Source organism: Corvus hawaiiensis, chromosome 11 (genome assembly GCF_020740725.1).
Source record: "Corvus hawaiiensis isolate bCorHaw1 chromosome 11, bCorHaw1.pri.cur, whole genome shotgun sequence".
Classification (NCBI taxonomy): domain Eukaryota; kingdom Metazoa; phylum Chordata; class Aves; order Passeriformes; family Corvidae; genus Corvus; species Corvus hawaiiensis.
Window position 1 is genome coordinate 11,958,579 of NC_063223.1, and position 232,580 is coordinate 12,191,158.

The 232,580-nt window shown below is 56.4% G+C and overlaps 25 protein-coding genes across 63 annotated transcripts; 7 read left to right on the forward strand and 18 right to left on the reverse strand.

The window, feature by feature from the left end:
- Positions 1-701: 701 nt before the first annotated feature.
- Positions 702-27,507, reverse strand: QRICH1 (glutamine rich 1). 2 transcript variants are annotated; one of them, XM_048315675.1, is made up of 11 exons: positions 27,423-27,495; positions 26,398-26,458; positions 22,572-22,901; positions 13,213-14,229; positions 10,743-10,920; positions 9,985-10,139; positions 9,112-9,226; positions 7,698-7,806; positions 7,192-7,343; positions 6,408-6,498; positions 702-5,649 (listed from the first exon to the last, which is right to left on the reverse strand). In XM_048315675.1, the coding sequence occupies exons 3-11, from the start codon at positions 22,878-22,880 to the stop codon at positions 5,457-5,459; spliced, it is 2,319 nt and encodes a 772-aa protein (XP_048171632.1). In that variant the 5' UTR covers positions 22,881-22,901; positions 26,398-26,458; positions 27,423-27,495; the 3' UTR covers positions 702-5,456. The 2 variants fall into 2 exon arrangements, with proteins under 2 accessions (XP_048171632.1, XP_048171633.1); XM_048315676.1 differs by lacking the exon at positions 26,398-26,458 and having other exon boundaries at positions 27,423-27,507.
- A 1,150-nt stretch (positions 27,508-28,657) lies between these two features.
- QARS1 (glutaminyl-tRNA synthetase 1) lies at positions 28,658-34,945 on the reverse strand. Its single transcript, XM_048316152.1, has 24 exons — positions 34,778-34,945; positions 34,294-34,441; positions 34,111-34,220; positions 33,928-34,003; positions 33,594-33,658; positions 33,306-33,359; positions 33,052-33,109; positions 32,875-32,946; positions 32,621-32,706; positions 32,318-32,404; positions 32,110-32,209; positions 31,911-31,989; positions 31,680-31,788; positions 31,468-31,598; positions 31,249-31,341; positions 30,975-31,112; positions 30,815-30,902; positions 30,594-30,737; positions 30,419-30,523; positions 29,940-30,032; positions 29,541-29,668; positions 29,285-29,351; positions 28,951-29,076; positions 28,658-28,851 (listed from the first exon to the last, which is right to left on the reverse strand). Exons 1-24 carry the CDS (start codon positions 34,928-34,930, stop codon positions 28,801-28,803), a joined length of 2,361 nt encoding a protein of 786 aa, XP_048172109.1. The 5' UTR covers positions 34,931-34,945; the 3' UTR covers positions 28,658-28,800.
- Positions 34,946-35,840: 895 nt separating this feature from the next.
- On the reverse strand, positions 35,841-38,479 carry LOC125331581 (epidermal differentiation-specific protein-like). The gene has a single exon (XM_048315749.1). It carries the CDS (start codon positions 37,091-37,093, stop codon positions 36,035-36,037), a length of 1,059 nt encoding a protein of 352 aa, XP_048171706.1. The 5' UTR covers positions 37,094-38,479; the 3' UTR covers positions 35,841-36,034.
- An 88-nt stretch (positions 38,480-38,567) lies between these two features.
- Positions 38,568-44,126, reverse strand: SLC6A8 (solute carrier family 6 member 8). 2 transcript variants are annotated; one of them, XM_048315747.1, is made up of 14 exons: positions 44,096-44,126; positions 43,609-43,827; positions 43,126-43,257; positions 42,293-42,566; positions 42,083-42,233; positions 41,698-41,832; positions 41,504-41,607; positions 41,275-41,399; positions 41,077-41,189; positions 40,860-40,997; positions 40,446-40,548; positions 40,270-40,370; positions 39,890-40,060; positions 38,568-39,078 (listed from the first exon to the last, which is right to left on the reverse strand). In XM_048315747.1, exons 2-14 carry the CDS (start codon positions 43,694-43,696, stop codon positions 38,947-38,949), a joined length of 1,767 nt encoding a protein of 588 aa, XP_048171704.1. In that variant the 5' UTR covers positions 43,697-43,827; positions 44,096-44,126; the 3' UTR covers positions 38,568-38,946. The 2 variants fall into 2 exon arrangements, with proteins under 2 accessions (XP_048171704.1, XP_048171705.1); XM_048315748.1 differs by having other exon boundaries at positions 42,083-42,215; positions 44,096-44,124.
- A 1,039-nt stretch (positions 44,127-45,165) lies between these two features.
- USP19 (ubiquitin specific peptidase 19) lies at positions 45,166-66,238 on the reverse strand. Of its 11 annotated transcripts, none has more exons than XM_048315544.1 (28): positions 66,133-66,237; positions 62,354-62,453; positions 61,954-62,198; positions 60,141-60,197; positions 58,929-59,057; positions 58,247-58,380; positions 57,531-57,938; positions 56,971-57,238; positions 56,685-56,841; positions 56,512-56,583; positions 55,895-56,010; positions 55,358-55,572; positions 54,872-55,073; positions 54,656-54,789; positions 54,311-54,469; positions 54,120-54,230; positions 53,846-53,956; positions 53,593-53,694; positions 53,234-53,374; positions 52,933-53,051; positions 52,571-52,708; positions 52,117-52,481; positions 51,340-51,450; positions 50,577-50,793; positions 50,116-50,268; positions 49,846-50,009; positions 49,587-49,765; positions 46,613-47,734 (listed from the first exon to the last, which is right to left on the reverse strand). In XM_048315544.1, the coding sequence occupies exons 3-28, from the start codon at positions 62,060-62,062 to the stop codon at positions 47,501-47,503; spliced, it is 4,305 nt and encodes a 1,434-aa protein (XP_048171501.1). In that variant the 5' UTR covers positions 62,063-62,198; positions 62,354-62,453; positions 66,133-66,237; the 3' UTR covers positions 46,613-47,500. The 11 variants fall into 11 exon arrangements, with proteins under 11 accessions (XP_048171510.1, XP_048171509.1, XP_048171501.1 ...); XM_048315545.1 differs by lacking the exon at positions 66,133-66,237 and adding an exon at positions 66,050-66,079; XM_048315553.1 differs by lacking the exons at positions 46,613-47,734; positions 66,133-66,237 and adding an exon at positions 45,166-45,364 and having other exon boundaries at positions 55,358-55,566; positions 62,354-65,887.
- A 327-nt stretch (positions 66,239-66,565) lies between these two features.
- LAMB2 (laminin subunit beta 2) lies at positions 66,566-77,115 on the reverse strand. Its single transcript, XM_048315571.1, has 33 exons — positions 76,631-77,115; positions 76,297-76,460; positions 76,069-76,204; positions 75,804-75,877; positions 75,514-75,702; positions 75,375-75,438; positions 74,274-74,476; positions 74,066-74,186; positions 73,575-73,763; positions 73,325-73,504; positions 73,136-73,248; positions 72,970-73,049; positions 72,756-72,891; positions 72,442-72,597; positions 72,203-72,330; positions 72,003-72,120; positions 71,705-71,897; positions 71,491-71,634; positions 71,153-71,384; positions 70,914-71,077; positions 70,613-70,834; positions 69,861-70,075; positions 69,672-69,768; positions 69,231-69,603; positions 68,975-69,159; positions 68,656-68,897; positions 68,385-68,588; positions 68,148-68,292; positions 67,639-67,846; positions 67,416-67,557; positions 67,149-67,325; positions 66,913-67,072; positions 66,566-66,831 (listed from the first exon to the last, which is right to left on the reverse strand). The coding sequence occupies exons 1-33, from the start codon at positions 76,995-76,997 to the stop codon at positions 66,695-66,697; spliced, it is 5,658 nt and encodes a 1,885-aa protein (XP_048171528.1). The 5' UTR covers positions 76,998-77,115; the 3' UTR covers positions 66,566-66,694.
- Positions 77,012-91,395, reverse strand: LOC125331499 (laminin subunit beta-2-like). Of its 5 annotated transcripts, none has more exons than XM_048315567.1 (36): positions 91,189-91,395; positions 90,676-90,788; positions 88,986-89,035; positions 88,309-88,484; positions 88,081-88,204; positions 87,900-87,973; positions 87,590-87,778; positions 87,448-87,511; positions 87,168-87,373; positions 86,962-87,082; positions 86,537-86,725; positions 86,232-86,411; positions 85,734-85,846; positions 85,536-85,615; positions 85,132-85,288; positions 84,784-84,936; positions 84,527-84,685; positions 84,329-84,450; positions 84,102-84,222; positions 83,415-83,601; positions 83,086-83,229; positions 82,440-82,671; positions 81,919-82,082; positions 81,591-81,815; positions 80,952-81,166; positions 80,770-80,866; positions 79,935-80,313; positions 79,669-79,853; positions 79,368-79,597; positions 79,079-79,282; positions 78,581-78,725; positions 78,288-78,495; positions 78,058-78,199; positions 77,666-77,842; positions 77,420-77,576; positions 77,012-77,271 (listed from the first exon to the last, which is right to left on the reverse strand). In XM_048315567.1, exons 1-36 carry the CDS (start codon positions 91,378-91,380, stop codon positions 77,138-77,140), a joined length of 5,808 nt encoding a protein of 1,935 aa, XP_048171524.1. In that variant the 5' UTR covers positions 91,381-91,395; the 3' UTR covers positions 77,012-77,137. The 5 variants fall into 5 exon arrangements, with proteins under 5 accessions (XP_048171524.1, XP_048171523.1, XP_048171526.1 ...); XM_048315566.1 differs by having other exon boundaries at positions 78,581-78,740; XM_048315569.1 differs by lacking the exon at positions 91,189-91,395 and adding an exon at positions 89,770-89,937 and having other exon boundaries at positions 78,581-78,740; positions 90,676-90,763.
- A 4,640-nt stretch (positions 91,396-96,035) lies between these two features.
- Positions 96,036-103,624, reverse strand: CCDC71 (coiled-coil domain containing 71). Its single transcript, XM_048315650.1, has 2 exons — positions 103,584-103,624; positions 96,036-101,165 (listed from the first exon to the last, which is right to left on the reverse strand). The coding sequence occupies exon 2, from the start codon at positions 101,102-101,104 to the stop codon at positions 99,917-99,919; it is 1,188 nt and encodes a 395-aa protein (XP_048171607.1). The 5' UTR covers positions 101,105-101,165; positions 103,584-103,624; the 3' UTR covers positions 96,036-99,916.
- Positions 103,625-103,833: 209 nt separating this feature from the next.
- On the forward strand, positions 103,834-107,992 carry LOC125331575. The gene is made up of 5 exons (XM_048315746.1): positions 103,834-104,043; positions 104,118-104,503; positions 105,128-105,288; positions 105,692-105,824; positions 107,298-107,992. The coding sequence occupies exons 1-5, from the start codon at positions 103,890-103,892 to the stop codon at positions 107,502-107,504; spliced, it is 1,041 nt and encodes a 346-aa protein (XP_048171703.1). The 5' UTR covers positions 103,834-103,889; the 3' UTR covers positions 107,505-107,992.
- A 511-nt stretch (positions 107,993-108,503) lies between these two features.
- On the forward strand, positions 108,504-112,627 carry KLHDC8B (kelch domain containing 8B). 4 transcript variants are annotated; one of them, XM_048315745.1, is made up of 6 exons: positions 108,504-108,538; positions 109,222-109,686; positions 110,245-110,409; positions 110,614-110,838; positions 111,090-111,203; positions 111,991-112,627. In XM_048315745.1, the coding sequence occupies exons 2-6, from the start codon at positions 109,314-109,316 to the stop codon at positions 112,185-112,187; spliced, it is 1,074 nt and encodes a 357-aa protein (XP_048171702.1). In that variant the 5' UTR covers positions 108,504-108,538; positions 109,222-109,313; the 3' UTR covers positions 112,188-112,627. The 4 variants fall into 4 exon arrangements, with proteins under 4 accessions (XP_048171702.1, XP_048171700.1, XP_048171701.1 ...); XM_048315743.1 differs by lacking the exon at positions 108,504-108,538 and adding an exon at positions 108,717-108,925; XM_048315744.1 differs by lacking the exon at positions 108,504-108,538 and adding an exon at positions 108,717-108,874.
- Positions 112,628-117,680: 5,053 nt separating this feature from the next.
- On the forward strand, positions 117,681-140,411 carry IHO1 (interactor of HORMAD1 1). 2 transcript variants are annotated; one of them, XM_048315740.1, is made up of 7 exons: positions 117,681-118,351; positions 125,767-125,926; positions 127,280-127,437; positions 129,262-129,310; positions 129,943-130,030; positions 137,210-137,313; positions 138,083-140,411. In XM_048315740.1, exons 1-7 carry the CDS (start codon positions 118,296-118,298, stop codon positions 139,400-139,402), a joined length of 1,935 nt encoding a protein of 644 aa, XP_048171697.1. In that variant the 5' UTR covers positions 117,681-118,295; the 3' UTR covers positions 139,403-140,411. The 2 variants fall into 2 exon arrangements, with proteins under 2 accessions (XP_048171697.1, XP_048171698.1); XM_048315741.1 differs by lacking the exon at positions 117,681-118,351 and adding an exon at positions 120,990-121,566.
- Positions 140,412-143,177: 2,766 nt separating this feature from the next.
- Positions 143,178-147,686, forward strand: PRRT3 (proline rich transmembrane protein 3). 3 transcript variants are annotated; one of them, XM_048315987.1, is made up of 4 exons: positions 143,178-143,213; positions 144,017-145,137; positions 145,224-145,364; positions 145,787-147,686. In XM_048315987.1, the coding sequence occupies exons 2-4, from the start codon at positions 144,036-144,038 to the stop codon at positions 147,529-147,531; spliced, it is 2,988 nt and encodes a 995-aa protein (XP_048171944.1). In that variant the 5' UTR covers positions 143,178-143,213; positions 144,017-144,035; the 3' UTR covers positions 147,532-147,686. The 3 variants fall into 3 exon arrangements, with proteins under 3 accessions (XP_048171944.1, XP_048171945.1, XP_048171943.1); XM_048315988.1 differs by lacking the exon at positions 143,178-143,213 and adding an exon at positions 143,388-143,578; XM_048315986.1 differs by lacking the exon at positions 143,178-143,213 and having other exon boundaries at positions 143,659-145,137.
- Positions 147,687-147,761: 75 nt separating this feature from the next.
- Positions 147,762-150,950, reverse strand: CRELD1 (cysteine rich with EGF like domains 1). 2 transcript variants are annotated; one of them, XM_048315990.1, is made up of 10 exons: positions 150,761-150,950; positions 150,212-150,294; positions 150,025-150,135; positions 149,860-149,951; positions 149,580-149,756; positions 149,395-149,490; positions 149,223-149,306; positions 149,015-149,110; positions 148,790-148,933; positions 147,762-148,291 (listed from the first exon to the last, which is right to left on the reverse strand). In XM_048315990.1, the coding sequence occupies exons 1-10, from the start codon at positions 150,941-150,943 to the stop codon at positions 148,287-148,289; spliced, it is 1,071 nt and encodes a 356-aa protein (XP_048171947.1). In that variant the 5' UTR covers positions 150,944-150,950; the 3' UTR covers positions 147,762-148,286. The 2 variants fall into 2 exon arrangements, with proteins under 2 accessions (XP_048171947.1, XP_048171946.1); XM_048315989.1 differs by having other exon boundaries at positions 147,762-148,678.
- Positions 150,951-151,623: 673 nt separating this feature from the next.
- On the reverse strand, positions 151,624-156,244 carry IL17RC (interleukin 17 receptor C; the record flags this gene model as incomplete). Its single annotated transcript, XM_048316005.1, is given in 19 exon segments — positions 151,624-152,254; positions 152,719-152,757; positions 152,833-152,928; positions 153,061-153,118; positions 153,191-153,259; positions 153,367-153,479; positions 153,588-153,633; positions 153,717-153,767; positions 153,857-154,041; positions 154,140-154,194; positions 154,333-154,395; positions 154,588-154,727; positions 154,886-154,930; positions 154,997-155,108; positions 155,291-155,664; positions 155,749-155,770; positions 155,844-156,146; positions 156,148-156,210; positions 156,212-156,244. Coding segments are annotated over 19 exon segments (2,475 nt in total), but the record flags the coding sequence as incomplete, so codon positions are not given.
- A 271-nt stretch (positions 156,245-156,515) lies between these two features.
- IL17RE (interleukin 17 receptor E) lies at positions 156,516-160,789 on the reverse strand. Of its 5 annotated transcripts, XM_048315999.1 has the most exons (16): positions 160,671-160,789; positions 160,575-160,590; positions 159,944-160,099; positions 159,740-159,846; positions 159,540-159,663; positions 159,329-159,468; positions 159,180-159,248; positions 159,014-159,080; positions 158,745-158,932; positions 158,544-158,591; positions 158,395-158,440; positions 158,129-158,277; positions 157,989-158,057; positions 157,861-157,912; positions 157,684-157,785; positions 156,516-157,496 (listed from the first exon to the last, which is right to left on the reverse strand). In XM_048315999.1, exons 1-16 carry the CDS (start codon positions 160,773-160,775, stop codon positions 156,889-156,891), a joined length of 2,046 nt encoding a protein of 681 aa, XP_048171956.1. In that variant the 5' UTR covers positions 160,776-160,789; the 3' UTR covers positions 156,516-156,888. The 5 variants fall into 5 exon arrangements, with proteins under 5 accessions (XP_048171956.1, XP_048171955.1, XP_048171954.1 ...); XM_048315998.1 differs by having other exon boundaries at positions 157,684-157,912; XM_048315997.1 differs by having other exon boundaries at positions 157,684-157,912; positions 159,944-160,590; positions 160,671-160,752.
- Positions 160,790-160,901: 112 nt separating this feature from the next.
- Positions 160,902-162,077, reverse strand: JAGN1 (jagunal homolog 1). Its single transcript, XM_048315910.1, has 3 exons — positions 161,969-162,077; positions 161,692-161,789; positions 160,902-161,612 (listed from the first exon to the last, which is right to left on the reverse strand). Exons 2-3 carry the CDS (start codon positions 161,778-161,780, stop codon positions 161,150-161,152), a joined length of 552 nt encoding a protein of 183 aa, XP_048171867.1. The 5' UTR covers positions 161,781-161,789; positions 161,969-162,077; the 3' UTR covers positions 160,902-161,149.
- Positions 162,064-163,982, forward strand: RPUSD3 (RNA pseudouridine synthase D3). The gene is made up of 9 exons (XM_048315908.1): positions 162,064-162,189; positions 162,513-162,580; positions 162,657-162,701; positions 162,786-162,882; positions 162,972-163,079; positions 163,148-163,232; positions 163,302-163,428; positions 163,511-163,647; positions 163,729-163,982. Exons 1-9 carry the CDS (start codon positions 162,071-162,073, stop codon positions 163,897-163,899), a joined length of 957 nt encoding a protein of 318 aa, XP_048171865.1. The 5' UTR covers positions 162,064-162,070; the 3' UTR covers positions 163,900-163,982.
- Positions 163,983-164,282: 300 nt separating this feature from the next.
- On the reverse strand, positions 164,283-168,683 carry TTLL3 (tubulin tyrosine ligase like 3). The gene is made up of 10 exons (XM_048315907.1): positions 168,002-168,683; positions 167,815-167,918; positions 167,368-167,691; positions 167,094-167,222; positions 166,912-167,026; positions 166,707-166,814; positions 166,285-166,453; positions 166,061-166,209; positions 165,739-165,985; positions 164,283-165,660 (listed from the first exon to the last, which is right to left on the reverse strand). Exons 1-10 carry the CDS (start codon positions 168,228-168,230, stop codon positions 164,565-164,567), a joined length of 2,670 nt encoding a protein of 889 aa, XP_048171864.1. The 5' UTR covers positions 168,231-168,683; the 3' UTR covers positions 164,283-164,564.
- Positions 168,684-168,771: 88 nt separating this feature from the next.
- On the reverse strand, positions 168,772-170,752 carry ARPC4 (actin related protein 2/3 complex subunit 4). The gene is made up of 6 exons (XM_048315911.1): positions 170,642-170,752; positions 170,338-170,456; positions 169,896-170,007; positions 169,726-169,821; positions 169,416-169,586; positions 168,772-168,986 (listed from the first exon to the last, which is right to left on the reverse strand). Exons 1-6 carry the CDS (start codon positions 170,642-170,644, stop codon positions 168,981-168,983), a joined length of 507 nt encoding a protein of 168 aa, XP_048171868.1. The 5' UTR covers positions 170,645-170,752; the 3' UTR covers positions 168,772-168,980.
- A 217-nt stretch (positions 170,753-170,969) lies between these two features.
- Positions 170,970-174,076, forward strand: TADA3 (transcriptional adaptor 3). Its single transcript, XM_048315828.1, has 8 exons — positions 170,970-171,555; positions 171,681-171,931; positions 172,101-172,206; positions 172,360-172,501; positions 172,640-172,743; positions 172,845-172,954; positions 173,088-173,273; positions 173,350-174,076. The coding sequence occupies exons 1-8, from the start codon at positions 171,349-171,351 to the stop codon at positions 173,540-173,542; spliced, it is 1,299 nt and encodes a 432-aa protein (XP_048171785.1). The 5' UTR covers positions 170,970-171,348; the 3' UTR covers positions 173,543-174,076.
- Positions 174,077-174,384: 308 nt separating this feature from the next.
- On the forward strand, positions 174,385-178,037 carry CAMK1 (calcium/calmodulin dependent protein kinase I). 2 transcript variants are annotated; one of them, XM_048315834.1, is made up of 12 exons: positions 174,385-174,471; positions 174,898-175,011; positions 175,726-175,857; positions 176,082-176,156; positions 176,226-176,364; positions 176,457-176,583; positions 176,678-176,753; positions 176,847-176,959; positions 177,069-177,147; positions 177,245-177,332; positions 177,412-177,538; positions 177,616-178,037. In XM_048315834.1, exons 2-12 carry the CDS (start codon positions 174,926-174,928, stop codon positions 177,669-177,671), a joined length of 1,098 nt encoding a protein of 365 aa, XP_048171791.1. In that variant the 5' UTR covers positions 174,385-174,471; positions 174,898-174,925; the 3' UTR covers positions 177,672-178,037. The 2 variants fall into 2 exon arrangements, with proteins under 2 accessions (XP_048171791.1, XP_048171792.1); XM_048315835.1 differs by lacking the exon at positions 175,726-175,857.
- Positions 177,993-179,857, reverse strand: OGG1 (8-oxoguanine DNA glycosylase). 4 transcript variants are annotated; one of them, XM_048315831.1, is made up of 7 exons: positions 179,646-179,856; positions 179,281-179,564; positions 179,025-179,204; positions 178,761-178,939; positions 178,545-178,686; positions 178,405-178,454; positions 177,993-178,329 (listed from the first exon to the last, which is right to left on the reverse strand). In XM_048315831.1, the coding sequence occupies exons 1-7, from the start codon at positions 179,753-179,755 to the stop codon at positions 178,198-178,200; spliced, it is 1,077 nt and encodes a 358-aa protein (XP_048171788.1). In that variant the 5' UTR covers positions 179,756-179,856; the 3' UTR covers positions 177,993-178,197. The 4 variants fall into 4 exon arrangements, with proteins under 4 accessions (XP_048171788.1, XP_048171787.1, XP_048171790.1 ...); XM_048315830.1 differs by having other exon boundaries at positions 177,993-178,454; positions 178,545-178,650; positions 179,646-179,857; XM_048315833.1 differs by lacking the exon at positions 178,405-178,454 and having other exon boundaries at positions 179,646-179,857.
- Positions 179,858-180,005: 148 nt separating this feature from the next.
- Positions 180,006-191,948, reverse strand: BRPF1 (bromodomain and PHD finger containing 1). Of its 5 annotated transcripts, none has more exons than XM_048315762.1 (13): positions 191,304-191,948; positions 189,461-190,420; positions 187,053-187,209; positions 185,847-185,978; positions 185,389-185,517; positions 184,107-184,419; positions 183,295-183,606; positions 182,025-182,312; positions 181,788-181,935; positions 181,105-181,241; positions 180,901-181,019; positions 180,640-180,794; positions 180,006-180,551 (listed from the first exon to the last, which is right to left on the reverse strand). In XM_048315762.1, exons 1-13 carry the CDS (start codon positions 191,897-191,899, stop codon positions 180,368-180,370), a joined length of 3,630 nt encoding a protein of 1,209 aa, XP_048171719.1. In that variant the 5' UTR covers positions 191,900-191,948; the 3' UTR covers positions 180,006-180,367. The 5 variants fall into 5 exon arrangements, with proteins under 5 accessions (XP_048171719.1, XP_048171718.1, XP_048171716.1 ...); XM_048315761.1 differs by having other exon boundaries at positions 183,295-183,609; XM_048315759.1 differs by having other exon boundaries at positions 185,371-185,517.
- Positions 191,949-192,610: 662 nt separating this feature from the next.
- On the reverse strand, positions 192,611-199,553 carry CPNE9 (copine family member 9). Of its 3 annotated transcripts, none has more exons than XM_048315763.1 (21): positions 199,425-199,551; positions 197,843-197,883; positions 197,713-197,759; positions 197,428-197,531; positions 197,205-197,244; positions 197,036-197,038; positions 196,496-196,572; positions 196,210-196,273; positions 195,993-196,096; positions 195,808-195,912; positions 195,418-195,459; positions 195,250-195,325; positions 195,126-195,179; positions 194,952-195,013; positions 194,619-194,665; positions 194,357-194,538; positions 194,035-194,162; positions 193,815-193,917; positions 193,681-193,738; positions 193,463-193,536; positions 192,611-193,346 (listed from the first exon to the last, which is right to left on the reverse strand). In XM_048315763.1, the coding sequence occupies exons 1-21, from the start codon at positions 199,499-199,501 to the stop codon at positions 193,194-193,196; spliced, it is 1,641 nt and encodes a 546-aa protein (XP_048171720.1). In that variant the 5' UTR covers positions 199,502-199,551; the 3' UTR covers positions 192,611-193,193. The 3 variants fall into 3 exon arrangements, 2 of the variants coding, with proteins under 2 accessions (XP_048171720.1, XP_048171721.1); XM_048315764.1 differs by having other exon boundaries at positions 193,206-193,346; positions 193,463-193,601; positions 199,425-199,553; XR_007206124.1 differs by having other exon boundaries at positions 193,254-193,346; positions 193,463-193,549; positions 199,425-199,552.
- Positions 199,554-199,917: 364 nt separating this feature from the next.
- MTMR14 (myotubularin related protein 14) lies at positions 199,918-231,400 on the reverse strand. 2 transcript variants are annotated; one of them, XM_048315590.1, is made up of 19 exons: positions 231,251-231,400; positions 231,023-231,168; positions 226,537-226,645; positions 225,435-225,510; positions 224,637-224,697; positions 223,955-224,077; positions 223,346-223,419; positions 220,501-220,571; positions 219,842-219,916; positions 217,441-217,507; positions 216,394-216,479; positions 216,087-216,163; positions 215,812-215,848; positions 214,297-214,367; positions 213,615-213,664; positions 213,265-213,403; positions 210,384-210,560; positions 203,510-203,665; positions 199,918-200,277 (listed from the first exon to the last, which is right to left on the reverse strand). In XM_048315590.1, the coding sequence occupies exons 1-19, from the start codon at positions 231,377-231,379 to the stop codon at positions 200,100-200,102; spliced, it is 1,902 nt and encodes a 633-aa protein (XP_048171547.1). In that variant the 5' UTR covers positions 231,380-231,400; the 3' UTR covers positions 199,918-200,099. The 2 variants fall into 2 exon arrangements, with proteins under 2 accessions (XP_048171547.1, XP_048171548.1); XM_048315591.1 differs by lacking the exon at positions 203,510-203,665.
- Positions 231,401-232,580: the final 1,180 nt, after the last annotated feature.

Genomic DNA, 232,580 nt, shown 5'->3' on the forward strand with positions numbered 1-232,580 from the left:
CACAAACACAGATCTATCTGCCTCAGAGGAGCCTTGCAGGACATAGCAGTTGGCTTTTTCCAGGATGAGATGCCCCCATCCCTGCAGCTCCGTTTGGGCATCAGGAAATTTCCTGTACTGAAGGTTACAAAACTTCCTCCTCTTGGTTTGCTTGTTGTGACATTCCAGATCCAGTCACAGAGCACCAGGGACACGAGACAACCACACCCCTTCTCACCTGCTCCCCATAACACACCAGCCGAGATAACCCCCTGTCTAACACTAACTAGTTCAGGGACTAAAGAACAGTGCTCCTGTGCCTACAACTCCCTGCTGCAGCAAGTTAACTCCTTGTCCAAAGATCAGAAAACAGCTTCAAGAAATGTGTTACTCGTGTTACCCAGCTGTAAGACACAGGAAACATGAACAGAGATTGGAAAGCACCGCCTGCCAAGGACATGCACTCTTGAATCAGCATTACCTGTCACAGGATCAGCAGAACAGGAGGCATCATGCCAGACCAAGATCAGTGTAACAGCTCTCTACCCTTATTTTAAAAAGAACAGGCTAACAAAGGCTTGCTGAGCCTACCTGGGAAGCACACATGGATCTGAGCTGTTGCACTACTGCACAGGCACAGCAGTAAACAGGCATGTTGGCTTCTGTTCCAACAGAAACATCAGACAAAGTTTAACGGTTTTCAAACAGACTACAACAAAGGCTGCAGGGAAAAACATTTTATTTCCAAGCAGATTACAAAGAGCAGAGAATATAAGAGTAAAATTAAATTAAAAAAATAGTTGAGTGCATCTCTTTAAAATGATTTGTAGTGTGAGTTACTCACGGGGCAAAGCTACTGGAGAGTTCTGAAGGTCACTTTGCAGGATGCCAATCACATGTGCTGTTTAGACCTGGGTCAACACAGGAGGGACAGACAAGATGTATTTTGCATATAGGCTGCACACTCATTATCAAGCGAGGCCCTGGGCTGCAACTGGACCCTGCCTTTTTGAGACATCCCCTCCACCTCATTCTCTCCTGCAGTTCCCTCGAGTTCTAGACATGGTTTATTGCTGCTGTAAGTGGGTTTAATCTGCCTTCCCGTTCAGATGAGCTCCAACGAGAAGGGAGAAGCAGGCAAATGTGGCTGCCATGCACAGGGTTACAGGGAACGTGACTGCAGTGCCAAGAGCAGAGCTTCAGCCACACAGAAAAGGGAACCGACCAGTAAGGACACAGCAATCGCTTCAGAGATTTGGGGGCAGCATGTCAGCAAGACTTCTGGAAGAATTGAGATGTTCCTTAAGGTAGGAAGAGGTTCAAGCAGAGAAGGGCTCTTTCCTAAGCATTGGCACCAGCAAAACAGAAGAGGCTGAATCATCAGGATAAGGTGCATTCCCTTTAATATTTGAGAGGAGCAGCTCCAGCAATAAGATGGGGAGAAAAGCCCCATATAAGGTGGAAGACAGTTGATATCCCACTTTAACAGTGATTTAGGAATCCAAGCACTAACTCCGAGTCAGTCACTATGAAATTCACGTAAGAATGTGGTTGAACTGGACAGCTGCACAGCCATTCAGTGTCCAGCAGCACTCAGTCCAGCAAGAGGATGAGCAACTACAGTACCAGCAGTCCTCCACCCCCTATATACACCCAGGGGGCTCTTTTCTACCATTTCTGGATCTGCTCTTACCACAGCATAGGAGATTTCAAGGTCTCATCCCTTCTCTATGTATGCCAAGGCAGACAGTAGCCCTGGTGCAGCTGAGAACAAGACTCTTGATTTCTGCCCTAGCAGCAGCAGTGCAGAAGAGGATTCTTATTAGATCAGATGAAGTCTTTTTGTATTGTCCAAGGCAGAACAGTTCAGGAACTACTTCAGACCTTGTGACCCCTCTGAAGTCCAGACCTCTAGGGGTGAGGCAGCCAATAGATGAGGGCTCTATGAAGTTACTTAGACCATTCCCTTTACACACTGCAGACAGGAGTGAAGAACCACTCTCTAGTCTGCTCTCCGCTGCTTCAGCCATTACCACCAAAGAGGAAATGCTTGACCTCTTGAAAGCAAATGAAAATCTAATGGTGCTCTGGACACATGTGTAAGAGGCTACAAGTTTCCTAAAGATAGGGACACTGTTAAATGTCAAGAGCTTGGCCAATACATGAGTCTCATGTCAGAATGTGAGGTGCTTTACAACAGTCAGTCTCTTCTTTCTACGGTTCCTTTCATACCACAGTGACAAGATGGGCACAGTTCAAAATCAACAACACACAGTCTCTAGCTTGACTTCTCAGGTCTATTTATTTAGGGATCGATGCATTTTCAGCCTGTCTCGTACAAGGCATAGGGCACGGAGACTTCCTGTCAATATATACACGCATACAAGAGCAGTACAAGCAGTTTGGCACTCTCAGAGCCAAGGGGGAATGCCCTTCAAGCAGCGGTCAAGCTGGTTATAGGAAAGTGTTAAAAAGCTGTTTTACATGTTTGACCGGGAACATTTCCCAGAACATGGATAGCAACCCTAAGCCACGGCACTCTTCTGTGCTACTCTGTGCACGTCTTCCTACAAGCCCCTACAAGGGAGCAGATCATGTTCTTCACTATCAAAGAACATAGTATTTATATTCTAGAAATACTGTACCTTTTAAACTAGCTCCAGAGAGGCAGACTAGAAGCCAGATCCAGGAAAATAATCCTTAAGTCACAGTATATCGATTGTCTCTAAAAATAGGGAATGAAGTTAACACAGCAGACATTCTGATGAGACAGTACAGAACAGTGCAGCAGTCCACTTCTGCATCAGCAGATCCTCTCCTATGTACATGCGGACAATGAGAAAGGAATGGAAACACTCCAGTCCATCAGGACAAAACCAGTCACCAGGAGATCTCCACAGCTCACCATGTGCCAAATTTCCCTGTTCTTAACCAATATCGTCCAAGATCAAGGAGAATTCTTCCCCCTACAAAGACTTGAGATCATCTTGCAGTTAAGGGTGGTAAGGAAAGTGCACAATCTAGAATTTTAAGGTAACATGGAATTTTGTTTCCCCAGAAAGCTAGGCTGAAGTTCCTGTTTGTCCCCAGCCTCCAGCTGCCCTAAAGTTCTGTCACGTTATTGCAGCTTCTGTCAATTTTTAGTGTAAGAGGTGGCTCTCAAGGCTGCCCAGTAAAGCAACTGGTACAGTGCATATCTGGCAGATTGTTTAATATCCACTGTATTTGATGGAGACAACCAAGGCAGCAGGCTTTCCAACTCTGCTCTGATGATGGGATAAACTGCCAAAAGAAAGGGAAAGCCACTCTGTGCGTGCCTGTTGGGCATCCTGTGCAGCAGGCACATGCAACTGCTTGGAACAGTGGGAGCCTGCCCCTAACCCTGTCTTCAAAGACTTAGTATAGGGCCAAAGATGGACATTCCTGTCACTACAATACGGTGAAGGGATTAGAGGCTTCTGACAGCTGAAGCAGTACTGGTGATCCCAACAGCCACTCTACCAGGGGGCAACTGCTGGCTCCCAGCAGACAAACTGAGGTGACAGTACCTGCTGCCAGCACTACACACACCCTGGGCACTATCTTCCCAGCTTACCCACTGGGATCTGGGCACTGATTCCAGGCTCTTTTCCTCTGGCCTAGTTCTGAGGGCAGACACTGAGCTAAGAGTGTAAAATAAAACAACAGTGCATTGCTACTTCACCTCTCTGCACTTACTTATTTGAACACAGAGTCCTATAGAGGGAACAAACTGCTCATACTGACAGCTAACTCAAGCACACCTGCTTCCTCAGGAACACCAATGTCAGTATGAAGCATCACGGGCTTGGGAAGTCTCTCTAAGCTGCACACCTCAACACTGCTCACAAGCACAAAGACAGGGAACATTATGGCTACTCTCATCAATTTACACTCTGCACAACCAACAGAGAGGGCAAACCTTCCTTCTCAATACAGACAGGTGCTGGACAACAGAGGCTTCAGGAAAGCTGCTTGCCTGTACACAAGTTTAAGTTCTTTTACTGTAATATATATTTAAATATTTATCTGTATATTTTGGAACAGGGAAGGGACATGAGGTGGAGAAGCAGGGAAGACAAGTTCAAGAAGCAGAGTAATTTCTCTGCATCCAAGAAGCTGGTGGCACAAATAACAAGCCTGGCAAGTGATCTCCCATTTCAAGCACAGTTGGCTACCTGCTGGCTTCAAAAGAGCAAACTATTTGTTAATGATATAAAATACAGCAACCATTTAAGATGCAGCAAGGCAAGGCTACAGGGCTGGGGATTATGATCATGAATGATGCCAAAAGCTACACGGCTGTGTTAAAAACTGTGAAAAGGCTGCTAAACTGCAGGAGTAAGCCATATGCTGCTCCTGGAAGGCCTTTTCCCTCCACTACCCCTTCATCATGCTGTTGGTGTGATGCATTTGAAAAGGTGGAGAGAGGGGGATTTGCCTAGGGTAAAGCCACAGAACATTAGGACAGTCTGATCTCACAGATCCCATGTTCCTAGCCTGGCACTGAGCTTCCATCAGCAAGCAGACATTCAGGTCCTTCAACAGAAGTTTATGCCCTTCTACCTTCATAAGTTGTAGGGGTGAAAGAAATCCAGCAGAGTTGAGCTGGAAAGAATGAACAGGGATGAAAACAACCAGTTTGCATACTGATCTTTGTATAATGACCCCCCACCCTCACAGCTCACTCTTCCCCAAATAAAGACACATTGTTCAATGGCATGTTGAAAAGACGTGCTCGTCATTCTTAATAAACAACTAGAGTAAGAATACATAAGAGAAACAGGGTGGTATCTTTATATGATACACAAGTGTATGTTACAAGAATTCCATCAGGCACAGAAGCCTCAAGGTTTAAGGCCTCAATGTTAGGCCAAAAAAGAAGAGTGTGGTAAAGTTTGTACTTTTAACATCTAAAAATGTCACTTAAAGGTCTGAATAGAAATTGTTGGTTTGTTTTTTTTGTATAAATCATAATTGCAGTTCACTCTCTCCTCTTTCTTCCAAGATAACAGCAAATTAACGTCCAAGCACAAGAAAAGAAGATGCCTGCCTCTCCTCCACTGGCTGAGCAGGTCCATCCATCATTCTGTGCCCTCTAGGCTGCACGTGCTCCAAGGAGACAGAGGCCCCAGCCAACCAGGCCAATCCTGTAGTTCATGTTTTCTACATCATAAAAAAAACCCAGAGTCAACCAGCAGCTTTCCACAGCTCCCAGCTTGCAGGGGATATGCAGCCTCCAATGGTTCCAACAGTTTGGTGTGTTGGGTAGGATACACAATGGGTAGGTTTTCCTTTAGATTCTTTTAAAGAGAAGAAGCCTAAAAGGGCTTCATAACTACACCAATAAAAAACCAAAAACTTAGGCATCTCCTTTAGTGTAAAAGTCTGTACAATTTCTCTTTGCTTGTCCCTCCCCCATCACCCTGCCCCACCCCATCTGAGCCACGAAGGATGCCTTAGTGCATGGTGCTGGCATTAGCCACGGCAAGAGCTTCCTGAATCTCTCGTATCACCAGGATCCGGGTGAGCATCTGCTCCATCTGCTCTCTGCTGATCGGCTGGATGGAATACCAGATAGGGCTGTTGGGGGCCACCACTGGCTCCGGTGTCAAGTAAAATGTGTCATTCCGGCCTTTCACACTCTGGGGGCTGTGTGAGGAAGATCAGAAATAACCAGACTAACAAAATGTCCTGGAAGAGAGAGACCACCACTGTTCTCACCCCAGGCTTCACAAATTCTGACAGTGAACATCTGGCTGATGAGACATGAAGGTACAGAGATACATCTAGGGGCAACATTCATCCCAAAGTTTTAGGACATGCCAAGGTGAGGACTACAAGAAAGCAGTTTTTATTCCACACTGGTAAGCATAACACACACATGGCTTTAGGGGTCTTTCAGAGTGAAAGCAGGATGGGGTATTTTCACATTCAGGCTACCTGCAGACCCATCTGTGCAGAGGAACCATTATATTAAGTATCAGAATCATCATAATTTATAGATGAGTCCTTTGAGGCACCCTCCAATCTCCATAGCAAGTCCTTATTTTTATTCAGAAGCTGGTTTGAATAGGACCCTACTCCTATCTTCAGTAGTGGATGCTTCCAGATGACTTGCAACTCACAAGCAGAAGAACAAGTTCATGCCAACACAGCAAATGTCCAAGATTAAGAGCAGCCAGTTCACAAATCAGGATTTGTCTTAAATACCCCAAAAATTCATTTTACATGCCATCAGAGTTAATCCCACTCTCTCACATCAACACCCCTCTCCATTTAAGTAAATTTATGCAAATATAGAAACTGTGCCAGCAATATCACACAGTACTGAAAACTAAGCCAGGCACAGGGTGCAGCTCCCCAAGTCACAGAAGACAAGCACTATACACACAGATGAGAGCTCTCACCATTTGAAGAGGTAGAAGTCATACAGCTTTATCGGACACCTCAGGGGGTTCTCTGGATTCTCGGTCTGCTCTGCATACATGTCATCTGTAACTACAAACCAGCCCCCCAGAAGTCTGTCAGACACTCTGTGTAAGCACAGCACACTGAGCAGTACCACAGAGCCTCAACACTGCAGCACCTTGTCACCGTGCAAGAGCTGGCAAGAGACACACGGCTGTTCAGGGCAGAGGCACCTGGCTATAAATGCTTAAAGCATTACGCAGAGCTTTCTTTGTCCTAAGGCTATTGAAAATCATAACCCATCCATATCCTTCTTTCCATTTCTCCTCTACCAGTGCGCAAAATAAGGGAAATTTTCTCACTACTAAGACTGCAAAGCCTCAGTTGCATCCTGTGCTTTTAAGAGGACAGATTGTACTTACATAGGAATTCTGTATGGGTTCACATGAATCAAGGTAAGAGAAGCCCTCCCCAAGAATTTTCTCCATCTCTTCATAAGCACTTACACCCAATAGCCTCTTTGCCCATAAAAGAAACCAAAAGTAACAAAAAAATTATCCTTGGTTCTTGATGAGTCCCACATGCCTCAGTTAAGGTATGTCCCCAGGCTTATGATTAAAAGGCACTATGCTCTCTTGAATAGAATGCATGGAAAACATATAATGCCAGGCTGCAGGTAACTGGCTGAGCCTTGGAATCCCTACCTGCAAACATCTCCAGGTTCATCCACTTCTTCAAGCCCAAGTAAGTAAAATATTCCCAAAGAAACCTCCTAGACACTACCTTTCTGTCCTGTCTGGTGCATGCCTGGAGCCTTCATATAGCGGATACTCGTGCTTTTATCCTTGGGATTAGAAGGGTTCTTCTTGGTCTGCCTCAGCACCTTGGAGAAGGCCAGCTTCATGTGCTGGTCTACTGTTTTCAACAGGAAGTACCTGAGCAGCAAGAACAGAACACAGGACATTCAGAGGCAAGCAAGAGACATAGTCACAACAGCAAGGTAGTTACCTTTAGTCGTCATGAGCAGGCTGAAGCTCAAACCAACCACTGGGCTAAGGACTGTTCCAGCAGCAAAGTATACAAAAGCCACAGGTTCAGTCTGCCCTCTGCTAGCTCACTTCCTTGTTATACTGCATCTTCTTTGTCTGATGAGGCTACAAGTGGGCTCTGTGTGCAACCATTTGAAACTCATGATTTTGCCCTACCCAGAGCAGCAGTTTCATATCAATCCTGTTAAGGTATCTGAAGTTCTTTCATTCACCAAGATTCCCCAAGATTTGAGTACTTACTTTGTATTAAAAAACATCAGTGTAGTGAGCAAGGTGGAAGGGGAGTGAGCTCCAAGCTGCTTACACTCCCACAGCATCTCTTCTGTTACATGACTGGAGAGGATGTAACCTGCAATAATCAGAAGTCAGCATCATGCCAGGGGACAGACACAGCATGAACACAGGCAGCATTTTACAGTCTGTAAGTACTGGAGAGCATATAGATCTTAACAGAAGGAGGAAGAGGAGATTCTCACTAATGTCAAGATTCAGTGCTCTGCCAATAACTTTTAAAATAGCAGGTACAGTTAGGAAACACCTGTATATATCCATCAACCTCTAGTTGTGGAGTATACTTCTGCAACATGCCTATACATCCCAGCCCATAGAGAAAAGAATATGCACTTAAACAGCTTTTAATTAATGGCTTGACTCCACTGCAGATGCTCTTAATCCAATAATATGTGAGAGCAGGCAGGCCAGTGTAACAAATCAGTTCTTAGCCCTGTGCACAGCTTTAGTCAGCACACAGTGCCAAGTGATGTATTTGGACACATGAGTAATCCTTTGATTCTCAAATTTTTTCCCCTTTGTGTAGAAGAAAAATACTACACTCCAAATACACAGATAAACAGAAAAACAGACAGCAGTATGAACTCGAGGGCTTGTGGAATGTCAAAACACTGATCAAACAGCCAGACTGAAAACAAAAGGATTCCAAAACTTACAGTGCTACTTAGCCACCTAGCCCGTTACATCAGCTACTTTTCTGAACACAAGCAGTAACTTCTTCACTGATGTCCAAACATATCAAAGGGAATGAAACAATGAGAAACCAAGTTTCCATGCTCTGAAGATGCAATTCTTAATCTAGTTCTCATACAGTTCTCTGTCAAAATCTGTGTCTTCTGGAACTGCTCCCCCCATCCCTGTTGCCACAATCTCCTGATTGCAGCATTGGAGGCTTTAATCACTCATTGTTTTTTCCTTTGACACTCAGTTGGTCCTGCAGACAGTATCCATCTGGCCACATGGCACTACGGCAGTGCTGTTATTATCTCCCAAAGAAACAATACATATTAGAGGCAAGATGTATTACCACTTCAGATGAGGAAACTTGGTTCAGATGAACAATCAGCTGGCTGCCAAGTAAGCCAGTCTCATGACACTACAAAGTCCCTACAATGCGCCTTCTGATAGGTGACAAGTGACAGACAAATAATGTTCACTGACAGTCACAGTGTTAGAGCCTGACAACTGCAGTAACCCCAGCATTCACTGCAAACACAACGTTTTTCTCCCTGACCAGCAGGAGCTGGCCTAGGGATGTTACATACTTCAAAAGGGTTTCTATTCAGACTACACTCATGCTTTAGGTTCAGTTTAAACATTCCAAGCTCTGGAAAGTTTTAAAGTTCTTAACAAAAGCCCTTACCAAGAGGCGAAACACGGGGCTGTATGTCCTTAAGAACTTCATGCAGCCATTCAGTGAACCGAATATAGTAGAGATCTGAGAAGATGTCATCAACTCGGCCGTTTTCAAAGAGATACTGGAAGAGATTCACAACACAGGCCAATACAGTGGGAGCAAGTGTGTTCCTCAGACCAGACCTTATCCTAAAGGCCCCCATACTCAGTCAGTCGAGCGTTTTACAGTATAGCACTGAAGACTAATACAGTTTACTTGAAGAGTGAGCACTCTTGCACCAAGGCCATTACAGGGCAGGTAATCTCAGTTACTATCATGGGAATGCCAAGACAGAAAAAGGAAAAACCATATTACAAAGTAAAGCTGATTGGATCTCACGTTTTATCTCAGGTGTGTTCACTTCATGTTATTTCACATGATTAGTGGACACTACTTTTTCAGGTTAACAACAAGGATGCTCAATTTCCCTGTCTAGGTTCAGCTCTGCTCCTGCAGCTCTTCCAGAAAGCTCATATATTCCCACAGCACGTAAGTTCTTGCCTGTTAAAGCTTCAACTAGATCTAAGTCTTGATTTTGACAGCTTCTTCAAACATCATCCAACTCTTCTCTCCCCACCAAAAAAGCTAAATGGACTTATTATTTTCACTATGATACTGAACTCAGTTATTCACAAACTTAACCTGTAGATGAAAGCATTGCTTGCACTAAGGACAAGTCATCTGATGTTTTCAGGGCTTTTTAAGCGAAGAGACTTTTTTCATATAAAATTGTTGGGAAGCTTAACAGAAGCCAGAGTCTCTATTTTTATAACCAAGAGTCTCCCTACACATGCTGGCAACATGTACGGTTCTGCAGCACACAAAGCTGTCCCATCCTACCTTCTGAATACACAGGAAGATATAGTAGAGCACATCTGGATCATAGGGTTCACCATCACCATTTCGAGCTTCTCGTGTCATTAAGCACAGACCATAATTCAGCTCAGCCACAGCTGAAGAGATGAGATCTTCCTGGAACCTCAGCAGCTGACGCCCTGGAAACACAAAACAAAGCTATATTATTTAAACCATAAAGCCATATTATTTCCTAACATTTCAGGAGAGATTTCCCACATCTCCAGCTTTGCCATTCTATCTGGCAGGTCCAGCACTACCTCATTCTCCCAGTATAGTAAAGCAAGTTGAAATAAATCCAAATCTTAGGCTGTCAGAAATACTAAAAGATAAAACAGGCAAGAGTTTGATAGGAAGATCCTCTGCCCTGCCAAATGCGTAACTATTGCCTTCTTTTACCGTGCCCTCAGTGAAATGCTGCCCTGCAGCAACAGGAAAATAGCAACTCCATGACTGCTCTACCAGCTTGGCCAGACAGTTTGTCCATGCACCACAGTCATGCAGTGCCCTTTTCTATTGCTATCAGGTGCCCAGGTGCTCAAGGGGGCTCAGCACAGAGCTAATACATGTCCTGCGGCAGTGGGAATGCACAAGAATTAGTACTGCAGAGTAAATTGAAGTTTAAATTTAGGAACAATCACTGATTAAATGAAAGTGTTTCCCAGAGCAGTAAACGCCTAACATTTTAGTCATTCCTAATCCTGCTTGAAAGGAAACAAAGGCCATGTTCTCATGACACTTACTTCCAATAGGTGCTAGTCTATTTTGGGCTTCTTTTTCCAGCTCTGCATTCTTGGTCTGTGCCCAGCTTTTCCACACTTCAAGACCTTCTTCTGGCTTCAGAGAGTTTGGAAGTAGAAGTTCAGGTGAAGTTTGCGGCTGTGGCTGTGGTTCAACTTCAGCAACCTGAACAGTTTGAGCCTATGAAAGAAAACACTTCATTTTATATACACACTTCAATATGCAACAGCTGGACAAAAAGCAAGAATCCCGCAATACCTGTAGCCCCAGGATACCAACCTTCTGCAATACTCCTAACAAGAAATCAATCCAAGGAATGCAACTTTTGTTGTCCAACCTGAATTGCTGCTCACAAAAGAATATTCTACACTCCAAAAACTCTTTCGGTTTGAATGGACAGATCTATCTTCAGCTCACTAAGCACTCTGAATCATCACTGAAGTCCATCTCACTACAAGATCAGCCCACAGAGACCACCAGCCCCTGAACAGGAAGGTGCCACCAGCTTTACTAACCACTGCTGCTCCACACCTAGACTGCCCTGAGGAAGGTCCTGGGTACAATCACATGCGATACACCACTGGCATCCCTCCCTATCCATGCTCTCTTCAAGCAGTATATAACAGGCACACAGAATAAATACATTCTGTTATCATCCATGATGGATAAGATTAATTCACTTGTAAGAGGTAAAAAGCAGTAAGACTAGAACACAGCATCAAAACACCAATTCAACTTCAATGCAGTGTTCTCAAAATACCAAATACTGCTAATGGGGACTAGCTACTATTGTGTGAAGAGTGACTGTATGACTTATTACAGACCTAAGGCATCTCCAGACCCTTTGGAGATTTACTTTGCAGCAAGACCTTAGGTCACCAAGAATTTCAATCTCAGACTGAAACTTATTGGTGCTATTGGTTTCCTTGACAAATCTAAAATCTGCAGCTAGCCCTCCAGCTGCACTCACTCTGCATTCTTCACTACAGCTTCTCAATTCCATGCCAGAGAGTCTCATAGCTACCTCAATTAACCGCTTTTACAGACCTTAGTCAAACTCTCACTGGCACCCTGAATGTTACAGAAATAGCAATTCTTGTATCAAAACAGTTTCGCTTTTTCCTTCCTAAGAGCTACTCCAAAAAGCAGCTTTTCCTTTGATACTGCTAAGTGCCAATATTAGTGAAAGTTGCTCTGACAGTCTAGAGACCATGGCATGTGAAAACAGCATAGAGACTTTTAATACCTGGACCTTACTCAGTATGAAAAACCAACAGCTGAAGAGGCAAAGTCTGCAAGAGTCTCAGACTGGAGCCTTCCAGCTGCCTCTGGTTGATTTTTTATTTTCTGCATCAGCTCTTACTAGCTTTTCACTTATCAGCCCCTGAAGCTGCAGCATGTAGCACAGCTGCAGAGAAACTGACTGAAAAGGCCCAACTTTAATCAAGGCAGATGGCAACCAAGTTGTGAAGGAAAGCCTCTCTCTGCCTTAAAGAGTCCAAGGGCGAACTGACACCTTGTCTTTGTAGGAGCCAGGACTGAGCCTCTGCTCTCCTCCAGAGTGCTGCCACATTACTCTCCAGAGACCTGAAAGCTTTCCAGAGCCAACTCCCTCCATAAGCCCAATCCAAGGGACAGTCTTCTGCCCTGACCCCACAGACACCTTGTCCAGTGCGAAGGCTGGACATAGGCTGAAGTAAATCTGCTGAACTGGCAGATGCTTCTTAACAAACTTACATTTTTCACAAATAGAGCAAAATGGCTGCAATTTTCCCAGATCCTCTAGAAGCACAATGCTAGAGGACAGTGCAGGGCAGGCAGGCAAATTCCTTCTCAGTTTCACAGTTTTGAGAGGGTCAGCTCCCGGAAGTGTGATGTTCATCTCTAGTAGCTTTACTGCCCCGCCTAGAGAGAGGGTACATCTCTCCTGGAATTGCCTATGTATTTAGGGGGGCTTATGCCCCTAAATATCTTACGTACTATTGATCCAGGAAGTTTGCTCACAACTAGTCCGATTTCGACACTTTACCTGGGTGCTGGATCTGCTGTGGATTCCATGTGCAACATAACACAAAGTAACTAATAATGACTAGTACATATTAGCACACCTTATTTGGCTGCAATTATCCCTGCCTGTCCACTGCAACCCCTGGAACAGCTCAGGAAAATATTGCAGACCTCAGAATACCCGCTATGAAGAATCTGGCAATTAGTATGTATCTATTAATTTTTAACACTAAGATCAAGACCGTACTTTCTTTTGGAAAGTTTTGAATCCTAAAACTATGTACCAACATTACTACATGATAGTCTCATACCCATCAGGAGTCAAGTGCCCTATGTCACGTTCAGGCTTCTGGGACAGATGCATCTCTGCTTCCCAGACACCAGCTGTCTGTTGGCATGCTCCCTGTCCACAACATTTTTAAGCTGTTAATCACAAACTGAGACCAAGAGGCAGTTTTAACTTACTGAGCAAGTGACTTGTAGCTGCTGTTGCTGCCCCTGCTCTTGGGGTGTGGGCTGCTGCTGCTGCTGCTGCGGGTCCCATATGTGCACTGTCTGCCCTGTATTCTGGTATGTCCCTGCTACAGCCTGCACTGCCACTGGAATGTGGATGTTGCCATTCATAAACTGTGCTGGAAAGATCGAATTAGCAAGAGTCTGCACCACTTCCTCATGAGAGTTCTTCACTACTGAAGTACTTCCCACCATCTTATCCTTGTCATCTTCCAGCTTCACTGTAGCCAGTGTTGTGGGCGAGCCACTGACGTGGACGGCATTGTAGGCCTCCTGAGGGATGGCAATGTGGGTTATGTTTTGCTGCTGAAGGTCACCACGTGGTTGAGCAGAGTAAACAGGGATGGTCCACGTCTCTCCAGTGGGGCTAGTAATGGTCCCAGTGGCACTGTACAGGTGGGCACTGTCCACTGTTAACAAGTCTGGCCTTAAAGAGACATAACTTTGCTGCTGGCCCTGAGGAATGGCCAGCACTGTGGCAACTGGCTGCCCTGAAATAGCATACGATACGGTAATAGGCATATCCACTTTACGTTTCTTCACTGGCTGAAGGACACTCGCAGAGCTGATCCGCCTCTCTCCCTCTCGTGGCGAGCCTTGTTGAGAAGGTGGGGGTGACAGTGCCCCGACTGTCTGGATCTGGATCTGCTGACCACCAGTAATGGCCTGTCCTGCCACAAGCTGGGCCTGGATCTGCTGGTGTTGTATGTGTTCCTCCTGTAGCTCGGCAGCCTGGATCTGTTGGGCAGTCTGCACATGCTGTACTTGGATCTGAGCTGCCTGCAGCTGTGATGGGCTGGGGCTCTGAAGAGACTGACTCTGTATTGTCTGGGATGCCTGCTGCTGCGCCTGGCCTTGGATCTGCACTTGGACCTGTATTGGCTGCTCCGAAGCCTGATGGACAGAGAGCTGTGGAGAGAGCTGCTGGGCGGAGACCTGCTGCGGTGACTGCTGGACCTGGACCTGAACCTGCAATGACACCAAGCCAGCAGTTAGAGATCAGCAAATGTCAGTGATTCAACAGAGATGGTCTGTCACTCAAGATCTATGCTCCAGGTCTTTTATGCTCCCTTTTATGATTCCATATATTACTCCATTAGTAAAGATTTCAGGAAAATGAAACCAAGGTATTCTAGAAGTGCCTGGTTATTAACAGTGATACAGTAGATGTGTTTGCTCAGCATTGCACATGACTCTCAGCAGAGAGAGAACAGCACGTGAGCTACATCTCCACCCTCAAAGCTCTATGGACTCAAGCCAACAGATTGCATCCCTGGAATCCAAAAGTGTCTTCAAAGCTATTTGCATTGCTAAAATGTTACTTTAGCATAGGTCTTGCAATACCAGCACTTTAAGGTCACGCACATTACAATCGCAGGAACTTGCCTCATTCTTACCATGCTCTAAATGGTTTTACTGCTGCCCACCACAGTCCCAAGATGGCCACAGGATCACTAGCTGGTGACAGGCAATTTGACGGATAAGTCAAAACCAGCACATGGCTCTTTCCTCATAAAGCATGGGAATATTACTTTGAAACCTATCATTGATAGTAACACTACTCAAGCAGGTGTCAACACAGAATGTGGCAAGTTCAACCTCAATCTTTGTCATGCATTAATGGCCTACCCCGCAGCATGATTTTTAAACTCTAGAAGAATTTCTTTGGCAATGACAAAACCAACCTTTTTTTCATTATTTACTTATTCCATTTAATACCATTTATTGTCTGAACTACACAGTTGCATTTTCTAGCTCATGCACTTAGTCAATGCTGAATAACATAGACAAAATATGTTGACTTCATTTCAAATCAGTTCCTTTTCTTTTGGGGGGGGGGGGGGGGGGGGGGAAACATCACACCCTCTCACATTAATGCTCATTTGTCCAAGGTCTGCCACAATACCTAGCAGCAGTCCAGCAGCACACTGAAAGCCAGGAGTCACAGGTAGCCCCCAGCACAAATTTCAGGTCTCAATACCTTCACATCCCTTGTCCAGACACTTCTCCACTTTTCTTCACATTCACACAGACAACTGGTTACATTTGCCTTGTCCTAGAAGTGATATCTCCCAGGTTCTCATGACCATCTGTTTCTCCAGGCTTCATTAACACTTTATTTTAAGGGACGGAATTAATTCCTCAACACCTCTTTCTGGAGCCAACACGGACTTATTTAGTTATAAAACTAAATGTCTTCCTACTCACTGTCCTCTCACCTTTTTCTAGCTCACTTCCTGGAGCCAGTCAGACTAATGCAGCATTTACACAGAGACAGCACACTAGCCAGCCTAACAATACCAAAAAGAACTACAATGCAGGCCTGCTGTGCACAAAATCTCACTTCCCAACATTGCTGCTAAGAAGTCTTGAAAAATGTTAAGGACCCATTTACAGCCAATTAAGAGTTGCTAAGGAAAAAACTGGGGTAGCAAAAAGCCCCACTGGCAGGCCCGATTTATAAGTCACCTCCTGTTAAGAATTAATTTATTTCCAGGAAGAATAGGGTACAGTTCGGGTACAGTTCCTTCTGGGAACTCTGTGCAGTATACTGTAATGCAGCTGATGTGGTGACTATAGTAATTTCCTGCAAGGTAACAAGAAGCATGTGACCTTATGTCAGCATGACAGTTTCAAAAGCTGCATCAATGAGTGATTTGATCAGGCAGTCAATTGAAAAAGATGAACTCACCTATGGGATGTTTCCTCAGTTCTATTTGATATTGTTCTGCCCTGGAGCATGAGTACTGCCTTGGGCAAACAGGCCCAAACACAGATCCCAGGTAAGGGTTCAGTTTAAGAAAGCCAGTTGCAATCACACCCCTAAGGCAAGAATTCTTCAAAATACTTCACTTTAAAAATCACTAATATAGTCCTTACTATTACATTAAGTCCTTGTTCAAAAGATTACCTGCAAGGCAAAAGCCAAAGACTGAACAAATTACATGTTTTATTGCACTGATATTTTCAGTTTCACACAAGAAACATTTGCTTTACCTGCTAGGATTCAAAATGACGGTAAGAGGTAAATGTGTCCTGTACTTCTGTAGTGCTTTCAGAATTTGCACAGTTGACTGAGAACACCTTAAAAGGACCCCCATCTTCTTCCCACACAAACTTTTACATTACAGTTCCTGCGAGTGTTGTAACATACAAAAAGGAAAGACTTTTTTTCGGCTAGCAGTAAGAATTCAAAGTCTCCTCCTGTGCTGAAACAATTTTATCACACAACCACAATTAGAAAGGTAATGGAATTGGTTTAAGAAAGAGGTATTGTCAGCAAGAGGCATGGTCTAAGAACAAATGGACCAAGACAGCATTTGCTCCCTTCTGCTCTTGTAAACAGACTTTCAGTTTGAGAGGACCTAACTGATGATCATCTAGCCTAACTGCCCGACGACTTCAGGGCTGACCATAAGCTACAGCATGTCATTAACAGCACCGTCTAAATGCCTCTTAAATAATGACCCCCTTGGGGTACCAATCACTTCTCAGAAGCCTGTTCCAGTGTTTGACCACTCTCTCGGTAAAGAAATGCTTCCTAATGTCCACCCTGAACATCCCCTGGCACAGCTTTGAATCATTATCTGTTTCAGAGCCTGAGCCTACAGTGTTTGAAAGTCAGGGGCAACTTCCACCACTTTCAGCAGACGTCATGCCCTGAGGCCTGTCGAAACTCCCCCAGGACTGAATCCTAACTCCTACAACCAGGATGTCTTGCTACTGCTTTAGAGTCCACCCTATTATTAACACTCAAAGAATGAGTCCAGACCCAAACAATATGAAGTCTAACTCCAGAATGACTTGAAGCTCTCTGTGTTGCAAACTACAGACATTAGGCATCTGACTAGAGTGGTCCTATTTAAAAGGATATTGGACCTCTACCTACCACACATTATGCATTCCCTGTGAATTACACATCCATTTTAAAAAACCGTATCTTGCAGCAGATCCCTCCCTGTTTTCTAGTAGGTTTATGCAGGAGTGCTACAAGCATTCATTTCAGTTTTACAGGCTTCAACCCAGTCTGAGACCAGAGGCTTCTTATATTGACCTCATTGTCCATTTTTTCCTCAGATAGCAAGTTAGACAAAGTATTACACTAACCCCACCAGCAGCAGATGACTTTATAAAAGACTCTGTACAAAGGGGAATGTTTTAAATTTACAGGCCAAGACCAACAGGGAGGACTTTAAATCTTCCCTTTATGCTGAAGATTAAAGCAAAACCATGTTATGCTGGGAATTCCTGGGTTACTGGTGCAAGAAAGGAACATGCCAAGTTACCAGTACTGAAATACTATTTATTGCCAAAAGTCTGGATCCAACAGCATGAAAGAATCACCTCCCAGCAGGCTACCATGACACAGAGAAACGCCTTTTCACCATAAAGTCTCTGGAAGCTGGATCAAATACTAGCTGACTAGAAAATCAAGTGTCAGAAATCAACGCTGTATCATAACAGGAGGGAAAAACTACATTCCCTTAGAGAAAATCTTGTCACATCAAGCCCAAAAACACATTCTGTCCTGAACTGAGCACATGCAAAGAGTAAATCAGTAACCCCACGACCATGAGAACAGCTGAAGCCTGGTTGCCAAAATTATTTTTCCTAATGGTTGATAGACAAACTTTCAAGTAGGAGTCATAACATGTCTGCCCTGCACGGATTCTCTGCCCAAAAAGGAATCAGACTCAGTTGTTTCAGAACCGCAGCTCTGAAACAACTGAGATTTTCTTTGCTTGTTAATTCTTTCATCTGTAGACTGACTGGATTACCTAATATTTCCTAAAACCTAACTCTAAATGAGCACACCTAGCAACTCTTTCCTGCATGGATTTTTTGATATCTACCTTGTCCTAGAGCACCTGACAGGCTCTTAAATGGATCTTTTCACAAAGAAATCTTGGTTTCTGAGGCGTGTTTACACTAGCAAGCAGTAGTACACACCAAGAGCAGACCTCCAGAGCAAGACTGGAGACATACTAACATGTCCACACTATACCTTCTAGAAGACTATTTCAAACTTAGTTCTAGTCTTGCCCACCAGCCAAGTTTGACATCATGGAGACACAAGACTGCATCTTACCGCTTAGTTTCGTCTGGTGGGAACCCCAAATGACAGACTCCAAACCTACAAGAGGTAAAAAGGGGCAGGTGGCCAACTTGCTGCAGGAAGCACGCTCCAAATGCCCCCAGAAGTAATGTGGGTGCATCTCAAACTTCCCACACAAAGACAAATACTTGGGAAAAAAGTTAGTGAGAGCATGAGAAGAGTAATCTCAGGGTTTTTTGCCCAATTTAAGGACAGAAGACCTAAAATACAGTTCCCTCAACAACAGTCCTAAGCTAAAGCAAGTCCAGCACTAAAAGCTAACACTGTAACAAAGAGTTCCTTCTAAAATTACACCAGAAAGTGTACATGCAAGTATAAAACAGATATGAAAAGTGTAAGTGAAAAGACTGATCAGAGAAGTAGCAGGAAATGTCAGAACTTGTTATTTAACTACTTTACAGGAAGTCCTTTGCTATCTAAGTAAATAAGGTCTACGGGAAGGGTACAAGTCAGCTTTTCAGAATAACGGCCAGACTGACTCTCACTCCAAGTTTTTCCTCTGCTCATTCATCAACATCAGAGAGAGAATTCCATCAGCTAAATTAGGCCTTGGGTGTGTTTGAATAGTTACAATATCAAGATTTTGCTGTCAAGCTGTACACTGGGGAGGGATTTAGGTCTAAGACAGTTAAAACACATGACCAAGGAAAAACAGCTTACCTCTCCAACAGAAGCCTACTTCCATATACAAGTAAATGCTACCTCGAAAACACCACTCTTGACTATAACCACTCTTTGAAGTGCCCCACTCAGCCCTAACAAATGATAATTAATACCTGCTGCTACACTAAAATCTTACTGGCATGTTTTTCAAACATAAGCAAATAGGAACTCTAACTCCAAGCTAAACTTCAAGACCAGTACAGAGGCAAGAGGAAGGTGCATCCATCAGAAGCAAAGATGCATTCTGTGCAGAGCCAGAAACCAGACTTTTTTCTAAGCTATTTAAGGGCATCTTTCCCTGCCTTGTGTCGTTAGTAACGCCCAGCCTCCTGTAATTGTCTGAAGTCACAGAATAGACTCAGCAGTAAACACATAAGGAATTGAACGATTAGAAAGCCACAAGTATCAACCAAAAGATATTTTACACAGGCACTTAACCATTCCCCATACAGTTCCATGATCTTGCTCACATGTAGCATCCTCCCCTCAAGCCCTGCCCAAGAAAATCTTGCCACCTAGATATCAGACTGTTCATAAAAAGCTGAAACTGAGGATTTCTCCACACACATCATAAGCAAAGATACTTTCTGTCCTTTGATATTCTTTCAGTTAAAGCTTCTTGTGTAAGAGGCACAAAAGGTTGGCTGACCTCTGCAGAAGTACCATATTTGGGAAGCAAGTCAACACTAAAACACCTCTTCTCACTGGCATAATCAATTTGATGGCCTCAATGCACAGGACCAACAAGCAACAATCTGACCAAAAGCGGAGCTGATAAAACTCTTACTCAACTGGAACAAAACACAGTCCTTCCCAGCCACTCCCTGATGCACTACAAGGTATGACAACTCCTGACACACTAAACTCCTTCTTAAGGTCACTTATGGCACCCCTGTGATACTGGGTGTGGAAGGAGCTCCAGGACACTTGAACTGTAGCAATGACTAGCGTAAACAACCCAACAGTTGCATCCATTCATCCTGTAAAATAAACACTTGATAAGACTTTGTTGAACCTTTTAGGCAAGAAAACCTTAAGGTGACAACTTCTTCAAAGACAAAATTTATTTTGCCAGAATAAATTAAAGCAGCAAGAAGTCACACTCTGTCTTCAGTTGTTCACAGCTAGTAAAATCCAGGATGGAACCTGAGCACTGCCTATCTCCATGATTGAAAGATCATCAGCAGCAATTGCTACTGTGAGGTCATCTGACTGGTCATACTATTAGTCACCTTCAGCAGTACTGTCACACTGCCCGACATAAGCATAGTCATTCAAAGGGTCTTCCACTGATTTGCAATTGGATTAGCAAGAACTAAACAGATTACCAAGTCAAGTACCAGGACATATGTTTAATCAAAAGCTAAGAGGCTTCGGCAGATGACCAGAATTCATCATAATACAACACAAGCAGTATTTTAGCACAGGGAGTCAGTTGGACCAGGTGCACTGCTACAGTGGAACACTGTCACTCCCCAGAGTCACAACAAAATCCAGCTTTATCCAGAAGCTGTGCTCCGCCACTGCTGCCACAGTGACAGTGCAGAGATAAGTTAACACTAAATCACGGGTTTAACATAAATTATGTCTCCATAAGAAACCTTGAAAGACAGAAAAACACTCTTTCAAAGGGGTAAAGACATTCTTCTCCACCCTATTCTTGCAGAAAAACTAAGATAATTCTGAGCTAGCTGCTCAAATACACCTGAGTCCAGCTGCACTGCTGATACACAAAAGCTGCAGCCCCATTTAGTATCAAATGTGCCACCTTACTGTTCTGGGGTGTTGCAACACCCTAAAGTGAACAGCAGGGTAGGTAACACAAACACTAGTTATGAGCTGTACGGATGGGAAAGCAGGTATCTAAAAGCAGAGGCACATCAAAAACAAGGAGCAGACAGTAGACAACATTCTTTAGGAAACTTGATGGAATCTTGACTTTCACGAGTTTTTCATATTCCGGGTGCAGGTCATTGAGTTCAAAAATCAGGAACTGGTCTCTGGCAGCAACTCTATGCTTATTTTCAAGAAGGTCAGGTTATTTTTCTCTGGAGCATATGATATATGACCTCCCTCCCTATCTCTGTTACTAAAAGACTTGCAAGAGTCAAGCCTGAATACTGAGTAGTTCTGAAAGGAGGCAGCAAGAGGTAAAAAATGAGTGGGGGGGGAAAAAAAAAAGATTCCTTTTGACTTCTACAATTGGTTTGGGGGCCTTCCACATCTTTAAGGCTGAGGCACTCAAAAGCCAACCCTCCTAGCTCTTCTACTGAAAAACAAAACTTCTTCCAGAAAACATACTAGCTGGCAAAACCAAACCCACTCTTGATCAGTTTTAATAGCCTCATGCAGAGATCCAAGTCATGCCGGCAAGACTTCGGTTTTTGTTCTTCAAAAGCCTTTCAACACAAGTTACTGTAGGGCAACAGGTTACAAAAGCCCCAGTTAAGCATTCATTTACTCAATAGAGAGTAACTGGAGATGAGTTACCAGTGAAGGAGGCAAGTTTGTCTTTGCCGTAGGATAAAAGCATGCAAGTGAGCCTTTGGCACAAGTCTACTGCACTGCAGCAAGTTCGCACTTATTTCGTACCTTATTTCCACCCTATTTGTGACTCCAAACCCTCACTTAATGTAAAAACAAGAGAGCTCACAGCTTTACATTCTGCTACAGAAAGCAGAATGATTCATATCTCAAGTGTATCAGAATTGTAGCTATAGGCAGAGTTCAGCTGTATGGAGATACATCACAGAAAAACCTTAGTAAATGCCCTGCCACCTATGAACTCTTCAAATTACAAAATGTATCTGAGGACAAAAGCAGTTATCCTAAGTTGTAACATTGGTTTGGTTTTCTTCCCTGTGATGTTGGATTTGCTTACTTAATACTTATTAAAATACCTAATGTAATATCTACTTTAAAAAATAACAAAAATGACAACTCCTTCCACTATGCAAATGGATCATCTACCATGATGCACATGCATCCTTTAGAATTCCTTTCCTGAAATGTATCATCCCCTGGTTCATATCCTAAAGTTGACTCTCCTGCATTTCTCCCTCACTTAAAAGCCAGTTCAAGAACAACAACTTGTAGAATATTCAAGTAAAACCATTCAAAGATTATTGATTTTATTAAAGTAATAAAAAAATCCTGAAGGCAAGCTCAATCCCACAGCCAGCCTGAACAACCAGACAGTCAGAGGGGGCTGGTATTTATAGCAGCTTCAGAGCAGAAGGCTTTGGGAGTTGTGCACATGCCAGAACTGTTGACCATTTCTCCAATAGGTGACACCACTCCATTGCTATGTACGTGGCTCCTCCTGCAGCAGGGCTTGAGGGAGGCACAGTCCAGAGAGCCAATTTACTACCAAATTCCTTAAATGAAAGGGAAATATTGCTGTACTATATAAAGTTAATTGGCCCTGCCTCTTAAGTACTTGTCTGCGGCTTAAGGTTAGACAACAGCTCTGAACACTACTCTATCAGTTAGCAAGTCATATACACATTCAAGGATGATTTCAGATGCTTACCTGGACTTGCTGGGGTTGCTGAACCTGTATCTGCTGCTCTGGCTGAGTTTGTTGCTGGATACTGGTTGTCACAGGACAAGCAAGTTCAAGCAAAGACCCAGCCACCTCTGTGCTGTCCGTGTAAATGCAGTTACCACCCTGCTGATACACCATTGTGGTGGTAGCCGTCTGCTGAAACTCCTGGAGAGCTTCTGGCCCCTTGGAAGCAAGGGAGTCTAGAAACTCCTTCATCCTGTGCTGGGGGATCGTTCGCGCCTTCACACGGATATATTCTTCAAAGGAAATGGTGTTCTCCAGAGAATTATTCATATTGCAAGGTCCTCAGGGTTCCTTAAGGAAAGAGAAAGTAAAAGTCTTAACTACAGCACTCCCTTGGTGCAAGGATATTCTTAACTCCAGTAACTAATTTCTCATACCAAGTACTGTATGAAAATTGGCAAACATGCACAGCCAGATGCCCAAGACAGATGCTTTAGTTTTACGAGGCATCTTGTGCTACTACGCATTTCTCTGATTAACCCTTGGCAGCTCAGGGGAGTCTGAATGATACCCAGGTGTGACTGTGGCACTACTCACAGAGCTCACTGCCAGGTAAGCTCTCCTAGCTCTGTACTTCACCCAGACCAGGCAAGTCCTGTACCAGACAAACCCAGTTGTACATTCCATTTGTTTGCAGCATGCACTGTTAGCGAGAGAGGCTCAGAAATCAATATCTGCAGCCCTGCTTTGCAGCCGCAGAGCTGGGGAACTGAGCAGTGTGTTCTATCAGGCCATGCAGTTCTATTCTAGGCAGCTAATGGGTAGCACAACAGAAGAGCAACAGATGCAGCATTCAGCCCATTGCTATTAGGACTAGGATAGCCTCATCGATTTGAACATAGCAAGCAAAAGGAGAGCAATGGAATCAAGAGATTTCCTCAAACAGGGAACTACACACATGGAGAAGCAGAGCTCTGGAAATGACAAAGGCAACAGCAGCATTAGTTCTTGATCTACTTTTAATATAGGAAGAGGTTAACATGAAACATGCCATGTGTGAAGACAAAAGAAAGACAGAAAAAGAAGTTAGATGATCAGGGTGGAAGTGAAAGCAAAGAAAAAAAAAAAACACCACCACCAAAGATGACTCCACCTGAGAACATCAGACAGCTCTAGGGTATATTCTGACAGCATTATTTTCTTACTGACTTATCTTGTTTAAACCCACAAATTGTTTTTGCAGTGAGTATACTGTATACTGGTTGTTTCTAAGGCACTAATTAGCCTGTATATAAATACATTTGAGCTATCACATCACTGGACACTGAGACAGTTGTGAAAAGATGTGAAACAACACAAGATTAGGACTAGAAGAGGTGATTCAGCACTACTAGATCAAGCTGCATAAAGGAGGAAAAACACACAGACATCACTATGTACATTGACTGTAGTTCTAAAGAGGACAGGTACAAAAAGAGAACTTTATGTATCCTTCTACCATGATTTTACAAAGTAGAACTCAGGGCTATGGTTGAATGTAAGACTGCAAAAGCCTGCCTGTGTGAAAATGGGAGTTAACTCTAGGCTTTGACTGGCGCTCAAGCACACTGCACAAGTCCAGCCCCAGTTATCATCAAAACCTGGGAGAGCTGAAGCAAACGCTAACCCCTCTTCATTGTTACATGACAGCAGTCCAAACACACAGTTTTTGTTTACATGGAGGTTCATGGCTAGTGCATTGGACCAGGCTCACAGGAGAAAAAAAAAAACAAGTATCAAAGGTAAGGGGAAGACATATGAGGCAATTTGTGCTCTATCTATGGCTTCTGAAGTCTTTAAGACACATTTGTTGCTGTATGAGATTTCTACAGAAGATATTCTTAAAATATGCAGCACTGTTTAGTAAAAAAAACATATAATGGTGTTCACATGGCAAATCCAACAGCTCTGTAAATATCGGCATACAAAAGCTCCTGTAGAGCCCACATCTGGACAGAAAAAACATTCTTTCAGAGACACCAATCTGACATTTTCAAGCCCACTATGGGTGATAGAGCCAGTAAGACTACTCACTTCTCCAACAGCCACCCAAGAGTAGATTACACCTCTACAGCACACATTACTAACGCCTTCCCATGTGACCATATGCCCCGGGTGAAACCAAGGGAGAAGAACGATGTTAATGCATCCATAGGGACTCAGATAAGACCTAGAGCAGGCACACTGAAATGTGTTTTGCATCTAGCTGGATGACGCTCCATTATAGACTCTGAGGTTGGAAAACAGATTTTGAGCAATTAACTTGTCCCAACCTTCTACTTGGAACTTCCAAGTATTTGACTTCAATATTACAGTGAGGCTTTCAGAAGGGCATCATCATTTTCCATGTCCACTCTGAGGTGCACTAGCAGATACAGCTTTGACAAGGAAGACTCTTCTGAGGAATAAGCCTCAAGGATGCCATGCTGGGCTCCCAAACACGAATGCCACAGATGTTCTTTGACAGCAGGATCCCAGACATAAGTGCCACAGATGCTCTTTAACAGCCAGCTGCTGCCGAATTGGATGGGCTCACTTCTCCCAGGTGCTCCCTTCCTGCTTGTGCATTGGTATTTATTATGTTGTAATGGTTCAGGGAATAGCTATCCACCTTCTGTTAATCTTGTCAAAGGAGAGAGCAGGGAGGTCACAGGGCTGCTGTTTCCAATGGGAGCTGATAGCCCTCACTTCCACTTTTGAAACTCCAACCCTTCTTTCACAAGCTACATCATTCTCCCGCATAAGAGACCAGAAGCCACAAGAAACCCAGAAGCATAAGCAGCAGAGGTCCACCACCAAACCATCACCAACCTCTTCTGACCACCAGGAAGCAGAACAAAGCAAGCACTAATTTCTTAAATACAAATCCTTGATACTGCTGAGCTGGTCCATTTTAATTAGTTCTTGTTAGCATGAAAACCAAGAGCCTACTAGGCCAGTCTTCCCCTACTAGTAAATCTTCCTCTCTCAAAAGCTGTCACAAAGAATCTCTTGTCTTTCTTCTACCATGGAAAAAAGAATTTCCTTTACATTTTCTTGAAGTTACTATACCGAGAGCCACTAAGGTGAGACCCTGCAGTATTCCAAAGTGCCAGGCATGGACCAGAGCCCCACCATGCCACAAGGCATCTGTTCCCATCCCACAAGAGGGACAAGATCTTCCTTGGGTTTTCTCTACAGATGCAGCTACAGACCCTGTAGGTAACAGTGTCTCCATGGGTCATTCACACCAGTTTTAAGGCTGCTGGATTATTTAACTAAAAGCACTGAACTACTCAAAACTTCACAAGACCCTATGCAGCAGTGGAGGTACCCGGTCCAGAGGAAGATTCAGGAAACTAATGCTGCACTCCCAGAAATTTTACTTATTAAAACTAAACCAACCTGCACTTCTGGCACAAAACCTCTCTAAGGCTCTAGTGCATTCAACAGGCTTTTGTAGGGCAACACGTGCAGCTTGCTGCTGCAGTCACCACTTTTACTATTAATTATTAAAACACATAATTTGTGCATTCCATTTATCCCACAGACACGCACTGGAAACTGCAAACACCCACCCTCACTGGATCTCAGCAGCATGTTTTTAATACTGCATTTTAAAATTTAAAAAAAGAGCATCCAGGCAATAAGTTTCTCCAACAAAGTAAGGTAACTGCTCTCTGTGCAGCATAACTGCATTTTTTTCAGGAAGTAAGTTCAAGAAAAATTCTTTGAAGATTATGAGCACATACGGTTAGTTGATAAAACTTAGACTGAGGTTACTGAAAACACACACACAACTTGCAGCATGTGGACAATCTGGACTCACCAGTCACCATGTTGCATGTATTTCTGCTGCTCTTGTCCTGAGCTCTTAGACTTGTAACGTTCTGGAGAAGACAGAACAAAGAAGCCCTTTCCATCCCCAGTTCCTCTTTCTTTATTAAGTCATTTTATTTTTAATATGTATTCCATTAAGAAAAAAAAATCAGGAAACAAATATATGATCATCCACGCAGCTAGCAGCTCCTACTGAGGAATTGCAAGATGCCCAATTTCTAACCATCGTATCCCTCAGCCTGGTGGTACTGGGAACGACTGTGTGAGCACATCTGTCACAGAGCGCCGTGCGGCGACAGGCGCGGCACGGTGGGTAACTCCGGAGTTACTGGCAGATAGAACTTAGAACAAGGCAGCAGCAGTAGTGACCGTATCCAGAGCCCCCACCCCACCGCAGGTGTTCTCAGTGCTGCCCCGAGAGACAGCCGGGAACTCTACGGACCGCTCGGCCACCCAGCCAAGACGAGGCGAAGCTCCGCATTCAGGCCCTGAGACCGTCGGCTGCAGCTCAGCCTCCGTCCTGCCCGAGCGGGGACGCGGAACCCGCGGGGCTTCCCCCGCCCGCGGGGACCCGGCACTGCCCCAGCCGCTCCCGCCGCCTTTGTTTCTCGGCGGGGCGGCCGGGCCGGGCCCGCAGGCGGCGCCGCGACACCGCCTCCCCCGCCCCCCCCGGCAGGAGCCATGTCGGGGGCTCCGCGAGGACGGGGCCGCCGAGGGCCGCGCACAGGCCGCGCCTTCCGGTGCCTCGCTGCCCGGGTGGCGGGGGCGACGAGGACGGCCCGGTGCACGGGAGGGGGGGAGAAGAGCGGGGAGCGCGCCCGCGCGGGCCAGGAAAGCGCGCGCGCGGCAGGCGGGGCCGCCCCCTCCCCCTCCCCGCCGGGCCCGCGCCGCCCCCGGAACCGCCGCCTCCTCCTCCCGCGCCCAAAGGGAGGCCCCACCCGGCCCCGCCGCCGCCGCGCACTACCCCGGCCCGCCGGCCCGGCTGCGCTGCGGCGTGACCCGGCCCCGCCTCACCCCGGCCCTGTCGCCGCCGCCGCCTCGGCCCCGAGTCTTTTCCCCTCACAGCTCCCTGGGCGCCATCTTACATTCAACCCCCCGCAGCCAATCAGCGCGCTGCCCCAGCCTCGCGAGAGCGCGGCCCCCAAGCCCCGCGAGAGTTCAGCCCCTCGGCCCGCCCCGCGCCTTAAAGGGGCCTGGCCGCAGCGGGGCGCGGGGAGGGCGCGGCCGCTGGGGGGCGTCCTGTGCGGGGGGCGCGCGGCCGCGGTGGCGCGCAGAAGGCGGGGGGGACACGCGGGGACACGCGGGGACAGGGGCAGAGCGGGCAGGCGGGGTACCCGGGACGCCACCGGCACCGCGTGGCCGTGGGGCGACGCTGGCCGAGGGGCTCCACGCGGCCGCCCCGCTCCTTCGCGGCATGCGGGTGCAGCCCGGCCCCCATCCCCACGCAGCACCTGGGGCGAGGCTCCGCGTTGCGCCCTTGTTCGGGGCAGACCCCGGTGCAGGGACTGCCCGGGCAGGGCGCTGAGGCCTACGCGGCCTGTACCGGAGGGGCCGCGCCCTGCCCCGGGCGGTACCGCGGGGCGAAGTTCCCCCATGGAGACGGAGGGCGCTCCGCGCCGCGGGACCGTGCCGGGGCTGCTTTAACGTGCCCATGTGCTCGGCGCGGCCTCCCCAGCCCCGGCCCCGCTTAAGGTGGCCCGTGGGGCTGGGCAGGGTCTCCCTCCACCTGCTTCAGGTCCAGGGGCACAGGCACGGGGCTAAGGGCACGGGCTTCACACCAGTTCCGCGGGGACACCCCTCTGACCCCCAGCCCGGGGCCGGGCAGGGACCATCCCACTCAAGTCCACCTTAAGGGGGTAGGGCGCTCCGGCGGTGTTTGTACACAGTGTGCACACCCTGCCTGCACCTTTTTTGCACCCCCTGTGCCCTGCCTGCCCTACCTGCACCCCCCCGCACATCCCCTGCACCCACCTGTCCTGCCTGCACCCCACCTGCACCCCCCCGAGACACTTTTCCATGCCACCTCGACACCCTTGACCCCAGCCCAACATTATGGTGCTGGCTGGGGGAGCTGCAGCTCCCATGGGGTCACATCAGTGCTACACAGCACATAGGAGCAGACTCCGTGCCCCCAGAACAAGGGAGACACCCTCACACACACACCCCCAACCCAAGGCTCATCAGGGGGACAAACAGGAGACTACCCCCACCCCAGCACCCCAAGACTGAGCAGGAGGAGGCAGTGACAGTGCAGGGACAGGACTGCGATCTCCATTTATTGAGGCAATGCTGTGAGGCACCCCAGGGGGCTGCACCAAGGCACGGTGGCACTGGGGGTGTGCAAGGACCCCCAAGGAAGCAACACCACAGTGGTGTAGCAGCAGCGGGTCCCTCAGGCCTTGCCAGGGTCCTCCTTGAGCGTCACTGTCCGGTTGAACACCATCTGGGGAGAAACATAGGGTCTGCTCAGAGCCCCATGGCGGGCAGGGGGTGCTGCACAAGTGGGTGCAGGCTGCCCCACTGCCTCCATCCCAGGGCTCACCTTCCCCTCCTCACTGTCGGGATCCACAGAGAAGTAGCCCAGGCGCTCAAACTGGAACTTGTCAAAGGGTCGGGCAGAGTGGACAGAGCTGTCGACCAGGGCATTGTGCACCACACGCAGGGAGTCCTGGCAGGGGGGACAGCTCAGCCAGCACACTGACCCTTCTGTCCTCTCCACAGGCCTGCTCCCCCCAGCTCCTCTTCCCTCCAAGACAGAGTAAGGCCTTGCCCCAAGAGAGGTAGGGTGTACAAGGAAGTGGGTGTCCTCAGGACTGGGTGCAGGAGGTCCCCACTTTCCCCCCGAGCCCATAACCCCAGCTGCTGCCACTACTCACAGGGTTGAGGTCACTCAGAAAGCCACCAGGTACCTCCAATGGGTCCTCAGGATTTTTGTGCAAAAACCTGCCATGAGATAAGAGTCTTATCCCAAAGCTGCCAGATGAGTGGATATAGTGGGACCACAGAGCATCATCTTCCCCAGGGCAGATCCCTGTTGTGGGCAGACCCCAGGAGGGCCTGCTGGTGTACAGCTGTGCTGCTGCTCCAGCATGCTGAGCATGTTATGGCCTCTGTTGGCAGCCAGATACTCACAGCCGCTCATAGAGCCGCACTTCACATGTCACAGGCACCGACACCCAGTGGATGAAAGCTTTGGGCTTTTCCGCCACATCCGACTTGGTGCAGGTCACCTCCAGCTCAATGACACGTCCACTGACGTCCTGAGGGAGAGGAGATGAGCTAAGCTGTCAGGCAGCAGCCTTACCCCAGCAAGCCTAGGACTGAACGCCCAGCCCCACAACTCGGGGACACCTTGTTCTCCACTGTGAGGCACAGGGCAGGCAGAGAGCAGCCACACAGGCAGCCTGGGCCCTCACTGTGCCCAGAGTGTCCAGCACGAGATGACCATCGCTGCCCTTCCCTGCTGGGGCATGGCCATGTCCTGACATTCCACAGCCCAACATCATGTCACCAGTGCCCACGGCCACGCACCTTGATGACATTCTGGACAGTGATGACGTAGCCAGCGTGGCGCAGCCCCACCGACTGCCCAGGGGCCAGGCGCTTGTAGCCCTTGTCTGCCTCCTGTAAGAGAGTTCACAGATGCATGAGGGGTCCCAGCATGGGCAGCCGGCCTCCCCTCCAGCATGTCTCTCCATCCCCACTCCCACCATCCCAGGGATCAGTGATCCCAGGGCTGTTTGAACTCCCACGTTGCTGTGGGATGTTCCCACAGACAGGGCCAGGTTGAGCACCATAGGTTGGACACGTCCTGGCCAAGCTGAGGGCAATACTTGCCCAGTGCTCATCAGAGCTGCTGGCACATTTGGGCGTCACAGTCAGGTGCTCAGCACCCGCCTGTGATCTCTGTGTGCAGCACCACCACCACCACTTCCAGTGCTGCCAGGCTCCTGCTGCACAAGCTGTAGCTCCAGGAGTGAGGGCAGTATGGTCCAGTGGGCCTGGCTTACCTCCCTGAAGTCCGTCTCCTCAATGTAGATGGTCTGATGGAAGGGCACTTTGTGAAAACCACGGCTCTCATCGGCTGGAAAGTTGGGCACAAGGACCTCCAGTGGCTGGGGAGAAAGAGGGCGTGAAAGCTGATCTCAAGGAACCCCACTCGACCACAGCTCATGACAGTCTCACCTTCGGAGCAGGGAAGTTGGTGATGGTGACCTTGAGGGGCTCCAGGACAGCCATGGCGCGGGGGGCCTGCTCGTTCAGCACCTCCCGTGCACATGCCTCCAGCAAATGTGGCTCCATTGTCGCCTGGGCCACTGTCACACCAACCTGAGGGACAGCCTGCTGTGACCATGCTGGCCAGGGGATGCATCCATCTGCCCTGTCCCATCCTATCTGATGCCTACCCGTGCACAAAAGTTGTTGATGGCCTCGGGGGGGAAGCCTCGCCGGCGCAGGGCTGTCAGCGTGAAGAGCCGCGGATCATCCCAGTCCCTAAGGAACACTGGTGTGGCAACCTGGCATGCCCTGGGTGAGCCCCATCCTGGCTGCTGGCCCTGCTCCTACCTCACAGCACCTGTCTCCACCAGACGGATGATCTTTCTCTTGGAGACAACAGTGTAGAGCAGGTTCAGGCGCCCATATTCCCACTGCACAGGGCAGTAAACATCCAGAGCATTGCACAGCCAGAAGTAGGAGGAGCGCCTGCAAGGGAGATACAGGCACAGCCCAGCTCAGCCACATGGACACACTGTCCCCTAGTACTCTGGCAGCCACCGGGATGCAGCCATCTGCTCCCAGGTATAGCTCAGCCCTGGGCCATGCTGTGCACAGTGCTCACCTGGCCTGGAACTCCTTGGTGCAGAGGGAGTGTGTGATGTGCTCGATGGAGTCGCAGAGGCAGTGTGTGTAGTCATACGTGGGGTAGATGCACCTGCAAGGCAGACACAGTTGGCTCGGGGCAAAGCACGGTGCTGCTCCACTCCTGACACCTCCCCACTTCCAGGAAGTCCAGACCCACCCCCACCACATGTGGCAGGACATGGCAGGCCCTCCCTACCACTTGTCCCCAGTGCGGTGGTGTGGAGTGAACTTGACGCGGTAGGCAACGGGATCCATCTTCCCGTCCTCCATCACCATCTTCATCCTCAGCGTGGCTTCCCCCTCCCCAAACTTGCCCTTTCGCATGTCCTGTGGAGAGGGGGGAAGCTTTCAGCTGAGCCACAGATCCAGACCCCACAGGCATGCAGCACCTGCCCCAGCCAGGAGTACCTCAAAGAGCAGGAGTGACTCCTCCACAGGCCGGTCCCGCCACGGTGAGGGCGGTGGGTTGTGGCCCTTGATCTCTTCAACCTTCTGATGGCAGACATATGCCTGACCCCTACGGAGGGGAAATGCCATCACCAGACATGAGGGGCCCATCCTCTGGGCAAGGAGGACCCCCAGCCACGGCATAGGACATCAACACCACCCCGGCACATTCCTACTGCCCCACATGCTCACCTGCGTATAAGCTCCAGGGCCCAGGTGTAGAGCTGGTCAAAGTAATCCGACGCGTGTGTCACTGCATAGGGCTGGTAGCCTGTGGGGATGGGTGAAATGGAACAGGTTGGAAGAAGCCCAAAGGCCCAGCAGCAAGACCTGAATGTAGGGGTGTCCCTGGCACCTGGCTTGATCCTGCCCTCCCCATCCTGAGCCATACCCAGCCACTCCACCATCTCCCGGATGGCTGTGAAGTACTTCTCCTCCTCCTTCTCAGGGTTGGTGTCATCATAGCGCAGGAAGCACACACCACCGTTGGCCTGGGGATGAAGAGATAGTGAGCAGCTGCTCCCTGAGGGACCACAGGGCCAGGCCAGCAGCCAAGCAGCAGGGGAAAGCAGGGGCCAGGGCAGCTTGGTGCTTTTTACCTTGGCATAGCCAAAGTTGAAGTTGATGGCCTTGGCATGGCCAATGTGCAGGATACCATTAGGCTCAGGAGGGAACCGTGTCCGTACCTGGAGGGGGAGAGGGGACACCTCTGTCCTTCAGCAGGAGACTCTTACCTTCCCTGACAGCAGTGGCACTGACATGAGCCCCTGGCAGTCCTGCAGAGCACCCCATGCTGTGTGGGTGCTGCCTCTGGTCGTGCCCCCTGTGAGCTGTGTGTTCCCCACCCACCCCGGCTGTGTCACTCTCACATGGAACCGCTGGGCTGACGGACATGGCCTCACCTGCCCACTCGTGATTGCCAGGTGCTGCTTCAGCAGGGCCATAGTGTTTGGTGTCACCACGTAGCCCTCAGTCTTGTAGTTTTCTCCTGCAGGCAGAAGATGCTCAGGGATACAGCACTGCCCTAACCATGCCAAGCCCAGCAGGCAGGGGGGAAGGACACAGGACCTGTCCAGTCCTCTGCAGCATGGAGAGCTGGGACCAGGCACAGAGCCAGTGGAGTGGCCCCACAATGGCAGCAGCTCCTCACACTTACCTGGCTTGTGGAACTTCAGGGCTTCTCCCCGCAGCTGCTCCAGCAGCGACTGTGTCTCTGTGCCCATGTCACCTGCAGAGAGATGGGGCTGAGCTCCCTGATTGCAGCTCCCAGGGCCCAGCTTGGAAGCAGGTCCCAGCAGGACCTAAAGGGCTGGGGGAGAGGACAGTCTCTTACCGTTCTCCACCACAGCCACCTTCTGTTTCTCTGCTGGGGCCAGACGGGCCTTTGCAGCCTGCAGAGACCAGCAGAGCATCCTGAGTGCCCAGCTGTAGCACATACCTTCCCCTCCTGGCCCAGCCTGCTGTCCTCAGCACTCCCTCAGACCTGTTCCCATGGTGGCAGCTCAGCCCAGAGCAGCTATTTGGGATTCTGCCTGAACACTTTGCAGGAGAATACCATCCAAGTCACCAGCCTCCCCTTCTCCTTACCTTTGGCTTCTTTTCCAGGTCAGCTTCTGTCTTTGGCCCAAGCAAATGCAGCACCTGGAGAAGAGTGACACAGCCAGGAGTCAAAGAATCAGGAGTCAAAAAGGCTCCCTGTGCCCCAAGGCCTGGAGGTGTCCTGTGCAGCCATCACTCCCCTCACCCTGCCTGCACCCAGCTGAGGCAGGCTGTCCCCAGCACTGGGCCCTCCAGGGGACTGGCTGGCAGGTCCCCACCAGTCACGGCACCTCCAGGGGACCACAGCAGCACCTGACGCAGTAATCTCGCACCCACCTGCAGGTCCACCTCGTTCTTGATGGTCTTCCCGTCTGCCCACTGCAGCCGGTTCCGTGCCTCCCCTGCAGACAGGGCACCCCGTGGGCAAGGGGCAGGGCCCAGCCCGGGGGTGAGGCCATTGATGCAGAATGCCACACCCTTTGCCCCAGGGCTGTCTCTGTTGCTGGGTACTATGCCCTGCCTGTGCGGGGGATCTGGCAGGATGACATCTCCCCGTGGCAAAAGGCTGGCTCTCAAGATCCAGGGGAGCAGACAGTGGCACTGGCAGTCAGGCACAGGGACGTGACAGCCACCAGCATCAGGCAGGGGTTGCCCCGGTGTCCGCACTCACCCATCAGCAGCCCCATGTTGAAGTGGTAGCGCTCTGCCAGCAGCTCTGCTCGATGCTTGCTGATCACAGCCTCCACCTGGGAGCAGCGCAGGGGACACCGGGGTGAGCAAGGCAGGCGAAAGCACAGCAGGAGCCAGTCCAATGTCCCCTGTGCTGTCTCCACAGGATCACAGCCCCACTCACCGCTTCCTCGATCTGCTCGGGGGTGATGCAGACCCCCACACCGCAAGACCGCTCAAAGTCTGCCACATCCAGGGGCTCCAAGGGGTGGCTCCTCACGTACTCCAGGGCAGCTGGGGACAGAGCAGAGATGAAGAGCGGCGCTCCCGGGGCTGGGGCCGGGCGGGGGCCGGGGCCGCACGGTACCGCTGAGCTGCAGGTCAGTGAGGATCTCCCTGCGAGCGATGTAGCCGACGAGGAAGGCGAGGTGCTTCGGGTCCTTGAGGCGGGCGGCCGTGTTGTAGAGAAGTGTCCCGGTGGCTTTGTCCAGCGCCGGGCCCAGCGCGCTCCGAGCCTGCCGCCGCCCCGGGGAAAGTCAGGGCAGGACCGGGGCCCGAGCCCTGGCGAACCGGCAGCACCGGGGACCGGAGCGGAACGGGAGAGTGCCAAGGGCCAAGGCCGCTTGGGGGGATCGGTGAAGCCGGGAAGGCTGGGGTCGAGGGGGTGACAGCGGGACCACGGTGCCGATGTACCGGGGTGACACCGGGGATGAGGGTACCGAGTCCCGAGGGTGACACCGGTGCCGGGGTAGCGAGTTCCCAGGGTGGCCGGGTCCCGAGGTGACATCGGGATGACGGGATACTGGGGATCGAGGACCGGGGACCAGGGTGCGGGCCCGCGGCGGACGCACCTGCAGCACGGCCCGGCGCAGCAGCGCGCTGAGTGCCCCGTTGCGTAGCGTCTCGCGCGCCTTGGCCTCGCTGAGGCCGATGCCGGTGAACAGCCCCAGCGCCTCCTCCGCCTCCTCCGCCGCCATCGCCGCCGCCGCCACCGCCGCCGCCATGCTGCCGCCTCCGCCACCGCCCGCCCGGGGACGCGTCCGCGCCCCGCCAACCGGCAGCGAGAGCGCTCCGTCCCGGCCAATGGAAGGGGGGAGACCCGCGCCGGCCGGACCAATGGGTGTGCGGGAGGCGGGCTCAGCGCGCGGGCTGTTGCATCATTTAAAGAGACCGGCGGCGGCGGCGGCCACGTGGGGGGCGGGGCTGGAGGTGGGCCCGGGGGCGGAGCGCGTGCTGCATCCCGCCCCCGGCGCCCCCTCTCCCGGCGCTTTGTGCCCCGCGGCTGGTGCCCGCGCCTCCAGTGTGCCTTGTGTGTCTCCGCCTGCTCCGACGGCCCCGGGCACGGGGCCTGCGAGAGGCCCATGGGGACGCACACGCCCAAGGCGGGTCGCGGTGGCGGCCTCAGCCCGATTTATGCGGAGCCAGGCCGGCTCGGTGTCCACAGCTTCCCCGGATCGTGCGTGGTCCCTTGGCCCCGCCAGCCCAGTGTCCATCCTCTTCCCTCCTCACCCGCCCCCCCCCCCGCTGCCCTAGTACACCCCTCATCTCAGTGTCCTCAGGTTTCCCCAGACCGGTGGAACTTCGGCTGCCTCAGCCCAGTGTCCTCCCGCTCTCCCCCGTCTGACGTCTTGTCCAGTCTGGTGTTCCCAGCTCACCGCTTTGCCCCACCAGCTTCCCCAGCCGGGTATTCTCTATTTCTTCCGGCCCGGTGCCCCCCCCCCCCCCCCCCCCGGCCCGATGTCCCCCCTCAGCCCGGTGTCCTCCACAACCCCACGTTTCCTGCCTCAGCCCGGGAGTCCCCCTCCAGCCCGACGTCCCTTCCCAGCTTGGTGTCTCGTCTTAGCTCAGTGCCCCGCTAGCCCAGTGTTCCACCAATCCTACTCCCACCTCAGCTCAAGTAGCAGCAGACTCGAGTGGTTGGGGAAGGGGGTTTATTGGAAATACTGGGTGGGAGGAGGCACTGGCAGGTCCTGCCAGCCAGAGCCACCGGACACAACCAGACAAGGCAGGTCGTGGCTCCCCCGTGGGCGGGTGCTGGAGTCAACGCTGGTGTCGCAGTGGGTCCCACACCATGGAGGGGACAGCCATTGCTTAGCACTGGCACAGAGCTATAGCTCCATCCTGGTGCCAGGCACTGTGCCTTTCCCCTTGGTGGCTGCCTGCTCCCTGCCCGTAGCTGGCAGTGGCTTCAAGCTATAACGGGCACTGACATTGGTACCCGAGACACTGCGGTACTCGCCCATCTCTGTACGAACGTTCTCGTTCTGGGTGATGGTGAGCAGGACCGGGACGGAGAGCGTTACCTCCTTCCGCAGGACTTGGATGCTGAGCGCTGTGCGTGGGGGGATCTTCGCCGGCAACTGCACCTCCACGCACTGCCGGCGAGTGCTGGTTTCACTGCGCCCTTTCTGCACCGTGAAGATGTTGGAGGCTTCCACGGTCAGCGTGAAGGAGAGCCCGGCTTTGAGGCTAGTGGCATTGCTGAAGTGGAAGCTCTGCCAGAGTGTGGTGCCGTACTCCCGGCTGCTGCTGGCCGCCAGAGCCTGCTCCGACTCTGTCTCGTTCACCCCCTCAATCTCATCCACCAGCACCTCCCGCTCCTCCTCCACCCGCTTCTGCTCCCAGAGGAGACGTGCTGAGACCAGGGGCCGCCCGGGGCGTAGCGGACGCAGGTGGGACAGCCGAGACTGAAAATTCAGCTCCAGTTTGTAGTCAGCGAGATGCTCGCCAGGCCATGCCAGGCAGTGCCAGCCGCCCCGGCTGGGATGCTGGTAGAGCAGCCAGACGCCTCGCTGCACTACATGGGAGGCCACCCGGTCGTTGAAGTACCCATACGCCAAGTTGGTCTCCTCTGTCACCACCTTGCAGGCGCCTTGGAAGTTGGGGTGCTCGTAGAGGGTGATCTGGGGGTCCCCCAGGTCATGGTGCACGAGGCGCAGTGCTGAGAAGCTGTTGGGCCGATCCACAGAGGGGTACTCGCCCTCCTCAAAGGCATGCGGCTCGCCCTCATATTTGGGGTCCGTGTAGGCAATCCATGGCTGCCCCTCCACCTTCAGGGAGGCGATGCAGTTCCCAAAATCCAGCTCGTGCAGGTCAGGCACATCACAGGTGAACTCTCGGCTCAGCCCCTCAAAGTTGGCACGCTCGTACACCGTGATCCGGTTCATGGTGCCACGGGTGCCTGCCCCTGCGAGGGCACAAAGTGCGGCACGTCCCCTCCTGTGGGCTCACGTGGATGCTACAGGAGACCCGCGAGGAAAGCCCAGCCAGCAAAGGGAAACCTTGGCACCCCTTTAACCCTTGTCCTCTGCCTTTCCTTTGACCACCTCCGCCTGGTCCCCGTGCTCTCACCTTCTGTGCTGGCAACACCCCACAGCTGTGCCTTTTAGGAAGCGGTGGTGGGACCAGGGCGTGCTGTGGCGCAAAGTGAAGGCGATGACAATGTTCATCCCCACACCCTGCACCCAACCCTGTCCCTGCTCTGGTGTTGGGGAGCCAGCCAGGTCCCGCATGGCGGTCGACACACTGGGATGCCAGCCGGTCCCACAGACCAGCCCTGCCGGAAAGTCCTGCTGTGCCCCAGGCACGTGAGGCTCCGTGCTGAAGAGTCACTGCCAATTATCAGTGATGCTTCCGCCCTGCCCGCGCTAATTAGTGTGCATTGCCGGTGGGGCAGGAACTGCTGGCTCACCCCAGTAGGGTGAGAGGGTATCGTGGTGGGGCAAACCCACGCCCTGAAATAAGAGTCTCTGGAACCCTGGCGATCCCAGCAACTGGACATGGACACCTAGCATGACAGTGCTGCTTCAGCCCTGAGGATGGCTGGGGCAGATGGGGACACTTCTTCCCCCTTGTCCCTTCATGGGCAGGACAACCACACACCAGGGGTGGCCAAGGCACTGCTGGAGATGGGATGCTGGGCACAGCCAGACGCTGACATCAAGCCAAGGCACTGGAAGGCAGCCACTCCAAGCACAGCATGCTGGTGGTTTTCTCTGGGCTCCATGCAGGTTCCCACAGCACAAACTGGAGCTGGCCTCCCCAGGAGCTACTGGTGTGGGGCACAGGGCACGTGCACTCCCTAGCTGGCACCCCGCTGCAACAGGGCTCAGGCAGCTCAAGGGTTCTGGGGCAGGTTAAGCCTTTGATTTCTTCTGCCTACATGCCCAGTGGCTGCCTCATCCACTTGTCCACACAGCCCTCAGCAGCCCAGGGCTGTTCCCAAGGTACAGTGCATGGAGCAGGGAGCTACAAAGCTGACATGAAAAGCTCCCATTGGGGTACAGCTGGATCCTGACCCACCTCTTGGGGACAGTAAGGTCCCCCCAAAGCCTCTGGGCTGAAATCTGCCTCTTGGGGCTGATAAGCAAGGCCAGCCCTGGCTGCATGGGGTCCCCCAGTCCCACAGGAGTTTGGTACAGCCTGTGGGCACCCACATCCTGTGGTGGTGAAGGATGAAGACTCCATTGCTCCAGCAGCCTGTCCCCTGCAAGTCACCCAAGAGAGGAACCCAGGTGACCCTGAATTCCTGAACCCTATCCCCTTCAAACCTCTCTCCCCCAAAGCCCAGTGCCACCCCACACCTCACCCCTCACTTGCCCGCTGCCAGTGCCCCATTTCCCCTGTCTGCAGTGCCAGCGCTGCCAGGGTCTCCCAGTTTATTGCCAGATGTCGGGGCGGTTGGGGTTACACCAGACAAACGCTACGGGAAGCAGTTAGTGAGTGGGGGGCCATGGGGGCTCCGGGCAGGGGCCAGGGAAGGGCTGTCCCACTCACTCCCCCAGCCTGCGGCCTCCCTGCCATCCCCCCCGGGCCGCCACGCTCCCCCGCGCCGGGGACCCCTCCTGCGCCCCGCGGCCGCCCTGGCTCCGTGGCCCCCAGCACCCCCACCTCGCTGTGTTCACCCCCCTGCAGCGAGGCCGGCGGCCAGGGCGGCGCGGGGGGCACGGGGCAGCGTGGGTGGGAGGCGGTGCTGGCATTATTGCTATGGCAGGCGGGAGCAGTGCGACCCTCCCCACGCTCAGATCACAGTCTCGAAGAGCGTCGCCTTCTCCTTGGGGGGCTCTGGGGCCAGCAGCTTGGCCTCTGCCTCTGGCGTCAGGTACTCCAGGTGGTGTTGGCCCCAGATTGGAGTGGTCAGGAGCTGCCAGCGCTGTGGGGACACCGTGTCAGCACTGAGGGACAACAGCACTGGGACTGCCTGGACCCATCTTGGTGAATTCCCCGCAATGCACAGGGATAGGATGGGGGGTGGAGGTGAAACTGGGACAGGGAAGGGATTGAAATGGGATTGAGAAAGGGACAGAGATTGCATGGGGACAGGGACGGGACTGAGACACAGGATTAAGACAGTGATGTCAGCAAGGATGGGGTTTGGGAGAGGCTGGGAGTGAGACAACAGTGGGGATGGGAATCTGGTAGGAGTGCGAACGATGAAGACTGGAACAGGACTTGGATGGGGGTGAACCTAGGATGGGAAAGGGATTAAATGGGATTTACAGAAGAAGAGGGATTGCAAGGAGACAGTGATGGGGACACGCACAGGATTTGGCTGTGACAGGGATAGGGATAGGACTGAGACAGTGATGTAAGCAGCTGTGGGAATCAGGTAAGGTTGGGTATGAGACAGTAATGGGGACAGGGATGGGATTTGGATGGGAGTGAGACAATGGGGACAGGCACATGATTCGGATAGGAATGAGACAGTGATGAAGACAGGGATGGGATCTGACTGTGGATGGGACTGTGATGGCAACGTGGACACTGGTGGGATTTGAATTGCAATCAGACAGTGACGAAGACAACGATGGGATCTGGTGGTGGATGGGACTGAAACGGCAATGTGGATGGTGGGATTTGAATGGGGCCGGGACTGGGCTGGGGACAGGACTAACAGGGGGGCAACCATGGCTGAGGATGGGGCGGGGACAGAGGTAGGAGCGATCCCACTGCACCGCCCTCACCTCGCGGAAGGAGCCTTTGCAGCGCAGGAGCTTGTAGATAACAGTGCAGGGGATGCAGAGCATGGAGGAGAGCGCCAGGACCCAGCCGATGGCTTCCCCCCACCACGGGTACACGTACGTCTTATTGTATGTCAGCGGCTTGTAGTTCACCACGTGGAACACAAAGATGCCCTGGGTGGAGAGAGAGGTGAGGACCCACGGGGCAGGGAGCTGGCGGTCCCCCCCCCGACGCGTGTCACCGCCGTAGCCCCCGACGTGTCCATCGCCCCACGGTCGCGACACGCGTGTGCCTACAGCGGCCGCCGGGGGGCGCTCAGTGCCCGCGGCACAGCGCGGGGCGGTGGCACACGCGTGTCCCCACGCGCGGTGGCCTTGCTCACCACGCAGACCAGCGGTGTCACCACAGCCCAGCACCACTTCATGACGGGCAGGGGCCGGTAGCCGATCATACGGGCCACATCGTCCATGAAGCGGTCGGCACCTGCAGGGAGGCGGGCGTCAGTCAGGGCACTTGTGTCTCCCTTGCGTCCCCCCCACCGTGTCCCCCTGGCCTCACCATAGACCCAGGCAATGACTACGCACTCCCAGAAAGCCTGCCACAGCAGCGTGATCCCGCTGGCCGAGTAGTTGTCAAAGAGCTGGAATACGTACATGCCGCCCTGCCAGGAAGGTGCCCGTGTCACCAGCATTGTGCTGGCTGCCCCACACACCGCCACGCTGGCACTGTCATAGCCTTGCCAGCACCGGTACCCCACCTGGCATGGACACCCTGCATGCCATGGGCACCCTGCTCCCACAGCACCCCTACCCCACAGAGACCCCCATGCCATGGGCAGCTCCACGGACATGAGGGCAGCAGCCCCAGGGAGCTCCCACCCCACAGTGGGACCTCATGGGAGGTGCTGCCTGAGGAACAGGGGCAGGCAGCTGGTGTGGGGCTGGCTGGTAGTGTCCCTGCTGCGTCCCCCACCTGCGTGACCATGGAGAGGTCAATGAGGCAGCAGACGATGCAGCAGAGCGCAGCGGTGAGCTCACGGCGCAGCGAGCCAGCCCCCGGCTGGGGGAACAGGTCCAGGATGCCCGTGATGAAACCCTCCACACCGACAAACTGTGGCACAAAGCAGGGCTCAGTGGGGATGTGCCACCCATCCTCTCCCTGATCCCCATCTCCCTGGTTACCACAGCACCTGGCTGTCCAGCCCCAGCACAAGGAGCATGATGAAGAAGAGCGTGGCCCACAGCGGGGACAAGGGCATCAGTGTCACAGCTTTGGGGTAGGCGATGAAAGCCAGCCCGGGACCTGTGGGAGAGTAGGGTCAGAGGTGCCACTCAAGGGGTGTCACAGGGGACACAGTGTCAGTTGGCACCCACCGTCCACCACTCACCAGACTCGGCCACCTTGGAGATGTCCACGCCTTGCTCAGAGGCCATGAAGCCGAGCACGGAGAAGACAACGAAGCCGGCAAAGAAGCTGGTGCAGCTGTTGATCACAGCCAGGATGTAGGCATCCCTGTGGGCGGAGTGTCTTAAGGAAGTGCCGGGGGGTATTGGGGGACACACCATGGGGTCACTGGGACACACCAGGGGGATTGCCTGCAGCTGGCACAGCCCTACCTGTAGCAGTTGTTGTGGAAGCGGTTGTAGCTGCCCAGTGCAGTCAGGGCACCCAGCCCAATGGCATAGGAAAAGAAGACCTGGGTGCCAGCATCAATCCAGACCTGGGGTGTGATGGAGGGTGTCAGGGGGTGATGAGGGTGCCAGGGGGTGTCTAGCACCCAGCTCCCTGCTGCCCTCCCCACTGCCCTCACCTGTGCCTCAACCAGCTTGGTCCAGTCAGGTTTCAGGTAGTAGATGATGCCGCCCAGCGCGCCAGGCAGTGTTACTCCGTGGGCCAGCAGCAGGATGAGGACCACATACGGGAAGAGTGCCGTGAAGTAGACAATCTGAAGAGCAGTGGGTGGCCGTGAGACCCCCCAGGCCAGGGCTCTCTGTCATGTGCCACAGGTGTCCCAGCAGGACCAGAGCTTGGGAATGTCCCCAGCAGCTGGTAGCACCTCCTGGACAGATGTGGGACATGGGCCTCCCACCCCTGTGGGCAGTGGCACAGGAGGGCAGGAGACAGCAGTGCTGGGTGTTGCAGTCCCATTCTCTCATACTGGTGGCCCTGATGCATGTTCCCCCTGCCAGCATTACCTTCCCAGTTGACTTGACACCCTTCCAAATGCAGAAGTAGACAACGACCCAGGTGGTGACCAAGCAGAGGATCATCTGCCAGTTCATCTCCCCTGGCTCGCTGAGGCCCCCAGAGAGACGCAGCACCTTGTTCCTGCAGAGTGGGGCTGTGCTGAGTGCCAGCATGACACCCCCAGCCCCAGACGACACCCTCCTGGTTCCCACACTCACTCCCAAAACTCAATGACAGGTGAGCGCTTGTTGGTCATGTCAGCGCAGCTGAAATTGGAGGTCCAAGTGCTGGCAGTGGCATTAGTGCTGACATTGTGGCACAGGTCCGGGTTGAAGAGCTCTGTGCACTGCTCCGTGTTCCAGGAGTGGCCACAGGTGGCCCAGGGCAGGGTGTCCGTCAGTGAATGCACCAGGTAAAAGAGCCCCCACACCAAGATCATGATGTAGTAGGAGTTGCAGAAGAAGACGATCACCATAGAGGCCAGGCCTAAACCTGTGGCATGGGGAGACCAGAGCCCGCAGGCACCTGTGGGCATCTGGCAGCCGGCATGGAGTGGGATGTGGGGTGTTGGAGGGATGTGGGAGGACAGAGAAGAACTGACAGGGACAGGACAGGGGAGAGCTGGTGGGAATGGGACAGGGAAGCTGGCAGCCCCAGGCAGGACAGGACAGGGTGGGGACAGCTGGCAGCATGGCACAGGACCAGGGGGGAGCTGGCAGGATACCTCTGCAGTGGGGATCCAGCAGCTGCCTGGGATCCAGCAGCATGCAGGCAGGGAGCCACAGGGGCAGGCAAGGCAGGCAGGGCAGGACAGGGTGTCATGGGGCACAGGTGCAGGCAGCTGCCACCCTTGGCCGGGGCACAGGGGTGGCAATGGGACACGGGCAAGGTGCAGGGGAGCAGGTAGGGCGTGGGCAGGGTGCTGCCGGCCCCAGCAGGCTGCAGGCAGCTGAGGCACAGTCAGGGTGCAGGCAGGGTGCCGGGGGCCCTGGGCAGGGTGCAGCGGCTGTGGGAAGGGTACAGGCAGGGTGCGGGCAGGGTGTGACATTACCCTTGAAGAGGGGGGCGATGTTCCAGGCGCCGATGCCCCCCTGCTTCATGAACTGCCCCAGGGCCACCTCCAAGAAGAAGATGGGGATGCCGCCCACGAAGACGATGAGCAGGTAGGGGATGAGGAAGACGCCTGGGGCCGCGGGCAGGAGGCCGGCTCAGCCGCTGCCGTCCCCCCGGCCCCCCCTTTTGCTCCCCCCCTTCCCCGCGCCGCCCGCCCGGACGCAGCGAATGGCAAAGGCGCCTCCGCGCCCTCCCCTTGCCGCGATGTAGGTCAGCACGGGCAGGTGGTGGGGGGCTCCCACGACCCCCCGCCCCGTGAGTGACTCTGGACCCCCACGGGGTGGCCCACGAGCCCCTCAAAGGTGCAGGGCGAGCTGACCCAGCGTGGGGTGACCCCCAGGCATACGCTATCGAGCGGGAAGGGGGCACCCCCCGCCCCGCGGGGCACACCCCCGCGGCGCGGGGCGAGCACGGGGCTCACCTCCGCCGTTCTTGTAGCACAGGTAGGGGAAGCGCCAGACGTTGCCCAGCCCCACGGCGAAGCCCACGCAGGACATGATGAAATCCATCTGCCGAGTCCATGTCTCCCGTTCGGGAACGGCCTCTTTGGGGGGACCAGGGGGTCGCACCAGTGGTGCCGTCACTGTCCGCTCCTCGCCCGCCGTGGGGGGCTCTGCGCCCTCCGCCCCGCCGGGGCCTTCTGCCGAGACGGGGGGAGGGGGGATGCCCACGCCGCCGTCACGCGCGCCCGTGGGGGCGCGAGGGGGGGGGAAGCACCTCCCCCCCCCCGCGCGCCCCTCTCCGCGCGTAGGGGCGTGACGTCAGATGTCAGGCCGGCGCGTGACGTCACAATGCAGAGCGGTGACTCACCCCGCGGCGGCGGGAGGGGGCGCGTCGCGGTCGCGCGTGGCCGTGGGCCCCCCTCTCCCCCTCCCCAAGCTCATCCCTCCCCGGCGCTCCCCGCTTACCGGAGCCCGCGGGGGCAGCGGCGGCCGCGGCTGTGGCGGCGGCGGCGGCGTCGCGTCGCGGGGCGTCGGGCGGCTGCGGGGCGGCCGTGTCGGTGGGGACGGGGGGCATGTCGCGGGGGGCCGGGGAGCGGGGGCGGGTCGGGGGCGGCTCCGTGGCCGAGGGGGGCTCAGAAGCAATCCACGAAGCACTTGAAGGTGAGTCGGAAGAACCTCATTGAGGGCGGCGGGGCGCGGCGGGGCGGGCCGGGCCGGGCGGGCGGCTCAGAGCCGGGCTGCGGGGCCGGCGCCGCGCGGCCGCTCCGGGGCTCTCTGCGCCGCGGCACCGGGCGGCGGCGGAGGCAGCGACCGGCCGCACCGCCCCCCGAGCCCCATTGGCCGCGCCACCCGCCCGCGGCTTGACGGGACTTGCAGTCCCGACGCACTGGCACCGGCCCCCGGGCGAGGCGGGAGCCACGGGGGGACAAGGAAGACCCTGCGGGATTCCGGGCACTACGGACAGCGGGGACGGCGTGGCAACGGGGGATACCGGGCACGAGGGACACAAGGCAGCAGGGCACACCCGGGGACACCAGGGAGCAGGGCGCTAAGGACAGCAGGCGACAAGAGAGGCAGCGGGGGATGGGGCACTTCAGCGCACAACAGGCACTAGAACTCCGGGACTTGCACGTCTCGCCGCACCGGGGCACAACAGAAGAAGACACGAGGCACTAAAGCGGCAGGATTTGCACCAGGAGACACTGGACAACAGGGTGCAGCCAGCAGCAGAGCACGCAGAGAGGCAGCAGGCACCGGGGGACACTGTGTCCCCCACTGCTGTGGAGTATACCTGGCAATAGCACCAAGAAACACCGGTCCCTGAGGGATCTTAGGGAATACCCAGCACCAAGTCACACCAAGGAACACTGGAGCACGAGGACACCTGGGGCAGCAGGGTGCTGGGGGTCCCAACAGCAGACTGGGGCATGGTGCCCTGGCTCACCAGGGGCCCGAGAGATAGCAGGCAGCAGAGGCGAGTGGAGTTTAGAGAGTTTAATGAGCGCAGGACAAACCCCAACCCCCTCCCCCAACCCCCCATCCCTCCAGTGCCCGGCCTGGCCCACAGCCCCAGGCCAGGCCCCCCACAACACCCTAGTCGACTTCTTCCATGCTGCTGTAGGAGGGGGCTGGGCGCTCGGCGGGGCTGGCGAAACGCTCAGGGAGGCCTTCGGCAGCCAGCGGCGAGGCTCCTTCGGGGGCCAGGCCAGATCCGAACGGCACCGGGGGCAGTCCCTGCAAGCAGAAGGTGGGCATGAGAGGGAGACTTGCACCCCGCCCACCCATCTCCCTCCCTGCTCCTGGAGGGCTAGAGGGGTGCCTGGGGGAACACAGCCCCTCAGGGTAGGGACCCCACGTGCAGAATGTGCAGCCCCTGGGCTTAGAGAGCAGAAGCTGGTGGCAAACCCCACAGCAGGGCAGAGGGAAGCATCGTGCCCAGGGCTCCTGGAGGCAGCCCCTCCAGCCCAGCAGGAGAGCCAGGCTGCAGCACACTCCTGCCCCAGGGCTGCTCAGCCAGTGCCAGTCAGAGCAGAGCCCTGCACCCGAGCATGGGCGGCAGTGACGGGCCATGGGCAGGCTGCCAGCGCCTGCCAGAGGTCTGAGGAACAGTGCAGGGCCAGAGGGAATTTCCAGGGCTGAGAGCACCTTGTCAGGCCTCGCTGCTGGCCACCCACCGCCAGTGAGGGCAGGCAGGTGCAGGCAGCAGCTTGTGGGCCCCAAGCCTGGGGCACCAGCACCAGCTGGAGCAGAGGTCAGCCCACTGGCGCCGGGCACTGACTCAGACCCACGAGGCCAGCACCACGGGTGAGCGGGGGAAGCCACCGAGACCCAGGGCTGTAGACAATGAGGCAACTGTTCCAGGACAGGCACCTCATGACCACGGCACAGCCCTGCCGAGCTCCCTGGCTGGGACCTGCTTGGGAGCGGAGTAAACCTCAGCACGTGGAGGAAGGGTGTGGGACAGAGGTAGGGGGAGTCCAGCTCAGGCCCCAGCCTAAAACACAGATGAACCCCTTCACTGCCAAGCATCCCTCCCAAGCCAGCTGAGGGCACAGCAGCAGAGACGGAAAAGAAAGTCACAGGGCTCTGAAGTTACCTCTCACACCCAAATACGCCAGAGCTGTCTGAGCCACGCTCAGCCAAGGGCAACACGTCTCAATGTCAGACACTGTTCGAGCTGCTGCCTGTGCCCCAGCCCCAGGGGACTGCCTGCTCTTGGCCCTGCTGGGCTCCCCACGCCCTGCACGTGTCCCGCGAGGCTACCACTCCACAGCTGGGACTAGAGCCCAGCCCGTGCCCCATGGCACGGGCAGGCAGAGCTCTCCCCTGAGCCTGCTACCACACAGGGTGCACTAGGCACCCAGCAAAGCCCAAGGGATGGTCCTGGTGCCAGCTAGGTCACAGAGTGGCCTCAGGTGACCCCAGTGTGGAGTCTCCGCCTCTGTGTGGGAGTCCCAGCACACAGGACAGGAACGCTGCATCTCTTTGGAAAACCTGGCTTTATTAACGCACTATGGTCATACCTGTGCTCCCTGACCCCATGCCTCTCCTGCAGCATGGGCAGCTGGTGTCCTTGCAAATGAGGTGCTGCACCACACTGCCCTGAAGAGACCAACTCCCCCAGATGCTGCCAGCATGTAGCCCCAGGGACTGTTGGGAAGCAGTGGCCCACAGAGATGAGTGCTCACCACAGGCACCCCAGTCTGGATTGCCAGGCTCCCCAGCAGCTGTCCAGGGCTGAGCAGGGAAGCACACAAGCCCTAGGTGACAAGCCTGTCCAGCCCAAGCACAGGAGTGCGGCACACACCACTCCGAGTGCACAAGCAGCTGGCACCAGGAGGCTCAGCAGGAGGCTGGCAGGAGAGACTGGGCTGGCCAAGGACCACGGGTAGCCCCAGCTCTAGGGGTGCTCAAGGCTCCTGCAGCAGCATAACTGAGAGAGGTGGCCAGCCAGGGCCCGTGTCAGGGCATCCTGCCCTTGCTGCAGCCTCCCGGCAGGTCTCCACTTCCTTCTTGGGAGCCAAGCAGAGATGGCTGACATGCCCGTGGGGCTCTCAGGTCCCAGTTTCACTGCAGCAGCAACATCCCTTCTTGAGCAGCAGGTAGTCATGAAGTCTGCCTCACTCCCAGTGGGCAGCAAAAGAAGGGCAAAGGAGCTCCGGGTTCTCGGCTGTGCCTTGGCAAGGCAGCAGGCTGGCCACACAGGCCTGCCAGCTGGCACAGGAGATGCCAGAGCAGACAGGCAGGAGCCGACAGCCCCATGCTTCCCTTGGCGAATCTTTCCCAGCGTCTTCTGTCCTGCTCTCATAGCATCCTAGGACGGCGCGTGCCTTGGCGGCCCTGCTCCCGCAGCTGGCCACGCGCCTGGGCCTATCTCCAGCGGGGCTGGTAAATGAGTGGGTAGAAGACGTTCAGGAAGAGAGCCACAATTGCGGCCGTGGTGGCCAGGACAAAGTATCTGACGCAGCCTTCATCTGGGTGCGGGGGGGTGCCTGGACTCCGCTTCTGGCCACGGGGCCTCCAGGAGTTTCTTGCAGGCCTTTGGGGCGCCTCAAGCTGCAGCTCTTGTTCTTCAGCCTCCAGTTCCTGCCAGATCAGAGAAGCCTGCGATGTGGAAACCTGCGTCAGCACTTGGAGAACACAACGGGCAACACCCCTCGCCATCCCCCGGGGCAGGCGGCTGCCTGCAAGCCCAGCCCCGTGCCCAGCCAGCCCGCCTCCCCATGCAGCACCATCGCGGTCGCGCCCGCCCCCGCGGCTCTTCGGGGTCTCTGGTGTGTGGGGCTCCGGTGGGTGGCTCTGTGGGAGGGAGCATGGGCAGCTACCAGGCAGGGTCTTCACAGGACTGCAGGGAGTGAAGCCAGCAGCTGGATCCCGATGGAGCAGATGCACTTGCATTGGTGGGTCCAGGAGGCAAGGGAGCAGGCAGCAGCCAATCACAGCCCAGCTTCTGTGATCCCAACAGGATCTTTCACATGACAGCCAATCCAGAGCCAGCTGGAGCAGCAGGAGCAGGAGGCGCAGTGCCAGTACAGCCAGTCACAGCTCTGCTTTGGTAGGTAGGAATGCTCTGACAACCAATCGTAGCCCAGCTTCCAGGAGGATTTTCCACAAGCAGCCAACCACAGCTTGGCCCTTCATGTCGGTGATCGTGCAGAGCAGTTAGGGCGCAGGTCTCTGGAGGGCACCCAGTGCCAGGGAGGGTGCAGGTGGTCCAGGGTGCTTGGGGACCTGCTGAGCCCCACTGGGATCCAATGCATCCCATTACTGCAGGGAAACCGGCGCTGCCAGGGGCCCAATGAGCCCCAGTGCCACAGAGCAACCTGATGAACCCCAGCGCCATGGGGCATACAGTGAGCCACAGGGCCAGTTAGGCCCCTGAAGGCTCTCACCACCAGTGTGCAAAAAGCAGTACAGCCTTCTCATTGCTCAGGCTGCCCCCAGTGAGTGGAGCTGCTCCAGGACACGCACAGCCCCCCAGGGCAGGAACAGCCCAGGCAGGCAGACACCAAGATGCCAGACAGCACCCCCAGCCTCAGAGACCGACAGCTTCTGTCCCCAGGCGAGAGGGCAGAACTGCCATGCCTAACCAGCACTGGGTCAAGGGGAGCATGAGCCAGAAGGGCAGGGAGGCCAGGCCAGAAGGGTCTCTAAGGGCATACATGTGCAGTCACGCTGGAGATGAACTGAGCATTGTCCTCAGACTCTGGGCCTGCAGAGGTGCTGAGCATGGAGGGAAAAGTCTGCAGCACAACGATGCAGGGGGTCTGACCAGGTGGGCACCACACTGTGCCCCAGCCTCAGCCTTCCTGACTTTCACACAAAGATCAGTGTAACCATGCCCTACCACTGCATTCTGAAAGCACCCTGCCATCTGGCCCACCCCCAGCCCCTCCCTCCCAGGCCACCCAGCAACAGAGCACGCTCTGGCAGGTTTCTCTAGAGCACCCTGTGAAGGCTGCCAGGCCTCTGGCTCAGCACTGGTATTTACCTTTTTTGCACTTGGCTTGGCCCTGAGTTGGGCCCCAGCAGAAAGTGTCCCCCACCCTGCCTCAAAAGCGGCTCTGGAGAGCAAGTTCTTACTGCTCTCTGGCACAACCAGATCCTACTGCACTGCTCGCAACCACTCCTCTAGTGCAGACTCCGGCAAGGCTGTGCCCCTTCTTCTTCTACCAGTGCCCTCCCACCAGCAATTCCACACTGATGACCAAAACTAGCTCTCCTGTGATCCCTCAGGACAGGGACTGTCCCAAGCTCACAGTGAGAACGAGGCAAGACAGGCTCCAATGCCCAGCCGGCACAAGCTCTTTGGTATCAAAGGGGTGCAGGCACTGCACCACAGCTGCACCAGGCTCTCTGGGTGCAGGCAAAGATGGGCAGGCCCTGCATGTGGGCTCCTGAGCACATTTCAAGGCTCTGTGGCTCCAACAGTGCCGAAAGGGACGCAAGTGCTCACCTGGCTTGCAGCGGCTTCAGCAGAGGGGGTGCGCTCGGTGCGGTGGTCTGAGGGATGCCCTGGCAGGGGTCTCTCCACAGGAGAGTTCCTCCGGCGGTAGAAGAGGACATATGCATATCTGGTCACCACCTGGCTCTCATCCACCGTGGTGACTGTGCTGTCGTCAAAGAGCCGCCAGCCTGAGAAGGACGAAGGGTTAAGCAAGCAGACAAACCACGGCTGCAGGAGAAGGGGGGTAGTGAGGGTGACAGATCCTCACCTACGTCGCTGCGTTGGCTGTTCTTGTCGTTGGGCAGGCGGGCGTACGCTGTGTAGTGCCCTCCAATCATGCCTCCATAGTGGTTGATCACAGCGTACAGGTCATACATAGGCAGCTGCTGCTCACCCTTCCGACCAATGCAGAATTTGCTCAGGTCCAGGCTCCTGTGGAGAGACATGGTGACCATCAAGGGTGATCAGTGTTATGCAGGCCAGACTGCAGGTCAGCAGAGGCAGTGCCAACCCAGGCACATCGTCCCCAGGCTCTCACCGGACGGGAAAGTCCACCATGTCATTGATCTTGTCCCTCCAAATAAAGCTGCGGAAGGAGAAGCGCTTGAGTTGGATGATGAGGACGTTGGGCAGCCGCCATAACATCAGCTGCTTGGAAGCCTCACGGTGCTGCTTGCACTTGGGGCAGTACCTAGGGGAAGAGTGCGCTTGTTACTGGTGTGGGGAGAGCCTCAGTTCTTCCAGCCCAGCTCAGCCCCAGGGTCCCCACATGCAGGGCTGGCAGAGGGTATGTCGGAGGGCTCAGCCTCCTCTGTCAAGGGCAGGCCAGCACAGTCCTACAGAGCACTACCTTTGCTCCCTGCTGGCTTAGCCCTTCCCAGTGCACAGGGAGGGCCAGCCCATCGTTCCTGGCTGCCAGTAGAAACAGTGTGCAGGCCCAGGCAGCTCCCGGGAAACCCTGCTGCTGCTGGCTGGAACCCGCCCTGCGGCCTTCCTCACCATGCTTCCTCTGGGGCCAGGACTTCAGGCTTGGTGAAGAGATTGAGGCACTGCTCCAGGGTGAAGTGGCCAGCCCGGGCTGCTTCGCTGGCTGAGCCTGGGTCCTCCACACACTCCAACTCCTTGGATTCTACCAACACGAATTCCTTGAGGCGCTCATTGTTCTTCCACACCAGGGCAAGGGAGCAGTCATCTGTCAGATCCAGGGGGGTGTCACCTGTGAAGGAGCACAGATGTCACACACATACTCTACCAGGTTGGAGCAGGCCACCTTGCTGGAACAATCTTGCCCATCCCAGTTAGATACAGAAATCAAAAAGTGCTTCCAGAAAGGGACAGGTGCCCCCTGGCTAGGTTCACCATGCTGGGGCAGCAGAGCCCCTCAGCCTGCAGGGCTCAACACTGGCACAGCCCTCCGTCAGCAGCACCCTCACAAACAGCACTGGGTGTGGGCATTCCACTCAAACAAAGAAATGACCCAGAGACCACAGACCCTCTGAGAATACATGAGGTTGGAAGGAATTGGCTTATTTGCTGAGGAGAGCAGGAATGTCATGCCCAAGAAGAGCTTCTAGGCAGAGGCTCTGTGCAGCAGAGCCCCTCCTTCCCCTGTCAGGTGCCGCTTTCACTGTTCAGTGTGGGCCACCATCACACCTGGGTTCACCTTGTGCCAGGCAGGCTCTGGCACCCTTTCCAGGCAGATCCACTACCCGGCCAGAGGTGGTAAGGGATGAAGGTGGCACTTTACAGGGCTCTGGCTCACCTTTATCTTCCAGCTTGTGCTCTCGGTTGGCAGCGTCGATCTTAGTGATGTAGAACTGTGTGGCGCGGGCATTCAGTGAGTCTGGAGTGTGCTGGTACCCAGGGATGGCAGCTGTGAACAGGCAGAGACAGATTTGTGGTGGTACTGCCTGTCTGCCCTGCGTAGGGGCCAAGAATTTGCAGCACCCCCACCCCCACCTCACATGCTACGGCCTTGAAGGGACACAACCACGTGCCCGTGTCCTTGACTATTTTTAGCAGGCGCCTGCCCCTGGCAAGCTGTGCTCCTCTGCCTGCCTTGCCCCTTCACTGCACATTGCTGCCATCCTGAGACGAATGTCTGGAAACGTGACAGCCAGGCAGCCGACCGCAAGAGGCTGGTCCCATGCAGCTGAGTCAGAGCGAGGGAAGTGCTTTGCTCACAGCCCCCAGGGGCTCAGCCAGCACCAGCTCTGCCTTGCTCCCACAGGACTTGAGGCTTCTGCCCGCCCCTGCCTTTCCACCTCTCCCACAGCAACACAGCACTCCAGCCTCTTTCCTCATCAGGTCTCTGCTCTACACCCTGGGCTTTGCCAGGGCACGGCAGAGCGTGGGTAGGTAGGCATTTCAGGTGACGCAGCACTGCCAAAACAAAGCTCAGGGCCTCATCTGTGTTCCCAAGAGTCCCCAGACCAAGCTCACAAGAGGAGAAGTGATGCTGTGGTGGGAGGTCACCCCAAGGAGGGAGAATCGCCTGAGCTCCTGGCACAGACACAGTTAGCACTTCAGCACCTCTTACCTTCTGGCTTGAGAGCTCTCTCATAGGACGGCTCTTTCTCACAACAGCTATCATCCTGCGACTCCATGTGCTCAGAGAACCCTGAATCCAAGCTCAACAGGGAACTCCTGGCTGTCAGGACCTTGCTCCGGACAGTGGTAGTATCCCCCGTCTCTGGGTGCAGCTCAGGCCCAGCTGGTGAGAGTGGGGGCTCCTGCAGGAGGCTGGAAGCCCTGTCCCCATCTCCCAGCTCAGGGGTGGAGGTGGCTGCTGCACAACTGCTCTTGGCCAGGGGCTCCAGCTTGTCTGAGTGCAGAGGCTGCAGCCCCTGCTCTGGTGACATCCGGCCCAACTGGAATGGAGGCTGGAACACGCTGACTGAGTACCTGGGCAAGAAGGTGGGATTTAGAGCTGGCCAGACACAGGGCTGAGCTCAGCTCCAGGGCAGAAGCACCTTCCTTCCCTGGACTCTCACCTTGCATAGCCCTCCAGCAGCTGGGCCAGGCGGGCGTAGGTGAGGCGGGACTCGGGCACGCTGATGAGGAAGGGGAAACCAATGTTCTCGGGACGGCATGAAGCCTTGTGGTCTGGCCAGTGTGTTTTCTGACATGCCCTGTAACACATACAGCCCCTGCTGAGCTCAGCATCCTTGAACAGCCTGGGAAGGAGCAGTGCAGGGCCAGAGGGGTGTGCTGGGGACAAGGGGAGCACCAGGAGTTCAGCTGGCTCCATCCCAAAGGGCAGACCCATCCCACCTTCTCCCAGCAAGAAGAGCTTTTCCATCCAGCCCTTCACAGCAGGAGACCCCCCTTCCTGCCAGGCACCAAGCCAACTCACACGTTGCAGTAACCGACTCGATAGCATCTCGTGCAGCGCTTGAGCTTCTCATCCTCTGGCAGCTGCTTCTTCTGGCAGGCCGCACACTTGGCAACAGGGCCACTGGGCACCTGCGGGCGCTGCAGGAGAAAGGACCCATTGGACAGGGAAGGGCAAGGACAGACGGGGGCAGGACAAGGCAGCCTCAGTGGGCATCCGTGTAGCTAATCGCCCTTGTGTGCGGTTCTGCTGCTCCTGCTCAGTCCCACTTACGGCTCAGCCTTCCTGCATCCCTCCCAGTAGTCCCAATATGCTTTCTTACCTGCTGGACCTGAAGCTCCACCACGCGCTCCTTGGCCAGCTCTGGGGACAGCACCTCAAAGCAAAGCAGCAGGTCCGTCGGCGAGACCGTGTCTAGCGAGTTAGACGGCAGGAACATGCGGTGGAAGTGATTCTTGATCACCTGCCAGGAAGGCAGTGGAGCATGGCCGTGTGAGGGCTGCCCTATGTGTCCTCTCCTCAGAGAGCCACAGACCTCAGCCTCACAGTGAGCTGTGGGAAGAGCAGCAGCTCAAGGATGCTGTGCTCAGCTCACCACCTCACAAAAGGGAAAGATGGACATCCCAGGCCCTACTATAGCGGCCTAACCCTCCAGAGCAGGTATCTGCCCAGCACTCTCACCTCTGCCAGGCGCAGGTTCTCTGGTTTCACGCGCACGCTGTGGGCCACTGAGTCAAGTACCTCCATGGCACTGGAGTTCTCCTTGCTGATACTCACGAGAAACTGCCACCGAGAAAGTGCCACATTAGTCACACCACACTAAGGCATGCCCTTACTTAACACAGGGCTTAGCCAGTTGGCACATGACCAGCTGCCTGGGGCACCTCCAGGAGCATTCTCAGGCTCCCTCCCCAGGGTAGAAGGTATCCTTTACCTTGACTGGTTTCTTGTGTGGCTCCTTTGCAAAATAGTAGACAGTCAGCACCTTTTGCTTCTGTGGGAGGGGCACGGGGAGGTACAGGAAGGGGTCAAATGTAATAGACACCTGCAGATACAAACGCACACTCAGTTGTGGGAAGTTCTTGTGGCTGAGCAGCAGATCCAGTGGACCCAAGATCCAGCCTTGCCCTGTGACCTGTGCTCTCTGAGGGTCAGGAGACTGATTCTGCACAGCCAGGACAGGGACAGAACTTCCAGGGCTGCCGTACCTTGGAGCACACCGGGCACACAAGCTTGGATTTGTACTGGCCCTGGAAGAGGTCTACTATGAACGAGTCGTTCCTCATCTTGTGTCGTTGCCAAGCCTCCTCAGCTACCACCTGCAGGAAGAAAAGGCTTGGCACCTCACTAAACCACCCAGGCTGCTCTCCCAGTAACTCTGGGGGTGGAACACCCTCACCTCATCAGGCCTCCCATCCGAGTCAACAGTCTCTGTGTAGGGCTTGTTCTGGATGCGGTTGAGGTCCTCATGCAGGCCATCAAGCAGGAAGGCCATGAACTCCTGAGCATCATGCTGGGCATAGCCAGTGAACTGGCTGGCCTTGCTGGCTACAATTGCCTGTGGGGAGCACAGTCGTCAGGGCTGGCCAGCAGACCCCTGGCAGCACTGCTTGCCCCACACACAAACCCTGGCTGCACCCACACCCACAGCTCTCTGTGGCACTTGCAGGGCAGCCAGGTGCCCACAGAGGAATGCTGGGAACCCACAGCACTTCCTGCTGAGCACCAGTGCCAGGAGCCCTACCTTCAGTTTAGAGGGCTGGAAGGCGTGGTGTGTGCCCTTCCACAGTGCTCTGAGCAGCATGGCGAAGCCGATGGCCAGGCGCCCGCCCGTCCCCAGCGGGTTGTTGTAGTTGATTTCTGACTCAAAGGACCGATCTGTAAGAAATGCAGGAGCTCAGAGTGGCTGGCTTCATCATCTGAGTGGCCAAGCTCTGCTGTGCTCCCAGTGTGGGCTCACCATGGAAGTAGTCACGCAGCTCCCGGGTGTTGGACAGGGACTGAATGACACTGTTCATGAAGCAGGTGTTGCCCAGGTTCACCAGCCCTGTGAAGCCGGGCAGGCAGACCTTCTTCTTCTCATCCTCATCCTCATCATCCTCCACACTCTCGGCACTCACTGGGCTGTGTGTCATTGGTGGCACCATACACGTCGGTTTGGGCTGCCAAAGCAGAGGCAGGTGTGAGGGTGCGGCACTCAGGGAGTCTCTCTGGGAACACCAGAGGAACTCAAAAGCCCAAGAAACTCTCCAGAGAGGGCTGGAGCCATCACACCATCTCCCACTTGGACTGGGACAGACAGGCCAACAGCTGTCCCTAATCCTGCCAACTATGACTGAGGAGCACTGCCTCCTCCTCCAGGAATACTTTGCCAGCCTCCAGAGTGACACTGAGGAGGTGTCCCTCTTTCCCCTATCCAGGTCAGATCCACTGTGGCCACACTCACCGAAGGAATATGTGGCTCTTGCTTCACTGCCACGTGCTCTGGGGCCGTACGGGCTGCCACGCCATCCAGAGCCCCATCTTCCACACGCGGCTTCTCTTTGTCACTGGTTCGGGCCTCTTCCTTGCTGGAGAGGGGGTGCTGGTTACTGCCCGGAGGGTTCTTATCCAGAGGGGTAGGGCCTGTAGGCATGGCAACCTTTGCACCACCCACTGCACCTTAAAAAGGGGGAAGGGTGGGCCTGTGGTTAGCAGCACCACGCGCTGCCCACAGTGGGGCTGAACTGCTCAGTCCACACTTGCACACAGGCTCTCTTCTACCCCTGTTTCCCGTGAGCAAGGGAAACAGCAGTGCCCTTCCCCTATCACTTGGCTCACACTCTGCCTCACATCCCTCCTACCTGCATCCACTCAGCCCCTCTACTTCCCCACAATCCCATGCCAGAGGATCTGGCACCAGCTGGCAGCTGGGAGTGGTGAGGAGGGCCCATGCCCCACTGCGGTGCAGCAGGCAGGCAGGACAAGAAGGCAGGGTGCAGACCTCGTGTGGCTGGAGCCTCCAGCCCTCCCCAGCGCTGGCTCTGGCGTTTCTTCAGGCAGACATCAATGCGAGACACCGTGAAGTTGTACGTGCACTGGTCTGGCTCAATGAGGTTCCTGTAAGGCACACAGCAAGTCAGAGATGCCCCAGACCCGCAGCAGTCTCAGACATGCCAAAGCCTTTGCATGGCAGACCCACGCCCTCCAGGCAGTAAGAACACTGATCCTGAGGTAGCCCTGGCAAAGCAGGGTGGAAACCCTCAAGACTGGCCACACTGAACACACAAAGCGCCCCTTTTCTGACATCCATTCTGCTTGGCTGCCTCCTGCTGCATATTCCACCCAAAGGACACACAGGCTGGTCTGGCTGTCCCCAGGAGCTCTAGAACAGTCTGGGGTGAACTGCAGGCAAGGAGGCACTGGGATTTCTTCCCCTGCAAGCCAGCACACAGCCAAGGCAGACCAGGCTCAGGGCACTAGTGCAGTATGGTGTAACTGAAACCTCCAGATGCAGAAATGAGCATTCCCTGCACAGAACCGCCAGCTGGGACTGGTTCCTGTTCTAGCACTGCACTCTCACCTCCGTTGTCCTGATGTGGGTTAGGACAGGAGTCATACCTGAGCTTCACCTGCCACCGGAACACCGTGTGGGGCCCACAGCCAGGATGGAGACGAAGGAAGTTCATATCACTGCAGAGAAATTGGGAGTGAGCAGAGGTGAACAAAGAAGTAGCCCAGCCACAATCAGGAGCTCTGCAGTAGCCTGGAATCATCCTGAGACAAACTTGTACCTTGTCTGAAACACGAGCGTGAAGTCTTGCTCCCGGAACAACACCTTGGATGTCTCCTTGTGGATCTCCTTCACATAGACATGCACCACCACCAGATCATTGCCCTTCTCGTATGAGTCATTCTTGACAAAGGTCAGGCTTACAAAAGGTTCTGGCTCTGAGCAAGGAAAGCCATGGAGAGAAAGGTTATCTTCCTTGCATGCTGAGGCTGCAAGCTGACCCAGGAAAGGTCCTGAGCAGATGGACCTTCCTGACCAGGCTCACTCCATAGGCTCTGGCCACTCACCATCAGCTGCTGCTTCCAGAGCCACATCATCCTTGGACCAGTCCCTCTTCTCACCATCTCTGCCCATGGGAGGGGTGCCCACTGGGATGGCCTTAGAGCTCTCTCCCAAGACAGGCAGGCAGTCCCGGCTCCGCAAGGCCTCAGCAGGGCTGCCTGGCTGCAGGACTCTCTTCTCAACACAGGCGGCAACACGGTGGGGGAACACCTCCGTGGTAGCTGCAAGAGGTGGCATCTCCACTGGAACAGTCTCCTTGGCCAAAACCACAGCCTTTCAATACAGAAAGACACAGTGACACACAGACACTGTCACCCCTGGGGTGCCCTAAGGCACAGCTCCATACCACCTGCTTCCCCCACACATCCCATGCCAGCTCAGCCCAATTAGCACCACAGCCCAGCAACTGCAGGGTCCTCACTTCACCTGCTCCTCCACCACAGGTCCTCCTGTCAGCCCTCAGCATCACGGAGCCCACCTCATCCCCATGGTCAGGGATGGGTCCTGCATCCCCTACAGGGCTGAGGAAGCAGGGGTACCCAGGTCCAGCCAGGTCCCCAGGTACCTTCTCCAGGGGCAGTGAGAGGTCTGCAAGGGCCGCGGGTGCATCGACCTGGCTGGCTCTGACGTTGCGGCGGCTACCGGCCCTCCCACTGTGCCCTTTGCTGGGCTCCGTGTTCCCGGTGACTCTGGCATTCAGCTCCTCTTCAGTGGGAGCCACTTTGAGGTATACTGCCCGCTTGGCGCTGGGGCCACTCTGTGTCCCTGGGCTGGCTGGGCTTTTCCCTCCCAGGGCCTCACTTCTTCCCGGAGCACGCTTGGGGTTGAAGGGCTCCCGCCGGGATCTTGGTGGCTCTGTGCCTTCAGCCCTTGGCTCTTCAGGGGTCAACTCTGCAGAAGCAGCTTTCTCTTTCCCATTTTCCCAGCATGCGGCCCCTTTGGCCAGTTCTTTGGATCCGTCTTTCCTTTTCTTCTGTAAAAGGCAATGCAGCACAGTGGGAAGGTTATTTAGGTAGCAGCACCTTTCAGGCTTCCTATCCTCACGCTCACTCCCCCTTCCCAGACTGCACCAGGACTCTACTCCAGAACCTGGAGATGCATGGCAGGCAGAAACAGGCATATGACTCCCTGGGACAGTGACAGGTGGCTCATGCAGCATGTGGATGCAGGATGTGCCCCACATTGCTCCCTGGGCAGCTCAAAAGTAGGGGGCTCAGAGGTCACCCCAGCTCCCCAGGGCTCCATAAGCTCCCTTAAAAAGGCAGATCATTCCCTCCTCACCAGAAGTGAAGACCAGTTATGGAGTGGGATCTTCTTCTGAAGCACAAGCTGTAGAAAGTTGCCCTTCTTGCACTGGACCTTGCTGCAGGAGCTCTCGATCTCCTCATAGAACTGACAGCTCCACTGGCGCCCATCTGTAAAGCAGAGGGGAATCAGTACCTCAGGCAGTGCTCCAGGCAGCTGTCACCTAACCCACAGCACCCTTTCACCTGCCCCCAGGATGAAGGAAGCACTCATTCAGAGCCAAGAAGGCTGCAGGCAGGCTGCCACCATACCCCAGGAGCCTTCCAGGGCTCCAGCCAGCTTCCCTGAATTTGCTTTGTACATCTGGCTGGCCTCCTTCCCAGCGGGAAGGCCCTGGGCCTCCCTGCCCTCAGGGGCACAGTAATTTTTCCAAAGGATACCCGGGACTGACTCAGCCATCCCAGCAAGCAGGGGACAGAGACGCACTGGCGCAGCAGTGGGCACTTGTTCACTTGGCACAGAGGCCAACTCCTGCCCTCCCCAGCTCTACAATGCTCTCCTATCAGCCCTGTCTGCTGCCTGAGGCTGTGCCAGCTGACAGCAGGGCATTGCCTCTGAGGGAAAAGTCTGATGTCTTCCTGCTGCAACCCCTGCTTGGCCCAGAGCTGTGCCAAGTCCCAATGGAGAAATGCCTGCAGCAGTTGCTCTATTTCCATACCTGGTAGTTTGACCACACAGTCTGTGTCAGTGAAAGCAGCATCTACGTCCTCCGCCTTCAGAGCTCCACTGCCCAAGTTCAACTTGATAATGATCTCATCGGCATTCTGCTTCCAGTCTAGCAGCAGCTCTAGGAAAAGGGAGGGAAGCATCACCCACTTGCTGGGGTATGAGCCTGAAGTGCCCACTCCTTGGCCGGGGAACAAAAGCCTGAACACACACACAGTTAAGGAGGTCAGCGCAGGAACAGAGATCATGACAGTTAAATGGGACCTGCCCTCGTCACAGAGGGCACAAACAAGAGCACGTGTTGCAGCAGGGCAGATGAATCCTGGTAGGAACCAGAGAGGCCAGAAAGGCAGTGCTGCTCTTGGCATTGCCACAAGCAGCAGCAGCAGCTGGGAAGAAGGGGTGGCTCCTGCCAACAACAAAACAATTATTGCTTTCCCAAGGAACGAGGAAGCCACAGAGTTACTCTGGGGGATTTAAGTGGACTCTGACCACAATCAAAAATCGCCACTTCCCCTTTGCATATGCAAACCAAGCAGCCCAGCTGCAACCATCAAAGCACTGTACTCCTGTCAGGTGAGCATGGCTAACATGGCTGAAACATCAGCAGGCCAGCCAGCCAGGTAAGTACACTGCAACAGGTGAAAAAAGAGTGCAGCAGTGATACTCCAGTGCAGGCAGAACTTTGTGTGCCTGCCAGGCTCCAGGTGTGGCCCTGCGGTGCCCTGAAGTCTTGAAGGCAAAAAAGTGATTTCGATCACCTTGATTTCAATCAGGTTTGTTCTACCCCTGGGGCACGAGGATGTCCTACTCTGTCCCCAAAGCAGGCCTGGACTGAGACAGAAACCAGCCAATGCTGCCCACAAGGTGACACAGCTTGGGATGTTCCCAGCCCATAGTGATGTCCTGCTCACAAAGAAGCAGAGCAGGTGTCAGCAGTGAGATGTCCCAGGGCTGTGCTCCACAGCACCATGACACCTGAGTTGCAAGCAGCCTGCCACATGCCCAGGGCCTCTTCCTTGCAGACAGCCCCTCTCCACCCCTGGGAAGGCCACATACTGTTAAGATAAATGCTGAGGCAAGGGAGTGCTCAGGTTAGCTCTGCTCAATGCCAGAGCATGGGACAACAAGGTGAGAGCTTCAGATCCCTTGGCAAGGGCACTCCATGGCCGTGCACTGGCAGCTGGCACACACCTCAACTTACCCTCCTCTGAGTCCTTCTCCTGGGCAGTCTCAGCCTGCTCGAGCTCAGGGCAAGACACTGGTGGGCAAAGAAGCAGAGCGCAGGCAGGTGTGTCATTCTGTCACCTCACAACACAGGCCAGTAAGCTGATGCCCAAAACTTCATACATCACCTCCTTCTACCCTGAATCCGTGTCCAGGCCTTTCATTCTGCATGTGCTGCTCATCTCCCTCTGCTTTCTCACACTTCCAGCAAGTCAGCCTCAGGACAGCTGCTCCAAGCCATACCACCATATCCCAGTCTAAGCAGAACCACAGTGGGAGCAACATAATACTGCACCATGCAGGCAGTGCTTTCTTGAGGCACATCTCATTGTGGAGCTTGTGGCATCCAGGCTCAGCTGTGTGGCCCAGCTTGGTGCACCAGACCCCAGCCCCCAGCCATATAGAGGAGTCCTGTCTTGATCTGACAGAAAGAACCTGGTGTTTGGTCATCCTCAAACCAATTCTGCTGTAACCAGAGAACCACATGGCCCAGCTGCACTTTAACATTTCCATTCCTGCACAAGCTGCCAACATCCACATCTGAAACTTCCTTCCAGATCAGGGTGGGGAACCAAACTGACCTGACACCTAATCCCTGCTCTCCACAGAAATACCTCCAACTGCCAGAAATGTCTCCAGGCCTGCTCTACCCACCCAGGACAGTGAGCTCTGCCAGGCAAGGCACCCAAAACAACAGCACCTTCTCCTGGAGCAGAGAAATAGTGCCAACAGGAGCTGTGGTCTCCACTCGGGAATACTCAGAGGGCTGTCACTGCCTCCCCTGACCGGCTACAAACCAGTAGGAAACCTCTGCTGACCACCACACCGCTGGTGCAAAGGTGCCGGTGGGGCTGGCAGGGTGAGAAGCATAGCAGTGGCACTGCCTGGAGGATCTACAGCCCCTCATCACCTCTCACAGAGGGGATGGGGGCAGCATGGCTGCCCTCAAGGAGGCCCCTACATCAGAGGATGCAGCGAATCAGGCCCTACAAGAGGTGTACTCCTCCCACGTGAGAGAAAGCACAACGCTGTGCTCTGCACTGTGGGATTTCGCATCAGGGACTGTGCCTGGCTGCTCTGGCACAGACCTCACCAAGCACTCAATTACCTTGGCCTATAAAACACCCTGTGATTTTGAGGTTACAACAATCATAACAGAGCAGGCATGGAAATCAAACAGCTTTTCAGAGCCACAGAAACTCTTGCTGGCATCCTGCCCACAGGCATTCCCTGCACCTGAAGCATCATTTTTGTCAAAGGATACATGGCAGTTACAGAAGGAATTACTCTACAGCAACTATTTCACCTGAGCCACACCTTATCCTGACTCAGAAGCTAAAGCACCAGCCCCACCCGCAGGCCTTGCACACTCGGTCACTGCCTCACAACACCTGGCCTCAGCAAACCGATGGGAAAGAAGCAGCATTGCCTCCAGCTGCAAGAGCACCCACAGGTTTCAGTTCCACTCCTGCTGGATTGGGGCAGATCACACCCAGTCAAAAGCAGAGTCTAGAAACAATCACCAAGGCCAACTCCGAACTTTAGCTAACAAGGCCACAGACCCAACCTTCCTAACATCGCTGGGGCTAAGTAGTGCCCAAAGGAAGGAGGTTACAGGTCCAGGGAGGACACTGTGTCAAAGAAGATCCCACATCACAGGGGTTACCATAAGCTGCAGGAAGCGATTAGTCAAATCTGCTTATCCTGCAGCAGATGGCTGCGAGGCTCCCAGGCTGCAGGGCTGAGACACCACGGGCCCGCTCACCACAGTGATGCTAAGGGGCTCTCACCTTCCTTGCTTTCCTGATTGGCTCGATCCTTCTGCTTCTTCTTGTTGGTAGCATCATCCAAGCCCCGAGACACTCTCCTCTGGCCAGGGGCATTTGTGCTGCTGGACATTTTCAGCCGTTTGGAGGACACAAACAGCCCACCGGGGTCGGTTATGGAGTCTGGGTCAGGGGTGCGACGTTTTCTTCCTGGCCCAGCTATCTTGGCGACTCTCTGTGGTCAAACTCTCTGGCAAGGAAGTAGTGGCCTAAAGAGAGGAAAGAGCGAGCATGGCAGAAGGAGCAGATGGAAAAGGCCCAACAGCATCAGGATCCACTCTTTGCCTCAGGGCCAGTGCGCTTACATGACTTTCACCGTGGTGTTTATGGGAAGCCCCATGCAGCACTCAGTGAGGAAACCTACCTCATCACAGCTGCTACAATGCTTACTGCCAAAAGCATGGGCTTGTCAGAGCTCCCAACATACAACCGGGGGTCTTCAGTATGTGCCACGCATTAAAAACCTGGAAAGCAAGTGTCATGCTCATGGCTCCCACTACAGCAACACTGGCCCAGAGGAGCCGCCGGTGCTAACAACACCTGGAGACACAGGCAAGGGTAAGGACATGAGGAGGCCTGGATCTGCAAAACTGAGCCTCCAGAGTCAACTGGGGGAGCCTGTCACATAGCTTGGAGCAACAGCTATTTCAGTCAAACAGTGTCCTGTGTAACAGGGCCAGAATAGGAGCCAGTAACGCCCTAAGAAGGAAGCAGGCCTGAGACAGTCTCCCATGACAGATGAGAGCAGAGCTCCCTGGCAAAAGGAGAGTTCCTCCCCCTTCGCCCACTAGCCAGGAGTTTAACCAGTATGACTGCACCTTGAATATTTATCTCCCAGCCAGTTTACAGACAGCGTCAGCGGGGCCTGGCCTGGAAACAGGACACCTCTGCTCCTCGTGCCCCAGGAAAAGAGCAGGCTGAGCAGGGCACGTAGGTTGCTCACCCCTGCCCCCTCAGACATGCCCTCCCTACAAAGCCAGCTCCCCTACAGGGTTTGGGAGCTGCTGGCCCAGGGGTCTGTTGCACTCATCAGCATCACCCTGCAATGTTCAGGGCTTTGAGAGAGCAGAACTGAAACAACCAACTGAAAACAGTCCCATTGGAGGTGTCTCCGTGGAGGTGGTGAGAGCAGAGAGCTGGGAAGGTTTCCTCCCTCACTGCCCCGGCTGCACACCCGGACCCTGGCAGTGCTCACCAGCCTGCAGGCGTTTGCAGCAGGGAGACAGGCCCAGCTGCACAGATCCTGCCCACCTCCATGTGCCAGCTGCCTGCCGCAGCTCCCAGTGCACTGATTCACAGGCATCCCACGGCCCGGCTCCCATCTGAGGACATGGAGCCGAGCCCAACAGCATCTTTGGCCTAGCCCAGCTCCACTGAGCCTACCTCTCCCTCAGTGGGAGGCAAGCTGCCCCTCAGGAACACCCAGTTCTGCTTTCACCCATGCATCAAGCACAGACCCCTTGCTGTGCGTGGGCATGGCCAGTGGCAGGAGGGACCTCCAAGGGAGACACTCAGTCAGAGGGAGGACGCTGCCAGTCCTGTACTGCCCACCCCACGTTGCCAGGGCATTTGTGTTCTAGAAATGTTTGGGGCAACAAGTAGCCACAAATGTGGAGCTATAGCCACAAACTGAGAGGGACCCCAGAGAGCAAAGCAGCCTGGTCTTGCTCTCAGCTCTGGCAAAGCCAGCCCCATGACAGGTGCTGCATCCAAACCACTTCTCTTCAGGCCAACCTGCCCTCACAACCAAGAGCCACTGAAGGCAAGTGAAAAGCCGAGTCCAGCCTGACTGCCTGGCACAGACAATTCCTGCCACCCGCGGTGGAGAGCCCCAAAGTGACCGGGAGACCAGGATGCTGAGCAGGGTCCAGCATCAGTCCCAAAGAGCTGTGGGAGGGCAGCAGAGTCATCCCCATGCTGCTGCACACACTGGGTCTCTCCAGGATGCAGAAGCACTTCTGGCTCCAGAGGGAATGGGAAGGGCCCTCACAGCAGGAAACGTGGCTGTGATTCTCCAGGCTAGACCCTCTGATGCCAGCTGCATGCTGTCACTCAGCTCCAGTCCCCACTGACACCCAAACAGGTTGGCTACAGATGCTTCCTGGTGCTGAAGAAGCTCAGCTGGGCTCAGCAAACATGGGAAAGCGTTTTTTGTTGTTTTTCTTTTGCCTCTAAGGTGAAAACCCCATGAGAAGTGGGACACAAGAAGCAGTGACTGCTTCATGCAGGGTCAGGAGAGGCTCTATTGCCTCCTTCCTCCACCTCCAAAGGGGTGGCACAGGGTAATTGCTGGGCAGGGTGAAAGCAAGCTCTGAGAAGGGTCCTGGAGGCTGAGAAAGGACAGGCCTCTGCCCAAGAAGTGGTGAGGAAAAGAGACAGGGTTGCGTGCCTCCTTGTCACTCCTCCAAGAGAAGCCTGCTGCTCTCATGCCTCACTGAGGGCTCAGCTCCCTTGGGTGCTCTGCTGACAGTTACTCCTCATGGCAGGCAGGAACCAAGGAGGCTGGAGCTCTGCCCATTTCAGCTGCCAGACTGATGGCAACCTGAGGCTGCTACAGGCACCTCAAGGTTTTGGAGGAGTGCAGGCAAAGCACAGGTTATTCAGGGATTAGAACAGGCAAACAGGAGACTTTTTGCCTTTCTGCCACCAGGAAACACACATACAACCAGCATGTTCAGCCCTTGGGTGCACGGGGGCACAGAGGTTTTGGCACCACTCCTGTTGGCACAGCAGGAGTCACCGTAGGGGAGAGATGGCAAGAGGCCACTCTGGCTAGATGCCAGGTGAACCTCTGGGAACTACCTGATCAGCTGGGCACTCCTACAAAACCTTCCCGGAGCCAGGGAAGCCTGGCCATGCTGCTGCTGGGAGCAGAGGTGCCTCTCTGTCCTCTGCTCTCCCTGCCTTTGTGCTGTGGTGTGTACCAGATCCAGGTGCCAGCTGGGGCTTTCTCCCAAGTGCGTCTTACCCCAGAGCTGTTTCCCAACCCAGCTCATGCTGAGACTGCAAATATTTTGACTGGCCAGAGGAAAGGGAGCAAGAGGCCAAGGAGAAGGGCCACTCCTCCCCACAGCAGCACCAGACGGGGAGGGACAGCAGAAGGTGTTCAATGAGATGGAATTTGTGCCCCGTGTCTGGGGCAGGTTTAGCAGTTGGCAGGAGGAGCTCCCTGATTCGTGCCCACAGCACTCCCCAACAGTGCCCAAAGGCCTTTACAGGGGTAGCTGCAAAGAAGGTTGGCTATCCCAACAGCATCTTTTCCCTATGGACTTTTAGATCCTCCATGACCTAAATACAGTCAACAGAAACACGTCCCTCGTGCACACAAATACTTTTGTCACCTTCTGTTTCTTGTTCCCCTGAGGGATCAGAAATCCCAAAGCTCAAGGTTGCCTTTTACTTGAGTTTCTGGGCATACCTGACACACGGGTGGAGCCAGGCCAAGCACAGAGCCCCCTGGGGCAGCTACTCAAGCCAGCACTGTCACACAAAATACTTCCAACCCATGTGGAAATCACTGCGCCCCCAACGCATCATGACAGCAGTGAGCCTTGTGCTGAGTGAGGAACCCGGCAGGCCCAGCTCCCCCATTCTGGGGACGATCATAGAATGGTTTGTGCTGGAAGGAGACCTTGAAGATCATCTAGTTCCAACCCGCTGGCCATGAGCAGTGATGAGAGCGTCCAGACAGCAGCCAGCGGCCCCTGGCCCCCCGGGCGCTGCTGCCCGGCCTCGGGCACCGGAGGAGGGGAAAGGGACTGTGAACGGTGTCTGTGTGAATGGTGTTTGTTTGAACGGCCCCGGCGGGCAGAGCACGAGGTCACAGCGCCGGCTCCTGCCCGGGGCTGCCGCGCTGGGCCCGTCCTGCCGAGCCCCACTCTCAGCCCCCGCCGCCCCAGCTCCTGCCGCCTCGCACAATCTCTCCACTCAGGCCTGTCACAGGCCGCCACCACCGCCATCCGCCGCCTGCCTCGCTCTCCGCCGCCCCGAGCCCCGCGACCACGGGCCGCATCCCGGCCTCCCACCGCCCCCGGGCCCTGCGCGCCGCCGCGGCCCTCACCCCGCGCTGGCCCAGGCGCCGCTCGCCGTCCCCGGGCCCCGCCGCCGCCCCGGCCCGGCCGGTCCGGCCCTCCCCGCACTCACGGCCCCGCCCGCCGCTCCGGTCTGTTTGTGCCGCGCCGAAGTTCCGAACGGGCCGACAACGGAGACAGGCCCGAGCCCGTGACGCACTTCCGGGAGTCGCCGGGCGCGCCCACGTGACACGGAGGGGGTGCCACGTGACACGGGAACGGGGGTGGTGCCGGCGCGTTCCCGCAGCAACGGGAGCGGGGGCGGTGTGGGTGTCCTGGTCCTGTCCGCGGGGGTTCCCGGTCTGTCCTGTGGGGGACCCGGGTTTGATCCGTGGGAGTCCCGCGTGTGCTGTGCCCCCGAGCCCCGCTGCTGATTCCCGGCCCCACCGCCCGACCCCAAGCCCCGCTGTGGCCCACACCCGGAGGCGGCCAGCTCCCATCCTGGGGGAAGCCGCTGTGGGCCCCCGGGGCAGACGCGCCCACGGCACGGGGCGGCGGTGAGGCGGTCTTGCTCTGTAACTTTATTCACACGGGGGTACCCTGCAGCCCGCGCCCCACCCAGCGCTGCGGGGGCAGGTGGAGGCTGGGCGGCAGGAGGCTGGGTGCTCCAGGGGGGTCTAGGCCCCTCCGGGCGATCACTGGCAGGTGTTGTAGATTTGGACCTGCTGGTTGATGGTGGCCAGCACCTCCCTCATTCTGGCCTCCAGCCCGCCCAGCTGGGCTGCTTTGGCGTCCAGCACCCGCTCGTTCCGCTCGTACTCCTCCTCCAGCACTGCAGGGACGGGGGAACATGAGTCAGCCTGGTCCCCACCACTGCCCCCACCACCACCCCAGCATGCCCCCCTGGTCTCACCTCGCAGCCGCTGCAGCTTGTCCTGGGCGTCCTGCAGCAGCCCTGCGGCCTCCTCCCGCAACTGCTGTGCCCGGCTGCCCGCCTGCTGCGCGCCCTGCGCCCGGTGCTCCACCAGCTCTTGTGCTGTCCGGTACCGGTCCCGAAGTGGCCCCTCCAGCACCTGCTGGGCAGCGGGGCTGGTCAGCGGGATCCTCTGGGGACCCCTGCTGCCACACTGGTGCCGCCTGGTCACCCACCTGCTTGGCCTCGCTGGCTCGGTCCCGCGCAGTGCTGGCTGCCTCCTGGGCACGTGTGGCTGCCAGGCTGTTGTTGGCACGTTTCACCTTAAGGGCATCAGTCTGCCTGTCCAGGAGCCCAATCTGCTCCATGGCACCCGCCAGCTGCTGCTCTGCACTTCCTGTCTGGGTCTGCATCTGGGGATCGGTGGCATGGGGGTTTGGTGTGGTCACACTGACTGCATGGTGGGGATGGGGTCCCATGGTCATAAGGGATGGGGCTCTTACCATGCTAAGGGCTCTCTCGCTGTGCTGGATGTCACCGGCAGCTTGCTGCAGTGCCTGCTCAGCCATGCCCTGGGCTCGCCGCGCCTCCTCCAGTGCCTGCCGCACTGCCTCAGCTGTGCCCCGCACTCCCTCTGCACGTGACCTGCGGCCAGACGGCAAGGCTTCAGCACAGCCTTGGCTGGGGGTCCCTGGAGGGATTGCATCTTCACGTCCCTGGGCTCACCTGGCCCGCTGGGCATCCTGCAGCAGCTGCCCAGCCTGATGCACATCACCAGCCGTCTGCTCCAGGATGGCATCCACACTGGCCAGGCTGCGCACCCGTGTCTTGATCTCCTCGGCCAGGCGGTGGATCTGGGCCGGTGAAGCGGGAAGTGACAGCTCCAGTACCCGGCTGGCTACCACCTCGATGCTCTCAGGATCAGCCCCCTCCTCTGCAGGTAGAAGCAGTCATTGTGTTCCCTCCGGCATGCCAAGGTGGAAGGAGCAGGCAGACCAAAAGGCAGAGTGGAACATGGGCCAGGGCACGGAGGCCAGAGATGGCTGGAGGGCACGGGATGGTTGAGGCAGGGCAGGGACCATGCAATGCAGCATGGGGAAGGGGTGGCAGAGCCCACATGCAGTGTTGGGACAATGCAGTGCGGCACAGGGCAGGGTCAGTGCAGTGTGGTGCAGGTGCAGAGCCACAAAGCGCTGGGCAGGGGTGGCCAGCCCTCCCGGCATGCCAGCACTCACGGCTCAGGAAGGCCTTGACATTGCTGATTAGCTCCCTCAGCTCCTTGTTGGAGCTCTCCACACGCGCCCTGGTCTGGTTCGCCTTGTCCAGGGCTGCCTGCGCTCGCAACCGGGCCTCATCTGCCTTCCCCTTGGCCTCTGCCACCTGAGCATGGGCAGAGACCCTCGGTGCCAGCTCCAAGGGCTGCAGAGTGTGGCTGTGCCACCAGATTGCACCAGCACCCATGTGCCACAAACCTTGTGGGAGAGCTGGGCCATGTCGCTGGCAGCCTGACGCAGCTCCTCTTGGGCATGGCGTGCCCGGTCCAGGGCACTGTCAGCCTTGGACACGGCTCCACCACAGCTCAGACCGCCACAACGTCGTCCCCCATTCTCATCCCGGCACCCGGCACCCCCACAAGGGCTCTCAGCACAGGGCACATCACCCGCTGCACCGCAGACCTGCAAGGCAGCATGGGATCAGGGCAGCCCTGGGTACCACTCCCCCAGTCCCTTCCCTAGGTCCCACCTTCTCGTTGAGCGGGTGCAGGCTCAGTGCCTGTGCCCTTGCTGCCAGGTCCATCAGTGCCCGCCGGCTGGCCGCATTGTGGCGATTGAAGTCATCCCGCTGGCTGGCCAGGAGCTGCTCAGTGCGGTGACGGGTGGCTGCCGAGATGCTGACAGGGCTGGGCATGGCACGGGTGGAGGAGTCTGCCTGGTGCTCGGCCTCCCGCGACTCCCCATAGGACTGGCGAATACTGTCATAGGCACCTGGGGTGGGGCAGGGACACTGTCAGATCCCTGGCCGTGGCCTGACCACCCTGGCCTGGCTCTGTGGTATGGCTCACCAAGGAAATTGGAGGTCTTGAGGGCATGCAGCTGCTGTTCCAAGTACTGCAGGCTGTGGTTGAGGGCACGGGCGCCTCGGTCCACAGTGTTCAGCACATGGCTGGCATTGAAGTTGGCATCCTGAGCAGCTGTCAGTTCCCCTTCCACCCGTGTCAGCCTCTCAGTTGCCTCCTCGATCTGCCGCCTGCAAGGGAAGCAGGTGAAAAGCTGCCCCCAGGGCTACCCCGGGAGCCATGCCCTGTGCCAGGTGCTCACCGCAGCCCCTCCATGGCGTGTGTCAAGTGGGCAGCGGTAGCAGCAGTGGCGTTGCGGGTGGCCACCACATCACGTACAGTGGCCAGGTTCTCCTCCAGTCGTCGGAAGGTGCCCTCAAAGGCGCCAGCAGCCCCGGTGTGCTGCAGGAGGCTGGCCCGCTGTGCCAGTGCTCGGGTGCGGGTGGCCAGATCCTGCACCACACGGTCCCAGTCCCCGAAGCAGGGGTGGCAGGGCTGGCAGGCAGGGAAGGTACCAGCAAAGCCCCGGGCACACTGGTCACAGCGGACTCCAGAGATGCCAGGCCGGCAGTCACAGTGGCCGCTGCTGCGGTGGCACTGGGCACTGGCTATACCACGGGGGTCACAGTCGCAGGCTGCAGGGAGAACAGTGTCAGGGCACCATGGGGCCCACTGTGGTCCCCCTGCTGGCACCAGCTCTCACCTCGGCACTGCTGCCGTGGGTCGCCCCAGTGGTGCTCCTGGCAGTCGGTGCACGTCCGGCCCCCAAAGCCTGGCCGGCAGGAGCACTGCCCTGTGAACTGACAGACATGGCATGGCCAAGGCTGGCACTGCTGCAGCACACCTCCAGCCCCATCCCATGCCCCCAACCCCTGTCCCTGTCGTGTCTCACCTGGTTGCAGGTGGGTGTCAGGGAGTGCTGAGGGTGGCAGGCGCAAGGCTGGCAGCCCTGCCCACTGGCCAGGTTCCAGAAGTTGGGGCTGCAGCGGTCACAGCTCTGGCCCTCCACATGGGGCAGGCAGTGGCACTGCCCGCTGTGCCTGTCACAGTGGCACTGCTGCGGCCCACAGGTGCTGGGGTCAGTGCCCAGGGGGTTGCAGGAGCAACCTGGAACCAAGAGACACTGAGCAGAGATAGAGATGAGAGAATGAGGACAGGGATGGGGATGAGACTGGGACGGAGATAGGATGGAAGTTCTGATGGGGACAGAGCAGGGGTGGGATGATGATGGATTAGGGTGGAGGCAGGATGGAGACAGAGATTGGGCAAGGATGGGGTTGGGACTGGATGGAGGTGGAATGGGAGCAGCATGAGGACCACTGGTGGGGATGGGATGGAGATGGGACCAGGATCAGGAATAAGGACAGGACGGGGACAGATAGACGGCAGTGGGGATGGGATGGCAATGGGGACAGGAATGGGCATGAGAATAGGATGTAGATGGGATGGAGTAAGTTGGACATGGGGACAGGGACTGGGCCACAGTGCTGGGCCTGGGCAGAGGAGACAACCTTGTTCCAGGGCAGGGCTGCAGGGACTCCACAGCACTGTGTACAAGCAGGGGCAGCCATGGGTGCACATGGTCCCCAAGGGCATGTTGGGCCCTGGAGACAAGTCTGTCTCGGCATGGCAGCGGGTACTCACGCCTGCAGCTGTGTCGTGTGGCATCTCCATAGAAGCCAGGTTGGCACTCAGCACAGTGGGGCCCTGCTGTGTTGTAGAGGCAACGCAGGCACTGCCCTGTGCGCCGGTCGCACGCCTCTGGGTCCGTCACATCGATGTTATCGTGGCACTGGCAGGGCAGGCAGCGCCCACCCTGCAGAGGGTCCCCATAGTAGCCAGGGGCACACTCATCACAGCGAGAACCTGCTGACACAGAGTTCTGGGCAGTGCCCAGGGACAGAGCACCCCGGAGGGCACCAAGTGTGCTGTGGCAGGTACCCACCTGTGTACCCAGGGCTGCAGTGGCAGACGACCTGTTGGGAGCGGCTGTCTTGGTAGCAGGAGGCAGCAAAGTGGCGGGGGGTGCTGGGCCCCTCAGGACAGGGGCAGGGCCGGCAGTGCTGCCCGGAGCCCAGCGCTGGGTTCCCAAAGTGTCCGGCTGCGCACCTGCGGGCAGGAGGTCAGCAGGAGCCGGGGCTGCTGGCAGCATCCTGCCCCAGTTTGGGCACATACCCCACCTACCTCTGGCACCTTTCACCATCTGTGTGGTCACGGCAGCGCAGGCAGCTGCCTGTCCGAGGGTCGCAATTCTCAGCATGCCCGTTGCACTGGCAGGGCCGGCAGACAGGGAAACCCCAGTGGCCAGGCTGGCAGCGGTCACAGCGTGGGCCATGGGTGCCCTCACGACAGGGGCACTGCCCTGTGGTGCTGTCACAGATGGTGCTCACTGAACCCTCACGGCTGCACTGGCATGCTGGAAAGCACAGCACCCACAGCGTCTGCCCCTGAGCTGTAGACAGCATCCCTTCCCCACGCCCCCAGCCCTGGGGTGCCCAGGCTCCTCTCCCACTGGCACTCACGTCGGCACCCGCCAGGCCCAAAGCCGAAGGTTCCCGGGGAACAGCGGTGACAGCGCCGTCCCATGACATTGGGTTTGCACTGGCACTGCCCGCCCTGGGGCTGACACTCAGCGCTGAGCGAGCCTTGGGGATCACAGAGGCAGGCTGCAGGCAGAGAGCGGGGTCAGTATCAGCTGCTGTGGGACAGGGTGCAGGACAGGGTGCGGGTACTCACGCAGCGCCCCGTCATGCAGGAAGGCTGAGAGGCTGTGCAGGAGGCTGGAGCAGGGCTCGGCCACGGGCGAGGGCCCTGCAGTGTGGAAGGGCTGGGCACAGTGGTACCGCTCAAAGGTCTCCCGGCGCTCCATGGAGCTGGGGTCGCCCGCAATGAACATCTCCAGTGAGGAGTAACGGGGCAGGAGCACCAGCTACAGGGTGAAGTCAGTGGGGTGTCATGTCCCTCTCTCCCTATGGCTGCATCCTATCCCCCTGAAGGGTTGCTGCCCCCATCCCACTGCCCATCTGCCCCTCACCGAATCGATGAGCACACTGGCAGTGGGATCCTGCCGAGCAGCAGCACAGCCCAGCTCCAGGCGGAGGGTGTAGGAGATACCCTGCTCCAGACAGATGGGCTGGGACAGCACCACATACCTGGATGGGGGCAAAGCAGAGCAAGGGCAGCCATGTGCCTCCAGTGAGCCCCAGCAAAGCCTAACTGTACTGAGGTGCTTACCTGGCACCGGAGGGGAGGCTGGTGGAGAGCTGGTCATCGGCAGGGATGGTGTTTCCACAAGGGCTGCTAGCGGAGATGGGGCTGGGGCGCAGCACCTTCAGCCCCACCTCCTGCCAGGCCTCTGGGTGCTGATGGCAGAGAAGGGGCAGTGTCAAAAAGCCTCACCATCTGGAACTCCCCACCACTACCTCCCAATCTGGTGATCCATCACACTGCTGGCTTCACCATCTGGTGCTCACCTGGGGCTCATAGCGGATGACCACATCATACTCGGTAGAGAAAGGCACATCACTGACATGAAACTCCACCCAGCTGCCTTCCAACATACGGGCAAAGCCTGTCCCTGTCCAGGAAGCTGGACGGTCTGTGGGGGGCTCACGCTCCACCACCGAGCCCTGGTGCAAGCAGGTGTTGTGAGATGGGACCACAAAAATTGCCTTGGCCAGCAGGCACTGCTCTGCCCTGGGTAGGGAGGCAGACCACTGCCTGCTGGTTTGGGGACCACCGCTCCACTCTGCCTGATGTGCTCCCCAGGGACACCTTTATTCCTTACCTGATGCAGCTGTGCATCCTCTGCCTCATAGGTGTAATGATCCAGGTTGATGTGGTAGAAACCAGGCTCCACCTGTTCACACTGTCGTCCTATCACATGGCTGCGGCACTGGCACTGCCCTGTCCCCATGGCACACCTGGTACCCCAGCAGCACCATCAGCCCTGATGCCAGCAGGGGTGCCCCTTGCCCTCTGCATCCCCACAAAAGACTCACAGGTTGTTGCGAGCACCTCCCACATCGCAGTCACAGGGCCGGCAGCCCGGGAGGTCGTGGCTCAGTCCCCAGTGCTCGGGCTGCAGAGGGCAAGGGTGTTAGAGAGCAGCTGTCTGTGTGCTACAGTCCTGAGCACTGTGCATGGACCCTGGCACAGCCCACTCACCAGGCACTGGTTGCAGCTGCGCCCGGTCACCAGTCGCTTGCAGAAGCACTCTCCACTGACAGGGTCACATCGGCTGCCATCAGCCACCGTGCCACGGGGGTCACATTGGCACCCTGCACGGAGAGCCAGCAGCTTCCAGCAATGCCAAACAACATGCCTGACCCCAGCAGGTGCCACCCCGGTACCTACGCCGGCAGCCCTGTGGGTTGTTGGTGCTGAGGCCGAAGAAGCCAGGTTTGCAGCGGTCACAGCGGGGTCCAGCCACGTGCTCCTTGCAGCGGCACTGCCCCGCAATCAGGCCCCTGGCTGGGTCATCAGCACTGTCGCACAGCCCACCATCCAGAGAACCCTCGGGGTCGCAGTCGCAGGCTGGGATCACAGGCAGGGTCAGCACCGTGACCACCAAAGCACCACCCTGCACAGCCCATCCCACACTGACCTTGGCACACCGCGGGGTCCCGCAGGTCCTTGGTGGGGTCCTTGTAGTAGAAGGGCTTGCAGAGGTGACAGCGACGGCCCATGGTGTTGTGCTGGCAGCCATCACACACAGCCCCACTGGTGTTCCCCGTGGCCAGGAACACAGCCATGTCAAAGTGGCACCGCCGCGAGTGCTCATTGCAGTCACAGCCTGCAGGGACAGCACCAGGGCATGGCATGCGGCACCACAGCTCACACCTGGCAGGCAGTACCCCCAGTGCCAAACCTCCTCTGCCTGGACTCTCCTTACTCTGATATGCAGCACCACAACCCCAAACCTCCCCGAAGTACAGCCTGCAGCACCCCAAACACCCCCAGCCAGTCTGCATGATGCCAGTCACCACCAAACCACATCCCACTGTGCAGCACCCCAAAACCCCTGGCACAGCACAGCCTGACAGCTCTGGCACCGGGATCACTGTGCCAGGAGCCAGTGCCAGCAGGGGCACTCACGGCGACAGGCGTTGGTGCTGGAGCCCTCGGCCGGGCGCCAGGGCAGGTCTTGGTAGAAGTCCTCGCAGCGCTCGCAGTTCAGCCCCTGGGTGTGGTGTTTGCAGACACAGCGCCCGTGCACCTGCCAGGATGCCACGGTGAGGAGCTGTGGGACTAGGTGGCACAGCTACCCAGCTCCAGCAGGGCACACAGGCCTGGCTCACCCTACCATGCCATCGCTGGTGGCAGGGGCCCCGCTGAGCGGGGCACACTCAGAAGCGTGCCCGTAGCAGAAGCAGTTCCCGCGCATCACCAGCTCATAGAGCGCGTAGTAGTACTTCTCCCGGATCTCCCGCCGTGAGTCCAGCAGGTTGTCCCCCAGCGTGTGCAGCTTGGTGAGGTTCACACGCAGGTTGGTGACACGCAACAGGTCTAGGGCAGGGAGAGACCCATGTTGGCATAGGGTGCCTGGGCACGTCTAGGCACAGCTCACCCCTGCTGGGCACAGCTGGGCTGGGCTGTGCATGGCATAGGAGGCTCTGTGCATGGTTCAGAGGAGCTGGGCACGGCTCTGCTCTGCTGGGCATGGCTGGGACGGGCTGTGCACGGCATGGGGCATCCATGCAGTGCTGCACGCTATCAGGCTGGGCTGTTGTGGTTTTCTGTATCATACAGTATTGGCCCAGGGCCGTGCATGGTTTGGCTCACAGGCACGTGGTTGCACGTGGCCAGGCTGGGATATACGTAGGTGTGAGGGTTCAGCTCCCACACACGTGGCTGTGCGAAGTCTGGCTGTGTATGGGCTGGGCTCTGCACCCCGACAGCAGAGGCAGGCTGAGACCCCCCCAGGGCAGAACAACACCCTTGGCACAGCACCTTTAGATGTCTTAGGGCACTCACCATTGGGGGCTGTGCCCAGGAGATGGCTGTGCCTGGTGGGCGCAGCCTGAGGGCCCTGGGAGGACAGGATGGCTTCCCCAGAACTGCAGCTTCCCAGCAGCCCTGCCCTGCAGATTCCTCCCCTCCTGCTCCCCGTCTAAATTTAGCCTTGGGTGATTAACCCACTGTGTCCTGTGCCCAGCCTGACTCCCCATCTCAAACCACAGCTGGTGCTGGGCTCAGTCGTAGCACAGCCGTCCCCCTCCATTTAACCCAATGCAGCCTGACCTTTAGCTGCTCTCACAGGGCAGGGTGCAGGAGGGGCCCAACACCCCACAGGCTGGATCGGGTCCTGACCCCAGTGTAGGGCCCAGAGCAGGGAGAGAGCAGCCAAAATAGCTACGCCCAAAATAGAGCAGCCAAGCAGGAGCCCACATGGCTGGCAACTCACTTTGGATGGCAGGGCTGTAGGGGTCCCGGATGGGGATGGCAGGGTCCAGCACGCGGTAGATGACCTGGGAGGGACAGTAAGGTGATGAGAGCAGTGCAGGGGGTCCCCTGACCCTCCTGCGATGCTACTAGGGCCTCACCTCCCCCTCAGTGGAGGGCTCGATGTCAGAGTAGCGGGACTCGCAGACAATGTCATCAATGCGGCGTGGGGGCCCATGGGGGACATGGGGAAAAGAGGCAGCGCAGTCGTAGGCGAAGTAGCGATACACCTTCCAGGTGTGTCCAAAGTCGGCCGAGCGCTCCACCAGCATGGCCGCAGGACGGAAGGTCTGCAAGACACTCAGGTGGGATGGGGGCCAGCCCCACAGTCCCAGAGGGCATGTTCCATCCTGTCCCATCCCAGCCTGGGTACCCACACGTTGGGACCCACCTTGAAGGTCATGATGAGGTGGGTGAAGTGGAACTCAGCCTCCAGGTCCAGCTGGATGCTGACGTGCTCCACACCTGGGGATGACAAGTGTGACAAGTGGAAGCACCCACTCACAGGTCCCGGGGGCTTGTCCCCCCCAGCCGGCAGTGGTCCAGGGGTGCGGCCGCGGCCACAGGCTGAGTCACACTTCCTCAGTGTGGGAGGAAGGGAAGGAGAGCCCCCCGGGACAGGACAGGATGCTCCACCACCCCCACCCACTACTCACCGTTCTCTGACTGCCACCAGGCTTTCTTGGGGCGGGGGGCAAAGCTGGTGACCACGTTCTCGATGCGGTGGCTGTTGGTGTTGGTGCGGGCATCGTAGGGCCGCCGCGAGTCGCAGATGAAGCACTTTTTCTCTTCCTGCGAGTTGGGAGGCTCAATGATGTGTGTCCCCAACCCTGTCCCCTGCCCCCCATTCCTCGTCCAGTCCTCCCGGGCCCCATCCCACTCACCTGGAGGTGGCTGACGATGCAATAGGGCTGAGGCCGGCGCAGCCCGCAGGTGGAGGTGGCACTTAGTCGGGCTGCTCGCCCCACCAGCAAGTCCCCGGTGGCCGGGTAGCAGCTGCCGCGGGCACAACCCTGGGGGGAATCGGGGGCCAGGGCCACCCCCATCCCTGCGAAGCGGCGGGTGGCTGAGGGCGCTGCGGGGCGCGGGGGGGCCCGGGGCTGGGGCTCCCCCCGCCGCGCCCGGGGCCCCTTCCGCGGCCGCCCGGAAACAGGGCGGCGGGGCCGGGCCGGACCCTGGCGCCCACCGGCCCCGCTGCGGCGGGGGGCGCGGACTCACCGGCCAGCAGCGGCAACAGCAGGAGGGCGGCGGGGCTCCACTTCGCCGAGCTCCGCATCGCGGGGCGCGACGGGGCGAGACGGGACAGAAAGGGGCGCAAAGGGGGCGCTCGGCAGGTGCCCGCCGGTCCCGTCCCGTCCCGTCCCGTCCTGACCCACCGGTTCCCCTTCCCCTTCCCGTTCCCGTTCCCAGTCCGGTCCCCGTCCCCGTCCCCGTCCCGGTCCCTCCCGGCCCCTCCGAACTGGGCGGCAGGCGCAGCGCTCGGGGCTGCGCGGAAAGCGCGGGGCGGATCCCGGCTGGAGCGGGGGAGCGGGCCGGCCGAGGCAGGCGGGAGGAGGCAGGAGCAGGCTAGGGGACGCACACACATCGGACATAGGCACACACAGTTCAGGGCTTTATTTGCAGGCGCGCCCGCACTAAAGACACCTGCAGAGTGGACGGGAACCCCGGGCTCGGGGACCTGCGGGGCGGCGGCGCAGAACCGGCCCCCGGCCCCGCCGGTGGTCCCTAGCAGGTGGCGTAAGCGTTGGCCCTCTCCCGGATCTCCTGCAACAGCCCGGTGACCTGCTGCTCCAAAGCCTGCAGTCGTGACACCTTTTCCGCCATCGCCCGTTCATTGGCCCCAAAGCGCTGCTCCAGGTCTGTGGGACGGGCAACATGGTCACAATGCAGCCTCCCACCGTGGGAGGGACCCCACCTTGGGACACCCAGTGGGACGGGCCCAGGGGGACATAGAGAGATGTATGGGGAGGTGGCAGGAAATGTACTCCACTATGTGCTCCCCCTCACCTTCCAGTTTCCTCTTACTGTTGCTGGCCTTATCCAGGAGGTCTTGGGCCTCTGCCGTCAGCTGTGACACACGCTGCAGGGCCCCACCAGACACCCTGTCGAGCATGCCCACTTGGTTCTTCAGCACCACATAACGCTGTGTTACCTGTGCCAGGTCCTGGCGGCACAAGGGCATAGTGAGGCTGAGCATCCCCAGCACCCAGTACCTGCTTGGTGCCCCGCGTACCAGGCAGGGATGGAGCTCACCTGGGTAAGTGTCCCCGAGGTGGTGGTGGCACGCTGTGCCCCCTCCTTGGCTTGCTGGGCCATGTGGTGAGCATCCCGGCCATGCTCCTGCAGGGCGTTGATGTGCCGTGCCAGTTCCTGCAGCCGCCTCTGTGCCTGTGACTCCTTCTTGTCCAGCACCTGCAGCCTGCGCTCCGCCTGGCAGGTATGGACACCGGCTGCAGCAGGCACAGCAACCACCACGCCCGTGGTGCCAGCCCCACTGAGCTGGCACCTGCCCTATGCCATCCACATTTCCCCAGCACCAGCCTTCCTACCCATAATGTGCCCAAGGCATCAGTCCTGCTCTCCACAGCACTGATCCCATTACTCCCAGCGGTACCAGCTCCACTCCCCCAGCCCATGCCCCTCACCTCCCTGGTTCTGTTCTCGGCCACCCGGATGGCATCCCTGGCGCTCTCCAGGGTGCTCCCTGCTGTCATTGCCTGTGTCCGCGCCACCTCCAGTGCCTGCTGTGTCCCTGCCAGCTCATCCCTTATGCCTTCTGCTCGCTCCCTGCAGCAGCACAGGTAGCTCCAGCCCCTGCCAGTGCAGGGGGACTGACCCTATCCCCTGCCTGCTCCAGCATGCCCCCACCACTTGCCTGGCCTCCTGCCCCTGTGCCAGCAGATCCCGTGCCACAGCCAGCCCCTCTGCTGTGCTGTTGAGAACGGCGTCCACCCCCTGCAGCTGGCCAATGCTCTCCCGCATCTCCCGCAGCAGCTCCTGGATCTGTCTGGGGCTGCTGGGCAGGGAGATGTTCAGCACCTGCCGGGCCACCAGCTCAATGCTGCCCGGGTCAGCTCCCTCCTCTGCGGGGACAGGGGAGCAGGGTGGATTCAGGGTGGGCTCACTGAGTTCTGCCATGCCCATGTGCCCACCCAGTGCTGGCACTACCTGCCAGGAAGGCCTTGATTCGGCGGATGAAGTCCCGCAGCTGGGCCGTCGCCTTCTCTGCATGGCTGCGGGCGGCCTGAGAGCGCCCCAGTGCCTCCTCTGCCCAGCTCCGTGCCCCCTGTGCCAGCTCCTGCACCTCCTGCATCTGAGGGGCACCTGGCTGAGCAGGGGGCACAGGGCAGCCTTGGGAGGGGGCATTCGGGGAGAGCAGCAGGTATGAGGGAACAAGATGGGGGCCTGCAAAGGAGCATGCAAGGCGGGTGCAAGGGGACAGAGGGTACAGCAGTGGCCCAAGGGGGCAAGCACACTGGTGGCACAAGGTATATCTGTGAAGGGGCATAAGAGAGACCTACAGAGCTGACATGCTTGGTGGCAGGGGAAGGGAAAAAACAGGACATAGAAGGGGGTCATGCAAATTGGCATGGAAAGGGCACAAACAGGACATACAAAGGGGACACAAGGAGACCCCAGAAAGTGCCATGGAGCAACCACCCCTACCTTCTGTGCCACAACAGCCAACTGCCCTAATGCCTCCTCCAGCTGCTGCGAGGCATTATGGGCACTGCTCAGGGCTCGAGCTGAGACAGGCAGTGCCCCTGCACACCCAATGCCACCGCAATGCCTTGTCCCTGCACTGTCCCGGCACAAGGCTCCTCCGCAAGACGCGTGCTTGCAGCTCTGGTCTCCAGGTGCCCCACAAATCTGGGATGATGCCAATGGTGGAAATGGCAGCTCAGCAGTACATGGGGGGTGACCCCTGCACCACCTGTGCCAGTCCTGCTCCCACCTTCTCATTGATCCTGGCAATGTTGAGTTCCATCACCCGTTTTTGTGCCTCCCGCAAGGATTTCCGGGCTGCGGCTGTGCCACGGCGGAAAGTATCGCCCCGCTGCCGCAGCACCCGCTCAGTCGCCCGCCGCGTCATCTGTGCCCTACTTAGCTCGCCAGCTGTGCCATTGGCCACCACCTCCGCCTGCCGTGAGGCCTCCACCGATGCCACAATGCTGCGGTAAGACTCTGAGGGTGCAGGTGTCAGGGTTTGGCCAGGATGGCTGCCACCAAACCCAAACCTTGCTGGATGCTCTTACCACTGAATCCAGCTGCCACTATAGTGCCCAGGAGGATTTGAAGGTGGGAGGTGGTTCGGTTGAGGTCTCCCAGATCGCGGCTCAGCTCAGCTAGCTGGTCATGGTGCTGCATATCTGCCTGTGCCAGCAGGTCTAGATGTTGCTCCAGCTCTTGGAGGTGCTTCCAGAAGTTGTCCAGCTCCATCCTTTGGGTAGGGAGGAGGGCTTCAAACTTTCGGGGGTGACAAGAGGGGGTCCCTCCACCCCAGCCCTACATGCACACTTGCCTGGTGCCACCCAGCTGCCTGGGCAGTCCATCGAGGAGGGGACCACCAGGGCTGTGCCCCTCTCCCAGCAGCCGTTCCACGTGCCCCAGAGCCTCCTCCAGCTCCCGCAGGCGACGGGGGCTGAGTGGGAGTGCGGACCCTCCCTCCCTCAGTGCCTGCACCTGTGCCCCAAGGCGCTGCAGCCTGTCCCGCAGGCTGCCCACGACCAGGTCCCAGCGCCCGAAGCAAGGGTGGCAGGGTGAGCAGTGGGGGAAGGGCTCCTGGTAGCCCCGCTGGCAGCGGTCACAGCGCAGCCCCCCGAATCCCAGCCGGCACCGGCACTGCCCGTTGTCCTGCTCGCACTGTGGGCTCTCAGCACCCAGCGGCTCACACTCACAGGCTGCAGAGACAGTTGGCGGTGTGTCCCAGCCTTCCCACGGAGCCCCATGACCCCAGACTCCCACCATGTTCCACATCCCACCATATTCCCCTGTGTCTCCAGAATCCAACCTATCCCCAGCATCTTCTGTGTCCCTACAGTTCCATCAAGTACTCTGCGTCCCCTGAGTACTGCATGTCCCCAGAGACACACCATGTCCTCAAGGTTCCACCATGTCCCCAGCACCCCACTCTTTCCCCAAGGTCCTCCATGCCTGCAGTGTCCCACCACATTCCCAAGATCTCCTGAGTCCTTTGTCCCCAGTGTCCCACTGTCTCCTTAGTGTCCCATGTTCAGAGTCTCCCACCACATCCCCAGGGCTCCCATGTCCCTAGAGTCTCACCATGCACCCAGAGTCCCCCCACACCCCACATCCCCAGAGCCCCTGCTCCCCCAGTCCCTGGGATGTGCTCCCACCTCGGCACTCCTGCTCAGGGTCTCCCCAGTGGTGCTCCTGGCACTGGGAACAGACACGGCCCCCGAAGCCAGGCCGGCACTGGCACTGCCCTGTCACCTGCAGCGACAGTGCCATGCTCACTGTGCAGCTCACTGGGCCCCAGGAGGGCAGTGGAGCCATACCAGGGTGCCAGGGGACTCACTGTGTCACAGGCAGGGTGCAGGGCATGTGTGGGGTGGCAGCCACAGGGCTCACAGCCCCTTGGCCCCCCCAGGCTCCAGAAGTGGGGTGCGCAGCGATCACAGCTCTTGCCCACGACATTGGGCCGGCAGGCACAGGCTCCTGTGCCACGGTCACAAGAGCAGGTGCCATTGGTGCAGTGAGAGGCCAATGTACCCCGTGGGTCGCAGCCACAGCCTGCAGGAGTGTGAGTGGCCACGTGGGGCTCAGCCCATACCCCCTGCCCAGGCAGTGCACTGCTGGCCCCCAGCACCCCAAATCTGCCTGACCCCAGTGCCCCCAGTGTGCCCGGCCTCAAACCCCTGCACAGCCCCAACACCCCTGATCCCAACACCCCCACCAAACATGATCCCTGTCCCCTGCACAGCCCCAACCCAGGCACAGCCCCATACCCCTTCTAACAGCCCCAAACCTCTCCTAGCCCTGAACCCCAGCCCCAAGCCCCCCAACACCCCAAAATTCTCCCCAACCCAACCCCAATCACCCCACACCCAACCACAGCCCCAGGCCTCGTCTCTACTTTGAGCCCTTGCGTCACTTCAGCCCCCCATCCCAAACCCCCATGCAGCCCCAGCCCTGCAGAGCCCCCCGCCCCGCTCACGCCGGCAGCTGCGCTGCAAGGCATTGCCATAGTAGCCAGGCCGACACTGGGCACAGTGTGGCCCGGCAGTGTGGTACAGGCAGCGCAGGCACTGCCCCGTGCGGGGGTCGCAGCCCTCCGGGTCGCTGGCGTCGATGTTGTTGTTGCACTGGCAGGGCCGGCACACCCCCCCCTCCATCTCCGGAGCCCCAAAGTAACCGGGGGAGCAGCGGTCACAGCGGGGCCCTGCAGAGATGGGGGGCTGTAGGTGCTGGGGTCCTGCAGCCCCAGCGCAGGGGTTCCCTGCTGCCCGGGGGGTCCCTGCTGCTGTGCCCGTTCTGCCCCTCACCCGCGTATCCAGGGGCGCAGAGGCAGACGATGTGGTGGGTCTTGTCGTCGGCGTGGCAGGCGCTCCCGTGGTAATGCCGTGTGCCAGGGTAGCCGGGGCAGGGGCAGGGCCGGCACTGCTGCCCCGAGCCCAGCACAGGGTTCCCATAGTAACCGTCCTGGCACCTGAAAGGATGAGGGGAGACCCAATGGGTCCCTCCCATCCATCATATACCATCCCACCATCCTATCTCATTTCATCGTATCCCATACCATCATATCTCACCCTATCCTAGCCAATTGTATCCATCCCATCCATCCTATCCCATCCAATTATATCTATCCCATCCTATGCCATGCCATCCTATCCTATTATACCCCATCCCATCATATCCATATCATCCTATTTCAACTCATCCCACCATTCCAACATATCTCATACCATCACATCTCATCCTGTCCTACCCCACTGTATCTATCCCATCCTGCACCACGCCATGCCATCTCACGCCACACCATCCCCTCCTCTTGGACCTGGCTCACCTCTCACAGTGCCGTCCGTCCGTGTGGTCACGGCAGCGCAGGCAGGTGCCCGTCCGGGGGTCGCACTCCTCGGCGTGCCCATTGCACTGGCAGGGCCGGCAGGCAGGGAAGCCCCAGTGCCCAGGCTGGCACTGGTCACACTGCCGGCCCACAGTGCCAGGCTGGCACCGGCACTGCCCGCTCACCTCGTCGCACAGCTGGGACACTGAGCCCTCTGGGGAGCAGGTGCATGCTGCAGGGCGGCACAACTCAGGTCAGGCAAACGGATGCAGGGACACAGCGACGAACAGACAGAGAGACAGGCAGGGGACCAGCACCCAGAACATGCTCACTCCATGGGCTGTGGCACAGAAGGGCTCATGTGGACACAAGAACATGAATGGACAGACACATGAGTGAGTGCAGGGCAGCACAATGCTCACAGGGGGCTCATATGGATGGATGGATGGATGGATGGATGGATGGATGGATGGATGGATAACTGGGACGGAACTCATGGGCTGCAGGTCAGCAGGGCTGAGATGGACACATGCACAGACAAATGGACAGACAGACAAGTGAACAGGGCAATGAACAGGGTGCTGATGGCTGGACAGACAGACAGGAGAGACAGTGATTCCTGGCTGATGAAGATCCCACTACTCACGGCTGCATCCCAGGGGCCCGAAGCCGTAGCTGCCTGGGGCACAGTGGTCGCAGCGTCGGCCGATGACGTGGGGCTTGCACTCGCACTGCCCGCCCTGTACCTGGCACTCGCTGCTGCGGGAGCCCTGTGGGTCGCACTGGCAGGCTGCAGGAGCAGGACCAGTGTGGGGCCAGGGCTGCCTTGTCCACACCAGCCCACACCTGCCCACGCCCTGTCACTGCTCTCCTGCCCACCATGCCAGGGGCACAGGCATATCCTGACTCACTGCCCCAGGCAGGGCTCCCCCCCCGCCCACTCGTCGGTCCCATCCCTGCAGGCTCCCCACTCACGCAGCGCCCCGCCGTGCATCAGGGCTGAGACGCTGCAGACCAGGCGGGCACAGGCCTGGGCCAGGGGATGAGGAGGGGCCATGTGAAACACCTCCAGACACTGGTACCGCTCCAGCTCCTCCTGGCGCGCTGCTGCCTCTGCTCCGTGGAAGTCTGGCAACTCTGACACCCGTGGCAGAAGCACCAACTGTGGGAAGGGAAAAGGAGATGGGGCTGGGGGGTATAGTCAGCCCCCACTGTGGGACCTACCACTAGGCTGGATCCATGTGCTCCAGGACAGTCCCAGTGCTGCTGGGGTCAACTACCCCACCTCCATCAACAGCCCCAGCTCCACTGACACCCCCAAACCCATTGATATTCCCATATAAATTGCCATCCCCCGAAGCTTCCTTATCCCCTTCCATGCTGACATCTCTATGCCAACCCCAACTCTATCTAAGTCCCCAGTCTCACTGATATCCCCTTCCCCATCAACATCTACTTCTCCTTCCCCATTCCCATCCTCATCTTCATCTCATCCCCATCTCCATCCCATCCTATCTCATCCCATCTCATCCCCATCCCCACCCCACACACATCCCCAGAGGGGGCCACTTCCCGCTCCAGCCTGTGGTCCCCTGTCCCTGCCCATGATCCCATCCCTGCCAAGCAAGCCCTAGGCACAAGGCACAGTGGGACCCCCCTCACCGAGTCGATGAGGATGAAGGCGCCAGGGTGGCGCTGGGTGACACCGGCCCGCTGAAGCCGCATGGTCACCTCGTAAGGGGTGCTGGGCTCAAAGCAGAAGGGCCGGGACAGCAGCACGTACCTGTACAGAGTCAGGTGTTAGGGCATGGGCACAGCAGGGCCATGGAGACAGCGAAAGGATAGCAACAGGACCCATCCCCAGCCCACCCTAGCCCATCCCGTTGCACCTCTGGCTGTGGGGCAGATTCTCACGGTACATCTGCTCGGAGGGCAACAGGTTCCCACAGCGAGAGCTGGTGGGCAGCACCCGGGAGCTGACACTGACCACGGCCTCCCAGTCCTCGGCTGACTGTGGTGACAGGCAAGGCAGTGTCAGGGCTGTGCTGTGCCATACACGCCCTGGCCATGGTTGTGGCCATGCTCACCTCAGGCTCGTAGCGCAGCAGCAGCTCGTAGTCCATGGGGTAGGGCACATTGTCCACGTGGAAGGTCAGGCCAGCCCCGTCCCGCACCCGGGCGAACCCCAAGCCCGTCCACGTCACCATGCGCCCAGCACTGTCCCGCACCACCTCCTCCACATCCAGCTGGGCAGGGCACCGGCAGTTCGGCCCTGGCTCTGCCCCCTGGTCACTTCTGCCCTGCAGTGCCGCGCTGTGCCCTCTCCCACCGTCCCAGGGCTCACCTTGGGGGGCTGCTGGCGGCTGCGGCGCGAGGGGACAGGGGACTGGGGGGCATGGGAGGGGCTGCGCTGATGCCGTGAGTGTCCCTTCCGCCCCCCCGGCTCCCTGGTGTCATACTCCAGGCAGTCCTGGGGCACCTCTTCCCGAATGGCACCCTGCAGGGACAGGGTCAGGGGACGGTGGCCATGCACAGGGACAGCCGTGCACAAGGACAGCCATGCACAGGGCATGGTGACAGCGACATGCAGGACAGGGTGACAGCCATGCATAGAGCACAGCGACAGCTATGCATGGAGCATGGTGCACAGTGACAGCCATGCACAAGCACAGGGACCCCCAAGGAGACTCACCGGGAGCTGGGGGTGGCTGTGGCCATGGCCGGTGGCCTGCTCGGCCTCGTAGGTGTAGTAGTCGAGGGGGGCGCAGAAGAAGCCGGGTTGTACCTGGTCACACTGCCGCCCCATGATGTGGGGACGACAGGGACATGCCCCATCCTCCATGGAGCACCTGGTGGTGACCATCCTGTCACTTCATCTGTCCTTCTGTCTGTCTGTGTCTTCATCCATCCCTACTTCCATCTCTGTCCCCATCCCTCCATCTCTGGGGATAGAGATGCCTCTCTTTCTCCCTCCATCCCAGCCCCCATATCTCCCCAGCTTTGTCCCCATCCCTCCCTCCCCCCATGCGTGACCCCCAGCCCTGTCCCCACTCTCACCCCCACCCATGCCCCTCCAGGTGCTGTGCTGGCCCCCACCGGTTGTTGTAGGCTCCCCCGAAGTCGCAGGCACAGGGCCGGCAGCCCCCCAAGTCGTAGCTCAGACCCCAGAACTCGGGCTGCAGTGAGGAGGGAACATGTAGGGCAGGTGTGGGGCCAACCCAGCCCTGGGGGTTGCCATGAGGCTGGGGAAAGTCAGACCCACAGCCATGGTGTGGCGCAGGCTGGGGCACTCACCACGCACTGGCTGCAGGAGCGCCCAGCCACGAAGCGTTTGCAGTAGCAGTCCCCACTGATGGGGTCACACGGGGAGCTGCCCGCCACCGTACCCCGTGGGTCACACCTGCATGCTGCCCCCCACATGCACGCATGAGAGGTGCCAGTGGGACCACAGCCCACATGCTTCACAGACCTCCTTCCCCATCCCATATTCATCCTTTCCATCCCCATCCATCCATCACCATCCCTCCATCCATCCTCACACAACTATGCCACATCCCTCCATCCTACATCCTTCCATCTCCATCCCTCTATCCCAGATCTTTCCATCCTCATCCCTCCATCACCACACCTCTGCTTCCACCCCTCCATTCTCATCCATCCCATCCCCATTCCTCCATCACCATCCCTTCATTCCCCATCCCTCCAACTTCATCCCTTCATCCCTACCCCTCCATCATCCCCCCATCCCCATTCCCACCCCTCCTCCCATGTCATCCCTGTCTCCCAGCTCACGCTGGCAGCCCTGTGGGTCGCCATGGCTGAGGCCATAGGCGCCGTGCTGGCAGCGGTCACAGCGGGGACCGGCCACATTCTCCTTGCAGCGGCACTGCCCCGCAATCATGCCCAGCGCCACGTCCGTATGCCCATCGCAGGCACCTCCATCCAGCGAGCCTGCCGGGTCACAGTCGCATGCTGCCAAGAGAAAGGATCATGAGGAATTCTAGCTGCTGGCACCAGGAGCTGTGAGGCTGGGGCAGGTGGCACCAGGAGCCATAGGGCTGGGACAAGCTATGGGGCTGGGGTCCCAGGACACTCACGGGCGCAGGCAGTAGGGGACCGGATGTCAGAGCGAGGGTGCCGGTAGTAGAAGGGCTTGCAGAGGTGACAGCGACGGCCCATGGTGTTGTGCTGGCAGCCATCACACACAGCCCCACTGGTGTTCCCCGTGGCCAGGAACACAGCCATGTCAAAGTGGCACCGCCGCGAGTGCTCATTGCAGTCACAGCCTGCAGGGACAGCACCAGGGCATGGCATGCGGCACCACAGCTCACACCTGGCAGGCAGCACCCCCAGTGCCAAACCTCCTCTGCCTGGACTCTCCTTACTCTGATATGCAGCACCACAACCCCAAACCTCCCCGAAGTACAGCCTGCAGCACCCCAAAACCCCTGGCACAGCACAGCCTGACAGCTCTGGCACCGGGATCACTGTGCCAGGAGCCAGTGCCAGCAGGGGCACTCACGGCGACAGGCGTTGGTGCTGGAGCCCTCGGCCGGGCGCCAGGGCAGGTCTTGGTAGAAGTCCTCGCAGCGCTCGCAGTTCAGCCCCTGCGTGTGGTGCTCGCAGACACAGCGCCCGTGGATCTGGGGGGAGCACCCAGCTCAGTGTGGCTGCCGGGTCCCACGGGGCACCGTGCCGTGCTGGTCCCTGGCATGGTGTGTGCCTCACCATGCCAGGGACAGAGGGTGTTGGGGCACCCGGTGCTGGGGCACAGTGGGCGGCGTGGCCGTGGCAGAAGCAGCTCCCGCGCAGCACCAGTTCATCCACAGCATAGTAGTACTTGTGCAGCACCTCCTGCCGTGAGTCCAGCAGGTTGTCCCCCAGCGTGTGCAGCTTGGTGAGGTTCACCCGCAGGTTGGTGACACGCAACAGGTCTGGGGGCGTGTCACTGTCAGCACCTGCCCTGACACCAGCCAGCCCCACGTCCCCAACACCCCCAGCCACATACCCTGGATGTCTGGGCTGTAGGGATCTGCTACGGGGATGGAGGGGTCCAGCACCTTGAAGATGACCTGTGAGAAGGAAGGAATAGGTGATCCCATTCCCCCCTGACCCCTGGCCCTGCTCTGCACCGCCCTATCCCTATGTACCTCCCCATGGCTGGAGGGCTCGATCTCAGAGTAGCGCTGGTCGCACAGAACCTCATCCACGAGCCCTGATGGGTGGTTGGGGATTCCAGGGAAGAGCTTGGAGCAGTTGTAGGCAAAGTAGCGATACACCTTCCAGGTGCGCCCAAAGTCGGCTGAGCGCTCCACCAGCATGGCCGCAGGGCGGAAGGTCTGCAGGACACCCAGACGGGATGGAGGCCAGACCCACAGCTCCCCTGGATCCATCCTGTCCCATCCCATTCCATCCCATCCCATCCCATCCCATCCCAGGCATCCATGTGCCAGGACCCACTTTAAATTTCATGATAAGGTGGGTGAAGTGGAACTCGCCCTCCAGGTCCAGGCGGATGCTGACATGCTCCACACCTGGGAGACAGAGAGACAGAGATGGATGAGGTTAGGGAAGACCCACATGGCCACACAGCCCCACAGCATATGCACATGGGGCAACCCCACTGCCACCCTGACCTCACCATTCTCTGACTGCCACCAGGTCCGTCGGTCATGGGGGCTGCTCAGGTAGATGACATTCTCGATGCGGTGGCTCTCAGGCCGGGACGGGTCACGTGAGTCACAGGTGAAGCATTTCTCCGAATCCTGTGCCAGGGAGTGGCACCATCAGGGATGGGTGACTGGAGGCTTCACAGGTGCCTGGCTCTGTGGGTCTATGCCAGAGCCGTTCTGGGGCTGGGTAGACTCACCTGGAGGTGGCTGACGATGCAGTACTCCTGAGGCCCGTCCAGGCCGCAGGTGGAGGTGGCACTTAGGCGGGTGGCTCGCCCCACCAGCAGGTTCCCAGTGGCCGGGTAGCAGCTGCCACGGGCGCAGCCATGGCTCAGGTCAGGGTCCTGCCAGCCCCCTGCCACCTGTCCTCCCACTGCAGAGAGCATGAGGGCATGGGCTGGGGGCTGCGCCGGGGCGCCTGGGCACCCCCCGCTCCCCCATGCACCCACCCCACCCCCAGCCGTCCCATCCCGTCCTATCCCTGCATCCCAACCCACTGATGCAGCACGAAGCTCCATGATCCGGAAAGGTGCTGGCAGCAGCGCCACAGCCTCGTGACCAAGGGCAGGGAGTGGGGTGAGAGGGGGGCTGGGCTACCCATGCTCCTGGGGGCCCGGGCAGCCCCAGGGTGCCGAGCAGTGCCGGGGGGGAGTCGGGAGCCAGGTCAGGCGCTTGCTAATCCCGACAGGGCTTAGTGCAGCCTGGATTCCCCGCTGGGTTTTGTGGCAGTCAGGCCATGGCCGCTGCCAGCCAGGGAGCATCACCATTGCCACCACCTCCGCTGCCCAGCACCCTCCACTGAGACTGGGGTCCCTGAACCACCACAGCTCCCAGCACTGTGGGTATGCAGGGTGCCCCTGAGGTCAACGCTTACCCAGGAGGAGAGCAAGTGCCAGGAGGTCCATGGGCAACCACAGGATCTGCCTGGTGGGACACAGAGATGGCACTGCAGTAGGGTGCAGGGTATGGCATGGGGTAGAGGGCGGATGGTGCCTGTCCTCTCCTGGCTCTAGCACAACAGCACAGTCCAGGATGCACCCCCCTGCACGGGCATGATGGTGCTTCCCAGGAATCAGGGTCAGATGGGGCAGCTGGGTCTCAAAGTCCTCTGGGATGACATCCAGCACCCACCTGAGTAGCTCTGGGGGACTGTCACACACACACCCAGGCACACAGCCATGCTATGCCCCCCCAGAGCTGGCACAAACTATGCCATGCCCCATCCTGCCTGGCTCAGAATGGATCTATCCTTTTGAGTGTCACTAGTGTCCCTGGGGGGTACCAGCACCGGGCCAGGGCCAGGCTGGGAGGGGAGCCAGGAACGCCGGAGCCAGCTGGGCAAGGGCGTCCCTGACTCTGGCCGGGGTCCCGCTGTTAAATTTAGGTTGGAGCTGCCTTTTGTGTTTCCTTCTATCCCGGTACTTCCCGCTCCCAGCCTCGCAAGTGCTGGATCAAAGCCTGGTCCCGGCTCTGCCCAAACACATCTCTCCTGTCCCCCGCACGGAGCCAGCCCAGGGCAGGGGGGCTCCGGGCGGCGGGGGGAGCCGCGACTCTGTCCTGGCACCCGCCCCGCTCGAAGCCATGCCAGGGCGGTAGGCAAGGTGGTGCAGAGCCACGTGCTGGCACGAGGGTCCCCGAGCCCCGCGAACCCCCGGTACCTGGCGTCCTGCGGCGTCCGGCGGGACCAAGGCCAGGGGCGAGGGCGGCGTGGGACCTGCTGCCCCTGGGCTGGGAGCGCAGAAATGAACCGGGACAAGGGCAGCGATGGGATGGCGGCTGGTGGCCCCCCTTCCCCGTGTACGATTCTTATTCAAATGGGCTGCCCGCTGAAAGGGACGGCGGTCTCCAGGCTACGGGAATGTCACTGCCGATTCCTTCTGCCTGGAGGCCCCCGCCGCCCGCCCGCCCGCGGAGGCCAGGCCGGCCAGGCGTCGGCAGCCCGGGCACGCCCCGGCCCCCGGGCGGCACGGTGGGCCCCGCCGGCAAACAAAAGGGCGCCTCGTGGGCTGGCGAGCCAGAGGCACCGCGTTCCCTGGGCTCCCGGCACGGCGCGACAGGAACGTGCCTGCTGCCACTGGCAGTGAGGCGTGGGGGCCGGCATGGCGGGATGGGTGCCTGATGCTCCAGGAACCGGCGGGTGCAGCTACACAGGAGTCACTGCACCATTCTTTGCCCCACCTGGGGATGTCCCATGGCGAAGGCACCTGCACGGCTACGCTGCAGGGTGGAGCCATGCAGGGCATCTGCTCCACCAGGAGCTCACCCGGGCACAGCCACGATGCTGCCGGATGGGAACGTCCCTCCCAAGGTACCCGTCCCTCCCCACTGCCACAGCTCCCCGGGCAAAGTCCGGCACACGTCAGCCCCGGGAAGAGCATGGCAAGGGGTGGGGGTACCCAGCCTGTCACTGCCAAGGGACCCCGCAGCCCCTTCCTTGAGTGCTGCCTCATGCCAGTTGCCAGCACCCAGCCCGTGCCATGGGGCTCTGCCGTGTACCAAGGGCTGTGCCATGCCCCAGAGCTGTGCCGTGCCCAGGGTCTCCCCTACGGCACACCGGCTCCTACCTGTGCCCGTGGGAGCCTGGGGTGCTGGGCAGGTGGCTGGTGGCCCGGGTGGGCTGCGGAGTCGGAGGCCCGCTGGGCTCGGGCTGGGCTCGGGCTGGGCTCAACTGCTGTTCCTGGAGGAGGACGGCCGGTGCCTGTCTCCTCCTCCGGCAGCCGTGCCAGGCAAGGGGAGGGACCTGCCCGCACCGAGCTTTAGCCAAGGTGAGGCAGAGGAAGGTACACGCTAGCGGTGGCCCACGTGTGACACAGCAGTGTCCTGTGCCTAGGCTGGCCGGGAGAAGGCACAGCATTCCCACAGGGCTGCTGTGCCTGGTTGTGCAGCACGTGGGGCTGCTGAGACAGGCAGCCTGGCTGGGACTCGCCCTGCACTGCACGGGCCCATCTGTGCCTCTTCAGGGCACATCTCCAGCAGCGGTACCGGGAGCCTTGCACTGCATTCCCCCGGCACTCATACCAGATGGATCCTGTTCATGCCCAGTGCTGGCACGGTGGGCTCTGCCATGCCCCACTCACCCTGTGCTGGTCGGTGCTGCCTGGGATCCTTTGGACTGGCTGAGCTGGGTGCTGAGCCGGCAGCCCTGGAGCCCTGCGGGGAGCACGGCTATGCACAAGGGCCGGGTTCCACAGAGACTTCACTGTCACGCATGGATAATGCCTTTTATTAGCCGAGGCCGAAGGAAGGAAGAGGAGCCGTGTACTCTCCATGCCAAGGCCACGCTCTGGCCACCCGCCGCCAAGCAAGGTCATGGGCAGACAAAGAAGCGGCTCTCGGCCATAGGGATGCCAAAACCCACGCCCCCAGGGACACCCTGAGTCAGCCAGGCACCTCAGCAGGACAAGAGATGCTGTAGGCAGTGCCCTACCAGCTCCCCGTAGTCACGAAAGGCACTTGGAAGCCTGGAGGAGGGGCCAGGCTGTGCCCAGCAGTGCAGGCTGGTGGTCAAGCACGACCACCACCTTCTGAGCTGGGAGAGCTGTCAGGAGATGAGCTGACAAAGAGCCATTAGCACTGGCCAGCGCGTCTGTGTCAAGGGATCTTGCCAAGCAAACCTTATCTGCTCTGAGGAGATCCAAAGAACACTGATAAAGGCAACTGTAACAGGATCTCTGGCCTTGAAAAGCAAAGTAAAAGTGGAAGGGAGGGATCCTCAGCGGGATGTGAGGGGCGAGAGAGGTATCCCAGCCCATGTCCAGGCACCTCCCTGAAGGCCGCTTTGATTTCCCATGCCAAGCTGCAATCCCCTCGTCTGGCCCAGAGCTGAACGCGTGGGGGTGGCCCGGGTCTGCCGGGGAGATGGCCTGTCCGGGGGCAGCTCCACTGGCCGGAGATCTGCCAGCAGCTGTGCCCTCCATCACCAGCGTTTCAACGCTGCCGAGCATCCCCCGCTCCCTCGGGCACCCACAGCCTGGCTCCCCCAGCACCTTTCAGCAGCGATCAGGGCACTCTTGCAGCAGCGCAGAGGCCCCCCCACCCATCCTCGGCAGAGCCCCTGAGCTGCAGGGGCAGCCTCTCACGCCTGGCCAGCCCTGCTTGGACCGACTTCCGTGCACGCAGCAGGCAGCCAACACTTCCCCGAACATCCTTAGTGAGCAGAGAATTGCTTAACCACTTCCCTTCTCGAGGAATGAGCTCCAGCACGGCACCAGAGCTGCTGTCTGCCCAGGGCCACGGTCCCACCACCATTAGTGCTGGGTCAGTGCACTGACAGCCCTGCAGCACAAACCGGATCCAGATCGCAAACCGGGGAACAATGGTGCTTCTGTTGAATTAGCCGGCAAGAGGGTCCCGGCTGCAGAGCGGGCAGATTCAGAGAGAAGCTGGAGGGTGGGCAGGCAGGCTGGGGCTGGCAGAGCACCTGCCAGCACAGTGCCACCCTGCATCTTTCTAGGAACTAACCAGGAAAGCGGATTTACCCCAGTTCGGCACCAGTGACACACATCCGGGGTATTTCCCACCCCAAACCAGGCAATCCTCAACGGAGTTTGCGTAATGCCAAGTTCCCTGGGAGAACTGGGGAGAAGAGCTGGGGGTGTGGTCTGCAGCTGAGCGTGCCCCATGCAGCATGCAGCTGCTGGGCACACGGGAGACACCATTCCATGGAGCTGACACAGGGCTGGGAGCAGAAGCCCAGGGAGGAGCAGTCTTTCATAGCCCAAAGAAAAGCTGGACACATTGGGTGGTTCTGAGCACCATTTTATTGAAGGGCTGGACACCTGCTAGGACTTCATAACAAAAAGTTCACTTCATTTAAGAAAAAAGACAGTCTGGTTTTTGTCCCATTCCCTCCAAAGAGTGGAATAATACTAGCACTGTCTTTTCACTAAGCAATGCCATTCCAAAATATACAACATTGAATGTGGAACAGCCCAGCTTCATATTAACATTACACATTATTAGAACTTCAGAAACATTCTACACAAACAAATGAAACGGTAAAAAGTTCACTCAAGAACAAGATGGTCATTTGTAAAATCATCATACAAAGTTTGTTACTTGCCCTCCCGTGGGCTGCAGTTGCTGCTCCCCAGCCATTGCTTGGGATGCCCAAACACCAGGGAATGCCACAGCAGAGCCTGTGGTGCCAGTCCCAGCCGGAGTAGTCGGTCATGCTGTGGCGTGGAAACGGCTCTCATGGAGATGCTGGTTGGCAGAGAGTAGCACAAGCGGCCGGGCAGTGCCCACCCAGAGCCCCTGTGTCCCTCGGAGCAGCTGCCATGCCTCTGCTCAGGAAATGCTACTCCTCAGGAGTGCTGCACCGAGAGCCAGGAGGGGGGAGGGCGTCACACGGTGCCTTCCCCGCCATGAACAAACACTGGTACTCGTTTTGTCCCAACCCAGGCCTGGGCAGTGTGGCGGAGCAGGGGCAGGAGGGGAGGCATTTCTGGGGGTAGCTTTGCAGCACTTTCTCTTTTAAAACAGCACCATGTGCATATGTCTGTGGGAATCACCAGAGCCTCAGAGGGGCTGCCTGTAGCCACAGGAACATAGGAATGGAAAGGACTAATTAAGACAATAAGGAGAGAGTCCGAGACAATAATAAGGCCTTTAAGGGACTCCCTGGGGAAGGTTTTTCGGAGGCTGTGTGAGCAGGGCCGGATTGTGAGACCAATGAGGGATGAAAACCAAGGGTTGGGGGGGTGCCTGCTCCAAAAGGACTCCCCTGGACCTGCAGCACTAGTGCCTGTGTAGTGCTGCCAGGCAGGACAGGGGAAGCTCTGTGGCCAGGCAGGGATGGAGGGAAGGCAGTGCTGCAGAACGCCACAGCCTTGGCTCCTCTGTTTGCACATCTCCTGCAGCAGACACAGAAGCTGCAGGCTGCTGGCTGTCCAGGTGCTGCTGGCATCTTTAGCTTTCCCTACTCCCAGCTTCTTGCTCTTTCACCAACTTCCTTGGTGTTTCTAAGCAAAGGGAGGGGTCTGGCCTCAGCACCATGGCTTTGGAGGCAGCTGCCGGCCAACCTGCGAGTTCCAGCAGTGTCACACCTACAGACAAGCTTCATTTGACACTCAGAGATGACCTTGTGACAAGGGCTGGCCTCTCATGTGTTATGGGACAAGATTCCTCCGAGGCACCTGGCACCTTCCAAACAGCACCCAGCTCCAGGCAGAACAGGCTGTGAGGAGAGGGAAACCCTAGCATGGTGCTCTCTAGCAGAGTCCCGAATGTGAGGGCTCAGGAGCAACCTGCTGTGCTTCACTCTCCACAGGTGGTGCCAGCCCACCCAGGTGGCAAAGCTGAGGGCTGCAGCACTGTCAGGAAGGTGCCAGATATCCCAGAACTGCTGTCCTCTCTGTAGGGTATGCCCAGCCACTGCCCTGGAGGGACATCTGCTGAGATAAGGCGATTGAGCAATCTCCCAGCAGGACCCCCCCTGGAAGGCAGCTACTCTTCAGTTATGGCGAGAAGAAGGCAGACCCAGAATCCTCTGGGAGACCCTGTGCAGATCCTTTGTAACCCATTGGCCTTTACCCTCTGACACCCACCCCCTGTATCCCTATAAAGCTAGCCCCCTGCCCCTGTGAGAGGCGGAGCTGCTCGTCCCTAGCTCCCCTTTGCCGGAGTACGGACCAATAAAGCTATCCCGTGTGGAACAGCTACACGAGCCTCTCATCTCTCTCCCTGGTCTGGCTGGAGGCTGCCCTGCAGAGCAGAGCTGAAATCACTAAAGAGCTGACAGCCTCTGCACAGGCCCTCCTAGCCAGCAGCTGAGGGAAGACACCGGGCCTCAGGAAGGCGATTCCTTTTGGGACCATCTCTCCGGACCGGTCACCTCTTCCTCGGTCAGAGCTACTGACCCCTCACCAGCTGTAATAGTGGGCCACCTCAGCTCCTGGAAGGCCATCCCCATGTGAACACAGGAGCAAACAGGCCAGTGCCATTTTGAAGACTGAAAAAGAAACTGTTTCTTCCACACAAACCAACCTGCCTGAATGAGCAGCCGGTGCTCCACAGCTCAGCACCGACCCTGCCAACCACAGCCAAAAGAGGATCCTCCCACCAAAACCTGCCTTTCTTCCTGGGAAGCTGCCCAGCCCAAGTTACACTGCCCAGCTGGAGCTCAGAGACAAACCTGCTCTCCATATCCAGGGATCCCTTGAGCCTTGGCCAAAGGCCCAGCTCCTAGACAGGGCAGGGGACTTGGATCTGAAGGGGAAGAGTTGGGATGACTGCTGGCAAGTTCTGGCCATGAACACAGAAAAAGTCACAATTAAAAGGGCAGAAACTCTGTGCTCAATTCCAAAACCCAAAGCCTTCCAGCCCCTCCTGCCACAGCTGGAGCCGGGGTGAAGTGCTGCTGGTGTACAAGGAGGGCCTGGAGGACAGGCCACAGAACAAGGGCAGCTGCGGAGCAGGACCATGGAGCTACATGCACAGCATCATCACCTGTGCCATTCTGCTCCCGATTTCCCTGCCATGTTCTTAGCTGGAAACTGGCTGAACTCCATGCAAGAAAGCACCAGGCAATGGGGGGGGGGGGGTTCTCAGCCCACTAACCCCAGCCCTGTTAGTATGAACTGGTCTGGGAGCTGTCCGGCGGGGTGAGCACTCCAGGGAGCACACCTCCTCCACACACTGATATAGCACTTGTGGGCTGCCAAGCAGGAGTAACAAAATAATCCTTTCTTATTTTGCAAAAAAGTGCTTAAGAAATTCTGTACAAGGATTGCTAGAGCAGCTGGCTCAGGGGGGATGCAAACAGTTTAGAAGCAGCAGCAGCAACACACTACATGGCTTACAGGGAAGAGGCTGAGGAGAAACTTCTACAATCATAAGCAGTGGCAGATGGTGAAATCTGCTCACAGTGGACATGAGCTTCAAAACATTTCTACCAATTAACATTGTGATTTCAACTGGTATCTGATGTCAGCTTCCCCTTCAGCTGCCTGCCGGACAAGCTACTCTCCCCATGGGCTTTGCTGACAGACATCTGAAGCATGCAGGAAGCTCAAGGACCTTATCTGGTGGAGGGGAAGCATAAACTGCTTCTTGGCAGCTGAATAAAAGGAGAAATGATTTCCAAAAAATCAGTTGGAAGAACAGCCCTTTGACCGCTATCCGAATCGTTTCTAGAAGTGACAGTGGCACAAATCCATGCATTAAAAGCATTCCTAAGAGAGTCCGCAAAGCTCTCGGCTGTCACAGTGCCCAGAACAACACAGGCCAGGTTAGGCACTTGGATGAATTCAAAGTGACTAATACAGAAACAGGTCTGAACAAGGTGCATACCACATGCTCAGCAGAGACCACAGCGCTTTGGGCAATGCATTTCTATGGGCCCTGCCAGTTACTGTTGCAGAGATCCCTGGAAGGTAAGTGTTACTCTGCTGCCACAGAGTAACACAGGATGAAAGGGACCTGCGGGGGAGATCTCTGGTTAGATCAAGTTTTAGGTAGCTCTGGTTTGATCAAACCCTTCATCTTCCCTAAACAGCAGAGCAGCGTCCACGCAGAGCCCCTCTGCAGCCTTGTGCACATCAGTGTGACATGCCCAGGACACCAGAATCCACACCTGGCCATGAGTTGAAGGACGGTGGAGCCAACCTGCACCAGACTGAGGCACTCCCTCTGCCAGCACTGACTGACGGGAAGCAGTTGCTGGCATTGGCACAGGGGGTGTAGAGCCCCTCTATAACAACCTGCAACCCCTTCAGTCAAGTTCCCAAAGCACCTGCAAGAGGAAGAAGAGACAACAGGAGGGCAGAGAATGGAGGTCCAGCGCTGCCCTGTCGCTCAGGGCCCTGTGGCCTGTTAAGAGATGCACAGGAGAGTTGACAGACCGGACTGGTGATGGGCAAGTCTCTGAGCACACAGCTATGGAGTGCTCACTTCCCTGGCAGGAGTCTCGGTGACACAGAGGCATTTCCAAAGCTTGTCTCTCCCTGTGGAGCAGAAACCTTTTGCTGGTGGTCTGAGGACATAGGGCAAACTGTCATTACCAAGTCTGCACAGAACTCAGCTCAGTGCTGGGAAAGGCATGGCAGCATTAAGGCTGGATGCTGTGCTGGATGTGTTAAGCAACAGTACAAGCCAAGTCCTTAACTGGCAAAGACCCAAGCTGTGAAAGACAAGAGGTGACGGAAAAGAGTGGGGAGGCAGGCAGCAGTGCAGCTGGGGGAAGACACACAGCGATGAAGAGGGATGTGGCCTGGTAAGTTGGCCTCAGGTGCTCAGCTTCCCGCTCAGGCTGGAGGAAAAGTGACCTCGACCTGAATTCAGCTTTGTTGATGCACGTTGTTTTTCCCAGTGGAGGCCAAGTGCTCAGCTGGGACGTCTGCGCTGCATGAGGAGGCTCCAAAGACAGCTCTCAGTGCCCTTATAAGGGTCTGGGAACAGGGGAAGCTGCTGAGCAGCCTGACAGCAATACCGCAGGCAGGAGTTCAGAGCCCTCCTCGGGAAACAGCCCAAAAGAGAAACATCAGTGCAGGACTTCAAGACCTGGCATTTGAGAGCGTGGGAATGAGAAAGGTCTGAAGGAGTGGGAACAAAAGGAACAAAGCAATTTTTGGCCAGTTGACAGTGATGGAGAGCCCCTGTTCATCCAGCACCAGGTCAGGACAGGGAACTCTCTGCCAGGGCATTTTAAAACACAGAAGCAGAAGAAAATATTTCCTTGTCCTCTGCAGCCAAGCAGCGGCATTCACAGGTCAGTCTCAAACACTGCAAGTTATGATCTCTGACAGCAACTCAGAACCCAAGTGTGGGGTTCAGGGCTTGCAATCATCCCCTGAATCATAAAATCACAAAATGGTTTGGATTGGAAGGGATCTTAAAGATCTTGTTTCAACCACCCTGCCGTGGGCAGGGACACCTTCCACTAGACCAGGTTGCTCAGTGAAGGAGAACCTCCACGCTGCTCGATGTGGGTGAGAGGAGAACTAGATGTACCTCAGAATGCTCAACTTCTGTGCCCTCACACCCCATCATGAACATCCTCTCTTCTCTCCATACCACAGTCTTCCTTTCTGCACTAGGGACCAGACACTGACCCCTTTTACAAACCACTAAAATCCAACCAGGTGCTTGGGGGGCAGGGCTTAAATATAAGGAGCTGGGACTTCCCTGGGGAGCTCATCCCTTCAGCCAATGTCCACAGAGATTACTAGGTCAGACAACTGGTATTTTGAGCTGGTGAGAGAATGAGTGGATTATACTACTGCTGCAGAGATCTGAGCACACAGTGGTGCATGGAGCCAGGCCCATGCCCAGCCCAATGCCTCTTCCTTTCCCCAGGACACCAGGTTGTCCCTTACAGGTGACAGCAGCAGCATTAGCTGATTAAATGAGGTGTTTCTCCTGGGATTAGTAGATCCCTCCCTGTGGAGTGCAGACCCGTTTTCCCATCCGACAGCGTGCCCCCGGTGCAGGGAGGTGACAGCAGCCGTCTGCAGTGGTTCTGCAGTGCCTCCTGGGGACGGGCAGAGCCTGCACTCCTTCCACACAGAGCTCTCACACCTGCCACACACCTTCTCACAACATCTCTGATGGCACAGCAAGGCTGCCAACCACCACAACATGGTGCCCATCTCCCCTCCTACTGCATCATCCCCACAAACCACAGAAAGCGACTCTCTGTGTTTAAGTGCTGGTATATGTCCTCCCAAATTTTTCGCTTTCCTGCTTTAACTCAGGCTCAAATATCCCACTGAGCTTTGGGACTGGCAGGATGTAGCTAATACATTCAAACACAGCCTGTGTCTCTGTCGTGGTTTAACTCCAGCCAAAACCAACAGTCTTCTCTACCAGCACCTGGAATCTGCTCCTGGAACACCCAGCAACAGCAAAGCAGTTACGTGGTGGGCAGGACACTACACAATTCCTGCTAACAATTCCAGCCCTTTGGCTCTAACAGTCACAGTTCATAATCCATAGCTGCACCTGGTGTATAGGAGAGCAGAGTAATGCTGGGCGCTGAGGAGGAATCCTCTTCGGAGGCAAATCCTTACCATGAGTTCAGAACTTCTGCTACCCACAAAGGGAGGAGGCACCTAGAGACGTCAGACAGACTTGCAGCCCTGTGACACGCCCCCACCGTTATGCAGAGGTAATACCGAAAATAGGATTAAAACTACCAGCTGGTAATTCTCCAAATTGTTTGGCATTCTGGAGACAAACAAGTGGCTACAACGCTGCTGCCTCCGAGCTGCTCAAGGGAACCCAGGACAGACTGTCACAACACTGAACCACAAAGGAACCCCGGCACCTTTCAACAAATGACTAGCTGAAGGGAAGGAGGAACAAAAGCTATCAAACCCAATCCCAGAGGGATGAAGGAAGTGCATCTTCCCACAGCTCCTGGGTCATAAGAACATATATGGATATATAGATATATAGATAATAAAGTTATAAAATTTGATCAAAATAAAACCAGTAAATGTACAGCTTGAAAAAGAGCAGTATCACAGTGCATCAATGTCATGAGAAAGTCTTGTGTTCTCCCCTGCACAAGAGCACAGCCTGCCACGTTCAGGGAGCCTGGTGGGAAGTGAGCCCTCCAGCCTGCTCAGCTCGATGCTGGCCAGAGTCACCGTCCCGTGCTCCCACACAGGAGTTTGGATTTCTGCAGCCAGTTCTGCACAGCAGTGGCAGACAGGCAGGAACAGCACAAGAGTGGGCTGCTCTGTCTGCAGGTTAGTCGGCATATTGGCACCAGAGACACAGAGTCATTCCTAAACCTCTCTGCGCTCTGGTGCCAGGCTTGTATTTACTTACTTACAAAAAAAAGTGACAAAGTGAAGAAACTCAGGGCACACTATGAGAATGGGACAAGGGCTGAATTCGGATCACAGGGGACAGGTTGACCCTAAGAATCTTCTGTGCTCTCCTCCTCACTTCATCATCAGAGGAAGAGCTGCCCACCTTGATGGTCCGGAATTTCAGCAGGTTCAAAGTGCTCTGAGCCTGTCGAGTTTTCTTTCGGACAGGAATGGTATTTGCTTTTTTCCTTTGTGGTGCTTCTCTTGCCTCTGTAGCTCTTCTCTTCTTCTGCCCAGTACTCTCCCGGTAAGTGCTGCTGTCCTTCCACTCTGTTTTTCCCACCAAAGCTTCCTTATTTTTGATTTTCAAGGTCTTGGGCTGTGGCGCTGTGGTGCAGCCCTGGGATGAGCTGCCTGTGACTCTCCCGTTGAGAACTCCTGAGGCTTTGCAGGCATTGCTCTCCTGCAGCACTCCACCCTTTGGTCCCTTCAGAACGTTCAAAGCGCGGGTGGCAGAATCTGGTGCTTTCTTGACCAAGTACTTGTACCCCTTTCCTTCAGGTATTTTAGTGCTCTTGCCTGAAGAAAACTGCCTCGGTGGACTTGAAGTCTTGAGGAGTTTAAGGTCGGAGGGTGAGATCCCAAGACGCCCTTGTGTGTACTTGGACTCCAAACAGGACGTTGCGGTTTTCAGTGGCACCAGGGCTTCCAGAACCACCGACAGTCTCATGGCTGGATACACGTCAGGATACATGCTTGTAGGGAAGCCCACCGCTGCTGCCTTGGATGTGCCAGATCCTGTCTGCTTCAAGGAGCTCAAGAGGAGATTTGTGGAATCCCCTTTGGAGACTGGCTGACCAGAGACTTTCAAAGAGCTCACTGGAATGCTGGTGGGCGAAGGAGCCACTTTTGCCACTGAGTTCCTGGCTGGACTCTGAGTGGACTCAGTGGTGCTGGCGCAGTTGCGTCGTGTGTTTTCTTCCGTCTGACTGGGTGTGACCGCTGTGCACGAGCTATACCCGTACACATCCTTACTCCTCAGAATCGTGGGCTGGTAGCCCTCCTCCTTCAGGCCTTGGATGAAGGCCACCAGCTGGGTCTCTGTGTCCGATAGGTCCTTGGACATTGGGTTGAAGACTCGGAGGGCTTCCTCCAGCACTTTATGTCCTGCAGAGGAAATTCTTGACCAGGAATGGACAGCTTTTTCTTCCTCATTGTTCACTGCAATATTCATGGCATTAGGCAAGCAGGTGCTTCAAAAAGGTCCAAATTACTGGAAAAACAACCCTTGACACCTCAAAAGGAGAAAGAAGACAGTTAGCTCACAGCAACTGAAATTATCCCAAGTTTCGAAGACGGGACCTGAAATCATTAAGCCCAGGTGTGGCTGGTTGCAAACACTGGCTCAGATTCTGGGCTCAACCCAAGACAGAAGCATCATCAAGAAAATCCTGTCACTCATTTATCTCTGAAATAAAAGTAAAACATCTCTCACAGAAATATCCTCCAACCTAAACAAAGATTTCAGGAAATCCCATCCAATCTACCCCAAGATGAAGGACTCCAATGATTAACTCAGCAAAATCTGCATCTTGTTTCCAGTTTGAGTTTGACCCGCCCCAGCTTTCGGTAACCAGATCTCATTTTCCCTGGGAAAAACTGAACCCTCATTGAACTCTCTCCCTGTGCACACACCACGAGCAGGACTATCGAGCCATCTCAACACTAAGAAGTGCCTGAGCACTTCATCCCAGCATCACCTTCAATTTCTCAGCTTCTTAACTGATGCTACTCTAAAATTGATTCTGAGTCCCTGCCAAAGCTGCAGCTTCCTCCCGGAGACCTGGCAACAGGGCTGGAGGCTGTTCCAGTTGTGCTTCATTGATGCCGAATGCTGTGGCAAGGCAGCACTGCGCCTTGCTGTTCCCTTGTTTGAACAACGGTCCACAACTTGCTGTCACAGCAAACTGGTGTTGATCCAAGGACACTTGCTGCCAAGTGAGGAGGAAGCAGGAAATTCAAGCAGGGCAGTATGAAGGAAACACACATCACCAGGGCCAAGTGCACAAAGGCCTGAGGGACAACACTGGGATCACACTCAGGGCACTGCACAGCTGTCTGCCCGGCATAAAAGCATCAGTTATTGCTTTCAATAAAAAATAGGCACTGAAGGGCAGTCCAGGAAGGACTTTAGGATGCACCCGGGAGAACTCTGATCCTGGTAGCCTCACAGCTCCACAGCTGTGTGCTAGACCTACAAGGCATAAAATCTTTAGCTTCATTGATACCTCTCAAAATAATAATGAAGATTCAGTTAAAAACCCTAATCAGGGAAATGCAAGAGGTGTCAAGAGACACTTTTGGAGAGGGTAGTGCACAGGCAAGAAAGCTGTGATGGAGAAGTTAGCGCCTGAGCAGACAGAGCAAGGAACTACTCGTGTCTCACATTCCCCCCAGAACTCTGGTCTCACCACAGCACCGGAGCAGAGCCCGTGCTGCCGCCAGCTGCACAAGCAGGGAAGAGACACAAGCCAAGAGCAGCCACAGAAGGGAAAGCACAGGTCAGAGGGGGAGTAAGAACCTCCACATGACAGACTAATCTCAGTCAAGTGCTCTGCAGACGTCATGGCCGGAGAGGGATTTGGAGGAGGATAATGCAGTTGTTCAGCAGCAGGCGGGGGACCTCCCACGAAGCAGGGGAGGCAGGCAGGGAAGTGATCCCACAGAGCCCCCGCCATCGTCACCAGCCAGCAGTGAGAGTCACCACCTCCAAAGGGACCAAGCAGTGCCAGGCACAGAAAAGCCAGAGAGGGTGTAATGTTAATTTTGGTCTGGTAGTGAGGCAGAGACTAACGAAGAAGCACAAGTAACAACATGTGCTCAACAGGCTGCAAAATGGATCATCTTCAGGCTGCAGCAAGCCCAGGAGCAGCTGGGACATCTGAAGGGGTGTTCTGGCTGTGACATTTCATGGGAACAGGACTCCCCAACATCTGTCTGCTTGGTCCTGTTTGGTGTACTGCCAGCTGTATTGGAGGAAAGCCAGCCACGAACAGACGCACCCCCGGACAGTCTGTCCTCCCGACAGCAGGCTCCCTCACGTGACACACTACCGGGGGGCCGGGGGGCTACGGGAACACAGCACTACCCGCACGGTGCAAGGAGGGCACCGGAAGGGCGATGCTGGCACGGGTTTAGAGGCCTGGCTGTCCGAGCGTGGAAAGGGCTCTCCGGGTGCACCGCAGGGAGAAGCGGCTGTCGGCAGGGCCGAGACGCGGGGCTGGGGCAGCCTATAGAGCTGGAGGCCGGTGCGCAGTCCCAACGAGGGCTCGACGGGGCCGCCAGGTCCCCGCTCTGCCTCTCCTTTTGGCCCGCCCCTCGGCACAGGCGATGCCTCTTCCCAAGCGCCCGTCCCTCGCTCCCGCTGCACCCTCCCCAAGGCTCGGCCCGCCAGCCGGAGGGACCCCGGGGTGGGCAGGCCGCCAGGACCGGCCCCTCCCTGCAGGGCTACGGGAGGTGATTGGTGCAGACAGGGGGTGCGGCCCCCGCGCTCGGTCCGCGCCGGCTCCCGGGACCGGGGGGGCGGGGGCCGGGGCGGGGCCCTCAGCGCCGCGACTCCGCCTCCAGCGCCCGGAGCCCGCCCCAGCGGGCGGCTCGGCAGCGCCCTCGCCCGGGAGCCGGCGCGGGGCCCGGGCCCGCCGGCCCCAACCTACCGGCCGCCGCCAGACCCGCGCCCGCCGCTGCGCCGCACCCGCCGCTCCAACATGGCCGCCCGCGGGGCGCCGGAAGCGCCGCCCGCTTCCGCTTCCGGTCCCTTTCCGCGGTCGGCGGTCACGCCCACAGCCACGGCGCGTACTCGGTCACACCCCCCGCGTACCGCCCCGGCCGCGCCCCCGCAGCGTCCGCGGCAACGGCGGCGCGGGCCGTCCCCGGGCCGGCAGGGGGCGCCGCCGGCGGAAGCGGCGCGGGCGGAAGAGGCGCCGTCACCAGGTAACGGGGTCGGTGTCGGTGTCGGGGCGATGAGCGGCGGGGCCGGGCGGCGACGGCGCCTGGTTCTGCACGTGGACCTCAACAACACGGTGGTGGTGGCGGACACGGTGACGGGGCAGGCCCCGCGGGCGGCGCTCAACACCTTTCTCAGCACCGTCACCTGGGGCCGCGCCGGGGCCGCCGGTGAGCGCCGGGGCCGGGGGTACGGGGGACCCGGTGTGACGGTGGCGGGGGCTGAGCACGTTCCTCTCTTCCAGGCGAGTGGGAGTGGGTGAGCGACCGCCCGTCCCTGCGCCCCCCGTGCCCCGGCGCCCTCAGCTACTACAGCCGGTACGGCCGGGACCCCGCCTTCACCGAGGCTGGCCCGGGCCGACGCTTCCGCGACCTCCACGCCCGCCACCTGCGACTGCTGGAGTGGCCAGGCCGGCCGCAGGACGTCTTGTCGGTGCCAGGGGAGCCAGGCAAACGCTACCACCTGATCCTGCCCGCCTTCTTCCGCCTCCTGGACACGCTGCACCGGGATGGCAGGGCCTTCGCCGTTGTCTTCAGGACCTTCGGCACCGACCTGCCCTGCGCCCTGCAGGCCGTCAGCAGCGCTCTGGACGGGCAGCACCCCCAGTTCCCCGCCCTGCGGGACGTGTCGGTGAGTGGCGCCCTGAGGGTCCGTCGTGATGGGGAAGGGCAGCCGGGTGGTTCCACGGAGCCCCCCCTCCGTCAGACTCTTCTCCAGCTGCTTGGCCAAACTGCTTTTAAAAGCACCGGGTTCTCTGGATGAAGCTGTTAGCTGTGGGGGAGCATATGTGTGCAGATCCTATGTGGAATGGTCTCCTCTTGGGATATCCTGGGTTGGGGAGAGCATGCCTTCTCCCGAGGCTGCAGCAGAGCAGGCCTCCCTGGCCCTGACGGGATCGCAGCTGCACTCTCCTGCCACTGGCAGCACACTGGGCAGGAGTGCTGGGAATGAGCTTTAGAAGATGCTTCAGTTATTTCTTGGAGTTGTTTTCGTGTAGCAAAGATTGAAATGGGGTCAATGTGCAGCTAGGAGGTTGTTCCTTTCCATCCCTGGGGAGGTCCTTCCTTCCCATCCCTGGGAAGGGGATGATTTTTGGTTGGATGCATTCCATGCCTCCTCCTGCCATCTCCCCAGCACCATCCTCCCACACTGTGGTGGTGGGGAGTCTCCACCCTGCTACTCGGTGTCTCTGCCAGTGCATGAAACCTGTCTGCTTTGGAAACCTGTCCTTCCCCATTTTCTGTGGTCCTGCAGCTCCCTGTGGACCTCACCCCTGGCCAGATACGCTGCAGCAAGCGAGAGGTGGTGCTAACACGGGGAGCAGAGCGTCTGGCCACCCGGGAAGACAGAAAAAAGCTTTACAGCTACTTCAGCTCCTTTGAGGGAATTGGAGGCTTCCAAGACCACTTTGATTGGTGAGAAACAGGGCATTAAGGAAGTGAATTGGGCATGATCTTCTTTCCTGTGATTCTCTTAGTTTCTGGGATAGCTCCTAGTTTTGAAGTCTTTATGTTGTTGGAGTCCTTATCACTTAGACACTCCCCATTTTGCCTGTGGGCAGCCTGACGGGACTCTCACACCGTTCCTGAGGTCCCCATTCCCTGGTGTGCATCCTGCTTTTCTCCAAAGATTCCCTGATTTGTTACCTTGATACAAAATGCGCCTTTACCAGGAGGCCATGGGCAGCAGGACAGGACGTTCTCTGTCCTGCTTCTCTGGCTCAGACGGTGCCCTGGGCCTGCAGTACAGTCTGCCATTACCTGGGAGCTGTGACCCTCTCCCTCCCCTGACTGTTCCTTCTCCCAATTACTGTTTCAGGTGGGCCAGAAATCAGTTCTCTTCCCAGGGTGGGAAGCCCCTGTGGATAGACCCCCACGATCCTGACGTTCACCACATCTTCATTGATGACAACATCCGGCTGGACGATGCAGATACCATTGTTCACCCCCAGGTAGGTGTTTGAAGGCCCCTCTGGTACCAGCAGCCTGCCCTAGGGGTGTCCCTGGTGAGGTCAGACATATTTTTGTCCCCTTTGCATGAGGCTGTAAAGGGGGGATCAAGGCATAGCCCTGGCATCACTGCATCCTGTGCCACCAGTGTCGATGGCAGTGATGCACAGGGAGGGTGAGATCAGCCATCAGCGATGCACAGCAGGTGGTGGCTGCCTCTTCTCCCCACCGAGTCAGCCCCATGCCTGGAGGCAGCAGCGCTGATATCCGGGCTGCCAGCCCTGTCACCCATCTGAATGAAAGGGCAGTGTTTGTGGGGAGCACACTTGGGAAACAGAATGTTTATGCAGACAGAACTGCCTGGCCATTGGACAGCTGTCAATGCTCAAACAAGAGCTGCAGGTCCATGGGCGAGTCTCAACCCCTGCCTGTTTCCATCCATATGGAGACAGTGCAGGGGGGAATAATGCGGCAGTCAGTGAATTGTCTGCAGTGTTTGCCAGGCAGCCCAGGAATGGCAAGGGATGGGATGCTCATTGGATATTCCCTTCCATACAAGCCCTCTCAGCGTATGGATTTGTAGTTGGTGGCAGGAATTGTCATTGCTTGGACAGACCTGTCAGGAATAGAGTTTGGTCTGTGCCATGCCTGGTTGAGGGGAGCTACTGCAATGGCTGCTGCGTGCACATCTGCAGCAGTTGGAGCATGGCTCACACAGCTCCACTTGCTGCATTTCAGCCTCAGGCTATTTGTCTGATCAAGGAGTTCCTCCTTTGGCATTGGTAGCCTGCACAGCTGGTCAGTCAGGCTGCTCTGCTAATCTCATGGCAGCCATGCAGCCAGCCCTGGGTCTGCTCCCATGCTGGGTCACACAGGTAGGATCCAGTTATGGTGGCAGCAGACCGCGTGGGAGTCTGGGCAGCAGCCAAGCACCTTCCCAGCAGGGCTCATCCTCACTGCTGGGACCTTGCTGTCCTGCAGCCAGGATCAGTAGGTTGAATGCCATTCTCCCCTCCTCTTGTGTCACTAGCTCTGCAGAGCTGTCCCCATGTCAGTGGTGGTGACAGAGCAGCACTGGGAGTGAAACAGATTCTGCCAGGTGGCTTTAAGCAGGCCATGGTGAAGATCAGAAGGTGAAGTCCCTGTTCCCTGCTTTGGCAGCTAAAGGAAGAGCTGTTGGCAGAGGTTTGCCTGGAGTCAGCTGCTCCACAGAGCCATTTTCTTCCAGCTACATGGTGTGGCCTTTCTCCTTAAGAGAGCACCAGGCCATGTGTGGCATGCTGGTTCAGAGTCAAAGGCACTTTCTGGGAGAGGGGGAAGTCTCAAGAAACATCACCTTCTGCTGCTGGAGTGGAGATAGGATCACCCTGCCCTCTGCCCCCAACACACAGCCAGCATGGAGGTGCCTGGTTGAGAGGAGGGCAGAGCGCACCACGAGGTGTGTGCGTTGCTGCCAAGCTCTGCTCTCCCTGCAGGTGTTCTCAGAGCAGGGCAGCAGCAGTCCCAGGAGTGTGCCCACCTCGGAGCTGTACAACATTTGCCTGGTACAAACCAATCTGCTGGAGGCCATTGCCAATGAGGACTATTTCCTGCACTGTGTGAGGACGTGTGAGGAGAACTACGACCGCTACCTGGCCTGCATGGAGAAGGACACCCCAAGCCAGCAGTGGGATGGACAGTGATACCACCTCATGGGGCTGAGTGGCTCCAGACTGGGACACCTCTCGCTTCCTGCTGCATGCAGGCAAAGTCCCAGGCGGGCTCCTGCTTCAAGCTGTTACCTCTCCAATGTGCAATGTGGGCGTTGAATCCTATCAGGAGCCTCCATGAGCAAACACAAGCATCCTGGGAGCTTGTGTGATGGGATTCTTGGAGGAAATGGTTTTCCATTCCTTGGCAGCATTGCCCATGGTGCCCACTTCTATGTGAGGGCTGGGGCTCACCGTCCCCCTGCAGTCACCAGGCAGGTCCCTTCCACCATACTGTGATGCAGGCAGCCTCGCAGTGTTCACACCTCCCTTCCCGCTCCTTCAGTGATGGCTGGTGCAGAGCAGGTGCCAGGATGAGTGCAGTGTTATCAGCAGCATTCCCAGGTGCCATTTGTGGTGTGGTGTTCTTGGAGGATGCCTTGTCACTTCTGTCTGTTTTTAAAGCAAATCTTTTTAGCTCATTTCTGTGTGAGTTTCCTGCCTGCCCTTGGCTCTGCCTGTGCTGGTGGGTGGGAAGCGCCTTTCCCAGCGTGTTCATTTGCCTGGCTCAGCCAAGTGGGGACAAAACTGTTGGTGGAGGGTTTGAGACCCATGTGCACCTTTCCTGACGCTGCTGAGAGACCCCAGCAAGGTCGTGCTCAGAGTAGGGCTGAGCTCGTGTTCTGTCCCTGCAGTGGTGACAGGACAGGGGTTCTCTCCAGGGTAGGATGGTGGGTTCTCGACTCCTTGAGCCCGGCCTTGTGTGACTCTGGCACCAGCAGCGTGCAGCAAGGGAGCGAAGAGCCAGGGTCTCTTCAGCCCCTCTTCCTGTGGTGGCTCCTTCCCGGCGTGGTGAATGCGGCGAGGGCACGGCGGGCCGGTGGCACCGGGAGGGCCGGGCGGAGGGGAGCGGGGCAGGGCGGGGGGGGGGGCCGGGGCGGACGCGGCGCCGCCCCCACCGGCAGCGGGCGGGCCCGGGGCGGGCGGCGGCGCGGAGCGGCGGGGAGAGCGGCGGAACGGGCGGAGAGGTGAGCGCGGTCCCGGTCCCGGTCCCTGGCCCTATCCCGCTCCCGGTCCCGGTCCCTGGCCCTGGCCCGCTCCCTGCGGCGGGGCGGGGCGGAGCGGAGCGGGCAGTCCGGGCACGGCGGAGCGGCCGTCCGGGGTTGCGGGCGGGAGTCCGGGGAGCGCCAGGCGTGCGGGCGTTGCAGCGGGAGCCCGGGGAACGCCGGTGGCTGCGGGCTGTGGGCGGGAGCCCTGTGGGTGCGGGCTGCGGGCGGGAGTGCGGGCAGCGCCGGGAGTGAGGACGGTGCGCCGAGAGCAGGAACCTGGCGGGATCCGGATTGTGAACGGGAAGCCTCTGGCGGGTACGGACCCGGGGGATGCGGGTAGAGAGCCCCGGACGCGCGAGAGTCCCAGTGAGTGCGGGCTGTGTACCATCAGCACTGGGCAGTGGGAGCCCGGGGTGCGGGAACCTCGGGAAACAGGAGCTCCGGCAGGTGCGGGCAGAGAGCCCCAAAGAGTGGGAGCCCGGAGGGGGCGGACAGGGAGCCGTGGGGCGCAATCGGGAGCCCGGAGGGGGTGGGCAGGCAGCCCCGGGGTGCAGTGCGGAGCCCCGCAGAGCAGGAGCTGTCGCACCGCCGAGGGGAGCTGGCTAGCTGGGGCTGGGGGAGCGGTGGGTGCATGGGCGCTGACTCGGATGCTCTCCCCGCAGGAGGCCGTGGGCCGGACCAGTGCCGAGCCGGGCCGGATGGGCGGCACGGCGGGGCCAGAGCCCGGGGACCCCCGGGGCGGCTGAGCTGGCCCATGGCGGCGGGCGCGGGCGCCTTCGCGTGGGCCACTTTCCCCGCCATGCCCACGCGGCGCGTGTACTGCAGCGCCGCGCACCGCGACGGGCAGCTCTTCGTGCTGGGCGGCTGCGGGGGCGGCGGGCGAGCCCTGGGAACTGTCGAGGTGCTCGACCTGCCAGCCCAGCGCTGGACCACGCTCCCACCACTGCCCACGCCGCGGGCTGGCGCTGCCGCCCTCGCCCTGGGCAAGCAGATCTTGGTGGTGGGCGGCGTGGATGCGGCGCAGAGTCCCCTCGCCTCCCTTGAGGTCTACCACGTGGATGAGGGCAAGTGGGAGAAGAAGGCGGCACTGGCTCAGCCCTCCATGGGCATCTCAGCTGTGCAGAGAGGTGAGGGATAGAACGTGTTGTGACTCCTGCTCAAAGTTTGCTGGGCATCCTTGGAGTCTTGGCACAAAGCAGCATGCCAGGAGCCAGGGTTGGTCCCTGTATGTGGTGCCCATGTCTGCTCCCTGGACGCGGATGCTCTGGCATGGACCAGGCTGCAGCGTGGTGGGCAGGGCAGAGGAGATGTCAGGACAGTGGTGGGAGCAGGCAGGGGTGCCGGCCGGCTGCACTGGAAGCAAGAGCAGGATTTGGCAGTATGGCTGTGTTGCCATGGTGTCTCCAGGGAGATGGTACTACCGAGAATAATTAGAGAGAATGGCCTTGTGCTCTTCTCTGTGCCTGATGGATGGGGTGGAGAGGGGGGCCAGAGGGTGCCAGTGAGGTCAGGGCGTTGCCAGGCTCAGGCCTGGCTGGACTCACTGTCCCCCAGCTGCCCTGGAGCAGTGTCTGGCTGTGGGGCACAGCAGTGCCTGTGCTGCCTGCCCTGGAGGGCATGGGGGGACTCCCAGCCCTTTGGCGCTGCCAACAGATCCCCCTGCCTCACTGCTGCCTCTTTTCCAGATGGGGCTGTCTACGCGCTGGGGGGAATGGGTGCGGACACCTCTCCGCAGGCACTGGTCCGTGTCTATGAGCCAGCAAAGGACCACTGGCAGCCCCTGCCCTCCATGCCCACCCCGTGTTATGGAGCCTCTGCCTTCCTGCAGGGCAACAAGATCTTCGTCCTGGGTAGGTGCTGCTGGGGCAAACCAAGCATCCCCTGTGCCTCTGCCCTCTCCTTCTGCTGTTCACAGGCCAGAGAATGACCTGGTGCACCCCAGGGTGGCTCCATGCTCCCCAGTGCTGCAGCCAGCGGGCCTCATCCTGCTTGCTGAGCACACCAACAGTGCCAGCTCAGGGCACTGGCAGCCACAACATCTCCTCTGTGCACAGGGGGTCGGCAAGGCAAGCTGCCTGTCACCGCCTTCGAGGCCTTTGACCTGGAGACAAGGAGCTGGACGCGCTACCCCAGTGTGCCCAGCCGCCGCGCCTTCGCCGCCTGTGCCATGGTTGATGGGGTTGTCTTCAGCCTGGGTGGGCTGCAGCAGCCAGGGCCCCACAACTTCTATTCCCGTCCCCACTTCGTCAACACCGTGGAGATGTTTGATCCTGCGCAGGGTGAGCTCCATATCCCTGGAGGGTGAGGTGGGACCCTCATCCTGTGGGTCCAGGATGACTCTGTGAGTTGGTGAAGGGTGTCTGTGCCTGAGGGACATGATCATCTGTGCTCTGAACATTAACCCCTTGCACCCATGGTGAATCCTGCCCTGTGCTCCCTGGTCCCAGGGAGTGATTAACCTGGGGGTGTCCTGGCCTTGGTGTGTAGAGAGGAACCCCAGTGGGCAAGGCTCACTCCCTCTCATACCCAGGTGTGTGGAGAAAGCCAAGCCGCACCATCCGTATGAAGGAGAAGAGAGCCGACTTCGTGGCTGGATGCCTGGGAGGAAGAGTGGTGGCCGTTGGTGGCCTCGGTAATGCTGGGGGTAGGCGCGTGGCCATGTTCCCATCCCCGTTCTTTGTGGCACATAAGTGATCTGCATGGCAGTAGGGAGGTTGGCTGTGCAAAGCCAGGGGGTTACTGCAACACTGTCTGCAGCAACACCTCTATGTGCCCTCACAAGTGCTGGGGGGACCCTACTGCCCTGTCCCACAGGCTGTCCCATTGTGCCCCTTGCCCCTTTCACCCCCCAACCAGGCTTTTCCCAGCTCATGTGCAGCATGCTGGGCTCACACAGCCCATGGTGGCTCAGCTCCACTGTGCAGGGCTGCAGTGCTGCATCCCTCTCCCGAGAGAGCTGGGGAAAGGTTAGTGCTGTCACTCAGCAGAGGGAATACAGCAGGAAGGGCTGCCTGGGAAGCCTGGTGCCAGCCACAGAACCCCCAGCCCTGCAGTGAGGGTTGCCAGACCCCCAAGATCACTGGGGGAATGGGGAATGGTGCTGGTTGCATCCCTGCAATGTGGCATTGCTCCTGAGTCCTGCTGCAGCTGGAGGTGCCCTCCGCTATCCCTGCAGCATGCTGGCATGGGGAGGGGGGAGGGTGAGGAGTGGTTGGGGAGGTAGATCCAGCAGTGTGGCACTAGTGCCAGCATCCATCCCTGTGGGGACTCTGCTAATCCTCTTGTGTCACCACTAATTGCCTCTGGGATCTCAGAGCCCATGCAGCCCAGGGCTCCTGTTGAGGCATCAAAGAGATGTGGAGGGGGAAAGGCAGAGCCTGGGGCGGGGGGAGGGATCTGCACGTGGGCTGATGTCATTCTGTCTTCCACAGGGAACCAGTCCTGCCCACTGGACTCAGTGGAAGGGTTCAGCCTCTCGCTGAAAAAGTGGGAGCCACTGCCCCCCATGCCCACTGGCCGCTGCTCCTGCTCCAGCTGCCCGGCACCCAGCCTGCTCTTCGTCATCGGCGGTGTGGCCCAGGGTCCCAGTGGCGCTGTCGAGGCTCTGTGCCTGCGTGATGTGCCCTGAGTGGGACCCCGGGGACCAGCCCTGGTCAAGCACCAAGTGCCTGAAGACGGGGACAGGGTGTGTGAGCACCCATGTGTTCACCCAGGGTGACCTGGCTCCAGGAAGCCTCTGTCCCATGATGCCAGGCACCAGAGCAGCTGCAGTTTTGGGAACTCTTCCCAGCTCCTGCAGGCTGTGGCAATGAAGCCCGGGGCAAACTCCTGCCTGGTGGGATGGCCATCGCCAGCAGTGTGGAGGGAGCAGCGGTGGCAGGACTGTCGCTGGCCTCACTGCCCTGTCTGGCCCCATCTGTGCCACGGCGTGTCCGTGCCATGTGTGTAGCAGTGAGTGCTGTGTCGTCGTAGACCCAGTCGATGTCTCATGTAGCACAGAGGTGCCCTGTAGCTCAGTGCCTGGGAGGTGACGTAGCATCTCAAATAAATGAAACACGTGGAATTTTATCCCACTGGAGTCGTGTTGTCTCTGGTTATCCTACTCCAGGGCAGACACATGCCGCAGCCTGTGAGGAAAATCCCTCCCAAGGCAGAGTTCAGTGACTCCATACTGTGGAGCAGGGGTAACTCTTGTTCTCCCACCTCCAGGGTGAGTGGAGCAATGTGATGCAGAGATCCAGCCCCTGTTTGGAGAGGATGAGCTGAGCAGGGGTTGTCTTGCCTTGGCACAGCCTTGTTCCTGCTTGATCTCCTGTGGGTGAAGAGGCTGTGGGGGGTGAAGGCAGCAGAGGGAGAGGGGCTTTTGTGGAGGAAGCAAGGGTGTGAGAGAGACAGAGAATGGTGAGGGCTGCCAGGGTGTTGTGAAGAAATAAGAGATGTCTAATGTCAGGGTTCCTGGGCCCTATCCAGCACCACAGCCCCATCTCAAAGGATGGACCGTGGCTGGTGTGTGGGAGAACTGGGTCCAACTGTGTCCAGCTTCTGTAGGCAGGAGCACTGCAATCCTGCTTACTAATAACCAGGAAGGGAATGTAAGTTCCATACTGGTGGTGTCTGTGGGTGATATTTAGGGGTGCACTGTGAGATCAAGGGGGGGTGACACTTGAATTACCCAGTGCTATGGGCTCACCTGAGCCTTGCTGCTCTTGGCTCCACACCCAAAGCAGAGAGCAGGTGAGGGATTTGATCTTCCATTGTACATTAGAAAGATTTCACAAGTCCAGGTAAATATCAAGTACAGATGCCTGACCTTTTAGAGAAGACAGCCAGCGTGAGCCTCGGGTGGGCTGCAAGCCTGTAGAGACAGGAAACTGAATCCCAACAGAGTGTGGTAGAATCGGACACACCGCTAGGGCAGGCTATGCCATGTCCCAGGGGCATCACAGCATGGGAAAAGTTGGAAACCATTCATAAAAGAGCATTCAGAAGACATTGTCATGTTGCTGCTCCATTGCCTCTGGTGCCTATCTGGCACAGTGACTGCAGGGTCCATCCTGATATGCTGCATGGCTGTTTGCCCGTGATTTGGGAGGAGCAGCTTGGGATACCTGGGCTGGTGGTACCTCAGCTGGAAGCATCCCTGCATCTTCCTCTGGAGTTGCCATAGAAACCACCACTGTGCCAGAGCCAGCATCAACAGTGAGCCTCAAATTAGAGCCGGGAGGATGCGCTGGCAGCCAGGGAGGAGGTCAGTGGTTTGTGCCATGGTGGGGGGCTGGACAGAGGGACACCTCCTCTAAGCACAATGTGCTCCAGCCTTCTATGAGTATTTCACAGCACTCCCTGACCTGTGCTCAGCCCTGGTGGGCTTGTCCTTCTCGGGGTCCTGGAAGACAGACCCCTTGCTGCCACTTTGGTACATCTCCCCACCCTGACAGCTCTTTCCAGAAGCCACCAAGGCATGTAATAATTCCACTCCTGCTAAAAGTTTAGTCATGGGGGACCCTAAATCATGGAGCTGCATTGAAAACACAGGCCTGATTAATAAGCCTTTTCCTCAGGAGCATCGCATGAATGGGATAAATCAAGACGCTGAGTCACCAGCAAATTGACATCCCTGTGTGCCAACTTCACACGCTCCCTGCTGCTGATGCGGTGCCCAAGGCTACTTTTCCAAATTCAAGGTGGTGGCGTCTGCAAGAGCCAGAGGATGCTGGAGGGGGAAGCTGCAGCGCAAGACCCCCTCACTGTTGTGGTGTTTCCAGCAGTGTCTTGGTTTGAAAGACAGGTGTCTGCCAAGGAAGGCAGGAGCCTCCCTTGAAATGAAAAGTGCAACCCCCTTCCCTCCAAAGTATTATAATTTTGAAATTAAGGGGCATATAAGGGAAATAAGGAAAAGATATGAGGAATAGGAATAACAGCTCTTTACTATTTTATATATATCTGTATGTGTATAACCAGTCAAACAAACAACAATACCTCTGGCAGTAACAGCAAACAATCACAAACCCAGTCCCAGCCTTCTCGGCTGTCAGGCCCTTTCCCCTCGGGTGCAGTTCCGCTCGCAGCCGGCAGGGGCGCTGGCGGCTCCCGGTGAGCAGGGCAGGTGCGATGGTTCCCCCGCGGCTGCAGGGGGCGCTCCGGAGCGAGCTCGGGGAGCACGCGGCTCTGGTGCCCTGGGATCCCGGGGAGGGATGGGACAAAGGCTTCACAAACCCCTGGGCAGCCGATCCCGGTGTCCGGCCGGACCCTCGGGAACAGCAGGCTGGAACGGCAGGGACGAGCACAAATCCCGGGTGGCAGACGAGATGTATCAAACTCCGGAGCTGCAGCGGGAACACCGGGAGGTCTGGGCAGGCAGGGTGTGCGGGGCTACGAGGTAGCAAAGGCTCAAAGCAGCGACAGGGGCAGGGCGGCCACAGCCCGGATTCCAGGGGGGCAGGGAAAGGCAGGCTTGGGAATCCCAGGGTTTCTCCTTGAGGCACACAAACAGATGGTGAACAGGTCCCTCTTTTAGTAAGGTGGGGTGTTAGGGTCCCAGTGCAACAGCCACTCCAGTGAGCAAGCTCCACTCACGGTAGAAGGAAGGCAGCCGAAAGCAGAAGCCCGCAGCGCTGACGAAATCCCTCCACAACGACGGCAGCATCCCTCCATCCCAACGCCGAGAACACCAGCCCACCCGGGGTGTACCCAACCCCCAGGTGAAAGAGAGTAGCCAGTTGGACCCCTCCCTCGTCTTTTTGTTTTTCTTAAACACCCAGTAATTTGTTGCCCTGGCAACATACATGGGAAAAATTATTTAAGAGAAAAAGAAAACAGGAGAACTCCTAAAAACCCCAACAAGCAGTAAGGTTGATGATCCCTGCCCCACAGGGGTTTGCCCCTTGTCAGCAGCACTTTGCCTCCTGTACACGCACTTTCCTGGCACATTGGCCCACCGGAGTGCCTTTTGGCTTGGCTCCTCTACCCAAGTGGAACAGAAATCTGTGACCTCTCATTAAGCGTGGATTTCTCATTCTTTTCTATCTCCGCTTTTGAGTACAAGACCAGAATCCCATTTGAATGAGGGGAGAAAAGTTACCAAGAAAATGTCCAAGGACATCTCTGGGATGGAGAGATGAAGGTCCTGACCACTTTTGCAGACTAACATGTTATTAGTGTTCTAACATGAAGAACTCCTGTGAGTTTCTAATGAAATGTGCTATGAAGTTAAAGAAGTTGACTGATGTACCGAGCATATTGCTGTCTATCTCCTGGAAGCTTCTGCTAATTTTTACTAAAGGAAAGACTACAAGGATCTGGCCACCCTCCCTAATGCTGGAAGCACAGACTGTTATTTCAGATATAAGGAGAGCTATGAGCTAGCGCTTGGCAACGTGGTTAATCTCCCCAGAGCATGTTATGGACGGGGGAGATGGAAATGGAGGTAGCTGTCAGACCTATAATTAAAAAAATATGTTTCCATATAGAAATTTCTTTCCGTTGTCAGGAGAGATGGAAATACAAAAATCTCATTTATCGTATTCCACAAACTCACTAGATGTTCACACCAGAAGGCTCCAGCCACATCAGAAATAGGAATAGCTCTTTCTAAGTACCTAAAATAACACCTCGAGCCTTATCATCAGTGCGCACAGCACCGGCAATTCCATTTCTAATGGCAGTGGAAGTATTGTAAATAGGTACAGGACTCTACAATCTCTTCTGCAGGTAGATCTGGGCCAACTTTTCAATCGTGAGCAATAAAATGGTGGAAAATCACTGTTTATGATGCAGTGCCATATAGGACCTGGATGCACAGCAGGGCTCTTGGCAGCAGTGCCATGCACTGGCCTGTACTACAGAGCTGTAGGCAGTTCAGGAGCAGAACAAGGCTTTTATTTACTCAAAAGGTGCAATAAACATCAACATTTCCATCAGCTTGGCTCTCTAGAGGAAGGTTTGCTTTCCAGCCCACGGCTGCCTTGGACAGCCCAGCCACTACCCTATCCCTGAACACATCCTAGAAAATGAACCTGTCAGAGTCTTCTCATTTAGCTGGGAGGTATCAAGCTGCCTTGATTAATCCAAGCTACTTAAACCAACGCTAGTGCTATAATGTCAAGCAAAAACAATGCTGTGAAGTCACTCCAATAAGCTTTTTATGGGTAAAAGGCCAGAATTTAATTTTTTTATCTGAAGTGAAAGCTTTATTTACATAGGATTTGATTAGGAAACCAGATATATGCATCAAGAAAGCCATTGTTTTGACACCCCTGAGCTCCGGGTTGCCTTAATACTAAAGGCAAAAGAGAATAAAGGGGAATGTAAATAATTCCCCTGATTTATTAATGAATTTATGTCAACCTTATTTCTGCGGTGGTTTAGTGCTTATGGAGTATTTTCAGAGCCAGGAAACAAACATTTTAACTAGTATTGAAATAGTTTTGAATTAAAGGAGGAAAAACAGGCAAGCAAGCATGCCTGATTTACATTCCTAAACATGGGGGTTATGGAACCATAAGGCAAAAAATCCAGTAAAACTATATTTGAGAATGTTTCTCTGGGGAATGTTTAGATTATGGTTATTTTTGTCATATTTCTGATGGGTGAAATTAAATCCTTCTGCATTTCTGCCAGAGGTATTTACATGAGAGACTACACAGCCTCTGGAAATGAAGGAAATGGGTGCTGTGGCTGCCATGCTCCCATGGGAACAATCCTCAGTGTGCCAGGTTCCAAGCTTTCAGCTTTCTCTTCCTCCCAGTGCCCTGTGATGACCCCCTGTGCCCAGGGCTAAGCTTCCAGATGAAGGACAAGGGCTGGCTTGCAGAGTGACTGGAGCTGGGGCTGATTCTGAGTCCATGGACACAGGGTGAGATCCAGAGACCCTCCAGCCTCAGGGTGAGATCCAGAGACCCTCAGCCCTGAGGTGACCACAGGGACCCTCAGCTCCAGGAAAGGAGCCAGCGACGCTCAGTCCCAGGGTGACCCCAGGGACCTTCATAGGACCTCAAGGCATCTCAAGCCTCAGGGTGAGGTCCAGGGGCCTCCAGCCTTAAGGTGAAATCCAGGGACCCTCAGCCCCGAACCGATCCCAGGGACCCGCAGCCTTGAGGTGAAATCCAGGGACCCTCAGCCCCGAACCGATCCCAGGGACCCGCAGCCTTGAGGTGAAATCCAGGAACCCTCAGCCCCGAACCGATCCCAGGGACCCGCAGCCTTGAGGTGAAATCCAGGAACCCTCAGCCCTGAACCGATCCCAGGGACCCGCAGCCTTGAGGTGAAATTCAGGAACCCTCAGCCCTGGGGTGAGACCCAGGGACCCCCAGGCCTCTCAAGTCTCAGAGTGCAACCCAGGAACTCTCAGCTTGGGGTGACCCCAAGGACCCTTGGGCCCAGATTGACCCCAGGGACCCCCAGGCCTGGGGTGAGGCCCAGGGACTGCCCCAGGGCACTGAGGCCCCTCAGGCCCCACAAGGTGGGCAGGCCCAGTGGTCGGCTGCATCCCAGCCCTGTGGAGGGCCCCAGGCCAGGCCTGCCCTGGGCCTGCAGGGCCATGTCCCCCTGGGCTGTCCCCACAGCCACAGGACACAGGTGACACTGCCCTGAGAGGGGCTGGTCATCTTCTTCCATCTCCCTCCTCCCTGCAGGGTACTGTGACACTATGGCTGCTGCTGGTGGGGAGAGGCCGTGAGGGTCAGAGCCATGGTGTTGGCTGGGGGCTCCCTGCCGGGGTGTCAGCCCTGAGAACAACATGAACTTCAACATCTGGAACATCAAGGAGATGCTGAGCACACCGACAACCCTTGGGTGAGCATGAGTGGGGGGAGATGGAGACGGGATGGGGTGTGAAACCAAACACTTGGCAGGGGTGAAGGCAGTGAAGTGAAACATGCCCAGAACTGATCTGTGGCTAATTAGGGAAATCTAATGGGAATTCATTAGCCTACCCTGGAATCCTGTTTATGCCCCCAGCCTGCCAGCACTGCCATAGATCCACCATTGCTGGGAATCTAAAAATCAGCATCAGCTGGAAGCTGTACCCTTGTCCATTCAGGGTGTATTTGGAGAAGCCCTGTAAGCTGTCCTCATCTCATTAGATAAGTTAAGTGTTCCTCTTGCCTGTGCAGAGGACAGATAGAATGAATCGTGATGTGCAATATTATTGCACATTATGTAACTCAAAAATTATTCCATATCCTGAATTTATACACATGGCTTGTTTTTTTCCCAGCAGAAGCCAAAGAGCAGCTAGAACTCCCCACATCTACAATCTGCAGTGAAACAACAAATATTCAGATGTAAACATCTGGAGGGCAAATATGTAAGACAAGCTGCATTTTGTACTTCAGAGCATCCTTTGTATCACAAGGCTAAAAAAGGCAGTGGGATTCATCCTCTGTTTGACTCCAGACAAGCTAATTGATGAATTTGGTGCTCTGAGCCTCTGTTAGTTAAATAGCCCACTTACATAACTAACTTGTTCAAATTCACAGTTTTAGTCATACTGTCTCTTTGGCCAGATGTTACCACAATGATGGATGATAATGAAAACATAATAGTCATTTTCTTACCCATTATAAAAATGCTTGTCATAGATATGAATTAATTAAATTTTGTACAGATGCAGGGGGCAAAGGGGAGCCAATTCAGGGAAAAGTGTATTTATATCTGTCATAGTTTTGTCTTTATAATTGTGTGTTGCTTCACTCTATTGTCTTCTTGGTACCTGCAGATTTATTTTGTTTGGTTTTTGGGGGGTATGTTAGTTTTCACTAAGTTGTTCCTAAGTTTGAAAACCTGTGACTTTTTTTCTGCTCAGAGACTGAGGAGGGGAAATTTAGAGAATATATTAAAAAGACATAATATTATATATAAAATATATAATTACACTTTTATATTATATACAAGATATATAAGATACATTTTTAAAATATATTAATAATTCTGTGGAGTTGTGCCATAGGGAAGGAAATGAGTGGAAGAAGCACAGATGCCTGTTTGGAAAGGGATCACTTGAATTTCTTCCTCCTCCAAAGTAGCCTATCACCTACAATGTCTTCCCTTGTAACTCATTAATTAATACAGGAAGAGAATATAGGCAAGATTTTAACACCCACTCCTCAGCATTCCACATTTTTTGCAAGTGAGTTCAAAAGGGTCAAATAGGGCATAAAACATTACTGGAAATGCAGCTGGGTTTTGGCAGGAGGTAAGAAGAGGGAGAAAATTTTCTGTGGACAATTAACTTTTTCAAAAGGAAAGAAAAGTTTCCCACAGGAACACGTGAATGTGTGTGTGTATTTGAAATAGGGGGGAAAGGTGTTGATTACTTTTCCCTTGCTCACTTCTATTACTAGAAACCTTTCCCACCACAGCAGGGTATGCTGTTTAATCCCCAGAAAACTCTTTCAGGGAGCTTTAGAAATGAAACATAAAATCAGCGTATAATCTAGGCAGAGTATGACTCACTCTGTGAGTTCTGTGCAAGTTTGAGTCAGGGTGTTACTTCTGAGAGCAGCTGCCACCAGGTCCCCAGGAAATGCAGAGCTCCAGTGATGCATTGCTCTCACGGCCACAGCTCTGCACAAGCCCAAAACTGCTCTGGGTTTTATTTGTTATCTGTCAGACACACAAGTGCTTCTCTGCAACCCTAACAGCCTGAGAAATAGGGTGTGGGCAACCAAAGTCCCTGTTCCACCTGGTTTTATATATGAATATTAGCATAATAGAGATACTAGAAATACAGCAGAGGGAAGATTATCAGGTTAGACAATAATATCAGGGTGCCAGTTATTTTAGAGGGTGGAATGGGGCCACATGACAGCTATACTGGGAAAGCTTAGGCTTAGTTGAAGTATATTGACAAAGGACACAGTTTTTATGGATTGAAATGCCAGCCTTCATTAGAGAAAGTGCCACATTAGAGCAGTGCTGCCGCCTGCCCAGCTAGGAGGGCTGGCAGAAGATCACAGATGATGCAAGAACAGCAGCCACAAAAGCAGTGATGCTTCAATCAGCCTTTGATTGACTGGATAAGCATCACAGGGGTGTGATGCTGAAAGTAGATTTTCAGACACCATCAACACCTGCCTCGACCACAGAGCTCGCAGGGGAAGAGACATATCTTGCCTTGGCCCTGAGCTGAGCACAAGACCCATGTTCAGGCTATTTACTCTTGTAGTGCTACCACGAGAGTAGCAGTAGGGAACTGGAGTCAGTATCTGCAGGAGCAGCAGAAGCCAAAAAATCCACTACTGTTAATTAAAAAAAAAAAAAAAAAGACACTGGAATAGTAATAAGAAACCTCATTAAAAAATAAATTAAACTGTGCAGCCAGAAGGGTTAAATGCTTGCCTGAGGCAGAAAGATTATTTAGACTTGATTATTTAGATTCGGTATTGAAGTTATGAGAAATTTCTTGTACCATGAGAAAAGAAGTAACTTGCTAAATGCATAAAAGCTACTCATATACTGACTTCCAAAGACATCAGAAGCAGAGAGCCTGCCAGAGAGTGTGTAAGGCCAAGAAATTATGAAAATATTAAAGAGGCATTCAAAACAGATGCTTGAAGTTAAAGCCTACTTGGGCCACTACTCTCTACAATTTATTTCTGCTGTTGAGAATAGCTTCCAAGTTTAATAACCTCATTCAATCCATTATCCCATGAAATTCCATCCTACATCACAAGGTCACATATTTTGAAGTTGCATTTAGGTCCAAAAACAAGCAGAAACTGAAGGAGACAGCCAGGACAAAGACCAGGAGAGCAGCTGTAAAATTCCAGAGCCTCACAGGAATGAGAAACCAGGGCTGTAAGTGCAGGCTGGAAGATGGCTTCAGGCTAGAGAGGGGAGTGGCAAAATTATCCCTGTCTCCAGATGCCTAACTTTTAGTATGGTTGGGGATGCATTTTGTGGGAGCAAACAGGGCTGCTCTACAAAAATCCCAATCTCCCCTTCAGGAAAAGGCTCTGTTATAACAGGCAACCAGCTCAGGACAAAGGGCTAACATGGATTCCAAGGTAAGGAGGGCAGTATTGAATCACAGCTGAATGAATAATGAATAAACTCATAGAAAGCAAAAATGACCTTGAGAAATTAAAATAAAACCAGAGGGATTTTGAACCTGAAATCTGGAAACTGGAGGCAGTGTTTGAGCTGAATAACTGAGAGGGATTTCGTCGTGGTTAATGCATTAGGGCCAGTGCCAGAATCTGTTTGTAAAAATTCCTTTTAGGATGTGGTGCAAATTATTTGCGGCAAGCAGGTCCTGCCATTCCAGAGGACAGGAAGCAGAAGAATAATTTTTTACTGTGACTGTTTCCAGTGAAGAGATGGCAAATGGCTGGAGGCTGCAATAGCAGCTAAAACTCCTTGATTTAAACTCCTCCAGCTCCCCTGCACCCAAGGCCAAGGCTGATCCTTGCTCATTTGCTGAGCACATTGGCACATTGGCAGGCAGCTGATAGTGGGGATGAGAGCAGTACAGCAGAACTAGAGACAGTTCCTATAGATACAGGCTAAAGCCAGGAGGAAGAGCAGGTGAACTGTAGCTCCTAGAAAGTGAATTGGATTTGCTGTGATTCATCCCTAGCCCCTAAATGAGGAGGAGCAGAAAGGGCTGTGAGATTTTCTAGAGGGGAACCAGGAGAAGAGAGACTTTATGGCACTGATCTTACTCAAGACACTGCTACTATGAGAGAAAGATCTCTTCTTTGGGAAAGAGGCTTTACTGCACTTTGAAGAAATGTGTCAGAAAGGTGTAAGTGAGCTTCACCCACAGTGCCTGAGAAGAAGAGGAATGTTGGCACAGGTTCAGTGGGGATGACAGAACCAGAGAGAATCACTTATAGCAGCACTGCAGATAAATGTTATGTTGCAAATTGTAGAAGTCTCAGTTTGCTTTTTCAAATTACTCTTAAACCTTGGTGTTGGCACATAAGGATGGATCCAAACAGCAGAATACGAATACCAGTTTTAAAAAAAGATTGATGAGGCCTGTGACAATTTACAGTTATGAAGTTTTAGTTTGTCAATGTCCCTAGAACATCTAGGAAACACAAGAAGAGAGTAATTATTGCATACCATGTTTGTTTTGAGGCAAGGCAGAACCTTTGAATGAAAGGTGAATGTTTGCACGTGATTGTGCTAAAATATTTGGAGTGAAAATGAGAAAAGTAGAAAAATGAAAGAAGCTCCCGAAAGCTCTAACTCCTCCTATAAAGGGTGAATTTCCACTGGCAACAGGGAAACAGAGACTGTGAAGATCTAACTGACCCGCCAGATATGCAGAACGCTGCAGATTTTTTAGATCACATTCATATCACATGAAAGGGTTGGAGTTGCCAATATTGCAATACTTTGCATTGAGTTAGGTGGGAAAATGAAATCATACCATCAGTCAGCAGAGGATGATTCACCATTTTTTGGAGCTGTCAAGAACTTGTTTTACATATCTAAAGTTTATTTTGCTTTGTATGCATATGCTAGTGCCAGTACCAAAGAAATGTTATGGGCACCAACACATGCATGATTTGAGGCATGGCTCATGTTAGCAGACAGCTAAAAATTCTCCTGGGGTAAACTATTGCATCAACTTAGGAGGGACTGCTAACTGGGATTGCATACCTGGGATGTTTCCTCGCTGTTTATGGGAAAGGGCTTATATTTAGGACAGAACATGCATCTCTGCATCTCAGGCATTCTGAAGGGAGTGGTCAGGTGGTTAGGAGAGCAGGAATTGCCTGATCATGGATCTGATCCCACATGTGATCACGGTTGTCTGATCTCTCCGTCAGGGACATGCCTGGGTCAAGCATGGCCAGGCTGATGGCTTGCCCAGATGGTCTTGTTAGTAAATTAATTGCCAGCAGTGTTAAGCAAGGGAGAAAGAAATCCATTGCTCAGGGGAATGAGTGTATTCAAAAGAGACATCTGTTTCACCTCCCCCTCCAATTTGCAGAAGTGCCATCATACCTAAACCAACTGCTGAGGTAGTGGACTTTAGACAGAAAAATTGGGCTCCAGAGCAGCCAACAGCTGTCTTTGGTTGTAGTGCAGAGTAAGCCTAGGAGGTCACTTGGCTCATAAAGTCCTCTCAGCTCAATACTCCTCATAAAATTTTTGTTATAAGAATCTTGTGCTTTGGGTATTGAATAACACAAAGGATCTGAGAAAACAAGCATATATGTGGGGTATGATATTCACCACTTGTACTAGACGCTTTCAAAGGGGTGCTTTATCAAGACAGTAAAGCATCTAAAGATTATAAAAACCCTTCCTCAAACTAAGAGGGAGCTTTTTTTTGGCTGGAAGACAGGAGGATTTAGAAAACTGGTGCAGGAGATGTGCTGCTCACATTGCCGGCAGGGGTTCTGCCTGTGTGCAGTCATGGCAGCCCATGTGCTCACATGTCTCCCCCACATACTGGCTGTAGATTAAGAAAATTTATATTTTTTACAAAGCTTCACTGAGATGGAAGCAAGAAGCTGTGCAAGTAAAACTGTATTCAGATTTTTTTCTTAGCAGATTTGGAGTCCAAACAGGGATCAAGGGAGAAGTTTTGAATTCAGACAGACTTATCAGGCTTTTTGAGAATCCAGAAACCCATACCTCATCTATTTTTGCCTGCAGCTCAGTGTATGCAGTGAGCTTAAAGCCAAAAGTATTAATATGATATTGTCAGTGACACTACTGTATAATGGAGACTGAGCAGTTCAAGTACTGCTGCTAAATCCTTTCCCTGTTGTGTCTATATATTTGGCCTCCTTCCAAAACTGGGGATTAACCAAACATGTGACTGTTAATAAATGTTGGGGCGATCATCTCTTGTTATACACATGAATTATTCTCCTGTTCCTTCTCCCTTACTTGTATCATTTAATATGGAAGAAAAATCTTGTGTAGAATTTTCATTAATTATTTTCATTAATTTTGGTCTCTAGTTCCCAGCTCCAAAGGCAGCAACATATCTCTCCATCTTGGTAGCTCAAAAAAAGCAAGAACTGAGAATATAAACCTGGCCCAGCTTTTTTTGTGTTTGGTCCTAACCTAAACACTCTGCCTTGTGGATGTGAAGCAATGGAATAGTGATCATTTAGACAGAAAGACGGTAGATTTAGATTGATTATTATGAAAACATTCTTTCCTGTGAGGGTGATGAGGCACTGGCACAGGTTGCCCAGAGAAGCTGTGGGTACCCCATCTCTGAAAATGTTCGCCAGGAGGGATGAGACTTTGAGTGGCGTGGTACAGTGGAAGATGTCCCTGCTCATGGCAAGAGGGTTGGAACTAGGTGATCTTTAAAGTCCCTTCTAACCCAAACCATTCTACAATTCTTTGTGAAAAATAAAAGAAGTCTTTTGTATATATTTTTGCTACCAAAAAATTGAAACCAGCCTCCAGCACAATGAGAAGCAGTGCAGCTGTGCAGGGAAACATTTGTCTGAGATAAGCTGGTCCTGTGCCATGAGCCTAGTCTGTAAAGCAGGAGAGGAGTATAAGAGTGTTTCTGAAGAGGAGTAGAATCAGAGTAACACAGCACAAAATCAAGGGTATCTTGAAAAGATTTGAGTAATGCTCAAGGGAAATAAAAGTGCTTTTGAGTAGCATGTTAATATATTTGAAGTATTTCCAACAATTCAGATCAGTTCATCCAGCCATATGCTACCTCTATTAATTTGTTGTTCTACTGTGTCAGACTTAAGGCATGTGGAGAATAAATGCCCAAGAAATGTCAACTATTAGTCAGAAAGTTTTATTCTGTTGGAACTGCCTTCCCATTAATTGAAGCAACACCTGAGTTACAACAGAAATTGTTACCCAGAGTAGCTGAAAGGGAGAGATCCAGCACTTGCTGTGAGCCCAAGGTGTCTCTTTAACTAAGACTGATTGACAAGGCAGGTAGGATGAGCTGTGTTAGATGCCCAGTCCTGGGTTTGGTCTTCTGTCTGCAGGACATGCTGGAGAAACACCTTCACTCCTATAAGGTGAATGTGGAGCTACCACACTCTGTGTGGATGTGGTAGTTTAAGGTAACCCATCTGGTTTATCTTAGAATTCAACCATATGCCATTGTAGGAACAGCACCTTCGAAGCAGAGAGTAAAAATTAACATGCTGGAGTGGGCCACAATCAAGCAGTTCCAGCAGGACATGTAGGGAATTCTGTTTGGCTTTTTAATTGCTCCAGACTCATTCACATCCCTCTCTGCACCATTTCAGGCCTAATAAGATTTCCATGAGGAACAGCACCGCCAGTGACTACTCGAGTCTGAGTGATTCTCAGCTGCTCTTCGGCTCCCAGTTCTGCCCGGAGAATGTGCAGTCGGCAGCAGCACCTCTGGAGCTGGGCTCGCAGCTGGGACAGCAGAACTCCCAGGATGTGAGTCTCCCTCTCAGTCAGCCCTGTGCAGGCACACATCCACCACTCAAAGTTAATGGAAAATGCTGAAATCAGGTGGTAACATTTGCTAATGTCAGTAACTGCTGAAATCAAGCTATCTTCTTCCTACATACACATACTTACTGTGACAAGACAAAGTAGCAGCCTGGTCAGATGAAAACCTGGTATTTATAACAGATTGCTATAAATTATTATTGAGATAGGTATTATTTTCTTCAATCACATTTTTTGAGTTACTAAAATAATATGAAATTATTCTCAAGCTAATGTCTTTAGGCCACCTACCTAGCCAAGGTAGAATATTACATCTATTTTTCTTTCAAAAATGTTGTGTTTCACTGCCTTAGCTTTCCAGAAGAATGACAGCGCTACTCAGTGTTTGCTTCCCTGCACTGACAATGACCTTGCTGCATTGTTGTTATGGCAGATGTTTGGATGATTTTGGATAGGGATGAAGAGTTTCTACACTCACAATGTTCCTCCTACAGCTCATGGTTTCTGATGTTACCAGCCTCCACTAAAATAGTTCCTGCACTGCTAACAGAGAGCACTGGATCTGAATAAACACACCTGGAGCAAAGATTAGTAAAGAGCAGTGGTGCCAGCTTGGAGGCCCCAGGCTGTCCTTCAGCTCCAGATGCTATCTGCTGTCCTATGCATTTTGCCTAGGAGCAGTTTTCATCAGACACAAAGTAGGAAATTCACTTTTCACGATTAAAAAAATTAATGGAATTTGCATTTTCTTATGTTTTAAGGAAAAGGCATTTCCATTTTGGTCACACAGTGTCTGGAAATTTTGTAGAATGAAGCTTTCGTATTAATATTAAATTTCTTTGAAAATGTGTATTGAAGAATGTGAAAAACTCATCTACAGTCTGTTGATGTTGCTAGTTGGCAGCAAAATGATGTCATCCACCAGGAAATTCAATAGGATTTTTTTAGATTCCTGTACAGGCAGATTCTCCTGACAACTTGAACTTTTTCACAATTCCAGGAACACTGGAATTCATTTATAGTCTCTGTCTTGAGCATAGAAGGGAAAAAGCCCTGCACACCTTATAATTGTAGCAAACTGAAAATCCTCAAGATGAGAGAAAAGCCTGCATCTGGAGGAATTTGGGCTGGGTCTCAGTTCCACAGGGAGCTGATCTAACTAGGCACACTAAATGAGGCATAATCTCACTAAATTCTTAATCTCCTCGTCCAATCTAATCTGTCATGCCCAATCACTGTGATCTCTGTCTGCAAAGCACTGGATAAACAAATGGTTTCTTCTAATTAATGTTCTGATTATTTTTGTACTTCAACATTTTTCTTTTGTTTGTGTCACAGAGTGAGCCCAGTATTTTTACCAAATACCAGACAAAACCACAGTTATTTGATGAAGAAACAAGAGAAAAATGTTCATTTAATTTTGGTGCAGGAAGAGTGAAAAGTGTCTTGGAAAATTTTGAAGTGAATAAGAACAAAATAAAGGACAAATATGACCGGTATGTAGACATCCATTGGAAATTCTTTCCATGCTGGTGGTTATCACTCCCTGCAGCTCCTTCTTCCCCTCTTACAAATCATACATGACATAGCTGTATATTTCTCCAAGAAAAATATTTTCAGGTTTTAAATAATTTCTAATTGGAACGAGTCGCAAGGTAAGAGAATAGGGTTTATTGGCAATTTACGTAACACATTCAGCCATAAGCCCCATGGAACAGCAAAACTCTAACCTGAATTTATCTTTGTCCTTCTTTATCTAATCAGCATTGTTTCTTTTTTCTGTATTGGTTCTCTGTGAAAACCCTTATTTTTCAAAATTTTATAGGCTATGTGGGGACTGATAAAAGGAACTCTGAGCATGGCCTTCACATTTGGGCCAGATGAGGGGATTGCCAAACACACGTTTGCAGGTTGCATCTTTATAAGCATGCACATATCTCTAGAATTTTATTTCCATACAAGATTTTTATGTATTGTTTTTTTGATAACAGAAAAATGTTTTTTGCTAATGTGATTTGCATCTGCTCTTTGTCAGATGTCAAGAATTACATGTACCTGTAGGTCCTGAAGGCCTTTAAGGAACAAGCCAGTGATTTGAAGCTCAAAAATGAAATATGGCAAAATCCCCAGTGCACCTATAAATAATTCTTAGCACTGTACGTTTTGTAATGTAACATCCAAAGTGAAGGGTGTTTTTATTAAAAGCCTTTGATCAAATCTGGCTATGTATCTCTTCTGCCTTTTCAATGGGCACTATGTTTCTGATAAGGCAAAATTTGATTCTCTATTGCCTATTAGAGGAAGATTTTTGTAATGAAATAAGAAAGTAGTTTTAAATGTTTAGGCATCACTCATAATTATTCTTTATTTTTTCTTTAAATGGATTATGCTCCTTCCTACACTCCAGACTTGCTCCCAGATTAGAAGCCTGTTTATAGAAATAACTATATTATCTTTGCAAAGATAAGTATATAATTTATCAATTTGTATCCCCCGCAAGTTTGACTAAGAAAATTAGTATCTTCCTTTCCATAAGTCTAGAGAGATTTCAGAAGCACTGCCTAATTCTCATAACTAGATTCTACCTGGCCTCTGCATATTTTTGGCTGTTGTAATTTAGATCACTCAAATGATTGACTTAAAATGACCTGAATCTTCAGACAGGAAAAAGTTATCACTTTGCTTAGCAACCATCCGTGCATTTTGGTGTGGCAGGTTAATCATGAATATAGCCTGGTTCCTGATAGGCTGGCTCAACTTAAAAGGACAGATAACAGCAACCACAGGCATAATCTCAGGAGGAAAGGATTTGCAGTATTTGTTCTTCCTGGCCTGGGCTTTGTTGATGCTGAAGCTTTTCCCATGTTTTTCCCACAGTTATTTTAGTCCAAACACAATATCCGTGTATCGCAGCAACTGGCACGTCACCACACAGGCTGGGTCCTTCCGGAGCAGATAACATGGCGATCACACCCCAGCAGCTAATGGACAGTTGTGCAAATGCCAATTAAAAATTTGAGAGAGGCACCAAAAATCTGAGAGTAAAAACCCCATAACTTCATGTAGATGACATACATGGGCATTTGTGTATATGTATTTTTTTCTTACTTTGCATTGCAGAGTCCGTGTTTTCCTAAAACAACTGAAGTGACTTCAAAGGGTTATGCCCCCTGAAGAAATCATGTTTCCATGCTTACATTACATACTACACTATGCCTTGCAGTGTTTCCTGACTCATTTTTACAGTAATCTTATCAATTTTTGTACACTTCATTAACTTATATTTCTGGTTCATACTTGTTGGTTTTTTTCCATTTTAGTGAAGTCCTAAGCTCCTTTATTTCCAGCATCAAAGACAGGCTTCAAGAGGTAAGTTACTTCAAATTCAGGATATAAAACAGTGAAGAGTTAGAAATAATACAGACCATTCAGTGTTCACTTTCTCTCCTTTACTATGTTGATATCTAAAATATTACATTTAGCACTCAAATACTTTAAACCAACAATTATAAGGTTTTTTGCATAAACCATTCACTTTGTGGCCTTAGGGTCAAGGTCTTTGGGGACTTGATTCAGAATTTCTCTGGGTCTCTGGAGCAAAAACAAGCTGTAGTGGCCATCTGCAAATACCAGGGTTTTTTTTCCTTCTGCCTGAAGAAAGCAGTCTACTCTCAGGATTAGTCCCTGTGGTCTGAAGGTAAAGGTCTCTCCCCCACCCCTTCTATAAGTAATTTTATTAGTTATTATTAGTCCTATTTTAGAGATCAGTATCTCTTTTTTGAAATATTTTCGGATTTCATGAGCCTTTTGAGCCATCCCAGATCTTCTTTGGGGTTGCAACCAGCAGCTGGACAAATTGTTTCAAATGAGAGATAAACAACCATTTTCAGGCTGCTCCATTCCATGAGTTGCAGTCATTGTTCTGTGGCATCTGAGGCTGTGATTTTGCAAACAAAGAAAATTGAATATTTTGATTTTCCCATTGACCTTTGTTTTTGCAGCTGCAAGTGGGCTTCGAGAAGTTTGAAGAAATGTTCGATTCTAAAAACAAATCCATTTTGGTTTGCCTAGAAACCCTTTTCAAGACAAGTAAGTCCTTCCGGTGTTCGTGTTGACAGCAGAGGGCACAGTCAACCTGCCAAATGTCACCAGTCTGCAGGCTGGGGTGAGCTGGGCAAGTCATGCCACTCACAGCTGCTCTCCCTAAGGGAGGAGAGAAAATAAGACTTATCCATGCCATGGACTTGTCAAGTTTTTCCATTCCTACTCTCTCATTTTTTCCCTTTCTCTGCCCTCTTGTACTTAGGTGTTGCATGGTTAGACACTGTGCTCGAATAGATAAACACAATCTCTGGTTTTGTGTTTTGCCCGGAGTACGGTCATTTTTAGACCATCTGGAGTACTAATGGAATACACAGTAAAAATAACTTAGGTATTTATATCCTGAGCATCCAGTTTCAGTTTTTAGGGCTTTCTCAGATTTTCATTTGTTACTTTGTGGTGTTCCATTACTCCTCTGTGCTTGAAGCGATTAAGTTTTGGATGTAAACAAAACTAGTACTACTCATTTCTTGAATGAGAAGCACATAGTGAAGCACACTATTGCCATGACAAAATAGTGACCTCCAGAAAAGCTAGTAATGTAAAATACTTTTGAACAACTCTGTCTCTGAAGTGGCTAATCACAGAAATCTTCACTGAGGGAAAACGCTTCAAGAAATTGTTTGTAATTTAGCTTAGATCTGAGCCTTTGAGAGTACATTAATTTTTAATGCTGGTATGATACTTTATCAACACCCTGTCAGGACTGCTCAGAGCTTGCTCTGCTCTGTGCAAGAACAAGAGGCCATTTTCAATATACACAAGAAACGTTAAATGAGTTATATCTTGTGAGATGAAGGCAGCAGATCTTCGCAAAAGCACAATAATATTCAGTGTGGCAAACTGTGGCTTCCACAAAGCACATCTTTGACAGATACCCTTTAAATCAACAGAGCTCTCTCAGGCAAAAAGAGTGGATTCTGATGCATTCTGCAGGAGGCCATGATAGGCTGTACATTTGAAATACCAATCTTGTTGTACTAAGAACACTCCTTTGCTGTGCTTGGCAAGTGCTCTTGGTGGGACCCTAATGTAAACAAGAATCTGGCTGCTTTGGCCAGCACAGCAAGTTCCCTATTACAGATTTTCCCATCTCCTAATTACTTCAGTGCCTCAACTTGTCCACTCTGCAGCAGGACTTTGCCTAATTTCTCACACCTCATGCGCAGACGTTGTTGTCATGGCACTGAAAATCAAATCTATTGTTCATGACTCCCCCTCTTCATTCCATACCATTTACTCAGCTGTCCTGTTTCCTCTCCATATCCATTTTAAATGAATGTGCCTTGAATGAAATGAGAAACCTCCCAGAGGTGCATACTGCTAGATTTTCAAAGCAATTGAAAAGAAAAATTGGTACTTTCTGTAATGCATCATGCTGCAGAATGTTGAATATATAATGAAAATCATCACATACTGCACAATGTTGATCTTTTTATGTTTCTGGGAAGTTCATCCATCACTGGTTAATTGCAGATAAACACTGTCATTTGACTGATAACACAGTGATGCATAATTAAGTTCCCACTAAATAGATACCTATGCTAGTGCCTTGAAAAGAGGCAATTCCCTTGAAGAACTGGTATAAAATTCCAAAACTCAGGTGATAAAGAGCTAAATTCAGAGCAAATAAAGTTCTGAATGCCAGTGAGTGATGATACAGTACCTTGGGATGCGGGTGACATGGCAGAGACATGTTAAATCATTGGCAGTGGAGTATTTCACAGGCAGGAGAGGAATGCAGAAGATGAAGAGAACCAGTGCATCAGGACATTCCAACAGCTCTGAAAACCAAAGGCAGGTGGGACTTGAAATCAAGTCTGTCTTCATTAAAGATTATAAGGAGTATCACAGGCTGCATTTTTAGCAGTGGGTAGCAAGCACAGTTGGCATAGTCTGCATAGCCACCAGGAGAGAACAAAACAGAAAATATTTTTCAAAATGTATTTCCAAAGTGTTTCCAAATGCTGTTGGACTGGCATGCTCTGTGCAGGAAGATTTTAAAGAATGTTCTCTTTTGAGTGTTTATCCATATGTGCTTGCTCACAGTGGTAGAGCTGTGTCTGGCACTGGAGATCAGACAAAGTTTGGCTGAGCAGCTTCCACAGAAGCACAAGGGCTCTGTGTCTTGCTCACATCTTGGTGTGCGGTACACAGGGATGCAAAGAGGCAGGCAGACCCTGTGGCCTCAGTTCTTCCACCTTATATACATACAGTTTCTGTCGTTGACTTGCCCACTCATCATTTGCTCTGTCCTTCGGATTTCTACTCCTGTAGATCATTTCTTTTCATATTTTTCACATTTTAATTTATATACCTGCACTTCTATCAAAGCCTTCTATTTTTTAATACAAATGCCGATTTTCACCACTCAGCCCTCTCTGCACTGCTTTGCTGTTCTGCCATCTGGTAGTTCCAGCTGTGACAGCTCAGAACAGCTGAATCCTCCACAACACCTTGTCTCCAGTGCACATGAGCAGCATCCTCCCAGCCAGCATGCCACAGGCAATCCTCTGACGCACTGCCATCAAGGGTGACAAAGTAATGTGCAATATGTCACTTACAGAGGTATGAGGTGATACCAGGTGCCTGGTGAGTGGTTTTCAAACATGACTTGCTTCCAGACTCCCCAGGCCCAGTAGCTGCTGGCAAAGTTTCCAGGGAAAATGGCTGTGTTTAAAATGAGATTTGAACTTGTACAGTATGGTCCAGACTGGGACACCCAGTTCAGACTCCCTTACATTTTGTATGGATTGAAAAGTCAAAAGGTTTGAAACTGATTTTAAAAATGTTTTTTCCATGTAGCTGCTAACTAGCCATGCAGTGACTGACAAAACTGTTGAGTTGAGGGACTTAACCAGACTCCAAAACATCTCAGCATGGATGGTGAGAGGAAGTATGGATGTTCCAGTAGATACTGAAACTCCTCATTGTCACAGTTCAGCACTGTGTGCTGTAGCACAGGGTGAGATCAGGGGCAGCTCATCCCACAGTCCCACAATGCAGGTGCTATCTGATGTCTTCTGGAAAGGGACCCAGGCTAAGCCAGCACAAAAATGCCAGCTGACTGCTTGGAGTATATCTGAGCAGGATGCAGCCGTGACAGCCCAAATGTTTCACCCTCTGGCACAGCTCCATGGCTGCACAGGGAGAACATGCAGCGCTCTGCTGAGCTCCAGAGCTGTCTTCCCTGGCCGTGTCTCACCAGGTTTATAGCATCTCCAATTTCCCCTACTGAATCTGGGCGTGGGGGAACCAACCTTCTTCCAAACTGTTATTTAAAGCCTCTGTGCTGTTAGTGCAAGTCTCAGGATGAGCTGCATAGATGATGATGGAGAGACATCAGAAGCAGCTGCTGTTTAATATTCCTAGGCTGGGAGGCTCCCTTGACTGCTCAGGCTGTAGTTCTCAGCTGCTGGGAGTGCAGCTGCACCCGGGTACAGGCTGATTTGCAGGGAGGTCTCTGCAGCACAGGGTGGCAGCCCTACCCCAAGGTCCTTCAGCCTTTTATCTCATGCCAGATTTCATATTCCAAATGTTATTATTGTAAACAGTAGCATCCGAAGACAAGGGTACAGCAAATCAAAACACAGCGATGTTTCAGTTTGTAAAAAACTGCTTTGTTTAAATTACCTCAAGAGAGGCACAAGTCTGTGCATAAGTCACCCATTAACTGAGTAAAGATTTTCTGTCTGTGATCAAGTTATTGAATAACTATCTGCTGCAGGGTTTATTTGAAGAAAAGCTCTGAAGCAGCCCTTCTTGATCATGTTCAAAGACAAGAGACCTAACTTAACAGGGTCCTTGATCTGATCTAATTTGGCCATCTCAACACCTGGTTTTTTTAAGTCTCTATTAATGCTCATTTTTACTTTGTTTATTAGTGTTTGACAAGTCTGAACACTCCTCTGGGTACAGAAGCGGGGAGGGAAGGAGAGTGCCCCTCCTCTCTACTGAGGGTTTTTTCTGCAGAATACTCCTACACGTACAAATGAAACGCATTCAAAAGGCTGGCTGCTGGTTGCTTGCCTGCAGCATGCTGTGCTGAGTCAAATGTATGTGCAGATCACAAGCCCAGTGGATGCAGGACTATTTTTAGACAGAGGATACTATGTTGAAGAAGAATAGGCAGACTAGGGAAACCAGAAAGTTTTAAAAATAATTCTGAGCTAAAATTAAGCATATGAGGAAGAGCAGCAAGATAAGGTAAGCTTGCAGATGCTGCCCTTTCTGTATCTTCACTATGTAGACCTGGAAGGTGATAAAGTGACATGGAAGGAGTTTGTTCCCTTAGTCACTGCTGCTTTCTTTCGCTTTGTAGGTTGGCAGGCTCCCCAAAAACCTGCTCTCAGATTGCTGGTAGCCCTTGTGTCTAACCAGAGAGATGAAAAGGCCCACTCAAACATTCACTCCCCTGTTACAAACCCATTCTGCAAGTCATAGATTTCCGGGTTTCTAAAACAGTCTAAATCTGTCAGAGAAAGACACTAGAAGATTAAAAACAACAACCAAATTGTCTGCAACAGCATATTGTTTGAAATATGTGCAGATAATCCTCATAAATCAGCCAAGCTCCTACAGAGAAAAAGGCAAAGCCATGTGGTGATGTTCATCCTGAAATAATGCAGAAATTCCACTCGACCCCAAGTCTGGGAGATGGTTTTAATTCAATGCGTGTGAGGAAGATGCATGGATGAGGCAACTGCGAGATTCCTTCTCCCAGATGACAGCTGTGTGCACTGTGCCCAAGCAGGGTGCCTTCATAGGAGGCAAAGTTAAAAACACAGCTGGGAACAGGGGATTCCTGGTGCCAGGAGGTGCCATTCCCTATGTCTATCCCTGAGCGGCGCCTCCAGCCCTCTGCCACTCCACACTTCGGCTTTGCGTGGCTGAATGAGACAAACACTTTCAATCTCCTTTCATAAGAGGAGATTACCATGTAAGCACTTAATTAACTTGTAGCTTTCCTCTGCCCATGTCTCAGTTCAATCTCTTTCTTTCCTTGCACATAGATAGCTGGGAAGGCGTATGGGCTTCCTGACATCCTGGGGTGCACAGCAGTTCTGTCAGCCAGAGCTGGTGCACCACCACACACCACACTGCCCTGTCTCACCTGTAGCCTCTGGTGCTGGCATTTGCATCCTTGTGTCACTTGCTAGTTAACTGAATGCCCTTTGGCTTTTGCACTCAGGTGACTACAGCAGATTTTAAGCATATTTGGCTCATGAGAAGGCCTTGACAAGCACCTTTCAGAGCTCCCTTGTCCCTCATGACACCCTGCTCAAGAGCTGATATTTTCCCTTTAGTTGGGGCTTATTTTTTAAGTTTCCCGTTATTTTTTCTCCTTTTTTTTTTTTTAATATTACATTACAACTTCCACTGAAAAGCTTTGTTTGAATCTACAGAAAGGCCACTGTGTTGTCTTTGTCAAAGAAGTCACCGGCCTTGTCTTAGTGCATTAAATCACAATCCACCTTTTATAAAATCATGTTCCATCTTATTCCATTTCCCTCCATATCTTCAAGTACTTTTCTCCTAAAAGTCTGTTCTAAAACCTCGCACCATATGAGAACAAATTACTAAGCCCATAATTGCTCAGATTTTTTTTCCTTTCTTCCTTCCCAAATTTTTAGAACATCCCTGTTTTTTTCACAGAAGCAAAGCCTGTACAACCACTTTCTGCCTGCCACTCCCTAATAGCTTTTAGCTCTTTAACCAATTCCATCTACAGTTTGACAGAAGGGCACAGCTCACTAAGATAATTAAGTCCCTGAAAGCTTAATGAAAATAGCTGAGCAGGAGGAGAAGGGATCCCCAGTGCCCTGCAGCTCTGCAGCCTATGAGCACAGCACTGTGGGGCAAGAGGTGCTCAGCAAGGAGCTGAGATAAACACTGGTGAGCAGGAACAGCTTCAGATGGGCTCTCAGCTCCTCTGACACCAAAGTCAATCAAACACCTTGGATCTGTAGCAAAAGTAGATTCATTAATTGCACAGCTCTTGTAGCCACTTGTTGAAATGTAGGTTTTATTCTGATTTTTCTCAGGTACGCAGTGCTGCTCCAGCACTCCAGGGTTTCAGCTCTCCTGGCCCATTGGTTTGGCAGTGGTTTAATTCAGCAAGAGTGCTTTGGATCCTCTTTTCTGCCGACCAGCCAACATTCCACACCATCTGCACACACCTTCCTGCACCCTTCACAGGAAAGACCAGACGTGTTTAGCTCTTTCTCTCCACTCTTTCTCAGCTCTTTCTCTCTGTCCTAATTTACGATTTTAAAGGAGACTTCCAAAGGATTGCTAAAGATTTTTCATCTCCACACACACTGCAAACTGTGTTCCCATCCTATAGCATAGCAGGCACAGCAGTGGTTCCTATAAGAGTAATTTAAGCTGTATGGGGGGAGTTATATTCTTATCCCATCATATAACACAAATCCCTGGGGTTTTATCAGTTTTTCAACAAGACTGACTGAAGCCAAGAGCAACTTGCTCCAATTTAAAACCCTCCCAGGGAGCCTGTGCCTCCACAGGACACTGCTGGGGCCCCCACTACCAAGTGCGGGGCTCAGGTGGTTTCTGACCCCATCTCTTCCCATGACCAGCAAATGGAAATTCCAATTCTTTGCACACTCCTTCATCATTTCCCTCTATTCGTTCCAGCAGTTTTCCTTCAGTTTTTAGCCTCCTCTGCATTTTTGACACAGTTTCTCTGGTTGCACTTCTTAGCCATTAACCTCTTACACCTCCATCCTGTTTACCATCACCTGGTTGCATGAGAGTGTTGGTTATGCGGGGGTGGATCAGCTATACTGGGGTCCCCCTGCCTTGGCCATGCCTGTTGTGCACCTGGCAGACAACGAAGCCTCAGCCTTCCCTGTGCTAAGCCTACCAAATTCTGCAGCTTTGCACAGCCTCCCTTCTCCAGCTGCCATGTTAACAGAGTGCAGTAAAGGAGGTTTGGCCTATGTGCAGCATCTTACAAATTTCAAGTGCCTTTCATTAAACATCCCCCCCCATTGTCCACTGCTCAGGGTTTGGGGAGATCACAGCAGGAGAATCATGTGGTGATTCATGCCAAGCCATGCAGGAAGTAGCAATAGTATTGATAGTACTTTATTCACATTTACAAATGAAAAACCAAATGTGTTTTTTATTGATTTCCCTGTTTAGTGGAAGATGCTCTTCAAAGTCACTGCAGCTTGGTGCTGAAAGCTTTGACAGATAAAAGCCAAATGGAGCAGGCACTGCTGGAGATGGAGAGGAGACTTGCAGCCGTAAGTGAAGAAATTAATCTTTTATTCTGAATCCTCATTCTGAATTTCTCCTGCTTCTTCAAAATACTGAATATTAAATTGCCTTCGAATGGTGGATTATAAAGCAGACTGCTCCTGTTATAATGAAAGAGGAAAGACATATTAAATGCTAATTCCAGGCCAGTTACTGACAGAGGCTTACCCAAGAGCTGGCTAACAGTGCTGTAAGCTCTGATGAAGCCCTGGTCAGCAAGAGAAGCCAACAGTGCCTTGTTGTGGCAGGCCGTGATGGAGCACTCCCTGCTTCCTCACCTGACACATGCCTTCGCTGGAGGAGGTGGTGCAGTGCATGTCTGTGAGGGGTGAGCACCTCACAGAAGTGCAGCACCTTGTCCCTTCAGCCAGGTGTTTTCCAGGGGGAGGAAAAAAGACATGAAAAGAAAACAAAGTGGATGTCAGAGACATGAGAATGAACTGTCGAAGACCTCCTGAACAGGTCTGGTTTCTCCAAAGGCCCTGCTGCAGGAATTGCTTTTGGCAAGGATGTGTCACACCAGCATGTGAGAAGGCAGTGCTCCTAGGAGAGGGGGTACACCGTGGGTTAGGGGGATGCTCCAGTCTCAAACCTCTCACCTTTATGGGACAGTTTGAGGATACGTATTACACAGGAAGATACAAATTGCTAATCTTCATGTCAATACCAAACTGACACATGGTACCTAAAACTTTATTACTCTTGTGCCTTTTTGTGGGTTTTTTACTGCTTCTGCTCTGCTTTTTGCTTCCCTAGAAAGATGTGGAGATTTTGGATATGAAATCCAGTATCCAGCTGCTGAAGGAGGGTCTGGAGTCTCTGCCAGCCCAGATGAATGACCAGTTCCTGAAAGTGTGTAAAGAACTTGGCTTCCAGAAGCTCTGTAATACCTCAGCTGAGCAGCACATGCTTGTGTCTAGTGCCAGCCTGCCCCCTCACATGACAGATAAGTCTGTCCAGACATCCCCTGGGCTGCACCAGCACTGTGTCCTGAGTGAGGAGCACCCACACTGGCCATGCTGCCCAGGGAGGGGAGTTTGCAGCTGCTCAGGCCGGTCTCATTTCCCCTGTGTGACAGTGGGGCAGCAACACGGAGACTCCCCTGGAAGGAACCAGGTTACTGGAGATGGCACATCTAAGGGTGACCTAAACCCAGCCTCAGGAGACAAAGCCAGCCCCATTGCTACAGCAGCCTGTGGCAGAGCAAACACCTTTTTGCAGGAGGTGAAATACAGCTTGGAGACACAGAGCTCTGCTGCCCATCCTTGCATGTGCTGTGCTGGCAGACACTTTCTGGGGAGTAGTCAGAAGAAACACTGTCCTGTGCTCCCACAAGTGCCTCCTCCAACCCCACTGAGGAAGGCGTTCAAGAGAGGCACTCAAGGGTTTGAACCACTGACACCATCACAGCAGCAGCAGCCTCAAGTTTGCCACCATTCTGCACAGAAAGTGACACCTGGGCAAAGATACAGCAACTGGTCCACAGACCACGAGGTGAAGGCAGCTGTAGGGAACAAAACAAAACAGAGTCCTGGAAGGATGTCCTGGAAAAAAGCAATAGGGAGAAAGAAAACGTACTCCACTAAGAGGAAAGGCGAACACTCTGGATGTGCTGACAGTGGGATGAAGCAGAGGAAGGCAAATGGGACTATTGACCTGGAAAGCTCCAGAAAAAATTGCCTTCCCAGATACTTGGTTGATCTCAATTCAGAAAACTCTGACCCAGTTTTTGCAGCTCCCCATCAGCAGATCCTCAGCAGTGCTCAGCTGGGGCTTACAAAGAATTTCCCACCAGTGCCGTGCTCTGATAAAAGCCTGCAACAACTTGCAAGCAGAAGAAAGAGAAGTCTCGAAATTAAAAAAAGAGTGGATGTTTCCAGTGTAAGAAGGTATCTCTTGGATTCCTCTCCTGAGGAGGATGTACTTTCCCTGTGTAGCACAACAGGTGTAAAGCAAATGAGCTGCTTCAGCCTCCAAAGCCCCTCAAGCTCCAAGAAACCACATCCTGTCAATCCGCTGGCTCAGCAGAACACAGCCTGTTGCTCTTTACTGTTTGATTGTGATTCTTCTGATTGAAGGGGTTTATTTCATGCTCAGAGCCCTTAGTGCAGGATGACCATTTCAGTTGCAGTTTATTCCTCTAGGTGTGTTACCTGCTTAGTCAGAGGCAAGACTCAGGCCTGGATGCTTGAAAGTGCTGTTGCCCAGTTTGAGATATTATAAGGGACTATGTGGGGTTTGAGCAGGGCTCTGCCCTGGTTTGGAAAGCTGAGGGGATCTATATTGCTTTCCTTGCCCACTCCCAGCAGAGATACCATGGGCTTGAGTTACCAAAGTATTTACACAGCAGGGAAGTACCTGACATTCCCAGGGAGGAGAGGGCTGGCAGAGCAGACGGTCAGGCCAGTCATATTTGGCACTGAGATCTACTGGAAACTCCTCACCTAGATCGATATAATGCTATCTCTGTGGCCAGAAGCTTCACTCTGTTTCTCACTCGTAGTATCTCTGTCACTTTGTTGTGTAAAAGTTCAGTTTTTTAGTAGAATAGTGTTGTTCTGGTTGATTTTGATCAGGTTCAGATTTGTCTCGGGAGTTGTTTGTGACCTTTGGGCAGGGACAGGTTTAACTGAGGAAAACCAAACCCCAGCGTCTCAGGTTCCTCCACTATTGTATCTCTTCTCCTTACAGGCTGAAATTCCTTGGTTTCAGAGATTCCAGGAAGTTATTTTGTTTCTACTTTATTTGTCTTTTGTATCTCTTGGCTGATTACAGAATTTTCAAGGGCAGTGGTTCTCAGAGACCAAAGATACAGCAGGCAGATCCAGCAGATGAGATGCTGGACAGTCCGAATTCCCACAGACCAACTCTTTTCAGGGTACCCAGCTGTGACTGTGGGCAGCTCCCACTGCTTTGGGCATTTGTGTCACGTTTGATTTTTGATCTGAAATGTTACCAGCAAAAGAAGCATTTTGGTGTTGACAAAACCATATTGCCACAAATCCAAATTATCCAGCTTTGTCATCCCGAGGGAAATGGCTGGGATCCCTTTTTTTCTGGCTTAAATAAACTCATCTTCAGCAAAGCCCAGTGCCTCTGTTTTGGTTTTTTGGGAGAGGCAGAGGCCTGTTCTAGCAGGAGAACCGGCAGTTGCTCTTTAGCTGTTTAACTCCCCTGGATTGTGGAATTGGAAGGATTCCTTTTTTAGCTCCTCTCTGATGTTTAAAGATGGAAACCTTCACCCTTCCAGCTTAACATTGGTCCAGTGATGTTAATTAGCAAGGAGAAGGGGGGGTGGAGGGGGGACAGTCAGATATGGGGAGCCCCCAGAGCTTGGGACCCCCCTGTCAGTGAAGGGGGCTGGTGATGGCTGCCAGCAGCAGTGGCTGTTCGTTCCCATTGCCCTTGTGTACTCGCCTCCCCAGCAGCCCCAGCACGGCCTTTACTGGGCAAAACCCGTTCGGTGGGCTTGCCACCCCGTGTGCTTTGGGATCGGCGAGGACGAGTGCAGGTCTCTGTGCAGCCCCTGGCCTTGTTGCAGGGAGCTCGGCAGCACATGGCTGAGCTTGGAGGGACCTCTGGAGGTGTCTGTTGCAAGCCCCTGTGCAGAGGCAGTGTGGGGACTGGCTCCTCGGCACCCCGAGATGGAGCATCAGTGCCATGGGGTGCAACACAGGGCTGCCCTGGGGACCCCTGCAGCTCCCTGCCACACGCAAAACCTGGAACATAGCACAAAACAAAATCCCTGGAGATGGAGGTGTAACAGCAACAGCAGCCAACAGTGCGTCCCCGTGTGTAGGACCACTTCCCTGGTGAATGGGATGAAGCCCCGTGGTGCCACCCTAGCCCCACAGCCCCTCTGTGTGTTCCCACTCAGGGTCTCCTCCAGGGTTTTAGCTGCCAACAAGAGCATTTGTCCCAATATGGCTGTGACAATGGCAGCTCCTCTCCCAGCCTTGCTGGACAAAAATGGAAGCATGCAGGCTGCGTGGCAGCAGACCTCCCAGACACTCTGCTTGCACCCTGGCGGAGCTGGTCCTGCCTCCCAGCCTATACTCCCAGATCACTGTCACTGGCTCCTTGCTGGATCAGCCATACCCCAGGTATGTGTGGTTTCTCCTGGCCTTTGCCTTCATGGAGCTGCCAGTAGCCATGTTTGTAGTGGTCTTGTCCCACCCTTCAACCAGGGAAGGTGCCAGGGTGGTTCCACCTGCAGCACAGCCAAGAAGGACTGTGGAGGGCACAGGGCAGAACCATAAAACACACACAGTGGTCAGAAAAAAAAGCAAAGTTGGGATCCAGGCTGTCTGGGGCAATTTTCTCTGAAACTGGAGTTTTGGAGATTTCTTGGGGGAAAACCCAGGAGAAAGGGGACAACAGTGATCAAAAGCCTGTGACACCTAGGTGGCCATGGGCACAGGGGCTGAGAGAACTGGTTGCATCCTCCACCCAGCATTCCCGGCTGTGCAGGCAGCAAGCAGGTGGCTGCTGCAGCAGCACAGAGCAGAGGGCTCAGCTTTTCATCTGCCAGTGAGTCACTTGGCAGAGGAGGAAACCTCTGACAGCACCGAGGATGTGGAGGTGGCTGCTGTGCCTCTGCCTTGTGCTAAAGGTGCTCCAATGACTGTGGTATATAGGGAACAGCCAGCTCCCTTCCCACAGTCCCACTGCACACTCAGCACTGCGGCTGCACCATCCTCAGGATGAGACCCTCCGGCTGCGGTGGTGCCCAGTGCTGGCAGTGCCTGGTGCAGTGCAGGATCACCTCCACTCTCCCCCTGTGCGCCCTCCTCAGCACTAATTCCCAGACTAGCTGCCTGCCCTGCCTGCTTTCTGGGGCCCAGTGTGCCGGCATTGCCCAAATTCCTGGACCCTGCATTCAGCTGGCTGCCACAGCCTCCTGATCCCACAGAGGAGTGGATCAGGGACCAGAAATGCCCCATGCACTGGTGGTGAACACAGCACCCCGGGAATGGACAGGTGGCAGGAAGCAGGAGGGGGGCACTGCATGCTGCCGCCAGCACACAGGTGCTGTCATGGGGACCTGAGGTGCCACATGTCCCTGCTGGCCTGGCGAGAGAAGAGCGATGGTGATGACAGGACTTTGCCAAGGCTCTGGCGACTCAAGCACGGGTGAGGTGTAGGCAGGGAGGAGCAGGGATGCAGGCAGGGAGCTGGAGTGCAGGTGTCACCACGCAGGATGGAGTCCTGAGCTGGTGTGACTTTGTGGCGCCGTGGCCGTACCATTGCCAGCCCAAGCCCTGGCAGGATGGGCAGTTTTCCAGCCGGACAATTAAGCAGATTAACTAATTACCTGAACCTTGGCAGGATCCCACAGCCCAGCGGCTGCCAAGGCGCTATATATCCATGCCAGGCGGTTGGGAGACAAGTGTGGGGCAGGTTTGGGGTAGGGCCCCCCCAGACCTTCCTCAGGACCCTGCTAGTGGGTCCGACAGCCCCCTCTCCCCGCCTATCCCTGGCAGCAGCGGGATCAGCCTCGGCCACAGCCTGCTGCCACCGCGCTGCTCGCTCCGGGCAACCCTGCCCACCCCGCGGGCAGCATACCCCCTCCGCCGCCCCGCCGTGTCCTGCCCCGCGGGAACCTGCCCTGGTGCCCCTCCGGAATCCACGTCCCAGAGGATCTGCGCCACGGGCAACCCGTCCCCGGGAGTCCACCCCAGCTGAGCCCCGCGGACCCGCCCGTGCCCGGCCCTGCGGGTCCCGTCCCGGCGGCGGCCCCGGCCGTGCCCCGCGCCCCCCCCTCCCGGTGCGGGCGGGCTCCCGCGCGGGTGCCCGCGGCTCGGGGCGGCGCGTGACCGGCTGCCGCCGCCGCCCGCTCCGCCGCAGAGCCCGGCCCGCGCAGCGGCACCGGCACCGGCACCGGCAGGTCAGCGCGGGGGGCTGCGGCTCCCGGGGCAACAGCACTGGGGCCGCCAGTGCTGCGGCGGGCGGCGGGAGGGGGCTGGCGGCACCGCGGCCCGCGCACCGAGCGGCGGAGCCGGCCCGGCGCGCTGCGGGCGGGGTCGACGTGATGCGGCGGCCGCACCGTTCCCGCTCTGGTCCCGCACTGGCCGCGGCCCGACTCCGCAGCGCAGCCCCGCCGGTAACCCGCACCGAACGGCGGGGCCGCCGCCGCAGCACCCTGGCGGTCCCGGCCCCGTTCCCGGCCCGGCGGGTCTGAGCCGTGCGTGCGGCGGCAGCGCGGGGCACCGGGCCGGGCATCCCGCCGGGATGCGGCCGGGACGCACCAAGGTGAACGGTGGGCGGCGGAGAGGGGCCGCCGGCGGCGGGGACATCGGGAGAGGACACTGGGGATGGAGAACCGGGGAGGGGACACCGGGAGGGACACCAGGATTGAGCACCGGGGAGGGGACACTGGGGATCGAGCACTAGGAAAGGGACACCGTAAATGCTGGGGGTCGGGACCATTAAAGCACCAAGGACCACCCACACCGGAGACACCGGGATGGGGAGCACCAGGGAGCACTGAGAAGGGAAGACTGGGAATGGGGCCACGGGGATGGGGACAGCTGGGAACAGAGCCCAGGGCTGCCCGGGAAGGGACAGCCAAGCCACTGTCTCTGTCACCGGGCAGTGGGTGGCCAAGGGCACAGCAGCCTCACGGCCAGTTGCGCGAGTTGCCTGGGCAGCTGCCGTGGATCCTGGCTCACCAGACCCCCATCCCCACAGGGCCGACTCCGTGCTCACCATGGCTGCTGCACAGCTCGTCACCTGGGGGATGCTCCTGGCCACCGGGGTCCCTGCCAAGGCCCAGGGGGTGCTGCCAGCAGGGCTGTCCTTAGGTGGGGACCCCTTGCACAGCCCTGCCTGGGGACAGCAGTGGCCAGGCCCATCCCCCACCTGGGAGGCATCGGGGGAGCCGAGCGGTGCTGGGGCCCCAAGCAGTGAGCGCTGGGGGATCAACAACCCCGTGCACTGGTCCCCACCGCTGCAGGTGGGGGATGGCACCAGGGCACCCCTGGAGATGGAAACCACTATGACAGGCGCTGATACCAAGGTCTGGAGGAATGGCAGCACAGTCCTGGCTGTGACAGAGGAGCCGCTTGTTGCCTGGCAAGGACAGGAGGCTGCAGGCCAGGACAGCTCCCTGCCCCACGGCTCTGCACTGGGGACACCGGGCCCTGAGGTGCCCACGGACAGTGGGGCAGACTCTCCAGGGCCACCCTGGGCAGGGCAGGACCTGTCCCTGTCCAGGCAGAGTGTCTCCAAGACAGTCGGCACCCCCAGCCCTCAGCCAACCATGTCCACCATTGCCCTGAACCCCATGCTGGTGGCGGGGATGAGAACAGCAGATGCTCACACAGAGGGATACACAGCGGCAGAGGGACACACAGGGGCCCCGGGCCTCTCTCAGGATGAGCAACTCACTTCAGCCAGCAGCCAGTCGGTCCCACTGGGCACAGACGCTGTCTCCGATCCCACAGGCACGGGGCCAGCATCGGGTCCCCATGCCAGCCCTGGCTCTGCGCAGCCGGTGGGCAGCTGGGGAGACACGGGAGGGCCCCCCAGCCCCTCCCCGGCTCTGCCCAGCTCTGGCCCACGGCTGCGCCACACAGCCCCGTCCTGGCGGCTGGCTGAGCCCTGGACTCGAGTGCTCCCGTCCCACCAGCGCAGCACCCGGAGGGCCCCACTCAGCCACGCCACCACCAGCCCTGGGGATGCAGCCCCTCTCATGGACCCTGGGACGACGGGGCAGCGGGGACCCCAGCCCACCCCAGAGTCTGTCCTCAGCACCGGCCCTGCGCCACCCCCCGCCTCCAGCACGGCCACCCCCGGCACCCCGAGCAGAGGTAGGAGCCAGAGCAGTGCGGGGGGACCCCTTGGCGGGGACCAAGCCCCCGCAAGTGTCAGCGCCCTGCTCTGCTCTCTCTCGCAGGGCTGCTGCCCGAGGAGGACGTCGGCTCCCCACAGCAGGTCCGGGGCGCCGTGGGCCCTGTGAGCGTCCCAAATGCCACCAAGACGACCCCACAGCCAACGGCACATCCCACCACGGGGACGCTCGAGACAAGGCACCCAGGTGATACAGGGCTGCGTCCAAGTGCATCCGTTCTGCAGATGCTGTGGAAGCCGATCCCTGGGGCGTCGGGGCTGGTGGGGGGATGGCAGCTATCTTGGGCTGCCCAGCCGGGACACAGTGACACCTTCAATCAGGATTGCACCTGACAACGGCCTTAATCTACTCCTGCCAGCAGGGATTAGCGCTAAATGCTCGGTGGGTGGGGGCTTCCCCAAGGGGGTGGGGGACGTGACCGGGGATGTGCCACCCCCTGCACTGCGCGTCCTGACAGAGAACCCCGGGAGGCACCGGTGGGCATAGCCCCTGCCAGCACAGGGCATCCCCCGCTGTAGTGTTGGGGTGCCACAGCTGATGCATCCCAGTGTGGGGTACAGGTGTGGGCCCCCACTCCCCCCGACCGTTCCCGTCCTTCCTACCTGCAGACACGCCAGGGACGCAGACCCCAGCTTCCAGCACTGCGACCCCCTCGGCCACGTGGCGACGGGCAGGGATGACGCCTCAGCCAGCCCCCCGAGATCCATCATCGCCGCAGCCACAGCCCAGCCGTGCCCCTCCGGCGGCGGGGGCCAACGCGACCGGGCTGCGCTGGGCCGAGCTGCAGCACCAGCTGGGCTTCTCCTGGGAGGCCCATGTCTATGGAGTGGCTGCCGTCTTCCTGCTGCTGGCGCTGGGCTGCCTGGCGGGGTTGGCGGGGACAGCCATCCTGCGGCCCCCACACCTGCGCCACGTTGTGGGGGCTCACGGACTGCTGCTGGCCGCCTGTCTGCTGCGGGCCACCTTCCTGCTGCTGGATCCCTATGGGGCACTGGGCCGCCTGCCCGCCCCGGCCCTGCTGATGCTCAGCACAGCCCCTTTCCCCCTGCTGCTCGCCGCCTATGCCCTCCTGCTCCAGCGGCTGCAGCGCCTGGCCCAGCTTCAGCTGCTGCCAGCCCGGCTGCAGGGGCTGCCAGCGCTGGGGGCTGTTGCTGCCCTGCAGACTACAGTGATGGGGGCCGCCGACCTGCTGCCGCCGCGCCTGGGCCTCACCGCCGCGCTGGGGCTGCAGGCGCTGGGCTGCGTGGCGGGGGCTCTGCTGCTGCTGGGGGGGCTCTGGGGGTGCTGGCGGGTGCTGCGGGCGCCCTGCGAGGGGCCGGGGCCGGGGCCGCAGCCGGGGGCGCGGGCGCTTCTGGCGGCAGCGGTGGCGGGGCTGCCGGTCTGCGGGCTGCACCTCTACAGCGCTGTGTGGCTGCGAGGGGTCCTGGGCCCCCCCGGGCGCTTCTCCCGGCCCAGCTGGGCGGCACAGCTCTGGCTGCGGATCGGCGAGCTGGGCACGGCCCTGGCGCTGCTGGCGGCCGCCGCCGAGCCCGTGTGCGGCCGGTGCCGCCGCCGGAGCCCCGCCGGCCACTCCTGCTGGGCCAAGGCACTGCGGTACTTCTTCGCCGGCCGCAAAGCTGAAGCGCCCGAATACCCCAACAACTGCTACGACTGGGCCGGTGGCAGCACCGGTGGCACCGGTGTGGAGCGGACACCTGCCAATGACATCTCCAAGAGCCTCATCCGCAACCCGGCGGAGCAGCTGCCCCTGCGGGCTCTGAAGGACAGCAACGAGGCCTGGGCAGCTGGCACCGGGATGCCGGGGCTCAGCCCCAAGTGCCCCAACATGTTGGCCGCCCGCTCCTGCGCCGCCTTTGAGCAGGGCTCATCCCCTTCGCTGGGGGAGCTGATCTTCCGCCCGCCGTCCCCCATCGACCTGCGCCGCAGCATCGATCAGGCGCTCTGCCGCCGCCACCTCCTGCACGACGGCCTCTTCGGCCGGCCCCGCCGCGGCTCCGGCTCCTCACTGCACGGCTCCCCCGCCCCTGACAAGACCCCCCGCTTGGGGCGCATGCTGCGGTGCAGCTCGCTCACGGAGCTGCCCGGCCCCTGCCAGCCCCCAGGCACCGTCACTGTCACCGTCACCGCCTCAGCCAGCTCGCTGGAGAGCAGCTCACTGAAGATCAGCTGGAACCCCTGGCGCCATGGGCTGTCCTCGCCCGACAGCCTGCCCCTGGACGAGGCGCCCAGCCGGGCCCCGCTCCTGGTGCCCGCTGGAGCCCCCGGCTGGGAGCGCGAGGCTCCCCGCGCCTTCCCAGCCCTTGGCAAGGCGGTGGACTCCCGCAGCCTCTCCAGCGACACCATTGAGCTCTGAGCCCACGACAGGCAGAGACTGGGGGCACAGGAGGACAATGAGCCCAGTGTGAGGGTGCGGGGGGTCTGATCCTGTGCCCCTGTAAGGCCGGGCAGGGGCCGGTTCCATTTGTGCCAAACGAGAGAAATAAAGAGTTTATGCTGGGAGGAGACGGTCCTGTTGGCATGTGAAAGCGGTGGTGGGCAGCAGCACCCCCAATCCCTGCCAGTTCCCACCCTGAGCAGCCGAGCTGGGTGTGCAGAACTTTATTTCCTGAGATATGGACACACAGACAGATGGGCACACCCCGACGAACAAACCACGGACAAATGCAACGGCCACACTCATGCATCCAGCAGGGCCCCCTCACCAGCACAGCACCCTGCCAGTGGCAAGGGGCCCCTGGCCCCCCAGCCTGGGAGGGGAGATGGGCTCTGCCCAGGGAGGTGGGGAAGAGGGGTGGGATGGGGGGGGCAGCTCTCCCAGCCCCACAGCTCAGGGCATGGGGGGACCCAGCCCCCCACTCCCCCACAGGGAATGGCCTCATGGGAGGGGAGTCCTATAGGGCCAGAAGCCCCAGGCTGGGTGCAGATAGCAGGATCACCCCCTCACCTGCCCCACCACCCCCTCACCTGTCACGATGCCAGGCCTCTCCTCCAGAGCACGAGGAGCTGGGGGCAGCATGCTGTGCCCCCCACATGATGCTGCACTGCCTGGCATCACCTCTCCATCCAGAGGGGGCTGTGTGGGAGCCCCCAGGATCAGGTACTCCTGGTTCATTCTGCAGGGACAGGGAAAACGAGACCCTATGCTAAGGGGGGGCTGGGGGACGCATGCAAGGCACAGCATCGTGTGCAGGATGCGGCCTTGGCAGCCAGCCCTGCTTGGGGGAGGCCCTGCACCCCAAGCTGAGCCTGCCCCTCCGCTTGTGCCCAGCAGCTCCAGAGCTATCTGCCCTTCATGAAGCCATCGAGGACACGGTCACTGCGGTCAGAGAGCCAGTAGCCAGCCATAGCAGCCACAGCGCCAATGAAGATGGCTGTGAAGACCATGTCACCCTTGGCAGCCAGCGTGGCGAGGGCACAGATCATCACACCAAAGAACATCTGCTGCAGCACCACCACCTCATCATCAGTCACGTCATCAAAGAAGCCCTTTTCTGGGGCATCTGCATGGACAACACTCGTGGGAGGGCACAGCTGAGCAGCAAGAGCCCCCCCACTGTGTCCCACTCCCCCTGCCAAATGCCCATGTTCCCCTACATTGCATTAGGCCATACCAGGGGGCTTGTCCTCAACGCACTGCCCATCTCGGCGGATGTGGCCCCGGGCACAGACACAGCGGTAGCTGCCCTCTGTGTTCTCACACACTTCCTGCACCCCTGTGCACACCGGCTCCTCGGCACTGGCACACTCATCCACGTCTGGGGGGAAGAAGACCTCAGCCAGGGCTTGGGCAGTGAGGAGGGGACAGTATGGCCCCCCAGTCCACGGGAGGCACTCACCCAGGCACTTGGCTCCGTCCCGCCAGTAGCCCTTGTTGCATTTCTTGCAGCGAGCCGGCCCAGCACCCATGCAGCCGATGCAAGCCGTGGAGCAGTCTGCCTCAGGGAAAGGAGCCAGGGCTGCTGCTGGAGCTCCTTCCCAGCCCAGCCAGGGTTGGCCCAAGCAGGGAAGAGCCACCTGCACGAAAACCCCCCACCTCCCTCTGACCTCGGCACTCGTAGGAGCCCTCTGTGTTGACGCAGTACTGGTTGGCTCGGCAATGCGCCATCTCTGTGCCACACTCATCTATGTCTGCAGGAGGGATGGGGATGGCCCCACTGAGCCTTAGCTCTGGGGACGCAGCCCTCACAGCCCCGAGCTCTCCCCGGCCTTCACTCACCAATGCAGCGGTGCTCGTGCAGCACCCAGCCCCTCTTGCAGCGAAGGCAGCTGGAGTCCTCAGGCCCCGTGCAGCGCCCGCATGCCTGGTAGCACTCTGCGGGCAGGAAGGGCAGGTGTGGACACAGGCAGGGGGGAGCTGTCTGTACCCAGGGCCTGGGCAGCACCGGGAGAACCCTCACCTACCAGCACACACGAGGTGGCTCTTGTTCCGCGAGGCCTCGTAGTAGCCGTCACCGCACTCGGCACAGAAGGGGCCGCCGTAGCCCGGGCTGCAGACGCAGAGGCCGGTGCCGTGGCGTGTGCCGTCACCATCGCATCGCCCGTTGCCACTGCAGGGCTGCCGGGGCCCACCGGCACAGGCTGCACAGGGAGAGACCAGCCGGCTGGCAGCCGGGGCGGGGGGCAGCAGCCAGGGAAGCCCCTCCAGCCCTGCCAGCACCCCGCTCATCCCACAGTTACTCACACCGGCAGTCTGGGCCATAGGTGCCAGGCGGGCAGCAAAGCATCAGCCTGTCCACACACAGCCATTGGAAAAAGTCAGGGTGCTGCTGCCGCCTGGGGAAGGGGAGATACAGCACTCAGTCCTCTGCCATCCCCTGTGCCCCCATGTCCCTGTTCCAAGACTCACTCATGGAACCACCACTGCTCCACATGCTCCTCACTCCGCTCCAGCAGTTGGTGGCAGGCGAAGTCTGAGGGGGCACAGACACCCTCCAGCACCTCCAGCAGACGGGTCTCACTGCAGGAGCACGAGCCAGTGTGAGACGTCTTCTAGGGCAGCTGGGCTCCCCCAGCCCCTCGTTGGGGTCACTTACCTGTGCTGGTACTTGGACAGCTTCTCCTCCTCCCAGGCTGTGTTACCCCCACCAAAGCCCTCATGCTCTGTCCTCTCCAGGCCCTGGGTGCATGGCGGAGTGGCAGTGCAGGCATGGGACCCCCCCAACAGCACCTCTACCCGTAGGCTCCCACCAGACACGTCACTTCCAGGGACCTGCCACCCTCTCCCCTCCCCAGACCCCAGTCACTGTGTCCCTGGAAATGCTGTAGGAGTGCCTCCACTTCACCACTGTCCCCCCCAAGCCACCCCTCTACCGGGCTCTGTCACCACCCTTACCCACCCGGCCTGTGATGCTTCTGGGCCCCTCACCCACATCACCCCACCCAGGACCCCCTTAGGCCCTGCTCACTGTCACCTCCAGGCCGTGTCCCCCTTGTCTCCCACCCGTGGGCCCCCCGGTCACTGTCCCCTCGCCCCCAGCTCCCCCCCAGCAGCGCCTGTGTCACCCCACACCCCTCGGTGCCATTCCCCCCCGTGTGCCCCCTCGCCGTGGCCCCCATCATTCCTGTGCTCCCCCGCCCCGCACCCTGCTGAAGCTGTCGGCGAGGCCGCGGCAGGCTCGGCACGGCTCGGCCCCGTCGCGGTGGGGTTCGGGGTCGGCGTGAACCGCCAGCAGGACTCCCCCGAGAAGGGCGGCCCCCAGGAGGGCCCCCCCCAGCCCGGGCCCCCTGCGCCGGGGCGCCCGCGGCAGCAGCGGCAGCGGCCCCATCGTCCGCCCGCCCCGCCCGCACCACGTGGGCCGCGCCCGCTGACTCAGCGCCCGCCGCCCCCGCCAATGGCCGCGCGCGGCCGCCGCCGGCCCTCCTCTCCCAGCCAATCCGCGCCGCCCGCTGGGCCCGCCCACCCGCGCCTTAAAGGGGCCGCGGCCAAGGGCCCCCGGCGGAGGTTGCGCGGATGGGCCGCGGCCGGTGACTCCGTACGGAGGGGGGCCGGCTGCCGGGAGCACACCGGCCCAGTGCCCGCCTGGCCTGGGCGGGGCCCGCAAACATTCCCCCCAATCCCCAGACAAACCAGGCCGGTTGACCTCCCCTCCCATCCAGTCAAACTGGTCCAGTTCCCTCTCAGTGTACCCAAATCTGCCCAGTTCCCCCTCATCTCACCCTAAACCGGTCCAATTTCTTCTCACACTTTCCCCCAAACGATCTCAGTTGCCAATCATCCCCCGTGAGCTAGTCCAGTTCCCCACCACCACCCCGAATTCGTCCAGTTCCCCATTCACCCTCCAACCAACCAAACCCCCTTCCTCTTCACGCCCCAAACAGCCCAGCCCCCTTCCTGTCCCCATCCCCCTATACCTCCCCAACACCCCTCTCCACGTCATCCGAGTCCACCCCATTACCCCTTCCCAGCCCATCCCAGTCCCTGCTGGACTCAGAGCTGGACTCACACTCAGCAAAAGCAATGTCACCCCTTTATTCCCCCACTGCCCGCTGCAGAGCCTCGGCCACCGCTGCCACGTATGGCTCCGGCCACCGGCCCCGCCGCCGAGCTGGGCCTGACAGTGCCTGCAAGAACCCCTCCATCCCGCTGGGCAGCGCAAAGGCAGGGGCTGCCCGCAGCGCTGGGGGCACCGCCGGCACCAAGGCCTCCAGCCGAGCCACCACATAGCGCCCGTGGGCCGCCGCCAGCCCTGGCATGGCACAGGACAGAGCCGCCGCAAACACCTCGCAGGGTGCCACGGTGGGGACATCATCGGGGCCAGGATTGTGCCGGGGCCCAAGGCTGCTTTCAGCAGCCCCGGACTCTGGCACAACCTTGGCCCCAGTGTCCCACTGGTGTGCAGCAGCCACGGCCGCCGGAGAGAGGAGGAGGATGATGGTGTCGCTGTCACGCAGTGCCCGGTGGTGCTGGGCATGCAGCCAGGGCAGTGGCCCCAAAGTCGCTACCCCGCTGCCACCCCCCGGTGCTGCCACCACTGTGAGCCCCAGTGAGTGCAGAGCTGCCATCAAGGCACACGCTGCCCGCTCCGCCACCGGCTCTGCTGCGTGCACCAGCAGTGCCCGCCGGCCTTGCAGCGGACCTGAGGGGGGGGATCATCAGTGTCTGCATCCCCCTAGGCACCCTGCACTCATCCTATAGCGGGAGGCACGCCGGGAAGCACCCACGATGGGGGAGACCATCCCCTGCCTCTGTCGCCCAAGCTCTGCAGCACCCCCTGTACCCAAGCTAAAGAACTGCCACAATGGGAAGCAGCTGAGACCACCACTGATGTGGGATCCTTCCCCTTGCCAGTCCCCCAATCCCCTTGCCGAACCCTTTACTCATCCTAAGGGACAGACATGGTGGGAGGCAGATTGCAGCCTGCCTCCCACCCCCCAGAGGGTTCTCACCCTCTTCTGTTTCCCTAGACCCCTACCTACCCCGTTGGGCAGGCAAACATGAAGTAGTCCCGGTGGGGGACCACCTCGCTCTGCCCGCTGACCCCTCTGGGAGAGGCATAGACTGCCCACTCCCACCGAAGTCCCAGGCTCAGCCCACACTCACCCTTAGAGCCATAGCCAGCCCTCAGGGATTTCAGCCATCCTGCGGAGAGGAGAGGCAGTGAGGTCCCAGGAGGGGTCCCAGGCCAGGCACAGCCCGCAGAAGTGCACCACTCACCTTTCATGTCCTCCTTCTTCATCAAGAGCAGCAGTAGGAGACAGGCAGCCCCCAGTAGCACCCCCATCCACACCAGTGCCCAGTGGGTACGCAGGTCTGCAGGGCAGGATCTGCATCCACCGAGGGTCCCTGGCACCCAGCAAGGGTCTCCAGTGGCTCCACAGGAGGATCCCCTCCCTCAGCCCTCCATTATCCCTCCTCTCTCCCACTGTGGCTGTCGACACTCACACTTGTGCAGGGGACAGGCCCAGAGCGCAACACCAGTGCTGTTCTCAGGGTGCCACAGCTGTGGGGGACACAAGGACGTGTCAGACACTGTCCAGTCCCTATCCACTGCCCGCTGGCTGCTCACACTGACCTGCTGGCACTGCCCCACTGCCACGTCCTGCTGCAGATCCTGCTCCAGCAGCCCAGGGTGCCCTGCTCCCTGCAACAACACGCAGGTCAGACAGCAGTGCCACCACTGCCAGACACAGGGGTCCCTGTGCCACCAGTGCCACTGATGCCAGGACATGGGGGTCCCTTCCCCTTTACCGTGCTGGTGAAGCTGGCAAGGGGTGTGCAGGCACCCCGCTCCACAGCACACAGTGAGGCATTCCCCCTGTGTTCCAGCAGCAGGAGGTCATCGGGGCGGCCGGGCAGCGCTCCTGGGAATGTGCCAGGGGGCTGGGGAGGTGGCGAGGGGAGGCCAAGGAGGGCTCCCTGCCAGCTGGACCCACAGGCTGCCCCTGCCCTCCCACCCCAGCAGTACTCACGGTCCTGCAGGCACTGGGTCAGCCGGACCTGCCCACCGCTCCACACCTGCCCCAGAGAGTGGATTAACAGTGCCTGGGGGGGATGTGGGGCTGCCCGTGGGACAGCTGTGGGGCAGAGTGGTGTCCTACCTGCACGCAGAGGTTGGGGTGTGGCCGCAGCCCTCCAAACTCCTGGGGTCCCTGTGAGTGGAAGGGATGCTCCGTAACTGTCACCACCATCCTTCACAAAGCTCGCAGTGCCCCACAGAGCCCCACTGAGCCCCACTCACCTGCCCCCTGGCAGGCTGCTGCAGGCCAGGAAGGGGTTGGCAGGGCCCAGAGGGCACCGGCTGCCAGCAGGGCACCAGCTCAGCCAGGAGGTCACAGGGGGCTGAGAGGGAGCAGGTGAGCACCTGCCCCTCAATGTGCAGGACCAGCTGGCTCTGTGCCCACAGTCGCTCCCAGGCCTCAGCATCTGCAGAGGCACCAGGAGTGGGGTGTCACCCCATGTGGTGTCCCCTTAGGTCCCCCTGTGTCCCAGCCCCCTACAGCCCAGTCTCAGAGTGAAGGTACCATGAGAAAAGGGGCACATGGTGGCCCGCAGGGGGTCCTGGGTTTCCGGCCAGACCTGGGAGTGAGGAGAGAGACAAGAAAAGTATCCATGCTGTGGCTGGCCCCCTTGGGACATCAGAGGGAGATATATAGAGCTTGGAGTCCCTCTTTAGTGGCATCCTGCCACCCCTGCGGTGCCCAGTTGGATGCCCACCTGCAGGCAGAGGCAGGGCAGCACCTCATCGGCGGGCAGGACATAGCTCATGGGACTGCTCTGCTACCAGCAACCAGACGTGGGTCACCCCGTGGCAAATCGCCACCAGCAGGGTCACCCAGGGGGATCCGCTCCCAGGGGACCCTCTCCCAGCACACCGCCTATAACACAGACACAGCTTCTCGGGAAGGAGGAGGGGGGCAGCAACCAGAAAACAGACAGGGTGGGGGTTCAGGGAACAGGGTCCATACTCACCGCGGTCACTGCACGCCCTGGCCCACTGGTGCCGTGGCTATTGTTGTGGTAGAGCCGGAGCGTGTAGCTGTGCCCCGCTGCAGCCCCCTGCACCTCCACAACCACCTCCTTCTGCCCCGGGGAGACCCACAGCCTGGGCACTGTATCAGAGGCAGTTCAGGCCACCCAGCTGCTGACACTGCCTGCCCAGCACCACGGCACAAGGCACGGCACGCCCAGGGTCACTCTCACCCCAGGTATCCACTGCCCAGCTCTCCCCGGGGGATGCAAACTAAGGCGGGGTGACACCAGCACCTACCTTGACACTGGGGGACAGCGGCCTGTGCTGCGGGCCACGAACAGTCTGTGGGGACAGGGAATCAGTGGGCAGGGGGGCTGGGGCCACTGCAGGGGATCTGCTGGGGCTCACCTGGCACCCGCTGCTGCTGGCTCAGCCTCTGCCGGCCCCGTGAGTTCGTGTATGCCGTGACGTGGAGTACAGAGCCCAGCGGTGCCTCGAAGCACCGGAAGATCACCCAACCCTGGGCAGGAAAACCACCACCCCACTGCGGTGAGGCACCGGCACCACCAGCACCCACCTCCCTGAGGCACGGGAACAGGACCACCGTGCCACAGGGATGCGCTGGTGCCAGTGCCCACATCCCTGGTGCCCAGGGACTGACAGTGCTGGGACACACATTCCCAGTGCCCTGCATCTACATACCACGGTTCGGCTACGCAGCGTAGGGCCCAAGGGTGCCCAGACCTCCACGGCCACACAGCGGGATGAGGCGTATGCGTGCCCAGAGAGCAGCAGCAGCCCAGTGATATTGGGCTGGGATGAGGTGGCTCCAGTCGCTGGTGGCCGCTGTCCCCCATCACCGCTATCCTCTGTCCCAGGGGTGCCTGGCAGCACGGAGCGGCGGGGCTCGGTGGCGGTGCTGGCGGCAGGTGGCAAGGCCAGGCGCACGCGTGCCTCCAGGCAGGGCACACAGGCCGTGGGCTCGGTGCAGCGCAGTGCCGGCTCCAGCCGCAGACGAGCCGGGGCCAGCCCGTGCCTGGGCCCCGGGGGCTCTGTCCCGCACAGCACATCGGTGTCTGGGGGGACAGAGAGGGCGGCATGGGGGTGGGGTGCCCATGTCCTGGGTGGGGCGGGGGCCATGGCATGGTGTTGGCACTTACCCAAGAGGCGGCAGGTGAGGCCCTGGGGGAGGCAGGGGTGAGGCCGGTGGTGGTGCCAGGTGCCTGACGCCTGCGTGCTGGTGACACCAACTCACCTGGGAGCAGGCCAGGGTATCGCGGGGGTCCCCACGGCCACCCGCCGACCCCACCACCAGCACCAGCAGAAGCTGCCCCAGTGCGTGCATGGTGGGGCCGGGGCCTTGGGGTGCCCCGGCCCCACGCCGGCTACTCCCCAACAGCCCCTCTCCTGGCTCCACGGGCCCCGCCGCCGCCGACGGCTCCCGCTTCCTGCTCTGATCCCGGACACCCGGGTCCTTGCGTGGCGTCAGCAACCGCCCTGGGGTGGGGCCTCCTGCTCCCGCACCGACCACGGAGGGCTCCGTGCCCCGCCACCCCTGGGAGGGCTTGGGGCCCCACAGGGACGAGTTGGCTCCATAGCACGGGCACGGTGCCAGGCTGGCCCCAGGCAGCCACAGCGGCTGTGGGACACGGTGTGTCAACCGTGCCGGTACAGGCTGTGCCCAGCCGGGTGCGTCCTCTTGCCCCTCCGTGCAGCAGAGGAGCACTGGGCAGCCCTCAACCCTCCAAGGCACCAACAAATCCCTCGTGGTACACCAGAGAGACAACAGGGCAGGGTAAAATGAAACCTTTATTGCTCCCACCCCAGACCAAGTCCTGCTGGCAATGTCGAGGCAAAGAGCAGGGCCAGGCTGTGCCCAGCACCAGCCCTCTAGCCACCTGTGCCTGGGCAGGGCAGGGAGCCTCCCCATCTCTCAGCTTCTTCCTGCACCACCCCAACGGCTCGCTTGGCTGTGGCGTCCAAAGGGGCTTCTACGGGCTCTCCTCTAGAGCAGGTCCCTGTATGGGAATAAAGCTGCCCCTGCTCGGGACAGCATCTCCACTCCTGGCCACAGATGACCAGCTGGATGCTTGGTCCAGCCCCTGCAGCACACTCCATGACTGAGGCCAGTCCTGCTTGGACCCCCGCGGCCCTTCCCGGGGCACCCTTGGGTACCCCTCCTGCCGCCGCAGTGGGCACACGCTCATCTGAGCCTTGCCTCTTCCTGGCAGAGCCCCTGCCCTCACCGGGGGCTGCGCCCAGCCCTGCAGCCATGCCCAGCTCAGGCCCAGCCCGGGTACTCAGGTGCCAGCAGCTGCCCCGGGGGGCCGGTGCAAGGGGCTGCCCTCCCCAGCCCCCACCTCCAGCAGCCGATGCAGGAGCCCCCCCGCCCTGCCCCGCCGGCAGCGGCGAGGGGCTGGGGGGCTGCCCCGCAGGGCACCCAGCAGACCGGGCAGCTGTCGGGGCAGGCGGTAGGTGGGCAGGGGCCGGAGGGGTCGGGGGACATCGCGGGGGCTGCAGAGCCGGCTGAAGTATGCCAGGACCCACCCGCCGCCGCCACCCACGGCCCCCAGCTCCCCATGCAGGCAGGCCATGGCTGCCCCAAAGATGTCATGGGCATCCCCGGGCATCCTGTCGGCCATCCCGACCTGCCACCGATGAAAGAGCCGGGCACTGCCCCGGCTCCAGAGAAGGAGGACAGTGCCACGCTGGCGGCCCACGCGTCCCCGCTGGGCGTAGAGCCAGGGCAGGGCGCCCGCCTGTCCCAAGCCACCCGCTTCCCACAGGTCCAGGCGCACGTCGCAGCCCAGCCCTGCGCGCAGCCGCTCGGCCAGGGCACACACCAGCCCCAGGTGCTCCTCTGAGTCTGGTGAGTACAGCAGCAGCACGGGGCGCCCGCCAGGGACACCTGCAGGATGGAGGGGACAGCAGTGACAGCTCAGCTCCGTGTCCTACTGGCATCGCCTGGGGACATCCTGGCATTCAACAGCATCCACCATCCACCACCCTGGGACCCGTGCAGCCCAGGAACTGGCACCCCCTGGCACTCCAGCCCCTCTTGCCATCCCTCCTGCAGCCCCCCAAGTGCTCCTCACCATCATCTGGCCTCCAGGCACCACGGCAGTTGAGGAGCAGCACAGTCACCACTAGTCCCAGTGCCAGCACCAGCCCCAGCAGCCCAAAGTGCCTGTGGGAGACTGGGAGAGGGGCAGTAAATGGGGTGTCTGCCCATTTCCACTGCCCCCTAAGTCCTCTCCAGGACCCCCTCTCACCGTCGGGACAGAGCAGCTGCTTCCGAGCAAAATGCACGTCTGAGCGCCATACCTGGGGAGGGGCTGGGTAAGAGCGGGACCATGTTGGGTCCCCCATAGCACAGACACCAGCTCAGGGGTCACCTTACCAGCACGCAGCTGCCCAGGACCTGCACCGGCAGCAGCAGCGCCAGCTCCCCTGGAGCAGAGCCCTCTGGCTGCAAAGCACAAGGGCAGGGTCAGTGCGGGTGTGTCCCCACCATGTCCCTCCCAGCCCCGCACCACTCACCTGTGTGACTGTGTAGAGTGGGGCCTCGGGTTCACACTGCCCACCCCGGCGCTGGCACAGGGCTGCGCTGAAGGCTGCAGGGATGCGGGAGGTGAGGCGCAGGCGCAGCTGGAGCCCCAAGACACTCACTGAGACATTCCAGGCAGTCTCTGCAGCCACCAGAGAGAGAGAGGAGGTTGCAGGATGCCCAATAGGGTGAGTGGTGCAAGGGACCCCAGGGCAGGACTGTGCTTAGCCCAGGGCTGCCTTCTGCCCCTAGGGCTCACCTGGCTGGTGGGGACACTCCACGTGGCTGCTGTTCTTGTAGGAGAACTGAGGGGAGGTGGGATCAACAAAGGGCAGGGTGAGCTGCCCTCACTGACCACAGTCCCCCAGCCCCTTCTGAGGTGGTGCTCACCCACCCACAGGAGCTTACTCGGAAGCAGAGCTGGGGGTGCACATCCACCTTGTCCAGTATGTACACCTGGAACAAATGGAGTGTGTCACTCTGACCCACATAGCCCACAGGCACCCCAGTGCCCACCCATTGCCCTAGAGAGACCCTGAGATCCAGTGGATGCCCCATCTGGTGGCAGGGTCCCACATCCTGTGACACCTCAAGATCGGGAGCCCTCACCTGCTCATCCTCACTGGCTGTAGAATTGGGGATGTCGTGACAGGGTGCAGCCTCATCTGCTGCCTCCCTCCAGCAGAGGGTGGCCCGTGGGCTCAGGGGGCAGCTGGCACTCAGCACCATCACCATCTGGTCCTTGCTGCTGGTGCTGTAGTCATGGAAACGCACCGAGGACCACAGCTCGGGACCATCTGTGGGGCGCCGCATCAGTGGGGTGGGGAGACACCGAGAAACAGCCCTGGAACTCGGCTCCCTTCCCCCCAGGCACTCACAGGCATCTGGCCGGTCATGGAAGGGGCAGTGTTTGCTCCGTGGGCTGTCGTGGTGGGAGTAGGAGGCCTGGGGCAGCAGAGCAGGATGGTCAGGGCAGGATATGCCCCCACCCCTCCTGTGAGGGCAGACAATGAGGCTCTGGTGGCTTCAGGGTAGGCAACCCACCTCAATGCATAGGCAGGGCACCAGGAACTCATACGGCAGTGAGATGTGGTGGCCTCCTGGCACCAGCACCTGCAACACGGAGGGAGCATCAGCTGGCAGGGAGTGTGTCCCCCAGTCTGGGATGAGGCTGTCGGGGGCAGAGCCGTTACCTGCTGGTGGAAGGGCCGGGGCAGCTCCTCACACTCCAGGGCCAGCTGGTGGCACAGCCGCACCATGAGGGCAGGACCCTCGGGCACCCACACCTCAATGGCCCGCACCTCAGGGACCCACGCATGGGTAAAGACAGGCCCTACAGAGCAGGCAGGGGGTCAGCTGGCACCGGTGTCCCACCAGGACACCTCCCAAGCCCTTCAGTCTCACCGGGTGGCTCAGCGGTGACCAGATGGCGACAGCTTAGGGCCAAGCCCCGGTCTGGGATGGTGCGGAGGGAGACAAGGACTTGCCGCCCGCTCTCTGCCGGGAAGCAATCGAACTGCACCTGCCACTGCGGGGAGCAGGGGGTCAGTGGGGGTATCCCAGGCCTTGGTGATCCCCGGCTCCACCGCCCACCCGAGACTCACCGCTGAGCTGCCCAATGCCCGGCGTCGCTGCCAAACCTGCAGCCAGCCAGCCCGGTTGGAGCCCAGCTCCCGGAAGGTGAGCTGCAGTCCCCGGACACCGCCGAGCTCTGCGAGAAACCGGCGTGGGGTGCTGATACGGGTGAGGGGACGGGGTGTGTCCCCCGCCGCTGCGGGGATGCCCGGCCCCGCCACCCCCGCCCGTACCTGAGGTGGGGAGGGCCAGGCGCACCCGCAGGCAGGGCTGGCAGGGCTGCGCGGGCAGGCACAGCCGGGCACGGCTCAGCGACAGGGCGGGCGGCTCCAGCGGCGGCCCAGGGCGGGACGGGCGGCGGCAGCGGGGGCGGCTCAGCGTCCTGTCGGCTGCAGAGGGAGAGCAGAAGGGGGGCGGCCGTGCGCCGGGGGTCCCGCAGGCAGCAGGAGCCCTGGGGACTGGGAGTGCTTGGAAGGGAGAGAGCCCCGGGGAGTCCCGGGGAGGTGTACTCGGAAGGGAGGTGCCTCGGGGATTCAAAGTCCTGGCAAACCGAGAACCTCGATGATTCGGAGTCGTCGGAAGCGGGAATCCCTGGGGACCGCGAGTCCTCAGAAACGGGGAGCCCCGGGGATCCGGAGTCTTTGGAAGTGGGGAGCCCCGCGGGCCAGGAAGTCTCGGGGATCGGGAGTCCTCGGAAGCGGGGAGCTCAGTGCCCCGGAAACCGGGAGAGCCCCCCCCCCACCCCGTCCTCCAGGACCCAGTAGCCGCGGACGGGGAAAGCCCCACCATCCCGCCGCACCCTGGAGCTGGTACCGCCGGGCAGGAGCAGCCCCGCGCTGATAGCCCTGCCCCGCCGCTACTCACCGGTGGCCCGGCACTCCTGCAAGCAAAGAGACGGGGGTGAGCGCGCCGCCGCCCACCTCCCATCTTCCCCCGCCACCTCCTTTCCCCGGCGCTCACGAAGTTGGCGGAGACTCGGAGGCGGGTCACGACGGCCCCGGTCCCGGTCGGTGGCAGCAGCAACAGCAGCGCGGCGACAGCGGCGAGCAGCAGCGGGCGCCCCATGGCCGAGCGCCGCCGCTCCCCGCCCCGCCCCGGGCCGGCCCCGCCGCATTCCTCCACCGGCACGTGCGGCCCCGCCGCCCCCCCCACCCCGCTGCCAAGCGGCGCTTCCTGCGGCGCAGACGCGCGTGGGAGCGCGGACGGTGCTTTATTTCCATAGAGCAACACGCGGAGGAAGGGGCACGCACCCCAGGGACCCTCCACGGCCCCCGCCCTCGGGGGTCTCCCCCCTTGCATGCGAGCCCATGGCCGTGGTGTGGCTCAGACACCCACCCTGTGGTCCCCGAGGATTCCCCACCCACCGGAGCTGCGCCAGCGCCGCCCCACAGGACTGAACTGCAGAGCTTCAGCACCTCACGGAGCCCACCTATCCCCACTCATTTTTTCTTCTTCTCCTGCGTGCTAGTGAACCAGGAGTCCAGCAGCTTCTTACTGTAGTAGAGTTGCCAGCCATGCACCTGCGCAGCCACCACCACCACCAGGTACATGACAGAGACGGCCGAGAAGCCGAAGATGAAGCGGTAAGCTTTGCCGTGGCGGTACAGCTGCTGCGCCATGGGGAACATTTCCATGGCTCCGTAGATGAGGGGAGCCATGGAGAAGAGGCCGGTGCTGATCATGGAGAGTACCAGGTAGCTGATGTTGTTGCGGGGGAAGGACAGGAGGCCCAGGAGGGAGGGCAGAATGCTGAGCAGGTAGGGATACTCCCACTGGTAGGGCATGGCCACCTGGTCGTGGGGCAGCAGCTTGAGGTGCCCCACGACCATCTGGGCCAGAAGCAGCAGCCAGATGACCACATGCGTGTAGATCAGCTTCTTGATCTCCGACTTGAGGGTCACGCTGGGGAGAGAGTGTGGGGCCGTCAGGGCCTGCTGAGGTCGCGTGTCCCCTCCGGCGTCCCGGGGAAGGGGACACCTACCTCATCTGGTAGTGCGAGGCCACGCGCTCCCGGTGCTGGAAGTCGCTGCCATCGGTGCCGGCGGCGCGGGGACCCCCGCGGGAGGCCATGGTGCTGTCCTGGGGAGGCACAGTGTCAGGGGGGGCCGCCCTCCCTGCCCGCCCCCCCAGCGCAGCCCCGGCACCAGCCCAGCCCCGGCACCAGCCCCCCGGGCCTCCCTCCCCGTGACTGCCCGGCCCTCCGGGACATCCCTGCGGTGTCTCGTCCCCCCCGCCCGCCGCTCCCCGCCGTGCCGCACCTGCGGGCGGGACCCTCTGCCCGCGCTTCCGCTGCTCTATGGCCGCGGCCGCCGGCTCCGGATGCCGAGGGTGTCGCTCGGCGCAGGCGCGGCGGTGCCGCCATGGCGGGGACCGGGAGCGCCGCCGCCGCCGCGCGCGGGCTGGCGCGCGTGGGAGCGGGAGCGCGCGCCGCGGGGTCCGCGGGGCCCGGAGCCGCGCGGGGGGGGAGCCCGTACATGGGGTGCGTGTGTACATGGGGTGCGTGTGTACATGGGGTGCGCGCCCACGGGTGTGCTGGCGCCTGGAGATGCGCACGCGCGGGTACAGAGGGGTTATGAGGTTGGGGTTATGGGGGGGTTTTGGGATTGGGGACACACCTATGGGGTTTCAGATGTGTGAGCGCAGAGGGGCTGGAGAAGCATGAGGGTGCGGGGACACGCGTGGAAAGGAGGGCGGATAATGGTGGGTGAGGTTTATGGACACGCAGAGTGGGGTGCAGGGTACTGAGGGAAGTGGCTGAGGGAAGTCCCACCCGTGTCCCTCTGCCCACTCCATCCCCTGCAGGTGGAGGCGGCTGCTGGGCCCCAAGGAGACACTGAGGCTGTTGGAGGGCTCCGTGGTGCACCGGGAAGGTACCTGCGACAGGAGAGGATGGGGGCAGGGGAGACAGTGAGGGCGGTATATCCTGACCAAACTTCCCCTCACCAGGAGCCGTGCTGGCACTGAACAAGCCCCCAGGCCTCCCCGTCCTGGGTGAGTATGGGACAGGAATGGGGGGTCTGCGGGAGTACCTATGTGGGGGGCTCAGCGGGTGCTGACCCACCAACATCTTGTCAGGGCGCCCTGGGGACCTGAGCCTGGATGCACTGCTGCCAGCACTGAGACAACGCCTGGGCCTCGCTGCTGAGCTCCACGTAGTGAAGGCTCCTGCCAGGTATGGTAGGAGGTTCCAGGCTGGAGGTCCTGGGGTGGAGCAGGGGCTGCCTTTCCTCCTCCAAGGCTCAGAGCAGCCGTGTCCCACAGGGTGTATTCTGGCCTTGTCCTCCTGTCCAGCTGCTACCACACCACTAAGAAGCTCCAGCAGTTCTTCACCAATGCTCGCTTGAGAGGCCAGTACCCTGCCACATATCGGTGAGTCCTTGGGACCCTGCCATGCTGGCATGGGGGTCCTGTCCCCTTCTCACCACCTTACCCTGCAGTGCCATCACCGTGGGAATCCCAACGGAGGTGGAGGGTGAGATCCACACTGGGCTGTGCTGGCAGCAGCATGGGGACAGAGCCATGGTAAGGGGGTGCCATCAGTCTGAGGGTACAGGGGGTACCCCAGGGAGTGCTGAGGGCTGTGTTCTGCAGGTGGTGCCAGTGCCGGCCCCAGGACGCCGCAGTCTGGCCAGGAAGGATGTGAAGAGCACCCTGACGCGCTACCGGGTGCTGGGCACTGTGGGGGGCTGTGCCCTCCTCCAGCTCCAGCCTAGGACGGGTGAGCTGTCCCCCAACACCTCCACCACCCCAGCCATGCTTCCTGACCCCTGCAATCTCTCCTTCCCCCTGTTCCTTCCCAGCCTTCCCAGAACAGCTCCAGGTGCACCTGACACTGCTGCTGTGCCCGGCCCTGGGCGACCACAAGCACTCTTCCCGTGTGGGCAGGGTGCTGGGAGTGCCCTTTCTGACCCCTGAGACCGCCCTGACCAACACACAGGTATGTGGTCAGTGTGGATGCTGGGTGGGGCATTCAGCACAGCCCTCAGCACTCCTGCTAAGCTGCCCACCCACATTGCAGGTGCTGGACAAGGAGTTGCTGTCCCGGCTGGGCCTTTCTCCACAGCAGCTCCATTACCTCCCACTCCACATCCACCTGCAGGAGCTGGTGTTGCCTGAGGGCCCCCTCTGTGCCCCCCCACCACCCCACTTCCTGCACACTCTGCGCTGCCTGGGGCTGCCTGAGCACTAGGAGCCCTAGTGCTGCAGGGGGACACCCACTCCACCCTTTTGCTCTCTGCCACCCCATTAAAATCCCCCCCGGCTGCCTGGGTAGCTCAGCACTCAGTTCTTTTCTTGGCACAGAGGATACATTTTTCCTGGCTGTGCCTCTGGCATTACTGGGGGCATCAGCCCTGCCACCAGTCTCTGCCTGCCCTGGTTCCAGGTACTAGGATGCAGCAGCATCTTCACCCACCACAGCTTTGTCTGGCGGGGGCAACCACAGGCAGGAGCAAAGGCGGCTTTTCCTGCCTGCCCTCTGCCCTGGCAGCCCCAGTTCCCACCTGCAGCCTCATCCCAGGGGCAATCCTACCCCTCTCCACAACTCTTACACACAGAAGGTTCGACCCCAGCTCCTTATCACAGAATTATTTTAAAACGTGCATGGGGGAGGAGGTGGGTTCCACGACACAGCAGTGGGAGCTCTTTGGGATGAGAGGTAGCTGGGTACTGTGGTGTTGGCCCAGCAAGGACAGACAGGGTGTTGTCCTCTCCTGGGGGTGTCTCAGTGTCCCAGGTCTTCTGCATCCCGCTGGGAGCTGCTGTGTGCTTCTGCTTCAGGCACAGGCTCCTGGTGCTCTGCACAGACAGAGGTTGTCTCAGGGGCTTGGCAGGAGGGAAGCAGCGGGCACAGCCCTAGCATGGCCAGTGGTTGCTGGGGGTTCCTCGGGGTGGTGGCACAGGCACCCAGTTCAGGGGACAGCCATTGATCCGGGGCTGTGCAGCCTGGGGCTGCCCAGGCAGGTGACTGAGCCACGGCAGCCGCTGGCTCCCAGCAGAGGAGGCCCAAGCCTTTGACGGTGCTGGGGGGTCAGAGCTGGGGAGAGGGCCGTGGCTCCATTGCTCCAGAGAAGGCAGCTTCCCTATTGGTGCTCTGGGCTGGGGCACCTGGGTGGTTTTGCCCCCTGGGGACACAGGTGGCTTGGAGGCACTGGGCACCTTGGTGGGAGATGGATGCTCAGCTCTCCGGCGCACCTGCGTGGTTCTGACCCTTGTTGACATGGGGAACTTGGGGGCACAAGGCAGAGTGGTGAGGAACTGATGCTGTGCTCTCTTGGGTACATGGGTGGCTCTGGCCTGTGGGGACACCGGGTGCTGGAGAGCATTGGCCGCAGCGGTAGGGGGCTTGTCCTGGGCTTGCTGCTGTGCTGGCTGGGGCTTCTTCAGGGAGCAGCCTTTGACCATCAGCTTCACACGTGCTGACAGAGGCTTGGGCACAGCTGCCTGCAGGGAGACAGCAGGGAGTGGGGGCTCGGGGTGCCTGGGGGGTGTCTGCCCCCCATCCCCCCAGCCTACCTCCTTGTAGATGAGCTCAAATGCTCCAATGGAACAGGTGGGGTTGTTCTTGCGGTCGAGCACAAGGCGCAGTATGTCCCGCTGGACGTTGGCACAGAGCCGTCGGGTCACTGCTGAGGAGGGTCTCATGGTGGGGCAGGAGTTGATCTCCAGCAGCCAGGGCTGGCAGTCCTCCCCGACAAGAAAGTCAGCCCCATAGAGCTCGAAGCTGCCCTTGCGGAAGCCCACCTGGTCCTGAGCACTGCGCAGGGCATTCAGGATCGCCGCCTTCATGCCGGGCACCAGTACCTGGTGCCAAGCATCTGCTTGCCCCAGCTGTTCCAGGTATTCCTGGAACTGCTTGTTTGACCAGATTTTGTCAGGGGGCACACGGGGGTCCTGGTCTGGTGATGTCTTGTACCACTTCTGGACGGAGACGTTGCAGAGGTGCCTGGCACTGAGGCAGGGAGAATGGGGCTGGGTCAGGGGGTGCCAGGGTGCTGGGGTGTGGGGAGCTGGGGTGGGGAGCACTCACCGCTCCAGGTGACACAGGGAAAAGGGCCAGGAGCAGAAGCGCAGGTAGCAGTCTCGGTAGAACCAGACGGTCAGTGGCTTCCAGTCAGTCACAACAAACCATTGACGGATGTCGAATTTGGTGCCGAAGATGGTCAGCAGCCGCTCCACATACTTCTGCACCACCCACCTGCCCACCTGCACCGAGGGTGCTGTGAAGCCCCGTGCCAGCTGCAGTACCTCTTCCAGCCGTGTCGTGCAGACAATGCCTGGGGAACACATTGATGGTGGGACCCCTCCTAAGTGGGGAGCTTCTGTGTGCTCCCTGCTTCCCCCAGCCTTACCCCTGCCTTGGGATTCTGCACCAGGCTTGAGGATCCAGATGTTGAGCTTGCCCTCCATGCCAAGCTGGGGCAGCTGCTCTGCCAAGTGCCGCAGAAGGTTCTGGCACTGCTTCCGCTGCTGCCTGGTCAGCACCAGCCCTGCCCCCTCACTGTGGGGGGGATGAGGGCCTCAGCATCAGCCCTGCCATGGCACCCCTCATCCCCCCATCCCACTAAGCACTCACTGTGCCACATGGTAGTATTCCTGCAGGAAGCGGTCCCAGTCAATGCATGTCCTGCAGGGGGACGGGGTGCCCCTGTCAATGTCGTGATGTCGTAGAACACCCAAGTGCTGCTTACAGACCTCCAAGGCCTCCTCCACCAGCTCAGTGTACAGGGGGAAGCCTGCCGGTGCTGTGGAATGCTTGGGGTGAGAGACATGACTCCCATGCCAGCCTTAGGGCCAGAGACTCCCTGTAGGATGGGTGGCTTTGGGTGCATGGGGATGGGGTGGGGAGCAGAGCACCCATAAGGTGGGCTGGTAGGAGGGAGTAGGGGATCCCAGGCCAGAGCCATGAGCAGAGGCTTTGCCTCCAAGCTCAGCCATCAGATGTCCCTAACTCTGAAATCCCTGCCATCACCTCCAGGCCCAGCTCCATATACACACCTGCCCTCTTGGCAGAGTTTGAGACCTGCTTAGTCCTCACTGGCCTGTCCCCAGCCTCCTCCAGAGCCAGTTTGAGCAGGCTGCGTGCTGCTGTCAAGCGGAAATCCTCTGCAAGAGGGAGGCATCATCCTCAGCCAGTCCTGCACAGGACATCGGAGGAGTGGGAGCATAAGGAGGGACAGGAGGGCAACAGCCTTCGGCTCACCAATGAAAGCTTCTTGCTCATCCGTGGTCCCCAGCCGGTAGCACCGGGGGAAGAAGGTGTTGGGGTCGGCTTGCTCAATCCACGGCAGGTTTTGTAGGCTGAGGCACAGCCCCTCCTGTTTAGAGGAGGCTGTCAGTCCCTACTAGACCCCATCCCCCTCCCCAGGGGCTCCAGCCTCCCACCTTGGTGGTGAAGGCATCCACTCGGGCATAGTGGTTCACCACGTGGTCCTGCTGCAGCAGCTCATGGTCAGTGGCCTCAAGGAAGTTGGTCCAGATGAAATTTGGCAACCGGTCCCGCACCAGGTAGGACTGGCAGAAGGAGGAAGCCACAGTGGGACACAGAGCCCCCATCCTATCCTCATCCCCTGTCCGAGGCTGTGCCCACGCCTGGGGGTCCCAGGGGGAAGGGTGCTGGGGGCAGTGGCAGAGCTCAGCCCCAGCCCTCTCAGCTAACCATGAGGTCATGGATGCCATTGGGGTCCTCATCACACTGCTCTTCCTCCTTCTCTTCCTCCTCCTCAGCAGGTGGCCATGCATAGTGCAGGGGGTCTGTGGTCCCCAGAAAAGGCTGTGCCCCACCACATGGGTTCAGCAGTGCCTCCCCCTGCCCACCACCACCATTACGTGGCCTCGTCTTCAGCCGCTGCTTGTTTTGGTCACCACGGTGCTGCTCCAGCTGTCTGCCCATGCTGGGGAGCTTCCTCTCCACCCAGCCCCGGGCTCGCAGCAGGTGGCGGATGATGGGGTAGGGGCCCTGCACCATGAAGATCTTCTTCTCCTGTACAGAGATCATGGGCTCAGCCTGCCCCAGTCCTGGTTCCTCTGGCTCAGCTCTCCTGAGCCAGAAATGCAATAAATGCAAGCATGTGGCATTTGAGGGGTGTGAAATCAGGTCCCTCACCTTAATGGCCATCTCCACATGCAGCTTGGCCTTCTTGAGCTGCTCAAGGTTAAGCGAGCGCTGGCAGCCAACCTGGCGGCTGGTGGTGGTGGCTGCAGAGTGCCCTGTGAGGACAGCCCTGTCTGAGCCCACTGTCCCCATGTCCCCAGTCCCACAGGGCAGGCAAGGAGAGGTAGAAAGCACTGACCTGCCTGCCTCTGCCTGCCTGAGCTCTGGGGCCTTGAAAGGGCAGCCTCCGACTTGCTGAGCCTTGTGCCAGTGTCCCAGCGGCACTGCACAGTCCCAGGGTGCCCCACTGTGCCCTTGTCCCCAGCCTGCTGGGCCGTGGGGTGCCTGGAGTGTACCCTGCTCAAGTGCTGTCCCTGGCTGGGGGGCTGTGTCCCTGCAGTGCTGCTCTCTGTGTCACATTGTCCCATGGTAGCCTGAGGGTGAGGGGAGCTGTGGGTGGCTCTTCCTCCTCTGTGCCAAGTGGGGTGTCCTATTCCCCTGTCCTGCTGGGGACTGAAGCAGGCATCCAGCACAGGACATGGCCTCTAAACCCCAGTACCATGGATGTCAGAATGCAGGATATGGCTCCCCCAACCCCAGCACTGCTGTGATGTCACAGCCCCAGCTCCAGCCACCACAACGGCTCCACTGCCCGGAAGGGGGCACAAACAGCCACCTATGCCCACAGCCTGCAATCCCCCACTCAAACCTTGCACCCTGCCTGAAATCCTTCTGTGCCCCACACCCCAAGCCCCTTGCTGCCTCCAGGCCGGCTTCAAGTCCTTTCATACTCTCTTGACACCCCCCATGGCCCCTCACACACCCCCACTGTTTGCTCTTGCCACACTGTGCCCCTCCAGTTCCATGACCTGCTCCCATTCCATGACCTGCCCCCAGGGCCACAGTGTCCCCCCCCCCATTCCCCAGTGTGGCCAAGAGTGGCAGGAGGGAGGAAACTGAGGCAGTGGATACAGCAAACAAGACCATTTAAAAAACAAGACGAGACAGGGGCAGCAGCCGGGGCCGTGCTGCCGCAAGCGGGGGCTGCTCCCGCCCGGCCCAGAGAGGGGCAGGCAGGGCCCGGCCCCGCCCGGTGGTCCTCGAGGAACCGGAGCAGGCACAGGCACAGTGCCCAGCAGGCACAAGCACAGGGGAGCCACGGGGTCCTGCACCACGGCCTAAAACTGGAGAGAAAACACACAGCTGTTAGTCCCTGCTTGCAGTGCTCTGAAAGCCCTCACCACTGTCCTGGCACCCAGAATGGAGGCTGAGGGTGGCCACTGCTCACAGGGATCCATGCTCAGCTTCTCCTGCTGCCTCCCCCACGCACTGCACGACCATCTCGGCACCCACCAAAAGGGTCTCATCCCCCAAGGCTGCTGCTGCCACTGAGCAAGCTCTGGGGGTCTTAAAAGGTGGCACTTCATGAGCAAAGGGGATACAAGGACCTTTGGCATCTTCTCCTCCCTGTCTCCAAGAGGTTCATTGTGTGGGATATCACCCTGTCCTCACTAATGGGACAGGGGGGCTCTGGGCACAAGGGCCACACTGGCTTTGAGCCCAACACCCCACTCCCAGAATCAGAGACCCCTCCTCCCATTTCAGAGTCTCACATTCTTAAGGAACTCCTCTGCCACGATGCGAGCCCTGGCATTGACAGAGAGCTTCATCTCACTGATTTCCTTGTCAATCTCCTCCATGAAATGGATGACAAAGTCCACCAGCTTGTGCTTGTACATCTGCTCCGTGTGGAAGTTCGTGATCAAGAAGCTGATGTCATAGCCCTGCCCAAGAGAGAAACACCTTAGGGTTTAGCACCCAAACCGCTGCCCATGCAACCTCACATCCCAGTTCTACACTGGACATCCTCCCAGTGCCAGGAGCAGAGTCAGGAGTTGCTTTGTCCCCTCCCTGTCATCTCACCTCCACGGGCTTCCTGCGCAGGATAAAGAAGTTCTCAGCCCTCATCATCATGAAGCGCATAAATTTGTGGCACAAGATCTTCTCAATCTCGTCAGCCTGGAGAGAGAAAAGGGAAGTGAGGCTTCCCCACAGGCTGAGCTGCCAGGCCCCTGCCCAAACCCCCCCCTCACCTGCTTCACTGCGATGCTGACGCGCACAGAGTTAATGGAGCCCTCAATGAGGACCTTCTCCTTCTCGTTCCTGCTGATGATCACCGGCTGCAATAGCAGCTCTTTGCTGCTCCTGTGGACAGAGAGAGGGCAGGAGTGACTCAGAGGGAAGCATTTACCGGTGGGAAACAGGGAAGGGGAGCCGCAGGGATCACGGGGATGTGGGGACCTTGCTACAGGATGCTCCCGCCTTCCGAAGATGTTACTCCTCGGGGCAGACACTCCCTCGGTCCCAAGCTACATCCCCTTCCTCCTCCCCGCACGTCCCCTGCTCCCTGCCGGCAGCGACCCCGTGCCTAAGGGCTAGCGGGGTGCCCAGCGAAAGGCAGGAACGGGCCAGCGGCCCCCAGGGCGGGCAGCCAGGACTCCGCAGGGTTCCCCTGGTCCCCTCCCGCCCCCGTACCTGACTTCCACCTCGGGTTTGTTGTGCCGCTCCACCACCTGCGAGGAGAAGTTCTCCAGGCACAGCGCGGCCTGCAGCGTGGCGCGCACCGCGTTCAGGTACGGGCGCAGCGTGGCAGTCTGCGGGGACACGGCGGCGGCGTCAGACCCCCGACCGGAGCCCGGGGCTCGGGCCTCGCCCCCTGACCCAGCCCCCGACCAGCAGCCCGCAGCCCCCCCAGCTCGGCCCACTCCGCTGGTCCCGGTTCCGACCCTCCCCAGCCTCCCCGCTGCCACCGCCCCTCACCGGGCGCCCCCCGCCCTACCATGGTGGCGGCGGCGCTCCGGTCCCGGCAGGCGGAAGTGGCTGATCACCTCTTCCGGGATGCGCGGCACCTCCCACTGCGGCGGGGGGGGGGCGGCGGAAGGCTCCCGCCCTGCGGCCCGGCCCCCCCGCGGCACGGAGCCGGGTGGCGGCGGCGAGAGTTCGCGCAGCTCCCCCCGCGGCCTGCCGCGCTTGGTAGGCGCCTGTCAGCGCTTCCATATTAGGGAAGGGAGATGGAGGGCGGGCTGGGCCAATGAGCGGCGGCGCGGGGCGCGGCGCGGCCAATGGGAAGGGGGAGGCGGGGCCCCCGCGGGGCCGGAAGGGGCGCCCGGCCCAGACCCGGCCCCGCGGCCTCCGCTGCGCCCCGGGGCCGGCCCCGCCTCGTCCCCGCAGCGACCCGTGATCCCCCCCCGGGTCCCCGCAGCGCCCCGGTGATCTCCCTCCGGTTCCCCTCGGTGATCCCCCCGCCGGGTTCCTCGGCGCCCCGGTGATCCCCCCCGCCTTGTTCCCTCAGCGCCCCTGTGATTCTCCCCACGTTTCCCTCAGCGCTCCGGTGATCTCCCACCCCGGGTTCCACAGAGCCCCGATGCCCCGCCACCCTCCGTAGCTCCCCACTCCACTCCCTTCCCTCCCGACTTCCCCTGTCCCCGGCTCCTCCGTGCGCCCGTCGGTCCCCCAGAGCCCACTCGGTGCCCGGTCCCCACCGCCATGAGCGAGCTGAAGGACTGCCCGCTGCAGTTCCATGACTTCAAGTCGGTGGACCACGTGAAGGTGTGCCCCCGGTACACGGCCGTGCTGGCCCGCTCGGAGGACGATGGCATCGGCATCGAGGAGCTGGACACGCTGCAGCTGGAACTGGAGACGCTGCTGTCTTCTGCCAGCCGCCGCCTCCGCGTCCTGGAGGCCGAGACGCAGGTGCTGGGACCACGTTGGGTCAGGGACAGGCTCTCTGTCTGGCTCCTTCCTACCAAGGGGCTGCCTCTGGCCTGCCCCTGCCCAGCACTGGGCACAGGACCTTATGAGGCATCACTCTCTTCCAGATCCTGACGGACTGGCAGGATAAGAAGGGCGACCGGCGGTTCCTGAAGCTGAGCAAGGACCACGATGTGGGCACATCTGTCAAACATGGGAAGCCAAAGAAGCAGAAGCTGGAGGGCAAAGGGGGCCATGGGACTGGGCCTGGGCCTGGCAGGCCCAAGTCCAAGAACCTGCAGCCCAAGATCCAGGAATATGAGTTCCAGGATGATCCCATTGATGTGCCCCGCATCCCCAAAAATGATGCTCCGAACAGGTGTGTGGGTGTTGGGGGGCGTTGGGATCATCTTTGTCCTTCCTTGGAGCACCTGGCACAAGGGCTGCTTCTAGCCCGAGAGAAGAGGTGCCACAGGGGGAAAGGGGACATGTGTCACCTTCCACGTGCTCCCCTGCAGCTCCCCCTCACAGTTCATCTGTCTTCACAGGTTCTGGGCATCGGTGGAGCCGTACTGTGCCGATCTCACCAATGAGGAGGTCAGAGTCCTGGAGGAGCTGCTCAAGCCACCGGAGGATGAGGCTGAACATTACAAGGTGAAAAGCTCCTGAGCCCCTTCCTCTGCCCTCTCTCCCTATCCTCTCTGGCACTTCACAATGAGCATTCATGCCTGGGATGTTGCCATGGCACTGGGGAGGTGGAAGGCAAGGCAGAGGCTCCAGGAACTGTGCTGAGCCTTGCTCTTGCAGATTCCACCGCTGGGGAAGCATTACTCCCAGCGCTGGGCACAAGAGGACCTGCTGGAGGAGCAGAAGGATGGAGCCCGGGCAGCAGCTGCTGCCGACAAGAAGAAGGGTGTCCTGGGGCCGCTGACTGAGCTGGACACTAAAGGTGCCCCCATCCCACCCCTGCCTTTGCCCAGAGGGGCTGGGAGTGCTTGTGCCCAGTGGAGCCAGGCCCAAGAAAGTCTGAGACTGCCCTGCCCCACTGCTCACCTCTGTGCCTTTGGGGTTGCTTTTTTCCTCCCAGACGTTGATGCCCTCCTGAAGAAGTCAGAAGCCCAGCACGAGCAGCCAGAGGACGGGTGTCCCTTTGGTCCCCTGACACAGCGTCTCCTGCAGGCCCTTGTGGAGGTGAGGGGCTCCGATGGGGCCACGCCATGATGGCCTGGCACTGTGGGCCATTGCTGCCAAGACCCAGCACTGTAACCCTTCCCTTGTGCTCCCTTTGCTAGGAGAACATCATATCCCCTGTTGAGGACTCCCCGATCCCTGAGATCACTGGCAAGGACTCAGGAGCTGACGGTGCTGGCACATCTCCCCGCAGCCAGAACAAGCCCTTCAGGTGAGAAGCTCAGGCGAGCCCGGAGCTCAGCACTGCCCGTGGGTGCACCGAGCACGCTGCTGGCTCCCTGCCACTGTGAGTCACAGGGAGCAAAGGGCGTGTGGTGGGCAGCAGCCACTCTCCACCCTGGCAGTGTCCCCCACACCAAGTCACTGGAGGGGCGGATCAAGGAGGAGTTGGTGGCCCAGGGCCTGCTGGAGTCAGAGGACCGTCCGGCCGAGGACTCGGAGGACGAGGTGTTGGCTGAGCTGCGCAAGAGGCAGGCAGAGCTGAAGGCGCTCAGCGCCCACAACCGCACCAAGAAGCACGAGCTGCTGCGGTAAGAGCGAGCGGGCAGGGACGGGTGCAGGCAGGGGGCTGCCCAGCAGGGCCTCACACCCCCCTGTGCCCCCCAGGCTGGCCAAGGAGGAGCTGCACCGGCAGGAGCTGCGGCAGCGTGTCCGCATGGCTGACAACGAGGTGATGGACGCATTCCGCAAGATCATGGCTGCCCGGCAGAAGAAGCGCACACCCACCAAAAAGGAGAAGGACCAGGCCTGGAAGACCTTGAAGGAGCGGGAGAGCATCCTCAAGCTGCTGGATGGGTAGCGGGGACCAAGGACCCCCCACTCGGTGTGGACCTCACCTGCAGGGGGCTGCCCTGCCTGAGCCCAGCCACCACTGGGCGGAACTGGCACAGCCTCCCCCATGCCCTGAGTTTGCTCGGCCTCCCCACTCAGATGAAGGAGCCCAGCTGCTGTCCCCTCCCTGTGCGGGGCTGTCACTGACCCAAGCTGGGCACCCCGTGGAGTTGCAGAGGTCCCTCCCATGAGCACCCCGACCCCGGCTGGTGGCTTCCACTCCCATGTTTCCCCCGCACTCCCCGTTACTCGGGTGACATCAGCCAGGTCACTGCAGGGGCCAGATGTGGTGGCTGTGGCGGTGCAGTTCCCACGGTCCCCTGTCCCTCTCTGTGATGTGGGGCAGGGGGAGATCCCAGACCCCACGGGTGGACTGGGGGGAGTGGGGAGGAGAAGGGGCTGGAGGGGTGGGAGGCCCGGTGGGTGCGTGGCCGAGCTCTCCATGTACCGGTGGTTTCTATTGCCGCGAGCACGGGCAATAAAGGTAGCCGTGTGCAGGTGATGGTGTGGGGACATCATGGGGACGGCCCTGCCCGGCTGTGGGGGTGGGTCCTGCTGGTGCTGGGCTCAGTCTGGGGAGGAGGGCGAAGAGTGGCGGGGCTGGGTCTGTCCGGCATCTACGCAAGGAACGCCCTCGCATCCCCGCAACAGGCGCGCGGGGGGAGCGTGTGGGTGTGGCCGCGCCGCGCGTGTCGCCCTCTCCGCGCCTTTCCCGCGTGTCCACGCGCGCCCGCGGTCACGCGTGTCCCCCTCCTTCCCACCGCGGCCGAGCCGCCCCCTCCCATTGGCGGCGCCGCGCGCTGCCCGCCCCCCGCCGTGACGTCAGCGCTGTCCGGCGGCGCCGCGCCGGGAGGAGTCGCCGCTGCTCCGCCGCTGGGCCCGGGGCCGGGGCCGTCGGTAAGGGCGGGGCGGGGCGGGGGCGGCGTGCCCACGCGCGGAGACCGTGCCCACGCGTGACACCGAGTAGCGGCGGCGGAGCCGCGCATCACCCGCGCCACGCAGCTCTGCTCCCACGCGTGTCCCTCCCGGCGCGGCTGTGCCAGCTGGCGGGCGTGGGGAATGGCGGTGGGGATTCCCCCGTGCACCCACGCGTGTGTCTGGGGCCCTCCCGCTGCCTGCCCGCCCCGCACCCGCCCCATGGGCGGGCATCGGGAGGGTCCCAGCATGTTTCCCCAGTGGGGCAACCTACGCCAAAACTCCTGCGTCGACACAGCTTGTTCCCATCACCCCAGGATGACAACTACCTCCCCATAGCACCCTGTCATCCCGTGTGTCCCCATGCCATCCCAGCACGCTGGCAAGCTGTCCCCACTTGTGTCACAGGTGGGAGTGGGTGGCCCCATAGGGCACCATGCCGCTGGGGCAGGATGGGCTCAGCTGGAAGAAGAGGACCGAGGATATTCAGAGGATCTATGATTTCCGAGATGTCCTGGGCACGTGAGTTGCAGACTGGGGTGGCACACCAGTGACAACCCACTCGTGGTGATGGGTCTGGCCCCTCAGGCTTTGCCCACCCTGCCATATGGAACCAGCTCAAATCCTGGCCCAGGGTGGGACTGGCATATGAGGGGACATGCTGTGGGGCACAGGTGCCACCTCCCTCTGGTGCTGGCTGGTTCCCGGTGCCGTGCTTGAGGGTGCCTGGGGGTGGTCCTCTGGCTGGCAGAGGGGTTCCCAGCGGTGCCCACGGCACCGTAAGGCTCTTAGGCTAGATTAGCAGGTTAATTATGTTGAGGCTTAGGGCCCAGCGCAGCGCAAACACACTGCCTGTCACTCCTGTCATTTCCCCACCTGGGCACTGCCAACAGCTCTGGCTGGCTCCTGGGTGGCCCTGGGTGCTACAGCATGGCACAGCACAGGGCTGCCACAGCCCACACGGGGGCTCAGCCCCAGCATAGCTCGACCTCAGCAACACCACAGCCTTATCCTGCCTGATATGGGGATGGTGCAGCCACACAGGGAGGGCGGAGGGTGCCAGGCATCCTATTGCTGGCAGGGTCCATGTTCGGCCATCCCAGCGGACTGCTCCTGCTTGCTTTTCTCCTATAAATAGCTGGACTTTCTGCCTGTCGCCATGACAATCATGGCAGGGTGGCATTGGCAGCTCCAGCTGGTGGCCCCCTTGCCCTGCTCATCCCTCACCCCCCCCAGGGGGGCCTTCTCCGAGGTGGTCCTGGCAGAGGAGAAGGCGACGCGGAAGCTCGTGGCCATCAAGTGCATTGCCAAGAAGGCACTGGAGGGAAAGGAGACCAGCATTGAGAATGAGATTGCCGTCCTCCACAAGTAGGGGCTGTCCCAGCACCAGGGTGGGGGTCCCACTCTGTGCCCCCCCACATCTGGCACAGCCCCCCACTGCCAGCACTCATTGCCGCATGTTATTGCCAGTGCCCAAAATAGCCAGTGGTGTGTGATGACCTGCGGTGCAGAGCCTGGCTGCTCCCTGTCCCATGGGGGCTGAGGTGGGGGCAGTTGGGTGCCCTCTCACCCCCCTGTGCCTCCCCCTGCAGGATCAAGCACCCCAATATCGTGGCCTTGGATGACATCTACGAGAGTGGCACCCACCTCTACCTCATCATGCAGCTGTGAGTGACATTGGGGGGCTCCAGAGGGGCTGGGGGGGGCATGCTGACGGGTGCTGCCCATCCCCGCAGGGTCTCCGGGGGGGAACTCTTTGATCGCATTGTGGAGAAGGGCTTCTACACCGAGCGGGATGCCAGCACCCTGATCCGGCAGATCCTCGATGCTGTCAAATACCTGCATGACATGGGTATCGTCCACCGTGACCTGAAGGTGAGCAGTTGAGGAGGGACACACACAGCACATGGTGGTGGCGGCAGGAGGAGACCCCAGTCACCCCTCCCTGTACCCTCCTCTCCTCGCAGCCCGAGAACCTGCTCTATTACAGCATGGATGAGGACTCCAAGATCATGATCAGTGACTTTGGGCTGTCGAAGATCGAGGGCTGTGGCAGTGTCATGTCCACAGCCTGTGGCACCCCTGGCTATGTGGGTGAGTGCCTGCCATGGGCTGCCACCATCCTAGGTGTGGGGTTGGGGTCCCCCCACAGGTTGGGGTCCCCCCTCACCGCTGCCATCCCCCCCAGCCCCTGAGGTGCTGGCACAGAAGCCCTACAGCAAAGCAGTGGATTGCTGGTCCATTGGAGTCATCGCCTACATCCTGTATGTATCCCCCCTCCCACTCTCTTCCCCTCCTGGGGGCCTGGCACCTTGGGGCTGCATGGGACCAGCAGCCCCCTCCCCACTGCCCCCTAGGCTCTGCGGCTACCCCCCTTTCTATGATGAGAACGATGCCAAGCTCTTTGAGCAGATCCTGCGGGCTGAGTACGAGTTCGACTCACCCTACTGGGATGATATCTCAGACTCAGGTGAGCTGGAACCACCAGGGCAGTGGGGCCTGTGAGCCTGGCACAGCTTCACAGTACCCGGAGGAATGGTGGACACAGGCACTCAGAGCTGCTCCATGCTCTGTCCCAGCCAAGGACTTTATCCAGCACCTAATGGAGAAGGACCCTGGCAAGCGCTTCACCTGTGAGCAAGCCCTGCAGCATCCCTGGTAAGGGGAAGACCTTTCACTGTCTGTCCCTGTCTCCAGCTCAGCCCACAGCAGTCATGGGGTAGGGAGGCCCCTGCTGACCCCTGTCTTGCTCCAGGATTGCCGGGGACACAGCCCTGGACAAGAATATCCACCAGTCAGTGAGTGAACAGATCCAGAAGAACTTCGCAAAGAGCAAGTGGAAGGTGAGTGTGGGGTGCTGGCGGGTGTTAGGGGGTGCAGCAGCCCCTCAGGCACCCCTGACAGACACTGTGGGGTTGGTAGCAAGCTTTCAACGCCACAGCGGTGGTGAGACACATGAGAAAGCTGCAGCTGGGAAACAGCCAGGACGTCCCTGGGCAGATGACTCCCACCAGCCCTGGAGAGCGGCTGGTCAGGGGGACCAGCAATGGTGAGCTCTGAGCCCCCTATCCCCATCCCACACCCCTCGGGGCTGCCACCAGGATCTCACCCTGCTCCTCCCTGCAGGGTCAGAGTGTGGGCGCCCACCCACAGGCAGAGCTCAGCATCTCCCACCAGACTGAGCATGGCCCCATGTAGCTGCATCCAAGGGGGCCCAGGGGGGTCCAGCCCCCCACGGGCCCTGTGTGGGGTGGGGGGCTCTGCAGTGCAGGACCAGGGGAGACAGTGTGGAGGCACCGTGCTCGGCTTGCCCTGGGTATGCGGGGCTACCCCTCACTGCAGCCTCACAGCAGAGTTCTGCATTGGGGCACGAGTACCCCACAGAGCCCCCCAGCTTGGGGCTGTGTCCTGGGCCCCTTCCCACACCCCCTCCCTCCCTCCACACCTGGCCTGGCACTGTCCCACACCCCCAACCCCAGCATGTTCAAGGACAATTTTCCAAATGGATGTTTCTATTTTATTGCTTGTAATAAAGGCAAGAGGCCAAAGGTGCTTGGCTCAGCTCTGCACTGAGGGAGCTGGACACAGCCCTGACCCACCCAGCCTCACTGCCCAGGGCAGCAGCTTCCCCCATGCACACAGTGGGCAGGCAACAGGCAGCTGCCCACACCCTTCTATCCCAGGCTGGCAGCAGGTGCCATGTCCCACTCAAGTCACTGTTCTTCCTGGAGTGTCCCTAGAGGGGCCCATCCCCATAGCTCTCCCAGCCTCAGCTCTCCCAGGCCCGATGCTGGCTGCTGGCTGGTTTTGGCCCTTGCGGAGATCGGCACAGAACAGGACCTGGAGTGGGGAGAGATGATGGGGTGGGCATGGCTGGGGTGGGGGGCAAGGGTGCCAGGAAGGGGGGGTACTCACTGCCTGTGCCCAGCCGGCACGAGGGCCCCACAGGCCCCGGAAGAAGTCACCTGCGGGGAGAGGTGAACACCAGTGTGGGGGACACTGGCACCATCCACCACCCCTGAGGGTCCCATGTCAGAGTCCAGCCCTGCCCTCACCGATCTCCTGGTAGGCCCGGGGGGTCAGGCTCTTGCCGCCCAGTGCCACGCCATAGCGCTGCCGCGCAATGTGCCAGACATGGGTGTCCACCGGCACCGCCTCCGCCTTGTCCAGGGACAACAGGCAGACACAGTCGGCCACCTGCCACCAGCAGTACCCAGTCAGCCCCCAGTGCTGGTCTCTGCTCCCTGTCCCACCCTCATCCTGGCACCCACCTTGGCACCTACGCCAGGCAGGGCACACAGCACCCTCCGGGCCTCGGCATAGGGCTCGGTGCGGAGCTGGCACAGCCCCTCGGTGCCGAGCCCTTCGGCGATGGCCCGTGCACTCCCGCTGACGAACTTGGCCCGGTACCCAAAGCCCAGCGCCCGCAGCCGGGCCTCGGCATCAGCGCCTGCGGGGGCACAGCAGAGGGACGTGAGCGCACGCAGGCGAGGCCATGGCAAGATGACAGCAGCAGCAACGGGGTGGTGGTGGACCTGTGAGTGCCGAGAGGGATGGGAAGGCGTGGAAGGGTCGGGAATCGAGGCAGCAGAGGCGGCGGCCGAAGGCCTGGCAGAGGCGCTCGATCATGGCAGTGATGCGGGAAATGTGGTTGTTGGAGGTGCAGATGAAGGAGAAGAGGCACTCGACGGGGTCCTGCCGCAGCACCCGCACCCCTGCATGGAGGATGCAGTGAGGAAACGCCGGGCAGGTGCTACGGCCATCCCGTGTACCTCCGAGGGGCCGCCTCACCTGGGAAGTCATTGGCCACCTTGCGGAACAGGGGATCGGCCGCCCCCCAGGCACGGTACAGGGCCGACAGCCCCACGTCCAGCTGGAAGTAGTCGCGCAGGATCCGGTCCGTCTCTGCGGCGTCCAGCTTCGCTGCTTTGGCGGGACACCCACCCTGCTGCTCCTCCTCGTGCTCATCCTCCTCGCCGTACACCGTATACCAGAGCCGGTCCCCGTCCTGCCGCAGTGTCCAGACGCGCCCCCCCAGCACACCCGTCCAGGCCCCCGGGCTGCTCTCCCACCACCTGCCGCACACGGGGGGATCGGGGCCGGCTCGGACGCGCCGGGCAGGGCCGGGGGATGCCCGAGACCCCTGGCTGGCTCACCGGAAGCTCTGTCCCGAGGAGAGCACCAGGTCCAGGCGCAGCTCGGCCGGTGGGCACGGCAGGCAGCGCCACAGGGACGGGCAGGCGGACGGGGCGTCCCGCAGCTTCATGGGGGTCGGGGAGCGACTGCGCGCCCCTGCCCGCGAGGGCGGCGGAGTCAGGGCACCGCCCGGTGCTATGCCCCGGCTGCCCCACAGCCCCCGCCCGGCCCCACACCTCCCCACAGCACCCCAGCCCGTGCCCCCGCCCCCGGCCCCGCCGCTCCCCACCCCAGCTTCCGCTCGCAGCCGGAAGCGCGGCCAGCGCCGCCACGCGTGTCCGCCCCGCTCCCGCTCCCTCCCCGCCCGCAGCGGCCGCGGCTCCGCAGCGGAGGTTTATTTTCTAAGAATCAATAGATTTTTCTTCCTTCAAAATAAATACAAACAACGTCCGAGCGCGGGGCCGGCCAGGGGCTGGGCCCGGGGGGGGGGGGCAGCACGGGAGTGCGGGGCGCGGGGGGCCGCCCTGGGGCACGGCGGCGGCCAGAACAGCATCCCGGGGAGCGGCAGGCTGGGGGGGGGAGCGGGCACCGGGAATGGGAGAGTGGGGGGGGCACGGGGGACCGGCCCCACCCCTCCCGGTCCCCTGGCCCCCCGTGGGTGCAGGCCAGCTGCACGGGGTGGGGGGTCACCGAGCCCCGTTTGCCCTGAGATTCGGCAGGGGAGCGGCTGGCGGGCACCGGCTCAGTCGCTCTCACTGGAGTCGCTGCTCTGTTCGCCCTGCACCTTGTTGCGGTGCTGCATGGCGCGGTGGTAGGCGATCTGCACCGACTTCCGGATGTTGGACTTGCGGCCCTCCAGCATCTTCTCTTTGTCCAGGTCCTGGTTCACCCCCAGAGGCACCAGCTTTGTCCGGGGCAACCACTGCCTGCAGAGAGCAGGGGGCCACCTCATTTGAGGGTTACAATCGTCTCCAGGGACCCCCCCCCCCAAAGCCCTCGGCAACCTGGCCTTACCAAGTGCGCTTGTTGTCGAAGAACAGGACAAGGTAGAGGTGCTCGCGTGCTTCCTGAGTCATCTGCTCCCCCAGCTTCAGCACCTCCAAGGGGGGCACGGGGATGGGGACGCCATGGTGGAACATGCCTTCCCGCGGCATCTTGGGGTCAATGATCTGCCAAAAGAGCAGGGGAGGGCTGAGAGGAGAACAGGGACCCCAAGAGCCAGTCTCCAGGGAGGGGACATGGATTTCAGAGGCCCCGATGATGGGCAGTACTCACCAACGCTGGGTAGGAGGGGTAACCCCGGCACTTGGCCCACACCAGGTCCAGGGCATCCAGGGAGGAATCCTCATCCTCAGACAGCCACCCTGCGCCACGCCCCATACCCTTACGCACCACTGTACAGGAGGAGAGGGGAGTCAGCTGTGTCCCCCCAGGTGATGGTGCCAGACAGGCACAAGGCTGCACAGCCATAGTACTTACTCCCGTGCCCCACACCTCGTCCCGTGCCCACGGAGTAGGACTCATTCTCCGTCCCTGATGTGTCCTCACTGCTGTCCTCTGGGAAGTTCACTCGGGAAAAGGAGGGTTTCCCTCTGCCCTGCTTGGAGGGCGTTGTGCTGCAGAGACAGGGAGCAGAGCCATCAGCAGGAGTCATGTTAAGCTTCCAGAAACTGCTTTCCAGAGGGCCAGGCTGGTGGGACACCAGGGCTTGTGGTCTCCAACTGCTGGCCTCAGCACTGGGAAGGACTTGGCAGGGGTAGCAGGCAGAAAGGTGGGATGGTGCTATTGCCAGGGTGCAAGCCAGACCCTCACCCAGTTTCACCTGGGAGGACCAGAAGATGTGCCCTGATCCAAATTAGAGGCATAGGCAGGAACCTGCTAGTGCTGGCTGCTGGAAGGACCAATGACAGAGCAGCTGCTGTGCAAAGAGGGGATTCCCCAGTTTATGCTTCCTATTAGCTCTTTGCCACACGCTCATACCTTTAGGTTTTACATTAAAAAAGGCACAAACCCCACACATTTCTAGAGATTAGCAGCCCGGCTGCAGGAGGATGAACAAGACAGGGACCCCCAGAGACCTCGTCCAGCAACTCAAGGCTGAGAGCTGCCCACTACCAGCCTGGGCAGCACCGTTGTCAGCAGAGCTGGGCCAGGGACAGTACCTGGTGCGGTCTGAGGCAGCACTGCTGCTGCTGCTGCTGCTGGACTCCGAGTCGGAGCTGCTCCGGGGAAGATTGCAGTCGTTGCGGTACACGAGGAAGCTCTTCTTCACGGGCTGGTTCCCACTGCTGAAACCGTTGGCTGGCAGGTCTGAAAAACACCCCAACAAAGAGCATTACCACTGCACCAGAGCCTGCCACACGCTGCCAGTGGGGCCACAGCTGCCCAGCTGCACCCACCCATGGTGGTGTCCTCTGTGGACTTGTCACTGTCACTGTCCGAGCTGGAGCTGGGGCGTGGGCTTCGCCCTCTCTTCCTCTGCCGCTGGGAGGACCCCATTATTGGCAGCTGGGGGGGCCCAATGGGGCTGTTCCCATGCCCAGGAGTGATCTGGCTGTCTCGATTCTTTGGGGGGCGTCCTGGACGTTTTGGAGGGCCTGCAGTTTTAGGGTTCTTCTTGGAGAAGAGAACAGAGGTCCTCCTGCCAACTTCATGTGCTGGGGTAGAAGAAGAATTGGGACCTAGACCTGGAAGAGAAAGGAGGTGTCAGCTGCAGCCCTGATGGCAGGGACTGCATGGCAGTAGTGTCAAGAAACAGCTTCATTTCTTGGGAACATTATTTCAGATGATCATCCCTGACTGCAGAAGAACCTGCTTTTCCCAGTGATTAGGGGACAGAACTGGGATGCAGAGGTGGTAAACCCCCAGTAACTCATAGCAGCTCTGCCTGAAGCTTTTGCTGTGCTCCTCACAAGAGCCCAGCTCAGCATCTCCATCCAGGGAGCTGGCAGATGGCCTGTTTGACTCTCAGCCCTGGGAAAACGTTTGGAGCTCAGCAGTCAGTGCTGTTGCAACTCCCTCCCATGCCCTCAGGCAGGAAGGAAAACCGAAGGCAGCCTGCTCCATGATGCCACTAAAAACCAGGTAACATGGCCGAGCTGGCAGGGCCTGGCAGGAGGAAACGATCCACCTCATGCCCCACGTCACACAGCTGGAACTGTCAGTCTCTGGAACAACATCCAGTTCCTCGACTGACAAGGAGATTGAGTTCACCAGGTGAGTGCTGACCGCAGCTGTGAACACCAGTGACCTACCAACCCTCCCCAGGGCCAAACACACACCAGGCTGTGGCTGTTCCAGACACAGGACATGGCCTCCTTCATCCAATCCCCCCTGCTTGGCTGGCACAGCTCACTACACAAACTATCCAGTGAGCATGCTGGGAGGGAGCCTGGGGAAGCACAGATATCATACTCTGCATCTGCCCCTATCGGAGGCACTACAGGAAGTGAGGAGCCCCGCAGGGGAATGCACAATAAGGGACTGTCCCACAAGAGGCCACCTGCCCCGTTCCTATGGAGGGGTGAAGAGCGAGGTGTGTGTGGAGAGCTGCCCACACAGTCCTTCTGCCTCAGGAGGCACCTGTCAGGGCAGCCTCTCCCCAGCCAGTCCTGTCCAGAGGCAGCTCTCCATGGCTCCCCAGACTGGCAGTTCTGGAGAGAGCATTACCTTTGCCAGTCTCCTGGCTGCTGCTCTCCTCCGCAGCACTGTCCGTCTGCAGGTCCTTCTCACAGGGGTTGTGGGACTGCAGGACTCCCCTGGCAGAGGAGCTGTGCCGCTCCAGCCCATCCCGGCCCAGGTCCCGTGGGTGTGCGAGCTTCCGCCGTAGGACTGTGATCTCCTTCTTGATCATCTTGGCCCGGCGGGACCGTCCTATGCTCTGCTTGCCAGCGTTGACCTCATCCAGCCGCTCCAGCAGGATCTTTAGCTGCTCCTCCAAGGGCAGGTGCTTCTGATTCTCCGAGAGCAGCAGCCGCACATCTTCTGGGGAAACAAAGAGGAGCAGATGCATGAAAGAAATCAGGAACTCATTGGAGCTCCTCTACCTGAAAGGGCACGAGGCACTCCAGGTTCCCTGCAGGGAAGAAGGAGCTGACATGGCATCAAACACCTGTGAACCCTTTAGGGAAGTTATCCTAAAAGACCAAGAGAAGGACCCCTGTGGGAAGTCAGCCAGTTGGGACCACTGGGGAAAGCAGGCTGATCAGCAGTGTGGAGAATACCAGCATTCACATTGTCTGGAACAAGGACACAACAGGAAAGAAAGGACACACAGACAAATCACTGCCTAGAACCAACCTAATGGGGCTGATAGGTACCTGGCTAACAAAATCAGCAGCTCTCCAGGGAGTGGGGACACACAGCCCAGCATTAGACTTAACCTCCCAGAGGAGGCAGGTCAGACTCTTGGGTGCCTTGACTCTGCCCAGACTTTACCTCTGAGTAGCCCTTGTACCCCAGGACAGGGAACGAGTACCCACCATCATCAATGTCTTGGATCTGAGCCTCTTCCACTGTTACACAGTGGGGGAAGTGCATGCCTGTCTCAAAGTCAATGCCCATCTTCTCTGCCTGCCGGCGAGCCTGCCGGAGCACGGCACCTCCCTGCTCCCGCAGACGGATGGCTGCCCGGTAGAAGATTGTGTCTTTGGCATTGTATTTCAAACAGTTGTTAATAATCAGGTTGAAATCCTCCTCAAAGTCATCAAAATTCAGATAGCGATAGGCTTCCAGATTTTGTTTCATTGTCTGAAAATCCATCGGCTTCTTGATGTGATCCAGGTAGTCTGGGACCTGCATGAGGAAAGAGCCAGAGCTAAGAGCCCAGGAGCCACAGTTAGCAGTACCTGCTCCAAGAAAACAGTTGTTAGAGGAATCAGGTATCGCTCCCTGTGCTCTGCCCAAATGCACATCGGGGAATGCCGTCTGCTTTTGCAGCTTGAGGAACAGCAACGCCTCCGGACTAGGAAGCCCATGTGCTGTGCTCAACCTGCTAGAGCGGATACGTGCTCCGAAGCATTTTACAGCTCCAGCACACACGCCAGCATCCTATCCTCAACTTCTGCCTGCAGGCAGCTGGGATCCAGTATGCTACAGGTTATTCCCTGGAGAGGGAGCTGCAAGTGCAGCCCCAGGGGTGAGGGTGAGTGCAGAAAGGTAAAACAGAGCCATCCAGGTGGCAGCACTGGCTGCAGGTGAGATGGTGCAGCCTTCCTCCCCATCTGCTAAGATGCCTCCATGCTGACCTGCTGCCAGAACCTTGCAGAGACCATGTGGACTTTGCCCATATTCCCAGGCAGGGACTCCATGACAGTCTCAGGAATTCTCTCTCCTACCTGCAGCAGTGGCAGTCTGACATCCCTGTGTCCCTGCTCAGTCAGTCACCTAGCAGAAGCCTTCAGAAGAAGACGGGTAAGAGCATGCCAACTGCTAAGGGCTGGCACTTTGCCTTTCCCAGTGGGAATCCCCAACTGCTCACAAACCCTGGGATGTCACAAGTAACACATGCAAAGGAAGGGCCAAGTGCTGTGCTCCCAGCTGTCACCAGCTCAGCTGTTCTGCATTCGGCTTATCCAGGAGGGGCATTGCTGCCCACCCCCCTCAAGTGAGTGAGTGATGCTGGGATGTGTGAGCCAGCAGCAGCTGCTCAGGGATCTTCTGGACCAGAGCACACCCTGGGCAGCCCTTGGCAGGAGCAAGGGACAAGTTTGAGTGAAGTAGAAATCTGGGGGAGGGGGTTCTTACTTCGTAGATTTCTGTTACCTCAGACAGAGGGACCGGCTCACTGAAGATGTTGCCCGTGTCTTTTTCCTGCAGCTGCTCAAGCGTCTTTCGGAGGAGGATGAGGAAGGGGGTCAGCTGCATTTCCAGTGCCACCTGCTGCACTTTGATCTGAAACAAAGGAACAGAGCGGGGGCTGAGCCCCTGGCCCCAGCCAGGCAGTGGGGACTGTCCCCAGGGAGCAGCAGCCCTGCAGGACAGCAACCCCTCTCCTCTCCTTGCAGGGGCAGTGACTGCCCCTCACCCCCGTTTCTGGGGAGCAGAGGTGTAACACCAGCTCCAGCACCTCTGCGTCCCACCTGCGCCTCACGGAGCAGCCATCTTTGCTCAGAGCCATTGGAGCAGGGCGCAGCACAAGGGGACCCGACACACCTACAGCACTCTATGGAGCCCCTGCTGATGCCCACCCCAGCGGCTCCCCAAGGAGGGGCAATCGTTACCGTCTCTCTCTTGAGCTTCTCCCGCTTGCGTATCAGCTCCACCAGCAAGCGCGCACGCTCGAGGTCATGGCGCAGGCGCTGCCATGACTTCAGCTGTTCCTTCAGGGCCCAGTTCTTATCCTCAGTGTCTCTCTGTGGGAACATCAGAGGCCATGAGCTGACAGAAGATGTGCTCCCATCTCTGCCTTCCTGACTCTGTGCTGGGGCTCTTCCCTGGCAAAGGGAACCAGCATGCCTGACCAGCTGGTCCAGCGAAGGTCACAGCTCTTTTCTTGTAACCTAGGCAGGTGATTCAAGACCAATCTGACCTCTGGTGAGAGCTAAATACCTGCCCCTTGGTCACCAAGCCCTTAGGATGTCAGGAGGTGGACATCCTGAGCCTCTGGAAATACTCCTCCTAACATGACCGACTGCCTGTAGCTGCCCAAGAGGTCGGTGCTGCTGCTCACAGCTCTGACAAAGTGCAACAGGGCAAAAAGGGAATCCCAGCTCTGGTTGCTTTCATTTCTGGAGCACCAAAAAAATTAAACCTTTTATCCTGCCATAGCCAAAACTGAGCAGAAACAGTCTCAACTCTTCTCCAGCAAAAATAAGTAAGAGTAGACAAAGGCAGGAGAAACCCCTGCCCAGTCACAGTCATCAAAGGGCTCAGAAAGAAAGATTTAGAGCTCAGATGGGGAGCCAGAAGAAAAATCTTCCTCTCTGGCACCAGACTTCACATCTGTGAAGTGCTGACTGTGGGCTGAGGCAGACTGTGGGCTGGAAGCAGCACCCGGAGGGAGCACTCCTGGAGCAGTATCAGAAACTGGAAGCGAGGCCTTGGTTTGTTCCAGACTGTTTCTGGAGATCCCCAGCCATCTCTCTGAGCACTTCCTGACACAGCGGCCTCATACTAAAGCCATTTCTGACAGGTTTGCCACCACCACTGGCTAAATGCAGGCACAAGAAAGGAACTACCTTCAGCATGGCAGCCTGCCAGTGCCGTTGTTGCCTGGCAATTCTCTGAACACTGAGAGCAGAGGAGAAGGTGAAGCAGCAAAAGCAGCTGGGGCTGCCCTTTCCTCATCTGAAAGCTCATACCCCTGATCCCCATCTTGCACCTGGAGGCATTGCATGCAGCAAAGGCTCCAAGCCCACAGCTCCAAAGGCACAGGAAGCACACATACAGCCAGGGTTCCCTGCAGCCCCCCAACAAGCAGACCTTACCTGGTCGCAGTTTCTCTGTGACTGCAAGTGTGTCTGAAGGCGGCGGAGCAGGGGGACACCATTGCGGGACTGTCTCTTCAGAGTCCAGTAGCTGTGCAGCCTCTGCATGAACTGGCTCTTCCTCTGGATGGTTAAACGGTTTGTAATCTTACTGAGCCTGAGGAAAGCAGAGGAACCACAGAGTGCATCAATGAGACAAGTCTGGCTGCTGTAGGAGAAGCCCTGGCTAGGGACATGTAGCAGCAAGGCCACCCAAGAGGAGCTGAGAAGCTCCTCAGGCAGAGAGCACCCTTTCCGTGGCAGGACTTTCTGTAACACCAAGCCACAAAGGGTAAGCACAACAGAGGATGCCAGGAAATGTGCAGCCTTGCCCCTCCATAAGAGACTTGTCCTTTCTACTTCCTGTCAACTTTCGGGCAAAGCCTGGGGCAGGATGGGGTGCAAGACAGCCACCCTGGGGGCTGGACCTTTAACAGCTCCCATGGTCCCTGAGACCAGGAGTGTTAAGGTGCTACTACCCCAAAACCATTATTTACCGGGCTGAGGGCCACTTGCTGTGACAGAGGGTCTGGCCAAATGTTACCAGAGAAACTCAAGCCCTGGCAAAGCACGAGGAGGGAGCAGGAGGCATGAATACAACAGAGGTCCCATCCAAGACTATCCTAAACAGCCCAAAACATCACAAAAGGGATTGTTTACTTCCTACAACAACAGATAGTCTGGAGGAGCAGTTTAGCCTTGCTCAGTAGAGTTGGACAGAGATGCCCTGCTAGCAGAGAGCCAAAGGGACAAACCCTCAGCATCTCCCCACCTCCCAGGGACAGCTCTTCCCAGAGGATGACCCAACCTGCATCAGTCTCAGCTGAAGAGGATTGGCACAGCAGCTTCATGTGCCATCACTGGCCAAGCACAGCTCCCACAGGAAGACGTGGCAATCTGGCAACAGCCCTTGAAGAATAATTAATCCCAACAGGAAGGCCTGGGGAGAGGTTAACAGCTTCTAGCTCAGTGTGGGTTTCGCTGTGAGCACGATAGCAGCAAGACCCTACAAATTGCCTGCCAACACGTCCACACATTAAGAAAAGAGGCTCTTGCTATGGAGCAAGCCCTGAGTGAGCAAAAACATAAGTTTGGGACACAGACTGTGGCGAAAAGCCTGCAGCCTTGTGGCAGAGACCTGCCTCCCCAAGTCACCAGAACGCTGCCCAGAGGGTAGTGGCTTCCATGTGCTCCCTTCCAACTGCACAGGAGATAGTCTTGAGGGTCCTGACAGTGTCCTGTGGTCACAGCCCCAGCACAGCTCCTGCCACAGGAAGGAGGAGAGCTCAGCAGCTCAGGATTGGTGGCTCACCACCACAAAGGCAAATGCTTCCATGCCCAACCTGTGCTTCAACTGGGTGTCATCTGCTGCAGAGTGACAATGAGATCCAAAAGCATCCTAGGATGCCCTTATGCCCTTTACACGCTGCTGAGGACATCCAGACTTATAAACTACACTGACAAATTCTGGCAAGGCTCTTAGGTGCTCTTGTTGTGGGATTTGCATGCCAGCCCAACAATCTAACAAGAGCAAGGCACAAAGCAGTTGCACCTGTAACTAAAGGGTGTTTGCATCTTCCCATGAAACCACAGGTTTGGAATGTGACAGAAACACAACCCCTTGTGAGGCCTCATGCTGGGGAGTCAGCCTTAGGATCGCCGTGCTCCTTGGCAGGCAGGAGTCCTGGTGCTCTCCAGCCACCCCTCCTCACAGACAGCTTTCAGCTCCCGTGGCCGCCCAGCCCCGCTCCAACAGGCAGCACCGAGAAGGAGCAGCTGCTGCTGCGCCTGGCAGAGAACACTGAGGAAGCCCAGCAAGGGGTACGTGGCTGCTGGGATGGATGAGCTCTGCTCAGCAGAGCACAGGGATCCCAACCCCAGACCTCTCTACTCCAGAGCCAAAATAACCCGGGATTAGCCCGTTTGCCAGGCCTGAATCGCTCCCATACTTCTGTCTTTAGCCTGACACAGCCTCAGGAGAGAACAGACCTCGGCAGAAAGGAGAGCAATTCCCTCCTCCCCGCCTCATTTACTCCAGTGCCTGAGGTCAGCACAACAGGAAAGTAGTGCTGGGAACCTCCAGCTGCTTCCTGACGCATCCGGCCAAGTTCATTTTCTACTGTTATACTAACAGCAGCTATTTCCTGCCCTGCTGAGGGCCCAGAAACTTTTGAAGGGCAGCACATGGCCCTGCCTCTTTGCAGGACTCCCAGAGGAAACCACCATAGCCCTCTGTGACAACAAAGTGAGAAGTACCTGTGCAAAAAGCAACGGAGAGGAATAGGATAATGCCCACACGGAAAGCAGGACACAAAGCATGGAGGAAAGGAGAAATTTCTCCCCAGTCCAGGGAGGGTGGCAGGTCGTACCTGTGGGGAGGGATGCAGGGCACGGAAACCACAGGCGCTGCAGCTCGTTTCTCTGCCAGGATCTTCCGTGCCTTCTTCATCTTGATCCTAGACTTGGCCTTTGCTTTTTTGACTTTCTCAGAACTCCAGCCCTTCCCCTCCTCCTCTTCCTCCTCATCCTCCTCTTCTCCCTCACTGTGGGAGAGGGCGGGAAGCCTGCGCACAGAACCTGGCGGTGTGTGGATGTCGCAGTAGGCAGTTTTGCGCACACTGAAGGAGGTACCATTGGCACCCGTCTCCCGGACGGGCTCCATCTTCATGTACAGCCCGGCCTGCTGGGCACAGGTGACATGGAAGGCGGTGTAGCAGTTGGCTTTGTGACACTGGATGCAAGCCCCAGAGCCGCGCTGCTTGCAAATGTAACAGGTCAGCTTCCAGCGTGCGGGCGGGATGTGCTCGATGCTGTCGATGGGTTCTAGGAAGACGGTGTTGGCAAAGCACACCTCCGGGATCCAGAGGGCACAGACCACGTGTGCCCAGCGCCCATCGTCCGTCTGCTTGAAGGCCCCCCCCTTGTTTGGACAGAGGGCACAGTCCACAGCGCGCGAGGGTGACTGCAGGCACCGTCTGCAGAGCCACTGTCCCTCAGGGATGTAGGGCACCCCATAGCACTCCTGGTGCACAGCCAGGTTGCACATGTCGCAGAAGAGGATGACGTTGCTGTTCTGACACTCCCCATCGTTGCAGATGCAGCAGACGGCATCCTCATCCACCAAGGCGTTTGGGTCCCCCTTGTTGTGGCTCTCAAAGTAGGACTCCTTCTCTAGCCGGTCCATCAGGTACTCAAAGATCTCCTGGGGAATAGGGCTCACGCCTTCGTTCTTCCGCCTCTCATTCATGATGTCCAGCCAGATGTAATCCTCCTCATCCATGTCGTACTCCACCTCCTCATCCAGCTCCTCTGCTGACTTCTCGATGTACCTGGAAGGACAGCATGGGAAAGTAAGGGCATGTTTGACATGGTTGGAGCTGCTGAGCCCCAACTCCAGGATCTGTGGCTGAGGGAATGTTCAAATGCTCCAGCATTTCCAGCAGTAAGTCAAAATAAAGAAACAGGGACAAGGCAGGAATGTGCAGAAGTGGGAGGTGCTGCTGCACCCTAACTAGCACAGTAGCACAGCAGCAGCTTGGAGACAAAACAACACTGGTCTAAGGAGCAAGGTCAGACCTTGGAGACTCTTCAGTGCAAGGAGGGGGCCTGCATGTGCCAGCCAGCAAGTGCCAGTGCTCTGGAGGCAGCAGCCTCACAACCAAGACAACCATGCATGAAGGCACCATGTTTCATTAATTCTGGTTAATTAACCAGGGGGGCTCTGTTAATTCCTGCCTGAGGTATTAATTGGGGCTACTGCACCCACCAAATCTCTCAGAGAGTAGTGTAGGATAACCATTAAGAATTACGCCCACAGACAGATCCTACAGGTACTGGTGCTGCAGGGCTCTGAAACTATCCTGGCATACCTCCAAAGAGCAGAAAGAGAGGCAAAAGGACACATTTGGGTTTTGTTTCAATTTTATGTGCTGATCCAGCAAGGAAAGAGCAGAGCAGTCAAACTACTGGCAATGACCTAAGCAGCAACTGAGAGCTCTGTAGATGCACAGAACCCTCAGAACTGTGATGTGACACCAGGCAGAGCCCCAGGAGCCTGAAGCTATGGAACAGCCAGCTCTGTTCCTGGGAGAGGCAGACAGAGGCCATTTCCAGGAGCCACGGGCAAGCCACTTGAACAAAGTGTGGCAAATTCCGCCTCCAAACCCAGGGCATGAGCCTAGGAGTCTCGTTGCACCCTGGCACGGACAATACCTGTAGTACGAGGTGGGACGAGGCGGGGCGTCAGGGGTGTCCTGCTCCAGCTCTCGGTACACCACCTCGGGCAGCTTCGGGGTAGTGCTGGCCGAGGCGTTGTGGTGATGGTGGTTGGAATCCTTGCGCTTCTCCTTGTTCTTGTGCTTCCCAGATTTGGGCGGGACGCTCTGCGTCTCCGTGTTCTCCTTATTGCTTCCATTCTCGGGCACCTCCTCGGGAACATCCTCGTCCTCGGACACCACGTCGAGATTATCGAAGATGCTGATGCGGTGGACGCGGCCATGCAGGTCCACCTCCACCATGCGCTGGGCCTGGGCGTAGGTCATCACCTCTCGGCCGGGCGACTGGGAGGTCTCGGAGGGGCTGGGCGACTGCTTGTTGGCGGCGCGGGCCTGGCGCCCCTTCTTCTTGTGCTTGCGCAGGGGGGTGTGCTGGGGCGGGGGCGGGTTGTCGTGGTCATAGTGGTACAGGTGGTACTCGATCCCGCTGTAGCTCTTGTAGATCTTGCGGCAGGTGCCCACCGGGCACTCGTAGGGCGGCTTGGTGGCCCGCAGGTTGTGGCAGAAGGTCTTCACGTCGAAGTCTACGCCCATGGCGGGGCCGCGGGGGGCCGAGGCCGGGCCGGGCCGGGCCCCCCGCCCCGCCGCCCCCTCCCCGGGCCCCGGCCGCCCTGCCCTGGCTCCCCGCTGCCCGCTCCCTCCCTGCGGCGGCGCTCCCCGGCGCGGGGCCGCGCTCAGCGGGCGGGCGGCTCCATGGGCGGCGGCGGCGGCGGCGGCGGCGGCGGGCCCGGGCCGGCCCCAACAATGGAGCTGCGGCGGCGCCTGGCGCGGGGCGGCCGCTGGGTAAAGCGCCGCGCCGCCCTTAGCAACCGCACTTTCGCCACGGCACCGTCGGGCAGCGGCACCGGGTGGCGGCGGCGGCAGCGAGGACGGAGGAGACGGGGAAGGCGGCGGCGGCGGCGGCGACGACGGGGCGGGGAGGCCACGTGGGAGCGGCGGGGCCGGGCCGGGTCCCGCCGCGATGGCGGTGGCGAATCTGCCGCCTCGAATCACAGACCCCGCTGCCACCGCCCGGCCCCGCCCCACCCCGGCTCCCCTCGCCCCCCTCACCCCTTCGGTCCTCCCGGTCTCTCCCGACTCCTCGGTTCCCCAGGTCACCCCGATCTCCAAGGTCCTCCCGGTTCCCCCGGCCCGGCTACACGCCCCCCGGTACCATCGGCCCCCCTGGCCTCCCCCGCCCCACCCCACCCGTGCCTCCTGTCCCCCTTGGTCTCCCCGGTCCCCCTACCCCAGCACGGCAGCAGACCCGGTTGAGCAGTTTATTTACAGTCGGTAACGCAGTAGAGACCCGGCTGCCCTCCGCCCCGGTACCCCCCGGTGGCGGGAGCCCCGGCCGTGGGGCAGGGCACGGGGCGGGCCGGCCAGCCCTGGTCAGCAGAGCCGGAGGAGAGGGCACAGGCAGGAGCGGGGTGCAGGCAGGAATGGGGCGCAGGCAGGAGCAGGGCGAGGCCGCTACCCCAAGGAGCAGCGGGGCTGAGACCCCCGGCAGGCACTGAGGGTCAGCCTTCCCCTGGGGCACACGCCAGGCTGCTCTCCCGGGACACACACACACACACTGTGTCCCCCCCTCGCTGGCCCTGCCCGCGCTGCCACGGCCGAGGGACAGTCCCGCCTATCTGCTGGACGTCAGGCGGGAGGAAGAGGCAGCCGAGGATGTCCAGCCCTGTGGTCTCACTGCCAGAAGCGTGTCCCAGCCATGTTTTCACCAACCATAGCAGCTGATTATCTCCCTAATGGGGCCACATCTCCATGCTTAAGCCCTGGCCACCAGCAGAAGAAAGGTGACGTATTCTCGCCCCACCAGCCAGTCCCATGGCTCATGGAAGAGCTACTCGGGATCTGCCTGGCGAGGCTTGATGTCACGGGTCTTCATGTAAGAGAGCAGCTGCTCAGGGATCTCAGCCAGCACGTCCTTGGCCAGACGGGCCATGCTCAGCACCTGGTTGCCCGAGTCGTCCACGTAATCCCGAAACGGCACAAACTTTGAGGGCAAGAATGTTGCAGTCCGGTTGGAAAGAGCTCTGGTGCTGTGGGGGTCAGCAAGGAGGACTGAGCATCTCTCACCCATGGTGGGTCTGGATTCAATGCCAGAGTTACCTGTACAATGTCCCTCTCGGCATACCGTCCCCGGGAAGACAACCGTACCTCATCACCGTCCAGCTCCTCCATGGCTGGGGGTGACAGCTGGTGTCACCAAGCCTCAGTGGGGTGAACACCGGGGATGGAAACACCAGCCCTTTGGATGCCTTTGGCATCCCAGAGGAAGGGACGATGTTTCCATCCCTCTTCCCTGGTGTCCCCAAGTCCCAACTCACCCTCAAACTCAGCTGGACCTACTCCCACAATGATGATGGACATGGGCAGGGAGGAAGCCTGTGGAGCAGGGGCAGGGTGTCAGCCAGGATAGTGCCCATGTGAGGTGAACTCAGAGCAACAAGGGTGCACTCACAGTGACAATGGCTTCCTTGGTCTGCAGCATGTCAGAGATGACACCGTCAGTGATGATGAGGAGGACATGGTATTGTGAGCCGTCGGTCACCTGGGCGGCTGTCCTATGGGGAAAAGGGATGGGATCCCTCAAGCACTCCACTGGTGTGGGGCAGTCGGCCCTTCTGTGGGACAGATGGCATTTGGGGATGGCAAAGGGGGAAGAGTGCCCCAGAGCTCACCCAGCCACCTGGTTGATGACAGGAGCAAAGTTGGTAGGACCGTAGAGCTGGACGGTGCGCAGGCTCTGGAGGTAGGACTCCAGCACGCCTTCAATGCCAGCACAGCTGGGGTTCTCCACATTGTTGTTCTGGGGGACAAAGATGGGCACTTGGAGGAGGACCACAGCTCCTGGTGCCCCCCAGGCTGTGGGATTCTGGGGCAGGATGTAACCAGGGTGCTTCTCCCCCCTGCCACACTGCTGTGGACACCCCAAGACCAGCTCTGCCCCACAGCCAGGGAGTTTGGGTTCACCCTCAGCCCTGACCCACAGGGAGGGCGCACCAGAGGAAACTGGTGGGAGATCTTGCCGTCAGGTGGGACTTTGGCACCAAAGCCGTAGGCAGGGAAGAGCTTGTCGCTGTCGTAGTCCTGGATGATTTCCCCCACTGCCTTCAGTGCCAGGGCATAGGCGCTCAGCTGGTAGGGGCTCGCGTAGTGCAGTGAGGTGGGCTGTGATGGCAACCCTGCGGCACAGTGCCCATCGCACCCGCCCCATGGCCAGCCCCACGGTGATGGGGACCCCCCAGACACCAGGTGCACTCACCATTGGAGGCCGTGAAGTCAATGGCAACAGTGAAATTCAGCTGCGTCCTTAAGGGGGAGAGCGAGGGAGGCTGCCGGCCCCACGGCACAGGGATGCCATACCATCTTCCAGCCCTACAGTGCTGGTGTTTCCCTGCCCAGACCCATTGCCTGGGCTTCCCCTTCCCCAGCCAGCACCCCACAGCCCCATGCCACCATTCTGCATCTACTTCCCAGCCCCACTGCCCCCTTGTCACCCCCAGGCTGCACCTTTGCTGTCACCACTGTCCTTGCCCCGAGACCCTCAACCATGGGGGATCTCAAGGAGCCAGGGGGCTCCTGGCCCCCCACTCACCCGCCCCGTATGTAGTCAACGAAGGTGAACTCAGACTCAATGGAGAAAGAGAGAAGTGTCACCTGTGGGCACAGGGGATCAGATCTGGAGCCCCCCAACCTGGCACACACAGCAGGTGGAGCAGCACCAGCCCCTGAAAGGCAGGAGGTTCAGGAACTCCCCAGCCCCACTCACAGTGCCAGAATTCACATATTTCTTCTTCTTGCATTTCTTCCTGGGATTCAGCACCTGCAGGCACGAGGCTAGGTCAGTCCCAGCATGGAGTGCACCCTGCTCTCACCCTGACCCACTACCCTACCTCATACACTGTGAACTGACTCTGTGCGCGAGAGAGCTCCCGGTAGCTGGTGGCAAATTCCCCAATGAAGTCGTGGCTGCAGGAGGAACACAGGGTCAGCATGGCCAGGCACCTGGGTGAGAGGTGCCCTGGTAAGCTTCAGCTGCACCCTGATGTCCCTTGCCTCACCTCCCATCCCGGTCCCAGTCGTAGACATCTATCTTCACCGTCCTGAAAGTGAAGGTGCACAGTGGGTGAGCCACCAGCCAGGCTGGCACAGCCCCTCCAGCCCCTGATCTGGGGACATCCAGCCCCGCAGCCCAACCCACAGTGAGCATCCTGCCCACCAGCTTCCAGCAGAGCCACCCTGCCTGCCCAGCCTGCGGCTCTGCCGAGAGGGAAGCGAGAAATTTGGGTCACGGTGGGGGCCCTGGAAAGGAGGGAGATGCCTTTATGTAATTTGGGTTGCAAAAGAGAAAAAACCCAATCGGGACCCAGTTCTGAGCTGTCTGCTGCTGCGGGGACAAGCCCACAAAGAACTGCTCATACCCTGCTCTGGCCCCATCCCCATTCCTGTACCGGTCGTAGTCGCCATTGCAGAGGGCACGCACGGGGATGGTGAAGGGCTGCCACACCGGGTTGAGTGTGTTCTTCACCACCTCTGTCTTATGGCAGATAGTAAAGCTGGGGGGACAGGGCAGGGTTGGGCCATGCTGTCTGGTGACATTGGCACCCTGCCTGCCCCATTGGGTCCCTGTGCTCACGTGCCATCCTCATTGCTGCGATAGAAGACGAGGAAAGGGTCAGATTTTCCAAAGAAGTCCTTCTTGTCCAGCTTGTTGGCACACAACTGCATTGTGACGATGTCCTGGGGACAGGGACTGTCACTGCCAACCACTTCCTCACCCGTGGCACCAGCAGCTTCTGTACTGAGGGACCATGCAGCCCTCTCCTCACTGCAGCTGGTACATGGGTACTCACCCGGCAGTTGCTAAGCTCCTCAGCCAGCAGCAGGATAGTCCCACACCGCTTCCCTGGGACACCCCTGGAACCAGAGGCATGCAGTCAGCTTGGGGACAAGGAGGACAGTTCAGGGGCAAGAGTTGGGGTCAGGACTGGGTCTTCTGTCCCACAGCTGGTGGTGCTTGGCAGTGTGACCAGAATCTCCATCACAGGACATGCAGGGAGGGGTCCAGTGGGGCAGGTAGTGGAGACACAGTGTGGGACCCTCCCACCTCACCTCATCACACCACAGGGTTTGACTCACGTTAGGGGTCTCTCCAGGCGTCCCCGCTGGGACCCAATCACCTCTCCCAGTGCCACAAATGCCTGCCCCAGGAAGTCCTGTGCCCCCAAAAAAACCACTGTGAGACCCTGGAGGGCTGTTGCCCCAGTGCCCCACCACCCACACCCACCCCTTTCTCTTGCAATGCACCCATGGGACCTGCCACCAACTTGACTCTGGGCCACCCCAAGTGTCCTGAACCTACACTGTGACCCAAGAGCCACCTCGCAGCCCAGGACCCATTGTGCATCCCCAGGACTACCCCAGGTGCCCGCTTCATGTGCCTTACACTCATTCTGTGTCCCCAGGGCATCCCCACAGCCCTGGCCCCATCCTGTGTTCCCCCCTGAACTGCTCTACATGGCCTGACCTGTCCTAGATCCCTCGGGCCTCCCTACACCCCTTCTGCCTCTCAAAAGCCACCCCTATGGTGTGTCCTGGCCTCATCCTGCCCCACCAGGTACTCCCATGAGGTCTGGGTTCCCAGGGCAGAGCAGAGGCTGGTGTGTGGCAGGCACCTACCTTCTGCCAGTTCCCATGGGGCACGGAGAGATGGAGAGCAGGTTAGAGCCCTCAGAGGGGCACGCGTCCCACCCCAACAGCACCCACATAGGGCACAGCCTCGGGGTGTCCCACCATAGTGTCACACCGGGGCGTCACTATGCGTCCCCCCGGGCCAGGCTGTGCTCACCTGCTTTAAAGCGGAGCAGCTCTTGGAGTCCACGTTGTAGCTAGTGTGGGAGAGCAGAGCCCTGAGCTGGTGCCTGCAGGGATGCTCCAGCACACAGCCCCACTTCCCCACCCATCCGGGCTATTCGACACTGTATTCTTATTTGTCATCCTTATTTATTACTGACTCGGTGCTTTGTTCCACCCTCAGTGGGGCCAAGCCCTTCCCTGGCCACCTTACTCACACATCGAAGCGGAGGTTTTGCTTCTCCTCGAAGTAGTAGTCGAGGACAAACTTGCGGACAAAGTCAGGGTTCAGGGTGTTGTCGATCACCTCGGTGCGTCCAAACTGCAAGGAGAGGGGTGAGGGTGGCCCCCCCAGGACCCGTCCCCATCGCAGCTGCCTCGGCGCTAATCCCGGTGGGGGATTAGCGCTGCTGGCGCGGCCGGATCATTAGCGCGGACACGGGTGGCCATATGGGCCCGTTTAACCCAGCCGGGGATTAGCCAGGAGAGGGGGCCACGCTCACCTCCTTCCACTCGCTGCTCCCCGAGACCTGCACAAAGAGGACCACCACTGCGGAGAGAGGAGCAGAGCCAGGCTGCCGTGCCATGCCGTGTCCGTGCCATGCCATGCCCCTGCCCGGCTCCGCCACCCACCTGGGTCGGACTTGGAGAAGGTGTCCAGGTCCAGCAGGTTCCTGGGGGAAGAGCCAGGCGTGAGCTACCCTGAGCACCACCCACCTGGCCCCGCAACGGATCCCCATGTCCATCCCCCTGACCACAGGTCAGCACCATGCCGGAAGGCCGTGCTGGCACCCATGGATAAGAGCATCGGCACTCCAGGGAGACACGCTGGCTCTCTCTGCAAGGTTCGGTGGGGCAGCCGGGCGAGCGGCAAGCAGCGTCTCCAGCGCTGATGGTGATTGAATATGACAGGGAACCCATTTACAGGATGAAACCTTCCCCGGTGCCGCCGGCGCCGGCTAAGTGCCCGCCGCGCCCCGGCAGCAGGAGCTTGGCTAATGGTGGGGTGCAGAAGTGAGAAGAAAGGAGACACTTGGAGCAGGGGCTGAGCAGCCAGTGGGCATCCCCCGACACAGCTACCGGCAGAGCGATTGATCGTCGTCCTGTGCGCGGTGTGACACCGGAAAGTGCCGGGGAATGCTACCGGCTCTGCTGGGATACTTCCCGCACCCCCAGGGTGGCAGCACAGGGTGGGCTGGGGCACGGCCGGGGGCTGCGGGGCTAAGCCAGCTCCCCAGGCCCCAGCGCGCAGGGGAGAGACCCCACCCTGGTGTGGGCTGGGTCCTGGGGCTGCGAAGCCGAAGGCTACCCCTGCCCTGGGTTGTCTCCAGGTGTGACCCCCGGTCCCTGCCTGGAGCTGCCCAGCCCCGCAGCCCCGCAATCCCTCTGCCTGCCGTCCGGGAAGCTGGCAGCGGGGGCCAGGGCTCAGCCGCGGGAAGAGGGAGGACACGACAGCCCCCGGCCCGGCCCAGAGTTTGCATAGTTCGGGGATATGCTGGAGGTGCCCATTCCGGTCGGGGTGCTCCGTGCCACAGGACCCACGGCACGGGGACGCTACCTCCCAGTAGGACGCTGGTGCCTGTCCCTGCGAGCGGGACCCCCGGCCGCAGACAGCGGTGCCTCCGAGGGGCTATATTTAGCCGCCGGCAGACCGGCTCAGCCGCCGCCGCTTGACCGGCGGACCCTGGCCAGAAGCTGGGGCATCGAGCAGCCCCTCTCCCGCAGTCCCCATCCCGCCATCGCTAATGCTGCCACGCTCCCGGTCCCGTTGCCTTGCACCGAGCTCGCCGAGCCGGGCAGAGATGAGCAGAGCCGGGCAGCCGCTCGCAGCCAGCGCAGGCACCCCGCGCCCCGCCGGCATCACCCACGTCCTACAAGCATCGCCCCGCGAGGGGCCGTCCCCCGCCCCAGCCCCGGGTGAGGGCATCGGGTCGCTTCACGCAGCCGTGCCCGGTGCCAGCATTCCATGGGACCCCATGAAGGGGACGGGACAGGTGGCAGCAGGGCAGAGGGACGCTGGGCATACGCCCTGACACCGAGAGCTACCCGGGGAGGGACGAGGACGCGCAGCTCAGTACCCCCTGAGCCAGGGGCTGAGCGGCGGGCAGCGGGACGCAGCGAGCAGCCCCGCAGCGCATCCCCGTGCGTTTCGCACCCACCCCTGTCCACGGACTAGCCGCCGCCCTCCCGCTCCCCCACCCGGCTCCCGGCTCACCGGCAGGACACGGTGAGCTCCACCTTGGTGCCCGGCACGCTGCCGGCCGCCGGCTCCAGCGCTCCCGGAGCCGCCATCCCCGCCCGGGCGCCGCCGATGCTCCGCGCCGCCTCCTCCCGCGCCGCCGAGGAGGCGCGGCCGGGGGCGGGTACGGCACGGGCACGGTGCGGCTCAGCACATCTCGAGCACGACAGCCCTTCCCTGCCGGCAGCGGGGGCACCAACCCGGGCACCAAGGGGTTCGGCTCCTGGGGCTCCACCGGCACGTCCCGCCCACGATTCCCAGTCAGGGGCAGAAGGGGCTCAGCCCCCAGCCCGCCCCACCGGGGGCTTCCTCCCGGGTTCGGCTCGGTGTTATTTCGGTGCCAACGCTCGCGGAGAGTGGGCCGGACTATTTATAGTGAGCGGCGCCCCCGGCAGCGCAGCTCCCCCGCGCCGATCCCCGCCCGCCCCCGCTGCCCCCGCCCGCAGCCCAGAGAAGAGGCAGGAGAGGGCACAGCTCGGGTCATTTACTGCAGAGACTCGCCGAAGACCCCGCACCCCCCAGCCCCAGGCAGGGGGGACTGGCGGCGGGCGCTGGGTGCAGCAGGTGCCCGCACCGAGAAGAGGGTCCCAGGACTCTGCTGGGGGACGTGCCAGCCCCAGTTTTCCAGGCAGTGGTCTGGGAACGCCGTGTTCAGAGGGTGCTGCTGCCTCTCAGTCCCACGCCTCGCACGAACTGCTCGAGGAGGCCACCAATGGCCCCTGAGGGGCTGGGGGGCACGGCCTTTAGGCCGATGGTCCGGCTGTAGCTTGCCAGAAAGGCAGAACGCACTTCTTCCAGACGGGACTCACGGTCACTTGCCGACACCAGTCTAGGAGAGAGAAGGGGAGGTCAGTACCTGCAGCCATCCTTCTCCACATCCCAGCTCTCACTCCTGACACAGGGCTGGCAGCAGGACCAAGGCTCTGTCCACAGCGCTGGCAGGTCTGTGGTGCTCAATGCACTGCAGAGGCTAAAGCAGCACCAGCCCCAAAAGGCTCTGTCCACAGAGCTGATGGCAGCTGGTGCCACTGCCTCCTCATCCAACCCAACCCACGGAGCTACTTGCAGCCTCAGTCTCCTGTTCCCCACGGGGTTTCCTCCTTCACACACCCCACTGTCCCATTTCTCCCACCACCATGGTGCTCACAAGGCTGCAGTTCATAAATAAAGTGGTGCTTTGGCCAAGTGGATGCTGGTATCAGCCCCTGCACCAGCTCCCTCTTCTCCTCACACAAATGAAGCCTGTCCACATATGCTGTGCCCGGACAGTCGCTTCCAACCTATTTGCAACCATCCCTCACTTCCACCAGCCCCAGCCTCGTGTGCTTGTGCCAGCACAGACAGCTTTTTGGAAAGGGGGGATGAGAGGGAGCAGACAAGGTGACAAAAGCCCCAAGGAGCACTCCAGCCATAGGAAGAGAAGAGCTGAGTAGTGCTTTACTGCTGCTCCCCAGCCTGGCTGCTCTTGGGAAACAGGAGCAGACTAGGGCATGACTTCCCATGGGACCTGCTCTCCTCTCCTGTTGATCCACACACCTGGTTAGGGGCAGGGGGAAAACAGCAGAAGGAAGGCGAGACTTCAGCTGAGGGAGCAGGGGAAAGCAAGACTGGGGCTCAGAGGCAGCTGTTCCAAGCTCTCCAACCTAAAACAATCCTTGCTGTGGTGCCTCTGCGACATGCCAGTGGTTCCCAGAGAGATTAAGACATTCCTCAAAGGTCACTCCAAGGGCACAGTGCGAACCTTCCCCATAAAAAATTCTCTTTAATCTTCCAGCGCCTGGGCTGGCTATAAATTGGCACAGCTCATCTGAATGGAAGTGTTAACCACCCACAGCCAACAGCTTCGGTCCGGAAACAGCAGCAAGAGGATATGGTGGGAGGCCTATAAACAGCAAGTGATGCCGAGGCAGCCAACCAGGCCGCTGTTTACTGTGTCTGATAATAAAGAGAAGCCAGAGGGCAAAAAAAGGCAACAACATATCTAAACACATTAGCGATGCTTTTTGGCAACCTAATTAGGACGTGGAACTCGCAAACCTGCTAGCATTTAAAATAAGCTCCATGAAGGCAGGACTTACTTGCACCCGAGTACAGCGATCTCAGATGTCACGCGCAGAGGTAAGCGAGGGCGTGCAGCAGTTAGGTCCCGTGTCTTGTGGCTCTCACACCTCTTTACAGGGCAGATTTTGTATTTGGGTTTTTGGGTTTGTTTCATGGAGTGAGACACTCCAAGGCACAGGGTCAAGCAGCCAGCCACTGCTTCCCACCAAGCCCTACAGACCAGCTGCAGCACTTCACCCTGAACAGTTCACCGCGGAGGCAGGTCACGCTTCCTTGCCAAATCCACAGCACTCTGCCCCGCTACACTTCCTACAGCCTGCCCGCTCGCCTGCAGCTCGGGGTGCGGGATGAGAGGAGGCTGTCAAAGCCCCAGCTCGAAGTAAGGCCTGACAAGCCCCACACAAGCACAAGAAGTAGGCTGTGAAAAGCATACCTTCATCGAGCTGCTGCCAGTGAAGATGCAAAGTGGGAACTTAAATGGAGTTAAAAGAAAAAAATCATACTGTGTCGGGCTGTGAAAAACTGGGATAAAACCACAATGGAGTCCTGAGCAAACAGGGCTGATGCAGAGCAGAGAGAGGGTGGAGGCTCTGGGTTAAGATCAACACAACACCCCTGGGAACTCTTCATCCTTTCAATGCACTGCCTGGTCCCAGCACCTTCAGTTGAGCAGTCCCCAGCCGCCAAGCAACCCACAGCTTTAGTGAATAGCTGAACAGGGCAGATCACCCACAGGAAAAGCACCACCACTGTTCTCCTCCTTTTGAATCCACTGCCCCAAGCAGTCACTTTCCAAACTGCATAAGCCTAAAGCCTATCAAACTTGATTCATGTTTCTCTACTGAATTCCCTATTCTGACGTCAGATCCAGCTCCAAGGGCAGAAACAACTTGCTGGTGATCAGCAGTGACCAAGCACAGCCAGGCTCAGGACACAGTAAAGCAGTCACTATTCAGATGCCTATCCTTGAGTCCCTTCTCCCTTGCCCATCTCCAAACTACTGCAGGAGCAACTCAGTGTGTCCTCAGGAAAGAAGAGCAAATCCTGGCCAGGCCATGTCCAACATCTCTTGCAATGTTTTCATCTGTCAATTCATGGATCTTGTAGCTTCACCCTAACTTGAAGGCAGCTGCTCTGCTCTGTTCAGCAGCACAGCATGCAGCCACATGAGACAGAGAGCCAGGGCAGGCAGCCTGTCTCTCACAGGAGACATGGGTTTTCATGTGGCTTGCACTCTGCCTCCAAAGCACGTACTCATATCTCAGTAAGGGCCTGAGCATCTGGCAGCACAGCTCTTGCACTGCTTGCTAGCAGCAGCCCCTGATCTGCCATTTCAGTTTCTTGATGGAGAGTTTGCAGCCTGAAGGCACAAACCAAGATTCTCTTCTAATAGCAATTAAAGCGCATCTCCAGTCTTTCAAGCTTCCAGAGGTGGATTTCTATTTGGGGAGGAACATTTGCCTCCCAGCCATTTCGCATGGCAGGATGTGGCAGGACGCACGGTCTCTGTGGCTCTGCACTGGTCAGGCACAGCACCTGAAAATGATGCTGCACAAGGCCAGACAAAATTTGGGTTACAGAAGGAAAGTCCTTCTCTTACTCCAGCAGGGATCTGACCCCAGTTGGGAGATGTAGGTGAGCAAAATCCAAAAGCAAGAAAATCTGGGTTACCAGTCCTGTCCTGACAAACATGAATCCTCAACCGCACTCAATTATGACCAAATTCAGCATCTTCAAGGAAGAGAGAAAAACCTCTTCTTCCTACAGAAAGCAAAGTGCTCCCCCATCATTAGGCAGAAAAAGTGCCATTTTCTTTCTGTGTTCAGCATAAGCAAAGAGTGCTGAGGGACTGAGTTTGTGCATAGAAAACACAAGGCAGAGAAGATGGAACAGTTTGTTATGGGCTCCCAGGCTTCTCCGAAAGTGCCAGAGTGATAAAGTTGCAGTGCTCGCAGGCAGCCAAGAGACCCAAGGAGAGATCCTGCATTTGAGACACTTACAGGCAAGTGCTAGAGAACTCATCCGGGAAGCTGCAAGGGAGAGAGGCGTCTGTGTTCAGGATTGCCTGCTCCCGAATACTGCCACACCCTGTCACCATCTGCCAGCTGCCAAAGTCTGTGGAAACGGAAGATCCGGGCAGAGAATGGTCCGCCGATCTGGGGCAGAGAGAGAGGGAGACGGCTCGATCAGTCAGATCATTCAGCCACATGCTTTTTGCTGGCACTAATGCCAGGGACCTGCCGGGCGGACGGCCAGCAGCGCCTGTGCCAGCACTGTTGACACTCAGGGACCACGGTGCAACATGCAGCTCTGGCTGGGCCCCAGACCCAGCCTTTCCTTTGAAAGCGAAGGGAGAGCCAAGCTGGCTGGGGCCAACAAATCAGCAGGAGCACACCGGGAGCTGGACAGGAGAGAGCCAGCATGAAGCAGATGGCCATGCAGAACTGAGAAACCCATTAGAGAGATGGAACAGCACATCCTGCCCTGAAACCTTCACAGATGTGAAAGTTGTGCTGTACAAAGGACATTCCCCTGTTGCTTGTTGTAGCTGTTAGCACATCCCAGGGCAGCAGGGCAAATCAAGGCTGTGACTTGGTTAGTGCTGGGAAAGACTTAGAGATCATTGTCCTGGCAGCAGTTAGAAAGCAGATCACTCCTGAGCCATTACCACCAGATCTGAACAGAGCCAGTGCTCAAGGCGTACCCAGAACACCTACCCCCAGCACCTGAACGTCTCTTCATTTCTGTGTTAAAGAAAGGGCTGTGCCAAAAATCAGGTGACAAAACATCTTTAGGACAGGCTAAATAGCTGAGGAAGGATAATTGTTTGATGTATGCAACCTCCCACCAGGAAAGAAAGAAGCATGAAACATGGTTAAGTGAATCTGAGGAGTCCCTCCAAAATCTCAGAGAAGAGGGCACAATCACTTGAGACAAACCCACAGCTCTTGGCTTCCAAGGGAGCAAGCAATTACTGTGCCTTGCTGCACAGCAGAGTGTACATAGCTGGAAGCACAGCCTGTGGCAGAGCTGCTCAATTACACACTACCAAGATCTTCTGGATAATTTATCTGAGTTCTGCTGGGCAGAGAGCAGTGCTCCAGCTCCAGCTCTGCTGGGCCAGGTACTTGCACGCTGTCTTCACAGCTAAGAATAGCAGTGGCGCACTGCAGCTGCTCCCCAAGGGACCAGGAGAACAGCCAGAAAGACAGGCTCTCCCACAGCAAGAAGGACCTGAGCTAGACTGGAAGGCAAGAGTGGGACGAGATGCACAGCAGGAAACATATCTGCAATCTCAATCTAATTCCAGGACTGCCATTTAATTAGTCTGATCAATACAGCCAAGGTTGAGCAGTGGGAAGTGTGGTCCTGAGCTGGCTGTGCAAGCACAGAAGGGGAGTCACACAATTCCCTGTATATCAGCTTCCCATCACAGCTGCAGTTTGGGGGTAATATCCCTGTCTAGCAGTTCAGGCTCCTAAAGGGCATGACAGCAGAAATCAGGAAGAGCAGAGCTTCACCTGTCTCACACAGACCTTGTTCTTTGGCTGCTCAGTGAACTGAGTGAGGGTCAGAGTACTGGGAGAACCCCATCTTGCAAAATGGTGCTTTTCCTGGGGCATGTACTGCCAAAGTAAAAATGAAGGTACTTCGCTGAAAGCAAAAGTGCAGCATATACTGTTAGAGAGACCTTCAGGAGATCAGACAGGGATAACTTTCCCTGGAAAGCAAGGAATTTGTAAGGGAAGGGGGAGCAGCTGTTGAGTGACATCTACTTCTCTCCGTGCCTTTGGAAGATAAAGTGGAGGAAGTCAGTGTGAAGGAGAGCAGGCAGAGTGTTTGGGCCCAGAGCACGATACCATGATGGAAGCACAGTGGGAACAGTGCAGGATGCCAGGGAGAAGCATGGAGGAATACTGCTTCAGCGCAGAGTGAAGAGGAATATGTCACCTCCCTGAGAGCACAGCACAGCCAGACAGGAAAAACAGGAGTGTCACACATGGTGACAAGAAACTGAGCTAAAGGGGTAAAGAGATCTGTAGGCAATGGGCTCAGGCTGAAAGCCAGAAAAAGCAATGAGTTGCTGAACAGAGGACAGGTTTGTGGCCAGTTAGAAACAAAGGTTTTGGAGAGGGCAAGCGTGAATGGCAGAGGAGGGCCTGGACTATAGTAGGATCTCCAGGTGAAGGTACAAAGAACTGAGCAGAGTTCTGCAGCTCCTGCAAAGGGAGAGGAGTATCTGGAGCCTGCCCAGGAGACTCTGCCCACATGGCAAGCCACGATCCAGGGCACCAGGGATAGCAAAAATGTCCCTCTGCCCAATATCATCAACCACACCAGTCAGATAAGTCTGTGCTAAAGAAGGTGAACAGAAGATTGTTTTCTGCTTTGAGTGTGTGGCCTCAGCTTCCAGTTGCTGGTCACCTTCCATGCTTGTCAGCTAAGATTAGACTGATCTTACACCACCTCTTGGATCAAGTCATCTCTTGAATCCTGCCATGTACAGGCAGATAAAAGCACTGTGTATCTCCTGCAAGACTGACTCAGTGACTCTCTAGTCCTCCAGGCCTTCCTGGGGTCCCCAACCCTGTCAAGCAGCTGTGCAAACTTAGTAAGGTTTCATCTAACCCAACAACACTGTGGTCTAGGAGTTCAAGGCAGTAAATTCCGAGTCTTGCCTCCAGGCAGCAGAACAAACACTTGTCGAGTAATTGAATAAACTGATTGACTCTGCAAAGAGCCTAGGTTGTTTCTTTCCTGGCCCAGAGATCTGAGCCTGGTCAGCAGAGCTAAGATATTGTGGCAGACCTTCCCCTCTATCCCCAAAGCCTTCTTAAGGAGGCTCCTGAGGAAGTGTCACAATCAACAAGCATCTTGAGCAGCCTCAAGAGACAGCAGGGGCCAAGCCTGGGAAGACACAGCATGGGAAATTTTGTGTTTGCACTGCAACAGCAGCAGAGCTTCTTAAAAGTTGAGCTTGGCTTGAGACCCAAGACCAGATGTCTGGGGTGACTGCACCCCGATGCAATCCAGTCAATACTAGAGGTGAAAGTCTTCCTGGAATTTCTACCTTGAATACTTCTTGTAAAGTCTTACTGCAGAGGCCCCAAAAGAGCTTCAGTGAGGCCCTTGGAACAAGCTGGAACTGCTGGGACACCAGAACCAGTTCCCAAGTCTTTAGGAACAGCATGCCTGCATCACATGACAGCCATGCCAGAGGCTGGCTAGGAGTGAGGGCAGCACGGAGTCCTGGGAAGCAGCTGGACAATGACAGCAAAGCTGACATGGTTAGAGATGAGATACAGCCAGTCTTCAAGTTGCTGTCTCTGCCACAGACATCTAATGGCAGACAGAAAAAGAATCAAAGTGAGCTTCACACACCCACCTCTTCAGGCCCACGAGTGGGAAGAAACTCCCTCAAAAGTGCAAGATTAACTAAATTAGATTAGCAAAACAGAGATGAGCTGCAAGCTGTTCCTTCACACAAGGAGGGACCTCTTGCAGGCCATAAACTGGCAGCTCCTAACCTGGAATGGTTCCTTTTAATTAGGTCAGTGCTTCCCATGCAACATGCTGCACAAGACAGTATTTCAGAGCACATGGACACTCACTTGCCTGCCAGAGAAGAGCCAATACCGGAGGCAGAGCAACAGTCAGGGATCCTTCCCTTTCTTAATATGTAACTGAGATGAGAGCCGAGTGCCAACAGCTAGGCTCCCGTCCTGCCCTGTGCTGCCCCCGCTCACCTGACGTATTTCCACACACCTAGGACTATTTGGGAAGCAGCTCATTTGCCAGCATATGCTCTGTGCCTCAAACTGAAGCATTAAGTAGGTTCTGTATGTGCAGGCAGACTTTGGCAACCTGGAGTAAAGGGCAGCCCTTCCCACCTTTGCGTGGGAAATGTTGGCAAGGAGTATGGCACTCTGCCAAGAACTGGGAGCCCTGGCTGAATTCCAGGCAGTTATCTACAGGCTGGGATAGTGCCCGAGCAGCCCCTTCTCTGTGAGCACCATTGCAGCACATAGTCATGGGCCAGCCAGCAAGCCCATTTTGTGGCATGGTCGTGCAATAATTCCAGAAAACAATCCTGTAAACAATTCCTCTCCTGCTGTGGTCACTACCCCGAGTTGTCATACCGCACATACACCTTCTGAGCGAGGTGGCTGTAAGGAGCAAGACACACAGTGCACACAGTCTTCTCACTACCTACAAAACAGCCAAAGCCAAGGGGCAGCAGCTCCTCTGTCCCACTCTGCTCTCACTGTGCTCCCTCCAGACCCACAGCTGAGCCATCTGCAGCCTTAATAAGTAAAATAAGGGAGTTCTCTGTGACTGCTGGTCAAAGCAGATCCTCCACAATTTAACTCCTCCAGATCTTGACTCTCTAGATCACAGTACTTTGGGTTTTGTTTAACTGACTTAGCAAAAGCACATTCAACCAAAGATTATCCAGCTGCTAATCCACATTAGTGCTATGTAGACACATGATAAAACCCTGACACAGATACAGAATTTTTCTGCAGTGTCATGGGACGCTTAAGACTGCTAGTGTCAAATGCAAATACAGGAAAAGGTTTGCAAACTGCAACCCCCTCACATGCAGGGGGTTCAATTTGAGGCACAGTGACTGCCATAGAGCTCTCTGTAGAACAAGCAGCACATCTTGTCCTACTCTGCAAATAGTCTATGCAGTATTTTCCTGTGTGTTTGTCCTCCACAGATGTGCTCTTACCAACGTGTTGGAATAAGATAGAAAGACTGACAGGAATTGCTTTTGTACTGCTTTGCCTAACAGGAACCATCCTGGGATCTACAGGTACCCAGGACCTCTGGATCAGAGCAAGATTCACAAGATGGGCTGGTAATGTGACAGCAGCAGCCTGTTGACATTGCCTGGCCAGGAGAGGGGTTTGGCTTCTAATGTCTGACTGGGTATTTTTATGTCCTTCTTTTAGGACAGCTCAGTTCCCCTCCCAGGCCCTGCTCAGGTCTCTTGCTGACTTGCCCTCCTGTTCACTCCAGAGCTCCCCTGACTGCCAGCACTTGGACTGGGCTGTTGACCTGAACTACCTGAAGGATACCTGCTGGCATTGCACAAGCAACCATTTTAACCACTGCAGCAGCAGTTGAGGAAAGTGTTTTGTTGCTATGGCCACGCAAACAGAGGATTATGAAGTCAAGTACAGCGGTTTCTTCATCTCAAGAGCCTTGGGTGTTGACCTGCCAGCAGCACTGCAGGAATAAAGGTATTTTTGGCATCCTGATCAGTCTCTGTGCTCCTGCTTATCCATCTTAGTACCACAATTTTTCAGGAGGTGAAGAGAAAATTTACCTCTTCCTTCTACCACAGATACAGTTCTCCACCCAAAATGGGACCCATTGTTTCCTTCAGGGCAGAAAATGGTGGCTGAAGGTACTGTGTTATCTACCAGACCAAAAACTACCACAGTTGAAACAGGCCAAGTGGAATATTAAAACCTCTTTCTGGAAAAAACACACCACGCTTAGAACCCAGAAATTGCAACCCATGACAGTGTCTGATAAGGGAACCCTAACCCTCGCTATGGTGCTCTTCTGCCTACTCTTGTTTCTCCTCTTTGCTCTTGCAGAGCAGTCTGGCTGAAGCATTACAAGCTGCTTCTTCCCAAGCATTGCAGCAAGCTTGCTACCAGCAAGCACTGAACAGCCTGTCAGGCCTTGGGAATGGCATGGGACCACACACAGGAATTGTGGCGCTACCATTGTGAACAAAGCAGCTCCCAAGACAAGCTGTTTTCTTTCCAGTATTTTCTTCTCTTCTTGGGAGATTCTTTTCATCTTACAGAGAATGCAGAGGTGGGCCCCAACAACAACTCAAACCCCTTCTATTGATGTCTTTCCCTGGGGAGAACAGTTAGCATCATTTATGAAAACTGTCAGACACTGGAGTTTTTCTCTGGAATTAAGAGAAACTTGTTAAGAAAGTCTTATAAATTTTCAATGCTTTACTTGTTTGTCATTTTATTTTCCATATGATGAGAGAGTACTCAGATTTGGCTAGTGGCTGTTTCAGAAACACTAAAAAAAGACTCATCGGAAAACCTGCAGAGACTACACAAGCATTTGATGCTCTTAACAGCAACCTCTTATCTCAGAGTCTCTTTATTCCATGTTGCCCTAACCACATGGTGTTTGCTCCACAGGCTCTGTTCTTTTTTCCCTAGCCCAGCTCCCCAGTCAACTCTGCCCTATTGCAGTGTCACGCTCCAGAAGGGTGCCTCTGTTATGGCGCGAGATTAGGCTCAGGTCCAGGGTCCCCATGCCCCAGCAGGAACACACAGCCTTCCGGGCAGAATCCTTTGCGCTGGCACAGTGCTCGCAGCTTGCTCCCAGCAGATTCCTACCTCTGCTTGCTACCAGCACCCAGTTTTTTTTCCAACCAATCACCAGGAGGGTCAGCAGGTGAAAAGGGGGACAGTATAGATGCAGAGTGAGGTCTGCTTGATTTGAAAAGCTTCCTTTCCCAAACACCACGGCCATTTCAAAACCTGGTGGACGCGTCAGACAGAGAAAATGCGGTGAGCTGCATGCATGCAAGATGCAGAGATGTCAGAGCTCAGAGTTGAGGCATGCGCTGAGGACAGGCAGAACAGACAGCTGGCTGTTATCAGTACAGTTCCTTGCTCCTCTAGGGGCTGAGGCAGGAGTGTCTGTGTTTAATGGCCAGCACTTCAGACAAGGTCAGACTAGAGAGGAACAGGCCTCCCGAGGTTTGTCCACAGATACAAACACAGGTGCTCCAGTGTTTCCAGAGCTACACAAATGTAGCCCTGCACTCCCTTTACCAGACACTCATTTTGCTGAGAAATGCTCTGCTCCATCCCATCTCACCTGGATCTGGGCACTTCTAGTGGGCTGCTTCCAATCCTCAGGAAGTTATCAGAATGGGTTGATGAGGAGGAGCTGGAGGACTTAACTTCAACCATTCCTGTGGAAGACAGCCTGTCTTCAGACTGCTGTGCCCTGCTCCAGAGCACGGCTTGCGGTGATGATGCACAGCTCTTCCTCCTGTGGGACAGAGGACGTGGGTGAGAAAGCTGACTTTTCTATGTACTCCAACTAGGAAGCCTTTCCACCACAGGATGGATTTTAGCCCAGCAGCTACAAGCTCTTGTTTCCACTGAACCCGCCCTCCTCCCTCCCAAGGAGTCATGAGTCACGGGTAACTGCTCAGTGAGGGGGGTACACTGAGCTCAACCCATCTTAGCCCATTCTTTTATAGATCACCATCCACGTGACCTGGAAATCAGAGACGGGAGAATACATCAGCCCACACACACACAGTGATTGCTTTGTTTAGTCTAGCAGCAAAAATGCCTTGAGCAAGGGGCCTCCCAGCGGGGAAAGACCATTTCAATCTGCTCAAACTCCACAGTGCGTATCAGCCCAGGTGGGCGTTTGTGTGCACCGAGGGCAACAGGGACACACCACCAGTGTTATTTTCCCTTTTAGCAATTCCCTTTGGGCACCACTGACCACACTTCTGACCACGTGCTTACAGCTGACAGTCACTCCAGATGTAGGTACACTTCAGTTTTCTCTCTGTCTATGCTGACAGCCCAAACTGCTTTGGCTTCTTTCCTAGCCAGCACATTCAGACTCAGTCATGATTCACTGTCCATTGCCGCATCAGGCCTTAGCTCACAGTACCATCCAACTACATGCTGAACAGGCACACATTTGGGACTAATTCACATCACTGCTGCTCCACGTTCAGAAGATTTTCCTTCTTATGTCAGTTGTTTAGTTTTGTTTTTTTCCCTAGAAGAGTCCCAAGAATTTCCTCCCCTTCCAAGACCACTGAACTGGACAAAGACCTCCCTATGTACAAAAGTAAAAAAGAAAAATTCTAAAGCAAACAAACTCAAGGCAAAAAGATGTTATTCCCCCTAAAACATGGAAGGGCATCTCAGCTTTGAGATCTCAAGCACTGTCAGTGAGTGCAGCTAAAGACAGGCTCATTGTACAGTGGAAAGCACGATATCCTCTCTTCATTTCTTGAAGGATGTCCACCCTCAAACATCACACCACATGCTCTCTTAAGCATTATTCATCTCATGTTATCATAGCTGCCAACATCTCCAAGTACAGCCTGCAGAAACAGGTTTGAACAGCTAAAAATCAAATGCCTCTCCCTGCACAGAGACTGTGAGGCCACCTGTTTTCAGGGCAACACAACAAAGTACATCCCCTCCTCTCCCTTGTAGCAAGCCCTACGTATTCTCCAGACTACAGAGCCAGAACAGCTTGCAGTAAAACATCCATGATCAGTCCCTTCGCTGAGCACTCATGGCAAGGCTCACAATCTTCCCCTTTCCCAAGCTCATGCCCCCCAGCACAGCCCAAATCATCCCTGTGGAGCAGCTGCTAGCCCAATACAGCCTGATGTCTTCCACAGAAATAAAAGCAAACCAGAGTTAGGAAACATGTTACAAAATCCAGCCCTGATCCACACAAGTGCAGCTGATCTCCTCCAGCATGCCCTGGTCACTTCACATCTTGTGAAAAGCACACATAAGTTCTGTGCAGCAGAATCAAGTCTGTATGTCCTGAGCACTCAGAGCAACATAAATGCTTCCAGGTCACTACCCTGAAGCCCTGCAAGTGGAAAGTTGTTCTCTACTTGATGCAGTAGTTTTGATGTGGATAGGTAGGCTCTGTGTGTTAGAGGACTCCGTGTTGCTCACTTGGCAAACAGTTTGGGACTCTCCATCTCCATTTTGTGATTCTGAAGGGATATTCTCCCTCCCCTTCTCAGCACTTTAAATTGAATATACAAAGTACTTTAGAAAGGCTGCTGCCACTAGCATGGCTGCAAGCTCAGTCCCAGAGGACTTTAAATGCCTCCAGCACAACCCAGATTTAATTTAAAATAATTGCAATATAAAATAGCCTCTTCACATGTGCTGAGGGAGAGGAGAGAAAAATTAAACTGAGAGGGGCAACCCTACAGCAAGGCTCTGAAATCCCCAAACAGCACCAGAAACTCCACAAGCAAGTAAAACACCTGTCCCAGAGTAGCAGAGTTGCCAGGCACCTTCCCCACTTCCAGACAGCCAGCTGCATCCCAGGCAAGTTCTATGTGACCCTCTATCAAGAGGCACTACTGAAAATTCTGTATTCTCCCCTGGAAGTGTCTCTAAGCAGTGCTGCAGGCAGGAACCTGCTTTCAGCTCACACCTCATGCTGGTAGAGGGGCTAAAATTTAGAGGGGATTCTTGGCCACCCAGCCCAACTCCCACTAACTGCAGACACTCCTCCTGTATAATGTCTTTCATAAACTCTGATTAGGCTTCATTTTAGGGCAGCTGAACCATCTCTACTTTTCCCTGGGGAGGCTGCTGTCAAATGTAATTTTTCTGATAGTTTGGAACTATCTTTTAAAAGTAATGAAATCCTTTGTGGATGAAGTTTAACAGTGAAACTGGTGAAAATGAAACAAATGTGCTTTACTCTTGTCTATGTACAAACTCAGAAGCATCCCTGCAGAAGCCTGACAGCCTTTTAACATGGGGTGGCCTCCAGTTTTTGGTGCAGAAGCTCTGGAGTACAAACTGCAGCAAAGCTTCTGACAGCCAAATTCCTCCCCCCACTGTCAGGAATCCATGCTACAGAGAGCAGACCTGGAGGGCAAGACACTTCAGAAATATTTTTTCTATCAGGCTCAGAGCCTGCCCCTTTTGTTCAGCCCACTGAGTGGTTATCTCCTCACCATGCTGCTTGAGCCTGTGCTCCTGCTGGCATCAGCTCCACTGCTTCATAGGTAAAGCTCCCAGTTGCTCCAGGAGAACTTTCCATCCCTAGGGAGAAGTCACTGCTCAGGCTTGTGGTGCTGCCTCGGTCTTTCTGCTCTAGAGAAAAGAAAACAGAGCTACCTGAAGACCAGCTTGGTCTCACTCACTTTCTCTCCCTTTAAGCCATACACTTCCCTGTGCCCTGTTCTTGTGAGGCCCCAAAGACAGCACACCCATTTGGGGTCATCCTGAAGCTGGGAACCCAAGCTCACAAGCAATGAACCATTACCAGCACCCACGGGCACTGATGCTTGACAGCAGCACTCACTGAGCATGCAGATCTCTTCCAGGGTGAAGCCAGGTGGCAAACTCTTCCTTCTGGGGAAGGAAAGACAAAGTTACCTCAGGCACACTTCAGGGCTGTGTGGAGGCTGGCCATAGCCAGGTCTCTGTCACACACAGCAGATCAGAGCAGTGGGGAATTAGCTATACAGGGGCAGAGGAGAGGGGATGGGCCAGTGTGCACTGTCTGACTCCTAACAGTCCCAACCCAAACCTCCTATGCTTTGAGAAGGTGGCAACAGGCAACACTGCACATAATGTGCTTATTCAGAGCATCCAAGGCGGGCTTTGCCTCCTTCTGTCCCTCCTGAAATAATAAGGGTTTATGCTGGGCAGTCTGTTAAAAACCAGCCACCCCCTCTGTCCCCACCAGTGCCTGATGGAGCTTGCTGTGCAGCCTGCTTGAGCCAGAGCACACATCTCTGGGTTCATCCGTGCTAAAGCATCCACGGACAGTCATTAAGCAGAGAGCACATTTCAGCATGGACAGTTTTTCAGAGCACAACGTGGCACCTCACAAGCCTCGGCCCCGTTTTGCAGCCTTCAGAGTGCAGAATAAATTAAAGAAAACTGGGCCAGGACACCAGGGCTTCCATCTCCCCAAAGAAGCAGCACTAACAAGCTCCCTGGCTCTGTAGCCCATGCAGCAGCAAGCACAGGCTCCTTACCTCTGTGACTTCAGAGCAGAGAACTCCTCAGAGGTGATGTGCTTCAGAAAATTGAAGCAGAAAAAGAAAATCTGAGCAAAGGGAAAGAGAAGAGCGGTTCAGGAATGAACCCGAGGCTCCATGCAGCCTCTTATCTTGGTGAGGAGGTGCTGGCAGGAAGGAGATAGCAAAAAATCTGCAGCTACCAGCTTCCAGTGTGCCATGGGCTGCCACCATCCCATCCTGGGCCTTCTCTTCCATGTTAAACTGCCCCTCTGCTCCCTGCCACGGGGAGGCCCAGAAAAGAAGGGGAACAAGTCTCCTTATCAATGCCTTGCACACATGCTGCAAGCCCACAGCAGGTACTTATGCCATCAGTACAGAATGGAACAGAGATGGCAGCAGCTGCTTATACACTCAGGTAAGCAGCAAACCCAGCAAGACTTGCAGAGTTAGAGCCACATGCTCCACCTCAGCAGCAGACCTCTACCATATCTGGAAGCACGCGGTACCTACAGCGTTTGCGGCCCCAAGCTTGTGCCCTGCCACACCCCACTCTGCATCAATCACCCCACTGTGCCTCTGCCACCCCACCCACCCATGCAGAGCCGTGCCCTTCTCCTGGGAGAAGTGGGGAGCAGGGAGCGCCAGAGGCAGCCAGGCACCCCCTCTCCTGCTGCAGCTACTGACTCCACCCATGACCAAGCAGGCACCAGAGCAGAGCTGCCAGGCTTGAACACCAGGAAAGGAAGGAATAGGAGGAATGATACTAAAACAGGGATTTTGTACCCCTGAAAGATGGAAAATAGGCCAGGGTCCTGCCTCTGCTGTTTGAAGGCAGAAGATTTCTTAGTAAGGTGAGAGTTTGAGGAACAGGGGAATAGCAACAGAGTTAGACACACACCCCATCTCTTTTCTATTCAGAAATGATATTACACTATATTGCAACTATAGTCAGAGCAATCTTTTTTTGCTTTTTAACAGTGAAAGATTTTGAAGAGTATTAGTTCCACTAATTTTAAGTGCATCCCAGACCCGTATGTGCACCCACAGACACACCCCACCAAATTCACACACTGGAACCAACACAAGCTGCTCCATGAGCCTGTGATGACATGCAAGCCACACGCAGCTGCAGCACCCAGGCAGGATGGCTGGCACTCAGGACAAGCACACAAGACTATCCAGCTTTATTTTCAAGGAGTCACACATCCTTCTCACTGCTGAGCTGAACAGCAAGTCCTAGCACCCTCTAATGTGGGGCCTGAACACTAATGGCACAGGAGGGAAATGGGCAGGAGTGACCCCTCCCCCCCAACAAAACTGTAGCCTGAGAGAGAAGTAACCCCACAACTTTTGCATCACAAAGTGACAGGGCAAGGCTCTTACCTCACATTTCCAGCACCTGAACAATCTTTTTAGAGCCTGGCCACACCACTGATACTAGCAGGAGCAGGCAGTGAACACTGCTACCTTAAACAGGTATCCTGAGAACACAAAGCAGTGCTCAGCCACTGCCCCAGACCCAACACTCACCTCTTCTCCTTTACTGAGTCGATCGACTAACATGTGCCTGGGAAGAGAACAAGGGAAGCTCAGTCACATGCCAGAATCAGAAGAGTACAAGCTGTCAAGAATAGCCACATGCCTGAGCCCTCAGGTAAAAAAAGGCATCAGCCCTTCTTGTCCCAGCTCACTGGGAGCTGCTCAAACATCAACCTTTGGCTGTGAACAAACATCAAAGATGACCCCTCAAGGCTTCTCCCCTGTTGTACAGGGACGCACAGGCAAGTAAAACTTATCATTCCTACCCAAAGAGAAACCAGTCATAGGCCACTGTCAGGTAGAGAATCTCAGATGGCTCCAGGGACGTGTGGATCAGCCCATCCTGCAAAGCAAAAGACACAGCCTTCAGGCAGCAGCCCTGGGAAGTGGAACTTGGGAATTCATGATCTGCTGAGAACTGTCACAGTGATCCATGGTACCCATCTTCCTCTACCTGCCTGTGACAGCATGTCTGAAGAAACATTAGGAACATTAACAGCTCCACCACCGCTTCCTGGAGACGGTCACTCACCCTCCAAGCAATCAGCCCCAGAAGCAGAGCCAGGTACTCACAGCCCATAAGGAGAGGCGCAATAAGGAGATGAAGAGAGGCGTTCGATCCCAGCCGGAGATACAGTGCACCAGGAGCCCGCTGTCATCTGTTCCAGGCAGGGGTAGGACGGAGAAGGAAAAAAAAGGATGTTGCAATGAGAGCAAATCTGTAGAGACAAGCTACTCTCTGTCCCCAAAGCCCAGACTCAAGAGCAGAGCTCAGCCAGAACATTCTGTCTTGAATACAGCCGCCAACAAATTGCTCAGAGTGTCCTGGGTTGTCAGCAGCACCAGCTGATGTGCTGTCCTGGTCCTGACAGCTGCTCAGGACACAGAGTCATCAGGTATGAACATCACTTTACTACCCCGAACATACACCTACCAGCTGCAACTCACTATCATAATTTATTTCTACACTGGTGAGAAAACAGCTCCAACTGAACATTTTTTCAGTCTCACTAACCTTCCTGCTGCACACTGAGCAGAGGCACACACAAGGCACAAACCCTACACCCTACAGAAAACCTGCAGTGTGTCCCAACACAGCTAGTGCAGGCAAGTGTAGCTGGCCATGCTGTCAGAACCAGCCACAGCTCCATCCATCAGTGTTAGGTCACGGTGCCCAGAGGGAATGGGATGCCACAAAGGGCAACAGACACTCTTCAAGAGTTGGGGTGCCCGTGATGAAAGGGGCTCTTAAACGGCACCAAATGAGATCCTGTGTTGGGGGGACAAAATACAGGTAACCAGCAAAACAAGAGCAAGAGTCAAAAAGGAAAGAAACAATGTTTCTTCTCTTCACATTTAAAGTAGTAAAACAGTAGGCTAAGTTTTCAAATATCCCTTCATGTTCAGGAAGAAAGGGTTTTCAAAGAATCAGCAAGTCTCTCTCTAAGATGGGAGCTGGAGTTCTGAGATGGTAGGACCATCACCCTGTTTTGAAGGGAGAGAATTAAAAGTGACTTCTGTATTGGGAGCTGATCCACAATGGCACTAATACCATCAGCCGTTCTTCCAGGGACAGTGACTGCTCCAGTTACGCTGCTGGGAGCAAGGTGTTTGCCTTACCATCACTATTGATAATGGAGATCAGCAGCTTCAGGTAGTTCTGTGTCTGTTGTATGAGGTCCCAGCTCTGCAGAAAGAGGAATGTTGATGGTAAGGGTCTGCCCACAGCAAAAGGCTGCTCTGCAGTTCAGAGCTGCTCTATCCAGAACAGCAGCAAAGCAGAAATAACCACATGGCCGTTCCTCAAAGTGACACACTTCCCCTTTGTATGAATCTCCCCATCCTCTGCAAAAGGCACTCTGGGACAAGATACCAGGTAGGCAAATAAAGCATTAAAGACCATCTCTACTGTCTTCCTGGCTGGCAGAGGAGCTGCTTTGCCTGCAGCCCCAAAGCTCCAAGCAGCCCATGCTCAGAGCACTGACCCACTTCTGCCCACGTGCACTTTACCAAGTGGCTGAGCCACATTCCAGCCACGTGTGTAATGCCAGCAGCATGATGGGATGTGCAGGCCAAGGCCAGCAGCCTGTTTCCACAACCCAAGCACTTTGCTCAAAACTCTGTGGTCCTTGAAAATGTCCCTGGCAGGCTGCTGGCAGAGGGCTGACCTTCACCCACCCTCTGGACAGGCACTGGACTTCTGCAGTGACCCCCAAGTAGCAGCAGAACTACAGAAGGGCTCTGAACTCAGAGAACTCCAGCACTACAAGACATACAGGTGAAAAACATCAGAACAAGCCCAAGCTTGTCACTTGACTGTCACGTCACGAGAAGATGCAGGGAATTTCAGTGGTTTGATCAGAATCAGAACTAGCTCAAGGGAAATAAGACAGCACTGGCAAGGAAAAAGCAAGAGTTGGACACATTTCATGGCAGAAATGTTAGTGGTGTAAGTGACATGTGACCATAAGCAACAGAACCCTCACTGTGTGCTTGCATGTGTGCACATCTGTGTGTAACCACACTGAAGACTAGTGTCAGACAAAGAACATATTGCTCAGCCGTGAGGCCTGCAGAGCCACAAAAGAGTAGGGAAACAGGGAACATAGTCAGCCTGCAGAAGAAAACCACATAATTACAAAATCTTTTATCTGCCCAATTCGATCCATCTTCCGCTTATTTTAGAAGGCATCATCCAATTATCCAGTCTGATCTCTATACCACGAACAAGAAAGTTTTCTTCAGTTGCCCCAAGTACAGCCTGAAGCTTGCACTTGGCAAGATCTTTGCCCAGAAAAGCATCTCAAATAGGGGTGACAGCTCATTTCTCCTTTGGCAGCATGTTCCAGCAGATTATCCTCAAAAATAACATGCAAGACTGCTTTTCCTTATCTGAAGGTCTGATTTCAGATGCAGATATTGCTTCCTGTGCAGCCCTTCTTCCCCAGAGTCAAGAGTGATTTAGAATTAGTATTTTCTCCTTACAAATGTACTTACACATTAATCAAGTAAACCCTCCATCACCTTAGTGATTAGCTAAACAGACTGAGAACTTTCGCTTTGAGTGAAGTATGTTCTCCAGTCCTCAAATCATTTCTGCATCTATTTATTACATCCTCTTCAATTTTTAATATCCTTTTAAAAATACTGGCTGTTCAGTATTCTAGTGAACAAGTTTCTAGCCACACACAAGCTGTAGTTCTATTAGTTCTGCTTCAACTTTTCTGTGATTCTGCTTATGCTGGCACTTGAACAGTATTTACATTACTGACAACAAACACTGGCACAGCACAGGGAGCTCTGTGGTTCTGTGGTGCTTCCAGCCACAGGGCACAGTAACGTGACATGCTCCAGCACAGTCAGTCCCCACAAAACCTGGTAGATCCACTGATGTGTGAAATGGAGCACACTAATCAGTAGTATAAGGTGATACTTCCTGGTGTGAACAAAGGTAAACTTTGAAGCTTGAGCAAACAGAAGAGTTCAATTACTGTTTGCCATGCTGTCAGCAATAAGGAGTGGAGATCTGCCATGGTTGGTTATGATTCCCTACTCCTCTCCCATAGGAACGCACCTTGCACACCCATGAAGAAGGTGCCCAGTCCCTCAGCTCTGCTCACAGAGGAGAAGGTTGACCTCTCTCAAGACTCCCCACAGCCAAGGAAGTCTGCCCAGGGTAGGCCCGTGCCGAGCTGAGACTGAGAACAGGTAACACTGCTTTCTGTTTCCTGCCTTGTTCCTTACCTTTGTTAGTGACCTATCTCCCTAATGGATTGCAAATTTTTGGAAGCTACACCGGAAGGCTTGACTTTACAGTCAGCTGCCTCAGGGCACAGCAAGCCATGGAGCTTTTGGGTACAGGATTTCCACTGCTGTTCTGAACTGTCAAGCAGCCTCACCCCCACTGAGATGGTATGAAGTGAGCCAGATTACAGCAATAGGAGCAAGTCAGATTTCAAATCTCTCCTGATCCTTCCTGAATACATCCCTGACCTCCCACAGAGACATCCACTTTGCTCACCTGGTACTCGCTCCAATCAATATTCAGAGACTGGGTCAGAGAGACTGGGATACTTAAAGGAGCATCTACATAGTCCTGTAAAAAACCCAAACACAGTTGGTCAGAGGAAAGTCATGACTTGAAGGGAATGAGTTCCAGAAAAAACCAAGACAACAAATGCCACATGGTGCATTACAAAAAACCCAAACATCTCAGCAAAGCATCTTTGTATGCAAAATCCTGAAGCTGTAAGAATAAACTCAGACTCTTGCAAGGACTAATGGACAAGTGGAGCTTTTATGTACTCCCGACAGTGAAAGTTGGGCATATTAGTCTCTGAATTTCTGCAGGACTGCCCCACTCAACCATCCCCTCAGCAGGAGACAGAATATGAAGAAAGAACTGAGAACTGAGGCTATCAATGAGATCAGAATTCAAAACTGGGAGCAATCCATACCTTCCATGAGAGGTCAATCATCCTACACTTCAGGATAACGATTCATTTATTTTACATATGAATCAATAATTTAGTACATTCCCTATCTGTTTTGTTTGTCCTGTTGATTTCCTCCTTGTGATCAGAAACAGGCCCATGACATACACACCATCGCTGAGGAACTGGAAGGCAAGACTTAGGCCCAGTAAAACACAAAGCTCTCAGTTTTGTAACATCCATGTACCTGTTTCCAATTAAATATGAGACCTTCAGCTGTATAATCCCGGTCTTTGTAGTCCTTAAAAAATTCACAGCCTGCAAGAAAGAGAGATAATGAACAACGATTCAGCTAACTGGTATCTAACAAGTGAAGTGCCCTGTGGGACTAGGAGTGCTGGCAGCCCCAGGCTCCAGAAATCCAAACCAATCAAAACTGCTGCCTGTGGGAAGAGAAGAGCAGTAATCCTTAGTACACTGTGCAGCACGGCCTCCAGCAACAACAGCCCAGGGCACTTAGCAGTACAGACACACAGCAAAGGGCAAACTCCAAACACAGCAAATGGGGAGCTTGAGGGATTGATTTCATTTTTTCCCGAACAAGAGGTTTCAGCAAGGAGCTATGTTTTGCAGGGCCATGGACTTTTGCACAGATCTAAGGCATCAGCTTGACATGCTGAGTGAGAAGGAACCACCAAAAGAAGGTGTTGGCAAAGGCCTGGAGAAAGCCAATTTTCAGAGGGCATCTGCTGCAGGTAACAAGAAATGGCTCTGTTAGAGGTGGCTGTGATTTCTCTCACATTTCAGTCTTCTCTTTCAAATGTGGGATTTACCCCATCTGAAGGAAAGAGGTACAAAACCACTTCCAAGCTTTTCCCCAAGCTCTCCCCTCCTGAAATGTGTCCTTTGGCTTGGCCCTTCTCAAACAACTATTTAAGTCTCTGCTGCAACCTGCAGTCACTTAGTCACAGCTGAGCAGCACCATTAGCACTGTGGCTGCCTGCAGGCTACACAAAACACCTCTCCCAGTGTGCTGTACACACCTCAGCAGTGCCACAGTGCCCACACTACCCAGATACCCCTGTGCCAGGCACAGAACACGGAGAGAGATTACCACCCTGCAAGTCACAAGTAACTTCAATGGAAAAAAAAGCCAAGAAAAGAATCTTTGTGCAAGGATAGGACTAATCCTCAAATATGCAGTCAGGACACAATCTGTCAGTTGAGATTTAACTCCAATTAAACAATGACTTCATGCAAAGAATGGGGGATTATGGCATAACTGTTAGCATCCACAAATACCAAAAGCTTCTACAGATACCCCATTTTAACCCAAGTCCTTCACTCCAGACAGTTCTTACTCTTCGCTTGGTAAAATCTGTCTGGATGCCTGAGCACAAAAAGCGGTGGTGAATGGAGCTAAATCCAGTTGGTGTCTGATCCCCAGGTTTTGTGGTGTTCCTCAGGGTTCAGTATTGGGGCCAGGCCTGTTTAACACCTTTACCGATGATCTGGATGAGGGGATCAAGTGCACCCTCAGCAAGGAGTGGAGTCACCAGCCCTGGAGGTATTTAAAAGACAGGTAGATGTGGCACTTGGGGACATGGTTTAGTGGGAGCCTGGGCAGCACTGAGTTAATGATTGGACTCAATGATCTTAAAGGTCTTTTCCAACCACAACAATTCTGTGACTCTGTTTGGACGCTGTCTTGCTCACCTAAGGCGACAGTATCTTAGAATAACTTCAGAAACAAATTACAAAACAAAAATTCTTTCAGTGCAACCCTGGAAACATCAATAAGAATGTATCACGGCATTTGGCCAGTCACTAGAGGGGCTGCTGATCCTTAGATGTGTATGCCTTAGATTTAACAGAATGACAACATTTCCCCATGGACCAGCACTGCTGAAATCAGGCAACATCTGCAGGGAGTGTGTGCAGTTTAATAAGGTTTACCTCTAGCGTGGTAGTGAAGAGCTGCTAAAAGAAAGCAGCTGTCCCAGAGGGCACAAGAGGAAGGACCATCACTGAGTATTGCCTACCACATGCAGATCCCCATACAGAAACAACTCTGCAGCTTAACTCTATAGTCACTTCCTCTCCATTCCTTACAGCACTACAGAAGACCTGTGTACACAGTCTTTCTCGTGTTCCAAGTCTGGTGACGTGCGCAGCAGCAACATATATCTGTGCTACATACTATAGAAACCAGTAAATACTCTTACTTCTGTATACTTTGGCAACCTGCATGCCAAACTCAACAGAAGTCTTCATGCAGCTTCTCTGAATTGTCACTAATTTCTGTATAAAAGGAAAAACACCTTTAAGAACATGTTTAAGAGCAAAAACTAGCAATCAAGGAAAAGTCTGGGTCTGGATCATTCACCACAGTTTTTTTGGGTTTTGTTTTTTCTCCTCCTCTCCCTTTCTTTGTGCACTAGGGAGAAAGAAGAGTCGGCAGATGGACCTCAAGCACAGCAGCCTTGCATCTGATCCTGTTGCCAAGCCTGACATCAGCAGGCAGGCAGGAATATTCAGTTCATCTGTAAAGAGTGCAAGTGACCCAGCAGTGGTTGCTAGGCACAGAGATGGATATAGCTGGGGAGACAGGCTGTGAAGGGCTGCCTCTGTCATACACTGCAGGCTCAGGTGAACTGTTCTGCTAGCACTGAGGATTTCTTACAGCAGAGCTCTGGAACACTAGACTAGAAATTACCCTTAAGAATTGGGTTTTTACATAACATAGAACAAGATACATATGTTGCATCAGGTGGTAGTTTGGAGTTACAGTGATGTCAAAGGCCATCTTAACCAACTCCACCTCTGGGACTTTTCCTCTGTGCTTGAATTAATAAGGACTGCTGAGAAATTATTTTGCCACCTCAAAGAGTGCCTAATGCTGACTCACACTGCCAGAGCATCCAGGTTCATTGCACTGTTCTCGGTTTAAAAGAGTTTTTCTCCAGAGGGAGCATAGGAAACATTTAGCAAGTCATGGTCATTTACATATACACACACAGAGTTATCTCCCTGTCCCCAGAAACGGATTGTCACCTGTCCCTTGGGAGTCCCTCTGACCATCATTCCTGTACCTGGATATGGGATGGAGAGAAGTGTGAAATCAGCGTAACGTTGAGCTTTGTCCACCTTCTCAGAAGACGTCACACTGCACAGGACAAGAGGAGAACAGCAGATACTTACAGAGTGTTTTTCACACAGACACCAGCACCCAAAAAATTATTTGTTGCATCTCCCTGCGCTATGACTTGACACAGTAGTGAGCAGGGGCAGAACTTACTCAACACATCCACATAAATAGGTACAGCCCAAAATCACTAAAGCTTTTCTCTGAGACAAGCAGGAGAAACATCTCCCTCTGTTCCTATACACAAGCAGAGGGCTCCTTTGCTGTCTCCCTTCTGAAGGGGTGACTATCTCATTACTATAAAGCTGTACAGGGAAAAAGCCACTCAGACTGCAGAAAACAGAAGAAAGCAGTTATGTTGCCCCCATTGATAAGAGTTTTCTGTGGCCTAAAACCTTGGTGTTTTCTTTACAGAATCAACTAACCTACCCTGCTATAGAACTCTTCCAGGGACTGCTCCCAGGATGCTGAGTGCATGCCTGACAGCAATTCACACATAAGGGCTACACTAGCTGCAAACCAAAGCCTGCACAAAAACAAATTAACCCAGACTCACTTCAAGCCAAATTTCACCTTCTTGTTTTCCACCATCAGGTCACAGATATATCGGACAGACAGGTATCGAAGCAGCTTGATGTCATGCCCTCTGACCTTGTCAAACAGCTGGGAATCTGCATTTCTGCAAGAAAGAATGAGGCAAAGCAAGGTGAGCATGTAAGATTGACCAAGTTGAGCCTGATTCTTCCCAGGTGAGCCACAGTTCTTCCCTGAACCACTTCTAGCCATAAGCAGCACAGCACGAGCCTTGTCTCCACAGGTCTGAGTCAGACTCTGAAAAGAACTGACACTACAAGTTTGTGCTCATGGTCCCTTGGCACATCTCACTCCATTCTGCAACAAACACGTAAGATACAACACAATTTCTACAGCCTGGAGATGTACTTTTTGATGAAGTAAACACATCTGTGCCCTTCAAAAACCTTTTAAATGGCTCTACATATTCCTGTCTCCAGCCCTTCCCTCTGGCAATGTATTAGCAGGCTTCAGCTACATTAGGTTCAGCCAGCCATTAATATTCAAGACTCTTTTCCAAAAGCAAGGAAAGCAAGACCCTGAGCCTGGTGATGGGTCTCAAGCCTATGCCCAATACCCAAACTAGAAAAGAGCAGAAGTGAGTGGCTGAGCCAGTCAGCTTACGTCCAGACTCCCTTTTCCTCATCCCAGTGATGCATACAAACCTAAGTGCAGAGTCTTCCTCGGAAATGTCTTCTGCATCAGCCCAAGCATCATCAGAACCTCCTGCAAGAAAGACATTAAGAACTGAAGCTTTTGTAAACCAACTCAATCCCCAATCTGACAAGGTATGTATGCACACAAGAAGGTCATGGTTTGGTGCTTTCTCTTCACACCTAAATGTAGTTCCCCACATTTCCTCTTCCTGAAAAGCTTGTTTTCTAATGTAACCCACTCTTTCCTTGTAATTGTAAAGTACCTGGACAAGTGAAACCCATGACTGACAGCCAGAGGACACCTCAAAAGTGGTATGCAGTGCTTTTTTAAGCCAAGCTTCAGCTCCCACACTACAGGCACCCACTACTCCCCTAAAGAGCTTTCCCTGGAGTCCAGTATATATCACCATTAGCAGCATTTGATTCCCAATGATTAGTCAAGCAACAGCAAGTTCTAATCCTGTTTCCTCCACTATTCCCATCCCCAATGTTTGGGAACTGGTACCCTGAATCCTTTGGGATGCCTTTATTTGCCTACATGTTTCCTGTAATAATTGAATTAATTGACTCTTCAGCCTCAAGTTCTTTTGTCACTGGTTCTTATAGGCTGTGGCACTGTCCTGTAGCACAGTCCTTGGAAACAGGACACGAGGTTTCAGTCTTTGCTCTGTTATGCTAAGCCTAATACAAGCAGCCCATGCTAGAGCTCTCACTGGCCTTGGGAAGAGCTTGGCCTCATGTATGGGTCTCTGTCCCAGCACTGACCAGCCTTACCAGGCAGACAGTGACAAATGGCTCCTCACTCACCAGAGAAGATATAGTTGTAGCCAGTGCGCCCATAGAGCTCTCCCCAGCCGGCCAGTGTTGCTGATCTGCAAATATGCTGGAGGAAGATTTTTTTATTAATCACAAAGGCTCCTGAAGTCTTTCCCTTATCAGGCCTATTTGCTGTCAGGTTCCATAGAAAGGGCTGGTACCTACAGCTATCACCTCTCAGCAGCCTGCCCTGCAACCCTGGTCCAGACTAAGTTTTCAAAATACAGCAAAATCCCAAGTGCCTTTATCTGTAGCTAGTTTTTAAATCGCATTTTCATCTCCAGTTCTCCAATGGAGAATACAGTCAGTTCCTGCCAAGTTAGCAACACATGCTCTGTTAATACCCTGCTTGAGCCTTATTTCCACATTCCTCTGGATGAGATTATGGATGGTCCCAAGACGACTCTGGGCAGTTCACGCCTGCAGAAAAAGGTCAGCAGATGTAGCCCATGATGGCTTCAGTCAAGCTAGATTAAAATTGTCACAGGTATGATTTTGCTATTCATACAGTGTTTCTAAATTCAACTAAGAAAACTGAATTAAGCTACTTAAATTCTAAATGAGACTATTCCTACAGGGCTTCAACACAGTTTAAGTAATTCGCATAAAAATGAATCTAATTTTACTTTCTTACAGATCCCCTTGCAGACAAGCCCACACATTCATAAGGCCATTTATGCAATCTTGCCTCCCCAGGGAACAGACAAAGGAAACTTCTCTGGAGAGAGGAAAGTTACTCAAAGGGAGCTGCCGGGAAGAGTAAGTGACAAACAGGGACAATAATTATCTTTCCCTGAAACACCAAATATCTTTAGCACTTCAGAAGGGTCATACATAGGAGAAGAAAAAAAGTTAGCTCTTTGGTGCAAGGCTCATGACTTGGTGGGGGAGAACAGCCTGAAGTGTTCACAGACAACTTACGCAGCCTAGAGAACTAATGCTACCTGCACTACAGGCTGCCTGCTAGTACCTAAGCACATATTTTTACAGCATTTGGAAAAGTGACAAGTGACTGAAGCCGTGGCTGCACAGTTCAAATGGCAGGCAGGAAGGTCATTTTCTCAGTAAAGACAGGTAACCCATGAAGTTTTACCTTTCCCTTGTACAGAATGACTGGGCAAACAAAGCGTCCTCTACACCTGGCCATCTTACTCCGGTTGATGAGATCCTGCAGTTTGCCAACCTGCACAGTGCTCTCAAACCTAGTGGGCAGAGATTCAGGTCAGTATACAGAGCATCTTCTCACATGTCTTTCAGCAAAGCTGCCACAGACACCCTGGGCTGCAATCCCATCCCTTTCCCTAGAAGCCAGCTCTGAAGTTAGTAAGCATGAACATACCTCTTTGAGAACTGCTTCTGCTGCTGTACAACACATTTGGATGCTCTTCTGTCTCCTTTTCTTTATTTTGAAAGAACAATGCACAGTACATGAAAGTATCAGGAACTGGCAATATGAACACCATCAGTATGGTCTGACACAGACTAACACATGGATTACGAGGGAAGAACAGCCAGTGTCTACAAAAATACATGTTCTGTTTTCCTCCTCATCACCTTTCCATCAAAAAACAGCTCAGTACTACCCTCACAGTGAATTCACTATCAGAGTCATAGTTTTGCAAGAAAAAAAGAAATAGAATAGAAAATGAAGTCTTAACACTCCATGAACCTCAAGCATTTGTGTTGCCAGGTAATTAAACAACTAAATCAGCTAGGGGGTTGAGCAAGGTACTTAGATTAATGTCAGCTGCATCTGCATAACTACATTTTGTTTGGTTTTCTTGTTGAAGTTAAAATAGAATTGTGTTTCATGCTGGAAGACATTTTGGAAACATGTTAAAATTGCTCCAGTTTGTCCAAGTATCAGCCCACATTTGACAGGAATCCAAACTAACTTCTGAACTACACAGACCTTCAGGAGGAACTGTCAATGCAGAGAGGACTAGAGTTGGAACTGGAGAAGCATCCAGAGTGATATATTAGAAAACAGGTGAAGTCTGGACATACAGAACTGCATGGCTATGCACCTGGAGATGATTAACAAGATTTTCCAGTTAGCCCTTTCCAGTAATGGAGCACAGTAAAAGAGCCAGATGAACTCCGTGACCTCTGGATGCTAATACATGATCAACATGGTAAACCTGAAAAAGGGGAAAAATAAGAACATGGGAAATTCCCTAAAGAGATGTAGAAGTACCACCATTACTGTGCAGAACACAGGCTCTCACTGAGATAAAGCATCTGATTCTAGTGACCCACCCCTGCCTGAAAAGGCACAGGAAGATGAGTAGGATGGCCAAGGGACAGTCTATGCTGCAAGAGAAACCACCAAGGTCTGATGGGAAGAGCAGATGCACAGCAATATGTGCATCAGGGTGAAGGAGAGAACAACGGAGGAGCAGGGAGGAGAACTCAAATGCAAAGGACAACAGTGGCCTAAGAATAAATTAGTATCTTTACAATGGAAGCTAAAGAAAGTTGCTAAGCTTCAGAATCACTGTGAGTGTGGAGCAATGTACCAGCAGCTGCCCATTCTGGGAAGGATTAAAAAAAATAATCTATTATTGAAATGGATCTGTTTATGGAAAATATTATACAAGTTGATGCCAGTAGAAGCAGAGAAACAGAAAACAAGACTTTCAAATCTTTTCTTTTTTTTTTTTTTTTTTAAAGAGGGATTTAGTTCTCAGAATTCATACTGGTGATTTAAGTTTTTTTCATGTTTTCCTGCCTATACAATTATTTTGCTGTCCACCTCCAAAGATCTTTGACATATACCAGAATTTAAAGAACAAAACCCCAAGCTAATCTTCTTTAAACAATGTGAACACGAGGGTGCTAATTGGACAGACAGAAAAACGTGAGCAAGTGTGAGAAGAGATGCCTTTGTGTATAATTCCCAACACCAAACTATGTTGAAACTCAAAAGATTCTGATGCACGGATTTGATTGTGTGTCCGTTTTTAAACGAATGCACGCAATTAAGAGATACATCCTGCACTCTGCTCCAGTTCTCTTTACGTTTCCTTCGCAAAAGCAAATACGGAGTGAAACAAGAACTTAAATGTGGTGTTACCAAAATAGCTCCACGGCACTGCTTCCAAGTCCAGAAGATGAGATCCAGCAAAAACGAAATGCCTGGAAGATCAGAAATTTTAAGAGAAGCACCACTCTGGGAGCTGAGACAAGACACCAGGTTTCACTCACTGCACTTCCCCAGAGAGGTTTCTGCAGCACTTGGGAATGAGATTGAGCAGCTTGGCAGGAGCCCAGGCCATGGAGTGAGCGGGAAGCCCAGCACACCAGTGGGGACATGCAAGGATATGCCCCTCTCCCAGGCACACCATGCCTGTTCCTTGGGAAGCCTGCACACCCACTGGAGAGACCTGCTCTGCCATCAGTCATGGCTGTGCTACAAATAAGGCTCTCAGATCTTCTCATCTCAATAACCACCCTCAGTAATACAAGAGATGAACATGAGCTAGAGGTGAACATGGTAAACAAACACAGTTGTATCAAGACTCCTGTAGTAATGGGGAAAGCTGCTCTGAAGAACAGGTGTAATGGTTTTACAGGAACTAGTGATTAAAGGCAGCATAAATAGGAGTAAAATCTACAGAAAAAGGTTCAAAACACACAGAATTCCTCCTGCACCTGCCTGGACTTCAGAGTACTGTTAGCAAACTTTGATCAAGCAACATACTTTCTTCCCCCAGCTGTGCAGCCACAGAATGAACCAATTTGGGTTAAAAATATCAATTTTTTGATGTTTCCCTACATGGCTCCAGAAGCAGCTGTACTGGCAGAAACAATGGTACAGCAGAGTTTGCACATGTGAAAACTGCTTCCAAAGCACCTCAGTATTCTCAGAGGTGGGAAGCTTCAAGAAGATCTTACCAGCTGATTAAAAACATTACAAAGATAAAAACAGAAGTGTTCAAGGCCAGGTTGGATGGGGCCCTCAGCAACTTGTCTAGTGCAAGTTGTCCCTGCCCATAGCAGTGGAGGTCGGAACTGGATGAACTTTAAGGTCCCTTCCAACTCAAACCATTCTGTGGTTCCAGGAGAAGTAGCCAAAGAGACTTGGTCCTAGATGGATGCTCACTGGAAGAGGTTCTTGCCTTCTGTAACACAAGAGGTGCAATGGTCTCTGTTTCATAATTATTCCATAGGAGTAAAATTATCAAACTGAAACCTGCATTTGTCTAAAAATCACCTGGCGGCTTTTACAAACTTCATCACCCTGAAATCAGGAGAGTGATAATGAAGTGTAGTCTGTTTTTGTGACTTGCTTTGGGACAGTAAATCAAAACTTGGAAAGAAACAGTATAAATACAGTTAACTGTCACTGCTGGCTTGCAAAGGTCACAGAAGAAAATGGGGCACCAAGTGTAAGTACTCTTGTTTTGAATACTTGTCAGAAAAATTAAGCATCCTTTCCTCTTGCAAGAGCAGGAAAAGCAGAAGCATTCAGTTTCTCTTCCCTAAAGCTTTCCCTAGTTACATTTAAAAGCTTCAAACTTCAGTTTTTTGCAGCAAGGGGGTTAATCCTTTCTAATCTCATCCAACTGTTAGGCAGAAATTCTCCCACCTGATAGTCAGTTGTGGCTGGTTTCCAAAGACCCCCTCCTACAGCACCCAGCCCACGTGCTAGCACAGCAGCTGATGGTTTCCCTTCCTCAGGCAAAGCAGCTGGACCTGTGAGAAGGACTTGTTGCCCCTCCTTTTGAACACATTACTCTTGTCATGGACACAGAGTCAAGACTGCAAAACTGCATTATGTTTTGTTGAAACAAAAAATAAAAACGAGAGGCTGTGGTTGGAGCTGGAAGGAGCAGCTCATGCTCAGGCAGAAGTGAGACCAACGTGATCCTGAGCTTGTGGGTCAAAGTCCAGTGATGTGTTGGCACAGATGTGCCCCAAACTGAACAAGCATTTCCCATTAGCTCACTAAACCTCAGTGCCCACTGACCTGTTCACCACGGGGGGACAGATGAAATAGCCTGGAACCTTGTCTGGAATGACAGAAGTATCTATCGAGACTACCTTGTCTGCTTAGCCCCTATCAGATCCCCTGCCCTGAGATGCTTTGCAGACTAAAGTTTCTCACATCAGAGGCCTTGCAGCAAGACCATAGGCACTTCATCAAGACAAGGAAATCATCACACAGGCTTGCTCCCAACCTTGAGCCCTTGGGCCAGCTGCAACACAGCAATCACCAACAACCAACGCTGTGCTCAGGTTTACTCCAGGGCCACATGCAGCGAAGCTGGCGCTGCCCCGGAGCCCCCCGTTTCCTTCACACCCCTCTCGTAACAGACTCAGCTTGGCAGCTTTCACCAAGGCGGCCCAAGAGCCCTGGGAGGAGCCCCACGGGAGCTCGGCAGCCCCGGCAGGCAGCGAGGGGAGTCCCGGGAGCGGCTGACACCACCGGCTATAATTAGCGCAGCGCAGCGCAGCCCGCAGGGCTTCCCCCGGCCGGCGGGAGCCTCGGAGCGGCAGGCGCGGAAGCTCCCTGAGACAACAACTCCGCCGGGCGTCAGCGGCACGGGACAGGACACGGGGACCGGGGGCCTTACGAGTCACGGCTGGCGCCGGCGTCGCGCTCCAGGAAGACGATGTGCCGCGGGTAGTGGGCGCAGACCTCGCCGTGCACGTTGGGGATCACGCTGTAGCGATAATCGCGGCCGAAGAGCTCCAAGCACCGCCGCTCGATCCGCTCCACCTGCGCAGAGCCACCGCTCAATGCCCGCCGCGCCAGTCCCCGCTCCTCGCGCCCCCCGGTCCCCGAAACCCGGTGTCCTCACCTTGGCAGCGGCGGCGCCGCCGCCGTCCTTGGCGCGGTACTGTGCCCGGGAGAACTCCAGCAGCAGCTCGGCCAGGGCGCGGTCCCCGGAGCCCGCCGGGGGGCAGCCGCGGGCCGCCGCCGCCGCCATGCCCGCGCCGCTCACCACCGCCTCGGGCCCATCGTCCCGCCCGCCGCTTCCGCCCTCCCGCGACGCGCCCCTTCCGCCCGCTCCCGGCGTCATCGGGGCGCGCCGCGCTCCGCCCCGGGGTATCGAGCCCCGCTCCGGGGGTACCGGGGTGCGCTCCGGTCCCCCGTTTAGAACTGCAGAGAGACGCGGCAAACGCTGTCAGGCCCCGCCGAGTGGACCCGACCGTGCCGCTGGCCGGCGTGCCCAGGGCGCCGCCCTAAAGAAAGAATCCCAAGGCGGGTTTTAATTAAAGAAGTCCCTCCCGGAGCGTGGTCGTACGCACTGAGCCCGTGGCAGAGGAGCTGCGGGGTGAGCGGCATCGCTGCCCGGAACGCGGCTGAGAGCGGCACTGGCTCGTATGCCCAGGCGGTGTCACGGAGCCAGCTCGGGCTGTGCGTGTCCGTGCCCAGCCAGAGCCACGCGGCTCCTTGGCTCTTGCAGGGGAACACTATGTGGTTTTCATCCGCATTTGTCTAATTTGCAAATCAGCTGTGAATTTCACAAGCATTTAATGACGGCCGAGTTCAGCTGCAGCTAACGCAGTGCATTTCTCTGCCTGAGAATGAAACTGGCCCGAGATGGTCTGGTCTCTGCTGGGTTTGGGGCCGGTGTGAGTCTGACGGGGCGGTGGCAGGATGTCGCAAGGGCACCTGCCGGCATACAAGTGCTGACAGCCTGTGTGATACTACCGGCATAGCCGTTAACCGCAGCCCAGTCATCCACCACACCATGCCGGGTTGTGTACCCCAGCCCTGTCACCACACCTGACCTGGCACAGCCCTGTACCTGGCCTCGCTCTGCCAGAGGTTTTGGGTCGACTCCCGCTGTCTCAGAGCGGGCGCAGCCACAGTGGCGGCAACTTACTTGCTCCGTCCCCGCCAAGGGGGTGGGGAAGGTCTGCTGCCAATCCGGGGGGCTACGCCGGCAACCCGCGGGCCTCCCCTGGGCTCGTGAAGGGTGCGGGAGGATGGACGCTCTCCCTGCGGGCGCGCTCCGGCCAAAGGCACCCACGCTGGGACCTTCCAGCACTGATCAGAGCCATGCCCACGCGCTGCCCCGGGCGGGGTCGGTCCGGGGAACAATCCTGCCGGACTGGGGGAGAGGAATGGCCCCGGCGACCTGACCCGAGCTAAGCCGAGTGGACGCGAGCCGAACCGAGACG

Excerpts from the sequence above, each read along its gene's own strand:
- IL17RE (XM_048315994.1), bottom strand. The coding sequence starts at position 160,637 with ATGGGAGGTGGGCGGCGGCGCGCTCACCCCCGTCTCTTTGCTTGCAGG. Across the intron at positions 159,249-159,328 it reads CCCGGCCCTTCCACCAGCAG|GTGCTGGTGCCAGGAGGCCA; the intron begins GTAACGGCTCTG and ends TCCGTGTTGCAG. Across the intron at positions 157,497-157,683 it reads TGCCTGGAGGCCAGATGATG|GTGTCCCTGGCGGGCGCCCC; the intron begins GTGAGGAGCACT and ends TCCATCCTGCAG.
- QARS1 (XM_048316152.1), bottom strand. The coding sequence starts at position 34,930 with ATGGCGGCGGCGGTGGCGGCGGCGGCGATGGCGGCGGAGGAGGCGGAG. Across the intron at positions 30,903-30,974 it reads GTGGAGACAGGTGCTGTGAG|GGACTGGGATGATCCGCGGC; the intron begins GTAGGAGCAGGG and ends AGTGTTCCTTAG. Across the intron at positions 28,852-28,950 it reads CCGACAGTGAGGAGGGGAAG|ATGGTGTTCAACCGGACAGT; the intron begins GTGAGCCCTGGG and ends GTTTCTCCCCAG.
- PRRT3 (XM_048315986.1), top strand. The coding sequence starts at position 143,847 with ATGGGGACAGCTGGGAACAGAGCCCAGGGCTGCCCGGGAAGGGACAGC. Across the intron at positions 145,138-145,223 it reads CCCCGGCACCCCGAGCAGAG|GGCTGCTGCCCGAGGAGGAC; the intron begins GTAGGAGCCAGA and ends TCTCTCTCGCAG. Across the intron at positions 145,365-145,786 it reads GCTCGAGACAAGGCACCCAG|ACACGCCAGGGACGCAGACC; the intron begins GTGATACAGGGC and ends TCCTACCTGCAG.
- LAMB2 (XM_048315571.1), bottom strand. The coding sequence starts at position 76,997 with ATGTGTGTGCGTCCCCTAGCCTGCTCCTGCCTCCTCCCGCCTGCCTCG. Across the intron at positions 68,589-68,655 it reads TGCACCCGCTCAACGAGAAG|GTCTGCGGTGCAGCGGGTGA; the intron begins GTGGGACCTAGG and ends GCTGCCTTGCAG. Across the intron at positions 67,558-67,638 it reads CAGGATGCCCAGCGGGCCAG|GTCACGTGCAGAGGGAGTGC; the intron begins GTGAGCCCAGGG and ends GTCTGGCCGCAG.
- LOC125331581 (XM_048315749.1), bottom strand. The coding sequence starts at position 37,093 with ATGAACCGGATCACGGTGTACGAGCGTGCCAACTTTGAGGGGCTGAGC.
- SLC6A8 (XM_048315747.1), bottom strand. The coding sequence starts at position 43,696 with ATGGATTTCATCATGTCCTGCGTGGGCTTCGCCGTGGGGCTGGGCAAC. Across the intron at positions 41,400-41,503 it reads TTCCACAACAACTGCTACAG|GGATGCCTACATCCTGGCTG; the intron begins GTAGGGCTGTGC and ends CTCCGCCCACAG. Across the intron at positions 40,549-40,859 it reads ACCTCTCCATGGTCACGCAG|GGCGGCATGTACGTATTCCA; the intron begins GTGGGGGACGCA and ends CCTTCCTGGCAG.
- MTMR14 (XM_048315590.1), bottom strand. The coding sequence starts at position 231,379 with ATGGCGGCGGCGGCGGCCCGCGGCTGCCCCCCGGCGGGCTCCGGGGAC. Across the intron at positions 226,646-231,022 it reads GCCGGCGCCAGCCGTGACTC|GTTTGAGAGCACTGTGCAGG; the intron begins GTAAGGCCCCCG and ends TCTGCCCACTAG. Across the intron at positions 210,561-213,264 it reads GCACAGGCTCAAGCAGCATG|GAGGAAGAGCTGTGCATCAT; the intron begins GTGAGGAGATAA and ends TCTGTCCCACAG.
- CRELD1 (XM_048315989.1), bottom strand. The coding sequence starts at position 150,943 with ATGGGGCCGCTGCCGCTGCTGCCGCGGGCGCCCCGGCGCAGGGGGCCC. Across the intron at positions 150,295-150,760 it reads TCGCCGACAGCTTCAGCAGG|GGCCTGGAGAGGACAGAGCA; the intron begins GTGCGGGGCGGG and ends CCATGCACCCAG. Across the intron at positions 149,307-149,394 it reads GCACGAGCACCGCTGCATTG|ACATAGATGAGTGTGGCACA; the intron begins GTGAGTGAAGGC and ends TCCCTCCTGCAG.
- KLHDC8B (XM_048315745.1), top strand. The coding sequence starts at position 109,314 with ATGGCGGCGGGCGCGGGCGCCTTCGCGTGGGCCACTTTCCCCGCCATG. Across the intron at positions 110,839-111,089 it reads GATGTTTGATCCTGCGCAGG|GTGTGTGGAGAAAGCCAAGC; the intron begins GTGAGCTCCATA and ends TCTCATACCCAG. Across the intron at positions 111,204-111,990 it reads TGGCCTCGGTAATGCTGGGG|GGAACCAGTCCTGCCCACTG; the intron begins GTAGGCGCGTGG and ends TGTCTTCCACAG.
- RPUSD3 (XM_048315908.1), top strand. The coding sequence starts at position 162,071 with ATGGCGGGGACCGGGAGCGCCGCCGCCGCCGCGCGCGGGCTGGCGCGC. Across the intron at positions 162,702-162,785 it reads CCCAGGCCTCCCCGTCCTGG|GGCGCCCTGGGGACCTGAGC; the intron begins GTGAGTATGGGA and ends ACATCTTGTCAG. Across the intron at positions 163,648-163,728 it reads CCGCCCTGACCAACACACAG|GTGCTGGACAAGGAGTTGCT; the intron begins GTATGTGGTCAG and ends CCCACATTGCAG.
- QRICH1 (XM_048315676.1), bottom strand. The coding sequence starts at position 22,880 with ATGAATAATTCTCTGGAGAACACCATTTCCTTTGAAGAATATATCCGT. Across the intron at positions 9,227-9,984 it reads TCTTCCTGTGTATTCAGAAG|TATCTCTTTGAAAACGGCCG; the intron begins GTAGGATGGGAC and ends AATCTCTTCCAG. Across the intron at positions 7,807-9,111 it reads GCCCCGTGTTTCGCCTCTTG|GTTACATCCTCTCCAGTCAT; the intron begins GTAAGGGCTTTT and ends TGATTATTGCAG.
- TTLL3 (XM_048315907.1), bottom strand. The coding sequence starts at position 168,230 with ATGGGACAATGTGACACAGAGAGCAGCACTGCAGGGACACAGCCCCCC. Across the intron at positions 166,210-166,284 it reads GAATACTACCATGTGGCACA|TGAGGGGGCAGGGCTGGTGC; the intron begins GTGAGTGCTTAG and ends TCCCCCCCACAG. Across the intron at positions 165,986-166,060 it reads TGCAGAATCCCAAGGCAGGG|GCATTGTCTGCACGACACGG; the intron begins GTAAGGCTGGGG and ends TGTGTTCCCCAG.
- ARPC4 (XM_048315911.1), bottom strand. Across the intron at positions 170,008-170,337 it reads AAACCCGAGGTGGAAGTCAG|GAGCAGCAAAGAGCTGCTAT; the intron begins GTACGGGGGCGG and ends CTCTGTCCACAG. Across the intron at positions 169,587-169,725 it reads TGCGCAGGAAGCCCGTGGAG|GGCTATGACATCAGCTTCTT; the intron begins GTGAGATGACAG and ends TCTCTTGGGCAG.
- IHO1 (XM_048315740.1), top strand. The coding sequence starts at position 118,296 with ATGAACTTCAACATCTGGAACATCAAGGAGATGCTGAGCACACCGACA. Across the intron at positions 125,927-127,279 it reads GACAGCAGAACTCCCAGGAT|AGTGAGCCCAGTATTTTTAC; the intron begins GTGAGTCTCCCT and ends TTTGTGTCACAG. Across the intron at positions 137,314-138,082 it reads TGGAGAGGAGACTTGCAGCC|AAAGATGTGGAGATTTTGGA; the intron begins GTAAGTGAAGAA and ends TTGCTTCCCTAG.
- USP19 (XM_048315546.1), bottom strand. The coding sequence starts at position 62,062 with ATGTCCAGCAGCACAAATGCCCCTGGCCAGAGGAGAGTGTCTCGGGGC. Across the intron at positions 60,198-61,953 it reads CAATCAGGAAAGCAAGGAAG|TGTCTTGCCCTGAGCTCGAG; the intron begins GTGAGAGCCCCT and ends TTTGCCCACCAG. Across the intron at positions 58,381-58,928 it reads CTGTGTGGTCAAACTACCAG|ATGGGCGCCAGTGGAGCTGT; the intron begins GTATGGAAATAG and ends TCTGCTTTACAG.
- BRPF1 (XM_048315758.1), bottom strand. The coding sequence starts at position 191,899 with ATGGGCGTAGACTTCGACGTGAAGACCTTCTGCCACAACCTGCGGGCC. Across the intron at positions 181,242-181,787 it reads GCTGCCTCAGACCGCACCAG|CACAACGCCCTCCAAGCAGG; the intron begins GTACTGTCCCTG and ends CTGTCTCTGCAG. Across the intron at positions 180,795-180,900 it reads ACCCCTCCTACCCAGCGTTG|ATCATTGACCCCAAGATGCC; the intron begins GTGAGTACTGCC and ends CTCTTTTGGCAG.
- CPNE9 (XM_048315763.1), bottom strand. The coding sequence starts at position 199,501 with ATGGCGGCTCCGGGAGCGCTGGAGCCGGCGGCCGGCAGCGTGCCGGGC. Across the intron at positions 196,274-196,495 it reads CGCCTGGAGAGACCCCTAAC|GGGTGTCCCAGGGAAGCGGT; the intron begins GTGAGTCAAACC and ends CTCTGGTTCCAG. Across the intron at positions 195,913-195,992 it reads CGCAGCAATGAGGATGGCAC|CTTTACTATCTGCCATAAGA; the intron begins GTGAGCACAGGG and ends CTGTCCCCCCAG.
- LOC125331499 (XM_048315566.1), bottom strand. The coding sequence starts at position 91,380 with ATGGAGAGTACACGGCTCCTCTTCCTTCCTTCGGCCTCGGCTAATAAA. Across the intron at positions 80,314-80,769 it reads CCCTGAGCAGGAGTGCCGAG|CCTGTGAGTGTGAGCCGCTG; the intron begins GTGGGAGCACAT and ends CTGTCTCTGCAG. Across the intron at positions 79,854-79,934 it reads AGGCAGCTGGGTGGCACCAG|GATGGAGCTGGACAACTTCT; the intron begins GCAAGTGTGCAT and ends CCCTACCCAAAG.
- CCDC71 (XM_048315650.1), bottom strand. The coding sequence starts at position 101,104 with ATGAATATTGCAGTGAACAATGAGGAAGAAAAAGCTGTCCATTCCTGG.
- CAMK1 (XM_048315834.1), top strand. The coding sequence starts at position 174,926 with ATGCCGCTGGGGCAGGATGGGCTCAGCTGGAAGAAGAGGACCGAGGAT. Across the intron at positions 176,365-176,456 it reads TCGTCCACCGTGACCTGAAG|CCCGAGAACCTGCTCTATTA; the intron begins GTGAGCAGTTGA and ends CTCTCCTCGCAG. Across the intron at positions 176,960-177,068 it reads GGATGATATCTCAGACTCAG|CCAAGGACTTTATCCAGCAC; the intron begins GTGAGCTGGAAC and ends GCTCTGTCCCAG.
- LOC125331575 (XM_048315746.1), top strand. The coding sequence starts at position 103,890 with ATGAGCGGCGGGGCCGGGCGGCGACGGCGCCTGGTTCTGCACGTGGAC. Across the intron at positions 104,504-105,127 it reads CCGCCCTGCGGGACGTGTCG|CTCCCTGTGGACCTCACCCC; the intron begins GTGAGTGGCGCC and ends GTGGTCCTGCAG. Across the intron at positions 105,825-107,297 it reads ATACCATTGTTCACCCCCAG|GTGTTCTCAGAGCAGGGCAG; the intron begins GTAGGTGTTTGA and ends CTCTCCCTGCAG.
- OGG1 (XM_048315829.1), bottom strand. The coding sequence starts at position 179,755 with ATGAAGCTGCGGGACGCCCCGTCCGCCTGCCCGTCCCTGTGGCGCTGC. Across the intron at positions 179,205-179,280 it reads GGTGGCCAATGACTTCCCAG|GGGTGCGGGTGCTGCGGCAG; the intron begins GTGAGGCGGCCC and ends TCCTCCATGCAG. Across the intron at positions 178,940-179,024 it reads ATCCCTCTCGGCACTCACAG|GCGCTGATGCCGAGGCCCGG; the intron begins GTCCACCACCAC and ends GTGCCCCCGCAG.
- TADA3 (XM_048315828.1), top strand. The coding sequence starts at position 171,349 with ATGAGCGAGCTGAAGGACTGCCCGCTGCAGTTCCATGACTTCAAGTCG. Across the intron at positions 172,744-172,844 it reads TCCTGCAGGCCCTTGTGGAG|GAGAACATCATATCCCCTGT; the intron begins GTGAGGGGCTCC and ends TCCCTTTGCTAG. Across the intron at positions 172,955-173,087 it reads AGCCAGAACAAGCCCTTCAG|TGTCCCCCACACCAAGTCAC; the intron begins GTGAGAAGCTCA and ends CCACCCTGGCAG.
- JAGN1 (XM_048315910.1), bottom strand. The coding sequence starts at position 161,780 with ATGGCCTCCCGCGGGGGTCCCCGCGCCGCCGGCACCGATGGCAGCGAC. Across the intron at positions 161,613-161,691 it reads GCCTCGCACTACCAGATGAG|CGTGACCCTCAAGTCGGAGA; the intron begins GTAGGTGTCCCC and ends CTCTCTCCCCAG.